Here is a 288,358-nt window from a genome sequence, read left to right as displayed (position 1 = left end):
TCAAAAGTTCAAGGACATGTGTTACGTAATTTCCACAGCACGCGTTTGATGATAGACCTATGAATAAGGGATAAAGTACTCTTCATTTATGATCCGCTACTGAACAACGCCGCGCCATCACTGGCACAATAATTAAGGATTAAACCTACAAACTTACATCCCTGTTAGTGTTAGCTCATGTTCATGAGAATGAGCCTTGGGTAGGCATATGCTTTATATTACACAATGAATCGGTGATTCTGATATTTAGACTCGGGTATTTAGGCCGAGATTTGTTTGTGGGTAGGCCCCTAGCCTATACTTGCTTCCTTTTAAAATTTTGTTTTTATTTCCCATGATCATGATCACACGCGTTTCTCCCGATCGGAATAGAATCAATCACAGATAGATTTGTCAACAGTCTGAACTGACCAGTAGATAGTTGGCGTACATCAAGGTGTGCAATGACACAGTTAGTAGATCCTCTTTTTTCTGGGGTCTGTACAAATGTAGCTGAAGGCGATACGACCTATCTGCTCACCTATGCCCTAAAGCAGACTGTGACCAATCAGATTTTTGGTCCATTGGTGCTGATATACATAACTAAAATGGCAATATGATGTAAATTTCTTTACATACTTGTAAAAACATTACTTCACGCCCATAGCCGCAAGCACCAATATGTCTGATTATTGCAGATTGATAATTTTTTTAATGAGAATAGGAAAGGAATACAAACACACATACAATACCCCCCGTACAAGCTAATATATCGCCATGTTGAAAGGTCAGATGTCATGTCAAAGGTTTTATTGACTTGAAATACTACTTGTATTTCATACCTTGCATCTGACACGCGTTTTCATCGCATTATTGACAGCAAGTCCTTATTTCAACATTACTTTTGTAAAAAGTCATTCCCGACTCAAACTAGTAGACTTTCTGGAAAAAACAAATCACTGGTGCCTGATGGGAAATACTAGTGCGCCATCACCGGATTGCTCCCTGCTCTGCTAGCTGGCGCTCTTTCAAGCTTGCTACTCGCATTGAACAGGCAGAGTTCGCAAAACTAACGGCGTCAATATTTGCCAACCCTAATTAAACATGATCAAGGGATCGAAATTAATTATTCATAACCGATCGATAACTGGCCTCATTTTCTAACGAGCAAACCAGCGGGGTTTGTCATAGGTTTGCGTTGGGAATAGAACAACCGTGAATTTAGTGTCACCCCCGGGGGGATCACTCACATAAATGGTCTGTACGCATGCGTGACCAAAAAACAAGTAAAAGGGGGTGTTTTTTAGGCAAGGCAAGTTACGCGCGTGACGCGTTTAGGGTCTAAAAAACAGTGCTTTTCAAGAATAAGGGTAGTTTTCTGAAACTGGACAACTTGTTTAGGGTACCATTTCAAATTTTTGGTAAATTATGAGTCCAAAAAGGGTACATTTGTTGCATTTTCACCAGCCAAAAACTCATTAGGGGGTAAATTCTACACTAAATTACCTTATTAAGGGGCTAAATTTGCTGGTAGGGTCAAACTCGTTTAGGGGGTGTTTGAAAAAAATTTGGTCACGCATGCGTACACTGTCATATTTGAGTGGCCCCCCCGGGGTGTCACCCCCTTGACCACGATCTGTTTCAACACCATGAAATGTATATCTTAGAAAAATGCGAATAAGCTGATATTTGAAAAACCTATTAACGCAGTGTTCATTGGTACTCCCCGGGGGTTCTTGCCTAGTAGCTAATTTGCATGGACCGTTGAACGTTTTTGGGTTGGGAAGGATAAAGACAGTTCCCTTCTAAAAACCTAATGGCAAGTTTATATACATGTACTGAGTATACATTCAACGAATATTACTTCGTTATGCTAATTAAATTTTAATTTGCATAAACTATGTTTATTAATTGAGCACCAGTGGTGTTACATAAAATATTACTGTTATACGAACTGCAGTAGCCCTCTATAATTTTCTCTTGCAATGTAACATTTGCATATAAATCGAGCTGTAAATGCATTTGTTCCGGCCGTAATTCTACCTGAGACTAGTAACTAACTCAGATTCTACATGTATACTGCACCAATAAAGTATCCTTACACTTGGAAAAATAATCACAATTTCAAAACTGAACAATATTGGGGTAAATTAGTTTTTTTAATAGATGCACTATATAATCCTGCACATTATGACACCACATTGAATTCAATGTGACTTCAAGAAGCAAAGTTACAAGCATTTATAAGTTATAAACAGGTTAAATCTCTTGAAAAAGTGCAAACAAGGGCTTGCAAAATAATACTTGGCAAGAAATACAACTCATATACTGATGCAATTGAAGAATGTGGAATTCAGTCTCTTTCTGACTGTAGGAAAAATCACAGTGTGAAATTTGCTCAGTCTTTGCCAAAATGTGATCGTACGAGCAATCTCATTCCCCCTACAAGGCGTTCTATGCATGGCAGAGAATTGCGCAATTCAAATTCCATCACTCGTTTACCTTGTAGAACTGAGCGGTTCAGAAAGAGTCCAACTCCACACTTCATCAACTTACTTAATGCTTAAAAAATGATGTTTTGTTTCACCCAATGATGCAGTTTAACAATTTGATGCAATTTAATTTAATTATTTTGATGTGAAATTTTTATGGTACGTGTACGAGTGTGAATATGAGTGTATTGAGTGATTTAGTGTGTATGCGTATTATTTAGGGTGACTGTTTGGAAGTAAGAGGTGTGCTCAAGAGAGGGTGGGGGGATGTGTGTATGTGAGGATAAGTGTGGAGATAAGATTAGTTAAGGGGTTTGCTTTCATAATTATGTGCAATATAATATTTGTGTTTCTCTTATGCTTATTTGATGCTTATATGATTTGGTGTGTGGCGCATTTTATTTGGGGTCACTGTGTTTGGGAGTAAGAGGTGTGCTTAGGAGTTGAGTGGGTATGTGAGAGTGTGGTGTGATGGGGTGAGTGTGGAGATAAGCTTTTATAATTATGTGCAATATAATATTATGTTTTTCCTATGCTTATTTTTGTAATATTGTATTTTAATAACTTTTATGTGTAACAATAGTAAATAATTTTTTGATGTTTTAATATTGTAAAAAGTAACGCAATTTGGCTATTTGCCACGATGTTATTTTGAATAAATATGAAATGAAAATGAAATTTGATTAGACGAAGGTCCCGTTTTAAAAGTGACAAACTGGCCTATTCAAAACTCCACAGACTAGACATCTGGTTTGAGAGTGGTGAATGGATAATTTATGCGTTTGGCTTTAATTTAAAACAAAAGGAACAAAAGAATACTGAAACAAAAGAAATGACAATTAAAATGAAAGTTATGAAAGTACAGAGAAGTAAAACTGAAATAAAAACTGCTTTAAATAACGCTTCATTGAAGAAACTGTGTTTTCTCTTTGTTGCGCTTGCTGGATTCTTTTTGCGCCTTGTACAGGCCAGTTTGTCATTTTTAAAACTGGACCTTCGTCTATTCAATCGCTTATAACTTTACTTCTTGAGGTCACATTGGATTCAATGTGGTGTCATAATGTGCAGGATTAGATAGTGCATCTATTAAAAAGTCCACGACGGTACCGTAGTTTGTAGAGATACCAATACGAAGGATCCGGCAGAAACTTGATTGGGAATGTTGGGTAAAGGATTGCGTCTTGCCGTCTTGAGCTGATCTTAGGATCTTGCTGTAACACATGTCTCTATCAATGTTCACTTGTGATCTAGCATTTTGTGATCTGCCTGAAGCTTCCGGTTGTCTGTTCCTTAGTGTCCCATGCACATTGAGCTTGTTCACAACTTCACATTCTTATATACTGCTCCTTATCCGATTAGCTGTGGGAAATTGGAGACAAAAAAGACGCTGAGTTTCATGATATTTCGTCGACAGAAACGTGCACTCCCGTGCGTAAATTGTGGTGCCATGTTGTCATTTGGTCCATTTCATTATAATATAGGCAAAATTCAAATTTAAAAGAACCCTTTAACATGTAGGAATTATTTATCGAAACCACACCTGCCTCGTAACTTTATTTGCATTTAAATATCGCGCCTTACCCATCAATACAATATGTACTTATGAAATGAAACCGTGTGCAGCTACAAAAGTGGGTGGTTGTATTCAAATGAGTATAACTTGAGTTTGTTGAGAGCCATTGCAGCAATTCTTTTTTCATTTAAACCTGTAGAATTTGCTCTTTTTGATGATGTTTTCATTTTTAGCAGATTCTTTACAGATCTCTAGTTACAGCCCCTCAAACATGAGTTTACTTCTTTTTGACTCAGCCTGTATGTTGTGATCCTTTCCATAGTGTTTCTAGAATGTCTTAGTATTCCTTTTGTTCACCTCGCTGCCCGAGACCGTTATCTTGAGCTATTGTGTTGATAATGGTCTCTGGTCAGCTAGCCACCTCCATTACTCTAGGTAATGGTCGGGGCAACGAACCTTGAACAAAAGAAATACAATGGATAATCTGTGAATAGAAAAGGGCTAGACGTATATCTTTAGATATCGAAGTGTTTTTTTCGCTTGCTTGTTTGCTTGTTTGCTTGTTATTGTATTTTTGTAAAGTAATATATCTAAAAGCCTCTAATGCAAAACAGCGGAATTCTTGTCAGAATCTAGGCAGAATCTGTAAAAAATGTCCTTTATCATATTGGCATAATATTGGGAAAGTTAGAATGCACTGACTGTCGAATATAGGCTCATCACAAACAAAAGCATAATGTGATTGTTGACTGTCCTGAGATTTAGATCAAACATCTTCCAAACATGATAGCTCAGTCCTAATATCAAGAGGTTGGGTAATTTGACCAAAATGTTCCTTATTTATCAACATATATGCGGTGCGTTTTTTACTTTCTGTCCTGACCGTGGGGACATTGTTTTGAAATATTATAGTCTCGTTATGTAGAAGAAATTGGAAATATCTAGGCTAATAATGAATATAATACCTTTTGGACTCCCTCACTATTGTTTCCTGACGTCATTATTTTCAGTGCTACTGTGTGTAACCATAAATATACAGGGTGTCCCAGAAGGAGATAAAACTAATTTTATTGGAAAATTATTTTCCATTCCATTACGAACTCTTTTTACCCATACCACTATGAGTATAGGCAGTGTAGCTAATAATGTATTTTCCAGCTCCCAATATTACTATAAGACCTGTTCTTACACAAAATGTCTTTAGTTTTGTACAGTCGGCCTTTTAAAAGTTCTTGTTTTTGCTTTGATTTTGGTCACGTTTTTTGCCATTGTTGTGGAGGAGCTGTACAGAAGAAGTACAGTTACCTATATTATAGTCCCACGTCTTTGTCACATTCAAAATAGGTTGGTATTTAACCCTCTGACATCTTATTACTAAGTTTGAAAGAATGGAGTTGAAAGTATCCCAGCGATGTGTCTATATCAGGCCTTCTCTACTAGTTAATTTGACGTGCCAACTGGAAAATTTTAGTGATCATGAAACTCATGGATTTTAAGGTTTGTATATTTTCACCCCTTTTTTGTTCAAGATTTACGTGAAAAATTATTAAAATTACCGTGCGCCACTTCGACTGACTCCAAGCGCCACAAGTGGCGCGCGCGCCGCCAGTTGAAAAGGCCTGGTCTATATATTATTTACAAGTGTTGTACATTCAGTCTAATTACGAAACATTGTTGAAAATATGTAACATTAAAGATAACAAATAAAAGTGTTGCTCTTTTCAATCACAGTGCAAGAAGCATAAAAGTGACGCAGATGAGTAATAATAAATTACAACAATTGTTTAGTAAAACACAGCATGAGAATTTGAGTTAATTTTCAACAGTTTTGCACTGTAAGTCTCTATAAGTGAACAAAATGTATTTCCATCCTACAAGACGTCTAGAAGACGATTATAACGTTAACAGATTAGTTAATAAATGGGAAATATGTACGGGTAGATGAATTTGTCAATCTAGTAACAAACCTTTGAACTTGAAAATGATAAAAGCAGTGAACTTTTTTGCTCAATAGAAAATGGAATCAAAGAAAATGGTTCCATATAAAAAAAATCGAAATAATAAAATAACAAACATGTGAACGGAATGAAATAACTATGAATATACGTTGAGTTGTAAGAATGTCAATCTATCGAAACGATCTGTAGCTGAAATCAGGAAATGAGTTGCTCAAAAACAGTATTTGCGCTTAAATTCTTTAATACATAATGCTTTTCGTGTTTACTTTAAGTTAAGGTTAGCATCTATTTTATAGATGCTATGAAGTAGAAGTTAGTTGTTAAGGACACATGTTACATTCTCAAATCAGCCCCAAGGTTTCAATAATCAGTTGTAAGTACGTGATGTAGTAGTATTGTGCCCTTCGCTGTAACTCGCTCCTTCGTCAGTAATTTTTGGCCTCGCCACCTTCCTACACAGACGCCACTATAGATTTGTATCAAAAAATGAATGAAATTGCCACCTTGTTTTACGATGAACACTTTCAAATGAGAGTTAATCATAATGGCAAACAAAACAACAAATAACAGGGCGAGATTAATTTATTGTTATACAATCTAACCTGTTATGTAAGGACAAGGTGATCGTCTTGACATTTACCAATTTATCCTTGGCGTGAGGTCATGGCGTTATGTAATAAATTGTTATTAAGTTAATGAACCTTCATTTTACACCTGTCACTTTTATTCCAAATATTACTCATGCAAATGCTTCGCTATCTTTCTTTCTTTCTCTCTCTCTCTCTCTCTCTCTCCTCTCTCTCTCTCTCTTCTTTCTTTCTTTCTTTCTTTCTTTCTTTCTTTCTTTCTTTCTTTCTTTCTTTCTTTCTTTCTTTCTTTCTTTCTTTCTTTCTTTCTTTCTTTCTTTCTTTCTTTCTTTCTTTCTTTCTTTCTTTCTTTCTTTCTTTCTTTTTCTTTCTTTCTTTCTTTCTTTCTTCTAGTTTCCTTTTTCTTCTTTTTCATAATTATTTTCCTCTCATTCTTTCTACATGTTGCTTTGTCTCTTTCCGTGTATATCTTCCTTTCCTTATACTTTGGATTATTCTCTTCTTTCCCCTTTTCTATGAAGTAGAAGTTAGTTGTTAAGGACACATGTTGCATTCTCAAATCAGCCCCAAGGTTTCAATAATCAGTTGTAAGTACGTAGTAGGATTGTGCCCTTCGCTGTAACTCGCTCCTTCGTCAGTAATTATTGGCCTCGCCACCTTCCCAGCAAACACAAAAACGTTTTAAAAACGTTTTAAATAAGTTATATTTTGGCTTTTGGTTTAGATAAAAACGTTTTAATAACATTAAAATGTCGGGTTATATAAAGGTCGTGATAACGTTTTAAAACGTTTTGTATGAAAACACACTACAACAATATTTTTAAATGTTTTCAACAAATGTTATTGTAAACTATTTTTGCAAACATTTTTGCCAAATATTGTGTCAATACTTAAATAACATTATGTTAAAATGTTTGAACCCAGCAAACACAGAAATGTTTTTAAAATGTTTTTTTTAAAACTTTTTAATAACATTTAAATGTCGGGTTATATAAAGGTCATGAAAACGTTTTTAAAACGTTATTGAAAATATTTTGGGCAAACATTTTTCGCAAAATATTTTTCAACCCCAAAATAACATTCTGTTTAGAATGTTTTGTATCGAGTTTTCAAGAATGTTTTTGGAATGTTATTAAAACGTGTTTATACCCTTTATATAACCCGACATTTAAACGTTTTCTGTAAAATATTTTTGTTTGCTGAGCAGTAGATTATCAAAAAATGTTTTTTAAGGTTACGAAAACGTTTTATACTCTTAATATACCCTTTATATAACCCGACATTTAAACGTTTTCTGACAACCTTTTATAACCTTTTGCGAATGATGTCGAAAACGTTTTGTGTTTGCTGGGTTCCTACACAGAAGCCGCTATAGATTTGTATCAAAAAATCGAATGAAATTGCCACCTTTACGTTTTACGTTGAACATTTCTAAGGAGGATGATAAGTTCGAGTGCCTTTATTTGTTGGATTTAACAGATCCAGAAACGCCTTGTAGGAAGTGACTTACAATTTTGTAGCAGGAAAGTTGAGAGGTGAGATAATGGCAAACATTACTTCAGTTAGGTGGAAACATACATTGCTGTTTTTATTAAACATCGAACGCTCCTTTTGCGCAACTTTTCTGCTTGTAGGATTACAATTTTGGTGAATAGCCTGTTACATTTGTATGTACACAATGTAATCGGTGTTTGTGTGTGGGGTGGTATGTGGGGGTGTCGGTGGGGTGGGTGAGGTGGTTTGTGTTGGTTAGGGAATTTACAAGTATGTATATCGCTATGTTATCTAGTATACATGGTATACGAAACCTCGTACAAAGGCCAACTTGACTTGTTTTTACACGAGGCAAACAATTTAAAGCCATTTGGTGAAAAAGGAACTAATTTTAGAGTTTGAAGCCCACAAACGTGCCCTTTACCGGTACATCACAGATAGAAATCCTTACATTTTGTCTGGTTATATATTAGGCCTATGACCAGCAAAATTGTAGCAAGATATAACTTCGAGCTTTGTTAATAGTTTACAATATATTTCTCAAATTACCCAAATACATACTGTTTGAAGGATGCTAAGATAAAAAAGATTATTTTGGAAGACGGACTAGCATGGATAACACATACTCTTGAGGTACACCAGAACTAGACTCGATCCTCCAGTCCTCGAATACTCACGCACGGCCGCTCCACTGTGCTGTATTGAGGACTGGAGCAAACAACGTTCTAAAACAGGAGCAGTGAAATTTGAATATTTAGTAGATTTTGATTACGTCATTGCGCGCGGAGACGCGGAATCATAAATCTGATAAACACTTCAGAGCCCTGATCTGACGCTTAACCAGTACTCGGCAGTTTATTTTTAAGTTCCCTGTATGTAGCGTACAAACAAATTAACAACCAGCTACAAAATCAGCTAAAATCCACTCGTCGTGTACGCGTCTTCATTTTTTCATAAGCGGATCGAATCCCCCGTTTTAAACCTTCTTTGCCATCAATTTGGAGTTACCGTTGTTATCGCCATTACATATTTCTCGAATTTTCACTTTTTAATGAACTTTGCGATGATGTATATGTCTTTGAAAGTATTCATGGGAAACACTTTTATATTTGCAACACACTGAGACCATTTGCACCCCGTCAAGTCATAATAGTTGCCTTGATTTTGAGGAGGAAAGATCGTCGCCACTCACCACAGTGATGACATGCATTCACACCGTACAAACTACAGTACCAACCATAGACATACCAAATTTTTTTTTTTTTTTTAAAGTTATTAATTTTTCGGTTTTGTAGTGTCCCTGGACCTAGGCCTAGGATCATTCATGGTTGACCTAAAATAAAATTGCATGATGTTTATTGAATTTGAATGCATTTTGATATCATTAATCGAGATGACATGAATACAAATTATCAATTTTTATATTAAAAACAAACAATCATTTTTTTAGGTCAACCATGAATGATCCTAGCATTTAGGTCTAGGTCCTGGGACACTACAAAACCGGAAAAAAAATTTTTTTTTTTTGGAATTTCGGGCACCCGGGCAGGGTATTTCCTGCCCGGGTAACGTAATTTCGGGTGGGTACCCGCGAGCCCGCCCAAAAATCCCTGGCTTAATCCCGGGCTTAATATGTACCGTATGCATAATTCAAAATCAAAATCAAATGAGAGCATTCAAATTTCATGGAATCATTTTAGCATTGCAATATTCCAGGTTGTTATGGAGCTCCAGAAGTGGCAAGGAAAGAAAAATAATCTCAGGAGATTCAGGGCCCTAACTTAGTAGCTTTAGGCCCCAGCTTAGTAACACAGGGCCCTGACTTAGTAATTTGGGGCCTGAAATAGTAATTTAGGGCCCAACTTAGTAATTTGTGCCCCGACGTAGTAACTCTCAAGGCCCCAACTTAGTAAGTCGGGGTCCGAGCTACTAAAGCGAGGGCCCAAGTTACTATCTCGTGCCCAAGTTAATAAGTTGGGGCCTGAACTACTAAGTCTGGGGCCCAAGCTACTAAATCGGGCCCAAGATATGTTTTCTTTCCATGCCACTTTGTGGGCTCGGTAGATTAATTGTTCAATTTAATCTTGGTAAGAAAAATGTATTAAATTAAAAATATTTTTAATTGATTTTTTTTTACAGTATGAAATTTGAACTTTTACTGCTGGAACTGAAAGGAACCACCTGCAGCAAGAAGCTAAAACAAGAGAAGAGAATGAGATATGTACCAAATTCGCTGAAAAGGTACCCGTCGGCCATGGCAAATCCACATACACCTTCAACAAAGAAAAAAAAACCACCACCGGACTTTACCACAGTGGAACTCATAATTTTGAAATACTGACCACAATCGCACCCTGGGCCACACGCCCACACCCTTACCCTGATCAAGTTTACAAATACTCCACACCCATACCTTGATAAACTATGTATGTGCCTATTCAGACTATAACTCTGTTACAGCTCTAGCAGAGATGGAAAGGTCATGCATGTACTATGTGTATGTACCTGTGGACTGGACTATTTCATTAATAGTGTTCATATTAGGCAAAAAAAAGTTGTTTGCTTGTCCTCGTCCGATCAACCGTCTCATCCGACCGACTGTAGAACTTTTCTTTCTTTTTTTTGAAAATTTAATTTTAATTTTTACAAAATAAAAATAAAATTTTTCCGGATTGGAGTGTCCCTGGACCTAGAGGCAAATGCTAGAATCATTCATGGTTGACTTTAAAAAATAACGTTTTGTGTCTTAAATATGTAAAGAAGTAAAGTTATAATTTCAATTTGTATTCATGTCAATGATGTCATGGTCTATTAATGGTTTCAAAATGGATACAAATCCAATGCATTTTGAAATCATGTTATTATTATTATTATTGTTTTTTACAAAGTCAACCATGAATGATCCCAGCATTCAGCTCTAGGTCCAGGGACACTACAAATCCAAAGTAAAATCCCAATTGGGGGTTTACTCAAACATGGTACTAATACTCGGACGAATACGGTACATGTACTTTTAAAAAAAAACTTCCGAGTCACACTGACCCAACTTCTGAAAGTGATCTATGGACATGCTAACAATTTTTTGGGCGTAATTGTAGATAGTGAAAATGAAATCAAAATTGGAAATTAAGAATGCACTTTTCAATAATATAGGGTTTTAACTAAATAAAATTGGGGATCAATGCCAGTCAATATTATGTTTTGATGAATCCAAGTGTGTGAAAATATTGGATCTAAAACATAATAATGATAAAATTGGATGCTTTACGCCCAATATTTATTGGTCTCGCTATGAGTTTTAAAATATTGGACTCGACTACGTCTCGTCCAATATTTGAAAACTCGTAGCTCGACCAATAAATATGGGCTCAATTGATCCAATTTTATATCAAAGTAGGACCTATAGGGTGTTCAAACCAATGCTTTTCATCTTTGTAAAATTAAAATGGTTTAAATTGTTTTAAAATTCTCATCTGCTCCTCTAGTCCTGAGAAATAAAGGAGAATGGTAAATTCAACAGCCTCATCTCCACTTTTCTCCATAAAAATGGAGATTTTGGTATCAGTGTACATGTAAGGGCTGTGCAATAATTATGAGCCCCCCCTCCCCGGGTAAAATTTCCAAACGGCTCGCCAAAATTGCTTGCCCCCCCTCTCTCGCTTTTTGGGATCCCAATTTGCAAACTTTAAAATGGTTTAAAAAATTTGCATATTTAAGCGTTTTCGTACTGTTTTCCTAAGCCTTTTAGAGTGTTTTATTAAAAGGCGCGCCATGAATGTGTGCCAAAATCGCTTGGCTCCCCCCTCTTGGCTTGCCAAAAGTGCTTTCCCCGCTTTCAGCTCACCAAAAATTCTTGCCCCCCAAATTTTACCCTCCCCTAGGGCTAATAATTATTGCACAGCCCCTAAGTTCATATTTTTCTCATTGTCCCTGTGAAATATTGGGGCTGAAAGATCATATATATTTTGTTTGGAATTTATATTTCCATAATGTAATTTATAAGCTGGCTGCTTTATTATGATTCTTGTACATGTAAGGACAAACTATTCTTTGAGACAAACTATTAAATGGCATGACCTATTATTCAATGTTGATATTCCTTTAAAAAAATATGTTTAATGTTAAGTATGCCTATTCAAAATAATACAGTTTTGACACTGCCAGTAAAATGTTCTAATTTTAAATAATGTTTTTATTATAAAAATGTAAGACTTGTTTAATCATGTATTTTTGTTTGAATCATACACTGACTGCATGTTGGACTACTCGATGTGTTTTTGCACTATGTTAGTCATGTCTTAGAAAAATAAAATGACAATGAATAATAATACAAATTTACATGTATCTATGTGTTTGTTTTCTGGTGTAAGGACTGATCAATAAATTAATGGTTGAGTTTTTTTTTATGGAACATGAAAAAACCTACAAATTTGTAAAATTGCTACGGGAAAAATGTTTTGTTCTGATGAGGGAAAATGGCCATTTGTGGGGGTGCTGCAGAGAATTTGACCAATCAAAACCAAATATTTTGGCCAAATTTAACGCAACTGAATTGTCTTAATTTGTTTTCTTGAACAAAAATTTGGAGACTGAATTTCAAACATTTTGGCTACTAACTATACTGAGAAAATTTTAGGCAAATGTTTTTCATCTTTGATTCCCCCCTCATTTTTACGCCCCCCCCCCAAAAAATCCTGCCCCCCACTGGACATATCAAAATGGTTAGTGCAGTCATTCAGGGGCTATCAATTTCTTCGGACGTGGGGTCCCAAAAATATGGGGGTCATAATTTTTTGGGAGAAAAATAGGGGGGGGGGTCATAAAAATTGTTGATGCCCAAAATGTAGGGAGTCACAAGTTGACCACAGATAGTGTGTTTATTTTATTTTAAAAGACTGATTTTAATACAATTTTGAGCCTGTTTATGGGGGTCATAAAATCTTTGTTGCCGAAATAGGGAAGGGTCGCAATTTTATTGACGCCGACTTTTGGAAAATGTGGGACCCTCCCACTTCCGAAGAAAATGAGAGCTATTCAGCCCAGGGGCATATTTTAATTTCTAATGATGATTGCCTAATATTTAGAAAATCATGCCATATTTATTTATTTATTTCATGAGCATATTTATTATATTATAATTTATATAATCATAAACAATATATCCCCACGATACGGGCATTTTGGGTTCTTTTTTATTTTATACATAGGCCTATGAAAATTACTTGTAATTATCGGCTATCTACGGTAGACAGCAAATTCGTCATGATAGTCTCCTCCCTGCCGGTTTGATCCTACTCACTCAATTATTACCGGCGGAGGAGGAGACTAAAGCCCTGTGTTGACCTACTGCGCATGACCCTCCAGGCTCCAGCTAATTAATTATTCATTATTTCAAGACGGAATTCCGTCTTGAACCGCTCCTCTTTTTTACACCAAAAGAATTCAGGCCTCGAATAAGGCAACGTGAAGGATTGTGGGTAAAAAAAGGCGCCGCCATTAGAGGCCAGAAGGATTCAGGCTACACCAGAACGAATAGGAACAGGTAGAGAGGAAGATCCAAGAACAGCTAAACATTGAGATCTGTTGGAGAAGGCACATTGTCAAATGCCTTAACCAGATCGAAAAGAGCGACGTTCATATATTTGCATACTTATCACTCATTAATTTTCCTTATATATTTCCGTTCATGAATTCCAATATATGTTGAAAAAAACTCCGAAGGCATAATCATCAAAATGAACAGATTAGGCCCCCAACATAAGACACTCGAAGGTATAATGCTCTAAGGCACATGCAAGCCATCGACGAATCACATGCACATCAAGTTAATGGTGTAACATTACCACACACGCAGCGATCATCAAGTCTATTATTCTTAAATACTAAATTAAATTGATATCCTTTTTACGAACTAGAATATGAATCTACTAAGTTTTTTATACTATCACATTGATTGCTTTGTCAGTAAATTACATTCGATTCAAGTATTCAGATTGTCAGTGATTCAGTGTCGTATTTCTTAAGATAAGAATTCGAAGTGTTAAGAAATTTCGTGTGCTTTAAGCAATGGTAAGGCAAGTACTATTGTACTGAAAACAAGATGAAAGATTGATGAGTGGGCGGAATGCTTCTAGATATTAAAAATTATATTAGTCTCTCGAGATATGTCAAAAATGAAAAATATTTTCCTTATCAAGATTTTGTGTTAATTCCTCCCGGTCGATTTCGCACATTTCTTCCATTGATAGCTTCAGGGTCGTTAGAATGCTATGACTGTCATATGAAATATAAGTTAACAACAAAGCTACGTAAACCAACGAAAACAAATAAAAGGCTCTCAATGATAATCAATTAAACATAATAGTACCTAATGGTTTAGCTACAAACGTGGCAAAACGAAGGCTTATTAACAATTAAGTGTCATTTATGAAACTCTATTTAGACTTACAAGCTATCGTGTGAATCCCATTATGAGATTCATAATGGGGTTTACAGGTAGTGTTTAGTAATGCTTTGTGATTCCCTTACTGTTCTTATCTCTACACTTGTCTAGCCGGTATGTCAAGTGTTTTATTATCATTATTATCCTCGGAAATCAACTTCTAATAGACGTCTGTATGTAGATCAAAAATGCGTAGAAAACAATAAGCTATGTTGAAAAAAGCAAAAAGTGTCGCGGAGGTCAACAGGTGTCAGATTTCAGGGTTTCAAAATTGCCACTGAAATGGTCAAAACGATTCAGAAAAAATATACTTTGTCCTATCTGCAACATTCTGTTCTTGAGTTATAAGCAGAATGGTCAAAATTGTGTGTGTCTGTGTGTTGGGGGGGGGCGGGGGGTGGGTGTGGGGTGGTGGGGTGGGGGGGGTAACCATACAGGGATAAAAAACTAAAGGTTATCTGATTTCAATGAAAATGGTCTCAAATGTAAAATGAAGTAACACAAGGAATAGTTCTCACCATCTTGGATGTTTCATTAACAGAAACATCATATTTATATCTCATGATCAATAAGCCCTACAGGCTACAATGGGGATTGACAAGCAATGCTGGATTTTGGCAATAGAAAAGCATTCTAGACAGTGCAAACTATTCCTTATTTGACTTCATTTTACATGACGAACAATTTGAGCACTGGCCCATCAAATACCAACATTTACCTGAAATTGACATTTTTCGCGTGCAAATGTCCCAGTAAAATGAGCACAAATATGCCGTTCCTTCGAAATGTTAATGCTTCTACGGCAACTGATTCCTTCACTCTATCAATTGTGATTTTGTTGCTTTGTTGATTTTAACTATGCTATTAAAGGTAATTATTAATTGTTTGAAATTTGGATTTGCCAGCACTTTTCTGGTCTTTTCCCTTAATTGTTTCGATTTCGATTTCAATTGAATATTCTATCAAACAGCTCCCAAATCGATTGATTTTTAATCTTTTGCTGATTGCAGTTTATGGACAAATCGTTTTTCGACTGAATATTCAGTCAAATGATTGAATTTTTTTATCTTTTATCTTTTGGAGTGATTCTCAATCTTTTAGTGATTGAAGCTAGAGACGAATCTTTTACAATGAATATCCAGTATACTGGTATGAATCGTTGTCAATTTAGAGTGTTTGGTAGCACATTTGATATAAAATTGGATCGATTGAGCCCATATTTTTATGTCCCATTTTTAATCATTTTATGACACTTTAATCTTTGCCGTCCCCATTTTGTCCAAAAACAAAACAAAAATATAGGGGGGGGGGGGCTTTTTCCCTCTTTTTCCCCTGGTTACGTCCCTGCACCTACAATCCACGAAAAAAAGGTTGGCACACTTTGCCTGTCTTTTGGTATATCTCTGCCCCCGCGCCCCCAATTCAATGTTGGACCAAGCCATGTTGTCAACAGGTCAGTGAGACCCTCCAACATTAAAAGATGGGGAGTGCGGAAGGGTGAGATATAGGGGGGAGTCTGTACTTTACATATATTGCATGCATGTTTCATTCACCTCCCCAATTTTAATAGGGCACACATTTCCATTGTTTAGTGCAAGTGTGCCAACTCTTTTTTTCCTGGATTGTAGCTAATTTGCTTTGAACTTGACTGACGCACTCGGATTTACTGTCATTAAGAAACTGGTGTTATGAGGCTGGCCATATTATTCGCTCAACTTCACACCACGATACTTGGTCATGTTGGTTAGAAACACGCCATATCGGTTGTTCGTATGTGTTTGTTTCAGTGTATTTTGAGTTGTAAACACACATAACGCGTGAAATATCTACGATAAAAGGAATACGGTTATTTTTCCTAGAAATTTCCTTCGTAATTTTCCGGATAAATAACCATAGTCTACTTTGGATGTGGCGGTAGTCCTCTGGTAAGCTGAATTAATTCGGGGTTACTAATAACATGAATAACATTATATTAGAATCAGTAGATCTATTATCACGCGTTAAAGCAAAAATGTGTGATTTGTAGAAAGGTATAACGAAGAAAAAGAGGTATAACGAAGAAAATTCCGATTTCATTCCAGCGCCTACAATGCGTGTACTACACTCACCGATCGTATTACATGTAATACTGCGCAGAGCATCGCGCTCGACGTGTGTACACATAAGCTGACATCCACGGGACATGTTAGCAACCACTCGATCGGTGAACTCTGAATAAAACTGGGTCTTCCCGGTTTTAATGTAAAAAGTTCAATTTTACTGTTATTAAAACACTTCAGGCTTAGTCTTTATAATTATGCAAAAAGTAGAAATCCGAGTAAAATCACACATTATGGCTTTGATGTGGCATTACTAATTTAAGAAAGGAATTATTTGTTTGCAGAATAAACCAATACGATTGAATGATTATTAATAATTAGTTTCATATGTATCCATTGGACAAACGTAATTTTGCCTGTTACGAGCACTAAAGACTCAAGGTCAAATACACCTTTTACCCAAATTCACTTTAGAATGCGCAGCAACAACACAGTTTTTGTTTAAGTTAACAAAATCTGAATCTTGAATTGAAAGTATAATATGATTGACAATGATCCTACACATACATATACATATATACACTTTATGAATCACGCAAACAATTTAACTATTTACTTATTCAGTAGTCTTCTTCATGTTGCTGATTACAAATTTCTGTTGCACTCAATGTTCTGAACGACTGATATAAATCCTGATTCAAACTTGCCCTGCGAAGACCACTGTTCCTCGAAGTCCAATGTTAACTGGAATATCCTTGTGTATATTAAAGTTCCAAAATGGTGCTGCTTTCAGAAATCACTCACTTTTTTAGAAAAAGGCTTTTCCCACACTGTTCCACTTACATTGACGATTATGTTGTTTCATAAACCAGACAGAAGAATATTATTCCCTTAGGGAGGATGAGCACTTTCCTGTACTCGAAATGTCCATCGTCATTGGCTGATTAATAGCACATTATTAGCTATGCAAAATGACTTGTTCACGGGTACGTTTTTGAAGGCACACACACTATTAACATATTAGAAAGCCTACAACAAATATCTTGATTCAAATCTGCCACGAAAACCTTGAAAGCCTTTTTTTGGTTGAGAAAAACAGCTTTATTTAATTGTGCAATTATCACTTGTTCGATTTGATTCATTTTAGTTTTGAATAAAGTGTTGATTAAAGAAACTAAAAGAATAGGTATGGTACAATTTTCAAGCCTTCCTATTTATTTTATTATTTATTTTATATCGCGCCTTTTGTGGATTTAAGGGCTTTTGCAACAAAATAAATTTACCCCTTATCTAGAAACCACCTTTGCAATCAAATTCGAGCCCATTGTTTGCACTACTTCATGTAACTTGACCTCCATAATAGCAATAATAAAATAAATGGCAATATCTCATTTACTTTTTTAATTATGAATTTTTAATTAAATTCGGCAAAATGCCATTCTTTTAATATTTCCAAAGCTATAACTTCTGTTAATTAAAATTAAAAATATTGACCTAAAAACAGTGTCTTTTAGTTTTAATAGGTAAAGAACCTTCAAGGCTACTATTATACATCAAAAAATCAAAATCAAACTATTTTATATTTATTTTAAGTTCAGATTTTCGGAAATTGCCTAAGATTTCCCAATTAGGAAATATACAATATCTCCGGAAGCGAAAGTGGTATGAAGGTCAAACAACTACCGAAATGTTTATTTCTACCCACGCTATAATGTCATGCCAATAACTTAATTTCACTCAGAGGTAAGGGCTTTTGCAACTAACCCCTTCATATGCTTAACAAAACCCTCATTCTATTAACAACTCATAGACCTTTTTATAGACACATGGGTTAAAAATATTAATAAATATTAACTGAATTGTTATTGCAACCAATGGGAGTTCCCAGAAAATGTCATAACACACAAACTCTTGTATGATTACCTATAAAGGGGTTCACATCTACCATATCCATCAATAGCTTTAAATTATAACAAAAGTTATCTGATCAAATTAAATTACTCAGGGCACTTCACATGCCTACTAGCCGTACTAATATGAAGATGCGGACAAATATTGTCAACATTACAAATGTAAAGAACTTACTTTATTTCCCAAAGTAGATCAAGAACAAAAAGCGGACAAGAAGGATATTAAAGCGAAATCACAAACTCCTATATTTCAGCGAGCTTAAGTATGTGAAATATTGTACGTTGAACTCATTTCAAGTACGTCTTACGCATTCACATACGCGCTATTACCAGATGTAGCAATGTAAATCATTCTCTCAATTGTGTTACCTATCGGGAAACCCCTTTTTAAAACAATCTATGATCACTCAGCTTTAGCCTTTTCAATGACGTGAAATATGTGTGTCACTTTGCAAATAGACAAGCGAAACAATAAAGTATGTCTTCTCTACCGTATTATGTCGTTACTCAAATAATTTATTAGCACGATGTTCATCCACTTTGTGTTCCAATCAATAACAAGATAAAAAAGACATAGATAGCAATAACAAACATCACAAGATTAATAGTACATATAATAACAAGAGAAGAGACATTAGGGGAGCTAGAAGCACCTCCTTTGCACCCCCAGAACTATACCAAACCAACCTTTTTAGGTTCCTGAGATGACCCAAAACATAATCATGATGTTCCCCAAAATATAAACTAGCCCCCAGGGTCAAGATGGCGTCCAAAATGGCCGCCAAATGTAGGTAATCACTATAAATGACCATATATGATTACTATTTTTTAACTGAACTAACTTCTTAGCTTAATTAAAGAGCCCAGCAAAAACTCAAGTTGATATAAAGTCACAAGAGTCAGTTTATTATATTATCAAAATATCGGGACTTTTCTGAACCAAACTATCAGCAGTTTCACGTGTATTTTGAGTTGTAACATACGTACCGCACAAGACTAGAACTGTGACAAAAAGAATGCAGATTCAGAAGACATAAAACTACCATTTTCTTAGAATATGGCGACCAGGTCAATTTTTCGTGGTGGTAGGCTTAATTATCCTGATTAATTTTAGGGTTGTTAGTATAACAATAGGTATCTCAAGTTAATGTGGCATTATTAAAAGATATAAGAAAAGAATTGTTTACAAAATAAAGCAATAAATACAGAAATTATCTCATATTTGGCCATTGATTTGTAACTTGAAGTAAGAGTTTTAATGCTTTTACAAGGGATTGTTGTTCAATGGAAGATGGCAGCGCATAATGTTTAACAGCTTTATTGTACTAAACATTTTGTCTACTAGCCGAATTAATACACTATGTATGTACAAATATTACTCGTTAAATTTATTTCAGCTGCTTCTTTTCTTACGTAACAAATAGTATCAATACACCTGCTTTCACCACCTTTACCAATGTAAATCAATCTCTCAGTTCTGGCGACTGTCTATCAGAAAAGCCCTATCGATGTTAAAAAAGAAATTCTATGATAACTCAAGTGTAGCCTTTTCAACGTCAGCTAAAAATAACATAATATAAAATATGAATGTTGTCACTCGAAACATTTATTAGTACGATATTCAACAACTCTTTGTTCCAAACAATAACAAGTGATAAGTAAAGAGACACATCTGCATAGTAATAACAAAGAGTAATAACAAGCTAAGAGACATACAGGGTGCAAAATGTATATTTATAAGTTCCCCATAATACTTTTTAAAATAAGTCAAAAAAATATTTAACAAAATGTAAAAATGTAAAAAGATATGTATAGCCCTATTTATTTTACCCTTTTGGACATATTTATAGCGTCGCACATCATTGCGTTCAGTCACAATGGTTAATTATGTAAGAAAAGAGGCCGTTTTAAAAATTGCACCAGATGCAACTTATAACACAGGTAAAACGGTCTCATTTTTACATAATGAACCATTGTGACTGAACGCAATGACATGTGATGCTATAATTTGTTCGATAAGTGTAAAACAAATAAGGCTTCACGTGTCTTTTTACATGTTTGCATTTTGTCAATTATTTTTCGAATTATTTTAAAAAGTATAAAAGTATTTGAGGGGAAGTTGTGCACCCTGTATCTAGAGAAATAACTAGATTAATAGCAATAACGAGATAAGAGACATAGCTTTTCAACACATGTCCACTTATTGCGATTAAATCAAATACAATGGATTGCGCCTATATTAACAGTTGCTTCCCTGGAGTTGCTTTTGAACACGTCGAACGGATCAATATACAATTAATTAAGAAAGAATGACATACCTGTTATACTATAATATAGTTGAATGATATCTTATTTTATCGCTTATCTTGTTTGTATTATTCGTTTGACAACAGTATAATGTGATGTTTCTATTCGAGGAAATCTCAATTAGTATGAGTACAAACAATTTGACAGACTTGACTTTTGTAATACAAAGAAATCTTAGTTCTTTAAATACTGTGATTAAAATGACAGCGAGAAAACAGTTGAATGACTCGACCAGTGTGTAACAAAGCGAGCTTCCCACTCAAATAAGGCAAAGATACTTGTTTCCTTGTACTATTCCTGTTTTCTATTCAGATAATATTCTTTATATTTCACGTATCAACAGAAAGAGAACACAATTTCCATAAACATTGCTGTCTTTTGAATGTGTGCTACAAGAGAAAATTGATAAGAAGAAATGGGTGCATAGTTTGGTCTGCGTATTTTTCTATATAAAATTACCGTAAACCGACACATTGATCGCAAATATGACATATATAATAGCATCTTTGTGGGAGTCTTGCATCAACAGTTAAAGGCCCATTCAGTGATTTGCTCATCCAGTGGATCGTAAAAGTAATCAAAATTCAGATGTTGGCACCTTTGTAACTGTTATAAATGTGCTAACATAGCATGACAGTGGTTAAGCCGAAAGCTGCGTATTAAAGACAAAATGGAGCATTTTGCATGAATCTGTAATTTCTATATAAGTAGATAAATTAACCACATGTATTTGAATGTGGCTTCAACTTTGTCAATACTGCTTATTTTTTACCAATTTTTCACAGCAAAAATGTCTAATGATAATTGTAATGACTTATCCTTCACTCTTAGGCATTTATAAAACAATTTCACACACCTTTACTGGGATCCCTGAATGGGCCTCTAACAATTAACAGACAATATATCGGTTCTTACGATCATTGGTAGGTATAAATCAGAATCACGAGTGGTAACGATACACTTTTGATTCTAACGAACATTACAACAATTAAAATCACTAACTATTCTTGTTGTCTACTTTATGTTTCAGGGGAATTAGTTCAAAACTGTAAGTCTCTTTAAACAAACATTCAAATATTTTAAACAGACATTCAACTCATTTGAGATGTTAACCTATGAAGTTATCTTTGGACTACACAGGAATATCCCACACGGTGAGTGGGTGAGACTTTCTTCAGCAACGACAGCAATGTGTTCGATACAACAACATACTTTTAGACTTTGTGCAACTCACAGCTGGTGTACCGCAGGGCACCAAGCTAAGCCCAATTGGTTTTCAAATCCTCATTAATGATGCACATGCAGAAGTCTGGAAGTATGTTGATAATCTCACATTTGGTGAAAACTCACCTAGTGATAACAATAGTCACATTCAGGAGGATCTGAATAAGTTCTCAGATTGGGCTGCCACTAATGGTCTAAATCTTAATGCCAATAAATGCCAGGCACTTGAGGTAAATTCCAGTAAACCAAACCACAGCATGCTGACTTGAGCATTGGATCTGACAAGCTTGATTATGTTGACAAAGCCAAAATCCTGGTGGTCTGCATTCAAAATGACCTGAAATGGCAATAGGTTGATAGTATGATCAAGAAAGCTAACACTCGACTTTTCATGCTTAGATCCCTTAAAGGAAATCTGTACCATAAACTAATCAATGGCTAATATAGTTATATACCCCTAAATTAAACATACCAGACGGTCTATATGAATTTCGGAATATTCCTAACAAAGAAAAAGCACTTTTAATCCTTCGTTTCTGCGATTCATGGAAGCCGCCATGATAGCTCCTTTCTGCCACAAGCGGTAGTGTAACCTTTCACACAGACCCGCGGCGAGCGTGTGTTGCTATGGCATTCGCAACCCCACAGCGCCAATTTTGGTTTTTAGTTCTGTTTTTACTTTTCGTTCTCAAAAGACATTGTTGATCATAAATATTACTTAAAATACATTTTTTATGTTCTTCTGTAGTTTTATGGGTAAAAATTGTCGCGTTTTCTTTTGAACGAATGTTGAATCTGAACTTTGGTAGTATTCGCTTCGTGTCACCAAAGTTCACGAGGGACGAGGCTCGTGGCACGGATTTCGCTGGTTTCAAAATCGGTGTACCGTTACAGCGTAATAAAATACATCGGGTATCAATATGGCCGCCACCATGGATTACAAAACGATCGCTGATTGTCGTAAGGAATTAAGAATTTCTCCTTTATTTGGACGTATATAAGCTTGGGGCTTTTACTGTTTGTCGTTTTTATTATTACTGCAACTATATAGCCATTGATTAGTTTATGGTACAGATTTCCTTTAAAAGATTTGGCTTTGACCAGGATGAGCTTACGGTTTTTTTACAAAAGCTATGTCAGACCAGTTCTCAAGTATACTGATGTGGTTTGGGGCCCATGTGTAAACAGGATAGTGATCTAGAACGCATACAAAGAAGGGCAATTTAGAACTATACTTGGTTACAAATACACTTCATATTCAAAGTCAATGCAACAGTGCAATATTAATAAGCTTTCTGTCAGAAGGGTTCAGCACTGCCGAACCTTTGCCAATGGACTGAGTGACAATCTCAGAACTTAACCAGAATGTCAGTCCATGACAGAAGTTTGCGCAATGCCCACGATCGTATACAACTCAGGGCTAAGACGAATCGTTTTAAACAGAGCCCTATCCCTTTTATGTCTCCCTTTTAAATATGCATTAATTGCAATATTCCTAATATCAACATGGTTGTTTGGCGATTGCTTTTATCTAAATTTTCTTTTTACATAATGATTTTATCCTGCTGGCATGTTCAACTTTTGACTTTTAGACCTTTTCATCCAAAGCTATTGGTGATTGTTACCCATTGTAATTGACCTATTTCTTGTGCACATTTCATATCTTTGTGTCATTGTAATAATATATTTTCCATGTGTCATGTTTATTCATACCACTATGTGCAATACTTGTGTAATTTTAAATGTTTAAAATAATATTTCTCTGTATTTTGGCCCTTGGCCACGAATATGAAATGAAATGGGCGGTGCCGGATTTACCATTGGGTCAGATGGGCCCGCCCCCAATTGCCCCGTGTATGTTCTTAGTAGCCCCCCCCCCAAAAAAAACATGTTTTGGGACAAAATGTGGTAAATTTGCAAAAGAAGGCACGCACCGGCTTTTTTTAAAGCAACTTTTACCTTAATTTGGGGCTAAAATAGCTTGTTTGCGCGTTTCACTCTCAAATGTCCTGGTAAAGTCGGAACAAAATCTGCTCGTTTCCCTAAATGTTAATTCCGTCACCACTTTTGACTGTATTGTAGACCCCCCTTACGTAAACCAAAATTCTGGCCTAGAGCCCCCAAAAGGTAAATCCGGCCTTGTGGGTGGGTGTAGAGTGTACTAGTCTTGTAGATTTGTATGTGTAAGGCCTGTATTATGTACGTGTTTGTTTTGGTGCGTCGACGGAGGTTTGCTTTTTTCAGACCTGGAGGTCGTGGGATTTTACATCCATCAAAATCCCTGTTTATGTTTTCCATCCATCCATAAACTCTCTCCAGATTTGCTCATTTAACATCTATTGAGCAAGTAGTGTGGTTTGTTGGTAGTTTAAGACTTTTATATCACCAAAAATCTGTTGAAGTTTTGTAGTCATCTGACCCAAAAGCGGCCATTTTGACATTGAGTTACAACCTACAGTCAGTGACAGTCAGTCTGTCAACGAGGGTTTTCTTCATCCAACTAAACCCTATTGCGTAGCTATGGCGGGCTAGACCAGTAGTGCCTTGGACCGCGGGACGGTGGTTGTGAGAAACTCTACCGGTGGGGTTAGGTTGTCCCTCTCATATGCCTTGTTTTGAGCATTTTCATGCTTGTGTTTACATGCCTCTTCATGTTGTCGATTGCATGAATGTATGACCCCATGTTTACATTTCATGATTTGCATCTTCATTATCATGATTATACATACCTGTATATTTATCGTTTTTCTATTTATTGATAATTACTTTGTATATTGATTCTTGTGAGCGTGCGCGCGCCAATTGCGTTAGTGCTAGCTTAATATTATTGTAACTTGCAAGCTGGATTAATTGTTGTCCTCACATTGCCATCGGCAATTGCTTGCTTGTTAATGTTATCTCATGTATATATTCGTTTGCTGTATTTATTCATATAATGTATACACCGCCAATTGGCGCTGTCACTGTTCAATGATATGTATTTATATTTTTGTACCATAACACATTGCTGTGCGTGCAGCCATGCGCATCAAAATTTGCGCTAGTCGTGCTCCATTGATTTGATTGATATTGTAAGTTGGATTGTTTGAATTTTAAAATCCTTCCTGTCATTTGCTAGACAGACTTACATGTTTTGTATTGTACATGTAAATTCTGTATACTGTATTATCATACATGTATACATTGCCATCGGCGTTGTCATATTGCCATATATTTTTGTATCATATTTATATTGCTCAATTGCGTGCTAATTGCATATATTTCTTGTGACATTCATTGCATTTCATAATTGCAAGCGCTCTTATTGTACGATAATTGCATGCGCGCATGATTGATTTGCCTTGCCTTATTTGGGCTCCTGTGTTACTATCTATGCATACCATTGTATATTATATATTGTGTATTTATTATTTTAAAAATATTTTGTGCTCGAAGCCGAGGGTAAAGTTTGTCAGGTACGCCACGCTTGCGCCAAGTTTTGGTTGACTGTGTAGTGTCATCACTACACATTCTAATCCTGCTTTAAAAGATCGCGTGAGCGTAGTTATCCCCGACGCTCGTTTTCATCAGCCTAATTCTCTAGTGCTGCTGTGAAAACTCCCTGCTCGCACCATGAGACCTGACATTGTTCTGGTCTCTTTATTATTCATTGTTGGATTTGGCTTACAGATCCACCAAACCTGGATGGAACATATGCCTGATACTCTTCAGTATCAACCCTCAATGTCAAATGAGATCAGTTTAGTTAGTCAGAATTATTTTGACCACTTCCCGGCCCTATTGGGAGTCCTAAGCAACACAGGACCCCAATCTTTGATGATTACGAGTTGTAATCGGCCGTGGAAGATCACCTTGTGTTATATTTCCATACTGATGCTCGCACGTGCAGGTGACTTACATCCCAATCCAGGTCCCTACACACCAAAATTCCCATGTATGATCTGCAGCAAAGCGGTTAAATGGAATCAGCATGCGCTAGGGTGCGACGGGTGCATGGAATGGTGCCATTCGGATTGCCTGAACATGGACCTGTCAACTTACGAAGCACTTGCCAATTGCAGCGTCTCCTGGATTTGTATTAAGTGTGAACTGCCAAACTTTACTGACTCATTCTTTAGTACATCTAATGTCACCGTGTCCAACTCATATTCAATTTTGTCAACTGATTTTGATTTAGAAACTAACACTAGCCACGCTAGTTGTAATAGCTCTGGGCCAAAAAGCCCTCCTCTGGCGGCATCCTCGCCTAGAGCGACCAGTGGTGTTCATATTAATCGTACTACTCCTGGCAATAATAACAGGCCGGCCAAACGTAGTAACCTGAAAGTGTTAGTCATCAACTTTCAAGGTATACGGGGCAAGATTTCTGAATTGGCTTGTTGCATAGACACCAATAACCCTGATGTCATCATAGGGACAGAAACCCATGTGGATTGCTCCATTAATAGTAGTGAATTGTTCCCACCACAGTACCAAATAGTCAGAAAAGACCGTGACTTTGGTTCTGCTGTTAGAGGGGGAGTTCTGATTGCAGTTAAGAACGACCTCATCGCCACTCACAGAATTGATCTCGATTCAAACTGTGAAGTTGTCTGGATTTCTATCTCAGTCCAAGGGATGAAACAGATCATTGTTGGTGCTTTCTATCGATCGCATCAATTTGGTAACACCACTGAGTACATGGACCAACTTAGGGATTCGCTCAGCAAGATCAAAAGATCTAATCGTAGCCATATCTGGCTTGCTGGCGATTTTAATCTTCCCGGAGTCGACTGGGATTCTCAGAGTGTCACCCCTAATTCCCAGTATGTTGGACTTTCCAAACACATGCTTGAGATTGCTGCAGACTTTGGCCTTGAGCAAATGGTCACTAAACCTACTCGAGGCAAAAACATCCTTGATTTATTTTTCACCAACAATCCAACCCTGGTTGAAAGGTTTTCACTTATCCCAGGGTTGAGTGATCATGACGGTATCCCCATGATCATAGTCAGCTCTAGGCCCAAGGTGATTAAAACCAAGCCTAGAAAGGTCTTTCTATATCAGAAAGCTGACCTCAGTGCCATCAGAAATGATCTCAAGCAGTTTAGTGATACTCTGATTTCTAGTGATCCTTCATCGTGCTCTGTGAGTGACCTATGGGTTGACTTTGAGAAAGCGGTCAAGAATTCCATGGATTCCCACATTCCGACTCGCATGGTCAGTAAGCGCAATCTGACCCCTTGGATAGGGAGGAATATTAAGAGACAGCTGAAAAAGAAACAGCGTGCGTTTAACCATAAACAGAAAGTCGGGGACCAGGAATCTCTTGATCGCTTCCATGATTTGCGCAAGGCCACTCAGAAAGCTACGAGGAAGGCTCACAGAGAGTTTATCAACTCTGTTTGTCTAGATTCCAGCATGAAGAATTTGAAGACCGACTCTGTTGGCATATCTACCCTGAGATCAAACTCAGGTGTTCTGGAATCTGACAACCATGTTAAGGCTAACATTCTCAATGACCAATTCAAATCTGTTTTTACCAATGAAGATGACACATTACCAACATTAGGACCTAGCAATTATCCCACAATACCAGACATTCAAATTTCACAAGAGGGCATCATTAAACTCTTAAAGAACATCAAGATTCACAAAGCCCCAGGGCCTGATGGTATTCCTGCCTATATACTCAAGGTTGCAGCCGAGGAGATAGCCCCGGCATTATGTATGATTTTCGAAAGATCCTTGGAGTCTGGCGAACTACCATCAGATTGGCTTAGTGCCAATATTAGCCCAATTTTCAAGAAAGGAGACCGAACAGCTGCCTCGAACTATAGGCCCGTCTCTCACAGCCATATGTTGCAAGGTCTTAGAACATGTCATCCATTCACACATCATGCATCATTTTGATAAACATTCTGTTCTCACCACAAAACAACATGGCTTCAGACGCAACCACTCATGCGAATCACAACTTTTATTAACAACACATGACCTGGCCCTTTCACTAAATAACAGACAACAAACTGATCTTGTAATTATGGATTTTAGCAAGGCATTTGATACGGTACCACACAATCGCCTTCTCCTTAAATTACAACACTATGGCATCCGCAACAACATCCACACATGGATAGCAAATTTCCTTATGCACCGTAAACAGAGGGTCGTTGTCGGGGGTGAACACTCGGCTTGGACAGATGTGTTATCTGGCGTTCCCCAGGGCACGGTGCTAGGACCTTTGCTATTCCTCATATATATCAATGACTTGCCACAAAACATACAATCTGAAGACCGGCTCTTTGCCGATGATTGTGTTATCTATAGGCAAATAGTTCACAATCATGACCATGATCAACTCCAGGATGACTTAAACACACTTGTCAAATGGCAGAATGATTGGCAACTACATTTCAATATCCAAAAATGTTTCGTCATGAGGATCACCCATGCACGTTCGACTAAAATGTTTGATTACAAATTGGGAGACAGCATTTTAGAAGAGACAAAATGCCATCCCTACCTAGGAGTTGAGATTTCCAACAATCTTTCATGGTCTAATCACATTCACCGCAACACATCATCTGCAAACAGACAATTAGGATTTATTAGAAGAAACTTGTACTCTTGCACCAAGCAAATCAAACAAAATGCCTACATGTCACTTGTGCGTCCCCACATTGAATATGCCAGTTCAGTGTGGGACCCCACCAAAAAGATCTAAGTAACAAAATTGAGATGGTGCAGCGCCGCGCAGCGCGCTTTGTTATGAATGACCACAAAAGAACTAGTAGCGTCACTAACATGCTAAAGGAGCTGGATTGGTGTTCTTTAAAAGATCGTAGAACAGCCAATAGGTTAACCATCCTCCACAAGGCTAGAGAGGGTCTCCTGCCCCTGCCGGTCGACGACCTCCTTCTGCCGGTCCAACGTCCTTCTAGGCACTCTCACCAGAACTCATATCAAATCATAACCGCAAACAAAGACTGTTATAAGTACTCGTTCTGGCCAAGGACAGTACAGGACTGGAACAAGCTACCCTACCACATCACCACGATACAAGACTCCAAAGATTTCAAGAACCAAGCAACCAACTACCTAAAGCAACTCCAATAAACAGCAATCCGCATGCGCACAACTATTCCTGTTCGTCTGGCTTCACTTGAAGCGTTGAGCAGTATTGCTACAGATACAGATACAGATTGTATTGGAGTGGGTATTGAGAGTGTTTGGTATTTTATTTATTTTATTTCAATGTGACTGATTCAATATATCTTGTCAGTGGTCGACTTTGAGCATAAATTCTATTGAAGGCCCTGCACTTGCTATCCGTTGGGTACCTTGGACTACATGAAAGTAATATTGCTTTATTCTTCTTATTTTGGATTTTCAACACGATGCATCAGGTTTAATATTAATGGATACGCCGGTTCAGCTATAACAGGTTTATGCCAAATAATGAATATAACTTACAACCCTTCGTACGTAATGATGTGTAAAATTGTGAAATTGCTACGGATAATTTCACTTCAAGTCATTAATAGACAAATAATGATGTAACATCTCAACCTACATATTTGTGTTCTCCAGTGGGAACTAAGAAAGCAGGTCAAACAATAAGTTTATCATGTTCTAGCGTTCCGTTAGACCACCTTTCGGCAAATTGTTATCCTAAAGTACATTGCAAACCTACATTGCCCAACGATAGGTGGATATTGGAATGAATACATAACGAGATCCAAAGGCGTTGTATAGGTATGAATCGTAGTATCATATTTTTATTGCACAATCATTTTTTAATCATTTCATGTGTAAGCATGTGTCGTTCGTAGTTATTGTCAGTATATTTTATGACCACATTCGTGCCATACATATTTATTGTAATAGTATCCATACAGTTGATGTTATTGCATGTACGTATTTTCAGATTGAATGTATACCAAATAAAGCATGAAGCGACTAAAATCAATTCATAAGTTGTAACAGCGACAATGTATCATTTCTCTGTTATTTCAAATTTGTCAAATAGTGTATAGTTTCAAGCAAGGCGCTATATAAATCCGAAATTAATTAATTTAATTAAACAATTTTGTTTGGCTGCAGCATCCCTTCAGTATCTCCCAGGAGGTGCTGTACATACTGTAAGTACAGTGTGCGCGACCGTCCCGGTTTCCTCTTCCCATGTGATGGAATATAACGGGCATATTCTTTCACAGGCTCGTCATCTTCAAGACGCAGTGAATGGCCGAGAAATTTGAGTTGATGAATCTTGAATCTGGCAACCAGTGGAGTGGTGTTGCTAAGATTGTAGATGGTTTCATTTGTGATCCGATCCACACGCTTGATGTTTAACATGACTCTGTAGCAAGATGTTGTAAAAGCATTGATCTTGTTTTCCATGTCCTTGGTGATTACCCATGACTTGCACATCACGTAGTGACACAAGTTGTCTCAAACAGTTTGATTTTTGTTTCGATTGGCAAAAGACGTTCCAGTTTCCAGAAAGCGGCCCAGGCTATTGCTTTTCTTCTTTTTAGGTCTCCAACACTAGAGCCCATCTTGGAATCCAAGTACTTGAAGTCTGTGACATATGGTTGATGGCGCTACCATAGACTTCAAGTGCTGGCTGGGCGTTACAGTTTGCACTCATATATTCTGTCTTAGATGCCCTAATGACTAAGGATATACACAAGGCTTAATATTATAAGGGATCTTATTTCTGTCCCATGAGGATGATTTTTTTCGGGGGGCGGGGCACCCACCAAACGTTTTGCTATATTATTTGCCTGACTCAAGAAACGCAAGACATTGCGATTATTGGGCGGTTTCCCTAACTCTTTTCTTATAGGATCAATGCATTAATATTAGGAAGCACTTTGCTGTTTTTTAGTTAAATGATTAAAACTGGATAAATAAAGCTTCTGCCTTGATAAATTTATATGTGCGGTCAAATTTAGGCCAAAATGCTCATTTTTGTAGCCCATATTCTTTCGTTCAACGTAACAAAAAAAATTCTTAGGCTAACTAGATAAAAATATCTAGGAGCCGTTTTTTATTTTTATTTGAATTTTGATCAACTTCACCAAAAATATTTGAAATTTGGGCAAAAATCAGGCATTTGTATGATTTTTGTTGTTGAAAATTAAGCATTTTTTTACCATTTTTGGTGCAATTTTCTCGAAGTTGGGCAAAATTTTAAAAAAAAGTTCCTTTTTTTTTGTTTTGGGCCCAACATTTTTTTGTTACGTTGAACGAAAACAATTGGGCCAAAAAACCCCGTTTTGGGGGGATTTTGGGCTAAAAATGAGTATTTTGGTCCAAACTTGACCTCACAGATGAATTTATCAAGTATTTGCCATTCTAAGTATGTAAACCTTTATATACTTTTGACCAACAATTTAGCAGTTCAGATTTTAATCAGTTTACTCTTCTACTTGTGATAAATTTGAACATTTATTGGATATTGTTTTATTGTAAGCACTTCCATGCGTACATTGGATCCAGTTACAAAGCTTTATAATTTATCTAAACGTGTCAGTCCACCTGATCTATTTTCATATCCTCATAAACTCTGATTTGTATGCCGTGTTGAGTTCTTTTGCGTGCTTAATTTGTCTAGGAAAGATATTACCACACAATATTGGTCTCAACCTTCGTAATAAAAAAGATTTTAATTTCACTGTATTGCGTCTAAATTAATGATGTTCTTAAGTAATACATGTAGATGTTGGTGTTGATGTCCAGGTTCAATTAATTTCTTATGGCTTGGCATATTATTGTCAAGGAAAAGATATTACTGGATTATATTGGTCTAAACATTTTAAATAAAAACAAGTTTGTAATTTCACTGTATTACCTCCTAGGATTTCTGCGTCATAAAGATGACGCCGTGTTGCGATTCCTAGCTTTGCTAATCCCTTGCGGCTTAACACATATTTCCAAGAGCTTCCAATCGCATCGAATTGTTTACTTACATTGGAACAACTTAGTATTTATTTTGACGTCCCATTTCTACTTGCTTGCTTGTTTTTTAATGCATTTATTTGTAAAAGTAACATTTCGTAAAAGTAACAAATTTTAAAATCGAAATGTAAATGAGCGATATTCCTCTAAGCGAGACACAGTTGGAAAAGAGACCACTCGCACACGGTTATTCTGTGGCATACAATAATGGTTTTGAAGTTCCATTTGCCACATTGGCATCAAATTAGGGAAAGTTAGCCTTGCATTGCCGTCCCAAACGCAGTCATAACATGTTTATTGCATGTACCGAGATATAGATCTAACGTCTGGTAAATTTGAATGAAACCATAGTTAGCTCAGCCTAATATATCAAGAGATTGGTAAATTTATCACTAAAATGTTCCTTATTTGGCAATATTTCTGAAAATTTACATTTGACCGTAGGGACACGTTTTGACTTATCATAGTTTTGTTGTATATAGGCGAAACTAGAAATCTCTATAAGCCAATAGTAAAATATAACACCTTTTGGGCTCCCTCACTGTTGTTTCCTAAGGCTTCATATTTTCACAATATAAGTGCTACTGAGAGCTACTGAGTGTAACTAGAACTGTACAGAGTGTTCTAGAAAAAATACAATTGTATTTTTATTTGTGGTTTTGTGAACATGAGGAGCTGATCATGGCTTTGATAGTTTATTGTGGTATATATAGGGTATGCGCCTCTTAGCTGTAAGTCCATGTATGTTGCTGGTTTATATGGTCTGTTTTGTTCCACAGTAGTTAGCGAAGTATTGTAAAGTTTGCTGAGGTTGGTGGGTTTATGCCTTTGCACAGCGCACTAAAAATCACTGTGACTTATTCAAAAATAAATTGCTCAAAAGTGAAGGATAAGTCATTTTTGTGATTGGTATTTTTGAAATGAACAATTTGGCAAAAATTATGGAAAATTGACAAAGTTGAACTTCAACTTGAAGCCCCATTCCATTCAAATACATGTAGCTAATTTCTCTACTTAAGTAAAAAAAACCCGTTAATTCACAGCTTTCGGCTTAACCACTGGCAGACTATGTTAGCACATCTATGCTACTAACCCAGCAAACACAAAAACGTTTTAAAAACGTTTTAAATAAGTTATATTTTGGCTTTTGGTTTAGGTAAAACGTTTTAATAACATTAAAATGTCGGGTTATATAAAGGTCATGATAACGTTTTAAAACATTTTGTATGAAAACACACCACAACAATATTTTTAAATGTTTTCAAAAAATGTTATTGTAAACTATTTTTGCAAACATTTTTGCCAAATATTGTGTCAATACTTAAATAACATTATGTTAAATTATTTGAACCCAGTAAACACAGAAATGTTCTTAAAATGTTTTTTCAAAACCTTTTAATAACATTTAAATGTCGGGTTATATAAAGGTCATGAAATTGTTTTTAAAACGTTATTGAAAATATTTTGGGCAAACATTTTTCGCAAAATATTTTTCAACCCTAAAATAACATTCTGTTTAGAATGTTTTGTATCAAGTTTTCAAGAATGTTTTTGGAATGTTATTAAAACGTTTTTATACCCTTTATATAACCCGACATTTAAACGTTTTCTGTATAACATTTTTGTTTGCTGAGCAGTAGATTATCAAAAAATGTTTTTTAAGGTTATGACAACGTTTTATACTCTTAATATACCCTTTATATAACCCGACATTTAAACGTTTTCTGACAACCTTTTATAACCTTTTGCGAATGATGTCGAAAACGTTTTGTGTTTGCTGGGAATAAAGCTGCAAGAAATTGACTTTATATTATTTTTATGAATAGGCCTTTAAGAAAAAAGTGTATAATTCTATCAGCTACATGAGACATCATCATATCCCTGATTTTATACAGCCAGCATAGCCTACTGCCAACCCCAGCAAACACAAAACGTTTTCGACATCATTCGCAAAAGGTTATAAAAGGTTGTCAGAAAACGTTTAAATGTCGGGTTATATAAAGGGTATATTAAGGGTATAAAACGTTTTCATAACATTAAAAATCATTTCTTGATAAATTACTGCTCAGCAAACATTAATGTTTTACAGAAAACGTTTAAATGTCGGGTTATATAAAGGGTATAAAAACGTTTTAATAACATTCCAAAAACATTTTTGAAAACTTGATCCAAACATTCTAAACAGAATGTTATTTTGGGGTTGAAAAATTATTCGGCGAAAAATGTTTGCCCAAAATATTTGCAATAACGTTTTAAAAACGTTTTCATGACCTTTATATAACCCGACATTTAAATGTTATTAAAACGGTTTTGAAAAAACATTTTAAGAACATTTCTGTGTTTGCTGGGTGCAAATATTTTAACATAATGTTATATAAGTGTTGACAAAATATTTGGCAAAAATGTTTGCAAAAATAGTTTACAATACAATTTTTGAACACATTTTAAAAATATTGTTGTAGTGTGTTTTCATACAAAATGTTTTTAAACGTTTTCATGACCTTTATATAACCCAACATTTTAATGTTATTAAAACGTTTTTACCTAAACCAAAAGCCAAAATATAACTTATTTAAAACGTTTTTAAAACGTTTTTGTGTTTGCTGGGACATTCCTATAACAGGTGTTATTCAGTTATGATACAGTGGGTCGTTTCAAGTTTATGGTTTTAATTTTGATTTTGGTCACATTTTCGCCATTGTTATGGATAAGCTTAGAAGTTGTTATCAAATCTTGCTAAAGTTGTTATTGAAATCTTGCTAAAAAATCTTGCTAGAACCCTTTTGCACAAACTCAAGGTAATCGAGGCAGAGGACGTCCATCATGAGAATGAAACATCAAATCCTGGACGGGATCCGCACAAGAAAGATGCAAATGGAGACTCATCACTAGACTGGCTGCAACCCACCCCAAAGATGAGGATGGTACCTGAGGTGAGGTGTTATCAAAACTATTGACATACGTCTTTGTAACAAACCAAACCATGAAGAAACAGCAAGTCTGCCACTCACCTAGATGAAAATTTGATAGCCATCCATTGCGTAATAGATATTCTAATTCTATTAAGAACATTCCACTGCGGTAGTTTTTTGTAGCTTTCTAGCATTGTTAATTATATAAACTGCTCAAATAAAGAAAGTCCGCAGTCATGTAACCCGTCCTACACCAAAACCTGATCTTGTTATGAAAATTTGATTGATACGGTTGTGTGCAGAATCTTGTTAGCTCTAATTTGATACCAAATTTGATACTTGTTGCTTGTAATAAATAATTCCCATACATATAATAGAACATTCCTTTCTAAACTTTGCTCCAATCTTTTGAACTCATTAGAACGAATATCATTGTACACTCGGCAAGAAAATATAAAGTGCCTAATATCTTCTATAATTTTTACTATGACACAAATCACATAAACCAGAAGTTTTACTATTATGCCAAGAGGCAGCTCTACCGTTTAGAGGCAGTGTATTTGATCTTGCCTTAAACTTTAAGCTGGCCCCATAAAAATCCAATTTATCTAGAAGATAATTCTCCACGTTGGGCTTATTCTTAAAACGCATGTAATCACACATTGATGTATTGTACCAACTTCTATTGTAATGATCTTGATTTGCATCTTGAAACAATCTAATCCACGATGGGTGAGGATTATACACACACCGGAAGATTTGGTCAAAACCACTGTCATTTAAAGTCTCTTCAATGCAATCGATCCAATTCCATCTTAAGTGCTTGTTAGAACTGTGAATTGTAAAGATTGCATTGGAAAGAAGTTTAGGCCATCTATGAGAGTCCGTATTAATTAGACGATCAAAGTACTTAACTTTTGTGTGAAACAGGGTTACTGAGGGCGTATTTCGTGGGGCCCTAAGAATTGACCTAGCCATTTGAAGCTGAAGATTTTCAAGTCTCTTGTAATCGCTCGTACTGTAAGAGGACACTGAGCATCTACATCTACATCTACAAAATACTCAATAACGTTGCAAAAAGCAATATCTACTTGAGATAGGAATGATGGATTTGGATGAATAAAACACATACAAAAAAGAAAGAAAATTGGTTACTTCATCATGTGATCGGAAATAGCTGCTTTGAAGCTTTCAGTGCTGGTTATGTTGAGGATATTTGAAGGGAGGTCGTTCCAGTCCTGTATTGTGCGAAGATAAAAGCTGTATTTATATACGTTGTTGTTGGTTTTGACAACTCTGAATTTGGCAGGATGGTATTGCCTTGTGATTTTCATTGATTGACGATTAATATAATCCGGTATGGGTATGGGTATGGCAATCGTTTCATTTTGTATCTTAAACATGGTGGTTAAACGAGATTGCGTTCTACGTTGTTCCAGTGTTGGCCATTTTAATTTTTTGAGAATTTCTGTCATGGAACCCTTGGCTCTGCTGTAATTTTTGGTGACACACCGAGCAACCCTGTGCTGTATCATTTCCAATCTTTGGACGTCTGTTGTTGTATGTGGGTCCCACACAGCACAGGCAAACTCTAAATGAGGTCTTACAAGGGCGAAGTAGAGTTGCTCCTTAACTGTCTGCGGGCATCGCCAAAGGTTCCTGCGAACAAACCAGAGAGCCTTATTTGCTTTGGCAATTATATTATTCAGGTGGAAAGTCCATTTAAGATTATGAGAAATTTCAACACCTAGATAGGGATGATGAGGGACTTGTTTCAGTTGATCATTACACATGTTGTACGATTTGATTAGTGGGTGCTTTTTGGTTGTAATCCTGACAGTTTTGCATTTGGCGGTATTAAATTTCATTTGCCATTTTCCGGCCCAGGTACAAAGAGAGGAAAGATCCTTCTGAAGAATTTCTGTATCTTGGGGTGATTGAATAACTCGGTATAAGAGACAATCGTCTGCAAATAATCTTATCCTTGTAAAACTGTCAATATGGTCTGCTATGTCATTAATGTAAACGAGAAACATGAGGGGGCCTAGAATAGTTCCTTGGGGGGACTCCAGATTTAACCTGTGCTGCGTCTGAAATTTCACCGTCTACGATTACTCTCTGCGTTCTTAATGTCAACCATTTTTCAACCCACTGTAAAAGGGGACCTCGTATGCCGTAGAAATTCAATTTTTGCAGCAATCGCCGATGAGGAACAACATCAAAGGCTTTCTGAAAATCCATTATTTGAACATCAGTCTGCCAATGATTGTCTAGGTTGTGTGCAAGATCTTCTATCGTAATGATAAGCTGAGATTCGCAAGAATGCCCGGATCTAAAACCATGTTGGAAATTTGAAAGGATGCTGTGTTTTTCTAGGTGACACATAATATGGCGGAAAATGATATGTTCCATAAGTGTACATGTAACTGAAGTCAAATACACCGGGTAAAGGTAATTGATGGCAGGTAGAGCTAGGGTTTTCCATAAAATATTACCATAGTACACTCTGTTGAAGTTATCTTGGCTATTGGCTATTGATAATTGATTTGATAATTGATTTGATGTAGCCAATTAACCTGTTCCCTTTCTTGATCATTTCACTTGCATGAATATGGTCTGAAAGATTGATTGAAATGTAAAACCCATAATAGTGGTCGACTTCTTGAATACGACTGTTACCCAGGTTCCAAATTTTGTTTTCATCCTTACGTTTACCAACAATAACAACATTAGATTTGGAGTGATTGAAATCAAGATTCCAACGTTCCGAAAAATTGCTCACAATATTAAGCATTTTCTGAAGATCTGTTTCATTATCTGCAATTAGAACTACATCATCAGCCCAGAAAAGACAATTTATTTTGACATTAAAAATACTTATACCAACATTTTCATCGTGATGAAACATTTTTGTCAACTCATTAATGTAAATAAATCCAGAACATTCCAGACTTTGCCCCTTTTCCAAGCAATATTCCAAGCGATTGAGAGAAGTCCTTATCTCCAAACAGTGTTTTAATCTTAATATTGTTATCATAATATTGTACCATTATGGGAAATCCCTTTGGGTATAATAAGGTGAAGGGACTTTCCAGTTTTACTACTTTGGTATAAAAGAGGGAAGCAAGAGTTTCTCTTGACATATTTGGATCAAGAAAGTTGTTGTAGGCTTTCTTTGTTGGTAATCTACATGTATATGCATTCAAAGAAAGGTACCTGTAAACCAGTCATTTTGCATAGCCAATAATGTGCTATTAATCCAGCAATAGCTAAGGAGTTTTCGAGTACACAAAAATGTTAATCCTCCTCAAGGGAATAATATTATTTTTGTCGGCTTGCCCTTTTCCCAGTTCTCACACGAATGCACAATAACAACACACTGTTTGATTAAGATAACAAAATCTGAATTTACAATGAAAAGTAAAGTATGATTTGACAATGATTTTGCATATGAACATAAAATACATACACTTCACAATGATAATTATTACTTATCTCACAATCTTCTTCTTGTAGATTACAAAGTTATGTTACACTCATTAGAGAGATTGCGAAATTTACGTGAAACGTGACACGGGAACGCGAACGGCAAGCTACATTAGTCGAAAATCGGTTATTATGCCCTCTAGAGGGTGAAATCTATTGTGAATTGGTCAATCGTAGAATTACCGTAAGGCGATTACGTTGCGGTTGGTAGCAAAAAATGACGTTCCAAAATGACAACAAAAAACGCATTATAAAATACAGAAAAATGTTATGTTTATCATGTTATGAAACGAATCAAAGTATCCTAATAGAACAAGTAGAGTCCGACATGTAATAAAATCCATTTTGGGGGTTAAAATTTGATCTCGTGTAGACAAGAAGAAGTGAACAAATTTCGATTTTTTTCGACGCGAATTCGAACGGGTAGATTGCCTATTCATTTGTGTGTGGAAAATGCCGTCCAAAAATCAGCTTGCGAAGAGGCGTTTTAGGCAAGATTGTGTCGTGTTACGGCATAAATGCGGTATAATTGTCTGTTTGGGACGGGGAACAGAAGTTCGTGCAACGCTATTTTTTGCCTTGCTTTTTCGTTGTGCATTAAACAGCTGTCAAAGTGTTTTGGTTATGGATACATTCAGCAAACTCCAACATGTTTTTAAAACATGATAATGCATGTGTTTTTGGTTTTAGTTAAAACGTTTTGATAACATATCGATGTATGTTTATATAAAAATCATGAAAACTCGTGTTATACTGAAAAAATAATACAACAACATTTTAAGCCAGAATTCGAAATGCTATAGTAACATATCATTTGGCAAACATATTTAAGTGTCTATTGTGTTAGAACGTTTATCAGCAAGTTTAGAACAAAGGGTTTTTTGTATGTTATTAAAACTTTTAATGCCCTTGACCCTCACATAACCTTTAACCCGACATTTAACGTTTTCTGTAATATATTTGTGTTTGCTGGGTAGTAATCGAACTAGGCATATTAGATTATCTATTTTCATTTTGCTTTAGAAAGTAAACAGGGAATTATTTATATGATAATGGAGTTTGTTTCTTGTTATTCGAATAATATACACCAAGACTTCCTAGGCATCCAACACCAAACTCTGTTTAGATTATTTAGACAAATAGCATACACGTGTGAACATTATGCCTATACTCATTGTCCAATAGCCCACAAAACTCAAATATCGCTAATCTGGACTGAATGCTTAGAGCATTATAGATACAGCCAGTCGTATTTGCATATCAATACCGGGGAAAGTAGTTCGATGAAAGAAGATAATCTTCTCTGGTTCGATGCACCCAAGGTGAATCAATGGGTGCTTCCTATTACCTTTAGATTATTTGCCTCAGCACAGCGCCATCATGATTGCAATTGCGTTTACACGTAGTCTTGGTTCAGACTCTATGCGGATATCACGAACATACTAGGAACGACGAGCGTTAGGACCGACACAAACTGGCTGTGTAGGAGGCTAGTTTGGATGTGAACGGGACTATGACGTTCTACCGCAAAATGCAGAAATCCGTAACCCGTATGGCGTTTGCAGTGAACCCCTCTCCGCAACCTCTCTAATGTTCTGGATGACTGATGTATATCTTGATTAAAACTTTTCCTGCGAAGACCTCTGTTCAGCAAAATCCACCATTGACTTGAAGTTATTATATTTTTTGCGTACAAATCCTTGCACAGATGACAATTTCCAAAATGATGCTGCTTTCACCAATCACTCACTTTCTCCAGGAAACAGGCCACACGATTGTTCCCGTTTACATTGATAGATGTATTGTTTCATTTAGCAGACTTTGGGTATTCATTTAAATCTAGTGTGAAGGTAATGACAGGTTTTACATGCCACAATGCTTGCGTTTAATAACCACTGATCGCTGTAAGTATAAGTATATATTTTTTTCATATTAAAATATTGCGAATATGATTGATAGTTCTGAAACTATAGGCGTATTTGTGAGGCATACATAAAGTTTATTAGCCTAGTCAGATAGGGATTATTATAAAGCCTAGGGAATAAAGCTGTATAATTCCTCAATGAAGTCTTGACAATAATTGGCTAGTTTGGTGTTCAGTTTGGTGTATAGGCTTACATGATTGATAGACCTTATTTGTTTCCTGCACCTTAGCTTAGTTGGCATCATCATGCTCTTCTTTTTCAGTATTCTCTACACAAATAAAAATTAGCATAAATTACCATTTGTAAACAAATGTCAATATATAGAAATTTCATTTATTAGATGAAATTGGGATCAGAAATGCGTAGGATTAAAATGGATGTGTGAAACGATTACGAATATGACCATGTAGAATTGCAATGACGTAATTTGCAGTACAGCTGTGATTGATAAGATTTTTTTAAATATTATTATTTTGTGATATTTTTGTAGAATTAGAAGATAACTTAAGATCAGTAACCAACGCCTCTGGGCAATCTAATGCTTCAAATGGATTCTTGTAAATGCCCGTAGACTATTCTTGCCGTGTGAGTATACCCACTATTTTATTCAGCTACAGATACCACATTATGGCAAATTTGCGTAGCAGTATATGTTGAATTTCTGCACGTAACTTAAGGCGTGTTTGGTGAAAGTACAATGCCTTTTTAAAAACAAATTAACACAAAGCGAGAAAAAATGACCTAAAAGTATTGAATTATTTTTAATTTGTATAACATAATAAATGATACCAATATTCCTGAGATAGTTAGATCTATCTCATATATATTCCATTATCTCCCTGAAAGTAAGTTGAGATTAACACCTAGGCTCTTATCAATTGTGGTAAATTTAACCAAAAGCATAATTCCTCGTCTGGAATATTTGTAATGCTTTGGGCATTTGTAGGTCTATAAAACAATTTGCTTAATTATTTTATTTTGTTATTTATTTGTAAATATGCGACTCGGATGCAAGAATAAAATCAACAGATCTACCAAAAACAAGATTGTTTAACATACACTTTTGCAACAATTTTTAATTCAATCATATTTCGACCACATAGTCAGCCTCTTTCCAAATAATGGTCCCTCGTTCGCCCAGAAATGTAACTTTCAATACTTCTGCATACAATATATCCTATTAATCAAAAACAAATATGCAAAATAAAAAGAGCGTCTAATACCTGTACTCTTTAGCTCATTTGCTGAAAAAGGGTGAGAATTAAAGAAACGGCGACCTAAAACCTAAGTAAGGAACGAAATCAAAAGTTTCGCTTTTATGTTCTAATCAATGAAAGCACGACGCGGCATATAGTTTGTTCTCTTGTTCGAGAGCGCCTTGTATAAAAATCAAATCAATAGGGCATACAATGGAGCAAACTTTTAAGTTTTGGATCATCATGTCTTTATTTCTTACACGATTTCAAGGAATGAGGTCTTAAATCCGAGCTAAGAGATGCATCTATTGGCTGCTAGTTCCAATTATGTCAGAGCTGTCTTTGTTTGGGATATATAGGGGTAAAAATAATAAAATAACTGGTACCTTAATCCTTTTACGCACTGTATATCCTTTATATCTCCATCTAGTGTATTATAACGTTTTCGATCGATCAATTTCTTCTTTATTTCACATTCTTTACCTTCTTGTCTTTATGTTAGATAAGCTTCTATAGTGTGCTTTCAGAAGCTTAATTTTCCTGCAAATGTTAAGAATTATATGGAAAGTGACAATAGGAAATATCTTCCTAAACTTGATCTATTTTCATCAAGTTAATAGTCTTTTTATGTTTAGGTCAATCAAAATGGATCATAATAAAATTTTCATGTGCATGACAAAAAAACTCTAGACCTCGAAAACATCTTAATCATTCAACAATTTTTAGTGTGATATATGGCTCTCACAATTATATGCAGGTGTATGGTGATTGAAGGGAAACATTGAAGGAAATGTCATACTACTGTGCACTCTATTAATAATCGGATCACATCTCCTGTGTCATGTGTGTGCACTAAAAGCACATTAAGTAAGAAATATGTACATATTAAAAAGAATTTTGTGTGTGAATATCGGATGTTCAAATAATTGTTGCATGTCACTGTCACAAATTGATGGAGATATTCTCTGTTTTTCTTATTATTTTTCGGAAAAGACTAAGCTTTCTCTAAGAGAAAAAAATATTTGAGTGACATACGATAGGCCAATTAAATTTTCAGTTTCATTTTTGACAATTACTAATTTTCGATATCTACTCTAAAAGGGTTTTCACTTCAAATATCCCCAAATGTAAATTATAAAAGTTTTTGAAGAGTTTGATCCGAAATTTAACTTATAAGAGTTAATGTTTCTCTCACTGTCTACGGAAGGATCTACGAATGCCATGACGATCAAAGGGGAATAATGCAGACAGAACAATAAATAAGGTTGTGGTTGCTTCACAAGACTAGTCTTGCCAAATTAAACTATTTTGCCATTTTTTTAAAATTTCGTTCATCGCCAAGCATCTCTGAGTTGCAGTGAACCATTAGACCCATCAAAGTTATCAGTTTTATTCCACATATCATTCTGTTCATTGATATTGCACTTTATAAAACTAACACCTTAATATCAAAAGCGTACTTGATACTTTAATAATAGTATAAATAAACAGAATTTTTGCAATTCCTCACAAACTTGATAATTATGGCATGTCAGTATAAATGACAAAAAAGGCTCTTTGTTATACATTGTATTAATTCAACATGTTCAACTAGTCCAATAAATTTCCACTAGTGAATTTATAAACAACAATCTACCATGAACAGTCCTGATGAATATCTTTAAGAAAATGGCTCCCAATTGAAATGTCTAATTATTGTGATTGATATGAAATCAAGAGTGTAAAATATTTTCTTTCTCTACTCCTTCTTAAAATAGAAGTAAATGGGAATTCTTGAAAACAAACTATATACGTACTTATATATACATGTATGCGTAGCGATTATCATTATACACTATATAGATATGTGGCAGACTAAATACATTCTGATGTGTAATCGATCAGCGAGGGCATTCAATTTATTAATTGAAGCACCTAAAGACAGCTGAGTGATAAAGAAGTGTATACATCGACATCTAAACCCTGCTTTATAGGCTTGAGACCCACACAAACACACTTTTGGGATATGTGAGACAAAGTGGTACGTTTACACATTACTATACTGTGGTCACTTATTGACATTCGCCTGCTATGTAAAGCGTCACATACTGCAGTTACTGTCCGTTTTCCTATACACAATACACAGTGCTCTCACCATTGACGTGTGACCTCAACAAATGATGTATGTTCGGAGAATGGACACTTGCCTAGTTAACATCACTGTGTGAAAAATAACCAGCCAATATTTTATTTATTCTCCAAAACTTCTAGCAAATATATTTCTCTAACATGACCTAAAATTACAGCTAGGTTAGATGTTCAGAAATGGTCGCACTTTTGTAAAATATGAGTGAGGGCAAGGCATAGCTAGCCAACTCCCCGTGTTAATTGAATGGAGATTTGACCGAAAATATTGGTATCGGACCGCTCACTTCTGAAGGATGCCACAAAACAGCGGTAAAAGCTACATTTAAATTATTCTAAATAGGTTCTAGAAAATAAAGTTTTGTAACATGTCCTAAATTTTTAGCTAATTTAGATGTTTGGAGAGGGTCGCACTTTTGTGTTTTAGGAAGGATATGTAAACGACAGATAACACCAAAAATATGAAGAAATTATTTCCAAACTGTGTTAAGTCAACAATCATTATGTTGCTCATTTTGAAGAATGCTGGTTAACAAAAAGCAGGTCTTTGTGTCATTTCGTGAACAATGGTACACATACCATTGTTTCCTTTCGTTTCCTTTATAATCGGTTACCCAACTGAAGCTGTAATACCAGCTTTATTGCGATGTCGCACATTGAAAACAGACACTTGTACACAACCAGAGAAGATCTGATTTAATCAGTTGAGCTGCTTCAATGAGTGTTATCTTGGTTTAATAGCTTTTAATGGGGTTTAAGTCCTGCAAAGGTCGAGATGAATTCTACTGTAGACATGACTGCATCATGAATATGTTGCCGGATCAGTGACCTATTTAATGGCGGAACCCCTTTATTGTTTGAATGCGTTACACAACCTATTAAGGCAGTATCTTTATCTACCAAAACATTAAGTTTAAGGGAGGTGTAATGAGCGTGAACCTGGTTTGGATGCAGAGGGAGTGTGCCTGTAACAGACACAGCCACCAGAAAAGGACCAGCTCAGATCGCGCGCCAAAGTTTGCAGTCCAGAAATTTCATTTTTTTCTCAGCCTTGCAAAAAATAGGCAGAGGTGGGAATCGAACCCGGGACCTCGGTGTTGCAAAACCTACTGCGTTACCACTGAGCCAACTGACAATCAGCTATGAGAAGTTTGATAGTAATCCTTGATATTGCTGAATAGAATAAATCAATACTGATAGGTCTATTTATCTAATGTACGATGTTATTCAAATTGGCCTATAAACTAGGAATATAATGTGAAATGACTATCAATCGATCAATCAATCAAGTTGTCAAGTTATCAACAATCAATAATAAACCGATGTAGACCTATCATGGAATATTACTAACTAGGCCTACTAACTAATATACCAAATAAATAAAATAAATAAATAAGTCAGTAAATAAATAAATAGGCATAGGCCTAAATAAATAAATAAATACATAATGCAGAATGCAGTTAGTATTTTAGTTGCAAAATTCCAAACATTCTATTCACACATTCTATTATAATTTTCTGCTATACACGCAAAGGACCTGTGCCTTTAATATGTCCGCGCCTAATCAATAATGAGTCTTTCACCATGCTCACACACCATGTTAAACTATTGTATCCCTGCAAGTATTATCTACTGACCAAGTCTAAAGCAGTATTCAGACTTTTTATTGTACGTACAATATTGTATGCAACATATCTACGTTGTTTAATCTATTGCCATTCTATTTCCAGTAATGTTTAAGTTATAACGAATGTTTGATGACGTAAAATCGATAATATATTTCTACTAGATATTACATGTAACATATTATCGATTTTTCGTCATTAAACATTCGTTATAACTTAAACATTACTGGAAATAGAATGGCAATAGATTAAATAACGTAGATATGTTGCATACAATATTGTACGTACAATACTCGGAGTCTGTGGAGCGCTTAACACCTCAATGAAATGGATGCTATAACGTACCCAATCAAGCGAACAGTATCAAGGTCATATCAGGGCGTTATACAAAGAATGGTCAAAGGTCAACGTTTCCAAAGAAGTATAGTAATAGATGTAGACACAAGCTTTCGTGCGGGAAACATAAACACATAGTCGTCAGTCGTGTGGTTTTATGAGATTTGATACGGCGCTGAAGTCTATTGGCTGTCCCAAAATCAGTACCAGACCCGGTTTCCAGACGGCAATGTGTGTTGTTACAAGGAACGCAAACTCATTTTATCAATGAGTGAACCACATAGAGGAATACGACATCTATCGTGAGCCAATCTGCATTCTGTTGCCTGCAAAAGCCGACGATCAGGTAAAAATTTAAAAGCAGCGTGACTAGATATTTGCGTTAATTTCATGATACGTGTAAAACGCATTGAAAACGCCAAATTGCAGTCATAAAATATATAATATTAGTAAATCACCCAATCGAATGTTAACGTAGGTATGTGGAAAAGAACTGCAATAACAATAACAAACTATGTGCCCAAAGAGTTGTCTTTGGCATGTCGCTTTTTGAAATATGACCAAAAATATCAAATTTTGGAAAAACGCCCCAAAATTTAATACAAACACGAACCTTCCAAAATAAATATATATTAGCACTCGGCGGCCCAGTCACTACCTGCCGCTGTGATTTGGGGTAACTCATTGCTTCCCCTCTCCAGATACCGGAACTTCAAGGTCGCTCATACCCCAGCCCTTAAGCAATGACAGGAAAATACTGAAAAATTTATTCGATTGAAAATGGTCAACAATACTTTCACATGACTGTATTTTAGCCATCTGCTTGCCTTACATTTTCTCACTAATCATTAGATTGTTACCTTTTATCTTTTTTTACAAGACATTGTGATGGCAATAACTTATTATAACATGTATATCAATCTAATAAACAATTTAAAATTAATTTTAAATTATTGATGAGAGGCTAACTTTGCTGATCAATAATGTGAGAGTAGGCAACACATATGTGACCCGTTGTGACAAATCCAGGAACAAGTCGTATTTTTTGACATTTACGAGCACGGGACAATAAGCTTTAAAATGATACCAAAATTATATACATAGCATCAATACTTTTCAAGATATGTATAATTTTGTAAATGATACCTTGATATTTTCGTAAAATTGCTATTCTGAGTAATTGGGCTAATAGTTTCCTGCCTTACACAGGATTGAATAGGGATTATCATAGCTCAACTGTCAACTATTGATTAAATAAACCTCCTTTTAATAAGCACTTTCAAGGATTTGAAAGTCCTCTTAGTCCCAAGGTCAAATACCATGAAAATAGGAATTCCAAAATTTAATTTTTTTATGGGAATGTCATCTTTAAAGGCCTATAACTCAAAAACATGCCTGCCGACTTGTTCTGGGTTTTGTTGGAGCTGGTCACATATGTCATGAAAGAATAACTCAAGTATCTATTCAAGTGGTAATTAGACAACAATGTGTGAATTCTCTCTCTTTTTTCTTAACTTATCTGATCATACCAAGCCTGGTTAGTGGGTTGATGTAACCAGAATAGTGGGTTGCAGTGACACAATGCGATAGATTTACACGTAGGTGTAACAATTAGTAAGGCGCACGACAGGTTACACTTTTATATCGTTGGCTTTCCTCTCAAAAATATCAGGTTGCGTGTTACAAATTATCAGATCAATGATAGTAATTGCTCATATTGATTTCCACATATGTGACGTGGTATATCAAAAAGAAACACTTTTGGGCAGGTTATCAATTTTGAGTGTGTTACATATCTTAAATAATAGAGATATGTTTCTCCACAACGCCGTTTTTCCCAATGAAATCGGACATAAAGCGAAGATATTGAGTTCGTAAGTTATGGTATCATAAAATTGGAAATTGAGATATCGGCCTTTTAAAATATTATTGGCAATGTTGAGAGTAGAAAAATGAAAAATGTCTGACAAAATACAAGATGCCGGTATTCCGGTCTGAAACTATTAGACAAGATTTTAAACATTATTAACATCACAAATTTGCAACAAACCCAAATTGTGAAAAAATCACCCCGGCCAGATGTTTTGCTATTTACGATCCTGCCCAAAAGTGTCTCCTTTCAATATAACCCGTCACATATAACGTTTGTTATTCACGATAATCATTAGCCTATACTTTATACAAAAGCAACTGATATCTTCATACGTGTTGCGTACTAGGACTGGCGTTTATCGATTAGGCTTACTCAAACTAAATGCTCCACTAAGACTGCGTTCACATAGAAGAATACTATTCGGGTATACGGTGCACGTTTTGCAGGTTCACGCGTATAGCTTAAATCGAGCAAGGCAATTTCATAGTCCCACATAAGGCTACGATCGCATAGAAGTATACTATTCGGGTATACGATGCACGTTTTGCAGGTGGACGCGTATAGCTTAAATCGAGCAAGGTAATTTCACAGTACCGGGTCACATAAGAGCTATTCGAAAAGGCCGTATACCTGCGTTTAGTATAGTATAGTGGGAATCTCGCGTGTTCGATTTTAGTGCAGCGTATACCGTCCAAATTTTAAAAACCTAAACCATATGTGGGTAAATTCATTTTTTAATAGATGCACTATCTAATTCTGCACATTATGACACCTCATTGAATGCAATGTGACCTCAAGAAGTAAAGTTACAAGCATTTGATAAGACGAAGAAAATGGGTAAACTGACATACTCGCTGTTCGCTATACGAAATACGCTCATTCGATCAGGCTGAGTTCACATAGTATACCCTATATGAACTCAGCCTGATCGAATGAGCGTATTTCGTATAGCGAATACCGTATACCGTATACTTCTATGTGAACTCAGCCTAAAGCACTATCAACATTTCATCAAGAGCTAGTTTTTTTAAACGGCATGCGCATGTTATTGTAAATCTTTGGAATCAGTCAGTAGGCAAACACATAAATATCTGCTAGTTTTCTTTTCCCGAGAACACAAACACACACAACTGCCACGGTTTAATAAGAAATGTGTACTTTCCCCGGGGGGTCACGCCCATTGTGGCCTGTACACCATCCGCAATAATAAAAACGCGTAAAAAGGGTAGTTTTTCGTAGGCACGATACGTGCGTATCGTGTTTAGGGTGTCAAAACATGAAAAATTAAAAAAAAAAAAGGGTAGCAAAATTGCAATTGCTATTATACGCGGCCATGAAATTTAGGGTATGAAATTTGATGCAAGGAATAAAATCCTGTTTAGGGTGTGAAAACAGGTCCGTGTTACCTGTTTAGGGTATTGTTTTAGCCAAGAGTTAAATCCTTGTTTAGGGTGCTTTTCAAAAGTTGATTATCGCGGATGGTGTACAGGCCACAATGGGAGTGACACCCCTGGGACTTTTCCAAAATTCCAAATGAGTTTTCTACGTGGTTCACTAAATATCTTACCCCACCATTTAAATCTAAAATACTATTGATAATTACTTTCACATTCAATTTGAAATAATACTTTGACCTAATAGTTCTCGCTGAGGTATGTCAAATGTTAATGGGCAATGGCAAGGACAATACATACTTTTGTTTTTCAAATTAGTGTTTGAAAGCATTCATTCATAAATCATCATCATTCACCTTTTTCGTAATATAATTGATTTGTTAAGTGTCATGAATGATCTTTCGCCTACTTTCTTTTGGATGAATAAAGGTTGAATTGGAGTTCAATTTACGACCAAACCGTTATTAAGTGATAAATTATACAACGAAATCAATTCATGTACATTCGTAGTGAAAATTGCGTCAATGTTGACCTTTGGCTCGAGTTCTAGCACGTGTCATAGCTTTCCACGTCATTTCTCGACCTACACAAAGGTAAGTCGACATAAAAAATATATAATTCTATTTTAAACTCAACAATCATTATTATCGAAAAATCAAAATTCATATATCATTCACACGAAAACTATAAATAAGCTACGAATCCCAGAATGGTATACCTACATGACAGTTAATGTGTTTCTAAGTTAGGTGGACAAGTAGCGATTTTTCCAAATTGTACAGACTTTATTCCTTAACTACATTTACTCTCCCAAATATACAGTTCTATAGAATACGTTTTTCCGGTCGGAAATGATCCTCCATACATCCATTAGATAGGATTTTAATACTTGTCTTAAGGATGAAAGGAGAATCATGGTAACAGTTTGCTGCATGGTTTTGGAATATTTTCGATAAAAGTAGTTAAAAAGGTGTCATTTGAAAGGAAAGTCAACAGGTGTAATTGAGACTGCTGGAAATAACATTGCAACCACTAACACCTGTATGTATCAAAATCTTAATTTTGAGATATACACAAAGATAATGAGATATTTTAAATTGTGATTAATTATTTTGGTTATTAGAGTTATAATGACCCATGGATAAAGCAATAGTAATTGTAATAGTAAAAACGGGTTGGAGCACGGTAATAAAAGATCAGTGCAATTACCCAGCAAACACAAAAACGTTTTAAAAACGTTTTTAATAAGTTATATTTTGGCTTTTGGTTTACAAAAAAAAACGTTTTAATAACATTAAAATGTCGAGTTATATAAAGGTCATCAAAACGTTTTAAAAGGTTTTGTATGAAAACACACTACAACAATATTTTTAAAATGTTTTCAAAAATGTTATTGTAAACTATTTTTGCCAACATTTTTTTGCCAAATATTTTGTCAACACTTAAATAACATTATGTTAAAATATTTGCACTCAGCAAACACAGAAATGTTCTTAAAATGTTTTTTCAAAACCTTTTAATAACATTTAAATGTCGGGTTATATAAAGGTCATGAAAACGTTTTTAAAACGTTATTGCAAATATTTTGGGCAAACATTTTTCGCAAAATATTTTTTCAACCCCAAAATAACATTCTGTTTAGAATGTTTTGAATCAAGTTTTCAAAAATGTTTTTGAAATGTTATTAAAACGTTTTATACCCTTTATATAACCCGACATTTAAACGTTTTCTATAAAACATTTTTTGTTTGCTGAGCAGTAAAAAATAAAAAAATGATTTTTAATGTTATGAAAACGTTTTATACCCTTAATATACCCTTTATATAACCCGACATTTAAACGTTTTCTGACAACCTTTTATAACCTTTTGCGAATGATGTCGAAAACGTTTTGTGTTTGCTGGGTAAGTGTCTGAAATCCAAAGGTTGGCATTACTTATCGTATAGAATTACACAATAAAAATTGATATTGTATCTTATATCTTGTACTCAATAAATCTTCATAAAGTGTACGATGCTGTTGATGCCATTTACCTAAATCAAAGTTTGTTTATGTGTTGTGCACCCTTATTCATTGCACTCCTATGGCATGTTTGTTTATGTGATGAGCGCCCTTGAAGTAAGCTAAAAATAGCCTGCAGCCCAGCACACATGTAATTAATTAATTACAATTAATCTTTACCTGAACCATCATAATTATTTTGTGACAAGAAGAAAGCAAGTGAAGATAATAAACATCATCAAGATACGTTTCAGGTTAAGTGGATCCTTGGATTTGTGATGATTTTGTTATATTTGTTGTTGGTTCCGAGTCATCGAAGATTGATTATTGTATTATTTAGTACCCAGCTTCTGCAAAACTAACCAGTGGAGCAATCCAAGTTTGCCCCTACAATACAATGTCAATTTCTGTTATTGTAAAAATACATTTACAGTAATTTTAAACAAACAAGATCCATGCAGACTAGCATATATTGGTCAAGGAACTACCTAAGTCACATAATAGCACGTACGATGGTATATATAGTTGACAATCACTGTTGGGAATAGAGACCATGCATGCAAAACGTCCACAATGGCTTGACAAACGATTCATGCGTGTTTGGTGAAATGCTGCAAAGCTGTTCAACTAGCTGGTCACTAAGTAAGGCATCAAGGGAACGATTTTTAAGTAACTGATGTGTTATTATCTACCTGAGCGCGATTCCCAATCCCCACAGTGGGTGTATGGTATTCAGTATGTCTTTGATACATCGTTGAATTATAAAAAAGAAAGTTGAACCTAAATCCGTGTCGCTTAGCCCTCTTGGTACAAGAGTGTTATCTTGTAAACATGCGATGATTACTGAAACACGTGACGTGTCTTGTTTGAATTGATACAATCTTGTTCAATACGCACATGTGTTTAAAAAGTCATAATAGAGCAAAACGCAGGACACGGTCACGAATACAGGATGTCCCTGAAAGTTTCATTTTTGGGTATTTTAATGCCCAAATCAAACAGAACGTTAAAATAGCTGGTCGAGGAATAATACAGCTATCACATATGGGGTGACAGTATACCAGTATTTTCTTGTAATATATGAATAAAAAAATACCTCATTTTCAACCTGTTCAACGGATTCAAAACATCAATCAATGACAATTAGACGCCTCGTGCACGGTGCTTGGTACTCCTGATACAGAACATTGATTGATATTTAAATGCGTGGAACAATTTGAAATGAGGTATTTTCGTAAAATTTCAATAATGGGGCGATCAATTGTCAAGTTCTTTCAGGGACACCCTGTATACAAGAGTTACCGCAACAATATCCCTTTATGCGAAATGTAGAATATCTTAAAGACGTACAATGTTTCATTGTCTAAATTCAAAACAATTTCGATTCCTTTTCCACTAAATCTTAATATAACTATCTATCTGTTTATTTTGTATCAATAAATTATCAATATACATCACAACACACGTGTTATATGAAGCAAAGAACGTAAACACCGCGAAAGGTCAGTGACACCTATTTTCAAAACTAACAATCCTTTGAAATTGTGCAAAAATAACATATCAATTCATTTACGTGTATTAATTTTAACGCGGTAGCTTCCGTTTACAGCTTTTGCTTTCTTCAGGGAAGGTTTAAGAAATTGATTATCTTTTGGCTAAGCGTTAGCAGCCTAATTGTTAATCTGCATAAAATTCTAGTTGTGTATTCCACATTTTAATCATCAACCTATGTATATGGCTATGTGGTATTAGCAATGAAAGACATACGAGATATAAAACAAGTTACAGGAAAGACAAAGACAAATAAAGACTTCAAAGTAACATCCTGAACAAGTTACACCTTTAAAAGGGGAAGGTTTCATTTCGTTACGGGGTACTTGTTGTTCATATATTGTCTGAATGACCTTGACATGTACGTTGTTCGCAACCCCATTAAATTCAGTTGGCCCATTGCCTAAAATAATAATTCACATAACAAGGTAATTCGTTCCAAAGTTCAGGAATAGCGAAATAGAAAGATCTCTGTCCATATGATAATAGTAGCAACTGATGTAGAGACGAGATAGCATTTTGAGGATGAACGTAGATTTCGAGAAGGTTTGTATTCCTGAATCAAATCAGCAAGGTAGTCTGGAGCGAGTCCATGAAAATATTTATAAGTCAGGAGAAGAATTTTGTACATAATACGATATTTAACAGGAAGCCAATTGCGCAGTACAGGAGTGATGTGATCATGGAAGCGAGTACGCAAAACAAGTCTAGCGGCAGAATTTTGAATTCGTTGAAGCTTTGAGATGAGAGAATCAGGAAGGCCATATAAAAGGCTGTTGCACCGATCAAGTTTCAGGTGATTTTTCATCCAGATAAGTTTTAATGCGACCAATTTTGTACAGAGCAAAGGAGGTAGAGCGACATATATTGTTGATGTAAAGATCCATGCTGAGATCATCTGCAACAATGACTCCCAGATTACGGGCGATAGTTTAGCAAAATTGATTTTTGGCTAAAATTCTACAAAAATGCGATTTTTACCGAATTTTCTCCTAAATATAAAAGGAAATGATAATTTTCACCCAACTAATAAGTCAAAAAGTCAGGAGCAAGAGCGAAATGTAAATCATTGGGTCCTCACCAAAACGCCCCCCCCCCCCCACGCCACTGGCTTTAAAAGTGATGTTCAAATTTATTGTGGCTTTAATTGAAGTGATAAATAGTTTGCCTTAACCAAGATGTGTTGTCATCTTTTTTAAGAGGTATGTTTTCATTCAATTAATTGTCATTCATAACGGTGGGTGACAATTCCTAAAGATATAGGACAACATAACACGATAGTTGTTTATTTTGTCAGAAAAGAGTATTGACTTGAGATATATCCCAACTCTGATATATCTGTGCAACACCTTCATTTCGCTCACTGAAATATATTGCACTTTGTAAAAAGCGAGCTTTTTACAACGCAAAAGAAATGTTATTATTATTATTGTTATTGTTATTATTATTATCATTATTATTAGTGTTATTATTATTATTATCATCATCATTATTATTATTATTATTATTATTATTATTATTATTATTATTATTATTATTATTATTATTATTATTATTATTATTATTATTATTATTTTATTTCATTATTATTATTATTATTATTATTATTATTTTTATTTTTATAATAATAATAATTTATTATTATTATTATTATTATTATTATTATTATCATCATCATCATCATTATTATGTAAAAACGTTTTAACCTTAAAATGACGATGTACAAACTTTCATATTCATCCAAAATTGCTATTTTCAATCGCGAATGGTAATTCGCGTATGAATGGACGCCGAGGTTGAAACATTTTAAGGATCTTGCTATAGGGACATGTTGCAATGTTGCTCCATTTGCCATTTCACATCCTAAAAGCAATACCGACACGCTCCAATTCCCCGTAGTACTCTCGACATCAATGTCTGTATGAATATCAACTTGTGATTCTGCTTTCAATGTACACCATTATTGTACATTTGAAAAGTCTTCAAAAAAGTTAATGTTTATAGTGCAGAATTTGAGGGTTTCTTTTGAGACGGTACTTCATTATTAAATGTGATGGAATATCTAAACAGGTGTAGTTACTCTCGAATCAGATGTTAAAAGGCCGTAGCCGAGGGAGATTGTTTCGAATCACACCGTCATGTCGAGTGGGTAAATTGTAATGCATCTACAGCGTGATACGATTTTAAGTGGTTTCATATACTAACCACTGCTATCTGAAACTCTGAGGCTTTAGTGCCCAACGGTTTTCTTTGGAGCAACTGTGATCATAACTCTTTGGACACAGAGTTTACCAAATCGGCCTTGCTCCCTTAATGTATGTATGGGGTGAGCTCCCGAGAGTGAGCGTAAGTTTCAGTTCATCTATTGTTGCAAATATTACTGGAGGGCAGAGCGGTTCGAGAATAAAGTATTCTAGGGGCACCCACACAGTTTATGATGTTTACAACGGTAAATCTGCAATTTTGCACGAGCAGTATACACCTGTCACAGGTCACCTATAAATCAATTATTACGAATCATGAATTCTGGGCTATTAGTTGTCGGGAGTGGTCGGGCTGATTTCTGGGAATTGTTTTTAGCGAACTCAAACTGATGGTGTAGTTTCAATTGGTAGTCTCATCCCACACCACCCTCGCCTTTCTTTGTATTGAAATAAAGCATTGTTTGTTTTAAATATTTCTACCGAAAGTTCTAAATTGTATCGCTTTTTAATATTACTTTGTACCAAATGATCAAGTTATTCCAATTAAAAGTGGAAGTGGTGTGTGATAGAATTGAACTGTCCTTTTGGACCATTGTGTGGTATTAGCCTCAAGGTGTTTTTGCCAGCCAAATTGATTTCAATTTTTATTTCAATTAAAGGAGAAAGTGGACAAACGATGGAATAAACGGCACACGTTAAACTCAACGAAAACAGTTTCCAGGTTAGTTCAATTGCATGACCATGGTTGTTTTAAATCCCAACTTACACCAAATCTCACGTATATCCCTTAATTGATCCAAATAATAGGCTACTAATTTTCACTATGCCATATTTCACCTTGATCTGGTATTGACATCAGCAGTGCCCATTCAATTCAGCACAGCTTCAAATAGCTAGCGTTCGCTCAAATCGCTGGCATATGCACACACGCGCATAAAGACGCCACATAGATGTGTCACGAAACAGCTCCCTACCTCTACCACATCAGGAAGAAAAATGGTATATACACTATTCACTAATATGCTGCTTCAACATAAGCCAATACTTTGATTTTATATATTCAGAAAATGTTTCAGTCACTAATAACGTACGTACTACTGTTTACTATGAATATGAGAATCATCTCCAGTGCCACTATACTCTCGCAAAGCATAGGACTGTACCGAGCTTTTAAAATCTAAAGCAATAGTGGATATTGCTTACCACAAAGGACTTTAACCAATAGAACTAATAAATCCATTATCTTTCACAGCATTTCCGCTCTATATCCGTCATGAAATAATGATTGTGCAGATTAAGTGCCCTTTACATTTAACGTAAACGACCTCAGCACACTTTATATAATGGTTTATTATGCAATCACTATGTTAGTGCAATGTTATGATCCTTTACGCGATCGGCGGATGCTCTCGTTTTAGCGATTAAATGACCGATTTAAGCAATGGAATATACATTTTCATTGTTGTAATAGCAATTATTTCATCGTAGGATATTACAGTAATACACTTCATAGAAGTGTAGTAGTAGAAGTATTTGATACTTATTCCTTAGAGAGTGATCAAATTGCAAGAGAGGAGAGATGCGAATCAAGTTGCCTTGTAGCAAAACAGATGATAGAAGGTCCGAACATGTAACGCTACTCTCTGGAGCCACGTATTTAATCACAAGAAGAATACTTGGCAAGGAGTCTTACTTTTGCCAATTTATTGCATGTGATGGCAAGCGTAAATCCGTAAATTTGACGTATATATTACATAAATTATGTTAAGCACAACATCTTTTTTGGTCCCATAGCGCTATCGGTGCCCAAAGAGGTACCGATGACACTTTTTATTGTACCCTGGCATTTGTACAGTGCATTTGTTTTTTATTTAAATGAAAAACAATAACACTATGCAACTGTTAATTATTATGGTTGATACAATTTATTATATCTCCAGGGAGTGATGTTAATAGTCATCGGTACCTAATCGGGCACCGATAGTTCTATAGGACCAAATTGGACGTGGTGCCTTAGAAATTTGATACGATTGTGCTTATGTCACCTTTTGTCGTCAAAATGATGTAACGTAAATCTGTGTTGAATAGCCTTCTTGGTACAAGGATGTTTTTCTGTATCCTGCAATATTTACCAAAATACCACGACTACGCGCTTTCTTTGAATTGATAAAAATCTAGTTAAATAGAATGTTTAAAGAGTCGTATCATACTTGTAGTTCGGGTACGGGTAGGGTCCCATCATACCATGAGTACGGATCCCAGGCTAACAGTACAGGTACGGGTACCAACCAAAATAAGTCATGAGTACTGGTCTCGGGCCATGAGTACGCGGGTACTGGTCCCACTGCGGGTACTGGTCCCACGAGTACGGAAATTAGTAATCAAGTACAAGTCCTTTCAAACAGAGCTAACATTTAGGTATGCATTGCACAGGTGTTCACATGCGAGCATTTTTGGCAAGACCATGTTTTAAATATGAGAAACTTAACTTTAAAAAGGGATTTATTCTAGGGTGTCTCATAGTTCGTGCGTGTATTGTGTTAACTACAATGTTTAATACAACGAACGAACTGATGCAAGGTAACCATTTTGGTTATCAACTTTCCGCAAAAAACAACAACATGGATTCGTAAAATATCTCAAATACTTACAATGTTTCATTATCGAAATTCATAACAACGACCAAATCTTAAAGTTACACGAAGAAACGTATAAAAAACGTATAAAAGACATATAAAGTTGTTCTCTAAAACCGCGTTTTCTCAGCAATCAAATATCGCAGTGAGTCAAATGTTGATGCATGGATGTATCTTTACATTATTTTTGTGTGTTTATACAAATTTTTAGAATTCGTTTGAAAATCCTTCTATCTTAAATACTTACAATGTTTCATTATCGAAATTCATAACAACGACCAAATCTTAAGGTTACACGAAGCAACGTATAAAAAACGTATAAAAGACATATAAAGTTGTTCTCTAAAACCGCGTTTTCTCAGCAATCAAATATCGCAGTGAGTCAAATGTTGGTGCATGGATGTATCTTTACATTATTTTTGTGTGTTTATAAAAACATTTAGAATCCGTTTGAAAATCCTTCGTTTAAATCATTTTTACGCACCATGTTCACAAGATCAAAACGCGTTCCATGCAGTTTTTTTCAAATTTTCGCTCCGTATAAAACCACGCCGAGTGATTGTTTTCTCCTTTTTTGTATTGTACTACAAATCAACCATAGAAATAATGTTGCCATGGGGAAGAACCAATTACAGTACCGATTAAATTTTATTAGCCCGTTTTGGGAACAATTTTCGAGAATCTTGTACCACAAAACACTGTTATGTAACATTATCGATATCTGGATTGTGGAACGTTAAGTTTGATTTCTAACTGCCTACATTATTTCTCAAAAATGTCTGTCGCTTACTTTACCATTTGAATTTCACTCCAAATTTAAGCTACTTTTGCAAAAAACGAGGTTTTCCGCCATCGATACCTCCGACATTTACAGCGGTAATGAGCTTATTTATCATAAGAGCCTGTTATGCACTATTCCATAATAGTCAGTTTGAGATCAATCCATTTCATATGTCCCTTCAGTGGCTCAATCGGTTAGCTCGCCGGACTCACGTTCGACTATATAATACTATACTTTTGAGCTGGAAAATTTGGTACGTGTTCGAGTCCCTACGTGGTCCATTCCGTTTATTTTATTTTATTTTTCTCTCACTTTTTTTCCTTTTTCTTGTTCGTTTCTTTCTTTCTGACTGCAGCGATTGATTGTTTTTGCCCGGTTTTTTTTTTTCATTATTTAATTCAGGATTTTTTAGGCTATACTAGTCTAATAGGCGCGGCCTATGGATATATTTTTACAAATTAGATTAACAAAATATTGGTTGTTGGTTTTGTTATTGTTGTTGTAGTTATTGTTGTAGGCCTATATATTGCATAATCAGGGTATAAATAGGCCTACTAGGCCTATTATAGCCTACTAGGAAGCATTGATTTATTTCACGACAGATATCATCCAGGATCATTTTAAAAATTGAAAATTTAGAAAATCCAAAGGAAAATTGCCGAAAACGGCTGCCCACAATCAACCCCCCCATCAGCCCATATGGTCCTATCATGGTCGCCCCATCCCTATCCCTGCAACATATAGGATGACTCACGAGCCGCGGTTTGTCCGTGGCCCTAGTTCAGATTGATACCAGGCGGCTGACACTGAAAAATTTGCATGGAAAAATGACCCGTCTCCTCCGCAGCCAATTTGGTTCCGCTCCATCGAAATCAAGCCGGTCACGGAGGAGACTACCCTCCTTTGTGTTTGTTCATTTGTGTATGGAGAGCCCTTTTTGGAGTCCGGAATGACTTAGGCTACGCTCTCAGCTAGAGTCCGACGCTGCATTGCACTAGAAATACCTTTTCTGTGAAATCGCTATAGAGCCAACCGGGAGCACGTATTCGTTTTGAAAATATAGCATTAAAATTAGTATCACCCTTGTGGCCACCGTGCAGTGGAAAACCTTAATTCTTTCATTAAAAGGAAATGAAAATTAAAAAAACACGGATCTACTTGTGCACCAATAAAATTGGCACAGCAATTTGTCTCAAATATGAATGAATTTTAAGAAACATACGGGGTATGATGAACATTGACCTGACGCCATGATAGTAGGATCTATTAGTCGTTTTATATACAATGTATATACCGTATTGTCATAATACCAATATTTGTCATTATATATAATGAGTAATATCTAGCAACGTAAATGTGCAGTTCATATGCACAAACGAATACTGATCTTTATGATATTCAGGTTTTTGTACATCACATATAACATGTCACATAGGAGGTCATACGTGTTGACCTTCATCTATTGTATTTGTTCATCTGTGTATGGAGAGGATTAGCGCCATTAAACGCCATTAAAACGCCATCAGTATTAGGGCGTAGTTCAGTGAACTCACCGGATTGCTATTCCAAGTACTTTGATAATACAGATAATATGTATTGATGGGTCGAGGCGATTGCATTGAAAAACCTAATAAATTATTCATAACAGTTACGTAATCAATCGATAGTGCGGACACTTTTTTATTTGCAAACCACCAAAATTCGTGATCTTTTAGCGTTGGAAAAGAAACCACGTGAATAGAGTGCCCTCTCAAGAATATCAACTCTCTGTTGATACACTATTGTACGCGTCAACGCGTGAGTTCATTCTTTTCTGCATGGCTGTTTCCATTATTAACTTACGCCCCTCTGGAATCAAGCCTTGAAAATCAATTGTATTTAACCTTAATATAGCTGAACTGAGTATGCCAGATGATATTATGATATTTAATATAACATTATGATATTGTAAACAAACAGTTAAATTGAAATAATCACAAGAACTGGATAATCCAGGGTTTGAGTAACGTGTCTTACATTGTATTTCTATCTGTATTTCTCTTGTATCAACAAAATATCAACGTAGTGCATCGCAACACATTTGTGTGGTATAATTATAAAGCAAAAATGTAAACATCGCGAAACGTCTGTGACATCTATTTTCAAAACCAATTTGAAACTAAAAATCCATTTAAATCGTGCACAAATAGCATATCAATTAGATTAATTCTAACGCGTCGGTTTACAAGTCTTCTTTTCTTTAGGGAAGGTTTAAGGGATTTGTTTACCTCTTAGCTATAGCTTTAGCAACCTTATTGTTAATCTGTATGTTCGGAAATTCTAGTTGTGTAACCACATTTTAATCACCAAACTATTGATATGGCTATGTGGTATTAGCAATTAAAGACATGGGATATATAAGGCACCAACACTGAATAAATAGGGCCCTGGAAATAGGGTCAGTCTAAGAAGAGCATATATATATATATATATAGATATATACATGTTTGGTGGTAACCCGTATGATGCATAGTTATATAATAAAATGATTATGTATGACAGGTAATACAAATATCTCAGAATGAATAAAATATCAGTAAGGATTATAAAAACTCAATAAGGTATTCAATAATGCATGTATGGAGCATCTCTATTAATAAATATTCCACTGCGACTTTCAATCACAGACGATAATTCACGTGTGAATGGGTGCTGAGGTTACATATTTTTACATTTTAATGATTTTACCTTTGGGACATGTTACAATTTTGCCCCATTTGCCATTTCACATCCTCGAAGCAATACCGACACACTCCAATTCCCCGTAGTACTCTCGATACCAATGTGTCTGTGAATATCAACTTGTGATTCTGCTTTCAATATTTACCACTATTGTACATTTGATTTCAATTAAAATCTTGAAAAGTTCATCTGATGTTTATAGTGAAATTATTGAGGGTTTTTCTGAATTGTAGCCTCGTACTGCATTATTATTTAAAAGTAAATGGGATGAAAGCTCTAAGCAGGTATAATAATCGTCAAATCAAGATGTTAAAGGGGCAAGTGGTACCTGAGGGAGAATTAATTGCCTCATCTCACACCAATCTTCCCTTTTCCCTGTATCGAAATAAAACATTATTGGTGGTTGTCTCGGATACCAGTAGACAGCTCACCCTGGGGTCAAACTACATATTTGGTAGGAATTTTTTTGTCAGCCGAAAGCTCTAAATTATATCACTTCCCAACATAGAGTAACTTTATTCCCAGGTCCCAGCCTTCAACGGTCCAATAGATCCCACGATCTTGTCAGCCATGAAAGATCTTTCGTACCGGCTACATCTCGCATGTGGAATGCTCTACTTGCGCATATCCCTGAGTGTAATGAGACCTCAGACCAGTTTCAGCAATTAGCTAAATAGCTATCTGGGCGTGAACCTGTCAGTAGTCTCTGCTTAGTTTCATGCTGTCAATGTCTAGATATAAAATAATATGTAAAAAATCAAAAGAGAATAAGAAATGACCATAACTCTCTATAGAAGGAGAGTTATGGCCAAAGCTATTCAAATTAAGAGAGAAAAGATGTAGTCCCTCGAAGTAGTTACTAGGGGCAGTTGAAGTAATTTGACCTGTTATGACACAGATTACCATACCAAGGCCATAATCATGACTTTAGAAGGCGTAACCAGCCAGGACGCCGCCCAACAAGATGAAAGGACCCCAATTCAAAAGAAAGACATGGATCCAACAGCCCGAATACCGAGCAAAGGGTAGACTAAAAAGATTAAAAGAGAAAGCAAAGGATCAGCCTAAAGTCAAAATGAAATTAAACTATTCTTTTAATCCATTGTGTGATCTCAGCATAATTTCTTTGTACATTTAGGGGATAAGCAGTCATGTTTACAGCAAAATGGATTTCAATTTTGATATCCTTAAGGACTCGGACATCCACGTTTGCACCGTATTTTTATGAGACCTGAAAGCACATACATCAGATCTAAATTCTTTAGGTCTTTTAGGAACGCTTCAATATGTTTCAGGTCAATATGTTCATATGATGGTCAGCATTTCATCCCAGCTATAGTTGTGTGGTAAGAATGCAAAATAATAGGCAAAATATTTCGCAAATTTTATACCAAATGTGTGATTTTTGCGCCAGTTGAAAAGGGCAATACATTATTTAGGCATACCCTTGACATAGTGTATCCTCTTCAAAAGCGTGTGGAACAAATACCAAATTTGTATCGCTTGAACCTAATTTCAATTTTCTAATCTTAACAGCATATAATAAAAACTTATGTTTGGTTTTGTGCGAACGTGGCGAGATAAGTTATTCAAATGTACATGATTAGTTCACTAATTCGAGACTCGTTATTCGCATGATTTGTTCAAAAACTGTTACATCTATTATTAATCGCACAAATGGTTCTCTCGTGGGAAAGTATCTTTTTGAAAATGTTGCTCCTGTAATGCGCCTGTCACACTACACCGAATAGGTCTTCCGTACAAGAAACGGATGGTATTTTAGTAAATCCGTTGTTGTTCGTCAATGATCGTTTTATGTTCTTTTTATGTCCTGCTATCATCCGCCAAATGCGTTTCGTGTTAGGTGATGTTCGTTAAGTTCGTCGGCAAGTTTTGTTTATGCACAAAACTTGAACGGAGTGTACCGAATACACATGTTCGGTATTTATCCGATGTGTGTTCGTATGGTGCTGCATATTGCCGGAGTTTATTCTCTCTCCTTTCGTTCATGTTCGTTCTTTGTTCGTTGCACTCGGCCCGTGTTTTTTGCAAATACGTTCCTGTGAGGCCTTCACCACCGGATAGCATATTTTTGCATTCGGTGATGTACGTTGACCCAGACCGTCTTAGTGTCACACTACACCGGATCGGTCTTCCGTATAAGAAACGGATGGTATTTTATCAAATCCGTCAGTGTTCGTCGCTGTTCGTTTTATTTTCTTAATATGTCCTGCTATTATCCGCCAAATGCGTTTCGTGTTAGGTGATGTTTGTTTAGTTCAGTCGACACTCCGTTTCAAGTTTTGTGCATGCACAAAACTTGAACGGAGTGTGCCGAATACACATATTCGGAAGTTGTCCGATGTGTGTTCGTACTGTTCTGTATATATACCCTGGGTTTCTTCGTTATTCTTTCGTTTATATACCGCAGGTGTTTGCAAGGTTTCGCAGGCGCTTGTGCCGGATGTAGGCCTATGGCTAACATGTGCATCGATCATGGGGGGGGGGACTTTCTGAAGGGTGTGTGACGCAATATCATACTCCCCCAGTACTTTAGTGACTGACAAGTAGAAAAAAGGGGGAAAGGAGAGAAAAAAGAAAAGAAAGTGAGAAAAATTGAAGAGAGAAGAGAAGAGAAAAAGTTAAATTGCACGTAATTTAGTAGATTTAGTAGGCCTATGCATGTAAGTAGTATTGAGGGAGGGGCACTTTCTGAAGGGTAGAGGACGCAATATCAAATTCCTACCAGTTTTAGTGATTGACAAGAAAGAAAAAAGAAGAGAAAACATGGAAAAGGTTAAATTGTACGTTATTGAGTAGGCCCAGGATAGTAGTAAGCCTAAGTATAGGTCTGTGATTATTATAGGCAGTGCTTAAATGTGGTTCCTTGGCCCAAAAGCCTGTGAAAATTACTGCCGGCCTGTCGATATGTAGGGCCCGTGACATTTTGTCACCAAAGTCAGTATTTAAGACGGACTTAAGTCTATTACTGACTTTAACATATCAATCCATGCATGATTTAGGCCTACCTGAAATTACGAGTCTGAAGTCTTATATCTAAAGTGTCAGTGGATCAGTGTAACATTTTAAATTTTGCAAATTCAGTTCGGGCCTTCTTTGTTTTTTGTTTAAGCAATAATAGTGTAAAAATGATGCACCAAAAACAATTTTCCAAATGTTCCATTTTTGAAACTAAATTTTTACACAATAGGGCTAGGCCTAATAATGTAAATAGGCCCTACAGTCCCCATGCAAATGGCTTCAATTGGACCTTCATTTTGAAAAATGGACAAGTCTTCCTTTTTGATTCTGCTATGGACATCCACGTGTTATTTTTAAAACAATTGTTTATATTATACAATAATGGTGAAAACTTTTCAATGGCTTCAATTAGGCTTTCGTTTCACCAATTTGCGGCTGTTTCAAACTAAAATATTTCCCTAATATTAGTGCTAAAATTGATCCAAAAAATGACAAATGGCTTCAATTGGGCCTTCATTGTCCAAAAGTTTCTCACCTCTATTGCCCCCGGACGCTGGTTGCCCTGATATATCAGATTTGTAGCCCTTTTGTACTTATTAGCCAATATTTGACCATTTTCGTGATAGTTTTCCCCCTTAAAGTTGTCTTTCCCTACTTTGTTCACCCTCTGAAAAAGTGCTTGCTACGTCACTGCCTCTAAGTGGTCAAAAACCCTCTCCTCCCCCACTCTTCTGATAGGGTGGACGTCCCTGTTGGTGCCACATGCGACGGATTCGCCGGTCATTTGTCGGACGTTGAACGATCGAATATAAAACGCCTGCAGGATTATTAGCGGCCACAACGCATAGAGAGACGAACGGGAATCGGACCCCAAATCCGGTCATTTGTTGGACCCCCAAATCCGGTCATTTGTCGGACGTTGAACGATCGAATAAAAGACGCCTGCAGGATTATAAGCGGCCACAACGCATAGAGAAACGAACGGGAATCGGACCCCCAAATCCGGTCATTTGTCGGACGTTGAACGATCGGATATAAGACGCCTGCAGGATTATTAGCGGCCACAACGCATAGAGAGACGAACGGGAATCGGACCCAAAATCCCACCGAATCTTCTGCCGGACTGGTGATTTTTCCACCGAATAAAATATTTTGGTATTCGGTGATGTACGTTTACCCAGTCCGTCGTAGTGTGACAGACCTATAAACAGTTACTATACACCAACGTAATGCTGATCCGCAGGCCGGAAGATACGTCAATGGCTACTGGGGAAGAGAGTGAGATGCTGCTCAGAGTACACCTGTTGGTGATGACAGATCAGGATTAAATGTGCATAGTTTCATGTGTACTTTTACTAATTGGAAAGGCTTTTAAGTGCTAATTGTAATGTTATAGATACAAATTGCCTCAACACACTACACGTGTTCAATTATAGCACCGGCATATATCCAGTTATGTTATTTAAAATTTACTTAGAGGATTTGTTCTTATTTCGTAATTCATCCTATATTGAAAAATAAAACACACACAATACATTACGTTTTGGGGAAAATGCCATTGCTTGTCAACAAATTGGTTGCTGCTTAAATAATTTCCTATGCTAGTATGCTATTCCTTTCTCTTAACTCCTATTGTGCACGAATCATATCTACATGAGAATAAGCTAAATGACCAGATGCCCGGCAAAATAATATTATTGGAATACCGTATCATTTTTGCGTTTTTTTGGACAGCCATAGTGTTACTGTCTATGATTTATTAACAAATGACAAAATATAAATGATGGCTGATTTTATGATATAATTTTTTTTGTGTTTTTAGTCACTAACAACGTACGTACGACTGTTTACTATAACTATTAGAATCATCTCCAGTGCCACTATACTTTTTATACTCTCGCAGAGCCACCAGACGTACAAAAGACCGATATGATGGTATAATATTTTAATATTCACAGTTTTGAAAATTATAAACCAAAAAATATGACTTTGGTTATGTATAAATATTTCTTTTTAGAAACCAAGATAAGGTTTCACTATAATAGGCTGTTAGTATAATAATTAAGAATTTCTTAGCAGAAGAATGTCTAATTTAACAGAGCAAGGTTAAAGTTTAATGACCAGGTTATTACTGGAAGCAGGTACCCTCTGTACCCTTCGCCTTTTTATAATTATGTCTGTACCGAGCTTTTTAAGTTAAAACAATAGTGGATTGTGCTTGTCACAAAGGGCTTTAACCAATTCAACTAATAAACCCATTACCTTTCACAGCGTTTTCGGCTCCATATCCGCCGTGAAATAATATTTGTGAAGATTAAGTGCTCTTTTTATTTAACCTAAACGACCTCAGCACACTGTATATTGTTTTATTTAAGCAATTACTAAAGTTAATTTGTTATTACTTCCGTGGTCCGGGTACGCGGTGGTGAATTGCGATCGCGTATGTCGCCTCTTACGCGCCGCGCCGACGACCAATGGGTCAACCGGCTTGTTGTCAAGTGCGTTGATCAGCCAATCAGCGTGATGGTTTATTTCTTCTGTGTGTACGCTCGTCTACGCTTGGCGCACAGCTCGGACCACGGAAGTAATAAAAATTAACTTTATGTTAGTGCAATGTTATGATCATTTACTCTCGTTTTGGTAAGTAAATGACCGATTTAAGCAATGGAACACATATTTTCATCATTTTAATAACAATATCAAAGCCCGTCATCGTATGATATCATAGAAATAAACTTTGTGGAACACGAAGTGTAGTAGTAAAAAGTATTATAAGTATTATAACTCCTTAGGGAGTGGTCGAATGGTAAGAGAGATGCGAATCAATTTGGCTTGTAGCAACAAGGTCCGCACTTACTTGTAACGCTACTCTCTACTCTCTAGAACACTTATTTTATCACTCGAAAGAAGGACACTTAGCATTTTGCGTTATAAAAAATAGCAAAAATCACGGGATTTTTTGATCGTGTATGAAATAGGTTAATAAATGCGAATCACGTATTATTGTGCAAAATAATGCACTTGTACTGAGGTGTTGATGCGTCTAATGCACCCCCTCGGACGCATCAACATCTCAATAAGCGTGCATTATTTTGTACAATTTCACTCCCAACAAGTGATAAGAATTTATTAACATATAATAATGCTTCTTGTCTAAATTGCAAAACAATGTGGACCCCTTTCCGACCAAATCTTAAAAGCTAATGTTTCAGCGCAACTGATAGAGTATGCTGGATATTACATTAATCGTAAAAATAATCACAAGTATTGATAAATTCCGCGTTCAAGTAACGTATCTTACATTTTATCCTTTAGTTGATACGAATTCTGCACTCTCATATTGGTCAAACACCACTTGGATAAAAATCCGTATTACCTGCGTACTCCTCAATAATATACAGACAGGATAGGAAATATTTCCCGTATTACCTGCGTAGTCCTAACACGGGCGCGTTTGCGTAACATGACTCGCGCGATATCTTAAGACCCTAGATATTTCCCCGTATTTCGTGAACAAACAGGGGGTAACTAATACTATTTCCACTGGTTTAACCGTGTATCAACAAAATATCAACGTACATGTATTACATCACAACACAATAGAGGTTATCCACTTCACTCATGTGTGACTTCTAACAAAAAGCGCCGATTCCCGTAGTATTCCTTATTCAAAACAAATCAATTCAGGAATCATGACCTCGGAGTTACCTGCATGACTCTTGGCGGGATATTTTGAAACAGTCATGGTTGTACATGCAGGTACTTCTTTTGAAAGTTGTGAACAAAGTATAGCAGTCGTTGATAGGATATGCAGCTTATAGAACACGGATAACCTCTATGGTATGGTATATAAAGCAAACAACGCAAACATCGCAAAACGTCTGATTGTTTAAAAATAGCTTATCAATTCGCTTACGTCGATTAATTCTAACGCGTCAGTTTACAAGTCTTCTTTTCTTTAGGGAAGGTTTAAGGGATTAATTATCTCTTGGCTATAGCCTTAGCAACCTAATTGTTAATCTGTATGTTCTAAATTCTAGTTGTGTAACAACATTTTAATCACCAACCTATTGATATGGCTATGCGGTGTTAACAATGAAAGATATACGAGATATGAGACAGGTTAAAGGAAATACAAAGACAAATAATGACTTCAAAGTAACATCCTGAACTGTACAATTTATACATTTAGAAGGAGGGTGGTTTCATTTCGTTACGGGGTAGAACGGCTGTTTGATATATATAGCATTGGCTTCATTATTAACTAATGCAAACTATAGATGGCGCTATTTATCCTAAATCATATTTCTTTATTTGCAAGGGTTAGGTGATTAAAACAGCTGGAATTGGTGAAACAAGCAACAAGGGAATTTTATAAACATATTTTATCAAACAATAAAAGAAATTATTTGTATTAAAAGCTTGAAAGGGTAATTTCCAGTAACTAAATAGCGCCACCAATTTTGGCATTTATATATACATTTTATATCCGAAAAAGCTTTAAAAATACTATAAAAGTGAATAATTATGTAAAAGAAGGGAAATTAAAGTTGAGAACGACTCAAAAGCAGCTGTATACATTAGCACGATACCCCCTTTAGCTGTTTAAGCCTTACATTTGGTTATAATTATATTATCATATATTCTGTCATCTGGACTACAGCACCCAATATTAATAATAGTGTCTGTTGAAACGCGTTTTGTCATTGGCTGATTTACAATTGCTCCAAGTGCTCGATGGAGCCATGACTGCAACAGCTTTAAAAAGGGATTAGGGGTTTTAAAATGGTGCCATGTGGTAAATAGTTTGTCTTAACCATACAGCGTTATAATCGTTATGTCATAATTGTCATTCATAATGTTGGGTGACAATGTGATTCCTAAAGCTATAACACAACACATCACGATAGTTGCTGATTTGTCAGAAAAGAGATATATCTCAACTTAGCTGTCTGTGCAACTTTGTAAAATGCGATATTTTACAACGCGAAAGAAATTTTGCTATTATATAGCAAAATTTACTTTAATTTTGATCGAAAATAGTCTGAAATTGACCTTTTTTAGCGGGCTTTGCGCGCAAATGTCCTAGTAAAATCTGTTCGTCTCCCTCTAAATTGTAATGCTCCCGCCTCTACTTTCGCCCGGTATAATACTGTTGATCTTATACCTAAACCAAAACTTGGCCACTTTGAGTGCAAATGCGTTCCACATGTTGAAGTTTTGGGCCTCCATATTTTGGCCTGGCCCAGGGCCCCCCAAAAAGGCAAATCCGGCACTGCATACGGGGCGGACAAGGGTATTTTTTTCTTTACCTCCTGGTATGCCTACTAAACACAGAATGTCGATTTTTTAATTGCATAATGTGTTGGACAAATCTCCCACCTTCCGAATTAATATACGAACAAAAATTTCCTTCACTCGGAAACGTTTTCTGACGATCATTTCTGTGACGAGATGTCTCGAACTGTCTTCTTTTCTTGCAAACTTGCTGTGACGTGTTCCAACTAATTACGTCATTATGGTACTTTCTCAGCAGTCGCGTGATCAGAAACACGTGATGGCAGGACTTGTCCAAAGGGAGGACACTCCCCGTTCTCCCCTATGACATTAATGTGGTGACCCGCGTGATACATAATTATATAATAAATGGCAGGTAATCCAAGTATCTCAGAATGAATAAAATATCAGTAAGGATAACAAATACTCAATTTGTATTCAATAATGCATGTATTGAAATAACATCTCTATTAATAAATTTCATCGGGACTTTCAACCACAGACGGTAATGGCATGGGTGTGGAAGTGGTACATATTTTTACATTTTAATGATTTTACCACAGGGACATGTCACAATTTTGCCCCATTTGCCATTTCTCATTCTCGAAGCAATACCGACACGCTCCAGTTCCCCGTAGTACTCGACACCAATGTCTCTGTGAATATCAACTTGTGATTCTGCTTTCAATATACACCACTATTGCACATTTGATTTCATCTGATGTTTATATAGTGAGAGTTTTTTGAGCTGTTGCCACGTACTGCATTATCATAATAAAGTAAACTAGGCGATCACCCGTATTTGGCGGTTCTCGGCTGTCGCAATTACTTACAACAGTTTTTATATTAATTTTTATCTCAGATTACCTTTCGTTACCCCGAAATGACATTCCCAAACAATGGTGGCTGTACCCACTAAGTTTCATGCCCATACGACAGTTATTACTAATTTGACCTCAAATGACCCTTGTGACCCAGTAGGCGGACAGACAGACAGGCACCCAGACAGATAGACGTGGCGTATTATTATATAGATGTGATGAAAGCTCTAAGCAGGTATAGTAATTCTTAAATTAAGATGTTAAAGTGTCAGGTGGTACCTGAAGGAGAAGTTTGTCTCATCTCACACCACCATCCTCTTTCCCCGTAGCCCTCTCGGATATTAGTAGACAGCTTACCCTTTGGTCAAACTTCATTTTTGTTGGAATAATTTGTCAGCCGAAAGCTCTAAATTATATCATTTTCAACATAAAACTCTTCAAAAAAAGTTTGGAAACTTTTCAAAACGGCTATATACCAAAAATATTTGAAATCTGTTTGCATATTGTTTCATATCAATACAAACATTGTTCTTTCTTGTCAAAATTGACACCACATTTGTGACCATAACTTATTCCATGGTTGAGTAACTCTCTTTGAAAGACAAGGAGGTGTGCCAAATCTGACATTGTCTGTGCTATTTGCATCACTAAACATAAGTAAGGAATATCGCACTGTTTCATCAAAAACGGTTTCGAAGTGCTGTCAGCCTGATGTACCGGTCTTCTACAGGCGTTGTTTTTTCTTGGGAGGCAACTTCTGGGTCTGTATTTGACATCTCCGGTATGACAAAACTTGGAGATCATACTGCGGGAAATTCATTCTGAGGTATGCCAGCCTCAAGCTAACCAATTGCTTGAGCCTTATCCAGATCTGATACTCGATCCATGGAGGTTTTGCACTTTCTTGCACATGACCACTATGAAGAAGTGACCAGCAAGAGAGATTTACTTGCGTTGATCCCTTTGAATCCGCCTGTAGAATTGTTAATCCCATCCTAGCATTTTTCATTCAAAGTGATATGCTGAAAACATTGTTTTTCATTCTTTTATTCATGCATTAACCCACTCATTCATTCATTGAAAGCAATGACATGAGCGCAAAACAATGGTCAGTTTGCCACATTTTCTTTGAGACCTCTCTGTCTTTAAAATAATGTAACTCAGTGGAATAAGTTATCGTGCGAGGGGTCTGAGGTTCGAATCCCGGGGGTACCAAGTGACTTCTTTGTTCATCTTCTCTCCTTTTTCGTTTCTTCTTTCCCTTCCGATAGCAAAAAACCATGGGCACGGTTAGGGTTAATCCATTGTGTGACATAATCTTTGTGTGCCTTTAGGGGATAAGCAATCATTTTTAAGGCAAATGGATTACAATTTTGATATTCTTAAACAAAAATATTCATTTCTTTTAGAAAGGTAGACAAACAGACAAATGGCTCTTTTCACTTAACGAATACAATGAAGAAAACAGCTGCGAAGGTAATTCAGCGGCAAGGTCAACTGGTGTCTTTTATCACATCTTGCATATTCCTTTAAATTTTAAAATATCAAAAAGTTGGTCGTACGTTTTGCATGCCGTAATTAAATTTAGCTGATTCAAAAATAAGCTACTATTGACACACTACACTATTCAATAATACGCTGCTGCAACGTAATCCAATACTTTGTATTTTATATTATTCAGTAATTGTTGGTAGACTAACTTTTGAGTTAAGATATTTAAAAAAATCTTTATTATTGTGAATTCTGAAATTTAGTTTTTCGTGTTTTCAAATGTGTTACCCATATTGTTTATCAAAACATAAATATGAAAGAAAATGGGTATATTCATTTCATCGATTATTGCCTGTTAACCTTTGTTAATCTCCATTCAGAGTTGTGAGAATTGCTATATTTCTGGAATTTATGTTAATAATATCTTTGGCAAGGGCTAGAAAGTTTGTATTGCCCGTAAGCTCCAAAGTCAGGGTCGGGAAATCTTTCGTTAATATATTGCCACATACAATGTCCAAATATTCACCACAAAATACGATGGTAAACAATGATTTGTAAGGCTTGTTTTATTTTTAAATATCACAGCTGTGCGGTAATTAAGAATTATAAACAAGCAACATATTTTTCCAATTTTATACCAAATTTATGAAAATTCAAATATGAAAATTAAAATAACAAAAACAGATTTTTGCATCGGTTGGCAAGGGCAATACAAGTATATGGTACAAAAACCAAACTGCTATCGCTTGAAGCTAATCTTAATTTTCTAATCTTCACACTATATTATAAGAGCTTCCAACAATTTTGTGGAACATGGCAAGTAAAAATAAAGGTCAATCTTATTCAAAATGTACATGATTAGTTCACTAATTCGAGACTCGTTATTCGCATGATTTGTTCAAAAACTGTTACATCTATTAATTAATCGCTCAAATGGTAATCTCGTGGGAAAATACCTTTAACGACAATTTTGCTCATGTCAATATTTACTATACGCCAAGTTACTGCTGATGTTATATGTAGCTATTAAAATACATCAGTGCTTTTAATGTCCCTTGTGGTCTAGTATTTGGTTTTACGCGTAATTTCACAAATCGGAAAGGCTTTTAAACCCCTAATTGTAAAATAATAGATGCAAATTGCATGAACACGACGTTCATATATAGTACCAGCATAATCTACTATATAGTTATATAATTTCAAATTTTACTATATATAAGGTCCACAACTTATAAGTTCCCCCTAAATACTTTTTAAAATAAAACGAAAAATATTTGACAAAATGCAAACATGTAAAAAGGTATGGACAGCCGTATTATTTTGTTCTACACATATGGACCAAATTATAACGTCACACGTCATTGCGTTCAGTCACAATTGTTCATTATGTAAAAAAGAGACCGTTTTAAACAGTGTTAAAAGTTGCATCTGAGTTCATAGGAGTCAACTCTCAAACCATAGTTTGAGTTTGTTTAAGAAAACCTGACTGCTATGGACTCAGGTGCAACTTTTAAAACGGCCTCTTTTCTTATACAATTAAACTTTTAAAACGGCCTCTTTTCTTACACAATTAAACCATTGTGACTGAACGCAATGATGTCTGACGTTATAAATTCACCATCAATTCCCAGTACACTACTCTCGCAAAGCGCATGTCTGTGTACCAAGCTTTTTTAGCCAAAACCATAGTGGATTATGCTGGCCACAAAAGACTTTAACCAATAGAACTACACCCATTATCTTTCACAATATGTGATTTCCGCTCTATATCCGTCATGAAATAATGATTGCGAAATTAAAGTCCTTTATATTTAACCTAAACGGCCTCAGCATACTTTATATTGCTTTATTAAGCAATTACTACATGTATGCTGGTGCAATGTTATATGACAATTTACGCGATCGATGCTCTCTTTTTGACGATTAAACGACCGATTTAAGCAATGTAACATATATTTGAATTATTTTAATAGCAATTCTTTCATAAAAGCGTAACACAGTAATAATAGTAGCAAAATATTTCATAACTGCTTGGGTAGTGAACGAATTGTTCAGCTTGTAGCAAAATAAAGCGTACAAGGTCCGCACTTGTAACGTTACTCTCTATATCACTTGGTTAAACACTCGAAAGAAGGACGCTTGACAAGGAGTGTTACTTATGCCAATTTATTGCGTGAGGTGACACGCGTAAATCCGTTAATTTTATCCTTTAATAATCAATATTGAAATATTACGAGAATTGTTCATAATTTTATTAACTTTGTAATGAATTATTGTAAGGTACTTAAATGTATATAAATTTGGTTATTTTTCGAAAAATAATGTGGTCATGTTTAAAATATGTTTCATTAACAGAATTTACAAACAAAAAAAAACACTTTTTGATTTTGATTTTGTAATCTAACATGTTTTGCAATATTTTAATTACCCATTCACTACCAATACGGAGGATATTCGTAATGGTGGGAACCAATCATACGCTCCGTTACGGAATCATTTAGGCTTCTGAATATGATGACCTCCCCAGCAAAATATAAAAAAAGTAGAAAAAAACTACGGAAATTTTGGAAAAACAGCTAATTTGCATGAAACAAAATTGACCGCTTATGCAGGATCAAAACACCACCCTGTATTCCTTTCATAATGATTAAGAAAACGCATATTATGACCCACATTAGAGAATGAATTTGGAGAAAACCTGATAATTACAAACACTCGCTGAGCAGCAAGACATTCCCTCTAACATGTCTAAGCTTTTAATCCGATAAGCTGATTATCTATTTGTTTTCATGAATTGGAAGACATTCTTTGATGTATTACTGAGCTCAATCATCTGAAATTATTGGAGCGTGAGCCACCCAGGCTGGTGGCTCGGCATAGTATTTTATTAACAGAAGGTTTTCTCCAAATTCATTTCCTAATGATCTCCGATTCACAGCAACAAGATAACATTTTTGGGTCAACAGGATCAAAATGTCAATAATGCTAAGATTTTGCCATATCTTAGCGTCTTCTTATGTTCCAATTTTTTTCAGGCATACACATTGTGTTTCTTAAATTTACTAGTCTATGCATCATATCAACCATAACATGGGACCTTTGGTATTAAAAAAAAAAGGAATTCATAATAGTGATCTCGGATATAAACCTTCGGCGGAGGTTAGGGACCAAGCCCACCACGGGTATTGGATAATATACTTTGACATTTCAAGCATTCAGACTTAAGTAATCTGCAATATTTTACACACAAATAAGAACACAAATCAAACATTGCGTAACACAAATCTCAATATTTTATTATATCTAACAAACTAATCTGCTCTTAAATACATGGCACATTGTGCAATCTGCAAACTAAATAATAATTTACAATGAACTACAGTGTTATGGGAAAGTCTCTGTACAGCGTTCGCATGCAGAATAGGATACTGTTCAAAAATGTATCAATTATTTATTTATCTTCATAAAGTTCTACATTAAGCCAAAAAAGAAGCTTATAGTTTTTCACAAGGTCATATCTTAAAATCCTGTGCATCAAAATGAACCAAAATTACACAGGATTAATTCAATACTCTACTCTAAACACATGTCAGTAACCAAGCAGTTCTCCAACTGACACAACAGCAAAATGCACTGACATGGAATAGATTCCTGGACCACATTTACAGTCCAATAATTGGCACCCAGCACAAGATGAGAATGTGAACAAGGTCCTTGCACAGATCCCAAAGACTAAGTGGAATGGTGCGTGAAAAGCAGAAAGCATCACCGTTTTGTAAATTATCATCTGTTCAACGACTCTCACAGATTTCTTGTGCTGGGTGCCAATTATTGGGTTGTGAATGTGGTCCAGGAAGTTATTCCATATCAGTGCATTTTGCTGTTGTGTCAGTTCGACAACTGCTTGGTTACTGACATGTGTTTAAAGTAGAGTATTGAGGCAATCATGTGTGTAATTTTGGTAAATTTTGATGGACAGGATTTTAAGATATGATCTTGTGAAAAATTAAGTTTCTTTTTGGGCTTAGTGTATAATGTATCTTGATGCCCTTGCTTAAAAAAGCAAACCAATGGACATTCTACATTGCTTCCTAAGTCTAAAGCACTATTGATCATTAATATATTAATATATTAATTTCAATTCATCGCTGAGGTATGGCAACGTTAACAGCAAAGACAATACATAATTTTGTTTATTACATTAGTGTTTCAAAGTATTCATACATAAATTATCATCATTTACCTTTTTTGTAATAGAATTGATTTGTTTTAGTGTTATGAATGATCTTTCGCCTACGTTCTTTTGGACAAATTGATTGGAAGGTTGAATTTGAGTTCAATTTACGACGAAACCGATATTAAGTGTTAACATGAAAAACAAAAATCAATTCATGTACATTCGTAATGAAAATTACATCAATGTTGACCTTCATTCACTTCATATCTTTCACTGTATTTGCTCGGAAATAGATGATATCAAAAGGTAACGTGAACCTACAAAAACGGCCCGGTTTTAATTCTCTTGGTTCAAACTTAATAGTCATTATTATCGTAACATCAAAATTCATATATCAATTCACACTGAAAACTGAAAATAAACAACGAATCCTAGAATGTTATATCACCCCTTTATATACTACATCATCTGGGGTAGTCTCATTGCACCATTCATGTTTTATCTCCTAATAATGTCATTTTATTTTACTTATGTTTATAAGATATAATGCAAATTTAGCGTTGCCCAACATTAAATTTCAACTGTCTAAAATATTGGACAAAATTTTACGACTGTTGGTTAAAACTTGTCCAGCAATCCTAAACCAACTGTTGGATTTAATACTATTAATATGCCCAATACTTTTGACTGTTGACATTTGACCCTACGCCGGGATAGTTTGTTAGTTTGGTTGTTATTTATTCGGCATTATCAATAAGAAACAATAAGAACAATAAATATAGCAAAGAAAAATATTTACCATACCATTATAAAGTACCACATAATAAAATACCGGCAATACCAGGATATACCATTAAGCCTATCAATGGGATCCCAATCAACGAATCCAGTGGCAGTGAGTGACAATATGTTTTTCTTTGTATTATTCATGACGTTAATATTAAAATCAAACTTAATATAGTCCCCAATATATACATTTATATCAATGGTACCCTACTTTCACTGTGTATAGACATTAAAACACGTGGATTTTGATCAATTATAGTACCATACCTTCAAACATTAAAACACGTGACATCACAACGATGCGCCGCCAGTGAAGCCTGCGCGTAGCGCACTATAAATCACTGCGCTTTTGGTCTTTTTGGTCACAACTTGTGTAAGCTTTATCCGACTTTGTGTAAACATTGAAAAGGTGAAGAAACAAGTTCTGTAATAATGTTTAAACAACGATTGCTTTGGTCATATTGTTAAAGGAATATTGTAACATTTGCGGAGGAGGACGCCCTCAATGTTTTTCAAAATTCTGATTTTTACACAAATGTAATGTACTTTAGTAAACTAACATATCCTTCAAAAATAAAGGCATTTGGTAGTGTAGTTGTACAAAATCTGAGATTTGGAATTATACTGTCCCATTCATCCCTTTTACATGTCCCACCTGTATAGCATAGCTGGTAATAAATCAAACATACATTGTATAATACATTTAAGTACGATTTGTCTTAGTATATTTTCTTTACAAGATAAATTTATTTCATATACATATATGATACATCGGAGAGTTAACAGCAAAACCATTGGAAAGAAATTCGAAATTAAGCTACATTTTGCACTTGGGTTTGTGCTGTAAGACAGTATAATGTGCCAAATAAATGAAAATTAAATTAGTATGATCTACCACTATTATATAGCCCAGCAAACACAAAATGATTTTAAAACGGGTTATATTTTGGGTTTGGGTTTTAGTAAAATCGTTTTAATTTTATTAAAAATATTAAGGTCCGGAAAACATTTTAAAACGTTTTTTTTTCAAAATGTTGTCAAAAAGATGTTGTAAAATAATTTTTACAAACATTTTTTGCCAAATATTTCATCGACACTTAAATAACATTATGTTAGAATATTTTGAAGTAAGTTTTCAAAAAATGTTTTGAATGTTATGAACACGTTTTATGCCCTTTATATAACCCGACAAGTTTTCTGGCAACATTTTCTAACCTTTTGTAAATAATGTCGAAAACCTTTTGTGTTTGCTAAGAGTTGATTCAAAATCTATAAATTGTTATTTTTTCTCTGATCTACATTAAAGAAGAAGTTTTATAACACTCCAAAATCCTAACCAGAAAGTAAAAATTACCCAGTGGAGTACATGTATATCAATTGAAATTAATTGTCACGTTTCAGTCTCACTTAAATCATTTATATTAAGATAATGTGTAAATTACTGTTTGCAAATGTGCATTGAGAATGATAAAGCAATGAATGGAATGTTTTTCATCATTTTTATATTTCAAATTTTCAAATGTCCATTTCATAACTATATCTACAAAAAGAAAATAACTGGCTTAACTCAGATCACGATATTGCACAAAAAACATAAAATTTCTAAATGCTTCGTCAAAGTACTAGTCTTGGGCGGTGTGCGATGCTTCGTCGCTGTCTTCTGTGTAATAATTCTTGTAAAGATGTGAATTGTGTGATATCAGATGATAATGATTTTCTATCCCTTTCTCTTCTTGACGATAACTGTAAAAGATAAAAAGACATAAAAACATCAATTAAGAATAAATGTAAAGAATATTAATAAACACCTATTTTGTAGATTTGGTAGAATGAGCACAACTTCGGAAAGGCCATAAAAGCATTTGCGGGTTTTCATTGCCTGACACCAAAGGATAGCAGAAATGAGGAGGGTGATCTATAAAAACTCGAGTTGGAGCAACTTTGTAGATGCATTTGACTATTTTATTAATTGACATTTTCAGTAAATCCCATAAGCCTTTGCGAGTACACCTGAGATGTCGTCATTCGATGTCACGCCGACTTGCAATGCGCAATAACTATGTTCGCTAAACGATGTTCACATCGGTATGTCGCGTACTGGCATCAAATGACGACATCTTATGTGTACTCGCAAATGCTTATGGGATTTACCGAAAAGGTCAATCGCATGAACTTGATTCAAAAGAAATGAATTGAGAGGTTTAATTGGATCATAGAAAATGATCCTAAGGTATCCAAATAAATCATCAGAATTGATTTTGTGAAATAATCCATTTAAAAGAAAATTATAACAACTAAATGTTTCCATCCCAAATTGTTGAAGCATTTAATGCTTACACTAAAATATTATAAATTAAAGTTACATATTACTGATCCACAGAGTATACTGTAGTTACTTATTTGTTTTCAAGTTTCTTGAATATTAAATTTAAAAATTAATAAGGACCCGTAAATAAATTCATTAACCAAGTAAGGTAGGTTAGTGTGTTTCTAAAAGTTTTATCTGTAGACTTACAATTTGTGGTTTTATAATTTTCATATTGACAGATAATGTGTTTGGTGGACACATAATGATTTTTTCCACAATTTACAGAATTGTTTGTATTCCTTGAGTCCGTTTATTTTCCAAAAATATATAGTTGTAAATGCTTTGTTACTTGTAAATATTGTGAAAATAGATTCCGACTGATCCTCTCTACATTCTTAAGACAAGACTTATAACACTTGACTAAAGGATGAAGGGAGAACCATGGTAACAGTTTGGATGTCAGAATACAAAGTTGCTATAACCCATAGGAGAGTCAACAGGTATACTTCGCATATGTTTAAAGACTGCTGGAAATAACACTGCAACCACCATCACCTGCCTCTATCATAATCTTAATTTTGAGATACAAGAAGTTGGTTATTTATATTGGTTTTGTCGATTTACAAGTTATAATGACCCATGGATAAAGAAATAGCAATTGTGTCAAAAAATGATTGGAGCGCGGTAATAAAAGACCAGTGCAATTAAGTGTCTGACTGAAATCTAAAGGTTGGCATTACTTATCGTATAGAATTACACAGTTGATATTGTATCTTATATCTTGCACTCAATAAATCTTCATTAAGCTTACGATACAATGTCAATTTTTGTCATTGTAACAATACATTTACAGTTATTATAAACAAACAAGACGCAAGCAGACCAGCATACATTGGCAAGGAACTAAGTCAAAAAGAAGCACGTGCGATGGTATAGTTGACAATCACTGTTGGGAATTGAGACCATGCAAAACGTCCACAATGGCTTGACAAACGATTCATGCGTGTTTGGTGAAATGCTGTAAAGCTGTTCAACTAGCTGGTCACTAAGTAAGGCATCAAGGGAACGATTTTTAAGTAACTGATGTGTTATTATCTACCTGAGCGCGATTCCCAATCCCCACAGTGGGTGTATGGTGTTCAGGTTTTTTACACATCGTTGAATTATAAAAAAAGAAACTTGAACCTAAATCCGTGTTGCTTAGCCTTCTCGATACAGAGTGTTATTTTGTAATCCTGCTATGATTACAATACCATGAGTACGTGTCTTGTTGAATTTATAGATATCCTGCTTAATGCTCACGAGTATTTAAAAGTCATACAGAGCAAGACACAGAACAAGGTAACGGACTTATGACAGTTACATCAGCATTATCCTTTTGTGGTTATAAACTTTCCGCGAAAAACAACAACATGCAATATATTCTATAAACGTACAATATTTTATTCTCTAAATTCAAAGGTATTTGGACCCCTTTGTGATCAAAACTTAATATTACTTTTTCCCGAGCAACTGATGCAGTATGTCGGTTGATATTAACACAGTATTTTGTAAAATAATCTCAAGTATTGGTAAATCTCGGGTGTGATTAACGTTTCTTACTTCATATACATTCTATTTGTTTATCTTGTATTAACAAAATATCAATATACATCACAACACACTTACGTGTTATATGAAGTAAAGAACGTAAACACCGCGAAAGGTCAGTGACACCTATTTTCCAAAACCAATTGGAAAATAACAATCCATTCAAATTGTGCAAAAATGGCATATCAATTCACTTACGTCGATTAATTTTAACGCGTCAGCTTCCGTTTACAGGTTTTGTTTTCTGTAGAGAAGGTTTAAGGGATTAATTATCTCTTGGCTATAGCCTTAGCAACCTAATTGTTAATCTGTATGTTCGGAAATTCTAGTTGTGTAACAATATTTTAATCACCAAACTATTGATATGGCTATGTGGTATTAGCAATGAAAGACATACGAGATATAAAGCAAGTTAAAGGAAAGATAAAGACAAATAATAACTTCAAAGTAAAATCCTGTACTGTACAAAAGATAGTGTCATTTCATTATTGGGTACTTGTTGTTCCTATATTGTCTAAATGACCTTGGCATGTAACGTAGTTTGCAACAACATTCAGCTTACTCTGCCCATTACTCATAATTACCCACCAATTAAATGAATTTTCTGATCAAAATTGGCACATATTTTAATTCACTACCTCGTATTAATTCCAGGAATTTAAAATTGATTACGTGTGTTCTAAGATTCATCAAAACCACCTGATTAGAGAAAGTAAAGATAACACCCCATCTGCAATAGCGGACATTTTTTCTCTACTCTGTATAGATGTATCCAAAAAAGTATTATTTCCACAAGATAACAAGTAAAATGACATGGAGGAGATTATTACAAGGACACGATCAGAAGTTGCCATCCCCTAAAATAACTTTCACAATATATATCATTTTAATGTTTTTGTCACCTCATTTGATTTAACTATAGAACTATAACTAGAACTATAGCCATATTTTGTAATACGGCCCACGAAGGAGTGGGTGGGTTGTTGCAATCTCTCTCATTTTCAATATTATAGGGGTATTATATATGATACTAATGCATAGCTGTGGGTCCTTTGGTATCCAGTGATACCAAAATAAGTACAAACATTCGCCACATAATGTCGCTATGACGTCATAATGTGAGGGCAAACATTTTCACCAAATGTTCTCCTAAATATAAATGGAAATTACTATTTTCACCTAACTAATAAGTAAAAAGTCATTAGTTCTTAGAATAATTTCACAAGAGTGGGAACTCACTAACCCCCCCTCCTCCTCAATGGGAATCTTTGATGGGCGGTCCTACCCCCGGGTAAGGTGTTGGGGTAAAAATTGTATCACTAAAATGAGCGCAAAGGATGGATCTACGATTAGCTTAGGTCGTTTGGGCGTAAACACGTGCATTTGTTTATGACGGATAAAAAACTGGGGAGTGGCCCCTTCGTAGTTTTAAGGTTAAATATCAATATAATGTAGAATGCAGAAGTTGTTCAATATCTATAGAGCAGCTATTCCTGATAAAGCATTCTTAAACTAATCCGCCAATTTGGTAATTCTAAACAAATGGATTAATATGGCCTTGATTGCCTTTACAAAAAGAGATACAGATTAAAAATAACAAAAAACCAGCCAAAACAAAATCAAACATTTGAGTATGCCCATGCAGTGTGTGTATTGGTAGAATCTAGTTGGTAAATTATACATGCGGGTGTCTCACTCAAATAAAATTGACGCATTACACTAGGCATTGGTTCATACAATTTCAATAACATGTGTGCACTTGTGTGTTAAACAAGATAACAAATTATTCCAATACATATTCAAAGTCATATATATCGCGAGATCTTCCTAAAAGTTGTCTAGAAACACCAAAACCATCCAGGTATGAAGAGGACAATCAACAATACTCCCTGAGGATGGTTACAGATCGTTACCGAAAATATTTACAAGGTAAATGAAAAATTTCCTTCATTAGTTTCCGTTGAAAGTTTTAAAACTACTTTTGTTTTGTTGTATTACATTTCGATTGAAAAGTGGCAAATTAGATACAAGCTCAAATAACACATAAGTAAAGAGATTTCTGCGTCTTTATTGTAAATTAAAGGGGCATTTCGTGATCCACAGCCTCATCCCCCACTTTTCTCAAAAAAGTTGAGATTTTTATATCACTGGAAACCTCTGGCTACATAATGTTTATGTACAAAATATTTCTTGCAGATTCATTCGTTTTGCAAAGATATCGTGAAATTTTAATTTCGTTCTGGTGCACCAGAACGAAATTACAACGCATTGTATATGGAGCAGAACTAAACGCTACCAAGAAAGCCCAATACCCTAACTAAACGCTACCAAGAAAGCCCAATACCCTATCTCACTAAACTGTACAATGACCAGCTAATGTGATCTTTTATCATTATTATCATGTGCAATATTATGAACAATTTTGATGCAAATGTGTTCTCATCAATTTGTGGTACTCGTTTGAAATATGTATTTTGATGTTTTTCACCTTGAATTTATGGAGTAAATGGTTTAAGTGTGGGTGTGTGAGTGGGTGTGTGATTGGGTGAGTTTGGTGGTTGTGCGTTTAGTGTTGCGGGTGTTGATCGGGGTGTTGGTGATGGTGTGTGGGTGTGTGAGTGTTTGTAAAGGGGGTGTGTTAGGTGTGTGTGAAGACGGGCGCTGTGAATGTGTTAGGAGTCTGAGTCGTAGTAGTGTGGTGAGTTTACTGTTCGAAGCGTGAATACATGAGTGTTGATAAAATGCTATCTTTTATGTCAATTTTAATGAATAATGTGTAAATTATGTTTATTATATTTTGTAAATATGTGGCAATTCAGTTTTTACTGCGAGTGCATATTAATAAACCATTTATCTATCTATCTCTATCTAATACACATAATCATGCATAACTCGCAAACGCAAAATTGGAATCAACTGAAATTTTGGGAATAGGCTTTTTTCGTGGATATGTACTGAAAAATGTCATAAAAAGAGGATGCTAGGATCACGAAATCCTCCTTTAATATATATATAAGCTCCCTTACATAACATTCACAACACAAATCCGTATTTACGCGATTGCACAGCAAAGTGACACACTATGTTCAGTTATTTGTAGAGAGGGAAAGATGACCTTGATACTGGGGCACGATTGTTCAATAAACTTGCCCGACGTCGTTATAGGATCTGAATCTTGCAGCCTGCGGTACTAGAGTAATTGAAATTGCGCTGTGGTTAAAGTGTTGCACCTAATCACGAATATTGACGGTGATCTAATACACGACTTATTTGATCTTATCTACAGAATGAATTTATCTGATTGAAATTACGTGAAATCCACACATTTTGTGCATCATAAGGGCCTCTATCTGTCAAATATGTTGAGGAATTATATATATATATGATAAGAACTTTCGCTCCAACATAATACAACAACAGGTTGTTTGATTTTTTCTGTTTTAGGGATATTACGTGTTTCAATATAATGTTATTGCTCTGTTGAGTATTGGCCACTCCGTTAATAATGTGCACATTCAATAATCAGATTACCGTAGTGTTGCCTGATTACGCGTCTCCACTCCTTATGAACGATACATTTAGGGAAACACACATTCTAACAAGACAACCAAATGGTTTGATTACAAACGCCAACGGTTTTTATTGGTGTTGATAGTAGGAGCGAAAGTGCTGGAACCTAGGGGCGTACCGAGACCACTGAGCCAAGGGAGCATAATTTTCAAATCATCACGCTGCCCGGTAATAAAATGACCTTTTTGAGCAAAGCGAGCACAAATTTTAATGCTACTAAAGTGAGGACAGTTGTGACCTAAAAGCGGACCAAAGGAAGATGCACCTTTATATACAACAACTTTTAGTCATATTGTCCCTGTATTTTGAGCCGCAAGGCAACTTCTCCATCATATTGTGAACACTATGGTAAGAAGAAGATAGGAATTAAAGTAAGTGTTCGAACACATTATTTCTAATATTGTGGGCTGGACAATAAAGAGCTGCTGTATTCTTAGTGTGAGAGAATTTGGTAAATGGATTACAATAAGGTATTATTCTGTAATCTTTTGTTCATCATCTTCCACTAAGGATACACCCCAGCTGACAATAGTGGGTTTTCCACCACCACATGCATGGCTACCCAAACCAGGGGTTTTAATCTTCTGGAATTATTGCATGCAAAATTTATGCAATTATATTGATTGTCAGCCCAGATTTAGCCCAATTTCAAACAGTTTTTCATGATTTGCTATTTCAGGATATTTCACAAGCTTTAAATCGCACCCTTGCTCAACTGGACAATGTCAGAGATGTGGACAACTTCCTTACACGGATGAACTAAAAAAGGTGTCCATGTTTCAGTTAGTACGCTTCTACATGTACCACAATTTGGTCCGTTGCATTTCGAGCACCGGTCTTAAAGTACATAACATATTGACTCGTTTGTACCAAAGTCTAGAGAACTTTTTGAATATAGCTCAAATGCAAGGAAGGTCCAATTCTGAGAATGAGAATTTTGGTCAACATAGTCAAAGTCTAATAATTAATAATAATAATTAATTAATTAATAATAATTAACAATTATTGTTTCTCATGGAGCAAATCTGGCTTAGATATAGGCAATATCAAATCGACAAGTCTTAAATAACACAAATAATTGCCGCCCATACTTCAATTATCGGGGCTAAAATTCGATAAACCATTGCGGTAATGTGTGATAGGTTATCTGGACGACGCGTCTTTGGTCTTGTCCAGATTGTAATTTGACCTTAATTGGAAACAGTATATATTACAAATCAAGAATGGTCAGAGCCAAGAGATGGAAAAGACAGCTTTATTTCCTGATTGGGGGACTAACAGCATTCGCACAGACTTACACGGTAAATACCCATCTCCGTTGTTTATTGACCTTAACTTGACAAAATATTTAGTAAAAGTAAATATAACTATACAAGCGAAAACATCAACAATAACGTCGGTAACGATGATAGTGATATTTTGTTGCTAACATTAACGATAGAAGACAATGACATTCATATTGACGACGTCGAGGACGACGATGATGACGATGACGATGACGACTACTGCTACTACTACTAGGATGATGATGACGAAGAGGAGAAGGAGGAGCAGGAGGAGGAGGAGGAGGAGAAGGAGAAGGAGGAAGAGACGGAGGAGGAGGAGGAGGGGAGGAGGAAAAGGAGGAGGGAGAAGAGAAGAGTGGCGAAGGGGAAGCAGTGGAGGGTGAGAGATGAGGCGGATGAGGAAGAAGGACAAAGGCAATAATACGCACAGGAAAAATACACTTTGATCTAGCTAATGTTCTTAACAACTGCTCAGCCTTATCCTGTCAAAGTGCATCAACCTTCAATTACAACATTAAACGTGATTGGTTTGCTGTTCTAACATCTCATGGCTGATCACAAAGTTAATTGCTAGATTATGTCATGCGAAACACGTTAATAAAATGTGCCACACAACTTGTTTATTAGAAATGTTGGATCAGATGAGCTTACGGTATGTGGTTGATTTGATCTGTTTATCAAGATTAATGTTCATATTATGTAGGTTGGTCTTCATTACAGATATTTTTAACGGCTAAATTTGAGTGCTTCAAAAACAGTACATTACTGGAAATAGCTAACAAACCAACAAACTATTGCTGATTGAGTCCTACTGAGTATATATCCAAATTATCACCTACAGGGTATATCAAAATGATTGGTACCCATCAATTTCTAGTGATTATGGCCAAGACTAATATCAAAATACAACATAGGAGCTATAATATATAGACGAATGTTATAAATGATATCTATAATGTAGGGGTATTTCAAGAGGATCTAATGATGAATATAATTAATGCATAATTATGAAAGAATCAGGCTTGTCAATAAACACCAAAAACTGATGGGTACCAATCATTTTGATACAGCCTGTATTTTGATGTCAGTCATATTTGAAGTTCAACCAACATAGCGATCAGGCAGGAAAACAACGTTTTTGCCGGGCGTTTTTGTAACGTCATTTTTGTGCACAAACCAATTGACAATTGATCCCTACGACAAGTCACCTGAAAAATATATTGCTCTATATTTCCGTTTTACAGGTCATGAAGGAAAAACAATTACTGGTTTAATAAATGGGTTCCAATGTACCGTGAAATTAATTTCAAGAAATTAGTCTTATTTTACAAATGGCTAATAAACGAAATCATCATGTCATTGATCATTCCAGTAAACTCATTATCAAAAAAGACGAATAGTTTGATCAGCTCGTAATCGGCGGTCCTTATAACATCGCGGATTAATATCAAATATATTTTATTTCGAGAATTGTCTTGTAATGATCTCGCCAGAAGCATTGCGAATTATTAATCAAGTCCTATACTTTGTTTACTTTATTCAACACACAAAGTATAGACCAGGCAGATCAACTATAGCATTCTTAACGTGGGTTTACTTTTCGGCGTATGGTAAAAGCCTGACAATTCCCGCCGATTACGAGCTGATAATCCTTCAATCTGTATTTACTTAATAAATCATATTATAATCACTGTAACCAGATAATTCATCCGCTCTTCAAAACCACTCATACCATCCATCATTAGGTAACAGCATACACGGAGGTGTAAAGGGTAATCAAACATCAATAAAATCGCTAACATTTGATTCACCATAAAGCCATAATGTACGATCTTTTTAAATGAATTTGTTCCTTTTTTTCAATTCAGAAGGATAAGCCATTCAAATTATCATTTGGTATTTTTTAAATGAAAAAATTGGCAAAAAAGCAGCAAACAGCAGTATTGATGAAGTTGAAGTCCCATTCAAATACATGTAGCTAATTTATATACTGTCAGTATATAAATTACAGATTCATGTAAATTGCCTTATTTTGTCTTAAATATACGGCTTTTGGTTGAACTACTAGCATGCTATGTTAGCACCAGTGGCGTAGCGTCATAGAGGCACGGGGGGGGGGAGGCGGTGCACCTCATTGATGGTTGGTGCCCCCAATCGCATGACCTACGCTACGCCACTGGTTAGCACATCTATGACAATGACACAGGTATCAAAATCTGAATTTTGATGATTTTTGCGATCGTCCGGATGAGCAAATCACTAAATGCGGCCAAGATAATAAGTGTTTTTTCTTTCCTTACAACTCATTATTTCGGCTTCAAATGGACTGAAAACCTCACCGACAGTATGTGTTATTAATATTATTTCATGATATTTGGTCAAAATATTGACAAAAACAAGTGACTGTAAAAGTAAAGTAAACGTATGCAATAATTGAACAATTCTGATTTTGAGATTTACCGGTTTATTAATCGCGAATTCTCTACACTATACCATAGTCTATTTTTGATAAATAAAAAAAAAAATTATTAATCATGAGACCAATCAAATCAATTTAAGTTGAACTCAAAATTATACAATCCCTCGTTTCAAGTAATAAGTTTTCGTTTCTCCTTTGTTCAGAAACCAAAAATCAGCGGATTAAAAAGAGGGGCGGAACTTGTCTGCAATCATAACATCTAAAGCTAAATTTATACTACATAGCTGAGCGACAGCGATTGGGTTTTACCCAATGAGGTAGAGCGCTTTTTGTTGTGTTGGGAAAAGCGCCACTAACTCATTGGTCAAATACCAACCGCTTTTTGCTCAGTGATAGAGTACTAAATTCGTAGAGAAGACCTTAAGTATATAAGAGGACTTGTCCAGGAAATTCGACTTTTGGGTGGCAACGGCCAAAAATAGATTTTCCTTATAAGTTGAGTGGTAAGAGGCCTTTGTCTCATATAAACACTGGTGGATTTATTTTGACAATTTATATCTTGATGCCATAGTAACGGACATTTTTTCCATTATTAGCCAATTTAACCAATTGTCACACTTTCGAGCAGTAAAATACCCTTTTATTAGAGTAACTGTACCTCACACATAAAATTTCTTAATATTTTCTTATAATTTTCCCGATATAGATGGAAGGCTTAGTAGCAAATACATTGCATAACAAATTAGAATGGGGTCAGAATTGGGCTATACCATTTATTTTAAATAGGGTGTTTTTGATAATTTTGAATATTCCCATTTAGACCTAACTTCTGGGCTTCATACCCCGTATGGTAACGCTTCATTTGATTTGTCATTTTCGGGTTGACTTGATGGGACATTGTTACATTGAAAATGGAAGAAATTAGTTTGGGGAAAATCATGTGGTAAACGGGTGTTGCCAGAAAATGTTGCATACTTTCAATTTTGTAAATGGATTTAGGTGCATCATAAAGCTGATTCTCGCATAGAATACTTGTATAAAATTGTACTATTATCGTGTACAATAGTTTAGTGTACTTTGTATAATGTATTTATATAAAAAAAAAATAGCAGAGTTGCCAATCCGCATGTAAGTGTTGCCATTTTTGGCAAAAAATGTACTACATCTGTAAAAAGTTAAACGCATGCTTGCAACACTGATGGTGTTCATGATGAACTATAAATAATAAACCGTACTTTGATATTGACTTGTCATGAATAGCTGCATACAACTAAAATTGACATTATTATAATAATATTTGGATTGTATTTACAATATCTACAGTTAAAAGTTCTGTATCAACTTCTCATAGGCTTAATCCCCCCTTGAAATATGTGTAAAAATTCCGATCTTCTTTGCTCGTTTTGAAGCCTTTTGGGCACCTTTTGAGATATTTTATGACAACCAGTCGATTGCAAATCGATGAAAGTTTAACATATGATTCAATGTATGGGTAGCCTGAAGTTCCACCTCGTTTTCCAGGTACGAGGCACTAAACAGCGCCCTCACTGTTTTTGATATGCTCTCAAGACTATTTCGCGGACCTATTTTCTCGATAATTATAAAATGCGACTTTTTGGCGACTTAAATTCATGCATAGGCTTTACACTTTATTTGAGATATAATTTGCTACTCTCTCTGATTATTTGTATAAAGGGCAGCCCATATACCTCAAAAAGTTTTTGTATTTTACCGAAACTCATTAGGGTTACACAAATGGCGCATTGATTTAATGGTGTGCTCCCTTCAAGGGTAGGCTACCGAATGTTCATAAAACTTTTGTTATTATGTTCTTGAAATATAAAATGTTTTGAGTAAAACACTCAAGGTTTGAGTGCTCTGTGACATTAGCCCTATTAAATTTATATGGTGAATTCTGAAAATGTGCACATTTTCAATATTTTGACCATTTAGATTTGCATTAAATACCAATTATCTACCTTTAGTTTTTGACCGTTTATCTACTAAAATCCGCTTTAACCCTATAGCTAGAACTACGAAAAACAACCCCCTCGCCTAACATTTTTTATCCGTCATAAAAAACACATGTGCCTGCGCCCAAACGACCTAAGCTAGTCGTAGATCCATCCTTTGCGCTCATTTTAGTGATAAAATGTTCTTACCCGGGTTTGTAGAACCGATCGTCAAAGATGACTATAGAGGGGGGTTGGTGAGGCACCCATTGAACAGTAATGTAAAATCAGTGATTTTCATTTCGCGAATAGTGTGTATTTTCCTTTTATATTGAGGAGAATATTCACTGATAATTAAATTTTTGTAGAATTTTTAGCCCAAAATCAACTTTTCCTACCGTATATACTTTTGTACATGGGCAGAATTTCCCAAATTTTCATGGGCACCCTCACATTATGACATCATAGCAACATTGTGTGGGGAATATTTGTACTTATTTTGGTATTACTGGGTAGAGGAGACCCATAGCTATACATTGGTACCAAATATAATGGTATCAAAAATTAGGGGGTTACATTATTTTTGTTGGAAAATTAAAATGATTTTTTTTCCCGAATTCAATTAATGTAATAATAATAATAATGATAATGATAATGATAATGATAATGATAATGATAATGATAATGATAATAACACTAACAACAACAACAACAACAACAACAACAACAACAACAACAACAACAATAATAATAATAATAATGACAACAACAACAACAACAACAACAACAAAAAAAACAATAATAATAATAATAATAATAATAATAATAATAATAATATAAAATACTTAAAATGCAATTTTCCAATTTTTAAAATAGAAACACTGCTTTTTTGGAGAAGTTGTTATTCATTAATATTTTATAAATTGTTAAATGCTACCAAAATACTTTGTTATGCAAAATGGTTCTCTACTAGTAAAATTATCCCTGAACTAATTTTTCTTGAACTAAAAATGAATGATTAAAACCAAAATACTATAGAAACACTGTATTTTCAGCATTTTGATATTTCTGTAATCTCATATTTATATTTGCAATACATTAGGCTTACAATCTCCAATAATTGTAATTTTCCCAATGCTAATATTACAAATATAGGCGAAATAGACAAATAAGAGATTGTAAAAATAGGGAAATTTCTAGAAACACTGTGAGCATACAGATGATTTCCCCAAACCATTTTTCTATAAATTCTTAAAGCATACTTTAATCTTCCAGGAAACAAAAGTTTGTTGAATTGGAAGCGTTGGCAGGATACTTACAACCGTTTCAACCATACAGGTTTTATGTACTTTTTAAAATAATAAAAACACCCCTCTTAGAAAAAGTGGTATCTCCCAAATCAAAAGGCCCTCAGTTCCCATTTAGGTCCTGAAACACAGACAAGACCTGGACCTAAATTCTACCCTCACCAACTTGAATGAACCCGCTCTAACTTTCTTCCAGAATGATATCGAATTGACAGAAAATTTTACACATAATTTTGCCAAAATCACTCAATTTAAGGGAAAAGAACAATTAGCCGTTTCCATGGCAACAAGAAGCTGGTGTCACTATAAATGTTATTTTTGATACATCACCCTAAAGTATCATTGATTGACACAATATGAAGAAAATTGATGATTTTGCGTTTTGCCACAAATTTGAAAAATAAGTCTATTTTCCTGGACAAGTCCTCATAAGAGCTTATTGTCATGATTGTGCTAATCAAAATAATATCGGTTACATATCCGGTTGTGTTTACATTGAATGTAGACCGTCAATTATATATGGATCGGATATCAATCACACGTGAACGGTAACAGGACTGGCGTGGCATGGGTGATGGAAGTATAAGCGTCAAAAAAGTGAAAACTTATGTTTGTTTGTTTGTTTGCATTAAATATAAACGATACATGATGATTTGATTATGAATTAGTTTATTGTCCCCGGAAAGTACAACACATTCCTCTTACCTAGACTCCACTGTCCACAACCTATATAACCTCCTCTTCCCTCTCCCAGTGTCTCATTCTCCCCTCGCCTCCCCCACAGTCGATATCTCCTCTCCCCTACACACTATTTCACTCCACTCTCGAGCTCTCCTATCCCCCTCCTTCCATTCCCACTTCCAATGCACTCGCCCCTCTGTTTCTATTTCTCCCTCCCCTTGTCTCCCCCACACACTCTTTCCTCTCTTTCTTCTCTCTTTCAAAATCAAAAGGGCAATTAATGAATACAGAAGCAGTTATGTTGAATATAACCCCCCCCCAGAAACTCTCAAATTCCGTCCTATCGTTGCTGGTCCTTCTTCTGCAACCCATAGACTCAGCAATCTTGTGGACATTTTGTTAAAACCATTTACCGAAGTTATCCCTAGTTATGTCAAAGACGACTTTGATTTAATTAGGAAACTTCCAACGTCCACTAAACCTAACAGTTTTCAGGTTACATTTGATGTAAATAGCTTGTATATACTAACATTCCCCACGATGTCGAAATTAAAAGCTGTTCAATTTTTAATTCAAACTTACTACCCAATCCTTTCACAGTTGAATCGTCTCCGAAGCTATTAAAGTAATTCTTGAAAGCAATTCTTGCAACTTCAACGGCGTTCGTTATAAGCAATAAAGAGGAACTGCTATGGGTACAAATATGGCTCCCAGTTATGCCACGCTCTTTATGTGATTTATCGAGAAACGTTTGTATAAAAATGTTCAAACAGCTATGAGTGTAACTACTAGCTCGTATGTCAAGAACAACTGGCTTAGATACTTGGATGACTGTTTCATCATTTCGAACAACGACAATGGCAATATTGATACTTTTGTCTCAATCTTAAACGATCTTCACAATTCTATCAAATTCAAAACAGATTCCAGTAATTCAAATATTCCTTTCCTTGATATCACCGTTCAAATAAACTCAGGTAGCTATTTAGAAACAGATATTTTCTATAAAGTTACCAACACACACCAATACCTGGACTTCAGATCATGTTATCCAAGACATATCAATTCAGCCAGATCGATCAACTGTGCTCAAATTATTTCAAATCGTTTTCTTATAAATGTAATTAAAGTATGCACGATGGGGGAGTGGACTACGGAAAAGTCGAGTAAAAAATCGACAATGTATTTTGAGCAGGACTGTGCCCGGGAACTTTGTCCCTAACTGTCAATCATACTCGCCATATATATTTGTTATGATGTTATCAATCAAATCTAACCGCAAGCACCAAGCATGGAAGTACGAGACGTACTTCTATGCATTAAGTGAGAGTTTTAAAACTTTCGCGCCAACACAAAGCGACGCAAATTCTACAGATAATTGTGTACGCTGTAGTCAATGGTAATGGCACATGGTACAAATGATTTATATTATCACGAGATCTGGGCCATCAATCACAAGCAAGATCTACTTACAGGTGTAATCCATTTCTTGCATTTTTCAACATAGACGCCCGTGTTAAGCAGTTTATCAACAATCAGAAAATCAGAAGTTCACTTGAGGAGCTAGCAAAAAGAGGGAGTACGGTGACTATAAAGATCACATGTGGAAAATCTATCAATTGTGCACAAAATAATACAAATCGGGGTTTTATGTATAAATGTAATAGCTCAAGTATGTACGATGGGCAAGTGGACTACGGAGAAATCAATGAGTACACGTGCATAAATCAAATCATATTCATAAAAGGTATCTGTACACTTAAAAAAAAGCAATATCTAAAAGACATTGAACCTAAATGACCAAATCATTTAATCAATAAATGGATAAGTATATTTTGCGTATTTTGACACCTCATGTGGCATGATGCAACTTTAAGGTTATTAATTATTTTAAACTGTTGTGATTTGGTAGTTCACAGCATCTTACGAATGGTAGTGAGCTTTGGCAAAAACTGCATTGCTCAATTCATAGCGAGCGTGTAGAATTAAAATATCACAGATATATTTTTATAATGTGCTGAGGTTCTTGAGTTACGTTGTAAAGAGGGCTGAAACAACAACACTTTTGTAAAACGTACATAACTCATTAACAACAATAAATTAAGCAAGTTTGCAAAGTATACGATTTGTAGAATGAACTTTTGCAAAACATCAAGGTGTTATTTTTCAATAATATATTGATCTAGGTAATGAAAATCGTCTACCCTTAAGTTAAACCAACTTGAATGGGAAAAGAGGGCATTTCAAAAGTGACACATTTTGATTTGTATTCCTTCAGGGCAATTCCTACCGACCTACCGGCTTATGTAACTGGATCATTACCGCGTGACAGATCAACAATCATTTGCTGCGCTCATAATTTAGCGTGTAAAACCGTTGTCACTTTTGAAATGCTCTGTTTTTTCATTCAAATTGGGTAAAATTTGGAAAATATAGTCACATCGTCCCGAATTAAGTACAAAAATAACAGAATAAAATTTTATTTTCCATTTTGGACTGCTTTATTTGGTAATTTAGGTTTAGTATCTTTAAGATATTGCTTTGTTCTAAGTGTTCGGATACTTTCTTTTATTATAGTATTGCAGTGCCATATCCCAGCCTGTTTCTTCGCAAAATTGACCGTGAGGTTGCTTCAATCCACTTCCAAAAGGCGTACATGCAAAAATCCATATGGAATAAAGTCTAGGTAGACAAGGTTGTTATGACAAATGCATAGCGGGTTTCAAGCAACGTTTTGGCACTGAATGTCAACATGCAAGTCTAATTTATTGATTTACATATTATGATAATTGTTCTTTGACGAATTTTAAATAGATTGTAATAGGTTAAACACAAAAGCCGGGTTTTTAATTGTCAAATTGTTAACTTGGTGTATATCATTCATCCATTAGATCAAATAAAATTTGTAATTCGCTGTAGAAGTGACGTAAGGTTACCATAGCAATAGATGAATAATTTTTGAATAGATCGCCCTGCACTACAACGTTCACGCGGTATCTATGTAATGAACCATAGATGTCAAAGAAATGCTAATCATTTATATCTTTGAAAAGACCGGTATTGTATTCAATCTATGATTGCAGACAGGTGATGAGTGCAACCTGCTTGTAGTGCAGGGCGATCTATTCAAAAATATATTCATCTAATGCTATGATAATTACTCCGATTATTACGTCACTTCTACAGCGAATTGTATCAGAAACTGGAAATAAAATTGCAACTCACTATGCTACGCTGCATCTGGCAACACCGGGCTTCTTCAGGCATCTGAAGAAGTCCTGTATTTCCGTAGCATAGTGAATTGCAATATCATTTTGTGTTCAATTCGCCGTAGAAATAGTGATACAACAGTATTAATTAACGTAGCGACCGGTCTACACCATTTTTTATGTATTGCCCTGCACTTGACTTTACGCTGTTCCTCTGCATTGCACCATTGATTATCAAAAAACAGGGCTAAGGACATGGATCGTAATTATATAGAATATCACATCATGCTGATTACTCACACCTGTAAGGCTAGTGTCTTTGAAAAGAGCGGTATCGAATTACATACATATCAGTTAGGACGCTGGACAACCAATTCTTTAGACATGCATAGTCGCGCTAAAAGTCGATCGATATTATGTTAAAATCAGCACAATTCAGAGATACACCTTTTTGCTATGAAATTTATTTTCTCGGTCAAATATAAAGCAATATTTTTTTTTCTTCAGTAATGTCAGTTAAAGACATAGTGCTTGGATATACTTTTTTTTTATATTCTTGGTTTTAAAATTCAAGCATCATATTTTGTCTTTTAGTGTGATATTTTGATTTTTATAGGCCTTTAGTTCGCCCGCGAGCTTTTTACGGAATTCATTTTTAGCGTCTCAAACTAATATAGTTTGCTAAAGAAAGATATTTCCCACCTCTGTAAAGCACATCGTGTGGGTCTATATATTATAGTTTTGTCAGAATTTCCGTTTTATTTTACCCTTTTTCCCTTCATGCTCCGAAAATGTCAAACTCAGTACTTTATCTCGAGAGCAACCAGCAGAAATAATCGATATTTCAATTGTTGTCAACCAGATCCCTTTTCCATTGAAAACCAGGATTCCCCAATTCTGGTAAATGAGGTGAATTTTGGAAATTTGCTCCCGTGATAGCCTGCAATTTCAATTTATAGGGGCTATGGATTCCATGATTATGAAAACCATTTTGTCTGTTTGTTTGTTTGTTTATTTACCTAGGATGAGGTCCATGGGAAAATCCACTGTCCAAACCTAGAAAAATTCGCGTGTTATTAGAGGGGATTTTAATTTTCTGTCCCTCCTATCTCCAGGTGAATTTTGAATGACCCCCCCCCATCGCGGGTTGGCATTTTCATTACACCCTTCAGACTTGCGTTCGGGTTTGTGTAGGCCTATTTGTCATAATTTAGCGCTATAGGACCTACTTTCTAAATGTATAGCTATAGCCGTGCTATATAAATATTATAAGGTACCGGTATGTAATATTATGTAGGCCTATGGGGTGGGGTGGGTACTCAACACATTTTAACCATGACTTACAATGCAAGGCTCATTGTTGCCATAAATGATTTTTCCTTTGGGTCATTATAATAGGTTGTTATAAACTTCCATGTTTAACCTTGTATTGTTTTGGCTGCTTCATTATGACTTTCGGTGGGTTTAAGCAATTTCAAACAAACACAAACTAAAGGCACTATACCCAGTCACCTTCATGACAATTGAAACACTAGGTAATTTCTTTGCTATATTGAAGTTCTGGCAACACTGTATCCAGGCCGGGCACCCAGAGATATCGATCCACAATGCTAGTATTGGCCTAAGATTTCACGCGTGGATTTGAAAAATTTTCAGCTGGTAGTCAAAAATTATGGAATCAAAACGGAAATTCTGACAAAACTATGATATATCGCTCACGGTGATATGCGTTAGAAAGTTGGGAAAAATCCTTCTTTAGCGAACTATATTACTTTGAAAAGCTAAAAGGTTGACCCAAAAAAAAGGCTCGCGGGCAGAGTTGAAGCCTATCAAAATCGAAAATCTTACACTAAATGACTGAATTTCACGACTAAGTTTAACACTAAGATTTGAAAAAAACTACAGTATCAAGCATTACAGTTTTTCCTGACATTTACTGAAAAAATGAAAATTATTGCTTTTCATTTGGCAGGGAAAAAAAATTTACACTGAAAAGGTGTAACTCAAAATTTTGTTCATTTGAATACCAAATACGATCGTTTGTATTGCCTTATTAAATGACTGAGTGAGCCCTGCAGAACAATAACAATCGGTTGTCCAGCGTCCTAACTGATATGTGATGAGTGAAGCCTGTTTAAAGTGCAGGGCGATGCATTCACAAATAGTGTGGACCTGTCGCTATGATTATTAATCCTGTTACATCATTACTTCAACAGCGAGATTATCTATACACAGATTTGATTATGCAATTTTATTTAACTCATTTATTTTTATGCATAAGTTAGTATCTTGGTGCTCTGTAAAGAGTTTAAGGATGTCAAATTTGTACACATGTCTCTTTGTATTCATCTTTCCATGCATTTAAATTAGCATGCATGATGCAAACAACAAGAGTGTTTTTTTTCTTTCTTTCTTGTTATTTCGAGACAATGATAATTTGTTTGACATCCTTGAATAATGGGGTGGGTAATTTTGCGCTGTTGGTTTGCATTTTAGCGTTGGAAGCAGTCGCTACACGGAATATCACAAACACACAGCATATACCTTAAACTGAGGTTTGCTCCGGGGTTTGATGAACATTTATGACACTATTGCTTCTGATTTCGGGCCCTTTCCATTCCTTGCTGCGTGTGACATAGATATCAAAGCAAAAATGCTCATTAACATCTTTCTATCAACAGGAACAGAAACTAAACAGTGGTGATGTCAGTATCGTTGTTAATGGGAAAGAGTAACAGTTAACTCCACTATAAAGACGCCTGCTAGTGGGGTTTATATTACAGAACAACTGCGTTAAGACAGATATGCATCTTCATCAACCAGATAACATAGTAATATTAATGCTCTTGTATTTTCCGGCCTTGAAAGTATTTACATCCAACAGGCAATCTTGTATAAAGGCAATGAACAACTGTTTTTGTTTGTTCTCTCCTTGGAAGTATTTACATCCAACAGGCAATCTTGTATAAAGGCAATGAACAACTGTTTTTGTTTGTTCTCTCTATCAATTGAATTAAATTATGATCTTTTGTAACGTTTGAGTCCAGGATGGGACGTACTCACGCTATTTGGATTTGAAGAATGATAAAACGAAGAGTAAGGAGTAAATTTTTAAAAAGTACTCCTTAACATTGGGCGAACAATTCCCCTTTTATACAAAGTGTTGAATCAACATGATCGAGGAATATAAAGTGCCTGCAGGTTTAACCAAAGTGTACATTAAATATTAATTCTGTTTTCACAATTCGGAAGTTTCATTCGTTCTTGTGGTCGCTTGCCAGATCAAAAGAGAGTAAAATACTGAAATCTTTGGCTTTAATTTTTGAACAGAATGCGTGCATTTTTCACGATGTGTGCAGTGCTTCATGAATACAAAAGCCAAAATATAACAAATTGCGCCCTGTGCTTTAGGTGCCTTTCTCACAGAACGTCTTGTTTATTCCCCAGTTTGCTCAACTAATATTTTATAGATGTGCGAGTTTAGAGGAAACCAGAATAATAAAATAAATAAATTAAGAGTATACAGGAAGCGTAACTGGTACGTTAAGCTAGGACCCTTGAATGACCTATAAACGTTTAAAGATTTTCCTGTTTTTGGATTTTTTTACAATTCCTATTATTCTGAATGGCACATCGGTGTTGCCTGGTTTGCCTTTATTTCATCCCCCTTACAAACCCGCTGATTCAGGGGACTTTTCAAGCTTTTAGGTGTAACTTTGGGTCGCAATGATTTGGATAGGGTATTTTTGTAAACGTTTCCCTCAAAAATCTGGACACATCCCTAACCAATTAAAAATCAAGAACCTTAGGACTAAGTTTCAAGTAATGTATTTTGCCTGTTGCAGAGTTACCACTAAGTTTTGATACTAAGCCGATGACCAAAAAGGTGTTTTTCACTCCTATCTGAAAATCCAATCCGCGTTTGTCAAAAAGGCCTAGTGTTGATGCATACGAAAATTAAATTACGTGCAAGTGAGTTATTTTATGCATAAGAATGAAGTGTTAGTAATAGCAGGTTTAAACTATCAATGTCAGTTGCGAATCATTCCCATGCGAACAGCAATGCACTAATTGTCTTACGTAAAATGATCTAACAAACAAATCCAAAATAGTGGCTTAAATATTTGTATTTGTATCAGTGCATTCCGACTTCTTTCATTATAAACAAAATCGTGCAGATATTTACAAAATTGTATACATTTGGTGTGATTTGAAATATTTCCATCATAAATATTGTTGCACTACTTACCCTGCATCGTCGCCATTTAAATTTGATAGGGTCATAGCAAACTGAAAATCTCCTAGTAGTATCGTGGCTTGCTCTCTTGCTGTAGGCGTCGTCTGCTGTGTATAACAACGTGTCATCGTTTGTTGGTTCCTGGAGAATACCGAGAGACTGCAATGATAAACAGATAATTTGGACAAAATCAGTTTATAGTATGTTGGGCTAAAGAATTACGCGTGCCTTGACGACTTCACAGGTTTGAAGAACAGTGTATGTGCAAGGTACCCCAAAGTTGTCAGGTACCCATGACCAAACTGTTAGAAAACAAGTAGAAAACCACAATATTTTTATTTTGATGAAATTTGACATGAATTAAGTGGATTGCGCGGAAAAATCTAATTGCACTGATCCCGCTTTATGAAATATGTAAAACTTACTTAAATAAAATTAAAAAAATTAAAAAATGGGCTATATGAACGGTGGCAAACTGTCACTATTGAGACCACACAGCGCCATTGTTTGCCAATTATAACATTAAAAGTTGAAGATATGTACACACTGGAATGAGGTACATTCTATAAATGAGCTGCCCTGTTTATTTGATAATTATTTTACCAAATGTTCTGACATAGGCTACATAACTACAAGACACGATATGTAAATGGCCTAAATCAAACTTAAAATACAGACTTGACATTTACTATGGAATCTTTTTTGCAAAATTCCAAGACTGGTCTGGTAGAGGTCTGCATAAACGGCACGGGCTAAATATTAATTGGGGTGTATCGGGAGATGGTGTAAAATAATTGTTTGACAGAAAATATGTTTTACATTAGTTTACATTATGGCGCTCATAATGTAGTGAATTGGCCTCAAATGGCGGATTTAAGGAGACTGAATTGGATTTTGTGGGGTAAGAAAGTTTTTCTGATCATGCCATACGGATAAGAGGTTCCATTCTTTGGAATTATTTAGATAAAAATCTGAATGCTTCAAAACATTTCCGCAATCAATTCAAAATAAAACTTATCTGTAACTATAATTAGTCTTTTCGGCGAGCATTTCCCCTTGTCTTATCTTTTGGTTAAGTTATGTGAAGTTGCCCTGTTTTGTTAATTTCATTTGATTTTAGGGAAAGGCAAACTTTCAGACCTTTTTGGTCTTCCATGCAGCCTTTTCCTCCATATGTACCGTGTTTGTATATATTATTTTTTATGTAATATCTTTGAATGAATGAATGAATATTGCAGGAAGAAGGGCAAAGGGCTATGCATGAACTTAGAACGTACTGAACAAAATGATTAAATTTAGATCAAATACAAATTTCTACCGATTTAGCAGACAGCCATAAATGTCTGCACTTCCTGCATTGAATCCAACTATAAAATGCATTGGACAAAATGACTTTAGATGAAACATAATATAAAAATGTGTAATAAAAGCATTCAACTTATATTTAAATTTGTCCCTGTGAGCACTTCAAAAGTGCAATGTAAATAAAATTGAAGTAATTTGAATTAAACTTCAACATTACTTGTTTATTTTCGCTTTAATACCGGGAGCGCTTTCGAGGAACTTCCTCGTCATCAGCCGATGTTGTTGGCTGTGATGTATTTCTTGGAAACGGCTAGAGACCCACCTGATCAGGTGACATCACACTCGATGACGTCACTGAAGTCGGGAAAGTCCTGCCCCTGGTGCTGCTGGGTTTGATCAGGTTGTCCCACACAGGATCACCCTGTGTCTCGGTTCAGTGAATGTCCTTGTTTCTTGATCTGGACGGCTTCCAGGACCCTCCTGGGAAAGTCTTTTGCTTGTTTCTCCAGTACTTTTACATTGTCCCAGTCTACTAGTATTTGTTTGGTTTTTTACTTTTTTTCTTTACGTGTTCTTGCACGGCCGATTTGGAGCCAGCGGCTTTTGACTTGTGTTCCGCAAGTCTCTTTACAAGCTTCCTGCTGGTCTCACCGATGTATGTGGAGTGACAATCAGAATATGTAATTTTGTAGACTGTTCCCGACTGTTTCAACTTGTCGACCTTGTCTTTTGGTGCAACTAAGGTCTGTCGTAATGTCTGATGAGGTTTAAATGCACTTAGAACACCTGCTGTATTGAACGCTCTGCGTAGTCGTTCCGAGGTACCTTCAATGTAAGGCAAGGTGACAGTAAAGGCCCTACTCGTGGACTCAGACAAAGTTTCCTGCGAATTGGATTTATCTTTCTTAGCACGTGCATGTAGGAAGGTCCAGTCTCGGTATCCGCAACTGCAGAGCGCCGACCTGATGTGCGAAACCCCCTCCTCTTTATCAGACGGATTTCGCTTCTATGAATCAGCGTTCTGACCACACTTAATTTGTATTCCAGTGGGTGGTGCGACTCGAAACTCAAATATTGGTCGGTGCCGGTGTTGGTTTTCTGAAGATTTTAATCTTCACACTGCCATCGATAACCCTCACGAGTATCGAGGAAATGAGTTGCCCGTCTTCCTCTTCCTCCATGATGAATTTAATGTTATTGTCTTGCGTATTGATGGTCATTAGCCGTTTCAAGAAATACATCAGAGACAACAACATCGGCTGATGACGAGGAAGTTCCTTGAAAGCGCTCCCGATAAGCGAGTTTAATTTAAATTACTTTCATTTTATTATCACTACGTATGAATCTGCAATTTTATATAAATAAAATTGTTTTGAATATTTCCATTTATATAGATCAGTATTGAAGAGAAATGATAAACCATGGATAGGACGAGTGCAGGTTCGAAAGGGTGGGGAGACGGGGTGCTCCTGGAAAATGTCCAGCTTGATTCGCTAGCCAAAATTGTGCAGCAAATACGAATCTATTGGGATTTATGGGGGAATCTCTAGGTGGGATGTCCTCTTGGAGTCGAAAAATGTTGCAAAAAATATATATCACAATCACCAAGAAGTCATAAAAAATCGCTTTTTTAGAGGAGGAAGAGGATGGCCCAGATACATCCCTGACTATGGACATTCTCATACTCAGGTCATAACATGTAATTTATGTAACCAATACAGCAAATACAATTTCTGTTACTTCTGCGTTTAATCACCCCGATGACGTTATCAAGGTTTCATTGGATAAACTGGAGGAGTTTTGTTGAGGAGAATAAATAGAAAACAACATCAGGGTCAAGTTGACAGTCACTCGCCCTAGGCAAGCAACAATATACCACGCAGAAAGCAATTCTAATTAACGATGATTTTTGTTACAAGCCTTCATCAAGCTTAATGCACATACCTATGACGTAGTGGGAAGAGACAATTTTTTTTGGTTCTTCTAAATTCAGATAAAGTTATATTGACAGCAACGTAGCCCAGCATGTACATCTATAAAGAAACTATACATTGATCGATCGATCGATCAGTTGATTGATTGATTGATTGATTGATTGATTGATTGATTGATGCAAATTGATGCAGTTAAATATATCTTGCACTATTTTTTCTTTATAAGAATTGTCTCGCTACTTACGGATCGTTGGAATTTTTAAAGCAATCACAACATAAATATACGAAGCGTTGCAACAGTTTTTATCCAATATACATATGCAGTACAGTGACTGAAAAACTTGCTTATATAAAGGAACGCTGATTTCTTGCAATGTGTTATGAGCCTTATGACCGGTAAACGATACATAAATAATACCATCGAATCGGATTTCATTGAAAGTTATCAAACAACATTGACCAGTACGCTTATCTTTCATCATATATAATCACTTTATCTTGATATGCTTACAGAATAAGATCTGCGAAGACGAGACAGATTGACGGCATGGTGTGGGGCATCATAATTGATCCACAATGTGTTTTACTATCACTTGAAACACATTATGTGACATGCTCGCATGAAATGAGTGTAAAGTCGCAATTTGGGAGTTTTGAGACGTTCCAAATGTTGAGTTGATGTTCTTTGCTTGAAGACACGTGTATTGGCAGTGTTATGTCATTTATGAATGGGGCTAGAATTGAATACAGAGTACAGCATATTATGTCCCAATTCACAAAAGGTGCACCACTTACTAATCACTATACAGGTGTCTTCAAACAAAGAACGTCAACTCAACAATTGGAAGGTCTCAAAACCACCAACTAGCGACTTTGCGCTCATTTCGTGGTAACATGTCACATGGTCTCAGATACTGTTGATTTGAACGGAGCTCCATGCTAACACCTCCACTGCATTTCCATGGGAAATAAGAATTTTTAAGGAGTAGGTTTATAATAACCTTATACCAGTCAATGGCAAAGTGTTGGAAGTATCTTATTTCAAGGGCTTGAAAATATTCCGGCTAACATAGAAATAATTACAAAACATATAAAATTGTACATGATTTCGAATTGGTAAACTATAAAAGACCATCTCAATGTGTGGGAATTCAATTTTAAATTGATTGAAATTTATATTTTACGTAATTTCACACCATTCCGTTGGTATGCGTAAATCAAAGATCGAACGCATAGTTTGGCATTTGAGCTTCTTTGCACTCAGCCATTGATTGATTAAATCGGTCCCCTTTCTCGCGATTGATTCGGCTACACTAGAGCATTCTTTCCTTTCAGATACGTCTTTTACACACAGGGATATAACGTTATTTATTATAACCTGCTGTGATATTTTAAATGTGTTTAAAGTTATGCAAATGATGTTTCAAACGAGATCAAACCATGGCACCAAAATATATACACTCGGTCGTTTCAAGTTATGAGTTTCAATATTGGTTTTGGTTTTGGTCACGTAGTTTCCTATTATCCTGCCTAAGCTCTTGACTGACGTCATTATCGATATCTTTGTCTGTACCCTTTGTTAGAAACTTAAAAACTTGTAGCAAGCAGTATCGGGTTTAATTTCAGTTTGTTACATAACCGCGTGAACGCAGAATCGCTTGGTTTGAAGTCACAGTTGTTTGATGTGATCATTTATTAAATTTTGTAACAAAACATTATTTATATAATGTTTAATTCTAGGCCTGGACAATACCAACAACTATCACACTAACTTACATATACATATATTTCCAGCTCTTGTTAACATTCATTTTCGTTTCTTTTTCAATTTATTTATCTTTTTCCGCTCTTTTGTGGTATTTTTTATTCTATAAACTGTATATTTATGTGCAAGTTGAGGGCGCTTTTTTACATATACCTTAAATTTAATTGAGCCAAATGATATAAGTTATTCCTAACATTTCATAATAAAAAGTTTTTTAAAATTTCGTTGCTATTTGTTACTCTTTTTCTGATGTTTTAATGCCATTATACCAGTGTCTAAACCTTGTTAAGATAAAAACACGATTTAAGATAAATAGCGCCAACAGTGTTCACCTTTTCTTGAAAATGACGTACAGGCTATCAAACAACCGTGAAGTTACGTATACAAAAGAAATGTTTAAATTTCGCAGTGCAATATTCACGAGCAGGGCAATCGAACATGTCAATCTATATTTAAAAGCATGGTCTAGAAAATCCAATAAGCCTAGGCTTATTTCCCTGTGAAAAAGTATAGCCTATCGAAATATTTGCTATCGAGATTGCAAAAGAATAGACACTGAACATGCTCAAGTTTCTATTCATATCGCCTACACGAGGATCGATTGAAAATTGAGAGGGGGAAGAGGGTGTGTATGTGGGGGGCTGTTGGGGTGGGGAGAGAGAAAAAGAAACAAAGGGAGGGGAGAGGTGATCGGAGTTGGGAATGGAAGGAAGGGGAGAGTGGGGTAGAATAGTGTGTAGGTGCAGGAGATATCGAGCGTAGGGGGAGAAGCGAGGAGGAGAAGCGGACACTGGGGAGGTGAGGAACCCGGGGAGGAAAAGGAGTAAGCGGAGGTAATAAAGGTGAGTGGAGAAGGGAGCCTAGGTAAGAGGTATGGGTTGTGCTTTTCGGGGACAATAAAATGATTCATAATGAAATCATCTCTATCATCATGCATCGCTTATGTCTCATACAAATTTCATGACGCTTATATTTCTAGCACCCATGCCTCATGGCAACGCGTGATTGATATCCGACCTATATATAATTGTCTACATTTTAAGCACAAATGTGGATATGTATCCGATAAGAGCTTAGCAGAATCATGACAATAGGCCATTCTATACTTCCGCCAATTTCAATTTATTATACTATCACTGAGCGAAAAGTGGTTGACCAATGAGGTAGTGGCGCTTTCCCCAACGCAACAAAAATCGCTCTACATCATTGGGTAAAATCTAATCGCTTCCGCTCAACGATGTAGACTAAATTCAGTTTATGATTGTAGACAAATTCTGCCCCTCTTTATAATCCCCTGATATTTGGTTTCTGAACAAAAGAGAAACTGAAACTTAGAACCTGAAACGAGGGACTGGCTCACTTAAAGTGTTTTATTTGTTTTTATTTTCATTTGTAATTCCGTTGAACGTGCTTGGCTGCTAGTTACATAGCTTGACCTAATATAATCAATCCGTCTGTATCTCTTTTAAACTTTTAAACTTCGGTAAATCATGTTAACAACCATCCTTCTTGATGTTGATTTACTAATCTAGTCAGAAATTTGTAAAGGACCCACTCCAAAAAAAAGCCTGTAGTTTTTTCCCGAATGAAAATGTTCACATAACTTTGAAAATCTGTGCTAGTGGATTGAATAAAACAAAATCACAGTAAATTTGTTGAAAATATACGTCAATTGAAAATTTCCTGTCTACTGTGTAACGGGAATGTAACAAAAGAAATGTACACTGGTCAAACACACATATTTTTATCTACTGGTCCTGAGGGGTACTGACAGCTGTAGTATGAGTAACGCTGTTTATTGGAAACGCATCAGTGACCAGTACCATGAATGAAATTACCAGGGATTGCGAGTTTGTAAACATTTGTAAACCAAGGACTTGAAACAACCCACTGCCGAATCTGTAAGTGAATTAAGTATATTGAAAGGATCTCAAGTCTCCGTAGACATGATGACCTTGACTTGGAGACGGAATATGACGGGTATTTCTAATTGATGATGCACTCCGTCAAGATAATTTGGAATAAACTTGTACTTCAAAAACTCTACGAGACAGAATAAAGTTTCGCACTCATGGGGGCGTAATTTGCAATGAGTTAACTAACTACCCACGTGTTTAATGAAGCACCAAAACTGATGATCAATAACGACTGTGTTCTTTACGTTCTTTATTATTTAGAGGAAAATGTGCGTTACTTTGTCCATAGAATTTGATCAATATTGCTAATCGCTGATGTATACATATTTTTTGCGCTCGCAATACAGAGCATCCCGCTCTTTGATAAAGTTAAGAACCGATGGATATCTACATTATGAAAGAGTAATTAGGAAATAAAGGAGTGGAAACAGAAACCCATTATCTTTTAATGAAATGCGATATCGATTATTGTGTACGATAATATTAACACCCGCTCACCTAAACCACCCCACAAACACACAAAATATTGAATTCTCCACCCACTGCCCATATGTTGCTCAGATCTTCTCCATGAAAGATTAGAGGCTTCAGGTGGTACCAAACTTCTCATTCCAAATAAGACGAAAATGAGAATCAGGCTGTGTAATCTATGTCACCGATAAATATCTGGGTTCCATGATGGATTCCAGCACCAGTGACCTCTCCCGACGGAAGACGCTTGCAATGGTATGCACTTTGAAAATAGGAGCATCTGTGGAGAAGTCCAACGATATCCATTGCAACAAAAGTCAAGCTTTTTCACACCACTCGTGTTACGGTATTATCAGCTATAAGTATCAGCTTATTATGTGGCCCGAAGCAACCCGTACAGGAATTATTGTACACTTGCCTGCGCACAATTAAAAGAGCGGGGTATTTGATTTGTATTTTGACATGCATGGGTCAACCTTTAATGACAATGAAATTAGACCTCTCAAATGCATGTATATGTGTAGATGTTGAGGAACCTGCCAGCCTATTCAGGCGACGTAATTCTTGGCACTCACGCTAGCTCTGCCGCGTGATACAACTCCCTATGTCATTTTTAAAATTGCACGAATTTAAACTTTTGATGATTAAACTTTTGATATCACATTTGGTATCAACCTTCGAAGGAAAGTGTATAGAAAATTATCATTTAAATTATTTTGCCATAAACTCATCAGACTCTGATTAAATGGGGATGGAACTAGTGGCGACTTTTTAATTTGGCTGTGTTTATTATAAATCAAGACATGGTGACCGTAACCATGGTAATATTTTACATGGTTGATAAGAAAGGGACACAAATCCAAAATCCGAAGATTGATGGGAATATGTAAAACTAATGGTACTAATCGTTTATGTTCCTCTTTAACGTCAGTCTGAATTCGTTGTTATAAGCTGTTATAAGAAGAACGCAGCCTCTTAACTTAATCAATCTCTTGCCATGTCTTTAAATAACTGATGATATTAAAAACATTTATCCATCTGCCAAATTTGTTGATATGTGGCTCGATAACAGGGGTTGAAATAGGAACTTAACATACAAAATGTGTTTTTATAACTCCGTTTTGTGAAGAGTTCCAATCCTACTATCAGCTGATCAGTGTGAAAATGTTGGGATACTTTTAATAGTTGGCTCAAATCCCTGGTTAGATGTAATCCGGTTAATTCACTGTAGCGATTGTTGGTGACATTTGCATTATGTCTATCATTTTATTAAAATTATCCTTATATGAGTCAGAAGATTAATATGCAGACGTAGGCAAGTTTCATAAAAAAACAAATTTAATTGTCATTTTCAGATCACAATTTGTTTATTGTTTTGATGTATACTGCGCACGAAAAGTATCCGTGCACTTGATACAAATGTAATATCTTAAGGTGGTACTACACCCTGCCCAATTTTGTGCCTATTTTTTGCATTTTTCTCAAAAATTATAGCGCATTGGTGACAGGTAAGATATGTATATTATAGGGGCAAAGACTACAACTACTGCACTGAAAATTCAGCAACTCAAGGCAAGTAGTTATTGATTTATTGATCAAATATTGGTTTTCCCTCATTTTTGACTGTAAGTCCACAACTGTTGTCTGTGCTGAAATAAAATTTCCAGTGCAGTAGTTGTAGTCATTGCCCCTATAATATACATATCTTACTTGTCATCAATGCGCTATAATTTTTGAGAAAAATGCAAAAATAGGCACAAAATTGGGCAGGGGTGTAGTACCCCCTTAAACACACTAATCGTAAATAACCAAATAAAGTAATCAATAGATGGATCATTTTGTTTTGCCTATTTTGACACCTCAATCGCTCGATGCGACTTTATCCCTCAAGTTATATCAATTTGAATGGAAAAACAAATAATTTCAAGAGTGACACATTTGGGATATTTCTTCCTTCCGGGCAATTCCTACCGGCTTTTGTAACGGGATCATTACCGCATGACAGATCAGCAATCACGTATTGTGCTCACAAGTAAGTGTAAGTCAAATTGGTGTAAGTTGAGAAAATAAACTCACATCGAACCGAATTAGGTAAAATATAAGCGGAACAAAATTCTCCATTTATTAACTGCTTTATTTGGTAATTTAGGTTTAGTGTCATTAAGATATTGGTCTTGTTTTAAGTGTTCGGATACTTTTTACTTTTATACAAATTCATTTCAACTGGAGCGGTTACCGCACCAAAGCTGAACCATGGAGCTTCAGTAGTATATTGTGGTACCATTTGTCACCCGGTGGTTCATACCTTCTTAGGATATGTGAAAAGGACCCAAAATAGGAATATTGACCTAAGTCTTATAAGGAAGTGTCACCCCAGTGGGGAAAGTAATTTTGTTATATTCTGTAGTTTTTCCTCTTTGATTTGACACCACTCAGGGGGGTCGTACTTTCTTGGCAGTTCAAGATATATGAAAAGAACCCACAATTATTGACCCATGTCTTTTGTCACCCCCGTTTGGGAAATTATTTCAATTATATTCTTTACTTTTTTGTCTATCATTTGACACCACTCAGGGGGTTACACCTTCTTGGCAATATTGACCCGGGTGGTATGACCCCGGTGGGGAAATTATTTTGTTATATTCTTTACTTTCTTGTTCTCTTTTATTTGACACATTTTGAGATATAAAAAGGACCCATATGAATATTGACCCAGGGCTTATTATGAGTGCCACCCCCGGATGGGAAAATATTTTTATTACATTCTTTATTTTTTCTCTCTCATTTGACATCACTTGCAGGGTCATACCTTAGTGGCATTTCGAGATATGCCCATTTTAGACCAAATGGTTAGTCAGTCTGTAAGTAAGGAAGTAAATAAGATACACTCACGGTTCAGCAACAATATAAGTTAACCGATGTAGGAAATATAAGAGAAATTTGTTGATCTTAAAGGTCTCATTGACAACATAATACAAAGTTGTCACCGATGTTAAGCAAACTGTAACATATTTTCATACAAACAAAATCTACACTTATAGGGCTCTTTATAATGTAAACCTAACACACATCTGCTTTCTTTGCTTAATACTAGAGTATAATCACAGCCTTGTATGAGGTTGAAAAGCGGATGAAAGCGGAACAATCCACTACTATGGTAATGAAAGAATGTTATGTAAAACATTACTTGAAAACTATTGCCAAGAGCACAATAAAATTATTTTACAATCGCAATATGCTCCGAGCCACGTTGGATTGCGTCAGTTAACATAGACACAGGCACTTGTTCTTCCGTGAAACGTGCTCGTTACTAGCTCATAGGAGCATCTTGACTTTACTACATCATTGTAGATGTACATTTGTAAAGAGATAAAGCTTGCGGGGATTTGTAACGTCCTCACGTAATTCTACAAGTGCACTAATTGAAACTACTTCAATGTGTTATTTTGACCATTCCTAACGTTCTGGCGGCACATTTTTCTTGTTTGTCTGAGACGAGTAGTGTATGTTCTCAAAGTAAGATGGGCTTCCCAACTTATCTTTTTTGTGTTGAAATTTTGGAAAAATACCAGATTTTCAACATGTCTGAAACATGCCCGTTTAAAACAGGTTTCCAACACATAATTATGAAAAATATATGCAACCATCAAATATAAGGTTGGGTTATTAAATAACATAGAAAGAACAAAATTAATAATCTATTGAATGAATGTATAAGTTGGAGAAACTTGGTAATATAAATTACATGACATATGTTTTTGTTGTTATGTAATTTGAACATGCAGAATCTAGTATTGTAAAACTTATCGTTTATTGGTAAATAGCGCCCCTTTATTCGTTAAACAGTTTAAACTACATCCCAAACCCCAATTTATCAAAATAAATCCCTTGGAAAGTATTCTATTCTAATTATTCCTAGAAATAACTTATAAAGTAAATATAATATTAAGGGTAAGGTCTTACGTTTAGGTCCAAAGGGAAGTGTTAAATAACAGGACAAAAGTAAACGATGATAGCTATTTTGGAGTTAAATTACAATAATTGTCTTGTGTTTTGGGATTTTGGTTATACGTAAAGTAATGTAGGATTTTGGTTGGATTTACGAGTACGTCAGCCTAAAACATCAATTTCATCTGTTTTGAAGTAGGTAACTGTCCAATGAAATAGAATTTGGAATTGGCTTTTAAAGAAAATTGCTAAAGGGTCTTTATAATGGTGAATTAAATTCAGTGGCTGACGATGAGTGATTGAGTGTAAGCCAATCAGCGGGATTGTACCTAGTTACACTACAAGATACGACGAAGCCATTGCTAAGCAATCAATCGCAAATCTTTAGGCTAAGAGGTAGGCATATCCTTCAGTTTAAGAGTGTGCTGCTCCAAATAATATATTGCGCTTTCAAGACATTTTAGGCTAACCCTATAGCTTAAAAGATCGGCAGATAACTCCGATTTGTTTGCTAAAACAATAAGGACTCAAATATAAATGCACCAATATTCACAGCATTCAAATTAGGATATCACTATATTATAAGAAATAAAGACACGGTGATTTAAAATATATTGAAAGCTGTCCTCTAGAGATGTTCGGATTTATTTCAGCCAAGTTGCACAAATGCAACAGATTTGGCGATAAATATCCCACTCAAGCAATTTTAATTGCTTGAAAGCATTGATAATTCTATGTCCTTGTCATTACAATTGGGTAATCGCGTGGAAATCAACAAAAACAACTACCCCGCAAAAGGCGAAAAACAACTTATCAATACACAAAGTGTAAATCCTTTATAGCAGTAATTACACGCAATTTCTGGAAGATTTGATTTGAAAACAAGCAAAGAATTGAATTATTCTCACTAAGTGGCTTGTCATAGCACAATCTGAGAGACGAAAAATCAGTCACCATTCAACAGCTTTCACAAAAAGCACTGCGTTTCTTGGTGACAAAAAGCATTTTCTAGTTTGTGACATGCCAGACCCTTGAAATTGTTTGTTTGTTTGTTTATTTCTTCTTTATACTGGGTCCATATTCAGGGGAAAATTTAAGTATTCCCCTGTTCTTCCATATGGCCCAGTTAATTGTTCATCAATTATAAGATTAGAAAACAACTGTCAATCTACACATCACGTCCCGTCACTGCTGATCAACTAGCAATATAAGTCCCAATAAATGACTAAATAATAAAGCCTTACGCGGAATATCGAATCTCCGTTCGCGTTTTACTTCCCTTTTTATGCATAAAAGCTATTTTTAAACAAACAATACAAATCAACAATAAGAGACCCCATTTCTGTCGATCATGTTCCAAACATATATATCAAAGGATTTTATTAGTTGACGAGACATAATAATAATGAATAATAGTTGGTATCTCTATAACTGCTTTTTCTGTAACAAAAACGTTATGTATTCTTTAAGAGTGCATTAGGGAGTTTAAAACATTGAACCATTTTATGCAATCACATAATTGTCAATAATTGTGTAATAAATGTATGTGTATATGTATATCGCGTGACCTGCTTGTATTCTTATGTGCGACATAAATGATTCCCTTTTGTAGTTTAAAGGAATAAAATGGGTTTGTGGACGAGGATGTCCATAATTCGTGATTCGATGCATTCATTTGGTGGTTGTATCTCCTTGCATTCGCAGGCAGCAAAGAGTATAATCGTAAGACCTCTACGATGTCGTAAAATGACAAGGTTATATCCCGGGGGTTATATACTTCGGATTTAAAACAAAGGCGCCACTAAAATACAGCATTGCCTCTCCAGATAAAAACATAGCGCAACACAGATCTTTTATTTAGAGTAAACTGTGGTAAATCTGGTGAGCAGTAGTAACACGTTTCTTTAAGGGAGGTGTAATGAGCGTGAACCTGGTTTGGATGCAGAGGGAGTGTGCCTGTAACAGACACAGCCACCAGAAAAGGACCAGCTCAGATCGCGCGCCAAATAAGTTTGCAGTCCAGAAATTTCATTTTTTCTCAGCCTTGCAAAAAATAGGCAGAGGTGGGAATCGAACCCGGGACCTCGGTGTTGTAAAACCTACTGCCTTACCACTGAGCCAACTGACAATCAGCTATGAGAAGTTTGATAGTAATCCTTGATATTGCTGAATAGAATAAATTAATACTGATAGGTCTATTTATCTAATGTACGATGCTATTCAAATTGGCCTATAAACTAGGAATATAATGTGAAATGACTATCAATCGATCAATCAATCAAGTTGTCAAGTTCTATTATAATTTTCTGCTATACACGCAAAGGACCTGTGCCTTTAATATGTCCGCGCCTAATCAATAATGAGTCTTTCACCATGCTCACACACCATGTTAAACTATTGTATCCCTGCAAGTATTATCTACTGACCAAGTCCTAACAATGAAATGGATGCTATAACGTACCCAATCAAGCGAACATATCAAGGTCATATCAGGGCGTTATACAAAGAATGGTCAAAGGTCAACGTTTCCAAAGAAGTATAGTAATAGATGTAGACACAAGCTCTCGTGCGGGAAACATAAACACATAGTCGTCAGTCGTGTGGTTTTTATGAGATTTGATACGGCGCTGAAGTCTATTGGCTGTCCCAAAATCAGTACCAGACCCGGTTTCCAGACGGCAATGTGGGTGTTGTTACAAGGAATGCAAACTCATTTTATCAATGAGTGAACCACATAGAGGAATACGACATCTATCGTGAGCCAGTCTGCATTCTGTTGCCTGCAAAAGCCGACGATCAGGTAAAAATTCTATAAGCAGCGTGACTAGATATTTGCGTTAATTTCATGATACGTGTAAAACGCATTGAAAACGCCAAATTGCAGTCATAAAATATATAATATTAGTAAATCACCCAATCGAATGTTAACGTTGGTATGTGGAAAAGAACTGCAATAACAATAACAAACTATGTGCCCAAAGAGTTGTCTTTGGCATGTCGCTTTTTTGAAATATCACCAAAAATATCAAATTTTGGAAAAACGCCCCAAAATTTAAAACAAACACGAACCTTCCAAAATAAATATAATTGAATATATGAATACAAAAGCCACCTAAGTCCATACTTTGGCCAAATTGAGTTAAGCATGGGAAATTGTTGCTATACATAGGCCTGTCATATGCATGAAAGAACAACTCAAATTCATTCTCTGTGTCTATTGGGCATGTGAAAAATAGCATGTATGAAAGAATCACCCAATTCCATGATTTGAGTCTTGTAACACATTGATTGAAATCCAGTATGTATAAAAGTTCACTTGTAACACATTCATTGCTAGAGAATGACTTTTGAACAAAAAATGGGTTTAATAAAGGAAAGTGTGTGGTTTATATTACATGGCAGAATGCTTATCAACATTATACATACCTGTGTGCTTTATTTTGTATTATCTTACTAGTGGTAATCTCATTCTAACATTGTTGTCTTTGTATATGATTCAAAAACCACTTAAGTCCAAAATTTAAAATGAACCCCACGAAGTCCCTGACATGCTAATCGTCATACCTAATACAGGTTAATCCACTCATTTGCACGTAAAACTTACCATATTGACCAGGTAACTCTATCTGAAGGAATTAAAATGATACACGGGTTTTTCTCTCAAAATAACTTCGCATGGACTTAGGTGGCTTTTGAATTCATGTATTCATATATTAGCACTCGGCGGCCCAGTCACTACCTGCCGCTGTGATTTGGGGTAACTCATTGCTTCCCCTCTCCAGATACCGGTACTTCAAGGTCGCTCATACCCCAGCCCTTAACATAATTCTATCAAAATTATTTCCATACTTTTTATTTCCATGTACAAAAACATGTACAACAAACATGAAATAGCAATACATAATCAGCGAATTATATGAGTTAAAGCTCTAAACACTTTTGATACAACCTTTAGTACTAATCTAGTGATCTAAAAAATTGTGTTGCGTGTCTGTGTCGTAAAGGTTGGTAGCACAGTCATCGCTGCGTTTGACTAATGAATATAAAAGCTGTTGTGTGTCTGTGTCAAACATGTTTGTAGTACAGGCAATGAGATGGCAGAATGTAGGGTACACCGTTGTTGACTCCCTGGAGTTGACTTACCGCTTATGATCTAATCTAGGAGGAAATGGGGCTCCTGGTATTTAAGTCACCTCCAACGAATCTATAAAGGTATATCTTTGTGGTAAAGGTGTGTAATACAGGCCATGAGGTGGCAGAAAATAGAACACACTGTCTTAACTTACCTTATCTTTTGAATCTAAAAGCTGCTGTGCGTTTATGTCGTATAGCATAGGCCATGTGATGGCAGATAATGGGGCACATTGTCTTTGTCTAAGCTTACCCGTGTGTTTATATGTGCCGTATTATAATATGTAGCACAGGCGACGAGAAAATAGGGCACATACCTGACTTTGTATACACGTAGATGTGTAGTATGTGCCAGATGGCAGAAAATTAATGAATCTAAAAGCTCACGTGTGTCTGTGTGGTATAGATTTGTAGCACAGGCGTCGATATGACAGAATATATTAGACTTACCTGACTTCTAAGGAATCTACATCATGTTTTCTGTCTGTGTTATGTAGGTTTGTAGCACAGGCAGTAAGATTAGACTTTTACTTGATCTTTGATACTTCTAAAGGCTGCTGTGTGTCTGTGTGGTATAGGTTTGTTGCGCAGGCGATGAGAAGGCAGAAAATACGGTACACTGTACTTACCTCTGATGAAAGGTTATTGTCTGTATATGTTGTAGGTTTGTAGCATAGGCGATGAGATGGCAGAAAATAGGACACACTGTATTTGACTGTATTCTAATGAATATAAAACGTGTTTTTTTGTCTGTGTCATATAGGTTTGTAGCACAGGCCGTGAGATGGCAGAAAGTATGGTACGTTGTATTAAACTTAACTGATCTTTAATGAATCCAAAACCCGTTTTCTGTATGTGTCATATAGGTTTGTGGCACAGGTGACGAGAAGGTAGACGATACGACACACGGTATTTTACTTACCTTTTATGAATCTTAGAAAAGTTATTGTCAGTGTGTGATGTATAGGTTTGTAGCACAGGCAATGAGAAGGAATTAATCTAAAGGTTGCTGTGTGCGTGTGTGCCACCCTACATGTTTGTAGCACAAGCCAAGAGATGGTAGACAATATAATTGTTACATGCACTTGACTTACCTCTAATGAATCTAGAATTTGTTGTCTGTCTGTGTCGTATAGGTTTGTAGCACAGGCGGTGTGGTAGCAGGACATAAGGCACACTGTAGCTAACCAGGCTAATATAACCACATGCACTTGCATTGTGCTGATTTGATCTCTCGCTCACTTGGAGGATTTGATCTGAAAAAATAAAATAAAACAAATGAGTGCGGGTCATTCAGGATGTTTAGTTTAATATTGATTTAAAGAGAAACAAAAGAAATCGAATTAAAACGAATTTACCAATCTCGCTCATATAAACAAACTACACAAAAGCATTGCAACAAGAATAATTCCGCGGCGAAGAGTAAGTTGAGTATTGATACGATCCTGTCGATTTTACGTGACGTTCATATGATGGAAATGTTCTTTGTTGATAGTTGTTTGATGTAATGTAAAACTGTTTCATTTTAAAGAAAAGTTGAACAATGACGGCGCTATTCATCTTGTTTGCATCTTTGCAAGGGATAGAAACTTGTATAATAAATAGTATTAGAACATCAGAAAATAGACTAACAAATGACAAGCAAATTTTCAAAAAACTTTGTATCATGAAATGTAAGGAATAAGTCATATTACTAGTATTTGGCTAAATTAAATTGAAAATATATGTAAATAGCGCCCTCAATTTACACTCAAGTGTACAGTTCATAGAATAAAAATTATCACAAAAAAAGCAGAAAAATATGAATAATTTGATATAGAAACGAACATTTATCTTAACAATAGCTTTAAAATATATGTGTATTAGTGTGATAGCTGTTGGTATTGTCTAGTTCTAGAATTTGACATTATATAATGTTTTTTGTTAGGAAAATTTATAAATGATCACATGAGTAAGATTAAGCTAATAAATGGGTTGGAATGTATCACTTGTGGTGACATCATGCGCATATTCCAGTGTTTACAATGGGGGAAATACGCGTCGGAAATACGTTTGAATGCAGAGACGGAGAAACTTTAATCTACAAAATGTGATGCGATCAAGCAAAATGAGTGATGTCGATCAAAATCAAAATTCAGTTTTCAATCTCATTATATATAATCCATTCCGCGAGCTTTATTTTGCTGAAAACCCCATCATAATTAGACTTATGGTTCCAGAGATATGGCCATTTTAGTTTTGCTCAAAATAGTGGAATACAAAGGAAGTTGAATACTATTATTGATTATCTCAAGATCAATAATCCCGACATCCGACTCATTTTGCTTGATTTGATCTCAAATGTCCTGATGCCTTTACAAAGGTCTCGAAATGGTTTAGTTGGTTTCTGCAAGATACGATGGCGGGAAGAATGATGGCGGGAGAATGATTCACGGATGTGTTGGGTGGAAGAATTTACCAGCCTTAAAAGACAAAGATCCTTCAAAGTCTAGTGGCAAGAAAGGTCACGTGGCTAGCCCATAAGACACCGGATTGGATGACCTTGAATCGCACTTAAAGTATTATCTTGTGTGTTCATTACGTTTATAAAATGCCATTATGTCATTTATTGGGTAACCACGTGACCTTATTATTGCAATAATGTAAGACGTCAGCCATCTTTGACTGTTATTTTCGTCCAATCTCCGCTTCCGTGTAACCTTCTTTTGAAACCATTTTTACCTTGCAGAAACCTATTAAACCATTTGGCAACCATTCTAAAGGCATCTAGATATTTTCACAAGGGACACCTTCCATCTCATTTGTTAGCCTAATCTTACTTATTTCATGAAGAGAACTCCAGTTCGCGGAATTGTTCTTTTCTCAGTAATGTTGCAATACCTTGTGTTGTGTGGGCATACTGTTGCTGTTGTTTATCTAATGAAAACAAGGCCTTTGGTATGTGATAAAATTTAGAAATAACTCCATTTATATATACCATCCTCTTGCATAGTTAAACGAACGCTTTTTCAGGATTCTCTTCATCTAGACCTTGCCATCCACCGATATAAATATCAACCAATGCCATTGTAATTGTGGGCTACTCTACACAGGATGCGATATTCGCATCAAATGTACACTCATGTGTTGCCTGTTGTATATGAATTTAAGTGTAATCTACAAAACGTTTATAAAGCATAACTCGTGCTATATTCCTGGACCATGTTTAATAATTCAATTTAAATGGCAGATATTTAATATTTATCTTTATTTCAAAGGGGATATTAAATCGCTTACAATAATATTATATTCTGCACTTCTGTGAATGATATAGTCGTATCATTTCCCATAAATATTTAAAACTCTATTTGGAATCATAGCAAAAGTAGCTATATTACATCTGTAATCTCTTTCTGCAATCACAAGTGTCTCCAAAATTGCTTTTTTACGATTTTACTTCACCCAATAATGACTACATAGATCCATTTCTAATAATAACAGTAATAAAGTCAAAACAAACAGCAAATGTAATGCTTTTAATGCTCAAGGAAAGTCGCCATTAAAGCTAAGGATAATAATAAGTATGTGAAGAATTTCATAATTATATTAAAAGCACTATAACCACACATAGCCATAGCACATACATACCAAACTCAAAAAAGACTTCATTTTAAATTGTTTTTTGACTAGATGTGATTGATTTAGAGCTTTTGTGTTAAGGGTTGACTAAGTATTGTTTATCGAGGCAGCGGAAAAGATCTTTGTCTAAATCAATATACGGTATTGTTGAAAAAACACCTTGATATTTGGCATAAGTTCAGTCTACAAATCATATACTTATTGTTGTTGATGAGTTATGCACGTTTTACAAAAGTGATGTGATTTCAGCCCTCTTTACAACATAACTCAAGTACCACAGGACCTACAAAAGTATATCTGTGATATTTGAATTCAACTACATGCTCGCTTTGATCAATGCAAATTTTACCAAAGCCCACTACCGTTCGCAAGATACTGTGAAACACCAAATCGCAACAGTTTAAAATAGTTGCTAACTTTAAAGGGACAGTCAATGTAATGGGTCCGAAATTCACCTGATCCAGTTTCTATACATTGAGCCATAGGTATACATTCAAGAGGTATTGATCACGCCGCGCTATTTATAGGGATAAGGGGACCAACTAATATGTTTTTACTTAATGTAAATCACCATATCTATGGATTTTGGGGTGAAATGAGACGGAATAAAAGCCACTGATTGTAGTAATAATTATGATTTCTATTCCATAGGAATTCCCTTATATTCCTTATATTTGTAATTGTTTCTTTGGATTGCGACATTTATGGCGATACACCCTATATTACATTACAATAAACGATAAAATAAAACCTTTAAACAAGGCCAATAAGATATCTGTATTTAAAAGTAGGACATCTAGAATATCGATATATGTATCGGTGAATGCTGGGCAATATTACATGCCACCGTTTAATAAAAGTATCATACATTATAAATGCTGATATTGCAACACTGAATGTCGGTTTGATATCATTTCAAGGTTATCATTCTATTCTGTGCTAACTGCGAATTGTAAAAGATTTGTTTAATTAAGGAATCCGACAGTAACGTTTGCACTGTATTTTTGGTGGGACATGAAAGCACATCAGACACACCAAATTGCATTTTGCATATTCAGAATGCAATTTAGTGTGTCTGATGTGCTCTCATGTCCCACATAAATACCGTGCAAACGTTGTAATCCGATCCCTTAAAGGAAATGCAAATCTTATAAAGTATGTTGTCTCTTACTTGGCATTTTAAATGTACACAAAATCCGATTTGACACATTCCTGCAATTCACAGGTAGCAAACAATGTAATACAGGGTAATATACGATGATGGATGCCACCATGCAGTTACACCACATTTCGCCATACTGCATTTTAGAAACGCTTGCTGTTAGAATAAGAAAAATTTTAATTGTAATTATTGCACAGGTCACGGCGACCCTGTGACCTTTCCGGAAAAAGCCGAGTGGCAGGTTTTTCAAATAAATATTTTCTGTGTAAAAACTGTACCATCAGCTAGGTAATGGAATATATGAATATTAACTGTACATCTATCACAACAATTTTTGATAACAACTTGCGTCACAATTGATCTAGTATAGAAGGTAGAGAATTTATTTCAATCTTATATACGCCATTTTTTGTGTGGAATTAAGTGAAAATTAATTCTGTAAAAACTGTAATTTTTTAATGTAATTTTCACATTAGACCCGACAAAAGATTACCGTTTAGTTGTTATGATAATCTAATCTTTTGATTTCGTAAATAAAATTAGGGGTCTAATGTGGATTTAGGATGCAAACTGGAACAATCCAATGCCTTGTCAAAAGCATTTGCTTCAAAATGGAGTTCGGATGCACTTCGTAATACAACTTCCGCCACTGCGGGAAACCACATAAAATCGATTTTATGTATTGTGTATGTAGGCCTATTCATAGGACCCTCGTATTAATTGTCTCTATGCGCTTGAGAATTCAACAATATAAATAATGGTATAGCTTTATTATAATACACATTAATGTTTTAAGCAGATAAAATTCCAAAATATGATGTAGTAATGAAGTTGCGATTTATTAATATTATATGTTTAAATTTTCACGATGACACTATCAAGTCCTTCGTGGTCGAGCGGTCTAAGGCGCTGGTCATTTGTTATACGTGATAGCGGCGCAGTGCAGCGTGGGTTCGAGCCCCGCCTCTGCCTAATTAAATTTCCTTCTTTTTTAAATTTCATATTATGTTAGGGAAATGTGGCTGGGAGAATGTATGTATGGCGAAGAGTGGTGTGGCATGCAGTTATATGTCTGCCATCGATCACCATTTGACCATTTAGGGCTTGGCCCATTATCTTATAAAGTACTAGTAATGCATGTAACCAAACAAGGTTATACATGTGAAAACAATGGCAAGTCTGGTCAGAACTGAAACTTAATAACCCCAATTGACCTTTTATTACCGATAGTTCGTGATTGCGGAAATATGGATGATTGACGAATTTCTCTAAATTTGTAATCCTGTTCTGTAACTCATTGTAAATCAATTCTGCACATATTCAAGGAATAATTATATTGATTTATTTGCTGCTTGAAGAATGTTAAATACCAGTGTTTCCAACACCGCCTGATGTTTTTGACTAAGACCAAGATGCTTTTGAATCGATAAATGGTTATTTAAAAAAAAATATACGAGGATGACTGCAGATAACGACGGCATCGACAACGATAATAAGATAAATACCCATTGACCCATTCTATGGGCGCCGTTTTCTACTGCTATACATATGTGACTGGACACCACGAATCAGCCGTAAAGTCGGCCCCGGTCAATTTTGTTTTATTTTGTGTTTAGAAAATATATATCATAAGCTTTAAAATCAAATTGTACCTTTTTTGGTTCTACGTGTGACTCTTTTTCCACATTTCTGGTAATAAATATCAAACAGTCATAATTGGCGGTCATTTCAAATCATCCCCAAGTCAACAAGGTTCAGGAATGTCCTCTTATTGTTAATTGTTGGTTACACATACCTAGACAAAATACAATGCTTTGTTATCCACCGCTTGAACAGGATTTAGCCAAAGCAAACAAAGGAAAGAACTATTCTATAAAAATAGGTAGAAGCTTATTATCCTCTTCAGCTATAGTATTATTGATTGGTTTAAACAGTGTTTGATGAGATACTTGTCGCACCGAATTGAGATACCTATGAATACGACCTTCACACACATTTTACACTGTAACTCAGAATGCAATTTGCCGAGTTTACGGCCCATTCGTAGTGTCCACTCACATATGAAACAAGAGTTACGGGACGTATTATTTTCTACTTCAAATGTATTTGGTTAATTAACTGTCCATTTGCGTGTCAATTGATACTTTTCAAGTGATTCCAGATAACACATCATGTATGTATGGTCTTAAATAAGATACTGAGCAACTAATTCAAAAGTTATTTATTTACAGGTCATAGCAAGGCAATGCCACTTTGGGAGTCCTATTTCAGCTAAATAGACGTAGTATTGAGCATTACGCCTCCATTACCTTTTTGTGCATTATATACTTAAACGCTAATAACGCGGCACCATTTTCTTAGCTTTAAATTAACTTTAAATGATTAATGTATGTACAAGGGTAAACGTCTGATGGATTTTACAGATTATAAGTAACCCATACAATAATCATGATAATGTAATACATAAACCCAGACCTAACTTTTGGTCTAATTGTTTTGTGCATATGGATCCTAAAGGCTAATAATGTTGAACCAACGACCTTCACCTGTATTGAATCAACTTTAACAGATTAAGAGAGCGAAAAGTAAAAAAGAGTGCGACAGTCATATATAAGAGACTAAGAATAGGCCTAAGGGATACAGTATGTGTGTGTCACACAAGTGATACACATTCGAAAGAAAAATATTGAAAATAATAAGATATATATTTCTGAACCCAAGTTGGGCTATTCCAGGTGAAATCCACACACCAATGGAATCACTTGAAATGCACACTCCATGTGTGGATGGTCAATGTCATGTCTTCCATGGGGGATGTGAATTTCAACTGGAAGAACCCAATTTTTAATTACATACAACCAAAACAACCGCCTTTTATATGAATATATAAATACTTCAAGTTTATATGGCATTTTATTCAGAAGCGATTCATCTGTGAATGTGCATTACATGAACCGTTTCTTTGCCTTAATCTAATTAATTATTGATTAGAAATAAAATCAGGTTAGATTTTTATTTATAACTGTTATGAAACATAATCAAGATAAATTTGATTAAAATGACCAGAAATTTTCGATCTGAATTTTTATTTTACCACGCTTTTAACCATACATGCTCATCTTTTTTTCCGATTGTGAGTAAAAATATTTCATCAACTATAGGTTTTTTCTTTTGTTCAATTATACAGTCATTGGAAAAGGAAAGGTGACATGTGTGCGATTGCTTTATGTCAAAAGTGTCAAATAAAAGTAAAGAAACTAATACAAAGTATGCAAAAAAAATACTGGTAATTTTACGACATCAATAAAAATTATATCAATTTTTGCAGTGTCACATGGTATTGTGTAGCCTGAGTAAAATCCTCTCAAAGTACATCAAAAAATGGAAAAAGATGGGAAAATATGCTGTATTATGTATTTTTAAAACAATTCGAGCACATTAAAGTCCCTTGCTTATAGCTTATATATTACTTAGAATGACAAAGAAAATATTAACTTCCAAATAATTCCAAAATGTATCATCATTAACACGCGCCTTATAGTGTATGATAACCAACCCCCTACGTTACATACTGTATGAAAACAATATTTATGTTATTGTTAATGCTTATGTAACATACATTATCATATTCTAATAGCTGCTGAGCTAAACCACAAGTGAATATGGTTTGCGAACAGCAAATCCTGTAAATAACAACTTTTCTATAAATTTGGTGATCTTATTAAACTAATGTTTTTCTTTAGTTTACTCTCATGCGGACAAACTGGTTTTAATACAAACATATACTAGTAGTCATCTCTTAAATTGTAGCTTAAAAGAACAAGGACAATTAATTTTTAATATTCTTAAAAGCATTTTAGAATATGGCTATACAGTCTGTTCGTAAATAATATTTATTATACTGAGATTATATTATCGTTATTGTGATTGTTGCTCAGCTAAAGCACAAAGCAAAAATGGTTTGAGAACAGCAAATAATAATTTGCCGTATTAATAAACTTTTCTATAAATTGGATGATCTTATCAAACTAGTGTTTTTCTTTAGTTTACTTTTATGCTGAAAAACATAATTATAGTCATCTTTTTACCGTAAATGATACCAATTAGCGTCATTAAACCAAGAAATCTCATATCTTAATTATAATGATACAATGTAATTTAAAAAAAAAAAAAAAACAAGGGCAATTAAGATCACTGTTTTTAATATTCTTAAAAGCACTTTAGAATATGACTATATGTCGTACAGTCTGTATTAATATTATTTTTGCATTTAAGAAAAATGAGGTAAGTATTGCTTTTAGAGAATTTACTTAAAATTTAAAACGTTCAATGACTGCAAATCGTCACGTATGTTTTATGTACAATAGCTACCTTTTGACATAAAATTTGAAGCACTAGGTGTTAAGGCTGTGGTATAGTGGGACTTTAGATGCTTCAAGCAGCAACTTTAATTACCTGATGAACAACCACAAAACCCAATGCCTCGTGAGATTAACATATTTGAAGACAGAATTTAAAAAAGACTAGTTTGCGTATGACGTCGTGTCAACCAGACCAAAAATGCTGCACTGCGCAGGTCAGCGACCAATCACGTTGCGCCTTTGCCCTGACGACAGACGCAAACTAGTCTTTTTAATTCGGTCTTCAATTATAGTCAAGTTTCTTGGTTTCCTATGCAAATGCAATCTCAATATATGACATCAGGGAGTCTCCATCAATTCCAGTTTTCAGGAAGAAACTGAAAACTCACCTTTTCAGTGGGGATTTGCCATTTGGTCTAATACCATTTGGTCTAAAATCCATTTCGTCTAAATCCATTTCGTCTAAATCCATTAGGTCTATATCCACTACGTCCAATAATCATTTGGTCATTTAACCATTTGGTCCGATAACCATTTGGTCCGATAACCATTTAGTCTAATAACCAATAAGTCTAAAACCATTTAGTCTAACAACCATTTAGTCTAATACTCATTTGGTCTATAACCAATAGGTCTAATAGCCATTTGGTCTAATACCCATTTGGTCTACACACCATTTAGTCTTACAAGCATTTAGTTTATTAATAAATAGACGAAATGGTATTAGACTAACTGGTTATTAGACCATACGAGTATTAGACCATACGGTTATTAGACCAAACGGTTAGTAGACCAAATGGTTATTAAAAATATTAGACCAAATGGTTATTAGACTATATGGTTAGTAGACATACCGGTTATTAGACCAAACAATATTAGACTAAATGGACATTAGACTATATGATTATTAGACTAAGTGGCAATTAGCCTTTCTGGTAATAGACCAATTGAATATAGACTAAACGAGAATTAGACGAAATGGTATTAGACCAAATGGCATAGACCTTTTCAGTTAGCTTCTTTCTTGTTCCTTCTGTGTTTCTTTTTTTTTTATTCCATTCTTTCTCTCCTTGTTCAGCGCTTTGATAAATTTTAAAGGCGCTTTATAAATATCTTTATGCATGTATGTATGAGGCAGCTGTTGCTTTACGACTTTCTTTCACTCATACAACGAAATGTTATTGTTAAATATAGACATGATAGGCTGTGAGTATTTATTATGATATTGAAAATAAAGATGTATAAAAGCTACGCACTGCACTTATGACAAGTAGTGGAGATCGATGATGAAGATTTCAGGCGGCAAGATCAATTTAGATATGTAAAAAAAGATGAGGAATCAGATTATTTCATGAGGCCTTCTTGACATCGGTTGCACCCAATGCCATAATTTATTAAGTTACGTAATCGTTGCAGGGTTAAACAGCAACTCGATACCAATTTCCTTGCACAATTGGTTAGATATATAAAAAGGAATTGCTCCTTACAAGTTTGTTAGGTCAAATACAATCATCAAAAGTAGCACACGATACTTCCTGACTCACAGCCAACACACTTTCAGCGTATGTTAACAGCTAAACAACTTTAGTAATTTATACTGCGCTATGTCAAACCTCCAAATGATGCCTCTGCGCACTTTATAGATTTACTCTACGAGGACCTTCTGCATGTTGCATGATTTCCTTTATCGATATAAACACCTTGCACATTTTAAATATACATTGCTATTGAATTTACAGACATTGAACCAAACAGTTTTTTAATATGTTGTATTTTTAACAAATACTTGATGAGTTATGTCAAGGACTGTTTGATTTGCAATAAACGACAGTCAGTAGTTTATGCCAGATCTACCATGCTTCAGTATTCAAGTAAAATAAAGATATATGTAATGCGATCAAGCAAAATCAGTTGGAACTAGGAAATATTAAATTTTCAGTTTCTTGTAGGATAGTAAAAAGCATTTTCAAAGCTTGCTTTTGCAGAAAACCCCATTGAAATTAAACAGCAAGTTCTAAAGATATGAAAAATTAAAGAGTTTCCAAAACAGCAGCAAACAAACGAAAATATTTCCTTTGTTTGACTATATTTCAAAATCAATATTTCCGAGTTCCGACTGATTTTGCTTGATCGCATCACGTATTGAAAAGCCCAAAGGGATCAATTCATATTTTGTTATCCATGTCTTCATCTAGGACTTTTAAACAGAACAAATATTCATTTGAAGTAGGAGCTTACATTTCCCGATAGAAAAGAAAATGTTTAATTATTGATATGGTTTATACAGTTGATCTTTAACAGCAATATTTTTATTTATGAGTTTACCTAACATGTAAATTATGACTTTACAAATAGTTGTTATGTATTTTAATTGTATGTACATATACCTGCTACTGTTTACCTTTTGTGGGAGTGTGTCGGAACGCGTGTTTATTTTATGGAACTACAAACGTTAAACCTTACCCTAGCCCTAAATGTAAAACATAACCCTAACCCTAAACACTACCCCTAAGCCTAAACCCTAACCCTAACACTTGGTGGTATTGCGGGCCACTATGGTTGCAGAAAGAAATTAAGCTGCTAGCACGTTTCTCTTTGTATATAGACCAGTTTGTCAATTTGTGTTTGAAATGTTCTCAGCAGATCCAAAGAGGTATTAAAATATACAGAAGATGTTGCATCTACTTAAAGCATAATGTGTCAATTATTATACATAGCTTTTAATGTTGAGAGTAGGAATTACCTTGAAAAATGTCTCAAAAAATACGAATACATATAGAGTTGTTATATGTTATACCTGCTATTGTTTACCTTTTGTGGGAATATGTCGGTACGCGTGCTTATTTTATGCAACCAAAATGTGCCGCAATACGCTAAACCTATCCCTATCCCTAAACCTAAACCTAAAACCTAACCCTAAACCCTAACCCTATGGGTTGGTGGTATTTTGCGACCCATATGGTTGCAGAAAGAAATTAAGCTGCCGGCCGGTTATCTTAGTATAGATTAGTTTGTCAATTAGCATTCAAGTGCTTATAACTTTGTTTGATATGGTCTCAGCAGATCCAAAGAGGTAAAAATGTACAAAAGATGTTGCATAAAAGCATATAATGTGTCATCAGGTGTCAATTATTATAAACATAGCTTTTAATAGGTCTGTCACACTACGACGGACTGGGTAAACGTACATCACCGAATACCAAAATATTTTATTCGGTGGAAAAATCACCAGTCCGGCAGAAGATTCGGTGGGATTTTGGGTCCGATTCCCGTTCGTCTCTCTATGCGTTGTGGCCGCTAATAATCCTGCAGGCGTCTTATATCCGATCGTTCAACGTCCGACAAATGACCGGATTTGGGGGTCCGATTCCTGTTCGTTTCTCTATGCGTTGTGGCCGCTTATAATCCTGCAGGCGTCTTTTATTCGATCGTTCAACGTCCGACAAATGACCGGATTTGGGGGTCAACGTCCAACAAATGACCGGATTTGGGGGTCCGATTCCCGTTCGTCTCTCTATGCGTTGTGGCCGCTAATAATCCTGCAGGCGTTTTATATTCGATCGTTCAACGTCCGACAAATGACCGCCGAATCCGTCGCATGTGGCACCAACAGGGACGTCCACCCTATCAGAAGAGTGGGGGAGGAGAGGGTTTTTGACCACTTAGAGGCAGTGACGTAGCAAGCACTTTTTCAGAGGGTGAACAAAGTAGGGAAAGACAACTTTAAGGGGGAAAACTTTCACGAAAATGGTCAAATATTGGCTAATAAGTACAAAAGGGCTACAAATCTGATATATCAGGGCAACCAGCGTCCGGGGGCAATAGAGGTGAGAAACTTTTGGACAATGAAGGCCCAATTGAAGCCATTTGTCATTTTTGGATCAATTTTAGCACTAATATTAGGGAAATATTTTAGTTTGAAACAGCCGCAAATTGGTGAAACGAAAGCCTAATTGAAGCCATTGAAAAGTTTTCACCATTATTGTATAATATAAACAATTGTTTTAAAAATAACACGTGGATGTCCATAGCAGAAGCATAAAGGAAGACTTGTCCATTTTTCAAAATGAAGGTCCAATTGAAGCCATTTGCATGGGGACTGTAGGGCCTATTTACATTATTAGGCCTAGCCCTATTGTGTAAAAATTTATTTTTAAAAATGGAACATTTGGAAAATTGTTTTTGGTGCATCATTTTTACACTATCATTGCTTAAACAAAAAACAAAGAAGGCCCGAACTGAATTTGCAAAATTTAAAATGTTACACTGATCCACTGACACTTTAGATATAAGACTTCAGACTCGTAATTTCAGGTAGGCCTAAATCATGCATGGATTGATATGTTAAAGTCAGTAATAGACTTAAGTCCGTCTTAAATACTGACTTTGGTGACAAAATGTCACGGGCCCTACATATCGACGGGCCGGCAGTAATTTTCACAGGCTTTTGGGCCAAGGAACCACATTTAAGCACTGCCTATAATAATCACAGACCTATACTTAGGCTTACTACTATCCTGGGCCTACTCAATAACGTACAATTTAACCTTTTCCATGTTTTCTCTTCTTTTTTCTTTCTTGTCAATCACTAAAACTGGTAGGAATTTGATATTGCGTCCTCTACCCTTCAGAAAGTGCCCTCCTCAATACTACTTACATGCATAGGCCTACTAAATCTACTAAATTACGTGCAATTTAACTTTTCTCTTCTCTTCTCTCTTCAATTTTTCTCACTTTCTTTTTTTTTTCTCTCCTTTCCCCTTTTTTCTACTTGTCAGTCACTAAAGTACTGGGGGAGTATGATATTGCGTCACACACCCTTCAGAAAGTCCCCCCCCCCATGATCGATGCACATGTTAGCCATAGGCCTACATCCGGCACAAGCGCCTGCGAAACCTTGCAAACACCTGCGGTATATAAACGAAAGAATAACGAAGAAACCCAGGGTATATATACAGAACAGTACGAACACACATCGGACAACTTCCGAATATGTAGATTGAGCACACTCCGTTTCAAGTTTTGTGCATGCACAAAACTTGAAACGGAGTGTCGACGGACTAAACAAACATCACCTAACACGAAACGCATTTGGCGGATAATAGCAGGACATATTAAGAACATAAAACGAACAGCGACGAACACTGACGGATTTGATAAAATACCATCCGTTTCTTATACGGAAGACCGATCCGGTGTAGTGTGACACTAAGACGGTCTGGGTCAACGTACATCACCGAATGCAAAAATATGCTATCCGGTGGTGAAGGCCTCACAGGAACGTATTTGCAACGAACACGGGCCGAGTGCAACGAACAAAGAACGAACATGAACGAAAGAAGAGCGAATAAACTCCGGCAATATGCAGCACCATACGAACACACATCGGATAAATACCGAACATGTGTATTCGGTACACTCCGTTTCAAGTTTTGTGCATAAACAAAACTTGCCGACGGACTTAACGAACATCACCTAACACGAAACGCATTTGGCGGATGATAGCAGGACATAAAAAGAACATAAAACGATCATTGACGAACAACAACGGATTTACTAAAATACCATCCGTTTCTTGTACGGAAGACCTATTCGGTGTAGTGTGACAGGCGCATAAAGCAGAAACTCTTTACAGAAGTGTATATGTGACGTGTCATGTCAAGTCAAAAACAGACACTTTTGGGCAGGTTATCAATTTTAAGGTTTTTACATATCTTAAATATAGAGACATTTTGCTCAACATTGCCGTTTTTCCCACTGAAATCGGACATTTCTACACGAAGATATTGAGTTCATAAGTTATGGTATTATAACATTACCTTGAAATGTCTCAAAAAATACAAGATGCCAGTTATATTCCGGTCTGAAACTATCAGACAACATTTTAAACTTTAATAACATCACAAATTCGCAATAAACCAAAATTGTGAAATAAAAATCACCACGGGCAGATTTTTGGCTATTTCTTCATTTACGATCCTGCCCAAAAGTGTCTGCTTTCGATATACCACGTCACATATATAGATGCTTTTTGTGCGCAGTTTCGAGCAAATAGCGTAGGATGCGTGTGCGTACGTGATGTGTGACGAGGATATATTTAGTCATCATGTATTGTTTAATTGTGGGTTGAGATGATACGCGCGATTTATAGCTCCAAGAAATCGATCACTGGCTATTTTTGACGTAGATCATAACAAAACTCATTACGTTTTATGTGTAACACAGGGAGTTTGTGAGTGGAAAACAATAAAGCACGTCTATTTTTAAATGTTATTGTGATTTGAATATTTAATGTAATATTTTGTCTACGCATGTGGGATGAATGAGAGCAACAATAAATAAAATATATACTTTTATATTATATTATATTCGTGTCGTTTCCTGGGCCTATGCTAGCTACGACTCGGGTTATTGCACGTTTACATATTTGCATGCGATATAGTTCTTATCGGGCCAATGTTGGGTAAATTCCTCAAATCTTGCCATTCAAACTGTACTTCGACCTTGTGCTCGAGGTTTGTGATATGGAATGTCTTCAAATTTGACTTTCGTTATTTTAAAAATACGCAATACGAACTTCATCAATTTAAAACAATTAAATTAGCACTTTCTCTGAGTAATTGAAGTGCTCCACTCCTGGGAAGTATATTTTGTTGGTTTTTATTTTGTAAAGTTCTGCGTTGGCTTGCTATGTTGCTATACATAAATAATACAATTGATTCGTATGGTATACACTATCCGATCTTTTTAGATCGAAACAGTGAAATAATGAACGCATAGGATTATGTATTTTCTAATTAACAAAGTACTTTTCGGGGAGAATGTGTTTAAGATTAAAGATGAACGCACTTTTACTCCGCGAAGCTGGACCATTTAATTGCAATATGGTGTCATCAGATGTTAATGCAGAAATTCGTTTGGTACGTGACGGATCTTGTCATTTAAATTTAATGTTTCCGTTCAATTAAATTAATTGAAAGTTTAAAGCAGAATTTAAATCACATTCATCAATCAGCCAAACAAATCTTTTCAAAACACATATTAAGATTGTAGAATATGTTTCAATATTAGTTAATCAAATTATACATTTTTAATTCTTAACATACTGAGACTTGTTTCAATTCTTTTCGTGCTTTAGAAGTATATATAAGATTTGTTTATATAAATTAGGTTTTGGCCTAAACATGGGAATAACTTTGTCAACAGAACTCTACCATGTCTACGGCCTTGAAAGATTCCTTTACGGATATATACACAGTCATTTTCAGGACCCGTTAGTGCGAATAATTTTGCCATCGTGACATCGTGACGTGGGTTTGAATAGTAAAACAGGTGCAGGTACTATGGCGTAAGGAATCAAAACATCTCAAATATCATATCAGTGTGAATATGTGGTGTTGACCATTTTTGTATTTGGGCCGATAACTTTCTAGAATTACCAGTTTGGTTGGCTAGTGCAAAAAGTTTAAGGGCAACCCTTGCTGTTTTCATTTAGAATATATTTAATATATTTTAAGAGATTTGTGTCTTGTGTTAGTGTGACCTTTACGCTAATCTAAGTTTAAGAGTATGTAAAAGTGATTTGTACCTACTTATGGTTCAATATCTACGATGAAAATAAATGTTAATACTTAAAGAAAGGTTAATATATGCAAGAAATCTTTGATCATTTGGGCCAAAACAAATCGATTGATAAATAGGATTAATATTACTTATACTTGCTCTGTACATTGAATTAATAATACCACTATTTCAACAACGTGGGCGTATTAAAGTATCCGCCAGATAACTGGGACAATATATTAGTCCCAGCTGATTAGTATACCTAATTGACCAAAACCTTTGGTTGGCTATATTAATTCGCTTACACAACCAAGTGGAACAGGGAAAGGTTGTTGGTAGAAGACAAATTGTATTATTATATAATTCCTAGATGCATGGATTTTGACATTATTTTGTTTAAGTTACTTTATAGACATGAGGCATTCGCGTGATATACGCTCGTATTTATAATGTTCAAGCACAAACTGACAAAATAATTGAATTATCAAAATGTTCAGGATGAATAAAACAAGATTTGTGGAATGAAAATTTATAACTGATCGAAAGATCTTACAGTGACAACACTCAAAAAGTTAAAAAAACACCTACCACTATTTGTGATATAAATTCAAAATGTTACAGACTTACAGCTCATTTATGTTTCATAAAGAAGTTCCTGACGTTCGTTTAAAAACTACTACCACTATTTGTGTTTCATATAAATAAATTCAAAATTAACTTATTTTAAAGGATTTGACCTTTAAAATAAGTTCATCAAAAAAACATCGTCAGATAAAATGTTTTCCTGACTGCACTGGATTATTTATAGCATATGTAGCTTAACAATCGTAATAAACATTTGTTTCATTATTTTGACATATGAGGTTAAATACCCCTAATTATGTATTACACGGGTTTCAATGGGAAAATGCCTAATTTCGGGTGGAATTTTCTCATATTCAGAACTCTCACAGTTCAATGCCACTAATATCAGGTGAAACTATATGATTTAGATGCCAAATGATCAAAAATTCAACATAGGTTGACCTGAGACTTTTCTTGTTTTAACGCACTGAACCGTAAACACCTTAAAATGACAGTGCGCCCTCGAAGCTGAAAGTTACAATATGATAGGGCGAATATTTACTAAAACCGAAGCCGTGCGTATGAATTTTGGTACTATTACAACAAAAATGTCAGATAATGAGAGAAAATGTACCATTTTGAAGCATCAAACTCTAAAAAGTACTTTTTTGGCTATATAACTTGATCAATTTCAGCGATTTTAATGCAGTCTTTTTGAATGCCATGAAAACAAATTGTTACTCGTCGCATTTTAATGTATCGCCCAGGCCTATTAGTGGTATTTAACCATGAGACATCCATCAGTGCCCATTCAAAAAGTGATAAATTTAAACTAGATCAAAGATCGATTATCAAGATGATTTCTGATTATACGTTAGTAATTTTATTAACAATGCTTTGTACCAAGCGGTGTATTTTTATCGCAAATTCTATTACCTCCACGACCCATTATTCAAATTCGCGAACTGTGATTTGTTGAAATGCATCACGTGAACAATGAACAATGAAGTGGCCAGAGCAACGAACATTATGTTCTTCTTACATAACAGTGCAAAGCGTATATTAGCGGCGTTAACACATTCTACGCAAAGCATTACGCCCGGCATTACGCTTGATTACTCGTTCAATATTTCAGCAATAGTCGCTGTTACTGACGCTTTGGCTACGCATACGCGCTCCACCTTGAGGTATACAACTTGAAATATTTGGGCAAAAAGCGATATTTTCTCTTTAAATCGCAGTATTTTGTGGTAATAGAGTAAATAAAAGGTACAGCATTACACCCAAATAAAGTGTCCTCGGCAGTAAAAACGTTTAAATATGGGTTCGGCTGCGCCTCGCCCATTATTTATATGTTAAGGATAATGCACTACCCTTTATTTCTTAAATACAGTTAATTTAATTTCTGCAATTAAACACCGTACATGTACATCATATCAAGTACTGGCTCTTTATGAACTATACTAGATTGAAGAAAACTTTACCATCAAGCGTTTCGATTGTTATTTCAAATACACGAATATTTTAGTAATACTTGGTAACTTGAAAAATTGCCATAAAAGTAAGACCAAATTGGAAGTTCTTCTCCTTTTCTACTTTGTCATCATTTGTAGCAACCCAAGCAATGTGTTCAGGGTCAAAACAACCAATCGAATTGGTGTGACGTAAAACATAATAGGTTAACATGTGATGTAATTTGTAAAGTTGTTTCAGCTGGCATTATACAATACTATTAACTACTCACAAACACATCACAATTACACCTGCACTACTCATAATTAAAGAACATACTTTGTACTTGAAATTGACAAGACACTGTTGTTTTGATTATGAATTTAATTTCCGAACATTCACAACTATTTCTAAAAAATGACTCCCACGTATTATATTTCTGTGAAAGCACACCCAGAATGATTGAGTAATTATTCAGTCAATAACCTGGGGGTGGAAGTCCAGAAAAAATTACCAATCGAAAGGGAAATAGTAGACACGCGAAGATAGGTGAGCTTTTAAATAACGAAAATGGGTAGTCATATAAATTGTTTTTTAATGTAAAACAGAAATGTAAAAGTGGAAACAGTCAAATTCCCCAAACCCGAAATATATAAAAGAAAGGAGGAAGACTAATAGCTATAAAGTCATATGTTAATTTTGTTTGAGTAGAGCATAAAATAATCTACCCCATCGCTTAAACATAAGCTGGCGAATATGCAGACTAATGCCAGCACGTCAGAATGAGCGAATATGTCGACTTAAAAATCAACTTTGTTCAATCAAACTGTAACAAAACACACCCAACTTAATCATAATATTTATTTTAAGAAGATTTATTTATACAGAATAGTTATGGTAACAACACCCACACCATTATATTGGATAAGGAATGTGTTAGTAGAAGATGAACTTTATTATCAATATTATTATTATGTAAAATAATTCAATCAAAGTTTGAAAATATGACACCAAAACGGTAATATATTCGTATGGGCTGTATGGGCGTTTAATGAGATTATAACTTATCTCGGAACATTTTCTGACGTTCCATGCGAATGTTCTCAACAGACGGCCTAAAGGTTTAGGTTACATAAGCACAAGGACGGGGCGTAAAGGTTGCTGGGCTAATCAAAAGCATTACAAAATGAAATGATTTAACGTTTATTCTAATATTAAAAAACATTTTAGTAAAAAGGAAGGAGACACGATTAAGGTCACGTATATTGTCATATAGCAACCGTGAAAATAATGAATTAGGTTACATAAACACAAGTTAAGGAAATCATGTTTTAAACTAATGGATAAATAATCTACACCAAGATAACCATGAAAAGTGTTATTACGTGAAATAAAACTGAAAATAATTGTTTTTCTTAGAACAGAGTGTTTCATCACCCAGGAATGCCATATTCATCTTGATTTAAGGTGGTACTACACCCCTTGATAAATTTGTGACTATTGTTGCATTTTTCTCAAAAAACAATAACACATTGGTAGCAAAAGTTATGATTATAGGGGCAATGAATCCAGTTACTACACTGGAATTTCAATGACTCAAGGCAAGCGGTACGTTATTTATGATTTCTTAACATATATAATGAATCACTTGTCTTGAATCACTGAAATTGCAGTGAAGTAAGTGGATTCCTTGCACCTAGAATATACGTAACTTTTGTTACCAGTGTGTAGTTAGTTTTTGAGAAAAATGCAAAATTAGTCATAAAATTGATCAGGGGGGTGTAGTACCACCTTAACCACATGCGTACTACCTAAGAGTTGTAAGTTTTGTTGCATTGTTATCAATAAAAGTAAAGATAAATTAAAGCATTGATAAAATTGAACAAAAATCTCTAAATCATGTTTCCAATATTTTGTATTTTATTTACTTATCATGGTTACATAAATATATTACCATAATTAGCATAATGCAATGTTCACAACATTGTTTTGTGTATCCAACCGCCTACTCATCTTCAGTATGGGTACGGGTGGTATAAGCGGAAAGATAATGTGATAACATAAGCTCATGTTTCTTGTGATCTGGGATTTCGGTGTAGCAAAGAATTACTCCTTGGAGATGGCATAATTCAATGATCAATTTCCTATCAATTGTATATCCGGAAATGTTTGTACCTCATCAATTCATACTTAATCAACAATCTCTTCTCATCTATTTCATAATCAGTAAAATATTATTTGAATACGTTTTAGATACTCGCTAAGTGCAAATGAGCAAATATCCATCCTTGTGTAGTGATCTACCGCACCACTCCTGGATCACTCCAAACAAAGTAAAATTTCCCCATCTGATTTAACAAATCAGATTTCTTTATGTTAAAGCAGCAGCTATGAAATTATTACTACAATATTTGTTCTGCGTTAAATGTCTTGGAGGTTAATGAGGTGATTAAGGTCTGAAATAATATGTCATATTATGTATGTCTGTTTGACCTGGTAAATTAGTACGTGATTCTGAGGATATTTTTGATATCGTATCTATCTAACATTTGGTTTGATGGATGTGGATCAATGGAAAGCAAATAGTATTGTAGAATACACGGACAGCAAACAAAGAATAATAATTATGGTTCAAGTAAATACACTTGCTGACTTGGACCCCAGGTATCGGCACATCATAATAAAAGGAGATTGCTAAAGCTTTGAAAGTAAAATGTACTCTTAGCGTTGTACAAGAAAGCAATTTAAAAAAATACAACACGACACGTAATTACAAAGATAATGCTAAATTAAAACTCCATATGATATAATGCAAAATAAAGTATCGTAATACTACACGACACGTTAAAACAATCAAGTGGTACTATACCCACAGAAAAATAAAATCGCACTGACACACATTATCGATCCCCGGCCAAGCGCAAAGTGAAAACCAAATCCGACCCAAATAGTGTAACAATCGACATGGTTTGACATAGTCTGAGGCTGACAGAAGCTCCGACCACATTCCGAAAAGAAATCAAGTGAGATCGCCCACATTACTAGGGATCCAGACATGTGTCTTCTTAAATTGCAAAATAATCAGGATTTGGAGGTTGGGTATTTAAAGAGGATGTTCTTATCCAATACGAGCCTCTAATATGACAAAGTTATAGTCGTTTGACTACATTAATTTTTCCAAATACAAGTATACTAAGAAAGGACAAATCTTGTGGGTGGGTGTGTATTTGCTTTTCTTTATATTTCACCATTGCTATTCACTAGTCATAGCCATAACCATAAATAATCAAAGTGAAAACAAGTGATAATTTACGTATCAAAATTATTGGTGCCCATCAGTTTGCAAGAATTATGGAGAAGACAGTTTCATAAAAAGGCAACAATTATATAAAAGATTACTAATGTCATAAAAGGTCACAAAACTTGGTAATTTCAAGATCCAATCTTACATTTGGAAGAAGTAGGCATTTCAGTAAACGCAAAAAATGTGTGGGTACCATCATTTTGATACAGTTTGTGTAAGATCAAACCCGGGGATCAAACACTTCATTCACAAACGATTCCACTCAATATACTCTTACTGGAATGAATAGCGTAAAGATGCAGTGAAGGAGGTTACTCTTACCGACCGCTGGGAAATTAAGTAAAGCAATGCTAGATTTGTCATTGATTTGAAACGATTTAACTCGTTAAAAAAGTCAAGCTTTACGGAATCCTCACATTATCGTGTAGCTTAAAGTAAAAGAGCTTTTTTCAAACAAAATCTAGTCAACACTACGGTGTAAAGCTGATAGATTGCACCAAATCTACCGTGATATTATTTGTTTACTGACGAATTACTTCATATAATGACCGTGAATTGGTTGCGTAGGGAGTCGCAATATCTCAAATATCACAGTGTGAATAATGTGATGTCGGACGTTTTTGTAATGAGGCTGATAACTTTCTAGAATTACCAGCCTGGTTGGCTAGTGCAAGAACAGTTTAAGGACACCCCTCTTCCGTTTTCATTAAAAACATCTTAGAATAAATAAAAAGGATTGTTAAAAGCTTTGTCTATTGAGTTGAGTGTGTTATGATAATCAAATTTTAAGAATATGTAAAAGGGATCTATACCTACTTAGATGTAACATATAGGGTGAAATTAAAAGGATTTGTAGCTACTTATATTTCACATAATACGATGGAAATAAATGATAACATTAAAGGTCTAAACCGTCTAATATCGTTGGCCTGGTCAACTGGCAGGTTTATGCAGGAACTAAATACTAACAATTACTAAATGCTTATACTTGGATTTGGGCTGGTAACCTTGTCCTTACATATTCACAATGTTCTTATGATCAAGACCTTGGCGAGTTGGACACTTTTATTATCATAGACTATGTTACGCCATAAAATGCTGAGCTTGTGTAACACTTTATGAATAAATCCAGATGTGCTGTTAACTCTTTGAAAGAAAGGTCAATCATGCAAGAAATTGTTGATAATTTGAACGAAAATAAATCGATTGATAAATAGGATTAATATTACTTATCTTACATTGAATTAACATGCCACTATTTCAACAACGTGGGAGTATTAAACCACAGATATTCCAATATCTGTGATTAAAGTATCCCGACTGGTAACTGGGACAATCATATTGGTCCAATCTGAAGAATATACCTAATTCTTAGTCAGTGGGAGTGGTCTATTAGTAGACACATAATCTGATTGGACAATCGCGTGATTTTGGGTGTCGTCTATCAGGCGGTAGACGACCCCACGTCATCATGAGTGTTGATAACGCGTAACACGCTCATAGAGATGCGCGTATGTATCGCGTTGTATGCGTAGACGCAATGCGGAATACTCGCACGCGCTAGCTGAACGCGCAACAAAAGATGTGAAGTTGTAAACAAGTTTCGTTCATTTTAGAAAAGGGGGAGTTTTTATGACGGTAACTTAATTTTTCCTTTAAAAATAATTTACAGTTATTAAAATAATATTTAGCTGACTAAGAATGAGAATAAACGATAGGAATTTTTATTTTGCCTATCCTCTACCTATGATAGACGACAGGAAGGTCCACCGGCTGCGCCGGCATCCACTACACAAAATATTGGACCTGCCAGTCGTCTATCACACTGTAGAGGATAGGCAAAATAAAAATTCCTATCGTTTATTCTCTAATTGACCAAAACCTTTTTTTTCGGTTCGCTCTATTAATTTGCTTACATGAACAAGTGGAATAGGGAAAGGGTGTTGGTATAAAGATTGACAAATTATATAATCATATCATATGTCTCCAACATGCACGGATTTATTTTTGACATTATTTCGACACGAAACTACCACGTGACATATTAACAATTTACCTGTAACTCCATAACGGTATTTTACAGATATGACAAGAAAATTATTTGGTAAGCCTTTCACATTTGAATTTGGGGTTGGAAGATACCTTCCCCTAAATAACAGCTAATAACAGTATTGCGAACCATCAGCATCCATGGTTCGATGTAGAGAGTCTTTCCTATTCAGAGGAGATATTGCAATTACACACCTTATTACCTTTTAACAATAACCAATGACACTAGCACGTAATTCCAGTCAAGCACCAATCTTTAATCCTATTATTGAAGAGGATAATAAGCTTATACTTATGTATGTATAAGTCTTTGTTTGCTTTGGCTAAATCCTGTTCAAGAGAGGACATTCCTGAACCTCGTTCAGTTGGGGATGATTTGAAGTGTCCGCCAATTATGACCATTTGATATTTAATACCAGTAATGTGGAAAAAAGAAATAATGTAGTGCCAAAATAATGTACCCTTTACGGAAGGAGCAAAGTTTAACAAGTTATAACTCCGCTTCTGCAGTACGAATATCAGCGGCGAATGTCAAGTTATTATTTCCCAGTCTTTAAAAAAAATTGCAGGCAGCGGTGGGAATCGATCTCGGTACCTCGCGGTTAAAAAGCACTGTGCAAGACTACTAAGCTAACTAAATATCTGTTGTGCGATGCTTGACATTAATCTTTGATATTGCTTAATCGCGGAATTAAATTAGTAATAAAAAAGAAGTATATAGATTCTTATTTAGCGGTCAAATTGGATAAAAGGGAAATATTTGTCCCTGCTCTAAAGAAAATATAGGTTAGAAAATTATCAAATAAATTTAAATTAAAAATTGAGATTTTATATTTATTTCTTTCACGAGGCGGTATTATCACAGACAAATACTGTATAAGCTAAAAACTCGACCCTCATCACTAGATGCTGTCATGGCTCAATGGTAGAGCATCAGACTGCTAATGTCAATATCGTTGGTTCGAGTCCTCCTGCCAGCAATGGTGATATTTATGATTTTAATGTTACGCTGCAATTTGTTCTATTTTTTTCGTTTATTTATTTATGTAAATAATTTGATATATTTGAAAGAGGTATTTGAGCAATTTTATAATCCTATGGGGTCATTTTGAACCCCACCCCTCCCAACTTGCCAAACGCACAACACCTATGAGTTTGCATCATACATGTCATCATCATTAAAAAAAATTCTATCTATACCTGACGCCGCGCCGGCAGCATAATTTCTTTCTGCAACCATAATGGGCCGCAATATATCACTAACCGCATAGTCCGAGGCAAGGTTCATTATTGTCAGGGTTAGGGTCTTAGGGTTAGGGTCTTATGGTTATGGTTAGGGGTTAGGGGTTAGGGTTAGGGGTTAGGGTTAGGGTTAGGGGGGTTAGGGTTAGGGTTAGGGTTAGGGGGGTTAGGGTTAGGGTTAGGGTTAGGGTTAGGGTTTAGGGTTTAGGGTTTAGGGTTAGGGGTTAGGGTTAGGGTTAGGGATTAGGGATTAGGGTTAGGGTTAGGATTATATTCGTATTTATTATACTAGTAATAGTATATTGTGTGTATGCAGTTTATTCCGTAATCAATAAGTATCATAAACAAACACCTTTCTGGCACAACGAATCATAGCACAGTCGTGTAGGCATTTGACTATGGATACAAGGGTTGTGGGTTCGAACCCCAGGTAAACCGTTATAGAATTTTAATTCTATCGATTTCTTTTATTTTATTAAGTAAGAGGAAATAATAATGGTAATAAACTCGTGTTATATCTAGCCTCATAGGCCTATTAATTACATGTATGTACTATGTGTTATCGCATTGCGGCCCATTATGGTTGCAGAAAGAAATAACGCACGCCGGCAACTAGACTACTATACAAAAAAATAGTATCAAATCTTTCCTGCTCAATCAATATAATACTTGCAAATAGATCATAGTTTACTAATCTAATCCTGTAATATAGACCTGTTATATCACCTGTATTTGCATGTAGAGTCTATACATGGTTTGTTATGGTAGGGATTAGTGTCCGATCTCTGTAATGTAATGTAAATGAAGCATATTGATATGCAGGAAGAATCGATCAGGGCGCTATCTATTAGGGAAAGATAAACACTATTCAAAATATCAATAGACAAGAAGAAAGGGATGTAGAGATTTGTAATTGAGTCATGCATGATTCAACAGAAGGTTCTTTCCAAAACCCAAACGTAATGAACAACATTATCAGTTTTTAATTTTGACTTCTGTATAAACTTTGACACTCTATATCTCAAAATGCTCAATGCTGACAGAGGTCCAGTAAACATATTTTTGAAAATGCATCAAATTACATTTGACAATTGACAAAATCAAAAGTCCAAATTTCAGGTATTAAAAAATGCCCAACGACAAATTATCATAATGAAACGATTTGCCATGAGAACCAAAAACTGTTCAAAATTAAAAAGATTTACATTGAAAATGCTTTTGGTTATTCAGTTACTTACCAACACTTGTGCAATTTACAGTTTAACGGGAAGTATTAGAAGGTGTGTTGGGACATTTTCGTCACGATAAATGGCATAAAAGAATTTGGTCCATACGTTAATCTCATACTTATTCTTCATAGGCTTTTCAAAGAGGAATACCTTATTTTGCCCATAACCATGAGATTAATATCTTTTTTTTTCTGCTTCAATTTTTTTAAATTTTGATACAATTGAAAGTTCGTTGACTTGATTGTAGCGTTGATTTTTAAGTTATTGATATTACATCTCACCATCAATGACACTTTCTATAAGATTGCCTCAGGATTGTGCAATTGACATGGAAAATCTGGGATTATCAAGGTGCTTACCGATCACGATGCTATTTTATTATTAATGATTTGCACCAAGCTGTTTTCATCGATCACAAGATACAGCTAATTCCTATATTCAATCACATATCACATTATATCATATCAAGTAATAGCTCCTTATGATACTAGATCGACTTAAAGCCATATTGTAACATTTCTATAAAAATAGATTAGCATTTCTTTTCCATAAAATGGTAGTTTTACTGTCAGATATGTCCCCCTTTAATTTTGAGCCGAACAAGTGAAAATTGGAATTTACTACAAGCGCCAATGCGTGTTACTCCGGCGGTCGTAATACGCTACGATCCTTTTAACGGTGCGTATGTGTGTCCCGCAAGCAGTGTACGTATTGTGTCGCAAACATCGCATACGTGTTCGACAAATATTTCCATCGTAATAATAAGACGGTTTATTCAAAATCTCGGATTTTGACAAAACAACAGCACCTAATGTCAAGTACATTACAATCGCATAAACACTAGAATTTAACCAATTTTGAGGGCGTCCTCCTCAGCAAAATTGACAATATGGCTTTAAGTAAGTCCAATTTATTGTCTATTTAAGCAAACTTTACGATCTAGTGTTTTAATGTTTTTTCAAAGACCTCCCACAATTTGTTGTAACATTCCCTCGCATGACTGATGTGATGTGTGAAACAAATTTACGAAGTCTTTACGAATGTGATTAAGGTATTCGCATTCTACTGCTGCTGTGAGAGTGAGATTTTCCAAAAAATGATGTTCCACAAGCAATGCGTTGACGATGGAAACAGAACAGCTAATTGGTTTGAAATTTGGTCTGACCTAAAAATAGTATACAGATATGTGATGTGATGTGTTAAGTATTTTCCATACCAAAATTATTAAAATTAGACCAGTCCGTAATTAAAGAACATACTTTATAACACTTGACAAGTTAACAAGACACATTTTTGTTTGTTTTCATTTTCCGAACAAGTATTTTCTAAAGTAACTACTCGCACTTAAATAGGTATTTCTTTGAAAGCACACTCAGAATGATTGAGAAATATTATTCATTAAATAATCTGGGGGTGTCCAGAGAAAATAATCAATTAAAAAGTTGCGACAAGAGAGACACGATGAGATTATTCATAAACGAAAGAAAAGAGTCTTCATAGGAGATAATCTACATAAGAGAAAGAATGAGTGTAAATTACAGAAGCGTGGAAGGGGAAGAAGAAATAACAAAAGAAGAATGTCCAATGTGCCTAAAATATTATAGTAAAAGCATGCGATCGTAAGGTTATGTAAATAAATGTATCAATCGATTAATAAATAAACAATAAAAGAAACAAATTTCATTGTTTTTCCTCATTAGAAGTGTTATTTTGTCCTACATACGGGTGCTCAACAGCGTGTTCCATCCGATACTAGTGTTTTTTATCTGAAAGTTAGTGCCCAAATATTGCGTTCCATCATTACACTAGTGTTATGTTTCCCACATGTGAGTGATCCACAATGTGCTCCATCAGACACTAGTGTTGGTTTTTCTGAATTGGGATGATTAACAATGTGTTCCACCACACACATATATTTTTATTCTATATTTGGATACATATGTCCTTAAATATATTCTATCAAGCCTCTGGATCCCTATAATTAGAACAAGAAGACACTAGTTGTTAATTCAAAAACTATTGATATTATTTGCATCACACGGTTGTTTGATGGCATATAAAACTGAGTCATTTTAAAGAAAAGTTGAACAATGATGGCGCTATTTATCTAATATCATGATTGCATCTATACAAGGGATAGACACCTATAAAATGGTATATAACATCAGCAAACAGACTAACAAATGAATTTTCAAAAAACTTTTTATCATGAAATGTAAGCATAATATTTGGCTAATTTAAATTTAAAATATATGTAAATAGCGCCTTCAATTTGCACACAAATGTACAGTTTATAGAGTTAACATTGCCACAAAAAAGCAGAAAAAGATGAATAATTTGATATAGAAACGAAAATCTATGTTAAAAATTGCTACAAAATATAATGTGTATAATACAGTTTATTAGTATGATAGCTGTTGGTATTATTCAGGTCTAGAATTGGACATTATAATAATTTTTGTTAGAAAAATTAATAAATGATCACATCAAACAACCGTGATCAACCTGTAGCAATGATTTTTAGAAAGAAATGAGAAAAGAAGATGATGGCGAGGAGTACGAGGAGTGTGAAGAAGGATTGTTAGCAATAGTAGAAAAGAAAGAAGAAAAAACACGAAGAAGATGAAAGAGAGATAGAGGAGAAGTCAAGTACTGTGCAAGTATACAGATTCTTGACATTTGGAATATTATTGACACTATAACAGGAACATAGTCGCCAAGTCGTCTTGAGTTGTTTAACATTGTTTTCAGTATCCAACCTCCTACACATCGTCAGATAATCTCTTTTGTCGTCTCTATCATGCCATCAATAAGCAGAAAGATAATCTGATAACATACAGTGCACATAAGCTAATTTTTCATTGCGTTCTGGGATTCGGTGCAGCAAAGAATCACTCCTTGGAGATGCCATTATCTGCTATAATTCAATGATTAATTTCCTATTAATCTCATTAGTTTTACACTGGGAAGTGTTTGTACCTCATCCGTTCATAGTTAATCAACAATCTCTTCTCATCTATTTTATAAATAGGAAAATAGACTCTACAGCTGATATAATTTGAATACGTTTTAGATAATCGCTAACAGAATCCTTGTGTAGTGATCTGCCAGACTCCGGGATCACTCCAAACAAATTAAATGTCCCATCTTATTCAATAAATCAGATTTCTTCATGTTATAGCAGCAACTATAAAATTATTACTATAATATTTAATTTGCATTAAATGTCTTGGAGGTTAATGAGGTGATTAAGGTCTCGACTAATATGTCATATTATTTTTGACCTGGTAAATGAGTACGTGATTCTGAGGATATTTTTGATATCGTATCTATGCAACATTTAGTTTGATGGATGTGGATCAATGGAAAGCAAATAGCATTGTAGAATACACGGACAGCAAACAAAGAAGAACAATAATGCTTCGAGTAAATACACTTGCTGACTCCATCGTCACATAATACAAAAAAGGAGATTTTTAAAGCGCGAAACGTAAAATGTGCTTTTAGCGCTGTACAAGAAAGCAATTTACAAAATACAACAGGTTAATTACAACGAGAATGCTAAATTAAAAACCACATGTGATATAATGCAAACTAGAATATTGCAATACTAATTCGGACACGACACGTTCAAACAATCAAGTCGGACCTGATCCGACTAGACCCGCAGTAAAATAAGACCCAACACATATTCGATCCTCGTGCAAGCCTGAAATGAAAACCATGCCAAATCCGACCCAAATAGTGTAAAACTTGACATGGTATGACATGGTCTGAGCCGATGCTGACAACAAATTAAGCGAGATCTCTCATACTACTTTGGATCCAGACAAATGTCTTTTTAAATGGCAAAAATGATCAGCATTTGGAGGTGGTTTTTTTTAAAGACCATTTTCCTGTCTTCTAATGTGTAATAGCCGACTACACTAATTTTTCCAAATATAAGTATACTGAGAAAAGACAAATCTTGTGGGTGGGTGTGTATTTGCTTTTCTTTATATTTCACTATTGCTATTCATAGTCATACCACTATAAATAATCAAACTGAAAACAAGTGATAATTACAGGATGTATCAAAATGATTGGTGACCATAAGTTTGCAGAAATTTTTGATACAGTCACTGACAGTCACATCAAAAGGCAAGATAAGGTCCTCCAAATATAAAAGACCAATGTTATAAAAGGTGTAATATTAAGAATTGTGGTAATTTCTAGATCCAATAATACATTTTGAAGAGGCTGGCTTTTCAATAATGTGGGTAGATATTATTTTGATACAGTTTGTGTAAGATCAAATACTTCATTCACAAATAATTCCTCTCAATATACTCTTACTGGAATGGATAGAATAGCGAAGGAGGTAACTCTAACCGACCACTGGGAAATTAAGTAAAGCAATGCTGGATTTGTCATTGAATTGAAACGATTCAACTAGTTAAAAGTCAAGCTTTACGGAATCCTCACATTATCGTGTAGCTTAAAGTAAAAGAGCTTTTTTCAAACAAAATCCAGGCAACACTACACAAAGCTGTTTAAAGCTGATAGATTGTACCAAATCTACAGTGATATTGCTTTATTTACTGTCAAAGTTTTGTATAATGACCGTAAATTGGTTGCGTAAGGAACCACAATAACTCAAATATCACACCAGTGTGCATAATGTCGCGTCGGACTATTTTGTAGTTAACTTTTAAAAAACATCTTACATTAAATTTTTAACCAATGTTTAAAGTTTGTCTATTGAGTTGAGTGTGGCCTTTATGATAATCCAATTTTAAGACTATGTAAATGGACTTAGATAAAATCTAATATGATTAAAATAAATGATAACATTTAAATGAAAGGTTAATATATGTAAATTAATAGAACCAAATCCGAAGACATAGTCAAAGGTAGATTGAAAAAAAAAACCAACAACAACAATACCACAAATTTGGTGAGACATTTTAAACATAATGAAACGATTATGACATCCCCTTTTATATTTAAAATCAAAACACCGACTAAGTACCTTTCACTTCACATTTCCGGATTACTATAAATAATTTGTTTCTCTATCATATAAACATGTTAAAGGATAATGCTTTCATTGCTTTTAATTCAAAGAATAAATGGAGATACTTTGGTGATACGAATGCGTTACGTGACTAACGTCTGCACACGCAACGAAATATTAGCAGCCACACGTGTGATCATATCAGTTTGTCTAGTTACTCGTAGGTTTGATGTTGCTTGAGAAATACCTGATTTTGCCAACAACCATGAGATTTATATCTTTACTTTTCTGCTTTAACTTTTTTTTTCAAAATTTAGACAAAATTGAAAGTTCATTGACTTGATGGTAGCGTTGATTTTACATTATTAATATTACATCTCACCATCAAGGACATTTTTTGTTAGCTTGCCTCAGGATTGTACAATTGACATGGAAAATCTGGGATTATCAACGTGATTACAGGTTACGATGCTATTTTATTATTAATGATTTGCATCAAACTGTTTTCATCGATCACAAGATACACCTAATTCCTGTATTTAATCACATTATATCATGTCAAGTAATAGCTCCTTATGATACTAGATCGACTTAAGGGTACATGCCCATGAGTTTCATTCAGGGGCGTGTTTGTAAAACGGCACAGCGCATTAGTAAAAAGAATAAAAAATACTAAAATTTTCACCGGGGTTCGAACCACTGCCAATTTCACTGAATGCTAAAGATGCCTATGCTGTGCCACGGTGACTGTGGTTAGCATTCGGCGATTTTCAAAGATATACATATCAACACGTTTCTAGTGTATTGGAAATCATTTTGATTTTGATTTTGGTAGGAATACGGTCATAGAAAGACATATGACTCTACTTGTCTGTTTGTTTTTCATTTAATACAAATTAATTTTGATGAATTGAACTGCTACAACTCTTAGCACTCGTGATAAACGACGATTAATTTAGTAATAATAAAATGAAAACGCTGGGTCATTCACGACGTCATTTGTAATTTATGTCAAAACCTGGGGAGGACCACACACATCCGTGCTGCATGTATACGTGCTCAATCGATACTCAATGATCCAGACAATAGCGTTTGAATATACCGCCCTGCTTGACACATCTTGTCACTTGCTGGAAGATATACTATAGGCCCATTCTCCGTTAAAGCGTCCAAGTTTGGTCTCAGGAATGACAAAATGCCAACCACAAAGAATTCATAAAATTCGTTCAGAATCGTAAACGTTAATAGTTTAAGAACACAAAACAGTGCATGGGTGATTTTTCAACAATACTTCATTTTTAAGCAATATTACTTGTACGTATTGGGGGTAACGTATCAGTGGTAACGTATCTGTGAAACCCTTTCCCATCTTTGTCTTAATCGTGCAAGTGTAAAAACTGACCGACTTAATACCCATACTTGATCAGTCATCACCCAATGTACTAAAGTCTGGTATGGTATTTAGCTTCATTTATCACAGCGTTTTTTCCGAGGGGAGTATAATTTAGGTAACGTATCTGTGAAGGCATGAACGTAACGTCAGGACTTTTTTGCCATTAATAGACCTGATTTTTTTTACTTTGAAACCATTATGTTTTGTTCCATATATATAATATAACTATGGAGCCTGCTTGATCCATCACATATGAGAACATTCATCTAGCTAATTATTTTCACAGATTGTTATCCATTAGAAATATGGTAACGTATCTGTGAACAATATTGGCGACATAGTCTGAAAGACCTGTTGGAAAAATTTAATAATCTGTGTTGTGATGATTTATACTTTATAATTAGGGCATGATACCAGCTAATGAAAAGTACCTATAATCCATTATATGCGCGCATGTTTAGAGAGCAGGGACATCATTATACTGAACACACCTTGGCTGGCGACATGGAGGAAAACAGTAGACATGCATAATCAGCTCTATTGTTTTATTCTTTCTAGGTATGTTACAACCTCTAGCCTCACACATTTTAAAAAGCAACTCCTAAGTATAAGTTATATTAATAAAAGTTATTTCTTTCTGACGAAACAAGTCTGAATACGACTTGCAACTATGGGCGACACATATTTGGCATTTTGGACACTTTATCGGAGAACGTGCCTATAGGCCTACCCTAATAGCTTACAATAGATACCCCACCGTAAATAGCTCTGTTCGTTATCTCGCTGTGCTAGTTTATACACGCAGCGTACGGACTTTTGAACCATATTTTGTTCAAAAATGATAGGATGGGACTGTTTTCAGCTAAAATGTTGGTTATCAGCAGATGCTTAATGATACCGGGAAGTGTTGCAGAAAGGTAAGCGTACTCTTTATTTATTCAAAATATGTATATCAATAATTTTAAATTTTAAATCCAAAAAGTAAATGTCAGGTCAAAATTCTCACCTTAGAATTATTGTGAAATAAAATCAAACCAAACTTAGGCTCCGCAAACAACGTCCAATTATTCCCATTGGTGTTTGCTACACGTGCATATAATAAATTATGATTTGGGGCTAATTTGAGAAGAGTTAATGCCTCGAGTTTCAAAATACACCGAGTGATGTTTTTTGATCAAAAACATCGACAATTCAAGACTCTGTAAAAACAAATCAAGAATTTTCTGGGATAATTGCAACTAAGTGCAATGAAAGTTATGATCTAAGCTACCAGATGCATCATTAATTTCCTGACTATGATATTTAGTTGTGGGAAAAGATTACTTTAATGTTTTGGCGGGATCAAAAAGAGCATGTAGCCTTAAGTAAATCAAATTTATTGTTTATTTAAGCAAACTTTATGATCAAGTCATTATTTTGTAAATTAAATCTAATACTGCAACTACAATTTGCAACTCATTTTGCTACGTTGCGTCCGAAAACATCGGACTTTATCAGGCATCTGATTGATGATAGTATGACGTCAGAAGTTGCGATGCCTGATGAAGTCCGATGTTTTCGGACGCAACGTAGCAAAATGAGTTGCAAATTTGAGTTCCCGTATTTGATTTAATTAACAAAATAATATACTGGATGAATAATCTACACCAAGATATTTACGATCAAGTGTTTTAATGTTTTTTCAAACACCTCCCACAATTTGTCGTAACATTCCCTCACGTAATGACTGATGCGATGCGCCAAGTGTTTATGATGGGCATTTAGGCATTCTCATTTTACTGCTGTAAAGTGTGCTGAGGCTTGTGGATCAACGTCTAGGCGTTGTGCCTGTGCGTAGCGCACTATAAATCACTTTGCTGTGAGAGTGCGATTTTTCAGCAATAGATATTAAATTATTATAAAAGTAAGAATAAATTAGAAGCTATTTTGCTCTCTTCGTCGTTTTTTTCCCTTATTTATACGATAATGTACCACAAGGAATGCGTTGAGGATGGAAACAGATAACCTGTTTGAAATATGGGCTGACGTAAAAAATAATATACAAATATAATGTGATGTAATTGGTAAAGTTTTTTCAGCTGGCAATATACCACAATATCCAAATTAGACCAGCCTCTATAAATTAAAGAGCATAATTTATACTTGAAATTGACAAGTCACATTTTGTTTTCATTATGAGTTTAATTTCCTAACAATAATAAAATGACTCCCACCTGAATAGATATTTCTTTGAAAGCACACCCAGAATGGTTGAGTAATTATTCATTAAATAATCTGGGGTGTCCAGAGAAAATAATCAGTCAAAAAGTTGGAAAGTAGAGGACAAGAGAAGCATCATCATCATCATCAGTCGGCTGCGGAGCAGGCGACTACAAGCTTTCTCCAACTAATGCGATCTTGGGCAAGCGAAACAATTTTGTTTGGCTGCAGCATCCCTTCAGTATCTCCCAGGAGGTGCTGGACATACTGTAAGTACAGTGTGCGCGGCCGTCCCGGTTTCCTCTTCCCATGTGGTGGAATATAAAGCGCATATTCTTTCACAGGCTCGCCATCTTCAAGACGCAGTATATGGCCGAGAAATTTGAGTTGATGAATCTTGACTCTGGCAACCAGTGGAGTGGTGTTGGTCAGGATGTAGATGGTTTCGTTTGGAATCCGATCCACACGCTTGATGTTTAACATGACTCTGTAGCAAGATGTTGCAAATGCATTGATCTTGTTTTCCATGTCCTTGGTAATTACCCATGACTCGCACCCGTACAGAAAGACAGTAACACACGTTGACTGAAACAGCTTGATTTTTGTTTCGATTGGCAGGGACGGGCTTCTCCAAAGGCGTTCCAGTTTCCAGAAAGCTGCCCAGGCTAGTGCTTTTCTTCTTTTTAGGTCTCCAACACTAGAGCCCATCTTAGAACCCAAATACCTGAAGTCTGTGACATGGTTGATGGTACTACCATAGACTTCAAGTGCTGGTTGGGCGTTACAGTTTGCAGTCATATATTCTGTCTTAGGTGCGCTGATTACAAGGCCTAAATCTGCTGCTGCAGTTGCAGTCCTAGTAAGCTGTGACTGGGCCCGGTCTATGGAAGATTCCAGCAGGGCAATATCATCAGCAAAATCCAGGTCATTCAGCATCTTGGCAGGATACCTGCTTGACCGACGTGGGTAGGTAACAATTCCAGCGTCAATTCCAGAAGTTGATTTCATCAGAAGATAGTCTACCAGGATAATAAACAGGAATGGTGCCAACACATCACCCTGAAGCACTCCAGTTGTTACTTGGAAAGGCTCTGAGATACTGCCATCTACCATAACGGCACTACTGGAGTCTTTGTAGAGCACCTGGATGGCATTGACCACAACCTTTGGTATTCCATAATGCCGCAGCACTGAAAACATGACGGACCTGTTGATGGAGTCAAAGGCTTTTTTTAAGTCCACAAAAGTGACTGTTAAGGGAAGTTGGTACTCCTTGAAGCCTTCCATGATCCTCCTCAACATGTGTATTTGCTGAGCACAGCTGCGACCAGATCTAAAGCCAGCCTGGTTGCTTCTCAGTAAAGGATCAATGTGGGGTCGGATCCTGTTCAGAAGGATCTTGTTGTACACTTTTGCGGCAATGGACATAAGCGAAATACCACGGTAGTTTGTCATGAGAGAGAGGTCACCTTTCTTTGGTAGAGGAATGATTACATTCGTAACCCATTGACGTGGTGGTGTCAGCGTTGAGAATACTTCCATACAGAATTCGTGAATCATATCAATCATGCTATCCCCTCCTCCCTGAAGTGCTTCTGCAGTTATAGCACAGTCCAATCCTGCTGCCTTGTTGGTCTTCATGGCTGCTATTGCTTTGACTATTTCTTCACGAGTTGGGGGCTCAGTGATAATAGGAAGATCTTCAACAGCTGGTGCAGGAAGTTCTGAAGCTGCTGTGCCACTGTCGTTGTTAAGGAGTGAGCTAAAATATTCCTTCCATTCCTCAAGCAGTTCATGGTCACTGGTTGGAGCTGATCCATCTCTCTTTTGACTTTCACCCCTTTCCTTGAGTTCTTCCCAGAAAGCGAGTGTATAATTTTCCAGGTGGTGGTATAATTCCCCATCTCGTCGGCCAGCTTCAGGTCTTCCATCTGCTTATTGAGGGTAGCAAACTCATCAGATTTATAGGAGTTGTTAAGGCTGGTGTTCAAGTCCCTCCATCTTTCACATTTTGTTTTCATTATGAGTTTAATTTCCTAACAATAATAACATGACTCCCACCTGAATAGATATTTCTTTGAAAGCACACCCAGAATGGTTGAGTAATTATTCATTAAATAATCTGGGGGTGTCCAGAGAAAATAATCAGTCAAAAAGTTGGAAAGTAGAGGACAAGAGAAGCATGATGAGATTATTAATAAACGAAAAGAGATAATCTACAAAAGAAAAATAATAAGAGAAAATTACAGAAGTGTGAAAGGGGAAGAAGAAATAAAAACTCTTTTCTCGAATAGAGAGCACATACTTTACCGCTTAAATATAAGCAGGTGAATGTACCCAATATACTAGCACGTCAAAATAAGTAAAGGATGGGACATTTTGTATAACTAGAAGATGAACTTTTATTATCAATATTATATAAATATTACAAATTAATTCAATCAAAATATGACACCAAAACGATAATGTATTCATGTGAACTTGTATGGGCGTTGTAATGGGATTATACGTACCCCGGAACATTTTCAGACGTCCCATGTGAACGCTCTCAACAGACGGCTTAGGCTACATAAACGCAAGATAATACATTGATTCAATCATTCAAGATAATGATGGGACGTAGGTTGATAAGAAGGCAAGAGATGATTTCATCATTTTTAATATATTGAAAATATTTTCAGATCACAAAAAATTCATGGAAGCAGACTAATCAAAGTAAATGTATATTGATCATGTAGCAAGCATAACAAGTATGATTAAGCCAATAAATCAATACATATATTTATATATAATATGTGATGCGATCAAGCAAAATCAGTCGGAACTCAGAAATATTAAATTTTCAGTTTCTTACAGGACAGTAAAAAGGATTTAAAAAGCTGTATTTTGCAGAAAACCACATTGAAATTTAACAACCAGTTCCAAAGATATGAGCATTTAAAGAGTTTCCAAAACAAAAGGAAACAAAAGGAAATATTGCCTTTGTTTGGCTATGTCTCAAAATAAATATTTCCGAGTTCCGACTGATTTTGCTTGATCGCATCACATATGTTTTTCTTGTAACGGAGAATTTCATTAGACTTACTCATCTGTATTAACCCCGGCCATGATTACTTCCTGCTGATTGGCAGAAGACTAAAGTCCGTATACTTTCCTCGAGGCAGTAATTTAGATATTCTTTCTTATTGTATCTCGAAACGTATGATGATGTTTATAAAAAAAAAGTAGACACTTTCAGAAAGGAAATGACGTAAGGAATAAGTAGCATAAGTGATTCCTGCAAAAATGAGCAGTTTTTGAGAATATAGCAAAAATTATTTTACTTTACTACCTCGAGGAAGGCAAACTATAGTATGATTTATTAAGCTAATAAATGGTGGTACATGTAGGGCTGAAGACGATTGAGGTTAGATATTTAGAAGCTGAAAGGCCCATTCAGTGATTTGCTCATCCGGATGATCGTACAAATCATCAAAATTCAGATTTTGGTACCTTTGTCATTGTCATAGATGTGCTAAGATAGTGTGCTAGTAGTACAGCTGAAAGCCGTGTATGACAGACAAAAGAAGATATTTTACATGAATCTGTAATTTATATACTGACAGTATAAATTATCTACATGTGTTTCAACGGGGCTTCACCTTTTTCAATAATGCTGTTTCCTTTATTTTTGCCCAAATTACCTAATGACAATTTTAACGACTCATCCTTCACTTTTAAGGGATTTATACACAATTTATTTTATACTTTCACTGGGATCACTGAATAGGACTTTAATTGTTCACGTAATTAACTAATTAAAAACGTTGTAGTAAAATGTCATTAGCTCTCAGGGGTTTAACGAAGTACTCTGTTCAATATATGTTCTATCATATATCGTGAGCCTACTACGCTAATTGCCTAAGTCGTGTTTTTTTGTAAATTTGAGAACAAAGTACAAAAATACTTCGTTAAACAATTATCGAAGTAGGGTGACAATATACCAGTGTTATTCTTCCCAAATGTAATTTGCTTCATCAGACATCATCAGACTAGTGTGGTTTTTCAAAATGTGGTTGTTCAAAATGTATTATTCTACAAGACGCTATTGTTGTTCTTTCTCAATGTGGGTACTCAACAATGTGTTCCAATAGTTTACATTGGTTTTCCTGAATATGGATGCCCAACAATGTGTTCCACCAGACACTTGTGTTTTTCTTCTATATTTGGGTACCCGGCAATATATTCTATAAAACACTAGTGTCATTATTCCTGTCTCTGGTTCCCCAATAATGTTTTATCGATTATTTGAATATTTTGTTTAAATGTTCAAACAAGCAATCTGAACATTACAACTAGTAGCAATGATGAGAGAAATGAGAAAAGAAGACGATGAAGGCGAGGAGGCAACGAAGGAGTAGGAAGGGAGAAGAAGAAGAAACGTTAGGAGTAGTAGAAATGAAAGAAGAAAACGAAGAAGATGAAAGAGAAGAGAGAGAGAGAGAGAGAGAGGGAGAGAGAGGGGGAGAGGGGAGTGGGCCACTGAGAGATAACAATGACTCAGTTACTAGTAGCATATCCTTTAAAAACGTTTTGCTCGGAGACGTATTTTGTCCTTCACGTACGCCACTATGTGTTGCGACCGACGAAGTATACATACTTGGAATATTATTGGAACATAGTGGCCAAGTCGTCTTGAGTTGTTTAACATTGTTTTCAGTATCCAACCTCCTACTCATCGTCAGTATGTCAGATAATCCCTGTTTTCATTATACCATTCAATAAGCAGAAAGATATTCTGATAACATACATGTACGGTACGTGCGCATATTCATATTTGTTTGTAGCCAAGATGCCATTATCTAGTGTTAAAATTCAATGATTATTGTCAATCTCACTAAATTTAAATCTGAAGTTTTTTAACCCATCAGTCCATAGTTTATCAATAATCTTTTCTCATCTATTCAAACAGGAAACATGGACGTAGACTCTACTGCTAGTATTATTATGAATAATTTTAGATACTCTCGAATTTAAAAGAGTGACCTCTGTCAGCATTGAGCATGTTGTTATTTATTTTCATCGTATTATGTGAAATATAAGTAGTTACAAATCCGTTTAATTTCATCATATATGTTACATCTAAGTAGGTATAGATCTCTTTTACATATTCTTAAATTTGATTCTTAAATTAGACCAAGCTTTTAACAATATTTTTTATTTATTCTAAGATGTTTTTAATAAAAACGGAAGAGGGGTATCCTTAAACTGTTCTTGCACTAGCCAGACTATTAATTCTAGAAAGTTATCAGCCCAACTACATAAATGTCGGACATCACATTATTCACACTGTGATATTTGAGATATTGTGACTCCCTACGCAACCAATTCACGGTCATTATATGAAGTAATTCGTCAGTAAACAAATAATATCACGGTAGATTTGGCGCAATCTATCAGCTTTACACCGTAGTGTTGACTGGATTTTGTTTGAAAAAAGCTCTTTTACTTTAAGCTACACGATAATGTGAGGATTCCGTAAAGTTGGACTTGAATCGTTTCAAATCAATGACATATCCAGCATTGCTTTACTTAATTTCCCAGTGGTCGGTAAGAGTAACCTCCTTCGCTGAATATTTACGCTATTCATTCCAGTGAGAGTATATTAGGTGAAATCATTTGTGAATGAAGTGTTTGATCTTTATACACGAACTGTATCAAAATGGTGGTACCCACACATTTTTTGCGTTTATTGAAATACCTACTTCTTCCAAATGTAAAATTGGATCTTGAAATTACCAAGTTTTGTGACCTTTTATGACATTAGTAGTCTTTTATATTAGGAGGACCTGATGTTGCCTTTTTATGAAACTGTCTTCTCCATAATTCTTGCAAACTGATGGGCACCAATAATTTTGATACGTAAATTATCACTTGTTTTCAGTTTGATTATTTATGGTTATGGTTATGACTTGTGAATAGCAATAGTGAAATATAAAGAAAAACAAATACACACCCACCCACAAGATTTGTCCTTTCTTAGTATACTTGTATTTGGAAAAATTAATGTAGTCAAACGACTATAACTTATATTATTAGAGGCTCGTATTAGAGGCTCGTATTGGATAAGAAAATCCTCTTTAAATCCCCAACCTCCAAATCCTGATTATTTTGCAATTTAAGAAGACACGTGTTTGGATCTCAAGTAATGTGGGGGATCTCACTTAATTTCTTGTCGGAATGTGGTCGGAGCTTCTGTCAGCCTCAGACTATGTCAAACCATGTCAATTGTTACACTATTTGGGTCGGATTTGGCATGGTTTTCACTTTGCGCTTGCCGGGGATCGATAATGTGTGTCAGTGCGGAATGTGGTCGGAGCTTGTGTCAGCCTCAGACTATGTCAAACCATGTCGATTGTTACAAGATCCAGTCTTGTGGAGTGATCTGCCGGACTACTCCGAGAAGAGTGAAATTTCTTTATGTAAATTAGCAACTATGAAAATATCACTATAATATTTACTTTGCGTTAAATGTCTTGGATGTTAATGAGGTGATTAAGGTCTCAAATTGTAAGTAATATCATATGTCTGTTTAACCTAGTACACGAGTACGTGATTCTGAGGATATTTTGATATCGTATCTATGCAACATTTGGTTTGATGGATGTAGATCAATGGAAAGCAAATAGTATTGTAGAACACACGGACAGCAAACAAAGAATAATAATTATGATTCAAGTAAATACCAGAGCTGATCCCGGGTATGGGCACAAAATAATGATAATTATAGTTAAAATAGATTTCTAAAGCGCCGAACGTAAAATAACCTTTTAGCGCTTTACAATAAAACAATTTACAAAGTACAATTTATTAATTAAAAGAAAATACACTGAATAGATCAAAAAACCTTTGGTGATATCAACTAATTCGGACCCAACTCGCTCAAACAATCCATTTGAACCTGAAATGACCAGACCCTAGCAAAAAAAACCCTTTAGACGATCGATCACTGGCCAAGCCCGACATGAAAACCACATTAGAAACGACCCGAATAGCGTCAGAATTGAAACGGATTGACATGGACTGAGTCGAAGCGAACACGATCACGAACACGAAGAAATCTTGCCATACATCATACCACACTCGACCAAACACAACACATGTCTTTGTAACATTACAATATAATCAGAATTTGGAGGTGAGGGATTTTAAGAGGATCTTGATATCCAACATGAACCTAAACAGTAATGGTAACTTTTCTTCCCCAAGTAACATGCGTCAATTGCCAAATTAATGTTTCCAAATGCATGTATACTGAGAAAGGGCAGACCATGTGGGTGTGTGTGTAATTGTGTTTCTTTATATTTCACCATTGCTATTCACTAGTCATAGCCATTATCATAACCATAAATAATCAATGTGAAAACATGTGATAATTATATGATGTATTAAAATAATTGTATGAATCAGGTACAAGATTGTTACATCAAAATGCATCATGAGGTCTTTCTAATGTAATGATTAATGTTATAAACAGTGTACTTCGGTTATATTTAATAAATGCGCTTTTATAAATACGCATGTGACCACCTCCGCGCTGCCAAAACAGCTTATAGACAGTAAGTCTCGAAGTGACCTTCTACATAGCTAGTGGTCTTTCTATACATTTGAATGCAAAGGCGGAACAATATGAGACTGCTGTGCAGCAAAATTTCCGTCGTAAAATACTTTTAAAATGTTGTTTTTGATAACATATTACAAATTCGGAATTGCAAAATGCGTATTAATTTTCCAATTCAATTAATACTTAAATTTTATGATATTTATCTACAGAGTTCCTATCCCTTTCTGTATAGTGGTCAATGCATGAGGATTTGGTCACGCTTGCTGGTCTTGGTATGTCGTGCCCATGGGTCACGTGCGTATTTATAAAAGCGCATTTATAAATACAACCGAAGTACACTGATAAACGATCATAAAACTATAATTTTTGGTCATTTCAAGAGAATTTCATGTACCATTTCAAAGACGCAGGCTCTTTAATAAGCGTAAACTTGGTGTGTACCAATCGTTTTGATATAATTTGTATAAGATCAACCATTTGATTCACAAATAATTACTCAGTATAATATTACCGAAATGGATAGCGTAAACATGCAGCGAACGAGGTTACTCTATAACCTACCGCTGGGAATTATAAAGTAAAAAGTAAAGCTGGATTTGTCATTGAATTGAAATGATTCAACTCGTTTTACGGAATCCTCACATTATTATATAGCTTAAAGAGCTTTTTTCAAACAAAATCAAGTCAACACTACTGTGTAAAGTTGATAGATTGCGCCAAATCTACCGTGATATTGCTTTGTTTACTGACGAATTACTTTATATAATGACCGTAAATTGCCTGCGTAAATTATTGACCTACTTTAAATGGAGTCTCACTTAATACCGTTAAATCTGATAGTTATGATATTTACTATCACATTTATGATATTCTTGACGAGAATGTGGGTTCTGGAACAATAAGACAGTGGCTCGTTTCAATTTGTCTTAGTAAATTTCAAACCATTTCGTAATTTATTCCGTTTTTCACAAAAGGGTTATGGAACAAATCCATGACTGCAATGGAGAGCTGTCAATTAAACGCAAAATTTGAGAATATAGTAACAAAATATATTAAGCTTACTCTCTAAATGTAAAAGAGTGAACCAAAAGAGAGAGTATTTATGCACTACAAAAAAGAGTAAAAATCACTCAAGAAGAGTGAAGTTTTCACTCCAGAAGAGTTCAGTGATTTGCTCATCTAGACTATCGTTAAAGTTATCAAAATTCAGATTTTGGTACCTTTGTCAATGTCATAGTTGTGCTAACATATAGCCTGCTAGTGGTTCAGCCGAAAGCTGCGTAATTAAGACAAAATAAGGCATTTTACATGAATCACTTTCGCTTGAATCACTGAATGGACTTTAAGGAATGAGAGGGACAACTCGTTTTTGGAGTGGTCCTTAATAGGGCTCTATGAGAGTAAAAATGTCACTTTTAGGGAGTCAAATGTACTCTTTTGGAGTGTTTTTTCACTATTTTGGGGAGACCCATTCGTTATATATTTTTTTCACAAAGAGATGTTTCATGCATGCACGCACTTCAAAAAAGTTCTCTCTAGCAAGTCTGAAACGTAGCAATAAAAATAACCAAATCTGTTGCAAAAACGTTTCTTATGCATTACGATAGATTTGAGATGAACCATTGTTTCCAGCATTAAATCTAAGTCTGATTTTTACTACAAAATTTAATTCCTTGACGAGGAAGTGGAAACTGGAGTCTCCACAATAGACACAAACCGGTTAAATACACATATTTAAAATGCACCACACACCCGGGTGTATTTCGGATATTTATTTTTAATTTATTTCAATTGGGTCAATATAAACAGTCAATTATATTTCATAGGATTAAGTTTGTATTAGATACTGTATTGAATTACAACAACACTTTACAATATCGACTCCATATTTGGTATTGCAACCCAAACCGATATTTTGAAATTGCCACAAGACGACTGGCTGTTTATTTATTTTATTGTAGAATGATTTTAAAAGAAGTTGCATATAAAATAGATACGAATTTAAGAGTCAGGTCGGCCTGATCAATATACCGCTTGGGGCATTAAGGTTAATGTGGTATTTGTGCTTTAGTCATTTATGAAACCACGTACAATATTATGGGTGAAATGAACCATGTGAACTTTTATGAAATGATGCAATAAAGAGACTTTTATTGAATTTCATTACGTTTCACTTAACAACTTAGTTTATTAAAAAAGAGAACTTTTCATCTGCTTTTCAATTCTATTGCATACAGAAACGCAGGCCTTCCCTTGGTGTAAGAGCATACATAAATCACGTTACAGTGCGCAAAATATATAACAGATAAGGCACCAGTTATGTTCACCCCTGTATATACTAAACAAAGACAGATATGTCATAATAATCTTTTAGCTCGGATTTAAGACCACATTCGTTGAAATTGTTCTCAAATAAAGATACGATGATCCATAAACCAAGGACGATGCAAATTCAAAAGTTGCAGTTTGTTCCATTGCATGCCTTATTGCATATACAGGGATGAACATAACTGTTACCTCATCTCTTTTTGCGCACTGTATTCTTTGTTTATAGAACATAAACGGTCAGTTACATAATGTGCATTTTTGTCACCAAAGTTTATCTGCTATTTCAGGTCTTGGTTCCAAACCTTAATCACCTAAAATACACGACCTTTGAAAACCATACACTTTGCAATTTGACTAATTTTGCCATAAATTATTACATGACTTTAATTACCATGGTTACTACCATTAGAAATAACAAAAAATATCAATGTACATGTCAAAATTAATTAAATTAGGGTGAAAACTAATATTGTTTTATTAAATTATTATGTAAAAAGATTTTGGCAGGTATTAAAGAATAAAATAATAATGCATGTGTTTATTTACTTTTTATTTCCTCTTTTTTTCTTTCTTTCTTTCTTTCTTTCTTTCTTTCTTTCTTTCTTTCTTTCTTTCTTTCTTTCTTTCTTTCTTTCTTTCTTTCTTTCTTTCTTTCTTTCTTTCTTTCTTTCTTTCTTTCTTTCTTTCTTTCTTTCATTCTTTTTTTCTTTTTTTCTTTCTTTCTTTGACCTTTCTCTCTTTCTTTCTCTTCAATATCATTGTCCGTTACATGGCACATTCTCAGGTACACATATTCTTTATTACAGGCTGATCTAAAATGGTTAATGCTTTGCTTCGTTCAAATTTTATTCATTTGATGAATAAAATTCCTCTGTAACTTTCCTTTTTCATGTTATTATCATGCGTATGATGCGGATCTAATATGTATATCTATCCTTACGTGGATTTATACCGATGTTTTGGGTGTCAATCTGTCTTAGTACGTCGTTTTTGAAATTATCAAGGTTTCGATCACCCACCTTTGCATAGTATTTTTGTGAAATCAGACACACCAAATTGCATTCTGAATACAAGGACTGTTCTCCTAAATAATTTTGATTTTTCGCGATATCATACAAATTTCATGGCAAATTATTAAAAAATTAAATTTTGACATTTTTGACATTAAACAGTCCTCAAAGTAAATTTGATAAATCTAATGATATGCACTTGAAGTGTATGTAGCCTGGGATGAAAAGCCGACCATCATATGAAATCTTTCTTTCGTATTTCAAGTTTCCCAACAGACCAAGCAAAGAGTCCAATACTTTAGTATACAGTTCTTATATATATTCTTTATCAAAACCTGATCTAAATGTTAATGCTTTGCTTTACTCAAATTGTATTCATTTGGTGAAGAAAATTCCAATTATATTCATTTGTTGAATAAAATTCCTCTGTAACTTTCCTTTTATATGTGTTATCCTCCGTATGATGCGGATGAAATCGTGACTCTGTCAAGGTTTTCAATCACTTTCCAGATTTCAAGTATCTAATAATGGCTTAAATCTATCCTTACGTGGATTTGTCCCAATCTGCCTTGGTACGTCGTAGGTCAAAGTATGAAGGGTTCGGTCATAAACCTTTGCACAGCATTTTTGTGGGACCTGAGAGCACATTAGACACACCAAATGGCATTTTGATATCAAATAATTATGATTTTTTCAAAATTCGTGATATCATACAAAATTTCATTTCATTTTATTTATCACTCAATACACATCAAAAATTACAAACAAATAGAAAATACAATATATTGCACATTATGGATAAAATACATCAAAATCTACTGTTCTTGTACGTAACTCAGGGTACCAGAATAAACTATTGCACGAGGTGATAATGGAAGATATACCAAGGAGTACCAAGATAGCCCAAAAAGCCTTCCGAAGAAAGCTTAATTCTATTGGGGTCCTTCTATCTAATAATGGCTTTATATCTATCATTACGTGGATTTATACCAATGTTTTGGGTGCCAATCTGCCTTTAGTACGTCGTAGGTCTAGGTATTAAAGGGTTCGATGATAAACCTTTGCACAACATTCTTTTGCATCAGACATACCAAATTGCATTCTGAACACGAGGATTTTGATTTTTTTTTTAATTCGTGATATCATACAAATTTTATGGCAAATGATTAAAAATTGACATTTTAGAAATTTTTCACTTTTAACAGTCTTTGAAGTAAACCTTATCAATCTAATATATGTACTTAAAGTGTATGTAGCTGGGATGAAGAGCCATCCATCCTATGAAAATTGTGACTTTTCGTATTGAAGATAATACATAAAGTTTCCTAACAGACCCAATAAACAGTCAAGTACTTTAGTATATGAGTAAATACAGTTTTTATACATATATCAAAACCTGATCTAAAGTTATTGTTTTGTTTTACTCAAATTGTATTCATTTGTTGAATAAAAATCCTCTGTAACTTTCTTTTTACTTCTATATCCTGTGTATGGTGCGGATAAAATCGTGAGTATGTCAAGGTTTTCAATCACTTTCCAGACTTCAGGTATCTAATAATGGCTTTAGAGATATCCTTACGTGGATTTATACCAATGTTTTGGGTGCCACTCTGCCTTAGTACGTCGGGAATAATGATAGATTATTACTTCGAGCTTTTATCTTTGTGTATTTCCTCTTTTTTGGCAGTGGTCCAGTTTTCGCTATTTGACTGAAACATTGCAGTGTAATATAGGCTTCTCACAAGCCTGTTTTTTCAATATGCAACAATAGATCAAGATTTATATAATTAAATGAATTTTCATAACATTCATCTATAATATAGCTCCTATGTTGCATTTTGATGTGGCAGTCTTGTTCATAATCATTTGAATACAAATTGTATTAATACATTGATTTTTCTAGGTAATGAATCAAGTAAGCCAATTATTACATTACATTTTAATGACGCCCGTGGTTCAGGCCCACACCCACCATTCAATGTGCACGTGTGATTGATGTCCGGTATCGATATGATTGTGTACTTCCAACATTAAGGTTAAATACCACTAATTATGTATTACACGGGTTTCAATGGGAAAATGCCTAATTTCGGGTGGAATTTTCTCATATTCAGAACTCTCACAGTTCAATGCCACTAATATCAGGTGAAACTATATGATTTAGATGCCAAATGATCAAAAATTCAACATAGGTTGACCTGAGACTTTTCTTGTTTTAACGCACTGAACCGTAAACACCTTAAAGTGATAGTGCGCCCTCGAAGCTGAAAGTTACAATATGATAGGGCGAATGTTTACTAAAAACCGAAGCCGTGCGTATGAATTTTGGTACTATTACAACAAAAATGTCATATAATGAGAGAAAATGTACCATAAGCATCAAACTCTAAAAAGTACTTTGTTGGCTATATAACTTGATCAATTTCAGCGATTTTAATGCAGTCTTTTCGAATGCCATGAAAACAAATAGTTCCTCGTCGTATTTCAATGTATCGCCCAGGCCTATTAGTGGTCTTTAACCTTAAGGTTGGTCTGAACCCTGGAATTATGGAAACTTTCGGGCCTCATAACTGCTAAATTGTTGGTCTAAAGTATATAAAAGTATACATATTTAGAATGGCAAAGACTTGATAAGTTCATCTGTGAGGTCAAATTTGGACCAAATGCTCATTTTTGGCCCAAAATCTCAAAAATCTGTTTTTCTTTTTCGTGCATCCTACCAAAAAAATTCTTGGGTCAAAAATTTTTTTTATTAATTTTTAAAAACTAGATAAAAATATCTAAGAGCCGTTTTTTCATTTTTTTGAATTTCGACCAACTTTCGAAATTTGCACCAAAAATGGTCAAAAAATGCTGAATATTAAAAAAAATCATTAAAAAGGCCCGATTTTCGCCCAAATTTCAAATATTTTTGGTGAAGTTGGTCAAAATTCAAAAAAATTAAAAAACGGCTCCTAGATATTTTTATCTAGTTTTTAAAAATTAACAGTTTTTTTGGATTTTGGGCCAAATTTGACCTCACAGATGAACTTACCAAGTCTTTGCCATTCTAAATATGTATACTTTTATATACTTTAGACTAACAATTTAGCAGTTATGAAGCCCGAAAGTTTCCATAATTCCAGGGTTCAGACCAACCTTAATACAAAGGTGTTATTATTGTAGGCAACTTTCTGTTCTTCTTCCATAATCCACTGATTTAGTTCACTCATAACTTGAAGCGAGGTAACAGCTCTTATCCCATCCCATTGAAGCATCTATCTCCAAAGATATAAAGTACATAGAGTAGAGGAAATCCTAGTTGTTCCACTTTTCCCTATATTTAGCGTCGTGTGATCAATGTACCTCCTGAATTGCCTATGGCTTAATGTATAGACATTGGACAAGGTGACTTTTGGCATACCCGGGTAAATTGATTGCCACTATAAAAGCTATAAAACACACTAAAAACAATCCTAACTTGGCTGACATCATGCTACATTACCAGCAACGAACAAATATATAGTTTCGATATTCCTTTCTTTTAGTGTAAAAAATATTTTTTTTATCCTTTAAACATTCTGGAGATACATCCTGTACGTTTTAAAATGTCTTGTCATATCCGAGGACGCGAGGACTAATGTAAAAAGGATTTGGCAAAAGATTTTACTACCCACCTCTTTTACGTTTAACTCGCAGCCATCATTGGGTGCAAATGATTATTTTAAAGAACACTAACAAGATTCCACTGTTTTTGACCTAATTTATATATGTGTATTGTCTCCCCTGCCTGTCTGCCGCTCCATGTGGAGTTTGGTAGCGTGTCCTGGGGTAAATGTATTTTCTTTATTTTTGTGTGTTATTTTTGAATAAAGAATGATTGAATCAATCATAGCGGAAGCTGGGGTAGAGGGGTTTAAATATTCCAATTGGTGACGTCTCTCCTACAATACTAATAGAAGAAACAAAATAAAGCAATATTTGCCCTGTGCATCTTCTCTTTTAACCCCGAAAAACAACGTGTTTTGTGCCAAGATAGGATGAAATTTCTGCGCACTGGTCCATTAAATACAAAGATTCACCTTCATTTTTGGCTAAATTTTCGTACGCTTGTCTAAATGACACAAGTGCAAAATAATGCTTGTCCCCCATGTTTTACACACGTTTTCTTGTAAATGTTATTCTCAAACATGTGCGGGCAAAGACAAAGTGGTACACATGTAATGGTACTTGTCACAGTTTTTACTTAAATTTAATCCAAAATGCTTCAAGAGTAGATTCGATGAGAAATACAACTTCAATCAATGTTGAAATAAATAACAATTAGTTTATTACAATTAGTAAAGATCTCAAAATCACTCGAATCAGATAAGAATTTTATTTTCGTCTCTTTTGCGTGAAGTGCCTGGCAAATATAAAGTAGAGTATAATTGTTCCATTTTTGTTTGATAACTTATTGAAACAAATACGTGGCATGTTTATATTATTTACTGACGCGCAGAAACACTTTCAAGATTTTGAGACATATTAAACAACACTTGACATTATAATGTTGAATGAGAACGTTGCGTAAGGATAATTTATTTAATATTATTCTGTCAACTGTTATTGACTCTTGTGCCATATTATGTAATGATATATAATATGATTGCAATTATGTCATCACGTTACACAGGCAATTGTATTATCGGTGCCATCGTTGGATAGATATCGTCGCTGGACAGGAACAACGTTAATGACAAAAACGTCATACATGTATGCAACGATTTTGTCACAAAAGTTGAAACACCATACCCTGGCAACAGCCGAAATACAAGGCATGTAATTCCAACTTTTGCCCCGAAAGTCTGTCTAAACTCACATCATATTGAAATGCACAATAGATATATAATCAGCATAAAATACAGGGTGTAACAATAAAATTTGTACAATTTTGAAAATAGAATGACACAAGTATGCCGCCTATTTTCTGGTTTGATATTATATATTTATCAAGATCATTTCTTTAGCCACCAGATAAGCTTTGTTGCAATAAAATCATAGGTATACAAGTGAAGATATAGCCAATTATGTAACCTAGTCTTAAAACCGCTTGGGCCACTTTTGTCTAAGTGTTACAAAAGTGACTGAATAGAGTTGAACCATGTTGGACGGTGTTGGACGGTGCTCTTATGATAGGTCGATTTAAACAATGGGGTATTCGAAGTGGTAGAAATGATTACATAATAGAATATCTCCTTGAGTTTTTGAAAGTCACAACTAAGCACTGGCATAACAACCTCATTTACTAGAAATCGTGGCTGCAGTTCAACACCTTTAACCCCAATTCACGTTGGAAGAGCGTATTTTTATGGTTGTGACATTCGGTAGCACATGGAGTCAAGCAGAAACCATAAGATTGTTTATAGCTCATTTTCCAAAATCACGTTTTCCATCAAGGCATACAATTACATATAACTATGAGAAGTATGTAAAATTTGTTGACAGAAATGCTGGCAATAGTGGTCGCTCCAGAACAGCCAGAAGCCCAGCTGAACTTAATTTCAATTTTTTATTGTTTTGTACTTATGGGTGCAAAAACTGTTCTCAGTTTTACCAATCTCAGAGATATGAAAAATTACTTTACTTTATAAGATAATTTGAAAGAAATTTCATGACTTCATTTATAGATTTTAGAGAAATATCATATTGTTATAAGTTCATGTTAATTATATGAAGAAACACCTACCCACTTATCATTCTTTTGTGTCAGTTCGTTGATGTTCAATGCACGATAAGCACAATCTACGCGGTTCAAACTTGATATACGCTAACATGGCAAAAGTGGCCCAACACGTTTTCTGGACGATTTAATCAATCGGACATAACTTTTGAACCCAAGCTAGTAAAGACAACAACTAAACGTCTTCTTTTAGCCAAGATATTACTAACTCTATTGCACATAACATTTATGCCGTAACTCTTTTAGTTTTTTCCTGAGAAGTCAAAATACAATTGTACAAATTTTATTGTTACACCCTGTATATAGTAGAAGCATGAATTATAATGATTGTCACCTTAGGCTGGTTTAAGACACAATGTTTTTCCCAAATTAATTGAAGCTTTAAAATTATGAAATACAATAAACAAGCACCCATCCCACACCCACAATAACAAACAAGAAATGTCTCGTCACCCAATACTGGTATAAATGAGGTATAAAACACCTGATTAAAAAGGTGTTTGAGTGTCTCAAGTTCATACTGTGTGAGCTGTTTTTGTGGTGGAACCAAACTGAGACTTATCTAAGTCTGTATATTTGCAAGTAAATTCATAGCAGAAGTCTTCTGTCTTCCAGAGTTTTAAAGACCTAGCTGGATAGTATATTATGCATAATTGGCAATTAGGATGATACGACAAGCTCTATTCTGAACTCTTTCAAGCTGATATGCCTGATCATACCTTATATGTGACGTGTCATGTCAAAAGGAGACACTTTTGGGTAGGATCGTAAATGGAAAAATAGCCAAAAATCTGCCGGTGGGTGATTTTTTCACAATTTGGGTTTGTTACGAATTTGTGATGTTATTAATGTTAAAAATATTGTCTGATAGTTTCATACTTGAATATAACTGGCATCTTGTATTTTTTGAGACATTTTTCAAGTTAATTCCTACTCTCAACGTTGTCAATAGTATTTTTAAAGGCCGATATCTCAATTTCCAATTTTATAATATCATTACTTCCGAACTCAATATCTTCGCTTAGAAATGTCTGATTTCATTGGGGAAAACGGCGTTGTGGAGCAAAATATCTCTTTATTTAAGATATGTAAAAACCTCAAAATTCATACCCTGCCCAAAAGTGTCTGCTTTTGACATGACACGTCACATATTTCCTTGCATCGCCTCATATTTACCGGGATATTGAGTGAGGTAGTTGACATTCGCCAAACATCCACGTCCCGCAGAGTCATTCCAATCTGTATGGATTGACTTGCTGCACGGACTTTTACAAGGATCAGATCGTCAACATAGTCTTCAAAATTGTTTTTGTCTTCTGTTGTCTTCCTTATAAAGTCAATATCAACGTGCTACGTAGCCTCTATCTATGAAATTCCTACAGACTAGACCTATTCAATATTATACATTTCTGGTCTGAATTTACCCGATTTACCGTTGCCTGTAATCAATACCTCTTCGAGATTCTTTGCAATCTTCTGTTTAAAATGGGCCATCCTTTCGCCATCAGTCGATACCTAGGCGAATAAGCCCAACTCTAAAGTTGTTTTTCCCAAGAAAGGTGTACAAAGACGATATGTGACTGGACACGACGAATCAGCTGTAAACTCGGCCCCGGTCAATTTTGTTTTATTTCGTGTTTAGAAAATATACATCATAAGCTTTAAAATAGTATATCATTTGACTTCAAACGATATCCAGAAGCGGGGTTATGGTTTGTTGAACTCTGCTCCTTCAACAAAATGGTACCCTTTTTCGGTTTTACATGTGTCTCTTTTTCCATATTGCTGGTAATAAAGTCATAATTGGCGGTCATTTCAAATCATCCCCAAGTCAACGAGGTTCAGGAATGTCCTCTCATTGTTTATTGTTTATACATACCTAGACAAAATACAATGCAATTGTAACCCACCACTTGAACAGGATTTAGCCAAAGCATACAAAGACTAGAGCTATTTAATGATTCTATATGTAGATTATTATCCTCTTCAGCAATAGGATTATTGATTGGTTTAAACGCTATCAAATGAGAAACATGTCGCGTCTAATTGAGACACCTATGAATACGACTTTCACGCATATTTTGTACTGTATCTCAGAATACAATTTGCCGAGTTTACGGCTCATTCGTAGTGTCCACTCACATATACGAGTATGCACACCATATGGACACCTGTTGCACCATAATATGTGACCCGTTCACATGAAACAAGTAATTAAGAAAACTATTTGGATATAGCTATGAAGATAACTAAATTAACTTTCAAATTACACCAGATGTAAAACAATGGGTTTCTCAATTTTCACAGCGTTTAATTGGTATTACTAAAGCGGTATAAGATACTATATCAACATGATCAAAAATTACACACACACAAAATGACAAACTGGTCAAATATTTAAAGACACGTTTCTTGACCAAGGCAAAAGCCCCTTTATGCATTGGATTTTACAGAAGCTTATGTCTGTCCCTAAAGCACTTAACTTGAATCCACGCATAGGTTGTTCAACCGATTTGCGTCCAAAAACCCAACAAAATATCAATGACACACTGTGAAACTCAACCAGACACGATCTTTCTACCCATCGTGAAATCCAATTCAAAATAGTTGTCATTTGAATTTCCGAAGTAACATGCGGTGGGTGGGACGGGGTTGGCACTCGATATTATTAGCACGCGTCATGTTCCTGTCAATAGACCACGTTTTTCTGCAATTCTGTCACCCAATGACTCCCATTTTTCAAAGCTTACACCCACTGGCATTACAATGCATGGGAGCCACACCGAATGGCACCCCTTATCTTCCTTTTTAGCTCAAAAACACCATGTTTTGGCCGAAATATGGTAAACATGGTCAAATTGCAACATTTAGAACGCTTCGGCCTGGTAAATGCAAAATTTCACCTCCCAGTTAGAATAGTCAGAAATAGAAATAGAAAATACCACCAAATAACCCCAATATTTAGCAATCCACACCGAACGACCCCATATTTTTGTGAACAAATCTTTACCGATCTACGCTAAAGTGTACGTACTCAGGTAGGCACAGGTTAGTCACTTTTATATCGGAGTGCCCCCTCCCCCACTCTCCGGCGGCGTCACTGACAACATTAATATATCCAAATACAAGTATACCAATAAAGGACAATCTTTGTGGGTAGTGTGTGTTTGTTTTTTCCAGTACATTTCATTATTGCAATACACTTATCGTAACCATAACCATAACTAATCAAATAAACATTACAGGCTGTTTAAACTGTGGCAGCCACGTAGCAACAACTATAGAGAAGACATAAAAATGCAACACAAGGTCTTAAAATGATGATTAAATAGTATAGAAGGTCATAACACTAGCAATTCTGCTCATATCAAGAGGATCCGATTCTACCTTTGGAAGAAGCAAGCTCTTCACAAAACATAAAACTGGTGGTACCAATCATTTTAATACAGCTTGTATGAGATCAAATACTTTATTCACAAATGATCCCTCTCTATATAATATTACTGGAATGAATAGCGTAAACATTCAGCGAAGGAGGTTACTCTTACCAACCACTGGGAAATTAAGTAAAGCAATGCTGGATTTGTCATTGAATTGAAACGATTCAACTCGTTAAAAGTCAAGCTTTACGGAATCCTTAAGCTTAAAGCAAAAGAGCTTTTTTCAAACACAATCCAGTGAACAATACTGTTTAAAGCTGATAGATTGCACCAAATCTACCGTGATATTGCTTTGTTTACTGACGAATTACTTTATATAATGACCAGAATTTGGTTGCGTCTAACTTAAGTCTAACTAGCGGGGCCCCGCTAGTTGAGTAAATGAGAGTGATCACTAAAACAGGAAGAATCACTGAACAGGTAACATAATACCATGGGATTGATACCACACCGAATTGCTTTTTTATTACTTCCATCACCCCGCCCACACACCCCTACGCCCACATACACCAAGATAAAAGTGAGTTAAGACCAAGAAATAGTAAATACACATACAACTTTCACTTTTTCCTCTGTCGATTTTTTCTTCCCATATTAGTATGGTCATTCCGCTAGTCATTTGCACTGAAAGTCTTTTACGTCGGTTACTTCTTCCACTTCGTTTTCTACTTTTTACTCTTTATCTAAAACGGAAAGAATATGTTGATATTTTATCATTATGCGGTTATGCCATTAGTTATTTTCTTTCTTTCTTTCTTTCTTTCTTTCTTTCTTTCTTTCTTTCTTTCTTTCTTTCTTTCTTTCTTTATATCTTTCTTTCTTTCTTTCTTTCTGTCTTTTTTCTTTCTTTCATTTTTTTTTTTTCTTTCTTTCTTTCTTTCTTTTTTTCTTTTTTTCTTTCTTTCTTTCTGTCTTTTTTATTTCTTTCATTCTTTTTTCTTTCTTTCTTTCTTTCTCTTTTCTTTCTTTCTTTCTTTCTTTCTTTCTTTCTTTCTCTCTCTTTCTTTCTTTCTTTCTTTCTTTCTTTCTTTCTTTCTTTCTTTCTTTCTTTCTTTCTTTCTTTCTTTCTTTTTTTCTTTCTTTCTTTCTTTCTTTCTTTCTTTCTTTCTTTCTTTCTTTCTTTCTTTCTTTCTTTCTTTCTTTCTTTCTTTCTTTCTTTCTTTCTTTCTTTCTTTCTTTCTTTCTTTCTTTCTTTCTTTCTTTCTTTCTTTTTTCTTTCTTTCTTTCTTTCTTTCTTTCTTTCTTTTTCTTTCTTTCTTTTTTCTTTCTTTCTTTCTTTCTTTCTTTCTTTCTTTCTTTTTTTTTTCTTTCTTTCTTTCTTTCTTTCTTTCTTTCTTTCTTTCTTTCTTTCTTTTTTCTTTCTTTCTTTCTTTCTCTTAAAATAGCAATGGCCGTTGAATTGCAAACTCTCAAGTAATTCGTACGCATATTCTTTATTAAAACCTGATCTAAAAAGGTTAATACTTTGCTTCATTCAAATTTTATTCATTCGATGAATAAAATTCCTCTGTAACTTTCTTTTTACATCTATATCCTGTGTATGATGCGGATAAAATCGTGACTCTGTCAAGGTTTTCAATCACTTTCCAGACTTCAGCTATCTAACAATGGCTTTAGAGATATCCTTACGTGGATTTATACCAATGTTTTGGGGGCCACTCTGCCTTAGTACGTCGTGAATAATGATAGATTATTACTTCGCTTTTATGTTTGTTTATTTGTGTTCCTTTTCGACAGATACATATAGGTCAAAAAAGGGCTCGGTCATCCACCTTTGCACAGCAGTTTTCTGTGTGACCTAACTAATTAATCAATCAATATACCTCCAAATATATGGTAAGTTTCATAAAATAAATAAAATCCTAGTTATCAAATTTTCCCTATATATATACCTCTTGAAATGCCTATGGCTCAATGTAGAGAAATTGAACCAGGTGACTTTTGGCATACCCGAAATCGGCATTGGAAGTTTGTAATGCATTGTGGAACAATTCACAACCCCCACAAACGTTGTTATTTTATAAGTTAATTATGTTAATATTTTTACAATAATAAATGAATTAATAATAATTACAACAATTTCCCTGATATGTCAGAGGTCAACGTGTTCCAAAATTGCAATCAAAAACCGGAAGTTACGATGCCTATTGGGCTTATTGATTGCCACTTTAAAACAAAAGCTATAAAAAACACTAAAAACAATCCTAACCGGGCTGACATCATGCTACATAACGAGCAAGTAGTTTCGATATTCCTTTATTCTAGTGAGAAAATATATTTAAAATTAAAATTTTTGAGATATACTCTATCGTACTTATAGTTTACACATACGGCACTATTATGTACCTCCCATATGTGTAGACGCTAACCCATCACCAAATGTAAATAATTATATTAAGAACACTAAAAAGATACTACTGGCTGTTTGTCTGGATATTTACCATATCCCCTTCCACCTCTACACCGTCTTTCGTGCAAGTTAATTCTCAAACGATTGCGTGCAAGACAAACCCACAAAAAGACTTGTCACATGTTCTTTTTAAATCATCACACATTCCTTTTAAAAGAGTGGAGTCGCTTAAATAAGCCTACGTTGAAATATATTATAAAATAAAATATAATGATTAGTATTTCTCATTAAAGACCTCAAAATCGTCTCTTTCGCGTGATTGAAGTGCCTGGCAAATACGAAGAAGAGTATATTTCGATTGTTCTCGTTTTTTTAAAGATCTAATTGACTGTGTTTAATCAAACAAACACATCGTATTTTCATATTATTCATTGACGTGCAGAAACACTTCAATACTTGACATTTTTATTTTATGAATAATTATTTCATTCCTTGCAACGATGTTGTTTAAATTAAATAACAATTCACAATTTAATTTGGAATTATAGCAAGGAAGAACAACTCAGCATGATTTCTGATGGAATTTTGTGAAAGTATAAATACACAACCGCCTGAGTCTTCCAACCCTATTACTACGAAGGGGGTACTAATCCCCCGGTATAAAAACGCGCGTGCTCACGTGACGCCCAAACGACTTCAGCTGATCGTAGATCCATCCTTTGTGCTCATGTTAGTGACATAATGTAGGCCTATATCCCAGCACCTTACATACCTTACGCGGGGCTAGGACCGACGATCATCAATTACCATAGAGAGGGGTTGTTGACGCCCACCAAATGTTTATGCAGTAAAATCCATGATTTTCATTTCGATCTTGCAAAATTATTCCGATAGATATTGACTTTTTTACTTCGTAATTCAAGTTAGGTTAAAATAGTGGATAGTGGATAGAGGAGACACATAGCCTTACATTGGTACACATTATAACGGTATATAGAGAAATAAAAATTCCTTTAAAAAAGGAATGTGGCGCCCAATGTGAACTTGGACGTGATATGGTGAATTCCATGGTGTGTAGATTTGGTATTATAATGATTTTTCTAGGGAAGAGTAGAAGATGATCAAATGCAAGAGAAATGTGTTTGATTGGGGAAGGTGTTCTGACAATCCAATTATAAACTCTGTCCACCTCAAATGACCTGTAACAATTTGTGATTGACATTACTTAATTCACTTCGGATGACTTTGATCTGACATTCAACATTTTCGCGCTTACACCAATCATATCCATAACAATTTAACTCTTACAACTTCCTGTCAACTCTCTAATTTAAAACTCTAAATTTCTGTCTGTTTGCCTTTTCTGTCTTATACCATTTAGTACACTACAGTTTGTTACAATTATTAAGATAAGCAAACATTGCTGGGTAGATAACAGGATTTAGTTATTTACTTAATCCAATCATGGAGGTAGTAGCTAGTCAATTTTGGTCTTCAGTGTTTTAAAATACAACAATGTAGAACATGTATAATTAATATGCCGTGTTGTTTGTATACAGTTTGCCGCCCAATTGTGTCACCATATTGCAACTTTGGCAATAACCGCTATATAGATTCTATGGTATAATTAGCAAACAAAAGCCATCAGTTTAAGAGGCCTCGTTAATTGATCTTATCACTATGGACCACAAGAGTCTCATCCCAATGGCACAGTCCAATAACCTCAATTACATAATCATAGTGCAAAATTTGACCTCAAGTTGCAGAGTATGAGTTTGTGTATCCAATTTTTCAAAGGATGAATGTACAAATGTATTAGGGTTTAAGAACTGTTCCCATGATAGATGAGCGACATGTTGTGGATCCTAGTGTATGGTCAAATGTCACCGTCTATCGGGTTCTAAGGCACACGGTAAACTGGTTGAACGCATACAAAGATCAGGATTTATTTGGTGTTTTTATAAATCCTAATTTTGTATTTTAAACAAAGAATATACGCTCACCATTTTATCCCGTGCATATCAGAAAACAATAATAAAATAAAATCCAAGCAAATTGTGGTTTTATTTCTGAGCTGGGCATAATTTTAGCAAAACAATTGCGAAGTCAATCTAGCAAGAGTGAAATTAGAAGCTTTTCACAAAGTCATGCCTATATTGTGGCGCGCCTCCGTAGAGGGCGCCACAAAAAATAGAGAATTGGAGGGTTTGCAACGACCTACCCCCTCTACGTAGTTTATAAAATGACTCGATCTGTAGAAGGAGGATTAACATGAGAGCGTTATTTTCTACATGTAATTTTTCACGCTCAGGAGAATAAATACCCAGCAAACACAAAAAGTTTTGAAAACGTTTTCGACAACTCTTCCTATACCTTTGTACAGGAGCCAAGCGTTGTAAATCGGTGACGAATCCACAGTCTAGTAGCGTATACGCGAACGCAAGGTTACGCTTACGCATTACGCGTGAGCGAGTAAAATTCGTCATGCTTGGAACTTATGCGTAAACACTCTTTTATGTTGGAAGCAGCAGCTAAATCATTACCGCTTTATTCTTTAGTTTTTTGCTGATATCAACAAAGAAATCACAAATGACAATTAATGGCATGGCATATTGTTGTAGAAAATATCTGGTTGAGAATATAAAACATCCGAAATACATGTCATTAGAGAATGAATGTGGAGAAAACCTTCTGATAATTACAAACACTCGCTGAGCAGCAAGACCTTCCCTCTAAGCTTTTAATCCGATAAGCTGATTATCTATTTGTTTTCATGAATTGGAAGACATTTTTTGATGTATTACTGAGCTCAATCATCTGAAATTATTGGAACGTGAGTCACCCAGGCTTGTGGCTCAGCATAGTATTTTATTAAGGTTTTCTCCAAATTCGTTTTCTAATGTTTAGAGACGGCGCTTTAGACGACGGTACGCGTAGTATCCTTCTGAAATTTCCTTGACGCTCGACGTTTGTGACAAATCATGTAATACTGGTAATAAACAATACTGTTTCACGGCTCAATATCTCTGTATCTGGGATCTGTGAACGACCTTATTTTATAACATGTAGTTTCCGTTTTGGCTTAAACACTAATCAATTATGTATTTTCACTATTATCGTCCGCAAGAAAACTACTTTAGCCATCAAAGATTTATAAAATATTGTTGAATTTGATACTTCCCGGAAGTATCTTCGCTTGCAATTAATACGCCTGGACCACTTTAAAATAATGTTTAGAAAGTCAAGATTCGTACCAATTCTAACCCACTTTATATACATTTTACAATGGGCAAACAACTTTTTGGGTTGTAAATAAGTATGTCCTTCAAACACAAAACATTGTTTATCTTATCTAGATCAAATCATTGTTTTTTCTTTAACAAGACCACCTGCTCTGATTAAGATTGTAATTGTAGTGTAGGATTCCGGCTTCCATAATAAATTTACACTGTGTTCTAGATCAATTTTAATCTGACCAATGGGATCGTCTTATTAGGATCGTTCATAATGTTTGTTATTCATAAGCGTTCAACAGTCTGTTCCACATAACGATGAAATAGTTGATTTCTTTACAGACGTTTGCCGTTAATGCAATATTATGTTACGAATTAGGGATCCATTCATATATTTTCATGACAAAACGATTGTTTATGCCCGAGGGCATGTTTATGGTCGAATCCAACGAAAAGTGTACACGGCATGTTCAGGGCCATAACTTAAAAGTATTAATCAATTGGCATTCATTTTTTGTATTGTGTTTATTCGCCTTGATCATACGCTTCGCGCCATATATAATAAGACTCTCTTCTGTGAAAAACTTAGACACAGAGACCCCAAAACATGCTATTTTTACCCATTTTTTCAAAATATTTCTTAAAGTATTTTTAAAAACGTCTAAATCAGTTATGAAAAGAAGTCATTGGATTGAATCTAAATTGATTTCCTGAAAGGCGTGTATTCAAAGATTGCCTGTTCAATTTTTCACATATTTGTACATAATTATGAATTTGTTGTGATCATTTTTTGAGTGGTATTTTTTACATTACCTACGAATACAATTTTTCATAGCACTAGATATATCTTTAAAAATGGAAATCACTAATAAATGCGCAATTGATACAAGCTTTGATATGTCCAATACTGAAATGCATTGCATTCGGGCATCTTTATTATTGTGTTTAGCTGCCAGAAATTCTAAATGGCACAAAGGTAGGTTTGGTAAAAAATATGCATTACCTCCGAATACATGTTAAAAGCTGTGTCATTTCCACAAAGTGAGAGAATAGTAAACAATAGTTAAGCAATAGGTGCAGGGTAATACACTCTTTATTTCTACCAAGTTTCAATAGCCTGCGTTTAAATATTTCTGAGATGTCAACAATAAAAGCAAGTATTCGTAGGTAAATTTCGGTAACCGAATGTTACCTACGAATACAATTTGACATCATGACAGTATTGTGAAACACCGCCATTCATGCCAATGCCCATATTGGTACATAACGAAGGCCTGTATGTTTGCTATCAAATCATATGTCAATGAAAGTTGCGAATTCACATACATGCCCACCATGCAAAACTGAATACGGCTTAATTGTTGAAAAATATGTACTGAAATAGATGACGGTCTGCTCATTTGAAAGAAAAATCAGATTCAAAGAAGATTAGAAGGGGATAAATACTTGGATTTGTCAACTGTCATGTGTGCTTCATTTTAAATGTTTACCGACCTTCTGGTGTCTGAGTAATTTGTGTCCAAATTGATTTATTCGAAGGTAACCTTTGACGTTTTCGCTAAGGTTACCTACGAATACCATGGAAAAAACGACAGTTCTCATTGTCTCATGATCTAGACAACATAATGATGGACTCTGGTATAAAGCTAATTGTAGTTGCCCTCAAGCGAAAGGCCACAAGACGTAACTGACTCCAAGATGGATTTCACAAGTCTGCAATAACGGTTTTAAGCGAGTTGTGTGCAATTAAGCAAATTAAAGTCACTTTAGTGCCTTTGTTTCTTACTTCAATACTCTTTCAACCGCTGTGAACCGACATTATTAATACATGATAGGGTCTAAAGTATCAATAAACGCACATAAAGAAAATGATACATTCAAAGTGCTTTATAAAATGAAGTTTTGATTGGGATATCCACCAAAAGTCTAATTCTTACCTACGAATACTGAAATTTTACTTACGAATACAGCATAATACATGACATGTGTAATGAAGTGTCGCTACCAATGGAAATTAATTGTCAAAAACTTTAAGCGGTACCCCAGGACACTATTATTACCCATATACGGATTCATTCAACAATTATTTATTATGTAAAATTGCTGATTAACTACTTGTATATCAAAATGAAGTGGTCAAAATCTTGCTAAAAGCATCAAAAAATGTTGATCTAAGGTAATAGCATTTATTCATTTGGACGTACCATCTGAAAGAGATCTAAAAACTACCATTTTATTAATTCATTACCATAATAGCAAACTTTAAACCTCTAAACTCAATATAGATATTGTTAAATCGCTCATGTTACCTACGAATACCCGGGTTTGTTCACCTTTTCATTGTATGAAGCGTTAGGTGTATGCTTATAATTCCTAATATTCTTGAAAACATATATCCTACTCGTTCTTATACAATGTGTAAATTGATTCATACTCATTTGATAAAATACAGAAACTGACCTAAACTTCATTTTCAAAAATAAACTAGCATAAATTGACTAAGATCATATTGATCGCGTTATAAAAATAAAAACAAATATTTTCTGGTTGAGCTAGCATTTTCCTGACACCCTGTGGTCTACATTACACGAAAAAAGCGTTAATGGGAATATTCCATTTGTTTTAGGTTGATTAGTATTGCGATAGTGAAAGCATCCTAGTGGTATTCGTAGGTAACATTGGGTTTTGATATCACATTTACTATCACACGTCCTGGATTTATTTTTCAAGATTAGTAATGGCACTTTTGGTTCCTATAAGGCCAATATGTCATCAATCAATGGACAAAAGGAAAAAATTGTGGAGACATTTTTATTTCGGACTTTTATTTTTGGCCCGTGGACACTTTTGGTTGGATTCGACCTTATACATATGCAACATTCTGCTTGCATCATTTGTTTGACTAAAAACTACCAGTTCCTTATCATTTTTAAAGGTTTTCCATCGCTAATTGTGAGAAAATGTTTACTTGCTCAGTCCATCGTGTTTGGACGCGCGCGAACATCGTGTACATCACTCGCGTTTTTCGTAAATAACTTTTTGTGAAAGTATAAATACACAACCGCCTGAGTCTTTCAACCCTATTACTACGAAGGGGGTACTAATCCCCCGGTATAAAAATCGCTAATTGTGAGAAAATGTTTACTTGCTCAGTCCATCGTGTTTGGACGCGCGCGAACATAGTACATCACTCGCGTTTTTCGTAAATAGCTCGCGAGCATAGCCTCGTAATATCCTACTCGCGAGCGTCCATCAGTTCTCGCGCGGCTTGTTTATGACCGGATAGCCGGGTAAAATCTTTATTTATGCCCGCCTATCGACCAATCACGCATGCCGTTATATATATATATATCGCGTATGTATGAACGTTAAAAAAGTTAAAAAATTAATCAATCGTCCGCAGGAAAGTTACTTGAATATTTTTCCTATTAACCCAACCAATAAGTTAAAAATTCGAGGAGTGATGATTCTTTGTTCTGATGATACCAGAATATTTTTCGCCACGATTTCAAAGAATGTATTTATTTAAAAACAATGTGATGGGTGCTGGTATACGTACTGGGTAGCATTACTTCATTTATCTCCTTTGTCATGTCGATAACATGCTTAATATACTAAAACGTACTATCTAGTCTCAATTTATGAAATTCCTATCATGCCTATAGACTAAACCTATTCAATATACATTTCTGGTCTGAATTTACCCGTTTTTCCGTTTTCTGTAATCAATACCTCTTAGAGATTGTAATTTCCTGTTTTAAATGGGCCATCCTTTCGCCATCAGTCCATACCTAGACGAATGAGACCAACTCTAAAGTTGTTTTTCCAAAGAAAAGTGTACACAGACGATACACCATATGGACACCTGTTGTACCATATGTGACCCGTCCCCATGAAACAAGGAATTAACCAATATATTTGGATATAGCTATATAGATAGCTAAATAAACTTTAAAATCACATAATTGTTTGTGCTTTTACCGTGTATATTTTTCCATATCCTACGGTGTAAATTGTTGAAGCTTTTTTTTAGATATTAATGTCAATGCAATTATGAGAAATAAAACAATAGATTTCTCAAGTTCATGAAGTTACACAGCGTGAATGGGTATCATTAACGCGGCTGTGTACTCTAGCCATTGTTTCTTTCTCAAAATTGAGTTTTTATGATATGTTTGTACCTTGTTATGTTTTTTATAAATACAAGGAATGAAAATCCAGATTTGTAAACTCCAACTGCAATATTTTAAGGATTTTATTTCACTATTCCACTCGTGTTTGAAATTGAAAAGGAAAGAAAATCTTTATTGTACCAGCAAGGTACACGCGCGCAACAACTCATCGCGTTGCTTATCGCGCAATTTGTTAACGCACAAATACGCGACGCATACGCGACGCTTATCTGCATGCGCGGCGCATCTTATGGAAACACCACGGAAGCACTGATTTCACAAAAACCTAGTGGTCAAATGGCTCCGTTTTAGCTGATAAAATGTGGGGTTTTTCAAGTTCTTGAATGGATTTCGCTCAAACTTCTCAAGGGGCTGTGGACTTACCCGATGTTCACGTAATATAAGTTACAAAAACGAAAACTGTCGCATTCTCCTGTGAGATTCGATGAAAGTGCAAAATGTGACCACTTTAAACTTCAACGGCTATTATTTCAATGTTCATTTTCTCGGTAAAATGACGATTTAGGTACACGATAACTCAATAAATACAGCATCTATAGGTAAGTAAATATGATCATCGTAAAAGCATGATCGACTCAAGAAACGGTTTTCTCATTTTTTTTATATTTTGGTCTATTTCCGATTTTGGGCATCATTTTGTGCAAATAGGCGTGTTTGAATTTTAAAAAGTTCATTTTGATGCCTTATATGTGACCGTACAGCACGAATGAGCCGTAAATGTCCTCAATTGTATTCTGAGTTACAGTGTAAAATGGGCATGAAGGTCATATTCATAGGTATTTCAATTTGAGTGCTACGTAGTATCTCAAATTGAGGGTACCTATGAATACGACCTTCATGCCCATTTTACACTGTAACTCAGAATACAATTGAGGACATTTACGGCTCATTCGTGCTGTACGGTCACATATGGTCAATATCTCAAAAAATAAGGCCAATATCAAAAAAATAAAAAAAACGTTTTTGGAATGGAGCCTCAAGATTGAGCTAAAAACAAAATAAAATATTTTGGAAAGAGTGTTTTTTGTTATGATGTACCTAACAAATATTGCCAAAAACTCACTTTTTTGTGATTTTCTTCAAAATTGTTGTTTTTACCCCAAATCTGTATTTATATTAAGATTTATTGATGTCTTTCCTTCATAAAAATGTATACTTTTATATGTTTTGCGCGAATAATTACAAAGTTATTGCACTTTTACTACATGCATGTCTGAGAGTACACAGCCACCTTAACAGCAAAGCGGTAAGATCCCATATCCAAAATCACAAACAAATTTGACAAATTGTATAGTATGTATCCTTTGAAGGCCTTTATCTCAAAGTATGGTCTGCCGACATGTTCAAGATGGGTTTTGTGGGAATGGGGCACATATTTGGAGACATTATTTCTTGACCAAGTAAAAATAAAACCTCTATGCATAATATTTATGCTGACGCTTATGTCTGTCCCTAAAGCACTTAACTTGAATCCATGCATAGGTTGCTCAATCGATTTAGGTATACCAGGAGAGTTGAGAAAGGTTTCTCAACTTTCCAGGGTATATTTATCATGTCATAATAATAATACCATAACTGTTCTATCCAGGCAATCATTAGTGTATTTTTTAGCGTTAAAGGCTCTTTTCTTGCTTACAGGATCCCAAAAATTACTTTGATGACATTGTTTTCCACTGTGGTTATCGAATCATTCTGCTTAATTTATTTGCCATATGGCCTATCCTTTAATTATGACATTACAACCTACATTCCCAGGATGACGGATGATCCTTTTAAGATGTAAAAATTGTTTTACCATACGTCCTTGCTTGACAGTTATATGATCATGATATGCATAATTGTACGGGTTGTCGTTTAAGAAGGATACCATAACCATCATATGAGACCAGTATGTTGTCTTTGCGAGGCGATGGTTGAACCATAAATGAGTTAGATTACTAACTCAATCCCAAACCTCCCTACCCCCCCCCATTGTGTACAGTTTAAAATTTGTTCTCTAAACACCAAATTTTACCTTTATTTTGGGCAAAATTAATGAAAACTTGGACAACTTAAGGGGGTACTACACCCCTGGCCAATTGTGTGCCTATTTTTGCATTTTTCTCAAAAATTATAGCGCATTGGTGACAAGTATATAAAGGTATATTATAGGGCAAGGACTACAACTACTGCACTGAAAATTCAGCAACTCAAGGCAAGTAGTTATTGATTTATTGATCAAATAATGATCTTTAATAATAATAATAATAATTTTGACTGTAACTCCACAACTGTTGTCAGTGCTGAAATAAAATTTCCAGTGCAGTAGTTGTAGTCCTTGCCCCTATATTATACGTATCTTACTTGTCACCAATGCGCTATAATTTCTGAGAAAAATGCAAAAATAGGCACAAAATTGGGCAGGGGTGTAGTACCACCTTAAATAATGCACACCAGGAATGTTTTTTGTCTTTTTGCCCTCAGACAACAGATATGTCACTGAACATGTAAAATACTTGGACCACCCCTCCATTTTTTCACAATTACCACACTGGTTCAGACGGACATGAACCTCTAAGGGTTTGAACTTTCTAATGTAGAAATGAAATGAGTTGTGTTCACACGGTCCTTTTTTCGGCTGAAATCCCTGAGCCATTTCTATATACGTGACTAATAATTATGAGCAATTAGAAAGAGGACCCCTAACTTTGCAGAATCATACAGTGGACCTCTGAAAGAAACCCTCGAAAGTGTACAAACCTCCAAGTTTTCTGAGCGCTCTCGGTGGTTCAACGAATCGCTCTACATGTATATCTTTGGATTTTGAAGTGGGTCTAACCTAAGTTTCACTTAGAATGTAAAACCCCCTTGACCAAAAGTTTCATCCAAGTTTATATTTAGTGTTTTTACTACATCGTATTTACAATTGCTGTTTCTTTGGCTCATTTTTTGGTTGGGCTGACGTCACACAAGGGAAATAGCCTTGCAAAACCGGTGTGCGCATGTGTAGTTTCTCTTCGTTGAGCTGGTTGCTATGCGCGCGCTTGTGCAAAGGGGACAATGTTCCCGGATGTCCGACCGAAAGGATTGTATTTCCCTTACAGCGTCTTAAGCTGTTGTACGCTTTTGCTTTGAATTATTTTGGACGGCAATCTTTACTTTAGTGTCTCTACTTGCTAATTATATAACTACATGCCCCACTTTGAGGTATTTGTTTAATCTACTCAATCGATCTCGTACCACGTCGTTCTTGATTTCCGTTCCACATTAAATTCTTATACATCGTTTTATTTTATCTTCATGTTTGTACCAATTGTAACTGTCTGCACTAAATTTGCCTGTTAGCACTGATCTCTGTAGTCGAAACCGATAAATTATTCATCGACATCAAGCTTAATGTTTGTAACCATTTGAAGATAGTACGGCAAGTACAACTTTTGACATTTTGCTTTATATCAAAGGGGGTGTAATCCCATAAATGTTTTTCGCGGTGTTTTATAATTTCTAATTGTTTCTGCCGCGAAATTGAGATGATGAATCACAGAATGAGGTTCTTACTCTACCAGTCAATGCTGTTAACTCAAATGTAGGTCTACTTTACTAAACAGATATGAACATTAAAAAACCTGATATTCGCACCAATGTGAGCCAAACTGGTCGCATTTCTGGTGACATAGTTCAACAACTTTCAATAAGCATAATTCAAATGATAAGAGATCAAGGATGAGTTTTTGTACCCATACATTTAAAGGTACATTTATACATCTACAAAATAATTTGGTGTGTTTGAAGTCCTAATGAAAGAAGAAAAAAGACACTTTCTTAAAATGTATCATGTTTTGTTTCAGTTTTACCATCTGCCAATCTAGAAATTGATACGTTGTGGACAAAATAATGATAAACAAAAAATTATGCCTCCTTAATCAAGTGTAATGCAGCTTAGACGTATCGACTTTCAAGTTGGAAGTATTTTATTGAGTGTTGTAATATTGCTCAATAGCGGCGATTTTATTTAAAAATGCAGTCATTTGAGTAAGAAGGATGAAATAGTGGTATATGTTGAAATAAAAATTGCTCAATCAACCGTAGCGGCTTGTCTTCTCTTGATTTGATCAAAGATTATCACATCGGTGTTTTATCTACCGGGCTTTGCTTTCTAAGTTTTGTAATAATGAACTATTTCAAACCATGAGTGACACCAAGGAATGATATAAAGAAATATAACATGACATATAAAACACATCTATTCAAATGTGAGTTGTTTGTCTGTGTATTTGTCAATAGCTTGAAGCTTTTATAACTTGTTTGTCCATGGATAACAATGGTTTTCATTCAAGCATTATTTTGTCAAGTGTAGGTCTAGTTTTATTTACTTGATCGTGTTTATAGTTGTTGTTTCCCAGCTTCAATTTATAGTTGCCTAATCGGTTGAATTGGTTATTTTGGACGTCAATCTTTAATCTTTACCTCAGTGTCTGCAATTGCTAATATGCTACTTGCCCATACTTTCAGCATCAAGGCCTATTTGTTTAATCTCGAAAATCGATCTTGTGTCTCGTCGTTCTTAATTTTCGTCTATTATAAATATGCCAGTTAGCACTGCATGGTTTCAAGTCGAAACCGATAAATTATTCATTGAAGTCTAGCTTAATGTTTGTAATTATTTGAAGAAAATAAAACTTTTGACATTTTACTTTATATCAAATTGGTGTAATCCGATAATGTAGGGTGTGCTTTTCGAGGCGTTTCTTAATTGATTTACCTACTTGTTTTCCAAACATTTTACATTCAAATTCGTCATTTGATATCTAAAGTATCTAAGTTGTCGATCCAGTCAATGTATTTTGTGAATATGCAAATAATCACCCAGTTTGTTTACGACATTCCCTTCTTATAAGCACACAAGTGTTTCCTCCCGTTTTATCAGAATAAACAATATAGGTAACATGGGAATGCTGGGATACTGTTCGCCAGAGTAACTTAAGTTAACTTTAAAGCATTTATAAAGCGCCATCTATCTAGGTAACCTAATCCGAGGCTCTATACAAACAGAAACAAAATGACATAAGAAAATATAAATATGAACAATACCTAAAACCGACAAGAAGCATATTTAGCAAAAATACACTTTGAAATGGAACATTATGTGAAATCTAAAAGCATATGGAAAAGTAACTTAAAGCACATATAAATATCATAAGCAGATTGGAACAAAAATGTGTTTAAACGATTTAAAAAAAAATCAGTGATACACAAAATTAGGGAGATTGTTCCAAAGTTTTGGTGCATATATGAAGAGAAAGTTCTATCACCATACGAGGAAAAAGTTTTTTGTGTTGAAAGAAGAAGTTTATCTGACGATCTCAGAGTCCGTGTTGTCACATACGACGTAAGAAGTTGGTTTATATAAGAAGGTGCAAGTCCATGTAGGGATTTCCATGTGAGAAAGAGTACTGAATATCCATCAAACAAGTTTAGTATCATGTGATAATACCAATAATGGGTAGTCGTTTAAAGATAGTAACAATTAGGTGATCATATATACAGTAAGCCAAAAAATTAAGGTACCAGTTGTGTTCATCCCTGTATATCCTAAATAAAGACAAATGTGTCAAAATAAAAACAGCAGCCGCTACCTGTACTCTTTAGCTCTGATTTAAGACCTTATTTGTTGAAATTGGTTGAGAATTAAAGAAACGGTAGTCCAAAACCTGATGAAGATACAAAACAAAAAGTTGCACATTTGTGTTCTAATCAATGAAAGCACGACGATAGTTTTTCGTGCTAATCAATGAAAGCACAGCGCTAGTTATCTTGTTCGCGAACGCTTTGTGTACAAATCAATAGGGCATGCAATGTGGCAAACTGCAACTTTTAAATTGGCATCTTCCTTGGGTTTTTGGATCGTCGTGTCTTTATTTTTTAAACAATGTCAACGAATGAGGTCTTAAATTCGAGCTAAAAGATGAAGCTATTGGCTGTTGGTTCCAATTATGACATATCTGCCTTTGTTTAGGATATACAGGGGTGAACGTAACTGGTACCTTAATTTTTTGACTTACTGTAGAGTACGTTGCGGTATTCACGGTTAACCTGGTTTACCACAAGTAAACCGCATTTTTCTTTAGCATTCAAAGTAATCTTTCTTATTGTTTCAGCACGAAATCGAGGCAATAAGTACAAAATAGGGTACGTACTCCACAAGGCCAATGATATTAACTCAAATGTATGGCTACTTTGTTTAGGCGAAACCAATATGAACATAACAACCTGATACTTGTAACACAATTCGCTAAACAGGTCTCATTTTAGTGGCAAAGTTCAACGACATCCATTCAATAATCAAAGCTAAAATGCTGACCTCTAATTGTGAAGGTTGAGTATTGTGTACCAAATACATTGAATGGTCATTGAATAAATGTAAAATATTTTGGGGTTAAAGAACTCTTGACGCGTTTGAAATCTAAAAGTTATTAAAAAGAGATACCATTTCGTAAATTGTAACACGTTTTGTTTCAGTTAAGCCATCTGTCATTCTTGAAATTGATACCTTCTGGGCAAAATATTGAAAAACAAAACAATTATACCACCTTAATAAAGTGTATTTCAACTTTGACGTATCGAGTTTCAAGTTTTAGTATGTTATTGAGTGTTGTACTATTGCTTTAATATAGCGGCGACTTTATTTTAAGTGCAGTCATATGAGTAAGGAGGATCAAATAGGCTTAATAGTGGCATATGTTGAAATAAAAATTACGCAATCAACCATAGCGGTTTATCTTCTCTTGTTTTAATCGAAACTTATATCGGTGTTTTATCCGTCGGGCTTCGATTTCTAAGTTTTGCCAATATATGACTATTTCAAATCAAACAATAGACGTCGCAAGTGTACCTGTATGGATGGCGAATACCTTCAAAATACGCGTAAGATAATACGCCTAACCTTCACGCTTAAGATGCAATCTTAGACGCCTAAGATGCAATCTTAGACGCCTAAGATGCAATCTTAGACGCCTAAGATGCAATCTTAGACGCCTAAGATGCAATCTTTCTTGTATTTTTACTACATGTTCTTCTTGGGGATATTATTTGGTGGTGTGCCTCCAAATAAAACAGCAAGTTTATAAAGCGTCCGTCGTACATTTTGGGAGAATCGCGATACCGTCCACCACTATTATAGGTCACGGTGAATGGTTAATCTTAGGCGTGTAAAATCTTAGGCGTGTAAAATCTTAGGCGTCTACGATTTAATTGGCCAGTAATTGAATACGCTTATGATGATTGGCTGTTTGTGATTTCTGGCTCTATGATTAGTCGATTTAAGTCTACCGCGAAATTCTTAGACGTCTAAGATTGCATCTTAGGCGTGTAAGGTTAGGCGTATTATCTTCCGCGTAATTTAGTATCCGCCATCGATATGTACACAAAATATAATATGATATATAAAAAAAACAACTATTCCAACGACAAAAAGAATACTATCTATTCGAAATGCGGGTTGTTTGTATGTGTGTTTGTCAATAGCTTTTATTACTGGTTTATCCTTAGACAACAATGATTTTCATTCAAGTATTTGTCAAGTGTTCGTCTAGTTTTATTTACCTGATCGTGTTTATACAATGTAGTTGTTATTTCCCAGCTCGTTGTATATGCTTCCATAATATGTTGAATTAGTTATTTTGGACGCCAATCTTCAACTTTTACCTCAGTGTCTACAAATGCTAATATAGCTACTTGCCCACACTTTCAGCATGAAGGCCTATTTGCTTAATCTCGAAAATCGATCTCGTGTCGCGTCGTTCTTGATTTCCGTTCCACATTAAATTGTTATCCATCGGGATTTTTTTTCTATGTTTGAACCAATGTTATCTGTCTGTTCTACATTTGCGTCTTAGGACTGCTTGGTTTCAAGTCGAAACCAATAAATTATTCATTGAAGTCTAGCTTAATGTTTGTAATCATGTGAAGAAAATAAAACTTTTGACATTTTAGTCCACAACGGCGTTTCTTATTATTGATTTACGTACTTGTTTTCTAAGCATATAACAGTCGAATTCGTCATTTGATATATAAATTATCTATGTTGTCGATCCAGTCAATATATTTTATGAATATGCAAATAATCACCCTCTGTGTTTACGGCATTCCAGTCTTAGAAGCAAACATGGGATATTGTTCTCTGCAGGACAGAATATCCAGCACCAGGTTAGCATCATGTGATAATACCTATAATGGGTGGTCGTTTAGAGCACCTTGCGGTATTTACAACGGTTGACATGGTTTACCACAAGTAAACTACATTTTTCTCTAGCATTCAAAGTAATCTTTCTTATTACTTCAGCACGAAATCGAGGTAATAAGTACAAATAAGGTACGTACTCCACAAGGCCAATGATATTAACTCAAATGTATGGCTACTTTGTTTACAAGAAACCAATAATGAACATAAAAACCAAATATTCGCAATACCGTGAGTCTAATTTTAGAGGCTTAGTTCAACAACCTCCATTCAATAATCATAGCTCAAATATTGACCTCAAATTGCGAAGGATGTGCATGTGTATGCGATACATTCAAATAGTAGACTTGTTTTAACCTCTTAAAAGAGGTGAAAATAGGGTGAACGCTGCATTTTTTAGAACAAAGGTCCCACTTGGTATGGATGTTCCTTGGGGTAAGAGGAAAAGATTCATCCAAAGAGACACTCTGTATCTATGCATAAAACCCCTAATTAGCATAAATTATGCTAATTAGTACCCAAAATATGGTATTCTCTACCTTTTGGACCATTTCACCTATAGACATGTGTAAACATTTGAAATTGGCTTAATTTAGGGTAAGAAATTCATTTTTGGGATTGTTTTGGGAATCCGTAGCCATTTTGACCCTCAAATCCAAGATGGCCGCTGTCCGCCATCTTTAAAATTGGCGTTTTTACAACTTTTGAACCATTTGAGCTACAAACTTAAGTGACATATCAATTTGTACTAATTTTGGCTGGGAAACTCACTTCTGGCACTGTTTATGTGATAGGAGGTAATTTGAAAAAAAAGGTACAAGGGTTTTTAAATGTGAATTCCATGGTACCTGTCATTGTAGAAGGATGGACATCAAACTTATGTTTTAATATACCTTAATTTTTAGCACCATTGGGGACACACTTTATAATGCATGTTTGGTTTTTGAATTTTCAGTCCACTCTATTGATAGTAGCAAGCGTTATTTGATTTAAAATGACCGGTATGGATACATATGACTGGAATTTGTTTTAATTCTCAGTTGGTCAGAGATGAACCAATTAAGGATTCAGCATCATCTGTAAAATTATGTGGGCAACCTAAAAAAATAGAAGCTTGTTACACAGAACTGCTGAAATATATATCGGATATCTGTGAGTATGACAATTGCCCAGCTTTGTACTAGTAGATGATATTCCTGGTTGTGGTGGTGGTGCGAGCCCGAGCAGTGCAGTAGTAGATAGCGCCAAGGAAAACTAAGCATACCGTATGACATAAAAAAACCTGCAGAAGCACTGTCAACCAACAGAAGGTGAATCGGGCAAGCAAGGAGAAAGGCTGAGAGGACTACATACCAAAACAGCTCAGTGAAAACGAGCTGAATAAGCTTCCTTCATTATATAATGCCCTAATCCGATCAACAGAAAGGACATCAAAGGTCGAGAGCAGGACATTCAACTCCATCAGTTCATCATCAAATCCCTCCTGATGAAGATGTGTGTTGTACACATCGAAATATTGAGGTAAATATCTCAATATATTTGTGTTGAAAGACAGTTTAAATCTACTTTGCTTGTTTATCTACCAACCACATGAGCATACACAGTGATATCAGGCGAATGCGCTCTGGTATGGTTTGTGAATTCCAAGGGACAACAACTGCAAATAAGGACTCTTCTGAAACAAGGTGCTTCTATTGTTGGAAGTCTGGAGACAAGAAGAACTTTAGAAAATCTTCTTATTTGGCACAAGCAGTCAAGATTCTGTGAAGGGATGTTCTTGATAAAAAACAGATGTTTTCAGACTCTTTCTCAAATTCCTCAGAAGCAGACTTGGTTGTTCCAACATTGAAATCTTTCCTACATATGCTGTTAGATGGAACTTGCATCGAGGTCGCTATACGTCCTGCTTCTTCACAGAAGATTGTGTTATCACTGGCACAAACCAATATGTACACCTCCGTATGGAAAAAATCATCGAATCCCAGAGTGTGCCACGTCATCTGCGTCAACGACAGGCTCCATTATTTCTTATAATGCACGAAGGTGCATATGAAAACGGTTATAAAGGAGGATCTTCTTGACATGCTGGCAGAACGAAGACTTAAACCAGAAGTCTGCTTCGGGATGGGAAAGGCTTGACCCCACTCTTTCAAGGGTTGACAAGCGGCAGCAAATGGCAAGTCAGGAGCAAGGCCTGTAGCAGTAGTTTGCCTCAACTCAACATATTGGGTATAGGTTTTCTTCATCAGAATGAACAGCTGTGCCTGATACTTGGTGCACATATCTAGTCCTGCAGATGTGAGATGCACTAAGGAAGGACTATGCTCTCCCACTGTTTATTCATAGGTGTGGTTCCCCCACTGCCCTCCAACCTGTCACCTAAAACTTACCACAACATCTTTTAAAGTGTGCAAGACCTCAAACAAGACAACAAGGTACTTAACTTCAGTAATGTCTGTATCTGAAAACTTCCACTGCAAACGCTTTGCAAGTGTGTACAGTAGCTGATCAGCTACCACAACGAGTGTCTGTCCTGGATTGAGGTACTAATACAGTGAAGCATATTGTATATAATAGGACTGTTTGCTGACTCTGTCAGCAGTGGGAGCATAGAGGGCTTTGAAATGAATAAGGGGGACCTGGATGAACGCTCTGCGTGGTAGGGAGCCCAAGAACCCCAGTCGTCACTAGTTAGCTGCGCTTCCAAGTGATCATCTACATAATTCAACCACTGATAGCCATCTTGGAGGACCTGCTGCAGTGATCTAGATGCAGGTATTGGATGGGTGTTAATGTCATGCAGTGATGGAACATGAAAATGTCATCCTTGGGCAAAGATACGTCCACTGGGAGTGATCGCAGTCTTTTGGTACATGCTGATGCCAGTCCAGTGGAAAACAGACTGAAATGACGCAGTTGTTGATGAGGGATTATAATCAATGCTGTCACTTCCGCCAGTCGTGAAGACTCCTTTGGTGGCTTCAAGAACTACAGCACCTTCCCATTTCCAATGAGTAATGAGTTGGCAATATCAATGCTCAGCCTCATTCTGCCGGCATGCCAACAAGACTCTCCTTTATAACCGTCATAAGGGATAATGTGGCCTCTATTTCACCCAGATAGTGTGGTACACTCTGGGCATTTGCTGATCATTTGTATACACCGTTGAATATCGGGTAGTTTAAGCCAGTGATAACACAAGCTTATCTGAAGCAGGATGTATATTGACATCGATGCAAGGGCCATCTAACAACATAATAGTAAAGATCTCAATGTTGGAACAAGAGAGTCTGCTTCTGAGGTATTTGAGAAAGAGCCTGAAAACATCTGCTTGACTGAGATCTTCATGAAACACCAGATCCCAACAACCAGATGACCTTTGTATTTCCTTGATGTCAGGGATCAAATTGACCATATCCTGTCGAAGAGGAATTTACCCTTGATCAAAGCAGCGCTAGATGATCAGGTTCAAGTTTCTTGAAACCTTAGGCTTTTATAATTTTGGCAGTGTGGGTTTCACGAACTATATCTGCCTTTCTATAAAGACTGCTAAAGGTATGCAATGTGGGATTCATAAACCATGCCACAGCTCATTCACCTTGTTTTCACCGGGCTGTTTCGGTCTGTACTCCTCTCAGCCTTTATCAGCTTTGTCTGACCCACCTTCTGTTGGTTGACAGCGCCTCTGCAATGGCTCTACTACTACACTACTCGCACCACCGCCACAACCAGAGATACCATCTACTACTACAAAGCTGGGCAAATCGCCATACTCACTGAGATTTGAGATATTTTTCTGCCGTTTTGTGTAACACGCTTCTATTTTTTTTAGGTTGTCCACATAAGTTTACCGATGCGGGATCTGTAATTGGCTCATCTCTGACAAACTGACAAATAAAACACAAATTTCAGTCTCATGTATCCATACTGATCATTTTAAATCAAATAACCCTTGTTGCTATCAATAGAATGACTTGAAAATAATAGTAAAACTGTGTAAAAGGTATTAAGGTAAACATATTCATAAGTAAGTTTGATGTTCATCCTTCTACCATATAGCCAATGACAGGTACCTCGGAATTCACATTTTAAAACCCTGGTACCCTTTTCAAAATACCTCGTATCACATAAACAGTGCCAGAAATGAGTTTTCCAACCCCAAATTGGTACAAATTGATATGTCACACAAGTTTGTAGCTCAAATGGTTCAAAAGTTGTAAAAATGCCTATTTTAAAGATGGCGGCCAGCAGCCATCTTGAATTTGAGGGTCAAAATTGGCACGGATTCCCAAAACACCCCAAAAATGAATTCCTCACCCTAAAGTAAACCAAATTCAACTATTTATAGTTTTTTTAGGTGAAATGGTCCAAAAGTTAGAAAATACCTTATTTTGGGTACTAATTAGCATAATTTATGCTAATTAGGGCATTTATGCATAGAGACAGAGTGTCTCTTTGGATGAATCTTTTTCTCTTGCCCCAAGGAACATCCATGCCAAGTGGGACCTTTGTTCTAAAAAATGCAGTGTTCAACCTCTTAGCAAGTCTACTAAAAGGTCACTGTATGAATGTAGAAACATATCAGTGTTAAAGAACTCTTCGTACGTTTGAGATCCTAGTAAAAGTACTGTGACATCGAATTATTAAAAGAGATACCATTTCGTAAAATGTAACACGCTCTGTTTCAGTTAAGCCATCTGTCATTCTTGAAATTGATACCTTATGGGCAAAATAATGATAAAAAATAATTATACAACCTTAATAAAGTGTATTACAACTTTGACGTATCGACTTTCAAGTTATAGTATGTTATTGTTGCAATATTGCTTTAATATTGCGGCGATTTTATTTAAAAGTGCGGCCATTTGAGTTGGGAGGATCAAATAGGCTTAATAGTGCCATATGTTGAAATAAAAACTATGCAATACCATAGCGAGTTGTCTTCTCGTGTGTTAATCAAAGCTTATTATCGGTGTTTTTGTTTTGCTTCGCTCTCTAAATTTTGGAATATACGAACTTTTGAAAATCAAACAATAGATGTCACGTGAGTTATGAACCCTGTGCCAAAAATATAGGTCGTACTAGGAATTGACATGAAAATAGACATTCAAACTATGTAAATTACTAAGTGTGGATAATAACAACTATTCCAACGAAAAAATCTCAATTATAAAGTTTATAGCTACAAATATTTGCTTGTAGAATGAAATCGCCACACGTACCATTTGAACATTTTTTTAAATGTGTGTTGAAAACGATCAAGATATTATTGTGCGTACATTTAGTTTTGGTCATTTCATTCAAATGTAGAGACTTTATACAATAGCACAGCAAACAGAAAATGGTTTCGACATTATTCACAAAAGGTTAAAAAGGGTTGATAGAAAACGTTTGAATGTCGAGATATATAAAGAATATTATACAGGACATAAAACGTTTCATTATATTCAAAACATTTTCTGAAAACTGCGTGTAAAATATTGTAACATTATGTTATTTAAGTGTTGACGAAATATTTGGCAAAAAATATATTTTTGCAACAAATATTTTACAATAACATTTTGACAACATTTTGAAAATGTTGTTGTAGTGTGTTTTCATATCAAACTTTTTAAAACATTTTCATGACATTTGTAAAACCCGACATTAACGTTTTTAAAACGTTTTTACTAAAACCAAAACCCGAAATACCCAATTTTCCTTCAAAACCCAATTATTGTAGAATCTTTTTAATAGTACAAATTTAAATTTCAAAGTTTTTTATTATTTATTTTTTAACAGCCAAACAGACTTGAATATTCTCAACATATACCATGTACTTGATGGAAAATATTGATATGGTTATGGAAAAATTGCGCGGATTGTTGAAAATGTTTAATATGAAAATCTGGAACAAACATGGTGGGTTCTGATACACACGCCACCTCTTGTACCTGATTCCAAATTCCCAAACATAGTCAAGGACGTGTGACTTAATTGACGGCAAATTCAGGCACTTGGAAAGCTACGCACCTGAATCACCGGCACATTCGATGACTATCATGTCAAAGTGTCCCTGCTGAAAGTGACAAGTTGCGTGAAATTGAGTGTGAAGCGTATGGATGATGTGCTTGATCCATGAAACAATCAATCAAAGCGCATGCAAGTAAAACAGAGAGGTTCTAATAGATCCATAGGAAAGAACACAACTATCTTAGATATATAGCAAACGACATAGCTGCTATCTTAGGTAGATAGCTAAATATATTGCTGCTATTTTAGGTAGATAGCAAAAGATATTGCTGCTATCTTATGTAGATAACAGAATATATTGCTGCTATCCTAGGTAGATAGCAAAAGATATTACTGCTATCTTAGGTAGATAGCAAAAGACATAGCTGCTATCTTAGGTAGATAGCAAAAGACATAGCTGCTATCTTAGGTAGATAGCAAAAGACATTACTGCTATCTTAGGTAGATAGCAAAAGACATAGCTGCTATCTTAGGTAGATAACAAAAGACATAGCTGCTATCTTAGGTAGATAGCAAAAGACATTACTGCTATCCTAGGTATATAGCAAAAGACATAGTTGATATCTTAGGTAGATAGCAAAAGACATAGCTGCTATCTTAGGTAGATAGTAAAATATATTGCTGCTATCTCAGGTAGATAGCAAAAGATATTGCTGCTATCTTATGTAGATAACAGAATATATTGGTGCTATCCTAGGTAGATAGCAAAAGACATAGTTGATATCTTAGGTAGATAGCAAAAGACATAGCTGCTATCTTAGGTAGATAGCAAAAGACATTGCTGCTATCTTAGGTAGATAGCAAAATAGCAAAATACATTGCTGCTATCTTGTACCTGATCTCAAACATAGTCAAAGGACGTGTGACTTAATTGACGGCAAATTCAGGCACTTGGAAAGCTAAGCAACTGAATCACCGGGACATTCGATGACTATCATGTCAAAGTGTCCCTGCTGAAAGTGACAAGTTGCGTGAAATTGAGTGTGAAGCGTATGGATGCTGTGCTTGACGCATGAAACAGTCAATCAAAGCGCATGCAAGAAAAAAGAGAGGTTCTAAGAGATCCATAGGAAAGAACACAAACAGATCATAGTGCAGGGTCTTATTCCACTTCCACAAGTATCATGTTCATAACAGGAGGTTAAGTCTTCGACAACAGGAAAGCTCCAGGATTTAAGGTGTAATCACGAGAAAGTGGATACGCGATTTATATTACAATGAGGCTAGATGAAGTACAAATTACCAGTTGAGAGACAATAATGTTCTCCCTTGTTGCTACATTTCCTCAGAAGAAAGCGAGATTTTAATATGATTGATGTACTGTACATGGTACAGTAACTGCACACCGAATGAAATGTGACCATTTTCATCAAACTAGCCAAAGTGTACCTCAAGGCCTGACCTACAACATATTGAGTTTACACTCATTGAACAGCACCCTATATTTGCCGGGATAGGAAAGGACCCGGGGAAAGAATGGACCCTTCATAATGTAACAAACAATTTGGATACGGCACTACATTAAACTAAAATGTGTATGGAAATACCAAAATTACGGCGTTTTCACTTTTTCACAAGACACCTGTTATTAGGTATTTTCTCTTTTATATTATTGCGTAAAATCTCTTAATTTGGATAAAAACTACGCAAAATTATATTTTGTTTGTTGACAATGCACCATGTCCTTACTTGATATCAAGTGCTATATATAGACAAAATTTGTACCAAAATGAATAAAATCTTGTGGTTGGGCAAAATGGCCAATAACAATCAATTGTGTATGATTTGAAGTGTTTTCTATTGATTCCAAAACAATAAACCTGTTCTCATTAGATTACAACGGAGTGTTTGGTACAGATATGTAAAAATCACCAATTTCTGGCATAATTGCAAGCTTGTAACAAAATTACCGACGAAACTTTAAGCTATTTTGCAACACATTCCAGAACTAAAAAGAACGAACAGTTTTCTTCAGTTGATATTTACTTGTGAAATAACAGGAACGTTCTAGCTTTAAGTCAAACTCAAAGTCATATGTGACGCGATCAAGCAAAATCAGTCGGAACTCGGAAATATTGATTTTGAGATACAGCCATACAAAGGAAATATTTCCTTTTGTTTCCTGTTCTTTTGGAAACTCTTTAATCGCTCATATCTTTGGAACTGGTTGTTCAATTTCAATGGTGTTTTCTGCAAAATCCAGATTTGTAAATGCTTTTTACTATCCGATAAGAAACCGAAATTTAATATATATTTCCGAGTTCCGACTGATTTTTCTTGATCACATCACATATTTTGTTTCTCGTTGACAAGACTTACATAAAAAACACTTATGCTACGTTGTGCCAAACTCAGACAAATTGGACTGACAGCTTGTTTAACCAGTCGGTCCGATGGACACACTCTTGGGTCCTGATGGGACCAGGCTCAAATAAAATGCTCAATCCAAGCCTAAAAACTTATATAAGCATGCTAGATTGTATGAAGAGAAAGAAAAGAAAAAGAAGAATTGAAAAAAGCAAGGAAACAACTGGTTCAGTTACAACAAATTAATTGTACACTTTTGGTCTTAGCCCTTGGGTCGAGAAATAAGAAATTGTGAATTCTTATTCTGTGCCCAGATACAAATGCTCAGTTTTGATGTTAGTTTCTAATGTAGTAGCTTACAGATAAAATATTCCTTGTAAACACTGTGTGTTCCATATTATAAAGATGTTGATGTTGGATTATACCAAACTAAACGATTTGGACTATATCACCTAAAATAAGGCGTTGTTAGTATTTTCAAGGTGTATACTTTAGTTTTGGTTAAAATATTCGCTTATGAAGCTACCTATTCCATAACATAAAAGGACATTGTATCAAATCCACATGGCCTCGGCGTATTTAACAAATACAGCAATATTTCCCTCTCTGGAGACTTTTGTTTACTTAGAAGTCAATAATTGACCAACAGAAAACACACACTAAAGTAAAGGTACAAAAACATATCTTACCAAGTGCCTTTGTTTATGTTGTCCAACAATAAACCAATTAAAACAGCAAATATCCTTCCTTGTAAAGTATATAGTATTATATGGTAGACAGCTAACAATCCAACTTAATTATGGTATCCAATACCAGTCTCAATGAACTTTATATTCAATCTTGATAAAATAACTATAGGCTTGTTGACGTTGTGATGCGCATGTGCCATCGTCTGTAATTGTCGTATGTTGTGTTTTACCGCCACGATATGATCGGCTATCAACCCATGCAGATTTTTTTTCGGTTTCGCGCCGCCCCAACAAATGAGAAGGTATTAATCGCACGCTCTGATCGTCACACGAGGGCTTCCACCAAAGTGATGAAATTAAGATAAGAAGTTTAGGTGTTATAAATAGATCATAATGTTCGTCTTCCGTTACGTTATGTCGTCATCTTGATCGTCATTATCGGCGCACGCACTCGTTTTGTTTATCGTCGTTTTCGTCACCATAGTTTTAATTGTGATTGTATTTGTCATGCGTCATCAAATCTGCTCCCCTGCTTGTACTCTTTTCCTCCTTTTCATATGGGAATATGGGGATCCCCTCCTGTTTTCAATTCATAGCTACCAAAACCCTTGGCATAGTTTTAGGATCATCCTTTCGCTTATTCTAATGAACATTTATTTAACCCACCACCTTACCAGTATATCAGTAGTGAGGCTGACACTTCTATATGTGACGTGTCATGTCAAAAGGAGACACTTTTGGGCAGGTTATCAATTTTGAGGTTTTTACATATCTTAAATATAGAGATATTTTGCTCCACAATGCCGTTTTCCCCAATGAAATCGGACATTCCTAAGCCAAGATATTGAGTGCGTAAGTTATAGTATTATAAAATTGGAAATTGAGATATCGGCCTTTAAAAATATTATTGACAATGTTGAGATTTGGAATTACCTAGAAAAATGTCTCGAAAAATACAAGATGCCAGCTATATTCCGGTCTGAAACTATCAGACAATATTTTAAACACTAATAACATCACAAATTCGCAACCAACTCAAATTGTGAAAAAATCTCCCCGGGCAGATTTTTGGCTATTTCTCCATTTACGATCCTGCCCAAAAGTGTCTCCTTTTGACATGACACGTCGCTCACATATTTACTAGTGTTATGAACAAATTACGGGGTCTAATCTGAATTTTGGTTGGGTAAAAAAAGGAGACGACGCTGCCAATCCTCGGTGCCAATCGAGTCACTCGGGTACCCATCTTTAAGCAATAATATAATTGCACTCACTCATGATCTGTGATTTATAAAGCAAATACAGTAGTAACGATTTAATAGTTGGTATTTTCTGGTTTCAATTTGGAACAATGCTTGTATCGTTTTAAAGAAGTAAAATGATTATTATTAAACTGAGTATGACATTGTATGAACAAATACTAGTACGAATATACTACCCCCTCTATTTTACTAGCATCCTTCTGTTTGCTTCGTAATCGCCAGCGAGGGCGCTAGTTTTCAATCTGTATGATTTCAGACGGTTTAATAAGGCCGGCGTTTGACGAAGAAGAGACTACAGTAGATTGATTCAATTACGTATTAGATAAAGGGTAATAATTATTATACCTTCACCAGGACTGTTAAGATATTTGTTTGTTTGAGGTTGAGACCCCATATGGATTGAAACCGTAAACCAACTAACAGCCACGAGCCAGCCACGAACAACCCGACCATTATATCTGTATATGCGTAAATATAACCTGTTAAGGTTACGCTTGATTTTGACAAATCTTGATCTCAAAATAAAACTTACAATGCACGTCTGAGTTTCTTGGACTGATACGCGTTGTCATTTTTCAGATTACAGGAAGTAACGCGACTTGTGAGTATTCTGGTAGGATCTGACAAATAAAAAACGTGTCTAAAGGCAGCGGAAAAACCAGTCTATATTTGGGATAATAATAATTGTCCCCTGTTTTTCTTCTTACACAGAATAAATCGTATATACACACCTTAACCAGCCAAAAGGCTGCCGTTAGTTTTAGCAGAGAAAAGGGGATCTTTGTTTTAATAGTCAAAATTAGGTCTATTTTTGACGGTATTGTAGTATTACAGTCAACCCTTCTTGTACGATTGAGACCAGCTCCAGTCCAGTAGAGTATGGGCTCTGGCTGTGGTCGGCTCCATCCAAACTAGAACTGCGGTGAATCGTCTTTTAAACCTGGTATAAACACCTGGGGGCTGAAAAGTTTTGTGATGTGTCTAGGGGTCTTACATGGTTTTTTTTCCTCCCAGGAAGGGGAGTATTTTTTAGCAGGGTTCAGTATTTTTTCCATGGCCAAGTTCCAGAGTTCCCGACCCCAAGTATTTATGAACCCTCCCTTGTATAGTAAAATTCTTAACGTTGCGAGTTCAACTCAACACGCCCAGTTGTGATAGCTAATAAGGTATGTGTTATAGAAAGTTTACTCACACATGTTCAGCTACTGCATGGGGTTCCACTGGGCTCTGACACCTGAGAAACCCACTCATTCTCTTACTATAACATTTGAGTACACTCACCCTATATTGGTTAAAACATCAGTCGTTACAGTATCTAATTGCCAGTTATTTGTTCTTTTTGACCCAAACGGCCCTATTACCTGTAACAAACTGAAACTCAATATGGCCAAGACCGGATTCTTTATCGCTTCGTCCGCTGTCCATTACAAACTTCTGCAGAATCACACCCTCCTCTTTGATGGTCATGAAATACCACATAGACCGTCAATCAAAAACCTTAAGGTATTCTTCGAACATGACATGAAAATATCTGATCATATCACGCGCAGCTCTCTCGTTCTATGAATTAGAAAAAATTCGACTTTTTGTCGAGGGAGGGTGCAAAGAAAAAAAAATGGCCAGTGAACATTATTTTGGCCCGATTTTGCTGGGATAAATGATCGCGCAGCGCGCGAAAATTTCAGTTTCATACTATTTGAAGTGAAAGTTGATACACATTGGGTTCATTTGTGCGACGCACACTAAATTTTGTATTTTTGCACTATTTTATACCCAAATTAAGGTATTTACCATTTATAGGTTAATGAACGCGTATTACTTGTTGGAAGAGAAATTAGACAAAATAATGCACGCGCGCTGATGTTGATGCGTCTAATGCACGAGCCCCGAAGGGGGGAGTGCATCCCGGGATCTACGCCTATGTCTTTTTCACTTTCTTCAATGTTTCTACTCCCGTTTTTTCCTTAGTCTCCTGAACGCCATTCTTTTGCTTTCTGTCACTGGCGTACCAGATACCAGAGGTAAGGCATGCATCAGCAGGGTAGGTAAAGCTGTTTACGGGGACAACTGTGTGCATTGTTCAAACAACCTTGTTATACTATTTTAATAACCCCCAATCAATGTGAATTATTATCTATCTAGATTATTTATCTTTGTTTACAATATAAAGCTATTTCAATGAGAGATGGGAAATCCCCCTTTGCAAGAGTTGGTATATAATAATGTTTGTAATAATGTTTGGGAAACCCCTTTGTGATGTAATCACTGTAAACAAAGTCAGGACTATTTATGGATGGGGAATCCTCAAGAATGTAAAGTGGATATGACATCATATTGGCATTACTCACAGGAAGTGATGTAATGTGAAAGGTTAATGTTTATAATTATTCTTGGGAATTTTTCACATTGCATCATATGTTGTGAAAATGTGAATGAAGTGATTGGCTATTAATAGAATGGGACCTTCTACACAGTTCAGTGTTGTTGTGGGCTAGCTTGTGTTGTGCTTACAATCCATTTCCTTCAAAGAAAGGAAATTACGAAATATATATTTTATGTAGTCAAGGTACTACAATCCAGTAATATCGGAGAAGATCTAGAATACGTCAAGGTGCGTACCTCTTCCAAGAAAGGAATGTATTCTTCTGTCGACTTGCTGAAGTCTAATTTATGAAACAACACATCTGTCAATGTGCGTGGAAACAGGGGAACAACTGCTGAATGCAGGCCTGTTTTCCATTAGATTGTGTGGAAGGTAAAAAGAGAACCATTTTGGAGATAGTCAACTGTGCGAGTATTTCATGCTAAGGATATAAAAGTCTTCAGTGGACTTCGCTGAACAGTGATCTTCACAGCACAAGTGAATCAGTACATGCATCAGAACTTTGAAATCAACAACACGATGAAGGCTACTGGCTAAGTAAAATTTTTAAACATAGTGTATAATTGATTCTGACTGACTGTATGTATTATGATCACTTATAAGATTATTGTTAAACCATACTTTTCTTTTGATTATAAGACTCAGGTATTGTTAACTTAATCAAACAGTGTGTTTTGTTGTGTATTCTGAATTAAATTAGGGGAAAAGGGTGTTTTTGGCCATGAGTCATTAACGACTCGTAACAAGCATAAACATGGGAAGCAGACGACATTCACGAAGTGTTGCTGTCGATATATTCATTACATCAAGTTTGTCTTCAATGAAGAGCAGCTGCTTGCAACCGTCTTTCCACATTAATATATCATACACTCCGTAAATTCACCGACCAAAATAGTGAAGTCCTGAATTCAAGAATGAGAAAAGTTCAAGTCAAGGCTGGCAAAAGCAAATCTAAATAGGATATATATGTCCCAAGACATTTGAGCAGATTCGCCACGATATATGAAATGAAGGAAGCAAGGGGTACCTAGAAGTTAAAACAATATGAAAGTCCACTTTTAATATTTTCACACTCAAAAACACAAGTTTCTCTAAATTTATTACACATGTGGATAGACCACTGATCAACCGCTGCAGCGCGCTGGGCCCCTAACAGAACCGCCGGTTTAACCGCATTCTATTGTCACTCGCTGGTTGACAGGTGGTTATGCTTTAAGCCAAACCCTAATCTTTACCAGTGTTGTAGTAGCGTGAGTCATTCGATGGGTAGAGGGGGATTGAAGGTCGTTTTCCGTTAATTTCAAATGGGATTTTTCAAAATATTCACGTTAAAGGGACTCTCCGTATGATGCTACGCATATGCTTTGTTAAGTATTTAATTTACTACCGTAGAAAGGGGATAAAAAATTACTTTTAATATAATAATATTATTATAATATTACAAGACAAAATATTACGTCACAGACATTTTGAGGAGTTGTTTGCTATGAAAGATTGGTAGTTACCGCATATCTGTGCAGTGTGCCCATTGCCGAACATCCACATCCGGTTGTGACGCGGGCGTTACATCTCTCATCAACAACATAGGCCAGTCAAATTAAGAAAATAAGGTTTAAGCCAGCACTGATTGCAACAGAATCCTAAAATCACCATTAATTTCAGAAAAGCTTATAACACATCAAAACACTCATCAAAAGGATTCAGAAAAAGTATATACTTTGATCAGAGCTTAATCGGCGGGCCTTATAACATCGCGGATTAATATCAAAATATTTTATTTTGTGAATTGTCTTAAGACATCTGGCGCCAGAAGCATCACGAATTCTTAATTCAAGTCCTATACTTTGTTTACTTTCTTTAACACACAAAATATGGACCAGACAGGTCAACTAATAGCACTCTTAACGTGGGTCTACTTTTCGGCGTAGTGGTAAAAGCCTAACATTTCCCGCCTATTAAGAGCTGATCATGATATGTCTCCAATATGCGGTTCTTGAGTTATAGGCAAGAAGGTCAAAGGTCAAATTTTGGGATCACATGTGTACACAATTTAAAGAGCTCCAAGTTTAATCCAATTTGTCTCAGATTGTTCCTTTGGCAAAAATAAATTAAAATGATATAGGTAACATCACAAAATAGATCAAGATCAACAAGGCTCAATGGCTTTAGATCTTTTTGGCCATGTTACCAAAGTAACAAACGACCTGAGATGTGGAAAACTGATCCTTTTTTTATGTTTTTACAAGTGAAGCAATCTGAGACCCTTTTTTCCCTTCAAAATCCGAGAATTTTTTGGAATCCAAATTTTGACATCTGACCTTTCCCCTATAACTCAAGAACTGTAAATTGGAGATAAGTCAAACTTTTTCTAAACCCTTAGGACGAGAGAAAAACATTGGTATGGCTTTTAACATGATTTGACCAACTCTGAAATTTCATCCCTGCATAAGCTTACATTTTCGGAGACTTTCAATATGTTTTTGTGTAAGCTTGGGGAGATGGACACATGTGAAATGGATTCTGTTGCAATTAGTGGTATGTTATTTAATAACAATTATGACTGGCCTAGCTCTCTTCAACATTCAAAGATCAACGTTGTGGCATGCATGGCTCTCAGATCAGACACCACAATGCATTTATATGAACTAAGAATAGAAATACCTTTTTCGATCACGCTATTGAGAATAAGTGGCCTCATTATTTGAAAATATCAGTAATAATTACAACTAAAATACCAAATCAGCGATACGTCCGTAGTCAATTAGCTGAACCATATCTTAATTCATTATTACACCATAGAAATACGTAATAGATAAACACTGTGTCGCTCTCTAGACATGCTAGACGAACAAGATAGCGATCAAAGGTTGCTCCATATACGATGCATTTTAAAATTATTGATGGCCAGTCTTACCTGTGTACACACAAGCAAGACTGTGCAAAAGTTTCAAAGCCCCTTGAGAATGTATTTATCTGTTAATTGACAGCATCCTGTTACTCGACAGTATCTCTGTCTCTTGTATCAATCCAGATTATTACCGCTATCCTGTTAATCGACAGTATCTCTGTCTCTTGTACCAATCCAGATTATTACCGCTATCCTGTTACTCGACAGTATCTCTGTCTCTTGTATCAATCCAGATTATTACCGCTGTCCTGTTAATCGACAGTATCTCTGTCTCTTGTACCAATCCAGATTATTACCGCTATCCTGTTAATCGACAGTATCTCTGTCTCTTGTATCAATCCAGATTATTACCGCTATCCTGTAAATCGACAGTATCTCTGTCTCTTGTACCAATCCACGTTATTACCGCTCTCTTGTTAATCGACAGTATCTCTGTCTCTTGTATCAATCCAGATTATTACCGCTATCCTGTTAATAGACAGTATCTCTGTCTCTTGTACCAATCCAGATTATTGCCGCTATCCTGTTACTCGACAGTATCTCTGTCTCTTGTACCAATCCAGATTATTACCGCTATCCTGTTAATCGACAGTATCTCTCTCTGTCTCTTGTACCAATCCAGATTATTACCGCTATCCTGTTAATCGACAGTATCTCTGTCTCTTGTATCAATCCTGATTATTACCGCTATTATGTTAATAGACAGTATCTCTGTCTCTTGTACCAATCCAGATTATTGCCGCTATCCTGTTACTCGACATTATCTCTGTCTCTTGTACCAATCCAGATTATTACCGCTATCCTGTTAATCGACAGTATCTCTGTCTCTTGTACCAATCCAGATTATTACCGCTATCCTGTTTATCGACAGTATCTCTTTCTCTTGTATCAATCCATATTATTACCGCTATCCTGTTACTCGACAGTATCTCTGTCTCTTGTACCAATCCAGATTATTACCGCTATCCTGTTAATCGACAGTATCTCTCTCTGTCTCTTGTACCAATCCAGATTATTACCGCTATCCTGTTAATCGACAGTATCTCTGTCTCTTGTATCAATCCTGATTATTACCGCTATTATGTTAATAGACAGTATCTCTGTCTCTTGTACCAATCCAGATTATTGCCGCTATCCTGTTACTCGACATTATCTCTGTCTCTTGTACCAATCCAGATTATTACCGCTATCCTGTTAATCGACAGTATCTCTGTCTCTTGTACCAATCCAGATTATTACCGCTATCCTGTTTATCGACAGTATCTCTTTCTCTTGTATCAATCCATATTATTACCGCTATCCTGTTTATCGACAGTATCTCTGTCTCTTGTACCAATCCAGATTATTACCGCTATCCTGTTAATCGACAGTATCTCTGTCTCTTGTATCAATCCAGATTATTACCGCTATCCTGATAATCGACAGTATCTCTGTCTCTTGTACCAATCCATATTATTACCGCTATCCTGTTAATCAACAGTATCTCTGTCTCTTGTATCAATCCAGATTATTACCGCTATCCTGATAATCGACAGTATATCTGTTTCTTGTATCAATCCAGATTATTACCGCTATCCTGATAATCGACAGTATCTCTGTCTCTTGTATCAATCCAGATTACTACCGCTATATTGGTGGCAATCTTTCCAAAAGCAATTTTTGCGTCAAGCGGTATAATACGGAATTTAGGCTAAATTTGGGTGTACTGTATCTTGGGTCAAATCTTTACCATGTAAAATTTGCCAACATCGGTACAGCTTTATAGATGTAAATATTGTTTCTACTAGAATTTGGCCTTTTTTGTTCCATATTTCAAGAAATTCAAAACAACGAACCTAAGCCATAATTTTGCAATAATTCGAAACCACGAATCCAAACTGGGTGAACAGGCTACGAGTAATACACGTAATCAAGTTGGCCTTTGCTTTCTATGGCAGTGCATTACTTCATTTTACGCCCCTGTTCATTTTTCATAAAATAATGTTCTACTAGAATTTGGCTTTTTATGTTCCATATTTCAAGAAATCGAGTGACAAGTTTACTCATGCAGCCTTTTGGATAAGAGAAATGATATCCAAATACTTAAATCTATATGATCAATAAATAATACCCAATCAGGAACAATCCTTGATAAGATCACGTTCATTGTGCCATCAACCTTGTAAACTATGAAAGTGAGAATAAGATTTTTGAAACAACAGATTGGTTTATTTTTCTATAGTTTCATACGAAGCAATGCGTTTCGGCAAGTTGCCAATCTCCTATTTTACCTCCTTTATAGATTTCATCTCTAGAGTGTATCATTTACTAGCAAGTACTTGAACCAAGTTGAGCTCCTTTAGTGATCAGATAATCATGGTCATAATTATTTTTAACCCTATGAGAAATGTGTGAAGCCTTGAGAAAATTAGACTATTAGCAAGTTGTTTTTCAAACTTAACCAGGCTTTAAAAGAAAGACAAGCATAATGGGTTATTATATTGAAGTGGAAGACGGAGTGCGGGTTTCGCAATAGACAATTGGGTAACTTATATTTGAAATAATATCGTGGGCAATATATTTGTGAGGTCATATGTGTGCGTTTCAAAATAATTAACTCCAGTCACTTTAATTTGGAAAACCATACTCCCTTTGTGTAAGACTCTTCTAAAATCTTCAACAAGGGTATGACAAATTTCAAATGGAATGGCTCAATTTCCACTACTTCTTTGCAATTCTTGCTCGGGTTGAATTTAAAATAAAAAAGCGTCCTGATACATAATAAAAGTATAGGCTGGTACATTTCCTTTGAGATGCATCTATTTGTTTTGGTTTTTACACATGCAGGTAATCGACCTTTTCAAACCGACTTGTAACGATTCATTCTGATTATCAAATTTGCAGCATAAATAATTTCCCCAAACGCACGTGCAGAAAAGAATACCTCCTCAGCATCATACTTAGTGCGAAGTTCCAATGTGTAACAGGCATTGTAAACATAATGAACTTTCGCACGGTCAATTGTGGATTGTTAAACAATGGTAGAAGAGACACATTGAAGTTTAAAAATCAATCAATCAATCATTCAATCAATCAATCAATCAATCAATCAATCAATCAATCAATCAATCAATCAATCAATCAATCAATCAATCAATCAATCAATTAATCAATAACACTTTTCACTTTGTTTGTGGGAGTATATCTTCCGAAAATATTTTTCACACATTTCTGTGGTTTGTTTACATATTTTGAGGCGACCACGACATCGGATGTGCTCATATACGTGATTTTTTGCTCAAAATATGGTTTGAAAAGGTCTATTCTATACAATTTACGGGGGCAAGCATATTTTGTGCCAGTTTTGTGTCAATTTCAAACTATGTTTGCCAGAAGGGATATTTTGGCATTTGATGGCCACTGCGAGCAAAGCGAGCAAAATTGTGCAATGTTACCCTCTCATTTTTGCCCGAAACATGGTGTTTTTCGTGCAAAAAGGAAGATGCACAGGGCTATTATTGTTTTATTTTTTCGTCTATTATTAGGAGGAAATTGAAGGGAATGTGTCCCATCCTCCTCCACCCCGCTTCTGCCGCCTATGAATGTTTTGGTACACTCATAGAAATGACTTGTTCGCCTTGTTGGCGCAATTCAAAAGGAGTAAGTTTGGACAACTCAAAAATAGTGTAAAAGTTGCCAAAACAAAATTCATTTTAGTTATCCGAACTTAAAAATGCTGAAAAAGCTCTAAAAGTTCCGTCAACTAATCAACTTTGTTGGCATTACTTAAAAAGTTGATGTAAGTCGTTGCGTCAACTTTTTAAGTAATGCCAACTTCTGAATTCAAGTTCAGGGAACTTAGAAAAATAAACAAGGTTCAAAGAACCAATTAGTTGGGTTATTGTAACTCAACTTGTAAGTTGATGTAACTCGTTCATATTAAGTTACTGGTACTTATTGTTTTGAGTTATTCCAATTTGGTACTTTGTTACTTAATTCACGCAATTGGATCATTTTCTGCACAATTAGCAGTATTCAAATATTTATTTTTGTAATCAGTGCAAAATTTTGTATACTATAGCACACCTCTAGAAAATTATGCTAACCTAGTTTCATTTTCTGAGTTGTTACAACTCAATAAAGTAAGTGCAAATGAGTGCGACCAACATAATGATATCGAGTCAGCGTTACTCAAAATTGTACGCGTTGGCAACTGGAAAGTTGACGCAACGACTTACATCAACTTACTGAGTAATGCCAACGAACAATTTCTATGAGTGTAGAACTAACGAGAGCATTGTAAAAATGACCTGGCATCACCAGCCAAAGGTCTGAAAGGTAGAAATTTCCATTATTTGAGGATTATACGTTGTTAGATCGGATGAATGCCTAAATCTAAGTTGTTTTTACTAAATAACAGGGTGAAGAAGTTCATTGTTTTAAGCGAATTGATCGTGTGGACTCCAATTAAATATACAACGTTAATAATTAAAATAATATATGGATATGATTTCAGACCTCAACAATCAGAGGGACGGTACCCCCATGAACGAATTTAAGGGGTTGTGTTCCCCACGTCCCCCTCCCTCATCCGCTTCTGTCGTCTGTGACAATAGCAGACACATTAACCAAAATGTTAATAATAACTACAACAGGATTCTGTTCACATTAATTTACTTAATGGATTTGATCGCGTTTTCATTGCAACCATTCAATTTGATAGAATGCGGTCACGGTCGATGTATAAATTAATGGCACAATTTCATTCCTGACACAAATTCAAAATTAAATGAGAAAATGTCTATTGCTTAACTGCCTATTTTGAATTCATTTGTCAAGACCAAATGAAAAACTTGCATTTTTCTGCTGACAGTTTCGCCAGAAACCCTCTGGCTTTGTCAAAAGCGTCGATGATGTTGTTTATCCATCTGCTTGGAGCTGGAACCTTGACCAAGCATAATGAATCAATAACATTATCAACACTTTAAAAAAGCCACAAGGTTTCTGGCGAAACTGTCAGCAGAAAAAGATAAGTTTTTCATATTTGCTTAACTATTGATTCAAGTAATGTAATATTGAAGGCAAAGTGTCCTATCGTAACGATTGAAAATGAAATCAAATTATAGAGAAAACAAAATTTTAGATACAATTATTTGTTTGTTAACAAAGATAATTAAAATTCCTTAGAATTATATAGGTCTGAATTTAGTTTTTAGATGTATATTGCTAACGATGTATTAATGTTTTCTAGATTCAATGATATTGTATTCCTTTATAAATCCAAACTAAATTCTGAAAAAAATATCTCCCCTCCCATTCAAACTCTCAAATGCCTGTTTATACCATCACTGCTACTGCTTCATAAAATTGCATATGAAATTGATATGTACTACTGAGTAGTACCTACGTAGTACAAAGAACTTACTATCTGTTATTGGCGCAGCCTTTTGTCCAACCCCGTCACATTTTCACGACAGGCGATTAGGTACCTAACAAGCGCTACGAAGCGTGCCTGTTCACACCTAACGAAATGCTTACTAGCGTTGCGTTGGTACTTAGGCTATTTCCTCTTACTTAATAAAAAGAAACGAAACATTTTAGATTTAAAATTCTACCAAGGTGCGACCGGGGTTCGAACCAGCAACCTATGTATTCACAGTCAGACGCTCTATCACTACGAGTTGTCCTGCCAGAAAGCCGTCTATTTATCATACTTATTGTTTACGGAATAAAGCGCATATACACGATATACTATTATTAATATATTACCAATGAATACGTATATAATCTACGATCAATAATGAACCCTAACCCTAACCTAAACCGTAACCGTAACCCTAACCCTTAACCCTAACCCTAAACCCTAACCCTAAACCCTAACCCTAACCCTAACCCTAACCCTAACCCTAACCATAACCCTAACCCTAAACCCTAACCCTAAACCCTAACCCTAAACCCTAACCCTAACCCCTAACCCCTAACCCTAAACCCTAACCCTAACCCTAACCCTAACCCCTAACCCTAAATGTGCTGTGCTGCGCTGTGCATGTTTCATTAGGCAAACAGGTACCTAATGGACGCTACGAAGCGAATCCCAAAACACCTTTTCGATCGCTACGAAGCGTGCTAAAGTGTGACAACGGGGTGCATTGGCGAGCGGTCCTAATTTTGAGCCACACAAGTTTACGTGGTGAACTAGTACATACGTATAAAGCTTACCTGCTATGTGACTGCACGAGACAGGATATGGGTAAGCAAGGTTGGGATCGGTTTACACTTGGTCCCGTCCCACCGCCAAAGCGAAGCTGGCCCATTCCCCTCCTTCGATGAATAAACGTTGATTTCCGAGGTAGAAAGGGGGAGGAATAGTCCGGTGGAAGGTGGAAGATTTTACTTTTCTGCGCAAAAATGTGCACGTCTATCTTGTCTGTGGGCGCCGCCATTTTGCTTGGTCACCTTGGTGATCTGTTTCCGAAGATAGCTTCGAGAGTGCGTAGTGGGGAAAAAACCTTAACCACTCGATCCCTGACGTCATACGCGTCATAGAAAAATCGCCCCACCTAACGTATTTTTGTGGTTAGTCACCATGGCGATTCCCACCACCTAGATATAGGGGTGTTGCCTCTGTGCCCCTTCCCACCTCTCAAGATTAACATTCATGAAATGACTTGTATTCAAATAAAGTTTTACAGTCAACAATCAATTTGTAAAAATCAAATAGGCCATGTAGTGAAATTAATTAAAAAAATAAGATGCTAAGCTAACTTCTCAGTGAATATCCTTTTCAGTAAATATGACTAAGTTAAATAAGAACTTTTGTTTGACATGTATAAAAAAAGCGCAGTGATTTATAGTGCGCTACGCACAGGCACAACGCCTAGACGTTGATCCACAAGCCTCAGCACACTTTACAGGTTGTCGCTGACCACTACGGCCCCACATCATTCCACAAACCATTAAACAACAAATCAGGGACTTTGCTGCTTCAAGAGCGCACACCCTATACATTCCACAAATAACCATCGCAACCAGGATCAGCTCTCCGAGTTTCGTACGGGTTACAACGAGACAAATTAGCAGTGAGTTCCTTGTCCAGGGGAATTTCAAGCTAACTCAATTTTTCCAAGTGAGCGTACTAGGCACCGCCAGGGTTCGAACCCGCAACCTCTCGCACCACAGTCGAACGCCTTATCGATTGAGCTAACTTGACTGCTGTATGTATATCTTTCTTTGTTTTCTATTATTCATAAAAACATAACTGAATACAACCCCACAAGGTGTCAGAGTGAGTGAATATTCTTAGTTATCCAGTAGTTTAAACAGAATTTTTGAAATAAATCTAATAATGGAACTTACTTTTTGCAACTTGCTACGTTGCGTCTGGAACCACCTGACTTCATCACGTGACCAGTCCAGCAGGTCAGTTGCCTGATGAAGTCTGGTGGTTCCAAAAACTTATAAAGTTGCAAAAATTAAGTTCCAGTATTAGATTTATTTCCAAAAAAACCAAGGTGTCAGAGTACTTCTATGTTTCTGTTGGGTAAAAAGTGCATTAAGCAATTCCAGTTGAAATCCATACACCGCTATGGAAGACATGACCTTACTCTCCAACACAGGGAGTGTAGATTTCAAAGGGAGTCACCCATTCAGATAACCCTATTTCAAATTCACATTTCCTGTATGTAGTCCAGGAGCAGGATCCCACAGGGGGCCTAAATAAGGACTTGGTTCACCTTCCACTACATACAAGGTTTGACACCATAGGTAGTTAGCATGGACCCTCTAGATCACTGCTAGGTAGGTAGTGGACTCAAATTGTGGTATCACTTTTTTTTACAGGTCATTTTATGTATGGACGTATAATCGCATAAATTAAGGGGTAGGGGAAATATTAACTCCAAGAACTCAACTTTTACTCATAATAATGAATTTATTTTGGTATGAATATGTAGCTAATTGATAGTTCTAACTGCCTAGTTTTATTTGAAAGCAAACCTAGGTTTCATTTGATCATGATTTGAAGTGGCCAGTCCATACACTAGTGAAAAATCAGATTTTTCACAACAATGCGTAGGGTGGGCGTTTTTGTGACATTGGCTTCAAATTTTACTATTGTGCCAATTTTTATTTTCAAAATTAATTAAGTTTCCATTTTTTAACTTTGTTTTTAATATGAAGCATATCTAGGCAATGATGTTCTGGTTCAAATATTTATGTATGTGCGTGTTTGCTTGCATGTTGGTTTGTGTTGTGTGGGTTTGGGGTAGGTGGGGGTGGGTATGTGGGGTGGGTGCGGGGTGTGTGTAGGGTTCAGGGTTGGGGTGTTTTACATGTCTTAATATGTCACTCGGCTGAACTATATAAGTTCTATTAACAAAATTTGTTTGGTAAGTTGCCATTCATGTAATATTTTGAATATTTATATGTGTGGGTGAGATCAACCGCTGTTTGTCAGGAAAATAGACTGAAAATGTAAAAAATAGTTACTTTTCCACATGTAGCAGCGTGTGTAACAATATTAAGGGGTAGGGGAAATAAAAACCATCATAACTCAACTTTAACTCATTAAATGAATTCATTTTGGAATTAATATGTAGCTAATTGATTGTTCAAACGTGTTAGTATTATTTTAAAGCAAAGCAAACATTAATTGTCAGGTAGATAGCCATAAAATGTGAGAAAAGGTTACTTTTCTATGTATAACCATGTCAAATATGGCATTATTAAGGATAAGGGAAATAAAAACCACCATAACTCAACCTTTACTCATAATAATGAATTCATTTTGGTATCAACATGTAGCTAATTGATTGCTCTAACTTTCCAGTATTATTTTTAACAGAAAAACCATAAGATAGACATAAAATATGATAAAAATTTTAATTTTCCAATGTGTAACAGCGTAAAATTTGACAATATTAAAGGTTAGGGGACGTACAAATCAACATAACTCGACATTTATTCATTATAATTCATTCATTTTGGCATTAATATATAGCTATTTGGTTGTTGTAAAATAACCATTATTGTTAGCTGGAAAGACATAAAATGTTTAAAAATGTCAATTTTTCATGTGTAGTACCATAAAATATGACAATATTAAGGTGTAGGGGACATTCAAATCACCAAAACTCAAGTTTTACTGATGAAAGTGAATTCATTTTGATACCAATATGTAGCTATTTGATAGTTCTAACTTTCTAGTATTATTTTAAAAGCAATTAAGCCATTAGTTGCCCGTTAGATAGACATAAAATGCATGAAAATGTTAATATTCAATGTCTAACAGCGTAAAATATGACAATATTAAGGGGTAAGGGGACATACGAATCACCCAAACTCAAGTTTTACTGATGAAAATGAATTCCATTTTGGTATCAATATGTAGCTATTTGATTGTTCTCATTTTCTGGCATTATTTTAAAAGCAATTAAACCATTAGTTGTCAGGTAGTTAAACATACAATATGAGAAAAATGTTGATATTCCATGATTAACAGCGTAAACTATGACAATATTAAGGGGTAGGGGACATACAAATCACCCAAACTCAAGTTTTACTGATGAAAATGAATTCATTTTGGTATCAATATGTAGCTATTTGATAGTTCTAACTTTCTAGTATTATTTTAAAAGCAATTAAGACATTAGTTGTCCAGTAGATAGACATAAAATGCATGAAAATGTTAATATTCCATGTCTAACAGCGTAAAATATGACAATATTAAGGGCTAAGGGGACATACAAATCACCAAAACACAGGTTTCACTGACGAAAATGAATTCCTTTTTGGTATCAATATGTAGCTATTTGATTGTTCTCATTTTCTGGCATTATTTTAAAAGCAATTAAACCATTAGTTGTCAGGTAATTTAAACATACAATATGAGAAAAGTGTTGATATTCCATGTCTAACAGTGTAAAATATGACAATATTAAGGGGTAGGGGACATACAAATCACCAAAACTCAAGTTTTACTGATGAAAATGAATTCATTTTGGTATCAATATGTAGCTATTTGATAGTTCTAACTTTCTAGTATTATTTTAAAAGCAATTAAGCCATTAGTTGTCCGGTAGATAGACATAAAATGCATGAAAATGTTAATATTCCATGTCTAACAGCGTAAAATATGACAATATTAAGGGATAAGGGGACATACAAATCACCCAAACTCAAGTTTTACTGATGAAAATGAATTCATTTTGATATCAATATGTAGCTATTTGATAGTTCTAACTTTATAGTATTATTTTAAAAGCAATCAAGCCATTAGTTGCCCGGTAGATAGACATAAAATGCATGAAAATGTTAATCTAACAGCGTAAAATATGACAATATTAAGGGGTAAGGGGACATACAAATCACCAAAACACAGGTTTCACTGACGAAAATGAATTCCTTTTTGGTATCAATATGTAGCTATTTGATTGTTCTCATTTTCTGGCATTATTTTAAAAGCAATTAAACCATTAGTTGTCAGGTAATTTAAACATACAATATGAGAAAAGTGTTGATATTCCATGTCTAACAGTGTAAAATATGACAATATTAAGGGGTAAGGGGACATACAAATCACCAAAACTCAAGTTTTACTGATGAAAATGAATTCATTTTGGTATCAATATGTAGCTATTTGATAGTTCTAACTTTCTAGTATTATTTTAAAAGCAATTAAGCCATTAGTTGTCCGGTAGTTAGACATAAAATGCATGAAAATGTTAATATTCCATGTCTAACAGCGTAAAATATGACAATATTAAGGGATAAGGGGACATACAAATCACCCAAACTCAAGTTTTACTGATGAAAATGAATTCATTTTGATATCAATATGTAGCTATTTGATAGTTCTAACTTTATAGTATTATTTTAAAAGCAATCAAGCCATTAGTTGCCCGGTAGATAGACATAAAATGCATGAAAATGTTAATCTAACAGCGTAAAATATGACAATATTAAGGGGTAAGGGGACATACAAATCACCAAAACACAAGTTTCACTGACGAAAATAAATTCCATTTTGGTATCAATATGTAGCTATTTGATTGTTCTCATTTTCTGGCATTATTTTAAAAGCAATTAAGTTTCCCACGAGGGGTTGAAGGTCATAATGGGGCCAATACTAAAAAATGATCCTATCATGTTGTAATGTTGTAATCTCAAATTGTTCCTCTCATCGCTAAGAATTTTTAAAAAGACAATTGTCATAGTTCTACGAAGCTTAGTTCAGGGGTTATAACGTCGAATATATCAAAAATATCATAAATAAAGGTCAAATTTAAAAAATGGTCCAATTGCACCAATTAACGTAAGAAACCTCAATCGTACACTACATTCAAATTTTGGTGCAACGATTTGTATTCCCGTGTTCCCCTTCACAGTTAATGCAGCCAAAGTTGAGTTATGGTAATATTTCCCCTAACCTTAATATTACCATATTTGACACTGTTACACATGGAAGTTTTTTCTCACATTTCCTTTGTATCTTCATAACAACTAATGATACTAGAACGTTAGATGAATTCATTATCTCGAGTAAAAGTTGAGTTATGGGAGTTTATATTTCCCCTACCCCTTGATATTGTCATATTTAGGGACCGTTCACAAACACTTGTAAGGGGAGGCTGATGCAAAAGGGGGGGGCTGAACAATTTTGACCCTCCTAAGGGGGGGGCTGAAAAAAATGACCAAAAATTTTCCTGGAAAAAATGAGTTTATATGATTTTCTATGGGGTTGACCCATAATTTTCATATCAAAAAGGGGGCCCTAAAATTTTTGAGGTCTGTAAAGGGGGGGGGGGCTGAAAAATGTTTGCGATGAAATTTTTTTGCATCAGGCCCCTCCCCCTTACAAGTGTTTGGTGAACGGTCCCTTCTGACAGTTTCTCTGTATCTACCTGACAACTAATGATCGCTTTGTTTATAGAAAGTTAGAACAGCCAATCAGATACATTTTGATACCAAGATGAATTCATTTTCATGAGTAAAAGTTGAGTTATGGCAGTTATAAATTTCCCCTACCCCTTGATATTGTCATTTTACGCTGTTAGACATAGAAAATTTACCTTTTCCTCACAGTTTCTGTATATCTGCCTGACAAATAATGGTCACTTTGCTTTATAATAATATTAGAAAGTTAGAACAACCAATTAGATACATTTTGATACCAAGATGAATTAATTCGCATGAGTAAATGTTGAGTTATGGCAGTTTATATGTCCTCTACTCCTTAATATTGTCATATTTAAGCTGTTAGACATAGAATATTTACCTTTTCCTCACAGTTACTGTGTATCTACCTGACAACTAATGATCGCTTTGCTTTGAAATAATACTAGAAAGCTAGACCAATCACTTAAATACATTTTGATACCAAGATGAATTCATTTTCGTGAGTAAAAGTTGAGTTGTGGCAGTTTATATTTCCCCTACCCCTTAATATTGTCATATTTATTTATGCTGTTAGAAATAGAATAGTTGCCTTTTCCTCACAAATACTGTGTATCTACCTGACAAATAATGGTCGCTTTGCTTTAAAATAATACTAGAAAGTTAGAACAATCACTTAGATACATTTTGATACCAAGATGAATTCATTTTCATGAGTAAAAGTTGAGTTATGGCAGTTACAAATTTCCCCTACCCCTTAATATTGTCATTTTACGCTGTTAGACATAGAAAATTTACCTTTTCCTCACAGTTTCTGTATACCTGCCTGACAAATAATGGTCGCTTTGCATTAAAATAATACTAGAAAGCTAGACCAATAACTTGGATATATTTTGATACCAAGATGAATACAATTTCATGAGTAAAAGTTGAGTTATGACAGTTTACATTTTCCCTACCCCGTAATATTGTCATATTCACGCTGTTAGACATAGAACAGTTACCTTTTCCTCACAGTTTCTGTATATCTGTCTGACAACTAATGGTTGCTTTGCTTTAAAATAATACTAGAAAGTTAGAACAATCACTTAAATACATTTTGATACCAAGATGAATTCATTTTCATGAGTAAAAGTTGAGTTATGGCAGTTACAAATTTCCCCTACCCCTTAATATTATCATATTTACGCCGTTAGACATAGAAAACGTACCCTTTTCTCACAGTTTCTGTGTATCTACCTGACAACTAATGGTCGCTTTGCTTTAAAAGAATACTAAAAAGTTAGAACAATCAATTAGATATACATATTGAATAGAATTGAATAGAATTAATACCAAGATGAAGTCAATATCATGAGTAAAATATTGAATTCTGATAATTTATTTTCCCCTACCCCTTAATATTTTTCTATGTTATGCTGATATACGAGGGAAATCAACATCAGTTTTTGTTGGGTTTTTTGGTTTTTTTAAACATTTTTTGTCTTTTTCCCAGTGGTTACTCACGTCCTACACATAAATATTCAAAATATTACATCAATGGAAACTTAACAGATTTTGTAAATGGAAGTTACTGCAGTGTAGTGGCATATTAAGACATGTACACACACATTCATCCCCTCCCCCCCCCACATACCCTATGTACACCCAGCACCCCACACACACCCCGTCCCACAGACACCCCAACAAACTCATACATAATATAATGATTGGAACTGTTACAATAATATTATTGATGAGATTCATCAGGATCGTTCAAAGTCAAATTAAAAATAATAAATGAGTTCTGGTACAGATCCAATAAAAATGAAAGTACTCACTAGATATATTTCAGTTCCTATCAGGAACCTTGTTCACTCTGCAATGACTGTAGTGTTTCTAGATGTCGGCAGTACTTGGTGGCTGTGATGGTGTTGCCACACTTGTAGGTTGGAGGGGACGAGGACAAGGACGAGGGGGCATACAAATTGGACAGAATCTATGACCAGATCATCTCAAAACGGCAACCTACAAGTGTGGCAACACCATCACAGCCACCAAGTACTGCCGACATCTAGAAACACTACAGTCATTGCAGAGTGAACAAGGTTCCTGATAGGAACTGAAATATATCTAGTGAGTACTTTCATTTTTATTGGATCTGTACCAGAACTCATTTATTATTTTTAATGTTACAATAATGTTTCCCTTGATATGCTTAACATTAAAAACAAAATAAAACATTAAAATTTAAATAAAAAAAATAAAAATGGAAACTGAATCAATTTTGAAAATATAAAGTGGTATAGTTGTGAGATTTGAGGCCAATGTCAAACTTTACACATATGGTTTTAAAAATCAGATTACCACTCATTTATGGACTATATACTTCCAAATATGCTCAAATGAAACCTGTTTTTGTTTAAAAAATAATACTAGAAAGTTAGGAAAATCATTTAGCTACATATTGATACCAAAATGAAATCAAAATCACGAGTGAAAGTTGAGTTCTTGGAGTTTATATCTCCCCTACCCCTTAATTTTGTCCTATTTTTGGTGAATTTATGCGATTATACGTCCATACATAAAATGACCTGTAAAAAAGTGATACCACAATTTGAGTCCACTACCTACCTAGCAGTGATCTAGAGGGTCCATACTAACTACCTATGGTGTCAAACCTTGTATGTAGTGGAGGGTGAACGAAGTCATTTTTTTGAGGTTGCTGCTCCTGTACTAATGGAAGATTAAGACCATGTCTTCTCATCAATGGTTAATGTTGCCGATTACCGATATTACTGAGCAGTGCTAAAGAAGACAGTAAAATCGTAATCAAATATTGGATACTGATCTTCTTATCAAGAACAAAATATGACAAATAGGGTAATTTCGTGGTAATGGCCCGGGAAGTATTTTAAAGTTCTTCCCCGGTACTGTAATTACCAATTGTCCCTTTGGCATTTGTGGCAGTGTTAAGCCCAAATGAAAAATGAGCAGGGGATGCGATATGCCCTACCTGCCTCTATCATGTATATTTTGTCATATCATATAGCTAGACCTTGGATATGGCTTACATACTAACTTATACATGGTATTCCAAAACTATCTTAGCATTCGAACTCCGTGTATTTTGAAAAAGTCTAGAAAAGACTAACAATGGTGAAAAAAGAGTCAATATTATGTAGTTAAAATGTGACATATTTGGGTAAAATTGACAAAAACCCTTAAATAGCGTAAGCGTTGCACTGGAAACGGTTACAAATTGTCCAATATTGCAGAAAAGATTTGCTAGACTTTTTTTAAAACATTTTTATAATATATGATTTGTCCAATTGAAACATCTGTCCTACAAAACCATTCAATAGAGCGCTTTTGGCTGCATGACCAAACTGATATGTGTGCTTTGAAAATCTATACGGTTTAGCATGAATACTAATTTTCCGAAAATGTATATACCTAAAACCCCGTCTACAAGGATATACCTAAGAAACGCCCTCAATAAAATTGGTTGCTTTTTGTATTTGGAGTTTGAGCAAATATATACTGGCACATGGGTGGCTATGCATTCCATCTAAGTATGTTGTAACACCAATCAATTGTATTGACATAATAACGACTGTTCCGTATATCAGGATCGTATAGCGCAATTGATAGAGCGTCAGACTTTGGAACTGAAGACATGCTGAAGAGAGCATGGTCCGGGCACCGGTTCCGTTTTTTCATTCTCGTTTAATTTTAACTTTTGACATGTTCTTTTTATCTTTCTTCAAATCTACCTTTCTACTTTTAATTTTAGGTGTTTTTTTTTTTTTTTTTTAGTTTTTTATAGTTTTTTTAGTAATTTTGTGGTTTTATAGAAACTAGTAAAAGCATTTATTCTAAATAATAGCGAAACCCACGGTTAGACAGATATGTTGTAACTACTTGTCTGTCCTCGTCTGTGCAATAAAAACCTATGTTGCACCTTTGTGCCATCCCAATTCTTGAGGAATGGTAGGTAGGGTGCGTTTTTGGCTTAAGCACGATTTTGTTTCTACTTGAAATGAAATCAAAATAAATATTGTTCTGTTGCAAAAATTGCAGTTTTTTTTTTTTTTAGATGAGGAATAATAAGTATTCCATATTTGAATCTATTGTCCCATCAAGAATAGAGTGTCTTCAAAAACTTCAATCAATTCATCTGACAAAGGAAACTATTCTGGTCATTCAATTTTGTTTCGCTTGCACCTGTTATATCACAGGCGTTGATAGAGAAGGCACACTTCTCTTGTCTTCACCGAAGTAGTGATGTAAACACTAACAGGATTAATTACCATAGCTAGCAATGGACATACACTATTTTTTGTTCCACTTGAACCCATACTCATAGGCTATTCGCTGTCGATGTGACGTAATTAATCGGATTAACTACCATAGCAATTGATGAATACAATTTCGAATATATAGCCCTGCACTTCATCGTTCACGTGGCACCTATATGCATTAAACCATAGTTGTCAAAGAAATGCTAATCACTCGCCATGTAAGATTAGTATTTATGAAAAGAGTGGTATTCAATCTATGTTTGGTGACATACGCGGGTGATTAGTGCAATCTGCTTGATGGTAGTTATTGCGATTATTACGTCACTTCGACAGCGAATTGTAGTATAGACGAATCCAACAAGCCAAGTGATGGTCAGAATTTATTCGGCTGGTGAAGTTGCGTAATTAATCGGATTAATTACCATAGCAATAGGTGAAAACAATTATAATTGAACATATCGCCAGAGAGTAGTTATTCTTGAGAGGGCACTCACCTCATTTGCATGGCAAAATTACCCGTCTCCTCTGCAGCCAATTTGGTTTCGCTCCATCGAAATCAAGCTGGTCACGGAGGAGACTACTTTCCTTTGTGTTTGTTCATTTGTGTATGGAGAGCCCTTCTTGGAGTCCGTTTGGACTCAGGCTACGCTCTCAGCTAGAGTCCGACGCTGCATTGTACTAGAAACACCTTCTCTGTGAACTCGCTAGAGCAAGGAAAATAAAAACTGGTTTCATTACTATCTGTTTTTGAGCTTTTTTGCAGGTCTGCGACCATGGTGTTAGCACAACTGTCTTTGCGTCATTAACATGTGCTGGAGTCTAGCACAGGTCAACCAAAGTCCCGGATTTTAATAAGACAATAATGATTGACCTACACACCAGGAAGTTTCTCATCCAAAAGAATGAGAAAATTTAAATTCTCACCATTTTGGCCGTTTCTCATCAAAATGTCCGTTTTCTCATTTTCTGGTAGGGTAAAACTCGTTTTAGGGGGTGTTTAAAAAGTTGGCCACACATGCGTATAGGCCTACATTATCATACTTGAGTGCCCCTCCCCCCTCCCCGGTGAAATTTGAGACTCATTTGGTCACCGTCCTAAGCGTCCTTGCCCACACGAGTCGCCCAGGAGTAGGCCCTACCCGGCATTATTAATTATTAGTGGTTAGCCTCCCTAAATACAGTCGCGTATCGTGTTGTCAATTATCGTTACTTGTGTCCATGGATATGACCCCATGTATAAGTAGTCTTCATATAATTCACACAGTCTATGCCATGTCATTTACGGATACAAAGAGGATAATAATGTTGAGGGCGCCCACAAAATCTTACACCGTCTTACACCGTGTTCCAAGGCAAAGTTCAGTTTAATATTTACTCATCGTACAAATACAGACGTTTTATTATGTGATGATGTTGTCTGGATGGGTGGACAGTTGTCACACTGTGGAAAAACAACAACCGGGAATCCGCATTCATTTACAAATAGCATTAAATTAGTATCACATAGTGGCCTCCGTGCAGTGGAAACCTTAATTCTTTCATCAAAAAGAAATGAAAATGACAAAAAAACCGGATCCACCTATACGCCTATAAAATGGGCACAGAAATTTGTCTCAAATATGAATGAATTTTAAGAAACATACGGGATATGATGAACCAATGACCTGACGCCATGATAGTAGGATCTATTAGTCGTTTTATATACAATGTATATACCGTGTTGTCATAATACCAATATTTGACATAATATATAACGAGTAATATTTAGTATTGTAAATATGCAGTTCATATGCACAAACGAACACTGATCTTTATGATATTCAGGTTGTTGTACATCTCATATAACATGTCATATAGGAGGTCATATGTGTTGACCTTCTCCTATTGTATTTGTTCATCTGTGTATGGAGAGGATTAGCGCCATTAAAACTCCATCAGTATTTGGGCGTAGTTCAGTGAACTCACCAGATTGCTATTCCAAGTACTTTGATAAATACAGATAATATGTATTAATGGGTCGAGGCGATTGCATTGAAAAACTAATAAATTATTCATAACAGTTACGTAATCAATCGATAGTGCGGACACTTTTCATTTACAAACCACCAAAATTCGTAATCTTTTAGCGTTGGAAAAGAAACCACGTGAATAGAGTGTCATGGCCCTGATATCGCGCTGCGCTACAAGCAGGTTACACTCATCACCTGTACTGTGTATGTCTGCAATCATAGATTGAATACAATACTGGTCTTTCAAAGATACTAATCTTACAGGTGCAGCATGAATTTGGTATTATTCAGTATAGGGCCTATTATAGGCCCACTATTTCTACATTTCCATTGAGCAGCATTTTGGCTTTAACTTTTTGCTTTTCACTATTTTGTACATTATTATGCTGAGTGCATGAAGTTTGTACCACTCTGAATTTTTACCTTGTATAATTTATTATTATTTGTAGTTCTTTGTTTCCAGTTGTAACTTTAGGTCGAGGGCACTGCACCTCACGCTCTGTGTTTAGCAGTGTCCTCATCCATCATCTTGCCCATGTAAGTTTTTCATTGATATTTACCTTTTTCAATGTACACTGTGTATAAATTTATATTTATAATTTTCATAATTGTACAATTCATTGTTTATTGTAGCTTGATGAATATTGTTGCTTGTTGCTTGATGAATGGATAAAATAAAATTGATTGATTGATTGATTGAATTGATTGATTGATGAAGAGGTACCGCCTGAACGTATCAGTGTATAACGCGGTATATTCAAAAATTGTTTTCACCTATTGCTATGGTAGTTAATCCGATTATTACGTAACTTCGCCAGCGTATTGGAATAAAACAGGAGGATGTGAGTTCATAAGGGCAATGTCGGGGATTATAGGTCACAATCGATGTGGAGAGATGAGAGGTCCGACCAACAGCCATAGCGAATGGTTCATGTTCAACTAATTCCAGCGGACGGTCTGTGGCTAGTAAGACCACATGCGCAGATCTGTCTCGTCAGGAAGATATTTAATATCCCGAATTTATAATTCGCCACTTGCACAGTTCCGCCATTATGCACTATATGCGGGAGAGCCTCGAACTGGCAGCATACATGAAAGGAAGAATTACGTAACCTTACACAGAATGTTATATGACTGGTTCAATTCCCATTCATGTATGCTGCCAGTTCGAGGCTCTCCCGCACATAGTGCATAATGGCGGAACCGTGCAAGTGGCGAATAGGCCTATGCCTACCAGTTCCATCGTATAACCGATCTGCTAGAGAATATTTGTTGCCATGTTTAATAAATTCGTATTTATCGTATAATAAAATGTAGCCAAATGTATATTATGTGTCACACGGTTTTCTGCTGAACCACTAACAGGCTATGTTACCACATCTATGACAATGACAAAGGTGAATTTTGATGATTTTTACGATCGTCCGGATGAGCAAATCACTGAATGGGTCTTTAGTTCCCTCCTCTCCTTATCCTGCCAATATCATATGAATCAAAGAAAAAATAAAGAAAAAATAAAATTAAACAAGAAAAAAGACAAAGAAAAGAAACAATAAAAGAAAAACAATAGAATAAATTAAACTAAATATGAAAAATGATCACGAAAGGAGTCTTTAGAAAATGCAAGAAAATATAAATGAAAAGTTTGAACAATATTTTGTTTATAAAAGTTTGTGTGACCGTGATGAGGCTCGAACTCACCATCTTCCGATCTAAAGAACCAAAGTCTTATGCCTTGCCAAGTGAGCTATGCTCGTTAGATGCGAAATAAAGATAAAATAATACATTGTATACCTGCTTGTGTCGGTAAATGATTTGCTCAAATTCCATAATGATATAATATTGTGGAGGGCGCTAGCGTGAAATATGCTATCATCACAGTAGCTACTATTCCTTGTAGACGGGTTTCTACGGTATATATTTTAATTTTCCTTCTCACAGCTACTATTATTCATACCTTTCCTTTCCTTCATGACCTATTGACCTTAGCCTCTTCCCCCTGCTTGATTGTTATAGTTCCCCTATCACCTTAGACTACTCCGTAGTCCACTTGTCCATTGTGCATACTCTGGTTATTGCATTTAAGCTTAAAACTCTGATTTAATTAATTTGTGCGCAATTGATAGATTTTCACAACTGATCTTTTCAGTCACCGTACCCCCTCTGTTTGTTAGCTTCCCAAGATTTTTAACCCGGACTTTCGCGATTAATAAACTGGTATATTCTAAAATCAGAATTGTTCAGTATTGAAGTGCCAATATAATTATGACATTATGATATGTTGCATTCAATAATATAAGCCTACGTATACTTTACTTTTACTGTCACTAATATAATTATATAAACTTTTTCATAACAATTTTATACTAGTATTTTGATGTAATAAATATCAGTATAATTTCGAGTTCAACTGAATCATTTCATCATGATTAATGACATGTTTTATTTATCAAAAATCGACTATGGCATAGTCTACTATCACCCGTATAATATTCTGACTACTCTTGGTTGTATCGTGTTTTTTCGCGTCATTTCGTTTTGGTATTTTATATAGTTTTTTTTTCCTGTAGCACTACTCATATACTCTGCTATTTCACAATGTACTAACATTTGTTTAACACGAATTTCATCTAATATCTAAGTGCTATATTGAACACTTTCCATATCTTTGACACGAATTTCATCTAATATCTATTTGCTATACTTCAACATCATCATTAATTTTTTTCTAACATACATGTATATGCGCTACAATACTTAACACTTTCAACACCATCGTTCGTGCACTGAACAAAAATCAGTATAATACGACTATCGTATCAATTCATAAAAGTTATACCGAACAACGACAGCCAATCACTTTGGATAAATTGTTAATACGCAAGCACTTCATAAACTGTATAAATAAAGAAGCTCAATATAACACTTAACTACTTAAATTTCTAATAAAATAATAAATCGTTTCCAGTACTTGATACGGTATGCTACTCGTGGTAATTGAAGGGTCTTGATCTAATCGTCTAAAGTCAATTTACAAATGGATTTTATTATCACGTTCTTAGAAATCATATATTAAACAAGCTTGTTCTTTTACTTCTTCAATTTATTTTATTTTACAAATTCAGCTAACAGCATCAGAAAGCAAATAAAAGTAAAAATTTTACAATCAAAAGAAAATATTGTCTTAAGAAAGTATCGGGCATCGAAATTAGCAGCGCTAGTGTCCGATGGAATACGTTGTTTAAGTTTCTTGGGCACACAAATTTAGGAATATAAACACTAATATCTGATGAAACACGTTGTTGGGCATTCAAATTCAGAAAAAAGCAACAATAGTGTCTGTTAAAACATAAATATTCAGATTTTCACATTTGAGAAAAACAATGAAACATGTTGTTGAGCATTCAAATTCAAGAAAAACAACCAAAGTTTCTGTTGAAATACATTATTGGGTTAAAAATAACACTAATATCTGTTCGAACACAATTTTGGCTTCCACATTCAAGACAAACAATATTAGTGTCTGATGGAACATATTATTGGGCATCCAAATACAAAACAACAACAACATTAGTGTCTGTTAGAGCACATTACGTTGTTAAGTATTCAAATTCAGGAAAAACAACATTAGCATCTGATGGAGTACACTATCGGGTATGCAAATTTAGGAATAACGTCACTTATGTCTGTTGGAACACATTGTCGGGCATCCGAATTCAGGAAAAACAACACTAATGTCTGTTGGAACACATTGTTGGGCATCCGAATTCAGGAAAAACAACACTAATGTCTGTTGGAACACATTGTTAGGCATCCGAATTCAGGAAAAACACCACTAATGTCTGTTGGAACACATTGTGGGGCATCCGAATTCAGGAAAAACAACACTAATGTCTGATAGAACACATTGTTGGGCATCCGAATTCAGGAAAAACAACAATAGTGTCGGATGGAACACATTGTTGGGCATCCAAATTCAGGAAAAACAACATTATGGTCTGAGGGAACACATCGTTTGGTATCCAGTAGTGTTTAATGGAACACATTGTGTCGGGATGACACCGATGTCCCGAAGAATACTTTGTTTCGCCATTTCATTATTCCCAACAAAAATGTAAAGAGTGTTTAACGGTTGTTTACAATTCTTATTTCAACAAATTGAACTATGTACTTCTAGTCAAAAATAAAAAAATGACCAATACTCGATTTGCGAATGATTATGTAGATTCAGATAACTTTATTTCCATCAAACAAACAAACATTGAATAAATGGTCAAAGGGTCTTGATAAATAAAACCGCTGTTTGGACGCAAATAAACACAATAATTATTACACATGTACACTAGAAGTTAAAAAATATCAAGTGCATTTTGTTTATGATCAAGATATTTCGTATAACGTACACTAATATGAACTATTCCTTGAGTTTGAGAATTCTGTTCAATGAGTTTCCCACATAAACTATTATATGAGCAACAACATTAGCAACATGATAAGTCTTCTACATTAACATTTCTTTGCCATAAAATGTTAGTTTTTACTGTAAGATATATCCCCTTTTATTTTTGAGCCGAACAACTACGGCAAAGCAAAGAAATTGGAATTTACTACCAGCGCATATGTCGCCAATACGTACCACTCCTTCTGTCATGTTATGGTACGACCCTTTGTTGTGTAGATCACCGTCCCGTACGCCGTGTACGTACTGTGTGTTATACATCGTGTATGCGTTCGACTGATAATTCCATCGTAATAATAAGCGTTTTCTTCAAAATCTCGGATTTTGTCAAAACTACAGCACCTAGAGTCTTAATTTTTGCAGGGTATATTGGCTTAATAAAGTACAATATAATCGTGTAAAAATTAATTTTAAAAAATCAGTGAGGGCGTCCTCCTCAGCAAATGTTATAATATGGCTTTAAGGAGAAAGTACCATAAGACATGCCACTCGAAAGCAAATTATATACAGGATAAAAAGATCATTGTTTGTATCGCCAAAACACCTATTTCGAACGATGAATCATGACAGTTAGAACTAAATAAAGGATTATGATTTAGCTGTGTGTCACTTGGCAAAACAATATAATATTTTTTGATTAAAAAAATAGTGTCATTTTCCCCAGAATGGGGAGTACGTCCATGTTTGTATTGATTGAAACGTTATCTATGTGTAGTTCAATTGCAAATGGTGCAACTAATTTGACGAATAAAATGAGATGTATTATTCGGCTCTACCGATACCACTTACATATACATATTTTGACAAATATCTCTTCTCTAGTAATAACGATATTGGTTATACTGACCAGGGGTAGCGTTGTAAGGGGTCTTGGGGTCCAGGACTCCTTGATTTGGCAAGTCCCCGTAATTTTGACCCCTTAATTTTGTATGTCTGTGTAGACTTAGATGCCTTGACCCCTTTATTTGCCAATCTGGACCCCTGGACTCAGCAGGTCACCGCTAACCCTGATACTGACTACACATAGATTGAAAAATATCTCTCTAGTAATAACTCTATTGGTTATACTGACTACATGTTTGTCAGACCATCGTCTCTTGGGACCGTCTTGTCTGACGATCGTCTCTGGTAAACATCTTTGTTGTTTTGATAACTAATGAATGTATACAGAAGGGAATAACGAAATTGAAGAGAGCAAAATAAGGAAGAAAAGAGTTTATTGTATCATATCCGTCACTGTTATCTGAGGGTATTCGTCTCAGCTTTTGCGACCAAACTTGTTCTTTGTTAATCCTCTCAGACCTCTCATCTGATTTGGAAAGTGGCAACTGGGGTGACTATGTCCATTTTTGTAAAATTGAAACCTTATCTTTACGTTTATGATAAGAGTTGTACTTAAATATAGGATTAACTATTATCGTAAGTGCTGTACCCAACATTCTACATCAATAGACCTACATGGATGTTATGAGTCTTATTTTTTCGCCAGTTATCCGAACAATCATTAATTTCGTCACGTCGATAACATTTAGACAGTTTGTAATCCGTAAAAAAACCCATATATTATAATTGTACAGATTTATTTCTGAATACCTTTTAGCATCTCAGTGTAGCTTTAACTGAAGTAGTGAAGAGCGCTCAGCAGCGACGAATAGTGGCCATGTATAGACGTAAGCAGCTAAGTACACGCTCTTTAGCTCTGTAGAAGTATACCGTGATCAAATCTATATTCCACCAAGCATCGCGCTGTTGGCCTTGCCTTTTTGTCAGAGATGAAGACAAACTAAGATGGAATCAATCTTAAGAAATACTTCTCTACACAACTATGTTAACATCACCTGGTATGTTGGTGTTAATACGAATGACACAAGTTCAAAGCAAGAAGTTTTGATGAACTCTAAATCAAATCAAGGTATAATTACAGCGTACGTTGTTACCACCACAATAATGGCTTGTGCTGGCGTGGTTGGAAACTCTTTGGTTTTAGGAGCTCTCTTGGTTCATAAGAAACTACGTGTTCCTGGGAATTGTTTCGTCGCTAATCTGGCCATTGCTGATATGTGTATAGCACTTGTTATAGACCCGTTTGTAGTTGTTGGATACTTTACCAATGGAGCATTTTTCGAAAAACACAGCGAGGTATGCGAAGCAGTTGCGTCCTTGTGCATTGTGACGTGTTCCTGCTCTTTATGGAGTATCTGTGCGCTTTCCATTAATCGCTACGTGTGTATTTGTCACAATAAGTTGTATGCCACGATTTACACGAAATTTACCATTCCTGCCATGCTGATAGCACTTTGGATCTACTGCTTTTTAATAGATTTACCTAACTTCCTAGGCTGGGGAAGTCACGGATTCGACTCAAAAGGTTACTTTTGCTCTTATGATTACTTAGCGAGTTATACCTACACCTTGTACTTTATTGTACTTGCTATATGCATTCCGATGTGCTTGGTAACGTATTGTTATATTCGTATCATAGCATTTGTTAATAAGAACAAACGAAGATTAAAACTAAACATGATGACACAAAATCCAATATCAGCAGGAAGGATTCGAACTACAGACATGCGTTTGCTGAAATCCGTTGCAACAATATGGTTAGTGTTTACAGTAATGTGGGCACCATATGGTATCCTCATGCTACTGAGTCCCAAACAAGTCCCACATTGGCTTTTTCTCCTCACAGTTATTCTTGCACACGCAAATTCGTCAATAAACAGTCTTATTTATGCTTGTACAAATAAAAACTTCAGGGTGGCATACTCCTGTATCTTGAAGAAACTATTTATGTTCACTACATGCAGAAAAAGTCACGAAGAGTGTGATGGTACTGTCAGTAATACAGCTGGCTGGCTGAAATCAAGAGGAATGAAAAGTGCATTGAAAGTCCTGGACTCTCAGCTAGGACCTTCCCGATCAGGTATTGTAGTCAGTACGACACTTTGATTATACGCTACAGATGGCTGCAAAGGAATTTTTGAAGTTGGAACAAGAAAGGCTGTATACAAAAAGCTACCGTGATTTATCTTAGCAGTAAATGGCACTGGAAAGTTTTGCATCGCTAGTTTTCTAGATATTTGAATTTTGACGTGATTGTAAAAATGCAATCATAGGTACCAGGATTTGGCGTAGGTACGTTCTGTACATAAAACCTGTGTGATAATACAATTTGAGGTATGCACGTAGATAGGAAGAAGAAGAATAAATCGCAACCACAATTATGTTTTGTGGTGCATGCATATGTTTTTATAAGACAAGGGTGATCTGCTTGAAAGTGTAACACTTTTCGTGTAGATGAAAGTTTGATACCAGTGGAAAGCCTGGATTTTCTCATTAATTGTATAAAATAAAATGGCGAGAAATGTTTTTTTACTTTGGGCTAACATCAATTATACTCACGCCATTATAGAAGACCTTGAAATGTACAGATATTTTTGTTTCTCGTATTTAGTAGAGTATTTGGGAAAAGGGATCATAGTCATGCAACCACTAAAACAGAAAATGATGAAATCGAACGAACCATCCATTCAAAGGTCGTAGATGTATACAAAGCCTCGTTTTTCTAATAGAGGCCTTGCATGTGACGTGTCATCCCGTAAATATGGCGGACTACTCAAATGCATTCAACAAAAGCATGATTGCAATCTACCGTGACAGTTCGTCTCACACACATAACCCTGCACTACGATCAAATAGGTTGATGGCAACATTTGATTGAATGGACTGCACTCCGCCATAACTACGGTGAAGGACACCGGCTCAAATCCTTTGTTTGGAGCCAATCGATAATTTCATGCAGGGCCTCTATACTGAAAGTAAACACACGTTTATCTTTATTTTAACCTTCCCTTGATATGAAGAAGGTAAAGTTAATTTGGAGAAAATATAACAAATTCCTACTTGATTTGAAATTGAATATACTGAGCACAAACAGTATCCGTACACATAAATCAAAAGCAAAAATTAAAGACACTAAACCCAAAATTAAATTACCAAATGAAGTAATCAATAGATGGAAAATATTACAGGGTGTGTGGATCGGTGTATTGGTGTTAGTGAGGTGGGTATGTGCATAGGGTGTGTGTAATTAGTGGGTGTGTGCGTAGCGGTGATTGTAGAGAAGGATTCGTGAGGAGGGTGGGTAGGTGTGTGTCGGTGTCGTTGTCGGTGTGTGATTATGAACCTGACGTTATGAGATGACATGCGTAAAAATATACATAATATAAAAATTACAGATCACGTAGTGAATACATAAATAATCTGTATTATGAATTGATGAATACTACTGTTCCAGCAGTAGTTTACTCCAATATTTCCCACGATGTAATAAAAGCTGCCATTGTAACAATGGACAATGGAGAAACAATATATGCATATAATATCAACACTAAATCTGGTTCATTTTTAGCAATTAAAATTAAATATTGAAATTGAGTTCAACTGAAAGTAATACCAATTAACTGATTAGTTTTCATTACAGGTAGTTATTTGAAGTATTTATGAAAGAATAAATGATGATTTCAAAATAAAACAAAACAGTTGAAAATCAATGCAAGGAATAAGAAATGGTTAATAAATGTAGCGATCACCGTATCATAATGGCGCACCTGGGCTCCTTTGCCTCGGGGTAAATGTCATGTACAAATAGAGAGCTCCCTCCTCTAAAAACCCTAACAAGAATTAAGTGTATGTGCCCTTATTTGCTGGTGGGATTTTTATGGGAGTGTACTTTTAGTTTGTTAATTCAAGTTATGTCAAGGGAGCTAATAGCGCCATTGGGGGAACGTTTACGGAATATTGTTCAGGATTGTGTCAAACTTTTTTCAGTAATTGTGATGACAAATCCAATTTTCTATTTACTGTTCCGACAGTTTTGTCACCCTCGGTCATGTAATATTGTATAATGGCAAATCTTTGGACATGTCTTCCTCGGTAATGCGATTATCCATCTGTCTAAACTGTCTGAACCGTGAGTAGAAAATTGGATATGCCGCCATAATTACGAAACAACCTACTCCGTATTCCAGATAAACACAGCACTATTTTTTTTTTTTTTAAAAAATATTACCTTGTTTTCCAAGCGACACAATGCGAGTCAACCCGTCGGTCATGCTACGGTACAGTCCTTTGATGTGCTCATAACCGTCCTGCACGTACGAGGTTATGAACATCGCGTACGCGTCCCACTAGTCATGCTAATATGTGACCATCCAGCACAACTGAGCACGGATGTCGCCAGTGCCACTATTGAGATATGCTCCATTGAACTTAACAATAAACAATAGGAAACAAAGGATTTATTGACTGTTTTGTTGATTTTTCACTACTTAAATGTCAAGTACTATAGACATGATATACATCATTTTAAGCTAATTTCAAGCAGAATATTTTGGTTGAATATCTCAAAATGATGATTGGCGACTTCAGGGCTCAGTTGTGCTGGATGGTCACATATTTCCATCGTAATAATCAAACGTCGGTTCCAACGCTTTATTTAAAATATCGGATTTTGACAAAACTACAGCACATAAAGTCTTGAAAGATATATTTTAAACTGGACAACAACACTCACTTTTTGAACCGAATATTTAATAGAAACCATTTCCGTCATCACCGGTGTAATGCTGTTGATAGACTGACTGGTGATTCTCCAGTGTTTCTAGATGTTGTTGACAATGTCCTTTTTGCCCTTTGTAATTGTGTTTCTAGAAGAGAATCATATATTCTAGAAAGTTCTCGGTCCCCATCCCTGGTGTGGCTGGTCTCTTGTTTGATTTTAATGGCTTCTCTCACTTTTCTTGGCAAAAACTTGTCTTCTCTGCAGAGGACGTTAACATTTCCAATGTCTGGTTTATGTCCGATGTCCTTGCTTTGCTCTGCCAATGTCAATTGATTTGAGGTTGTCTTGGCCGTGTGTTCTTTCAGACGCTCGCCGAGGGTTCGGTGCACCCACGCGTACGTACACTTTTTTTACAGCCTTCACAGGGTACCCGGTACACAACTCCTGACTTGTCTTCCTCGCGAGGTTTGTCTTTCGGGGCAACAAGTAACTGACGAAGCCTTTGGTGGGGTTTAAATACCGTAACTGCCAAATATTCTTTTGATCTTTTCTGACATACTGCAGTTACTGTTCATTTCCCTATACACAATACACAGTGCTCACACCATTGACGTGTGACCTCTACAAACAGTGTATGTTAGAGGGCATTGCCTAGTTAACGTCACTGTGTGAAATATAACCGGCCAATATTTTTTGTACTCTATGAAATTCTAGAAAATATAGTTTTGTAACATGTCCTAAACTTTTAGTGACTATCACTCACTTGTAGACCGCTCTCTTCCGAAGGGCATTAAAGCTAAACCACTTGACGGAAATTTTTGTACCTGTTGTTAATCAAGAATAATTTATACATTACATGTAGACTAAAAACTGAGTAGGTGGGGCATCTGCAAATGATCGTTCCTCCAGATAGGTAAATGACAGATAACAGCAAAAACAACTCCCATATCTGTCCATAACTTTGTTCAGTGGAGCGAGTCAGGGGATTTCAAGTGATTTCAATTGATTGCATCGGCAAGTGCCATATTTGGGCATAAGTGCAGTCCACCATTAAATATGGAGGATGCTGGAGTAATTTCCTGTTAACCAGGTGTAAGTACTGCAAAGGTCGAATCATGTTTGCTGTGCAGCATAACTGCACTATGATAGGCCCTGGACGTATGGGACTACAACAAAATGTCTAATTTTGGAGGAGGATTCCGAGTCTCACTGTTCTCAACCTGTAGTGTTTTTGGTTTGAGCACGTTTACAGCTCCAATCCTCGAAGCCGCAGCGTCTTAGGGCAACTTTGATGTGATTAATTTCTTTTTCTCGATCTTTATGTTTGCATAAGCTTTCATATAAGATTGCTGCTGCCTTTGTACGGACTAGCTCTTTGTGAATGTATTGTTGTGTATGTAAACATGATAAAAGGCGAATATAGTTTTCCCGCCTGTTTTGAGCAATTTTACTAATGCGATCAGGAATATCCCTGGTCCTGGTGCGATCAGCATTCTTATGAAAATGAGGTTATCAGTAACATAGAAAAAGCTCATATTGTTCAAATTAAGGCTGTGAAATATCACGTCTGAAATACGTCAAGTTCCGATTTTGTGTGTTAATGGCATTATTCTCAGCGAAGATAAGAAGTTGATAATGTGAAAGTTGAATACTCTACGAGTGCCACTTCAATGACTGATTACAGAAAGCATGTTGAAGGACGAAGAATAGGGAAAGTAAAGTTCTGGTTTCCAGTGTAAAAACACTATTATAAGGTCAACAACTCGATTTGCTCTAGTATTTGAGTATTCGACCATTCAATGCATTACGAGGATATGGGGATTCCCGAGGGGGAGAGGTTATCATAATCATTTGCAAATTATTTCAAGCAATGTGTGTGTTGTTTTATCCTTTTGAAGTACTCTCCTTAATAGATTTCTATTTTTTTTTATCTCAAACCGCTATTACCTGGTTACGGTTCAAATCTGCAAAACATTTTCTTTATATTTTAAAAACGCTGCGAACGTATTCTGGTTTGGCTAGGAATCAAAATTATCTGCCATGTATGGCTCGCCGGTTCGCCCATGTTGCACTAAAATGATAAAGAAAGTGACCAAACGCTTTTATCTAATTGTGGGACACTCTTTGCGTGGCTATGGTTATATACAGCTAATAGGTCCGGGCGATGAATGGAAATATGACGAGTAACTATTTGCTTTAAAATCACTGAAATTGATCAAGTAAAATAGCCAAAAGAGTACATTTTGGGTTTCATGCTTCAAAACGGTATCTTTTAAAGTAAATATTCGCCCTACCATATTGTAACTTTCAGCTTCAAGGCCGCATTGCCATTCATTACGGTTCATTGTGTTAAAACAAGAAAATACAGGTCAACCTATGTTGAGTTTTTGATCATTTGGTATCTAAATCATCTAGTTTACCTGATATTGGTGGCGTTTGACTGTGAGAGTTCTGAAAATGAGAAAATTCCGCCCGAAATTAGCCATTTCCTCGTTGAAACCGTGTAATAACTAGTGCTGTTGAAACCTATGTATTTGGCGATAGAAAATGATCCCCCTACTTTACCCGGGGTTCCCACCCAGATATTTCACAATGTGCTTTAATGCTTTAAGGAAAGAATAAATGAAAAATACATAAAATTACATGGTTGTATATATGTTAATACATTTCTGCAGTATTTTATGGCCTGACTTCGAATCAATTAAAAATCAATGCAGAAAGAAGAAATGGTATAAATAGGTAGACCTATAGACGAATCCAACGAGCCATGTCATGGTCAGGATTTGGTCGGACATCTTTGGGTAGCCGCTAGCACCAACCTGGTGTTTTGAACTTCCAATTGTGCAAATAAAAGCCGCCTAACACCTAGAGAAGATGAAAGGACATTATATAATAGAGATAATTCCGCAGGTTATCCCATCGCATCTATTCACACATAGTCATTTTGTTCGCAAGTACATCAATGCATAGATACCGCGTGTAGTTAATCCGATTATTATATATTAAGGTGTAAAACGGGTGATGGAATGCAGTTTAAAATTTCCGCCAAGGCCGAATCATTTCACATTTCGAGTGCATTGTAACCAACGGCTACCCAACTAAAGGCTGCTAGTCAGGTGTAGGAATGCGTTAATTTAGATTCGTCTATAGCTTATTCGAACTTTAAATCCAATGACCAGCGTATCATAAATTTGTAATATATTCTTCAGGATTGTAGTAATTATGTTGACAAATCCAATTTTCTATTCACTGTTCCGACAGTTTCGTCACCCTTGGTCATGTAATATTGTATAAAGGCAATTTTTGGACAAGACGTCCCCGTTAATGTGATTATCCGCCTGCCTATATTGTCGATGTCTAAACCATGAGAAGAAAATTGGTTTTGCTGTCATAATTACTGAACCAACCCCTAGGTTTTGTTACATGATCGGGCCGGACTTTCATTTGTAAGATTACTTCTGCCTTTGTACGGTCAAACTCTTTGTGAGTGTATTGCTGCTTTTGTAAACGTGATAAAAAGGCGAATATATGCGATGCGATCAAGCAAAATCAGTCGGAACTCAGAAATATTGATTTTGAGATATAGCCAAATAAAGGAATTATTCCCTTTTGTTTCCTGTTGCTTTGGAAACTCATTGCTTATATCTTTGGAACTACAATCAACACAATTAATAGTTGGTACACTTTGACAAGATGTTGGAATCTTCCTTGCCGCTCTGATAGTTCAATGAAATTAGTATAACTATGTTGGATGAGAAGTACAAACCTTCTCCTTTCCCCTTCCCTCCCCCATTCTCCCTCATCTTAATGTTGGGGAGACTGGAGAGTCCAATGGAGAAAGTGCTTTCATCAACATATGGGGGAGTGGGGTGGAGATTTACATTTAGTATGCCAGAGTGTGCCAACATTACTTTTCTTGATTGTAGTTGTTCGATTTCAATGGGGTTTTCTTTAAGCTAGTATGGTAAATGCTTTTTACTATCCTATAAGAAACTGAAAATTTAAACATTTCCGAGTTCCGATTGATTTTGCTTGATCGCATTACATTATATTCCCGCTTGTTTAGAGCGATTTTACTGGTGCGATCTGCAACCTTATGAAAATGAGATTATGAGTATCATAGGAAAGCTCATATTGTTCAAATTGAGTCTGTGAAATATCACGTCAAATTTAGGTATTTAAATGGGATAACCCGTTCATTATTCACCATATTCTAGAGGGGTTTCAATACACTCATACTCGCTCTTATGGTTCAATACCACTAATTCTCTATAACACAGTTTTCAATAGAAAAATAGTTAATTTCAAGTACGATTTTTCTCACACATGGAACTCTCACAGTGAAAAGACATTATCATTTAAGAGTAGAAGGTTGAATCCCCAAATGACACAAATTTCAACGTTTGATGACCTGAGACTTACGTTATTTGTCCTATAAAGCACTGTGCAACAACCACAATTTACAGTGCGCCTCCTCTTTTGGGACTAGTTAGGAACACACCGGCTGGGCGGGAAGTTCGATGTGCAGCGGATGACTTTGGGGGAGCCTTTCATCAAAATTGTAAAATAATAGTGAAAAACATGCCATGCACGAATATAGTCCCGCTCTTTTTTTCAAGCACTGCCTAGCTCTACAATAGTACTTATGGAAAAATGAATTGAAATGCTAGCTGTGTGAGATCAAGGTCGTTCAACCAAAGAGTAGAAATACTGCTCGATGTGTTGAAATAAGACCATCTTCCTTTAATGTTAATTCGAACTTATAACTTTTGATATCTTTAATACGTCTTTGCGTAGACTATACATCACTGATGTCGTGAAAGTTTGGCGTAATGCGTCGAAGTGATGAGTTGTAGATAAACAAAATATAATGCTGTTTGCGTGTTAATGACATTATTCTCAGCGTAGATAAGAAGTTGATAATGTAAGTTGAATACGAAAGCCACTTCGGTGATTGATTACAGAAAACAGGTTGAATAGAAAGGAAGGAGAAAAGTAAAGAGCAATAACTTATTTGCTGGTTTCCAGTGTAAAACACCATTATGAAGTCAACAAACCGAATTGCTCTAGTATTTTCGTGTTCGATCTTTCAATGTATTACGAATAAATATGAGGTTATTATAATAATTTGCAGATTTTTTTTTAATCAGAACATTTGTTTGTTACTAATACATTTGTCCATTTAAGCATGTTAAATAAAAAAAAATGGTAAAGCATCACAATAGTTTTGAAGCTTTTAGAGTAATCTGTTTAATCAAATTTCTATTTTTATCTCAAACCGCTATCACCCGCTAATCTGGCTACGTGTCACCTCTGCAAAGTTTTAACAATATATTTTGAAAACGCAGTGATGGTATTATGTTTTGTCTCGGTCACAATCTTAACCCTCGTTCTACCAAGGACGGTCGCCCAATGTTGCACTAAAATGCTACAAAGGTTACTAAACGCTTATATGTAATTGTATGACATCCTTTGAGTAGAGGACCGTCATTTGCGTTCGTTTTTACGATAGAAAATGATGACCCTACTTAACCCGGGGTTCCTTTATACATTTAGTATACAACGTGCTGGGCTTATTCCTCTCGTTGTATGCTAGAATAGTCGTAGGCCTATGCAATCTGATATTTGGAATTTTGGTCGAATGATGCCTATATTTTCTGCTACATAATATGAAATTGGTTAATTTTTTTCAAACCTGATCTTTTTGGCATATTTGTAATGTTTACACATGTCCCAACTTACCCCTAAATAGTATAAATTCAGCCAAATTTGTTGTATTTGTCTGGTCAACAAAGAACTTTTGACATAATTCGGACATTAAGTCGCCCATAGAACTCGACGAGTTCGTAGTCTCCATCATTGTCCACAGGGGTAAAAATCAAAATGCTCCGATTGTGATCTTAAAATTGTTCCGCTTGGAAACGAACAAAAAATTCAAAACTCATTGAATCATGTTAAAACCATGACCTATTTTGTGATGTTCCACACAAAACTCCTGATATATAGCAAACTATTCTTGTTTAAAAATTCCAAGCGGAACATTTTGAGACCATCTTGATCAAAATCGGAGCATTTGTATAATTTCTACTACTGTGAACAATAGTGTAGGCACAAATTTGGCATTTGACCTTGATGCCTATAACATAAGAACTGTATAATGCTACAATTAGATGGATTTTGGATTTTGCAAATTGACTCGTCTATTCAATGCATTAGTATTTTTGTTTATTTACTGTATCTAGTTTACTGTATCAGCCAGTCATTACTGCCTGAAGATGGTAACTGTTAGTTACCAAAAATATTAGCAGGTAAATATTTATTTATTTGCCTTCAGTTCACGGCTGTTTGATGTATATAGAATTGGCTTCATTATTAACTAAATGCAAACTATAGATGGCGCTATTTATCCTAAATCCTATTTCTTTATTTGCAAGGGTTAGGTGATTAAAACAGCTTGAATAGGTGAAAGAAACAACAAGGAAATTTTATAAACATATTTATGTCCCTACCAATGGAATAAATGCGCGCGAACACATACAGGCGTCAACATGGGTGATGGATGTATGAACATTATTAAATCATGGCAAAATTAAAGTTTGTCACTCGCTCTATTGCAACTTGTTGGTAATGTATCCGTTAATAATCGTAAAAATGGCAACCAAATTCGGTTCACTTGGTCTTGACAAATTAACTCTAAATAGCTGATTAATTAATAGACCTGATAAACCTCTTCAATCACATTAAAAAGACTAGGCTAGTTTGCGTATAACGTCCTGTCAACCAGACCAAAAATGCCGTTTTGCACAGATCAGCAACCAATCACGCCGCGCCTTTACCCTGACGTCAGACGCAAACTAGTCTTTTTTAATTCGGTCTTCAATTATAACGCCTGTTCATATAACCTACTGGGCCCCCTGGGCATCATGGGGAGATTATTTTCAACACTGAAAGAGTTACCAGGCGGCGAGTGGCATGATGGTCGGAGAGAGCCGGCAAAACCGCTCAGCCGTATGGCATTTTCCATACACTCGGTTAGTTTTGTGGGGTTCATTATCGAACCCCAACTTGTACGTATTAATATTATTTATTAACATAAGCCTACTTGTTTGTGATATTTGAAGCGTTTTAAAATGTCAAAATAACGGAAATGTACTGAGTTTAGAGAAAGGATGGCGTTCACCACCTGTGATTTACCACGGTTAAATAAGACGCCAAAAATGTAAAATCGTTCACCTTTATGACTATATCAAAGACTCGTTAGATTATAGACTTCTCCGTAGTCCACTTGCCCATTTTGTATACTCTGGCTATTACATTTAAGCATAAAACTCTGATTTGTATTAATTTGTGTACAATTGATAGATTTTCACGTCTGATCTTTTCAGTCACCGTACTCCCTCTATTTGCTAGCTTCCCATGAATTTTTTACTCGGGCTTTCGCGATCAATAAACTGGTAGATTCCAAAATCAGAATTGTTCAGTATTGAAGTGAGCCATTATAATTTATGCAAGATATGTTGCATTCAAAAACATAGGCCTATGTATACTTTACTTTTACTGTCACTAATCATATAAACTGTTTATGACCATTTTACTGTTAATATTAATAAACATCACTATAATTTTGATTTTGAGGATGCGTTTATCATGATTACATATTTTTATTTATCAAAATTTGACTATGGCATAGTCTAGTCAGATTAATAATACATGATATGAACTATTGGACAATAAAAATGACACACAACAATAAAATATACAAAAACACTAACTATAAGCTTTTGTTCTACAAAACGGGCAACCAATATTAATCATGTTAAAAACGCCTGTTGTTTTAACATCAAACAGCTAACAACTACACATGTTTCCAAAGTAAGCTCGTTGGCGTTGGTGTGTGCGGTGCGTTATGTGGGATATGTGTTTGTGTGTAGAGGGTATAAAGAGGTGTTTGTATATGCGGGTATTTCTATGCGTTGTGTGCGGAGAGTGTTCATGAATGTGCGTGGGGTGTGTACATCGATTTGTAAGTTGGGTAGAGGGTGGGTACGTATGTGTATATAGTATATAAGTAGGTGTGGATGGGATGTGTTGATGGTTATTGGGTACCGGGTGCGCGTGAGCGAGCGTGGGTGTGTATGAATGTAAAATATTTCACGCAAAGACAACCGTCTTTATTTGTAAATGTGTCTCAGGCAAACTTCCCTTGCTTACTCATATTTGAGTGTATTCATATTTGAAGGTGGGTAGGGTCGTGGGTGTGTGTAGGGGTGTGTTTGTGTATTAGCAGGGGGATGTAGGAGGAAATTTTGAAATCAATGCGATCAGATATTATTCAAAATCATCTTAATCATAAGTCATTCATCCAATAAAATAATAAAATAGAATATGGCGAGGTATTTTTTATTTTGTTATTTAAAAAAGTGCTAGGCCCGGTCACACTATGACGAATACGGGTGAACGGCAAGCGACGTTAAGCTGCGAATTGCAATTTTGAATATACCGTCACTCATCGCGTGTTGCCGTTAGTTGTCGCTGACGAATCCGTTAGCGACCGCAGACGGCCAAAATTATTCGTCGCGACCGCAACCCTCATTTCTTTGACGTTTCCATACCGTGCGAAGCCGTAGTCGTTTTGAGGTCGTCACAATTTCGTTGGTAGTCGTTGTCAACGACCATTGACGAAAAATCAACGGCAAGTGGCGTCACATTTCGAACCCTGACGACACATTGTGGCAAGTAACGACATTGTAACGATCTTGAATAGACTGTCCGGCACGATGCAATTTTGAAGTTAATATAAAAAGAATATCAATAATAATAAGTATTAATATTTTTGATTATTATTGATATTGATAATAATATTTTTGATCATTATTGATATATTGATGTTTATATTTTTGATTATTATTGATATTGATTTTAATTAATATTTTGATTATTATTGATTTTTTTTTTAAATTATTATTATTGATATGTGCAATATTTTTTATTATTATTGATATTGATATTAATATCTTTGATTATAATAATTGATAGTGATGTTAATATTTTTTGATTATTATTAATATAGATATTAATAGTTTAGATTATTATTGATATTGATTTTACTATTTTTGATTATTATTGATATTTATATAATTTTTATTATTATTATTGATATGTGTAATATTTTTGATTATTATTGATATTGAGTGGGAGTGGGAACGCCAAAGTGGACTATACGACCCGCACACACACACAGGCTTTGATGTCGGCCGCTGAGTCACGTCATCATCGCCACCGTCAGCTGCCGTTCCTTGCCGCAAGCAAATCCGCTGCCAGCCGTCTGACCTCGTTGCTTGTTGTCGGGCTCCGTCGATACATCGTCACTCGCGCCCAGACAACGTCCGGTTTTGGTCGCTAGTCTCCGTTTCCTACCCCAGCCTTTCGTCCCTTGCCGTCGTGTTGTCGCTGAAGGTCGTTCCCACTCGTCAGCGAATCTTGTTTTTCCTCGTTTTGCCGTCGCTTTGCCGTCAACATTTTGAGATTTTTATGTTCGTCACCTTTCGTTGGTTATCTGCCGTCATAGTGTGACCGGGCCTTTAGGCTTCATTCTTAGAAAAAGGGTTCTTCAAGGGTTCTTCACATGATGCAGTCATGTCTACAGTAGAATTCATCTCGACCTTTGCAGGACTTAAACCCCATTAAAAGCTATTAAACCAAGATAACACTCATTGAAGCAGCTCAACTGATTAAATCAGATCTTCTCTGGTTGTGCACAAGTGTCTGTTTTCAATGTGCGACATCGCAATAAAGCTGGTATTATAGCTTCAGTTGGGTAACCGATTATAAAGGAAACGAAAGGAAACAATGGTATGTGTACCTTTGTTCACGAAATGAGACAAAGACCTGCTTTTTGTTAACCAGCATTCTTCAAAATGAGCAACATAATGATTGTTGACTTAACACGGTTTGGAAATAATTTCTTCATATTTTTGGTGTTATCTGTCGTTTACATATCCTTCCTAAAACACAAAAGTGCGACGCTCTCCAAACATCTAAATTAGCTAAAAATTTAGGACATGTTACAAAACTATATTTTCTAGAACCTATTTAGAATAGTTTAAATGTAGCTTTTACCGTTTTTTGTGGCATCCTTCAGAAGTGAGCGGTCCGATACCAATATTTTCGGTCAAATCTCCATTCAATTAACACGGGGAGTTGGCTAGCTAGGCCTTGCCCTCACTCATATTTTACAAAAGTGCGATCATTTCTGAACATCTAACCTAGCTGCAATTTTAGGTCATGTTAGAGAAATATATTTGCTAGAAGTTTTGGAGAATAAATAAAATATTGGCTGGTTATTTTTCACACAGTGATGTTAACTATAGGCAAGTGTCCATTCTTCCAACATACATCATTTGTAGAGGTCACGCGTCAATGGTGAGAGCACTGTGTATTGTGTATAGGAAAACGGACAGTAACTGCAGTATGAAAATGTTCGTTCACGCACCATGTTCGCTTTGGAGACCCTTTAGAGGTTCCTTAAAGCCCCTTTTTGATAGGGTTCTTCAAAGAACCCCAATGGTTCCATATACGGGACAAGGCCAAGAACCCTTAGGGGCTCCAACTTGCGCCTTTTTTTTCTAAGAGTGTTTGTTTGTTATATATACTTATTCCTACCATCATTTCTTATAGCAATCATCGAACGATGTTGTTAACGCTGTTTGCATAAAATAAGGTTAAGACAATGATGCTCTCTTTGCAAATAAGACTTCATACGACATTGCTATTTTAATAGCTACATTAACTCAAAATCCGAGCCTTCTTCCTGTACATTTGGAGTAATGACCCATGGGAACAACGAGCCGTCGGAATATTGACCTTAACAAATTACAAACCTTTGGAGTAATAACTCTCGGAGTCGTTTGCATTAAATAAGGTTAAGGTGGTACTACACCCCCTGATAAATTCTGTGACTAATTTGCATTTTTCTCACAAAATAATTACACACTGGTAACAAAAGTTATGTATAGGGGCAAGGAATGCCCGGGAAGGAATGATTCAGTGATGCAAGACAAGTGGTTCATTATATACGTTAAGCAATCAGGTACATTCTAGCGGTACCTCTTTTCTTATCACAAATAACGTACCGCTTGTCTTGAGTCACTGAAATTCCAGTGTAGTAACTGGATTCCTTGCTCCTAACTTTTGTTACCAGTGTTTTATTATTTTTTGAGAAAAATGCTAAAATAGTCACAAATTTATCAAGGGGTGTAGTACCATCTTAAGACGATGATCCCCTCTTTGTTAAATACGATTTTACACAAAATTTTCCTGTCCTTGGTATTCTAATGGCTAAATTAACTCAATCAGGCACGCATGATTTTCTTAGGCTACCAGAAACGTCGAGAAGGACAGATAATCGTATTTTCTTGGTGTTCTTATTACAGGACTATAACAATAAAATAATTTTCTAATGTATGCTTTGATATGAACAAAAATAATAATATTTAATAAAATGCCTTTGCTTATGGGTAAAAAATGCATCACAGTAGATTTGAGGTATTTATAGTACATGGCGCTATGGGTTTGGGATCTTATATTGCTACATTAGTGGATTTTCGGCACCCTTTAACCTGAAATGATAACAATTTTATTGGTTCCTTTTTATTATATGCCATCTGTGGTTCCAACGAGGGGTCGAAGGTCACAGTGGGGGCAAAACTTAAAAATAGTCCCATCATGTTGAAATGTATCTCAAATTGTTCCTCGTATTACACGGAATAAAAAATTATTGTCATATTTTTCTACGGTGCTTAGTTCAGGAGTTATAAGGCCGAATATATAAGGTTCGATTTTTTTCGAAACTGGTCTCAAATTACTCCCCCCCAAGTCCAATAGAAATATGTACAAGCATAACATTTGACCCATAATTTCATCCGATTCTGAGGTTATAAATTTATTTATAACATTGGTTCCGCTAATGTAGGAAAACTAGATACTAATTCAAAAATCACCCAATAGCGCCCTGTACTAATTTAAAAATGTTTTGTATCATGCCTATTATTGTTTCTAAGTGTAGACACTACGTTTTATTGGTTGCATATATTTGTAAAATAATTTGTTAATAAAAGGATGAGTGAATAAATCATTTATTTAACTTTGGACTGCTGGTATTTATTGTAAGTGGCTTTGTGGCGTCAGATACACCCTAGTTTAATAAAAGCAATATTGTAACATTTGCTAAGGAGGACGCCCTCAATATTGTTCAAAATTCTGTTTTTACACGATTGTAATGTACTTTATAAAACTAACATATCCTGCAAAAAGACTTATGCCACCTTTTATATTTTTCAAAATAAAAGTGTACAAACTAAGAAATATCGGCAAAATGAAAAACATTGCACGCCATACTGGCTAATCACCTCACTTAAAAGGTTAGGCTATCATGTTTTGAGTGTTTTCCCTATTGACGTAATATAGCTTGTAATTATTGTTTTGCAATTTGCCAGTAATAATATGTCTTTTTTTCTTCTTAAAACTTATATAAAGATAAAACCTATTTATTTTAGTACAGAAATTGTACATCAATTCTAAAATACTAAAGTTTTTCCACATAGAAGTATAAAATAAATAGTCCTCGGAAACTGGAGGTATGGGAATAATTAATCAGTCCAATGCGGTTGTGTGAGTGCTTCTGTGGGGCGCCAACTGCTGCGCGATTTGTACTTACAGAGCGCACCACGATCTTTACGCGTCGCGTTTTATTTTAACACGCAGTGAGTGTGACGCAAAGCATCGACCCCCGATGCCACATATTTGGTTTGCACTTCTATGTCGATAGACTGCATGGAATGAAACCGATTTTCTGGACAATGGTAACATTATTGTTCATCATATGCAAGTATATGGCGACATGAGCCCTTGACGGCGTTGTAACTCATTTTTTAAATCTGGTGTAGACTTGCGACTATAAAACGCGAACTTTGAATTTATTATCTATTTTTGCACAACGTGTTAGTAAAGTGTTCATTAAAGCATATGCCGTTCTCCAAAGTTCGAAGTAAGTACCATAATTATTTCTTAGGAAAGACAACATACCAAGTCAAAGTTTTAGGAAAATCGCCGCACGGGAAATTTATGAAATATTGGCTGGAAAAAAGTGCGTGAGCTAAAATGCAACATCAAATATATATACAAGCCTATTTCCATAAATCACAAAATAGATTCATCAGGTTTGTAAATATACAGTAAAAAAATTCTTTTGAATAAAACAAAATATTTTACTCACTATTGACGGTCGATATCCGATAGGCATCATCAGAATGATGTTGCTAGATCTTTACTTCCGGCAGGATGTATCCCGACTGTAGAGGGTGTATTTACAGTCAGGAGAGGATCATACACGTGACTCAGGTAGTGGGCCCCGTCGTCTCTGTTCATAACATCCCCTGATCCGTATTGACTCTTTGATATATCTGGCATTTGCATCACACTCCTTGCTAACTATTTTTGGATTGTGCCCAATTGATGACATGGTTTTGTTGCACGACGTGACCTGTTATAGCTGACTTATAAATACATCTACGCATAGTTTCCGCCTCGATACACAGATTTTTTTTCTACAGCCTCTACACAGTCTGTGTTTATACTACACGGTTGAGTGCGTAGCATCATAAGAGCTGTGTGAGATCTAACGGGTAACTAGTGGAAATACTGCATATGTGATTGGATTTTGTGGAAACCCCGAATGTTCCCTTCATCCAATCAGAAAAGTTTTTATATCAAACGAAAGCTAACACTTACAGCTAAAAAAACGCGTTTTTTTTCATTCCGCCAACAGATGACGCAATTTAATGTTTATAGCAACGCAACCTATTCATTCAAGCACAATATTTGACCAAGATGTAGGTTTTACAAATCAAACCCACGAGTGTTCCTTACAATATTTTTCAAATTGTATGTCATTAAATGAAAGAGAACACTAGTCTTACATTGGCCCTATACTAGCTGCATTAGAATGAGCAATGGCCAATTCTCCTTAAATTGTGCAAAACGTATTTTCGCCTGTTTTTTCATGCGGTTGTAAATTCAATGAACTATAACTTTGCTAAAAGAGCGCTTACAAATTGATATGTGGCAAGAATTATATGTGGCTATTGGACAATATGACTCGTGCAGAAGTGACACTTGTTTTTTAAACATCATTTTGTAGATTACCGCAAATACAAAATGTACACTAGTTTACAATAGGACTACGACTATAGCGGCAGCCACTGAGCCGCCAATTTTCTGAAAACTCCTTTCATGTCAAAGCACTGATGTCACTGACGTCAGTGCTTGATCGACAGCCAATTCATCCTAGTCCATCAAGAAGGACCACGCTATTGTTATAACGATGATAGCGTCATACTTCGTAACAATAACCTGGTCCTTTTTGATCACGGTTTTTACCGAGTTTCAGCTAATCAGAAATGACGGTTGGTTTATTGACGAAGTGGCACAAACCGGCTGGGACCGAGACACAGTGTCATCGCCCCGATATCTTCATGTAAATCGCCATGGTAGGTTGAATCCACAGCCACGCATTGCCATTTTGTTCCGACCTGTTTAATAGTTTTGAGACGGATAATGGGCCGAGGGACATCCGACCCCGGGCATCCGACTAAGGCCATTGACAATAGCCTGGTGACTGACCTCTGTACTAGTCAGTGAGCATGGTATACGCCATGAGGTCATCTGCTTTTAGACTGCCTCTACCAGTCAGTTTTTGAGCTCAATACGCACGGTTCTTTCTCAATACGCAAGCTAACGACTATCATATCCTTTCAACACATACATTCAAGTGCAAGCATCGAAATAATGGCTTCTTTAGAATAAAAAAGGTATTGATTTTAGTGTCTCTGCTATACAATGTAATTATTAACCAGGCGATGACAGTGTGCGAGACTACTTCATCATGTGTTCAAGGATTTTACACCCCCATATCACAAAAAAATGCTGGTCCCTACCTATGAAGTCAAAAGGGTACGGGCCCGTAATGGCTCTTCGGAGCTTTGGATCCACGTAAATAACTAGTAGTGGTTCTACTCTATCATGTCTATAATTTGGAGGAAACATTATAATGTTGATGATTGTAATCAGATTGCTGTCATTGTCCAAGGAGCTTTTATTAATGTGATACTCGCAACAGTTGGAGAAAGCTTGTAGACGCCTGCAGCCAACTGATGATAATAATTAATGTATTATTTGACACTCTCCTGGAAACAGCCGAGGAATCCAATGTCTATTAAAGTGATCCACATCCTCCCACTTAAAAAAAATAAGTTGAGATTTTTATTCCACTGGAAACCTCTGGATACATCTTAATGTACAAAATATGTCTTGCAGATAAATTCATTTCGCAAAAATATCGCCAAATTTGAATTACGTTCTGGAATATCATAACGTAATTCAACACAGTGGTATATAGAGTAGTGATATATGTGACCCGTTCCGACAAAACCAGGAACAAGTCGTTTTTGACATTTCATGACTTGAATAAAAATGTAAGCACGGGACAATAAGCTTCAAAATGATACCAAAATTATATACAAATCATCAATACTTTTCAAGATATGGATAATTTTGTAAATGATATCTTGATATTTTTGCCAAATTGCTAGTCTGTGTAATTAGTTTCCTGCCTTACACAGGATTGAATAGGGATTATCATAGTTCAACTGTAAATTATTGATTAAATAAACCTCATTTTAATAAGTACTTTCAAGAATTTGAAAGCCCACTCAGTCCCAAGGTCAAATACTATGAAATTAAGAATTCCAAAATTTCAGATTTTTTTTTATGGGAATGTCATCTTTAAAGGCCTATAACTCAAAAACATACCTGGCGACTTGTTCAGGGTTTTGTTGGAGCTGGTCACATATATGATCATGTATAACTCACAAAGGCAAGATCAGAATCAACTGAAATTTTGGAAATAATATTTTTACGTGGATATCTATTAAAAGAGGTTAAAAAGTAATTTTTTGCTTCTCGGCAAATGCTTCGTGCCTCTTGTTTTCAAAGAAGATGTGAGAAATTGTTTACACGTGAAAAAGATAGTAGTGGAAAATTTCAATTTTATGGCGGATTGTCAGCGATAGCATATGTATGTATTCATAAACAAGATTTACTGCAAGCAATTTGAAGATGGTAGAAAAAACACTCAGAAACAAAATGAGATACCACGGAGTGTTATTGACTTGTTTATGGTGCATATTATATTGAGTGGCTTTAAGAACTTACACTCTCATCCATTACTCGGTCGACTCCGTCACTAATCATGCTAATATTCATCTGAAAGATATGGTGATTTTCACTCTTATTCGCGACTTGATCATATTGACCGTTACGTATATATTAAAGTGATTATGATAAAAACAAAAACCTTTTGAAAGGTGAGTGTAGCTGTATTATCGCGATCATTCCCACCCCACTCCAACATCTAAACAACATGTTTTCTGTATCAAAAGACAACTTAAAAACGACCGTCACCGTTGTATATGAATATTTGTGGTAAGCAATGTGTTGTAACGCGTGTATTTTCACCCAAATAACTTAAGCTAATCGTAGATTCTTCGTTATTTATGCTCATTTAAGTAATAGAAATGTGAACATACCGTTTACCTGGAGAAAGGCACACCATCAAAGACGGCGCTTAGGTGGAGAGCAGAGGTTAAAGTCAACCTTAGGTAGTGATGTAACAGGATTAATTACCATAGCAATGGGTTTAAACTATTTTATTGTATTGCCATGCACTAGTCGTTACGCTGTGATCGTAATTCTATTGAAATTTCACATTATGCTGAGCCTATTGTATATTTCACTCGCACCTGTAAGACTAATATCTTTGTCAGTATTGTATTCAATGATTTGTATACATACACAGGTGGTGAATAAAATGTAAAATTGCTCTAAGGGATGGCCTTTAAAAATATTTAGCAAAAAATCCCGTGGAAATTGCATGTTTGTAACATTTTATCCACAAATTTTGCCTATACTGTTATACACATAGAATCCTGTTTGTTACAATTTTGCAATTTTATGACGTCATGACGATATCACGTGTGGTATGTTGGTACTTACTTTAGTATCACTAGATAGAGGAGACGCTATCATTGGTTGCAAATATGACAGTATATTCGTATTTTCGGAATTTCAATTTGTCAAAAAGTTCCATATTTTAATTCCTCTCAGTCAGAGCTTTTTATACATATATAACATCATAGGGTTCAATAAAATGAAAATAGTTTTCTTTCAAGGGATATTTTCCAATTGACTTCAATGTGTAACCCGAACGGAAAATATATATGCAAAATTGCTTCTCAAAGCAAATTAAATTACCTGGAATATGATTGTATGGTGTTATAGTATGCAGTTTAAAGTGAATTGTAAAAATGTGAAAAAAGAAATGGACCTCTTGCATCATATGACCCCTGGGGTCACTTTTGTTCCTCCTGATCCTCCTCCTCCTGATCCTCCTCCACGCCGCACATTATGCTAATTAGATGCTCATTATTCAAATGTTAATAACTTTTTACAACATTTATTATGCTTACTGTATTGGTCTCATCACAAGCTTTAATTTGACACCAAATTTAACTAAATAGGCTGCATATTAACTGAGAAAATTGAAAAGATGAACCCCAAAATGTCGCGCGCATGTAACATCTCCACCTATTTACTGGCCCAACTCAAAACGCATGGCCTACTGCATTATCGAAGTTGTCTGATTCGTATAGGACATTTGGATATAATCACAAAGTGATTTTAATATGGTTGCTTACTTTTGCAAATTTAGCCATTGGAATTACAACATTACGCATATACAACATGACACTTGCAGAATCCTCGTATATCTAAGAGCCTGTTTATACAATTACAGATGTATTAATTTCTATCTGACCTATTTCAGCCATGTAGCTGATCAATTGAATATATGAATACAAAAGCCACCCAAGTCCATACTTTGGCCAAATTGAGTTAAGCATGGGAAAGTGTTGCTATACATAGGCCTGTCATATGTATGAAAGAATAACTCAAATTCATCCTCTGTTTCTATTGAGCATGTGAAAAATAGCATATATGAAAGAATCAACCCAAGTCCATGATTTGAGTCTTGTAACACATTGATTGAAATCCAGTATGTATAAAAGTCCACTTGTAACACATTCATTGCTGGAGAGTGACTTTTGAAAAAAAAAAAATGGGTTTAATCAAGGAAAGTTTGTGGTTTATATTACATGGCAGAATGTTTATCAACATTATACATAACTGTGTGCTTTATTTTATATTATCTTACTAGTGGGAATCTCATTCCAACATTATTGTCTTAGTATATGATTCAAAAAACCACCCAAGTCCAGAATTTAAAATGAACCCCACGAAGTCCCTGAAATGCTAATCGTCATACCTAATACAGTTTAACCCACCCATTTGCACGTACAACTTACCATATTGACCAGGTAAATCTAACTGAAGGAATTAAAATGATACACAGGTTTTTTCTCAAAATCACTTCCCATGGACTTGGGTGGGTTTTGGATTCATGTATTCAATTATTCATTACGACTTTGTGAAGTACCGGCAAACAAGGACAAAAATTCAAAGACGCGTTTCGTTTCTCTGAGGACTTTATGTTTAAAGCCATTTTATAACACTTGCTGAAGAGGAGACAATTGAATAAATGACATATCCTGCAAAAATCAAGACTTAAAGTGCTGTAGTTTTGTCAAAGTCTGATATTTTGAATAAAACGACTGAACAAGATGTTTAATTATTACGATGGAAATATTAGTCAAGCGCGTACGCAATGTTCATAACACAGTACGTACATGGCGTGCGGGACGGACATAAGATATTATCAAAAAAACTTTGCATTGTCTCATTTCCTCGGCCGGAATTTAAAAAAAAGGACACATTATCAAGAGGAGAGTGAAAACTAACATTTTGTGAAAAAAAACTACAATTCTATTTCTTATAGAAATGTTACAATATGGCTTAGAAGAATATGGCTCAAAGAATAGATATATTTATATAATAATCAATACACACTTACACATTGAAGTTAAAGGGGCACTAAAATTGTTCAGTGTTGTCAAAAGAAAGGGAGCATATATGTTAATGATAAACAGAGATTTTAAACAGTTCTCTCAACAAATATTTGACTTACTTCATATTTCATCCCACATCCATGGGATTTCATCAGAAAGTGAGGTAGAGTGGTAAACACCTAGTCATGTGACCCACGGGGTAACCCGGGGTCACATGACGTGATGATCGGCTTGTAGACGCTGGGTAGCACGTGTCTCCCTTTGTCCTGGTTGAGATCGGGGTCCAAGGCGGCTATATAGTAGGCTTCCTTGATGCCTCTTTGAAGCCATCGTGAGTCGGAGCATATGTAACTAGTATTAGCCAATCACGCATTCCCACATGCGTAATTTCTTTCTGCAACCATAATGGGCCGCAACAGCTCAAAACAGCACAAATGAGTCATGTAAATTTTTGTATATAATGAATTATATTTTTGTATATAATGAATATTCATTTAAAAGCTGTTGCGGCCCATTATGGTTGCAGAAAGTAATTACGCTTCCCGCATCATGTTCGACTTCGCTTGTTCAGCCAATAAGATGCCACTATTCTACGACCCCTTACAATCAACCAATGAGAACCCTAGTTGTGATATTAGCACACTCACGTACAACAAGGACAGATAAATGACACTGTGGTGGAAGAACCACCCAAGTGGCAAAAGTTTAGTCCTAAGAAAACGTAGGTCATGTTCAGAAACTCTTTTGTTTGTAAGTTGTGCATGGTGTTAACGATTCTTTTTCATTTATGTCTACAATTAAACTTAAAAGTATATACGTTGTGAAGATTTAACTATTTCTATCAGTTTCTGATTACTTCTGGGTATTTACTGCAAGGATTACTTTATAGATTAGGTAGCCTTGGATTGTGCAGACTATTGAACATGATGTGCTTATTAAATCATCAGTTTACTCAACACAATATAATGTATTTTTAATAAAGTAATGTGCAACATAACACAAACAACGTGAATCACGCACGAATGCATGACTTGAAGATGCAATTTTAGAAGTTGTTTGTCAACCATGTTTTGACGCACCAGACCTTGAGTAGATAACAAAAAATCTTCGAAGGGTTAAAGTAATTTTTTCGATTTGACTGTTTACTGTCAGCTAAAACTATGACGCGAACATTGAGTATTTTTCACATCATTGTTTATTTCTATCTGCAGACTACCGTGATATCAAATTACACGTGATGACGCATAGGCCTACTACGATGAAAACGTGGACATTTTGAAAGAATGGCATATTATTTTACGACAGAATCAGACAGTGATTGCCGTAAAATCCTTCATAAACCTCGAAACTAGTATCTAAAATTGGCAACGGCAAATGCACATAATATAGCTACATGCAACATGCGACTATGCGAGTATGTTGCGCTACTGGGGAAAGAGACGAATCTGTCAACTGCAACACATTAAATGAAATGACAAAGACCTTATAAAATGTGATGACACCATAAAGTAATTATCAGTGGAAAATGTCGTAAAAGATGATTATTATGTCTAATATGAATAATACATATAAACACAAAGTTAAGGTGTCTCAGCTAACTTCTCTCAATTTGTTATCTATTTATTTCAAATAATTTCAAGAATCACATATGACCATCATCATCCTAAGCCATCGTCGACCCATATGCAGGGTGAAAGCCTCTCCAAAGGTGATGCCAAACTGATGTTTATCGCATGTCTTTCTCATCCAGGTTACATCAAGAAATTTTGTATTTTCATCCCTCCATCTAACTTTCTGTCCTTTCTGGGTGCCTAGTACCGTATCCATTCTGTAACCAGTTTGGTCCATCGTCCACTGATTTCTAGCTAGATGACCAGACCAAGACAACTTCCTTTGTTTCACAGTATGGATGACATCGGTGACCTGTGTCATGCTTCTTATCCATTCATTTGGTTTTCTGTCTCTTTTTGTGATCCCGAGCATGCTCCTTTCCATACTGTGTTGAGCCACTCTCACTTCTGCTCCACTCTCTGAGTTATGACCTAAGTTTCTGAGGCTGGGCCGGAGTACACACTGGTTGTAGACGTTCTTGTTAAGACATAGTAGCATAATGCTCTGCATCACCATTTAATTTTCCCCAGTCTGCTCTTACTCTTCTTCTAACTTCGTCGAAGTGGTTATGGCTCATTTTACAACTTGACCCAAGTACACATATTCTTCTACTTCTTCTAGTGCTGTTTGGTGAATGTAGATTTGCTTCTTAATAACGAATCTGTTGAACATGCTCTTGCTCATGTTGATCTTCAGCCCCACTTGCTTACTTCCATTGTTGAGGGCTTGCAGCTTAGACTCCAGATCATCGGGTCAAACTTTTGTATGATGACTTTCAGAGCTGCATTGAAAGGTTCTGGTGATATGGTATCTCCCTGTCGAACCCCCGGTGAATGTTGATTTTGATGCTCTCAGAGTGGTGGTAGCTGTTCCTTTACTTCTTCTTCTTCCATTTTAATAGTGCCTCCCTCATATGTATGAGTATTATCGCACTGCGTACAGACAAGCTGTACTTATTTTTTTACTCTGGAATCTAGAGTAGATGAGTGTATAGCCTGTGACGTTCTTTAACGTGCACACTGCATGTGAGAAAGTACATGTACACGGGACCGACGGCTTAAAGTGCCCTCCGAAGCACTAAGCATGTAGAGTAAAGTGATTTGCTCAAGGACACAAAGAGACAGCCGAACTTAAGTGAACCCACTCAGATTCGAACCCGGGACCCTTGGATTCACAGTTCAACGCCTTAACCGCTCGGCCACGCTCTTCTCCCGCTGTAGGCCCTATATGTCCTTGATTATGTTGACTAGTGCTCTCGATTCCCTGGTCATGCAACCAGTGCTTGTAGTACAGCTTGAGTTTCAATGCTGTCGAAAGCCTTCTCATAGTCTACGAAAGCCAAACACAATGGTTGCTGGTATTCATTTGCTTTCTCTATCATCTGGTTAACTGATCTGTGGCAGAGAACCCGCTTCTAAATCCGGCTTGTACTCGGGGCTGGTTGAAGTCCAAGGTAGCAGTGAGCCTATTGGTGATGATTTTTGTGAAAAGCTTATAAGCATTGGATAGAAGATTGATTGGACGATCGTTTCCTAGGTCTGTGATGTTGCCTTTCTTATGAAGAAGGATACTAATGGCATTACTCCAATTGTCTGGTATTCTGCCTTCTCGGATACACTGTGTGAAGAGATCAGCTAGCTTACTAATTACAACTTCACCTCCCTCCTTCAATACATCAGTCATTATCTCATCCTCTCCTGGGGTTGTTCCTTTCTTCATATCTTTAAATGTAGGTCCTAATTCATCTGCGTTGATGGGTGGAATATTGTGATCACTGGTTGTGGTTGTGGCTATATGTGGGCCTTCTACTGGGATCTTGTTGCTGTGAAGGTCCTGTTAGAAATGTTCAACTCTGGACACTATTCCACCCGGTCCGTTATTACTTCCCCATCCTAATCTTGCAGGGCAACCATCTGTGATCTCCCAAGTTTTGTCTTTTGTAGCTTCCGCCTGCTTCTAAGGTTTGCTGCATGTTTTTGACATTGTGTTCTCTTAGTTCTTCTTTCATTCGTTTCCTGATGGTTTCCCATACTTTCGAGTGCTCTATTTTCTGAATAGGTGATTTGCTGTTTCATTTCCCTCCTCTTCTTGAGAAGCTTTAGAGTTGTTTCTTAGAGTTTATCTTCCTTCTTTTTCACTTTCTATCCAGCTACTTCCCTGGCACAGTTCTTGATTGTTTCTGCTATGGCTGTGGATTTTTCAGTAAGATCACACTCCTTCATTGCATCTTCCAGTGCATCAAACTTGTTCTGTATGGCTAACTGGAACTCTAGTGAATGTTGATGTAGCTTATCTAGATTCAAATTGGCTGTCTTCTTGCGCATTAGCTTCACTGAGCCGTTGTTTACACCTGTTATTGCTGAATTTCGCTTCTGACAACGAGCTTCCGATGATGACAAATCACAGAATAACCACGATAAAAGGTCGATTTGTCTTGCTTATCGCAGATTCTAACTCGTTTTAATTAGACAGCGCTTTTTCCTTCCTGGTTGTAATAAGTAACCCTTTGATATTTTCTCAATCAATTCGATTCAATCTTTTAAGCATCAGAACTGATGGTAATAGCATTTTCTTCAAATGGTTAATTTTAAGCTGCGTAATCCTTTGCTTATGGAATCTTTTGTTGAAACCTGTACAGGTTATAATTGCGTTAATTTCATAATATTCTAGACTTTTTAAGCAAATTTAACATTTTGACAATCACAGTAGACGTCTGTCATAAAAACGAATTAGTGAATGAATTACTGCGCTACAGATATACAGTATCCATGGTATCGTGGCTCTGCTACGACAATAATGGCTGTGCCATTGCTTTTTTTTTTGTATTTTTGAGAATAAGTACAAACTATACTTCAAGCATGCATTTAACATATTTATTCACCAATCTTTGCACAAGAATAAATGATAATGAGACAATTGAATTAAAAGGAATAATCAGAAATGATAAGGGCGATTACGTAACTGATGCATGTGACCTTTAGTGACTTTGGCCTGTGATTTGGGCAAAAATCACAGCAAAATCTTCAACTAATTTTCATATTTTAAGTGCATTTATAGAGAACAGAAAAATGTGATGATCATTTCTGTAACTTCATTATAAGCGAAATTCCATGGACATATGCAGGTTTGTAACACGCTTCATAACTTATACAAAATTAATGTTTATACGACTAAGGCGAATGACATGTCTCAGAAATGCATAGAAACTTAAAACTATTCAAGCACGACATACAAAAGTATACATTTTTCACAAGGAAAAGAATCAATGAATTTAAATATACACACGGATAGGGCAAGAAATATGACACTCCCACCCAGTCAGCCACCTGGACAACCGATTCTTTAGAAATGCTTAGTCGCGCTAAAAGTCGATCGATACATGTTAAAATCAGCACAATTCAGAGATACACCTTTTTGCTATGAAATTAATTTTCTCGGTCAAATATAAAGCAATAATTTTTTTTCTTCAGTAATGTCAGTTAAAAACTTGGTGCTTGGATATACATTTTTTTTAAAATCCTGGTGTTAAAATTAAGCATCAAATTGTGTCTTTTAGTGTGATATTTTTGATTTTTATAGGCCTTGAATTCGCCCGCGAGCTTTTTACGGAATTCATGTTTTAGCGTCTCAAACTAATATAGTTTGCTAAAGAAAGATATTTCCCACCCCTGTAAGGCACATCGTGTGGGTCTATATGTTATAGTTTTGTCAGAATTTCCGTTTTTGTTTTACCCTTTTTCCCTTCATGCTCCGAAAATGTGCAACTCAGTACTTTTATCTCGAGAGCAACCAGCAGAAATAGTCGATATTTCCTTTGTTGTTTATCCAGGTCAATTTTCCATTGAAAGCAAATTGCCCGACCAGCGATTTGGTAGCCCAAATCCCCAATTGAGTGTTCTGGTTAAACATGATCAGTAGGAGCACTATAGGCCTGGGAATTTCTTTGCTATATTGAAGTTCTAGCAACACTGTAGCCATGCCGGTATTCCTATTAAACCCAGGGATATCGATCCACAATGCTAGTATTAGCCTTAGATTTCACGCGTTGATTTTGAAAAATGGTCAGCCGGCAGTAAAAATGGTGAAATGAAAACGCAAATTCTGACAAAACTATGATATATCGCTCACGGTGATGTGCGTTAGAAAGTTGGGATAAATCCTTCATTAGCGAACTATCTTACTTTGAAAAGCTAAAGGTTGATCCAAAAAAAGGCTCGCGGGCAGAGTTGAAGCCTATCAAAATCGAAAATCTTACACTAAATGACTAAATTTCACGCCTAAGTTTAACACTAGAATTTGAAAAAAAATACAGTATCAAGCACTACAATTTTTCCTGACATTTACTGAAAAAATGAAAATGATTGCTTTTCATTTGGCCGAGAAAATTAATTTTACATCGAAATGGTGTAACTAAAAATTTAGCTCATTTCAACACCAAATTCGATCGTTTGTATTGCCTCATTAAATGACTGAGTGAGCCTTGCATAACAAAAGAATCGGTTGTCCAGGATGCTAACTGCACCGCCACTACTTGCTGTCGGTAGGTTTCAGAGAAGGCAATAAGTAAAATGAAAAGAAAACAAAAAAGATAGGCTATAGCCTTGAACAGTCAGAAGCATCAAGCAATTGAATACATGAATCCAAACCCCACCCAAGTCCATGGGAAGTGATTTTGAGAAACAAACCTGTGTATCATTTTAATTCCTTCAGTTAGATTTACCTGGTCAATATGGTAAGTTGTACGTGCAAATGGGTGGGTTAAACTGTATTAGGTGTGACGATTAGCATTTCAGGGACTTCGTGGGGTTCATTTTAAATTCTGGACTTGGGTGGTTTTTTGAATCATATGCAAAGACAATAATGTTAAAATGATATTACCACTAGTAAGATAATACAAAATAAAGCACACAGTTATGTATAATGTTGATAAGCATTCTGCCATGTAATATAAACCACACACTTTCCTTGATTAAACCAATTTTTTTTTTAAAGTCACTCTCCAGCAATGAAGATGTTACAAGTGGACTTTTATACATACTGGATTTCAATCAATGTGTTACAAGACTCAAATCATGGACTTGGGTTGATTCTTTCATACATGCTATTTTTCACATGCTCAATAGACACAGAGGATGAATTGGAGTTGTTCTTTCAAACATATGACAGGTCTATGTATAGCAACACTTTCCCATGCTTAACTCAATTTGACCAAAGTATGGACTTGGGTGGCTTTTGTATTCATATATTCAATTGTCACCTCCTACTTATTGGGGCATTTACATATAAGGTATACAATTAGATATTTAAAACAATATCAGATGGAAATCTGTTCAGTGACCTCTTCCAGCCAGACATGTAGTTTTGACCCCTGCAACAGTCCCACCCCCCTGCAACAGTAAAACCCACCCACCCACACACACCGACATCGCCTGGCTAATAATTATATACTTTGTCAGCAGAGATACTAAAATCAATACCCGGGATCAATACACGTGAATGTGCTATGCACGAGTTTGATATGAGACGAAAATCTTTGGATACCGGGGTAGAAAATGATGAATATCTCCCGTAAATGATTTCGTATAAAGAAACCAGATATGGTTCCTTGCACTTGAATATATATTTTGAACAGATATGATAGTCGTTAGCTTGCGTCTTGAGAAAGAAGCTTGCGTCTTGAGTCAAAAACTGACAATAATTCTGATTTATATGTGCCGAATTATATAGCGCAGTGTATAGGCCAATCGTGGAGGTATAGTCTAAAAGAATATAACCTATGGCGTACCATGCTCGGCACACACACAGCGAGGTCAGTCACCGGCCTAATCTGGGCTATTGTCAGTAGCCTTAGTCAGATGTCCTTCGGCCCATTATGCAACTCAAAACTATTAAACAGGCCGATACAAAATGGCCATGTGTGACGGTGGATTCACCCTACCATGGCGATTTCTGCCATGAAGATATCGGGGCGATGACACTGTGCCATATACCCACCCACACACCCCCAGACCAACATAGAAAATGAAGACAGATAAAGTATAGGCCACCGAGCAGAAAAGCATAACATCATTAATTTAAATAAAATTAAATAAATTTAAAAAAGAGTCCTTTTTAGTACTGTTATTAACAAAATGATGTTTAGTGCAAATATTCAGTCTGCTAAAACTAGGTTTATCTTTAACCATTATTTTCCCGCCCAAATGAAGATTTAAACCTAGTATTCTCATTACACTTGCAAACGGGTTTCAATTTCATTGTAAATCCTAATGTATTCCCGTGACTTGTATTGCATGCACCATAAAGCCCCCCCGGGAAAGCCCCTACAGTATCTTATCCCTGAAAAGATATCTACTTCGATTTTGTTCAATTATCACAAATGTAACACTTAAGGGTAGACTAGGTATTGTTAGTCGAATCAACCATTTTCATTATCTAAATCAATATATTGAAAACTAACATTTTGATGTTTTGCATGCAAAAGTTCATTCTACAAATGATATACTTTGAAAACTTATGCACGTTTTACAAAGGTGTTGTTGTTTCAGCCCTCTTTACATCAAGAAGCACAGGACCTACTAAAAATATAATGGATTTGTTTTACGGCCCACTTCAACCCGTTTATTAAGGTTAGCAATTATTTTATATTAACTGTTTCGATTTGGTAGTTCGCATCATCTTGCGAATGGTAGTGATATTTGGCAAAAAATTGCATTGATCATTTCATAGCGAGTGTGTAGAAGAATTCAAATATCAAAAATATACTTTTGTAGGTCCTATGCTTCTTGAGTTATGTTGTAAAGAGGGCTGAAACAACAACACTTTTGTAAAACGTACATAACTCATTAACAACAATAAATCAAGCAAGTTTTCACAGATTGAATTAGATAATGAAAATCGATTTGTGTGGCTGATTCGACCAACAATAACTAGTCTACCCTTAATATTCTGACTTCTAATCATCGGCAAATAATGCCACGTCAACAGATGGGTCCATGTTCAAAGCAACTTTTTTGATCTATTTTCCTTTAATAGGCTTATTGTGCCTTGCGGTAGAAGCATTAAAATTTAAGAAGTGGGGGGGGGGGAGATTAAAAATCTACATTTTTGGGTTATACATATATTTTTAGGGAAAGTTTGTAGGGAACGTCAAATTTAGGGGGGAAGCTTTTATTGCCACTTCTTGCTTCTTGGGACAATAAAAAGAGGCGAACTTTTCATCCAATTGCCGATATGTTCCCAAGTTTTTGAATGGAATTTCAGCAATTTTGGTAGAGTGATTCCCCTCGGCCCTCACATGTCTTTTTGGTGAGTTTGAGAAGAAGCTAAATGCGCCCAAATTCACACGAATTGGGCACATTTTGGCATCTTTCCACCAAAAAACGCCGAAGAGCTCCGAAGTTTGTGTAATGTAATGCTGTTTGTGAAAAATATGGATAATATTGATGGGTGGTGCAATTTACTTCTATTTATGATGCAGCGCATTAAAAGGGGGGACTTTGCAAGTGAAGTCAATTTTTAGTTCAGTAGTTCTGATTTGAAAGCATTGTACATGATTTAAAATGGCACCTCATTAGCTAAAATTGGTCAAGGCATTAATATTTTATAAGTGAAAAAGCATCCCAAATTCCCGAATTGCATATTATGTGCAGAGATAGTCTGCATTCCAGAATCCGGCGGGCATATGCTCGTTTTCAAAAGGCTTGTCTATTTTATATATCGTTATTTTAGTACTTTAGATTCCAGATTGTTCGTGTAACGTTATCTTATAACCAGATTTCAAGCTAATTCAGATTTACATTTAAACGATAAATTGCCAAGTCAGGCAAAATGTAGCCTATTTATATTTTTTCATGCTTGAAGTACAAAAACCGCAACAACAATAAAATCTTCCTAATGACCATATCTCAATCTAGCCAGTCATCCAATACTTCATTTCGGTAATCAGGCATGATAACTTTGCCAAGAGCCTGTATGCGCATCATTAACCTTACAACATAGTTTTGTCACATGTAAGAATAATTTATCATAACGCGATTATATGGAGCATTTTTTTACACAAAATCAGAAGCCTGACGTTCAAAAGAGCCAACTTGAAATTCTTTATCAAGTAAAGGAACTGACTTCCCATCGACATGTCTTACAACAAGTCCCCCACTGTAAAAATCGGACCAGCCAAATTTGCACGCTACAGAGCTTGAAAAATAAGATCCCGCGAATCACAAATTGACACACGTATGGGAGCTGCCATTAGTGCTAACGGCAACGCGGGGTCGCCGGGGTGCTAACAAATGCGTCGCCAGCACAAGCGTCCTACGCGATCAATAACGCGTATAGGGCGCATTCAAGTGCGCCGTACGCGCCCGGTAGTTTCTGATACGCGATGACAGGGTCAATGGCCGCTTCCACGCAGTAACATACTTCTGAACTTGCTATCAGGGTCCTGCTTACAACTTCTTAGGGTGCACGCTTCTTAGCTGCAAGTCACGGAGTTATTCTTAAATATATTATGGAGTGATTTTGACGCACATCGTCCACGCCAGGTACAGAATTATTTTGTATCTAGGCATCAAAGCAGGTGTCCGCCGGCTGCTGAGAGTAGCTTCTATTACAAAATAAGCTGATGCTTTACTCCGTGCTCTGTGAGCGATTGGTTAAAAACCAATCATTGGCTAAAAACCAATCGCTAATAGCTCAGAGACGTAATTAATTCAGCTAGGAGTTTTCTTTCAAAATAGCCAGGATAAACTAATTGTGACTGTATTGTTGAAGGTTGAGTCTTTCAATGTCTGTATAGAATAGTAATTCACGGACAAGAAGATCAGATTCCTCCGTTGCATATTGAGATAAATTGATTTTATTCCTAGTTATAATAAAATAGATACATATGGTGATCTCATGGTGTAGATTCTTTTGATACGATTACATTCTCAAATCCTAGAATATATGCCGTTATTTTTTGGGTGCAGTTGAATATATATGTTAAAAGAATATGATAAGCGTCACTCTGCGTATTGAAAACCCAACCTGTGTCTTGAAAACAAAAACTGCCAAAAATAAATCGAATTTCTTGAGTTGGCAACGTTAAAGAGGGTAATAAGCATGAGTAAGTCGTAAAAATTTGTCATTTCAGCTGATAAATATCGACGCTGCATTCGTAATGGGGACGAAAAGTATATTTTTATCGTAATCGGTGGTATGGCTGTTGAAGAACTAGTGAATTCGCCCTACTATCATGGCAATTTCTGACACGAAGATATAGAGATAATGACGCTATGTGAAGTACAGTAGGCAGCGACAAACTGTGAAGTGTACAGAGACTTTGTGGATTTGGCATATGACACGATTTAAAAAACAACAACAGGTTCATAAATTCATGTAATCGTCTTGTTTTTTATGACAGAGTTAGCTAGCCATATTAGATTATAAGCTCGTCAAAACTGTTGCGCAGTTTCCATCCTCAATATAGACCTTTTCCCTCTATCCCACAGTGCACTATTCCAGGGGGGTATGACGTAGTTTATCAACCTCATAGATCGTGTGCATCCGATGGTCTTTGCAATTATTTTGTCTTAATATGGGCATACTGATTCCATATATGCGGATTATCGTAAAGGCCATATATGCTACTAATTATGCAATTATTGAATACACGAGTGATGCAGTTACGGAGCGATGCAGAACATCTGTGTAAGAGATTTTGTTTACGTTTTATTTTTAATCTCCGAAAAAAAGTGAAACGGACGCCGGCAAAATATCATTGCGTGTCCCGTCATTGGTTTTTCACCTCTAGGTCTATAAAATGTATACAAAGTTAGGTTTCAATAACAGGAAACTTTTTTTGCGACGACACCATGTCAATAAGGCATAGAAATGTTGTTTTTTGCCTCCGAAAGGTATATTAGTGATCGTGGGCCATTATCATGATTATCGGTGATTCCCTTTTTGTGATGAAGGCACCAACCGAAATGTCCGTGTTCCAGAATGTAATGAACATAACCCTGTACTCCCCCGGGGAGATGATGTATTTTGCGACACTCATACCCCCTGGAATAGTGCATGATGGGAAAGAGGGAAAAAGATCTATAACAGTGTTTATGAAACATTTTGTGCTGCTATTAAAGTATTATATTCGGAATAATTTTAAACCAAAACAAGATTAATTACCAATGAATTCACTGACCCGTTGTATAAATATGTAAAGCTGCTACTACAAATCACAGAATAAGCATGAATAATGGTTTGTTTGTTTGTTTGTTTGTATCGCAAATACAAGATTTAAAATCTGAACTGATGAGGATTTTTGAAATACAAATTTACATCCCTAGACTTTCTTCCTTTCTATACTTTCTTTCTCCTCCTCCCACAGCATGATTAAACTTCCGACTAGGCACGAGGCTTACTTAACAAAATGAAAACTTCGAATGTTAGTTTTAACAACAATGTGCCGACAAAACATGATTTTCAGGAAACAGACATTTATTTTTTATAGCTACATATTAATCTAATTATAGCTATGCTAAAAATTAAATAAGATTTGTTTTGTCTTGATTGTCAGTTTCGTATCTCGTTTTAATTAGACAGCGCTTTCCCCTTTCTGGTTGTAATCAGTGGCAATAAAGAAAGTAAGCTTTCCATATTTTCTCAACTAATTCGATGATGGCTTCTTTTCGATCCTATAAACATCAGATTGGTTCTATCATTATCTTCCAATAATTGTTAATTTCCAGCTGCGTAAACCCATATGGACCTCTTATTGAAACTTGTACAGTTATCATGTGGTTATGTGCACATTTCTCTATAAAACATTCAAGACGTTTCTAGCAAACTTAAAATTGTGACAATCACATGTTGGTCGTACGTATTACATCTCTCACAAAACCTATTTGCCTAAATGAATTACTGCGCTACAAGACTTTCCATTGAGAGAGACGTGTAACTAATTTGCAAATTGAGGTACTTTTACAGAAAACAGGAAAATGGCATGCAAGAATAGCCAATTTTAATGGATGATCATTTCTTTAATTTAACTATAAGCAAAAATCTTCATGGACACAGGAAGGTTAGTAACACGCTTCATAACCCTTATGACATTTAATGTTTATACGACTAAGGCGACTGTCACGTCTCAGAAATGCAGGAAGTAATGCAGTAAGTAAAATTGACGTATATACAAAAGCATACATTTCGAACGGAAAGAGTCAATGAATTTAAATATACACACGGATAGGAAAAGAAATATTATTTTTTACACTTCTGCTGCCACTGCTTCTTGGGACAATAAGTAGAGTCGCGGGTTTCGTCCATTTGCCCACGTTGTCCCTCTTTTGAGGTATACGGGAATGTACCTACAATCCTTGTCAAAATGTGTTTGGACACTTGGAAACGTGCACTGTAGTATGGCTAATCCTTGTCAAAATGTGTTGGGACACTTGGAAACGTGCACTGTAGTATGGCTAGCTTATTTTCGTTATTTTTCAAGTGCTGAAATGAAGGTTTCTTTGGTGTCAAGCCTAGACATTTTCTAGTATCCCAACCCTTTCATTTACCACCAATCAATGTTGGTTGCCACTTATTTATTTATTTATTTGTTTGCCGTGACCAAAAAAGTAGGATTCAACATTGGTCGCGGGAGCTTATTCACATTACCCTATCAAACGTGTCCCAACCATTTTCACTCGCATTGTTTTTGGATGAAAGTTTGGAAATGTTTGTACAGTGATCCCACTAACATGTATGTTTTCGGTTGGTTTCTGAAGAAGCAAATTGCGCCCAAATTACATGAATTGGGCGCATATTGGACTCTGTCCCTCAAAAACGCCAAATAGTGACAAAAAAGATACTTTATATGAAAAGTAGGTATACTATTGATGTATAATGTATAGGAATATTCCGCATTCCGGAGTCAAGTGGGTATATCTTTGGTATTTTTTCCTAAGAACTGCCGCCATATAACTGAAAAGGGGAACAAAGTGGACTTTTTCGGATTGGCATTGGGGGAAGCACGTCTCAGTTCCGCATCCCTGGCTACGTCTCTGGGTGTTACAGTTTAAATATCAGCATGTTTGTTTTCAAAAAAAGTTTGTCTACCTTATACAGTTTTAGGTTACTTATTTGTGAATGTACACCACGAATCCGCCCGATCAATATTGTTTTAGTTCGTGGTTGGAAAATATATATCATAAGCTTTAAAATGGTATATCATTTGACTTCATACGATATCCAGAAGTGGAGTTATGGTTTGTTGAACTTTGTTCAACAAAATGGTATACCCTTTTCGGGTTCTACATGTGTCTCTTTTCCCATATTGTTGGCAATAAATATCAAGCAGTCATAATTGGCGGTGATTTCAAATCATCCCCAAGTCAACGAGGTTCAGGAATGTCCTCTCATTGTTAATTGTTGGTTATACATAGGCCTACCTAGACAAAATACAATGCTTTGTAACCCCCCACTTGAACAGGATTTAGCCAAAGCAAACAAAGACAAAAACTATTTAAGAATTCTATAGAAGCTTATTATTCTCTTCAACAATAGGATTATTGATTGGTTTAAAAGGTGTTTGACTAGTGCTATCAAAATGAGATACATGTAGAACTAACTTGAGAATACGACTTTCATCAGTCATGCACATTTTACATTGTAACTCAGAATACAATTTAGGATATTTAACGGCTCATTCGTGGTGTACGGTCATATTTTAGATTTCAGATAGTGTGTGTAACATTGTATTATAATCAGATTTCAATCTATATAATTTAGGATTTATATTTAAACGATAATTAGCATAATGTATTTCTGATTTAAAAAAAAAATATGTATCACAGTACTAAAGCGCTATTTCAAAATATTACCTCAGCGATGTACAATTTTATTTAACACAATACCAAGGACGTATACGGAGCAAAGCATTATTGAGATGGGAAAAGGTGAGTCTTGGGCAATTTCTTGAACACATTGACTGAGAGTGCACGGCGTATATCATACAATACTTTATTTCAGTAATCAAAACGAAAATGACCTATTTTGCAAGATTAATGAAGCAATTTCTCGAGAGCTTGCGCTTCATTAACCTAACAACATAATTTTCATGACAGAATAATTAACCATAATGTAGCTTATGACTTGGACAAAGCAACCTTTTTTACATAAAATCAGAAGCCTGGCATTCAAAAGAGCAAACTTGAAATTGTTACGGTCACTAAATTGACCTAGGCCAAAATCACTTGCTACCGAGTTCACTCAACACCAAACACACAAACACACTGTTCGATGGAGAAAACAACTTATGATTATTCATTAATGAGTGCACTATGGCTATCAATCAAATTACTATACAATATGATACAAGAATTAAGCTTAAATTAATTCAAATATTTCGTTTTGCTATAGTTACTTTTTCAAACCTCGTGATCTTGATTGGCTGAAGTTCTGATAAGATTCCGTTGATGGTCTCAGTCATTAATGAGTGCACTATGGCTATCAATCAAATCACTACAATATCATACAAGAATTAATCTTAAATTAATTCAAATATTTCGTTTTGCTATAGTTACTTATCTAAACCTGGTGATCTTGATTGGCTGAAGTTCTGATAAGATTCCGTTGATGGTCTCAGTTCTTTATCCAAGATCCGGCAATGTTCAACATCCTGTCTATCAAAGGGAAACCCCTGGTCTTCCACAGTCTCAGTCCAAGTCCTGAAGACCGTGTTTGCAATATTCCAGCTGCTATGCTAGTGTTTTCAAAATGATATCTGTTGACTGTAAGCTTCTCTCTCGGAGTTCTCTTGGGCAAGCTATCTGCTCCACTTGACTTGACAGTCGAATAACACATTATGTTGCTCCAGCAAAATACTAGTACCACAGTTCGTTGATGGAAATATTTGAGTCTGTCACTTCTTTGAGTCGACAAAACAATGAAACACTAGTGGCTTTCACTACTGCATTTGGCGTATATTTAATTCTCTCCAACACACCGAAGTTTGAAGACTTCAATTATGGTAACTTTTGTACTTTTTGGCTGACATAAATTTCACAGAGTTCCCTGTTGTAACTTCTAAACTGCTGCTCCCCCATTTAATATCCATGGTTTATATACTTTTCCTCTTCTAGAATAATCATCCCTGTGTATGCATATTACATCATTTCAAAAAATAGTTCAATACCTCAACACAAACCAATTAGAAGTATTACCCTTTGTATTGTACCATGGTTACTGTAATAGCACCACCACTTACTACTGTGAAATCATGATCATTCTAGTAGTTTCCATTATGTATGATTGTTTACTAGCATTTTCCATTGAGTTTCCAGAACATTTCATGTACAAATCAATAGAGATAAATATTAGAACAAGTGAAAATGAATGTCAAATGACAAAATACATAATATATTTAATGAATATTATTTTTTGGAGCATATAACAAAATTTTGAACAGTCAGATTTTAATCTCTGCGCAACTGCATTTTTACTCGTCTCACCAAAATAGCCACTAAGTCCTTCTTAATGGTCACACGAGGACAAGATGTTGATTCAGCTATCAACTAGAGCATTTTGACCACACACCACATACTTTTTAATCTAGTGGCATTTATCAAACTGTTTACTTTATTTTGATATGCACTGTATAGTATAGATCAATCATTATAGGTGTTACGAGCCGCACTGACTCAAGGCCAAAATCACCTCTTACCCAAATTCAAGCGAATGCACAACACAAATACACTGTTTGATTAAGCTAACAAAATCTAAGTCTTTGATTCAAAGTAAGATATGATCAGTACAATATATGACAACAAATGCACATAAAAAATAATCAAATATAATTATTCTTTAAACTAATCAGTACTTAGCCAGCATTCTTCTTCTTGATGGTAACATAGAGTTCTTGCAATGTTCTGAACGGCTGATGTATATCCTTATTCACTAAAAAAAAAAAAAAAAGTCCATTGTACACTTGCATTGATAAATATCCTTGCGAATAAAATTCTCACACAACAATGGCGTTGCTTTCTCCAAACCCGTATCTCCTTGCGCTGCTTTCTCCAAACGCTTATCCCCTTGCACTGCTTTCTCCAAAAGTGGTGCTATTTCCACCTTTCACACAATATATTCAGGAAGCGGGACTGCGATGCAGTTGTCCCCACTTATATTGACAATGTGTTGTTTCATAACCCAGACTTCAGCAAGTCGACAGAAGAATATATATTCCTTTCTTGGAAGAAGTACGTTCTTTGATGTATTCTAGATCTTCTCCGAAAACAATGGCAGGTAGTAGTACATTGACTACATAGATATTTATGGTTCGCAATTTCCTTTCTTTAAAGGAATTGGACTGTAAGCACGTTAGCTAGCCCAGATCAACACCTATAAACTGTCTCAATAATTAAGGCTATTGCAACCTGTCAGATCTGTATCCAGATGATAATAATTGTAACATTGTCCATAAAGTCCAAATCAATCCGCAGTAGACTCATGTCTTACTTTGGTCCATTTTCGTAGCTCCGAAATAATATTCATAATTTCAGCATATCGTTGAAGACAAAACAATAGCCTTGTGGGCCAACAACGGTATCCGCACTTGACGAGATCAATCTACATAATCTTCATCGCTCAAAGGCTGAGCTTGTAGCACTGTAGGAGTCCTACATGACCACACTTTGTAATACTCCATGAGTATCCAGCTTAATTATTATGTCCTCATCTTTGAGAATAAGCTACATCAACCACACATTACAATCACATCGATACAGGTCTGCCTAGAATTATTATGAACATTATGTTTATATTTTCTTATATATCAAGCAATGGGAAATCCCAAATGTTAATAGCCAATTGCTATTTTCACAAGACATGATGTAATCCCATGTCTTAATTATAACATTAACCTTTCACATGACATCACTTCATGAGGGGAATCCTATGACATCACTTCCTGAGGGGAATCCCATATGATGTCATCTTCACTTTACAATCTTAGGTTTTTTTTCCAAATATTCCAAATTTGATATGATTCAATTTGTTTTATTCAATTTGAGAGGGGAATTTACCCAAAATGTCATCGCTCATGTAATTTTGTAAACAAAGACAAATAATCAAATTGAATTACTCAGGGCACATCACAGGGTTTATCATGTTTGAAACCAATTACGGCACTGAGTCGTTGTTTACTGCTACTATATCGCTTCCGACGATCACAGAATTAACACGATAAATGGAAGTTTGATCCTCGGTGCGGTATTCACGTAAGGGTTTTCATCTTTACTTAAGTGGATTTCTTTCTCATAATATCTCCCCATGCCATCCTTAAAATACATGTCTGAACATCCCGATATTTTCCTCCTCGGTGCGGCATTCACATAAGTTTTTTTTTTTTACTTTACTTTAGTGGACTTCTTCCTCATAATATGTGCCTGGACACCTCGAATAAGCCGTAAAGTCCCTCTCTGGTTATTTTTACTTTTTTACATATTTGCAAAGAGCATGTTTCAGGGATTAAAATGACACATCAATGAACTTCATATGACAATCAGAAGCGAAGTTATGGCTTGTTATAGGTTGTCATGAATCAAAACGCGAAACCGAGAAAATCGCGTTCAAATTTATGGAAGCAAAATGACCATTCATCAGATGGGCCTCAGAAAATGTGGATTATTTCATATTTCCACTTATTTCTTTAAAATAAAACTTTGTATGTGCTTAGAAGACAGCTTAAACATTTGAAATCTGCAAAAATCTCAACTTCGCCAAAATACGAGATTTGCATATATTTTCACCTGTAGCTCGAAATGAAGTTTGCCGAGTTTACGGCTCATTCGCCGCGTCCAGCCACATATCTCCCCACACCATCATTAAAATTTGCGACTCGGTTAAAGGCTTAATACTTAACCAAATGAATGACAATTTCAACAGTTGGTCTATTTTAACAATAATGACCATTTTTCTCATAAAGCCAATTAGTCTAATTATCGCTATGCTAAGAGAGAAAAGAATCCGTTTTGTCTTTATTATCACAGTTTCTCAGTTTATTCGTTTTAATTAGACAGCGCTTTCTCATTTCCTTGTTTGTGATCAGTGGTAATAAGAAAGTTAGTAAGCCTTTCATAATTTCTCATTAGATTAGATGCCGGTTTCCTTTCGCTCTTTTCGTTGGTTTTATCATTCTTTTCTAATTGTTAATTTTCAGCTGCGTAATCCCCTACATAGCGCATATTATGTTCTCATTGTTGAAATATATACAGGTTACATACATAGGTCAATTTCTCAATAAACGCATTTACCACAACTTAAAATTTTGATAAATGTTAGCCGTAATGTACCATATTTCACAAAACCTATTTACCTAAATGGATTACTGCGCTACAAAGATACGGTATGTAAATAGTCCATTGAGAGAGACGTGTAACTAATTTGCAAATTGAACTTATTGAGTACTGTTATAGAAAACAGGAAAAATGGGATGCAAGAATAGTCAATTTTAATGGGTAATCAAGAAGCAAATTTCGTGGCGGACACGTCGGTTTGTAACATGCTTCATAATCATTTCAAAATTTAATGTGTTATCATACGACTTCGGAGGCTGTTAAAGGCCCGGTCACACTATGACGACAGATAACCAACGAAAGGTGACGAACGTGAAAATCACAAAATGTTGACGGCAAAGCGACGGCAAAAAGAGGAAAAACAAGATTCGCTGACGAGTGGGAATGACCTTCAGCGACAACACGACGGCAAGGGACGGGACATGAAACGGAGACTAGTGAAAAAAAACCCGGACGTTATCTGGGCGGCGAGTGACGATGTCTCGACGGAGCCCGACAACAAACAACGAGCTCAGACGGCTGGCAGCGGATTTGCTTGCGGCAAGGAACGGCAGCTGACGGTTGATTGCGGCGATGATGACGTGACTCAGCGGCCGACATCAAAGCCTGTATGTGTGCGGGTCGTATAGTCCACTTTGGCGTTCCCACTCTTCACAACGTTCAGGTCATACATAAATATCAATATCAATAATAATAAAAATATTAACATCAATATCAATAATAATCAAACATCCCAACAAACACAAAAACGTTTTAAAAACGTTTTAAATAAGTTATATTTTGGGTTTTGGTTTAGGTAAAAACGTTTTAATAACATTAAAATGCCGGGTTATATAAAGGTCATGAAAGCGTTTTAAAACGTTTTGTATGAAAACACACTACAACTATATTTTAAAAATGTTTTCGAAATGTCATTGTAAACTATTTTTGCAAACAGTTTTGGCCAAATATTTTGTCAACACTTAAATAACATTATGTTAAAATATTTGCACCAAGCAAACACAGAAATGTTCTTAAAATGTTTTTTACAAACTTAAAACGTTTTAATAACATTTAAATGTCGGGTTATATAAAGGTCGTGAAAACATTTTAAAAACGTTATTGAATATTTTGGGCAAACATTTTTGGAATGTTATTAAAACGTTTTTATACCCTTTATATAACCCGACATTTAAATGTTTTTTGTAAAACATTTGTGTTTGCTGTGGAGTAAATTACCAACAAATGTTATTTAATGTTATGAAAACGTTTTATACTATTAATGTACCCTTTATATAACCGGACATTTAAACGTTTTCTGACAACCTTTTATAAACTTTCGCGAATGATGTCGAAAACGTTTTGTGTTTGCTGGGATATCACCCATGTCAATAATAATTTTAAAAAATAACATAAATATCAGTGATAATCAAAAATAGTACGGTAATAAAAAAAAAATTAATATCAATATCAATAATAATCAAAAATATTAACATCAATATATTATCATCAATATCAATAATAATAAAAAATATTGATATCAGTATCAATAATAATCGAAAATATTAGCATCAATATCTGAGAGAAGAGAATCTAGGCTTTACAGCAGATTTCAGACTCAGTAGAAGGGTTGGACCGCTAAGTCAAGACTTGGACTTTGCTGACGATATAGCATTAATCTATGGCATCTATGGAAAGGATAGAGAAAGCTGCTTTACGAGTAGGTCTACACATGAATACCAAAAAGACTAAATGCATGGTATTCAATCAACAGACTGAAGTGGATGTAAGAACTGCAGATGGAACCAGTTTGGAAGTTGTAAAAGACTTCAAATATCTTGGAGCTTGGATCAAAAGCTGTGAGCAGGACATCAAAACAAGGAAAGCACTGGCATGGAGAGCATGTAATAAGCTCACTAAAATCTGGAAATCCCATCTTCCAAGGCAGATTAAAGTCAAGCTATTCCAAGCAACAGTAGAAAGCATCCTGCTCTATGGTTCAGAAACATGGACAGTGACAACCAAGATCCGCAAGTTGTTGGATGGCTGTTACACCAGGCTACTTAGATCAGCTCTTGGTATAAGCTGGAGGACACATACCACAAATAAAGAATAATAATCAAAAATATTAACATAAATATCAATTATTATAATCAAAGATATTAATATCAATATCAATAATAATAAAAAATATTACACATATCAATAATAATCAAAAAAATTAATAATCAAAAATATTAACATCAATATATTATCATCAATATCAATAATAATCAAAAATATTAATATCAGTATCAATAATAATCAAAAATATTAACATCAATATCTGAGAGAAGAGAATCTAGGCTTTACAGCAAATTTCAGACGCAGTAGAAGGGTTGGACCGCTATGTGTTACTGACTTGGACTTTGCTGACGATATAGCATTAATATCTGATACTGCCAGTCAAGCTCAGGAGCTACTGGAAAGGATAGAAAAAGCTGCTTTACGAGTAGGTCTGCACATGAATACCAAAAAGACTAAATGCATGGTATTCAATCAACAGACTGAAGTGGATGTAAGAACTGCAGATGGAACCAGTTTGGAAGTTGTAAAAGACTTCAAATATCTTGGAGCTTGGATCAAAAGCAGTGAGCAGGACATCAAAACAAGGAAGGCACTGACATGGAGGGCATGTAATAAGTTCACTAAAATCTGGAAATCTCATCTTCCAAGGCAGATTAAATTCAAGCTATTCCAAGCAACAATAGAAAGCATCCTGCTCTATGGTTCAGAAACATGGACAGTGACAACCAAGATCCGCAAGTTGTTGGATGGCTGTTACACCAGGCTACTTAGATCAGCTCTTGATATAAGCTGGAGGACACATACCACAAATAAAGAACTGTATGGAAAACTCCCAAAGGTAACTGATAAAATTAGGAAAAGGAGGCTACAGTTTTCTGGTCACTGTTTAAGAAGTACAGGGCAGGTGGTGTCAGACCTTGTGTTGTGGAGACCCAGTCACGGCAAAAGAAGTGTGGGCGGCCGAGCAAGACCTATGTAGATCTTCTGTACTGGACAGGAACCAAACGAAATCCGGAGCTGCATGCAGGACAGACACATCTGGAGAGCCATCGTAGGAGTCCGACAGAAGTCGACCGAGTGAGTGATCTGAGATGTATAATGGTTCTCGAGTTATAAGCAAAAAGGTCAAATGTTGCATTTTGGGCTTCCCGTGGGTCAAAACCTAACAAACGCTGCGATTTTCATAAAAATGATCTTATGATTTTTGATACCAATTCAAATAAAGAAGAGTTTGCATCATCCAGGATGTTTCGGTACATAGACAACCGGGGGATATGACTTTTGACCTTTCTGCTCATAACTCTAGAGCCAGAGGAATACTTTTGTGCGTGGTTTGAATAAACTTTAGCCAAAATGCCCAATAAAACAGTATTGCCCTTGATCTATTTGGCGATGTTACCTATGTAACGATACATTCGAGATGGTGCAAACTATTCTTAATTTGAATTCTTTTGCAAGACGAACAATGTGAGACTACTTTGGTTGAAATCGGAGCATATTTTAGGTTTTGATCCCCGTAGAGCGTAAAATACGACCTTTCACATGTTTGCAGAGCAGAGCTGGGAATTGAACCCGGGACCTCCGTGTTGTAAAACCCAGTGCGTTACCACTGAGCCAACTGACAAAACTCGAGAAAGAGTATTTACGAGTATACGTGACAGGTACACTAAACTATACTTTTCTTCAAATTTGATCAAATTTTTTAATTTGACTTCTATATAAGATTTAGGTGGCCATAACTCTTTTTGGAGCAAAGTGCATTTTTTGCTATATTTCAAGGTCTTCAGCAGAGTGATAACTTGGTTCAAAGCCTTAAATGGAGATTCAGTGATTTGCTCTTCCGGTTATCGTAAAGATCATCGAAATTCAGATTTTGGCACCTTTGTTAGTGTCGCAGATGTGATAATATTGACTGCTAATGGTTAAGCCGAAAGACTCCATGAATCTCTATTTTAGAGAATTAGCTTCATGTATTTGAATGAGGCTTCAACTTTGTCACTACTGCTGTTTTTCTCTTTCTTTGCCAAATTTCAGAAATGCCTAACGGAAATTTTAGCGAGGCGTGTCCTTCGCTTTTAAGCAATTTATATATACATAGTTGTTTATGCTTGCGCTGGGATCACTGAATGGGGCCTTAAATCACAAACATGCACGATCATTGAAAACCTAACAGTTTGCAGCTGGACTATACTGCGTTTGAAATACGAAAGCCAATTAACTCTCTAGCGGTTTCGGTGAATGATGATTCTGTTTGACCTATAGAAAGTCTAGGCTGTCTTTCCTTACCGAGTTAAATAACTTCGTTGCTTATTGTGTTTTTTTTTTGCTTTTTCATGCATATTTCTTTATTATAGATTTCAAACAAACATGCCTTGTTTCGATATAATGAGTCACAAATATTCTGTTTGGTTAAAAATTAGACCTTCACCCTTCTATATTGATCTTTCCAGCATGGAATTATCTTTATCTTCTTATGCATGTATTCGTCATGAATATCATTTAACAAGAGCTTCGCATAATCCACAATTAAATCATTGAAGATGAAAACAAAATCGGCATCCTTTGTTTTTTCATTCACTCCTAATCCCCGTGTGCCACAATCTCGGCACAGGAGGCCTAATCTTGATTGTACAAAGATGTGGATAGACTCATATGTGAATAAAAGATGAACCTGTAACATCACATTGAATTTATTAAACCTAACTCACGAAGTGCCCTTGAGCGAATGGAAGGGACAGAATGAATGAATAAAGAGAGAAGACGAACAAAGAAATTGTTTGTTTGAGGTGGGATATGAACCCGAGACCCCTAGCATGCCACGCACTAGGTCGCACACTGACATCGCCTGGCTAATAATTACTTGGTACAGCAGAGATACTAAAATAAATACCTGATATCGATACACGTGAATGTGCTATGCACGATTTTGATATTCAGACGAAAATCTTTGGATACCGGGGTAGAAAATGATGAATATCTCCTGTAAATGATTTCGTCTAAAGAAGCCAGATGTGGTTCCTTGCACTTGAACATACGTGTTGAACAGATATGATAGTCGTTAGCTTGCGTCTTGAGAAAGAAGCTTGCGTCTTGAACTCAAAAACTGACAATAATTCTGATTTTATATGTGCCGAACTATATAGCGCAGTGTATAGGCCAATCGTGGAGGTAGTCTAAAAGCAATGACCTATGGCGTACCATGTTCACTCACACACAGCGAGATCAGTCACCGGGCTATTCTCAAGAGCCTTAGTCAGATGTCCTTCGGCCCATTATGCGTCTCAGAACTACAGACTTGACATTTAATATGGAATATTTTTCGCAAAGTTCCAAGACTGGTCTGGACGGAGTCTGCATAGACCGCACGGGCTAAATATTAATTGGGGTGTGTCGGGAGATGGTGTAAAATAATTGTTTGATAGAATGTGCTTTCGATATGTTTACATTATGGTGCTCATAATATAGCGAATTTGCCTAAAATGGCGGATTTAGGGAGACTGAATTTGGGCTTTGTGGGGGACACAATTTCGGACTTGATGCAACGTGGTTCTGATATTATCAAATTGATAGGGGTTTGAGGTGATATTTCTTAAACTTCGTCAGCAATTGGCATTCATCACAGCTAAAATACACTTAAAATGTACCAAGTTTTTGAACAGGGGAGGAGCTTACAAATAGGGCTCTTAAAAGCTGTACGTACTCAGAAAGTTTGAATGGCCCCCTGGGGTCAAATGCTATAAACTTACGGTACAAAAACAACTGTGCGGATTCCTGGTTGTCCAATGAACTCACACTGTTTCTTTGTGTGCAGTCAGTTTATAACATTTGGCCCCAGGGGACCATTCAAAATTTCTGAGTGCATACCACTTTATAGAGCCATATTTTTAAAAGCTCCTCCCACTTTCAAAACTGGTCACAGGTGCATTTCAGTTCTGACGAACACTTATTGGTATTTAGGTTCAATAAAATTGCCTCAAATCTCAATAAATTTGATAATATTAGAATAATGTTGCTCAAATTCAGAAATTTTACCCCCACAAAATTCTCCTTAAATCCGCCATTTTAGGCTAATTTACTACATTATGAGCGCCATCATATAAACTAATGGACAGCACATTTTCTGTCAAACAATTATTTTGCACCATCTCCCGACACACCCAAATTAATATTTAGCCCGTGCGGTTTATGCAGACCTTTACCAGACCAGTCTTGGAATTTTGCGAAAAAGTATTCCATATTAAATGTCAAGTCTGTATTAAACAGGTCGGAACAAAATGGCCATGCGTGGCGGTGGATTCAACCTACCATGGCGATTTCTCCCATGAAGATATCGGGGCGATGACACTGTGGGTCGCCCACCAGTAAATCCGTGGGTATATATGAGTCGGGGTGATTGCGTCATCAAATCATGTCTGATGCATGCATTCATGTACAGTGGCTTTCAGCTGTATTTTTTGTAGTACGTGGTGTTGTTAGTGTTAATCTAACGTGATGTTAAAGTTTCATATCAGTTATTTTACTCACAGTCCCTTGACATCGACTTATGATGTAGTAGATAAAGGGTGAGAAACAGACCATTACCATAGATAATCGGTGTCTTGTTGAGGTATGGTGAGCATGGTAGTCGCTCGGAAGGCGAGACCCCGAAGGGGTCGAGCCTTCCGAGCGACTAACATGCGAACCATACCTCAACAAGACACCGATTATCTATGGTGATGGTCTGTTTTGAACCGTTTATCTTACATATACGGTGAGCCAAAATAAACGAATTTGTTGTTATGGTTTATTCATTTTCCAAAAGACAAACTGGAAAAGCTGATATGATTATCTTGTGTAAGTTTAGGGTTTTCCAAAAATAAAAACACACCGAGACAGTGTAATATTCTTCCCGTGTGTCCTGCGTTCGAGTCTACGAGTCTTATCAAGTATCAATTGCAAGTGATTTAATCAAATCAATACAGCATTGATTTTAACGGGAGATTCTATTCAATTCATTTGTGGTCCTGTCCCACTCGATAGCCTTATTTAATTCTTATTATTAATTCTTTATACATATTCGTAATATTAATAATGAATATGTAAATAGTTCAAAGGTCAAATTACCAAAGTGGGTGTGTTTTACCTAGACATGACGGTAACTCATTTAACACCATAGAATTTATATTTATCTTTAATATACTTATAGAACAAATGTCCTGAACCAAATCAATGCATATTCCTTGGTACCCTCCTCGACCTATTTTGGTTGGGGTTAGGCCTCAGATTGTTGTAGTTTTTCTACATCTAGTCTTGTGGCCTGTAATGTACTGCATTTTAGGTGCAAAATATCCTTGGTTGAACTTAATTTGTAAGACCTCATGGCTCTTGTTTTGTTACCTACTTTGTCGGAATCTGTGTTTGTTGGGAGAGGGGGGACAAAGGTAGATTGACATCCTCGTCCTAATTATACAGGCTTTAATAGACATAATACAAACTAATTTGCATTATTCAATAAAGGTGTTTTTGGTGTCATTCAATACACACAAGTATTGTCATTCAATACACACAAGTATTGTTTACCATCTTCATTTAAATCTAATATGCATAAACTTGCATAATAATTTATGCTGATCGTGTAAAATATATTAAACTTTGATGCATTTTAAGTTTGTTGAAATGTCCAAAAAGTCAAATAATGTGGCCAGTGTTTCAAAATATGAACATGTACTTCTCCTGTTCAAAATTTATTGACCTGACCAAGATTATCTTGACCTGACCAGATTATCTTGACCTGTCCAGATTATCTTGACCTGTCCAGATTATCTTGACCTGTCCACATTACTTGATATAATCAACAGTTGACCAGACTTTGAACAAAAGAAATACAATAGATAATGGAACAAAAGAAGAGGGCTAGACGTATATGAGAAGTGAGTGCGTTCGAGGCCCGGGTTAGAACCCACAGTGACGCCGTCAAGTTTTTGCTCTCTCATGTCAGTCTGAGCGGTTTGTCAGTTTAAAAGTTTATCACGCCTACAGTAATAACTTTGATTAAAAATGTGAACAAGCTATACAATATTAGTGTTCAAAGTCAAGTCTATTAGAATCTGTGATTGAACAGAAAAAAGCGTGATGTTTAATAATACTATCTGCGTATAAACACATGTGGTTAAAACGAGGTTAACTGTTGGATGCAAACATGCCAAAACGGACAATTGTGGTGCATTTGCAGATAATATTATACTTGTATTATACATACTTCTTTTCACATTAAGATGATATGAAATGTATTGTATATTTCAAAACGAGAGGTAACTCAACGCAACGATTACCTCTACTTTTTTTATGCCGTCTGAACCCTCAAAAGACGCAAAGTGAGCGTTGCAATTTTGTCGTGCGCATTTATTACTAATAATAGACTAATTTGCTCATGCATTATTATTTGCCTCTTTTTTTTAAATATTACTTCACTATCACATTGACCTTTCCGCAATCTTTATGATCAACGTGGCCTTCATTCGGAAATATTTAAAAAGCTATCAATCACATCATCTCCTCACCTATGTATTCTCACATTGTCATTGCACTGCCTTGCATTTCCGTAGTAATTCTCAGTAATGTGTTCGTCAATATGTTCATCACACTGGTCTGCAAATTTCAGCTAAGTAGCTGATCAAATGTGTCAAAGAACTATTAGCATTTTGTGTGAATTTTCGTGTTGTTCTCTTTTATTCCTCCCTACCGCATTTTCTTGTCTATGTTTCTTTTTCTTTTTCCTCTATGTTTCCCTCTGACTGATGCAGTTTCCAAAGTGCATTTTTTTCTAGTTAATAACAACCGGTCTATAATTAAAAAAATTGAATTCCCGAAGTCTTTTGCAATGAAAACCGAAACTACGTCATTGTCTTTGCGTTCAATGTTTGTCTCGGTCCCAGCCGATTTGTGTTCCTCCGTCACTAAATGTGTTTGTTTAGTGACGAAGGAGCACACATCGGCTGGGACCGAGACTAGTTCAATGTTTGAGGGTGCACAGCACATCGCTAATTAACGATGTGATTACGTAATTTGGGTTTCTTTGCAAGGGGTTTTGGGAATGATAGAAATGACTAACGCGGTGGTAATACGGAAATTAATGATCCGGTTATTTCCATCATGCAGCAAATTGGTCAGGGTATTGGCTCTGTCAAAGAATTGACCTGTACATAATATGACATCATGATTAAGTACATGTTATATAAAATGAAAGAGTGTTATTCTCACAGACCATAAGAGTAATGCCTTATTATTGCAAACTATAAGAGTTATGCCTTATTATTGTTATTCTCGCAGACTATAGGGTCCACAACTTATAAGTTCCCCCCTAAATACTTTCTAAAATAACTCGAAAAATAGTAGACGAAATGTAAACGTGTAAAATGGTATGGGTAGCCTTATTTGTTTTACACATATGATCCAAATTATAGCGTCACACGCCATTGCGTTTGGTCACAATGGTTCATTATGTAAACAAAAGAGACCGTTTTTAACAGTGTTAAAAGTTTCATCTGAGTCCATAGGAGGCAACTCTAAAACAAGACAGTAGGCCAGGAATATTCATGTGTTTGTTATAGAAAACTTAATCTTTGTTTTTCTTCTATTTCAAAAGCAAAGCAGGTGTTTAATTCTTTTCTCTATAAGGATAAATGGCTGAGTTGGGCGGGATATGTACTGCGGTGAGAATAGATCATACATCGTCAGTAGTTCATCACATGTGAAAAGTAATTTTTAAAATGCCACGTTCGCCCGATTTCCTTCGCGGTCGACCAATAGGTTTGCTGGATGAAAATGTACCAGTGAAAGAAATTGCTCGTCGTATGGGAGTTGCGCCCAATGCGATTCGAAAATTGAGAACAAAATTTCAGGTGACAGGAGAAGTGACAAACCAGCCGACAGAACATCGTGGACGTGTCACGTCTGTTCGTCATGACATGTCAAAACTGAATTTGGCTGAAACCAGCAACGGATCCGGACTTTAATAAACAGCATGCGCCGAGGTTGTAATGCACTTGTTAACAATGTAGGAGGACACATTCCCTACTGAACATCTAGACTTTCAGTTTTATTTCCATTACAAACACATAAACAGACCTGACATACTGTATTGTTTGAAAATTGACTCCTATGGACTAAGATGCAACTTTTCAAACTGCCTCTTTTTTACATAATGAACCATTGTGACCGAACGCAATGATGTGTGACACTACAAATTGGTCCAGATTTGTAAAACAAATAAGGTTACTCATAACCTTTTACAATTTTACATTTCGTTAAATAGTTTTCGATTTCTTTCAAAAAGCATTAGGGGGAACTTATAAGTTGTGCACCCTTTATAACAGTAATGCCTTATTATTGCAAACTATAAGAGTTATGCCTTATTATTGTTATTCTCGCAGACTATAACAGTAATGCCTTATTATTGCAAACTATAAGAGTAATGCCTTATTATTGTTATTCTCGCAGACTATAACAGCAATGCCTTATTTTTGCAATCTACATGTATAACAGTTATGCCTTATTATTGTTATTGTACGAAAATATTCAAAATAGTTTTTTTTTTTTTTTTTTTACTTCAAACATTAGCCAAATATTGAAATTAACATGATATTTATAATTACTCCCCAAGAAAAACAAAACTAGTGTCTGATGGAACACATTTTGGGGCATCCAAATTTAGGAAAAACAACACTAGTGTCTGATGGAACACATTGTTGGGCATCCAAATTTAGGAAAAATAATACTAGTGTCTGATGGAACACATTGTTGGGCATCAAAATTAAGGAAAAACAACACTAGTCTCTGATGGAACACATTGTTGGGCATCCAAATTTAGGAAAAACAAAATTATTGTCTGTTGGAACACATTGTTGGGCATCCAAATTTAGGAAAAACAAAATTATTGTCTGTTGGAACACATTGTTGGGCATCCAAATTTAGGAAAAACAAAATTATTGTCTGTTGGAACACATTGTTGGGCATCCAAATTTAGGAAAAACAAAATTATTGTCTGTTGGAACACATTGTTGGGCATCCAAATTTAGGAAAAACAAAATTATTGTCTGGTGGAACACATTGTTGGACATCCAAATTTAGGAAAAACATAATTATTGTCTGTTGGAACATATTGTTGGGCATCCAAATTTAGGAAAAACAAAATTATTGTCTGATGGAACACATTGTTGGGCATTCAGGAAAAACAACATTATTGTCTGAGAGAACACATTGTTTAGCATCTAAATTGAGGAAAAACAGCACTAGTGACTGTTGGAACACATTGTTCAGCATCCAAATTCAGGCAAAGCAATAGTATATGTGTGACCCGTTACAGCGAAATGTACCTTATGTTGGCTGCTACATGTGTCTCTTTTTCCACATTGTTGGCAGTAAATATCAAACAATCTAAATTAGCGGGCATTTCAAATCATTCCCAAGTAAACGAGGTTCAGGTTGCTGGGTGGCTAATACATACCAATACACAATACAATGCTTGTCGGTTACACTTGCCTGTCCTGTAAAAATACCCCGACCAGCTACATGTCACTTGTGTCTGGCCGAAGTTTCGTCAGCGTTATCACTTAAATTTCAGCTGTTAAAATGCCTAGATATACTCGACATAATAGTTAAAAAAATATGTTGGAACTCATTGCAAAAACACACTTATATGGAACACATTGTTGGGCATCTAAATTCAGGAAAAATAACATCCATCAGTGCTTGTTGAAAGACATTCCTGAGCATAAAATTCCAAATTTCCATTTTCTGATTTTCATTGATTCTTTTAATTTTTTCCCGCTTTCTTACATTCTTTCTATCATTTTGCTTCTTTATCACATCCTTTATTTTAATTTGAATTAATCAGTCCTATTTATAGTTCATATATTTTTCTCCTTCATTTAATCCGTCTTTCCTACAATCTCTCTTTTCCATTCTTCGATATAACCGATAAGTTTCAGACTATTATTTGTGCAGGATGAAAGCAGGATGAAAACAACTAAACAAATAGTTGCATCGCATAGGAAATGTATCAGACTGCTCGGAACTTTCATCCTAGAGTTGCTAATAACTATCATCATTATGCTTGTTAGCTTTTAAAACTTCCATTCATTCTTTAGGGCAACCTTTTCCAAAGATTTGACCATTTTTTGAATGACTGGCACTTGCATTTTCCGAATTACTAGTCACACTTTAGAATTAAAATCGACATAAATTTAATCAAAAACGAACGAACAAAACGAACAAACAAAACGATTGGCGGTTCAACGGCTTTATATTGTTCAGAACAATAATTAAAAAAACACACCAATAATGAAAAATCTTCTTAAAATTCTTATATAAATCTGAATCCATTTTCGGGTTCTGGATGTCTGATAAAATTTCTTTCATATCTTACTTATTTATTTGCACTCACCATAGAACAAAATAATATAATTTCATGATAGGTCTACACTCAGTAAATTGTTAATTTTATAAGACAAGTTTTAAATTGACTTGAAATGTCGATCCGTGTGTCAAAACTTGAGTAAAGGCATGAACGATTAATAGCGCGAGCTCTTAAACAACACATGCATTTCTCACTAAGTAGCCACAAAATCTGACCTTTAATATCAAAACTCTTAAGCTGAATTTATACTTTATCGCTGAGCGACGAGCGATTGGTATTTGACCAATCGCTTTTCCCATCGGCTAGAAACCAATCGCCGACGGAGTGTAAATTCAGCTTAAATTTTGGACGACACTATAATGTAAACCTGAAATCGAACACCCACGTCATTATTTAAACTTCGTAATCACATCTATAACACGTCACCGCATTTAAGGGAGTGGATAACAACATTTGCACAGTATTTTTTGTGGGACTTTGATTAAAAAACATTGTAGGTCTTCAATACGAAAGGTCAAAAATTGTCAAATGATGGTCGGCTTTTCCTCCCAGCACTCTAAGTACATATCATTAGATGTATAGGCCTAAACTTTTACCTTGCGGACTGTTAAATATCAATATCAATTTTAATAATTAGCCATAAAATTGTATTTTATCGTGAATTTAAAAAAAAAATCAAAATTATTTGATATCAGAAGGACATTCCTCGAATGTAATTCGATATATCTGATGTGCTCCCATGTCCTTCAAAAATACCGTGCAAACGTTGCTATCCGAGCCCTTAATTGTTTCGCCTATACTAAAAATACGGGTCTTCTTAAAGGTGTTAACATACCCATTTATATCTTTTAAAATGAAATTTAACACTGATTTACGAAAGCAGAAAACTTAAAAGTACTATCAATGAAAGCACCGGAATTATTCTTGATTGTGTGCATTAATTTAAAACACAAAATCAAGAATAATTGCAAATATGTCCGTATCATCTTCAAATATCTCCTTTCACACTAACAGATATGCCCTTTTTGATTTGAAGGAAATACGCAAAATATTGACTCTCTTTTTTTTCTTGAATTTGACTGATAAAGTCAAGTAACGCTAATGGTCTAAGTAATTAAGGGCCATATATATTTAAAAAAAAGCAATATATCTACTGGGAGCATCATTAAGAGTTGAATCAATTTCGGTTCCACATCCGATTAGGGTTGCGAAGTTACAATGCTTACAATAATTGAATGGTCTGCACTTCTGCAATGATACATTTTGGTTCATTATTGATCTATAGGTGTTCTTCAGGGATATTTCATATCACCATATTATGGGGTAGCATGTGAGCTGGTTTCAGTGGGAGGCTGTAGGATACCAAGCGTAGCCCCCGATGTGTTAATGAAGCCACCATCATAGCAAGGTTACAATATCACATCAATGAAGTGAAGCAAGAAAGTGATGACTTTAATTGACCTATTCCTAAATGTTATGAAAAACCCAAAAATAATGGTTCCGAAAGGAAGATTAACAGCAGTTAAGGTTCCAGCTGGTTTTTGCGTAGAGTGTAGAGGGCCAGGAGGATTCACCTTATTATAATGAAATATTGATATCTTGATAGTGAAACATTATTTTGGGCTACCTACATTATCTCTCAACTATCTGCCACTCGCTATTCCACTTAAATTTCACTCCAAGTTGAAGCTACTGTTGCAAAATTATGGGGTAAAGAAAGTTTGAAAGTTTGAAAGCGTGTAAAAATGTTATCGAAAGTCCGTCACCCAGTACAGACAGTCCGTCACCTTACTCTTGCTTTCATGCCTTGCGGGGTCCTTATATTAGGGTCACACTTGGAGTGTTTAGTCGTATGGGGTCGCCGGCCTCAGGCCTCCCAGCCCTGCGGCCTTAATGTTTTTGTTGATACTGGGCCCGCTGATGACTCTACACAGGAGTCATTTGACTCCCAATATGGAGTCATTTTAGACATAGAGTCGCGTAGTGGCTGGACTCTGCTTCTAGAGTAACCCAGACTCCATTTATAGAGTCACCATGACTCCATTACAGGGCCACTCTGACAGTTCGGAAATAGCACAAAATAAGATAACAATTCTACTGGAATAATATACTTTACTTCAGTTCCGCGCCATATAGGCGATCGTCAGACGACAGGATGAAGAAATTTAGGATGAACCACCATCCCTTAGGAATGGGAGAATATACTTTCCATGGTGTCAACAGCAAGAGTCATAATTTCTTTACTCCGTCGACAACTCTGAATGTAGAGTCAATTGGCTCCACGAGTAGAGTCAACAGTTTACTGACTCTCTTGTGACAGTCCGGTGACTCCTTTTGAGAGTCAGTAATAGTTTACTCCACTTAGAGAGTCACTCGACTCTATTTTGGCTATCAGTGTTCCTTTCAGACCTAATATGTTACAGGGTCTATGAGAAAATTATCGGCTTCCCACTGATTCCACAATTTCCATTTTTTGACATAAAAGCGGGGATGGATGTTGTTTGGATGCGGCTATTGATCCGACCATGGGCCGTTAACTGATTTTCTACTGTTTACTACTCCGCAGATATGATATGATACCGTTATGACGAGATTGTGGCGCACGGATTGAGCGACTGATGACAAATAAGGTTTTCATCATTAATGGCATCAGTGGTATAATGTGAATGCAAATTTGCCTATGGGTTCAACATGTCGAACATCGTTAATATCACTCCGTTCCATTAGCTTTTTATAAAGGAAATGGAGTTATTTCATACCATCCATCGGAATAATTCACTTGAGTGTGATTTACGTTTGAATGTACATTTAGCCGCACAAGATTAAGACTAAATTTAGCGATGAACGTGATTGGGGTGACACTTAAGCAGCTTTCGGGATTTGTTTGCCTACCGATTATAAAGTTTTTGTCAAAAGTTTCATGAATAAATGCATAAGAACATAGGATTAATAATTGCATGCTTGCTAATTCAGGAAGTTTAAATGTCTAGTGATGTTAACACAAAATACAGGGTGAGTCAAAAAAGTGCAATAGAGCAAAGAATCGATATTTATGCAAGAGTCAAGGCGAAATTTCCCATTATTGAACAAGTCTATAAATGCCACACTCAATAGCCACCTTCTATGAAAATATGAAGTGAATCACGACTATCGTTTAATTTTTATGAGTCCTTTTGCTGCGATACCCAATTTCGTTATTTGTCCACGAGGTACCATGTATTTTGAATGAGCGCACACAATGCAAGGTAAAGCCACCAGCTCTGAAATTGACTTTAACTTAAATAAGGTTGATTTTTGCGTTATTTTAATTTCTTTTTTAACTTTCTAACATTACTTTAAGTCCTTCATACCCCACTCGACTCCAACTCAAGTGTTTTATAATCCCAATATGTCCAACTTACTGGATATTTTGTAATTCACTCCACTTCAATTTGCGCGCATTTCATTTTGACATTTGAAAAACCCGCCTACAAATTTGTATGTTTTTGATAGAGAATAAACATCTTTAAAGTAAAGGTAAAATTAAAATAACAACAAATAATGTTTCTTCTCCTTAAAGTAGACCAAGGGCAATGACACTTTGGGTGCTCCGTTTTATTTCAATGCCAATGAGGTTAAGAAAAATGGCAGTTGTTCCAAATCTACCTTACACAGAGTGAGCTGAACTTCAACTTTTAGATGTCTCTTGGACAAACATTAAAATTGGGTATCGCTATAAAACGTGCCATAAAAACAAAACGGTAAATGCTAATTCCTTGTTTTTTTCACACAAGATCACTAATGGATATGTCATATATAACATGTTTTAAAACCTAAAAGATTCAACTCGGTACTTAAATAAAAATGGATTCTTTTCTCTATTGCACTTTTTTTGACTCACCCTGTAGTATGATTTTATTCATCATGCAACAATGAGAGTATGCTATATACAATGAGAAAAACAATTGCTTTTTATGAACAACGTTAATAAGAAAGAGGATGGATGAGGACACTACTAAACGCAGAACGTGAGGTACAGTAATCTAACTTATAACATTTACTGAAGAGAAGAACAAAAAATGCAAGCTACAACTGTTGTTGTTGTTGTTGTTGTTGTTGTTGGTATTATTATTATTATTATTATTATTATTATTATTATTATTATTATTATTATTATTATTATTATTATTATTATTCAACATATTCTCAGCCTAAAATGTGTAATTATGGTGTTAAAATGCATATTACTCAAACATGATTCTTATATAAAAATGTTCGCACTTAGCATTTTAAAATGCGCACATGCTGCATTTTATATATTCAGCAGCGCCCTCTGTTGTTTGTAAGTAGAGCGGTTTCTGAAAAAATAGATGAACCATGGGATTCGGCTATAAAACAATAATATTTGAAACCATAGAATATGGAAACAATTATATTTATTAGTTAAAATCGAAGTGAAGTATGGGGCTGGGTCCGACAAGGCCCGTAGAGCTGGCAAAGTATTTGCTCGCGGGCAACTCAAGCCAAACCTCCACGTGGTGTCGGATGGATAACGCAAACTTGGGCTCTGGGGAACAGGCTTGGATGCGAGGAAGTCAAGCTAGCGTAGGATCATGCAAAGTAATTTGACCACGTTTTAGCCCTTCCTCGGCTGACTCAGCCTGGTGTGGCTCTGAAGAGACACCGTTTGGTTTTGACCACGCAGACAGAAGAAAAATCTGGATTTTATTGTACGAGCAGATACAGCAGGAGATATCAACGAGCTAGGCATGAAGAGGATAGAAATAAATAAGATGCAGTGAAGCAGAAAATTACGTACTACGTGTTACTGAATGGAGTTATACAGGTGCAACTTGACAAAGGAGTGAGTACTGGCGCAAATAACCTCAGTAGTTGAAAGCGCCATACAAATCAACCAAAAAAAAAGTATGGGGCTGACTGGGGCTGGCTACGGGTCATTAAAAAAGAACCACTAATCGCGAAATGAGGATATCCAACAAGTTTGCCCCGCGGTACTGCAAAGAAGCACTAACTGCGAAATATGGATATCCAACAAACTTAGCCTCCGACAGAGGGCAGGGCTTGAAGAATGAGGGAAATTACAGGCAGCATATGACACCCGACACGTGACGTTCGAGGCGAAAATACCAGGCTGACAGCTCCATTCAAAATACACAGTTAGCAGTTATAAATTAAAAAAACAACATACTTACAGTGTGGTACATTGTCGTACCCCAACGGTAAGATAATTTTGCTTTGACACCACAATACATGATTTCGTTCATATTATTGCAATTTACTTTAATTATTACTTCTTAATATATTTAACGAACTATTGTACTCAATGTTAATATTATATATGATGTATAATAATGTTATTGATTGATGAATCAACTTGAATTTGAACATAACAAATATAGAATTGTTTGTGAAGATTTCGTGATTATGTGTTAATCCAATGGCGACGTCAAAAATAGCGATATCGCTATTATTATCTTTATGTTGTTATTGTCTTTATGTTGATTTCTCGAGGGCCTTTGACAGCATACCTCGGGATAAGTTCCTTAAAAAATTAAGGATATTGGTGTAAATGGTAAATTGTATAATATTCTTTGTAATATAAACAATATTTTAAAATCGTGTATTAAAAGTGGCTCACATCTTTCAGATCTCTTTGATTGCCCCTTTGGTCTTCGTCAGGGCTGCCAAATTAGCCCTCTTTCCTTCTCAATTTTTATTAGTGAGCTTTCAAGACTTCTTGATGTTAATGGTGGTCGTGGAATTCAACTTGATAATAACACTGAAGTCAAATCATTGTTCTATGCAGATGATATTGTTTTAGTTGCAGATAGTGTTGGTAGTTTAAAAAAACACATCGATGTTCTTGAATTGTTTTGTAATACTTGGGGCATGTCAGTAAATGTAGATAAGACCAAGGTTATCATTAACCGAAAAGGAGGCAAATCAGGAAGGTATGAAAAGTGGTTTTTTCAAGGTAAAGAGCTTGAAATTGTTAGCGCCTATAAATATCTTGGTGTAATGGTTTCAACTGGTAATACTTTTACTGAAGAACCAAAACGCTTGCTATGCAAGCAACAAAAGCAATGTATGCTTTAGAAAGTGCAATGAAAAAGGTTGGTGGTTTGCCCTTCTCTGCATATTTCAAAATTTTTGATTCAGTCATTGCACCTATTTTGCTTTATGGTTCTGAGATCTGGGGTGTAAAAAGATATGATGCGATTGAGAATGTACATATTAAGGCCTGTAATAAGTTTTTAGGGGTATCATACAATACATCAAATAGTGCTTCTTTGGGTGAGTGCGGAAGACCCCCTATGTATACTTTTCAGGTTGTGCGTTGTATAAAATATTGGTTGAAATTAATTTCTATGTCAAATGATAGATACCCAAAGAAATGTTATCTGATGCTTTTTAATTTAGATCAACGTGGTATGACAAATTGGACTACAAATATAAAACACTTATTGCAGACGTCTGGTTTCGGTGTAGTGTGGCAAACTCAAGATGTTGGTGATTTAAAATTATTTTTGAATATTTTTGCCACCAGAATTAGAGATATTTCCTTTCAAAATTGGTTTTCTGATATGAGTTCAAGGAATAAATTAAGAACCTACATTCAGTTCAAATCACTCCTTGCTCCTGAAAGGTACTTATTATTGATTAGAAATTTTGGTAAAAGAAGGGCCATGGCAAAATTAAGATGTTCCGATCACCCTCTCAGAATTGAAACTGGCAG

The 288,358-nt window shown here is 35.6% G+C and overlaps 3 protein-coding genes across 3 annotated transcripts; 1 reads left to right on the top strand and 2 right to left on the bottom strand.

The window, feature by feature from the left end:
- Positions 1-74,501: 74,501 nt before the first annotated feature.
- LOC140151058 (uncharacterized) lies at positions 74,502-196,776 on the bottom strand. Its single transcript, XM_072173257.1, has 4 exons — positions 196,435-196,776; positions 115,313-115,474; positions 98,761-98,907; positions 74,502-77,932 (listed from the first exon to the last, which is right to left on the bottom strand). Exons 2-4 carry the CDS (start codon positions 115,433-115,435, stop codon positions 77,804-77,806), a joined length of 399 nt encoding a protein of 132 aa, XP_072029358.1. The 5' UTR covers positions 115,436-115,474; positions 196,435-196,776; the 3' UTR covers positions 74,502-77,803.
- A 55,107-nt stretch (positions 196,777-251,883) lies between these two features.
- LOC140150257 (uncharacterized) lies at positions 251,884-252,357 on the bottom strand. Its single transcript, XM_072172260.1, has one exon. It carries the CDS (start codon positions 252,355-252,357, stop codon positions 251,884-251,886), a length of 474 nt encoding a protein of 157 aa, XP_072028361.1.
- Positions 252,358-270,840: 18,483 nt separating this feature from the next.
- On the top strand, positions 270,841-283,026 carry LOC140150256 (uncharacterized). Its single transcript, XM_072172259.1, has 3 exons — positions 270,841-271,237; positions 271,496-271,960; positions 282,908-283,026. The coding sequence occupies exons 1-3, from the start codon at positions 270,841-270,843 to the stop codon at positions 283,024-283,026; spliced, it is 981 nt and encodes a 326-aa protein (XP_072028360.1).
- Positions 283,027-288,358: the final 5,332 nt, after the last annotated feature.

This window comes from Amphiura filiformis, chromosome 4 (genome assembly GCF_039555335.1).
Source record: "Amphiura filiformis chromosome 4, Afil_fr2py, whole genome shotgun sequence".
NCBI lineage: Eukaryota > Metazoa > Echinodermata > Ophiuroidea > Amphilepidida > Amphiuridae > Amphiura > Amphiura filiformis.
This window is presented reverse-complemented; position numbering and strand designations above follow the sequence as displayed.

Excerpts from the sequence above, each read along its gene's own strand:
- LOC140151058 (XM_072173257.1), bottom strand. The coding sequence starts at position 115,435 with ATGCAAGTGCATGTGGTTATATTAGCCTGGTTAGCTACAGTGTGCCTT. Across the intron at positions 98,908-115,312 it reads AAATTCTAGATTCATTAGAG|TCTCTCGGTATTCTCCAGGA; the intron begins GTAAGTCAAGTG and ends TTATCATTGCAG. Across the intron at positions 77,933-98,760 it reads TTAAATGGCGACGATGCAGG|TTATCGTCAAGAAGAGAAAG; the intron begins GTAAGTAGTGCA and ends TATCTTTTACAG.
- LOC140150257 (XM_072172260.1), bottom strand. The coding sequence starts at position 252,357 with ATGCTACTATGTCTTAACAAGAACGTCTACAACCAGTGTGTACTCCGG.
- LOC140150256 (XM_072172259.1), top strand. The coding sequence starts at position 270,841 with ATGGCATCTATGGAAAGGATAGAGAAAGCTGCTTTACGAGTAGGTCTA. Across the intron at positions 271,238-271,495 it reads GCTACTTAGATCAGCTCTTG|AGAATCTAGGCTTTACAGCA; the intron begins GTATAAGCTGGA and ends ATCTGAGAGAAG. Across the intron at positions 271,961-282,907 it reads GACAGTGACAACCAAGATCC|GTGTTCTTCAGGGATATTTC; the intron begins GCAAGTTGTTGG and ends ATTGATCTATAG.